We start from the raw sequence: 288,358 nt of genomic DNA on the forward strand, positions 1-288,358 counted from the left end.
AGGGGGATAGATAAGGATTTAATTCCTCAGTAGCCCTTAGACTTCAGTGCTGACATTAATGATTCCCCAAAGTAGATACAGATATCCAAATCCTCACATCTCAGGACTCATGTAATAATCTGTCAATTACCTTTAAAATTACTGTCAAAAGATTAATTTTTAAAACCACCTGATAATGCTTGCTTCCTAACTTTTAACCATTTTTCTGATCATGATCACTTATTACAAAATCCATTCACTTTATTTCTAGTAGAAACAAATTACTTGATTATAACCCTCTATCACTTCAATAAACTGTACTTAGACTTGCAAAGTTAGCAAAGTTCAGTACAGAAAACCTAAAAGGTAGAAGAGGTAGTAAGGCACAGAACCGTGGGTAGTCCCTCACTTCTGTATACTGCTTAGCAGCACAGCCACAAATGAGTGATGACAGACAGCAATTGTCCTAATCCAGGTCAATACAACAGCCAAAATATTTTGTAAACACTTCCTTTGGCTCTTTCTGGGTATCAAAACTATTCTGATTAAATAGCATGCTAAGAGCTTAATAGCAACAGAAGTGTTCAATAATATTTACTTATCTAACATCTTTTATCAACAATCTTAAAATCAACTAATACTAATCATAACTCAGTCAGTGAGAGGTAGGTATTAAGGCCAATTGCAAAGACCAAGAATTAGGAATGTGTGCCATTGAATAATCGTTGTGAGCTAAAGACTGCTGCTTTATATAGCTCCAAGTAAATAAAATGGAGTATCAACTCTCCTTCAACAAACCCAAAGTTAAGCACAAGAACTCAGTGTTAATGAGGAAGTGCCTTTTCTTAATATGTTTCATTTGTACTTAATTTTTACTGAAGTTTGATTTATTGAAGTTTAATTTTAGAAGATATTGTTTAGTCAATGATCTTATCAGAGAAAATTATAACACAGTATTTTAGATATTATATTATTTTTAATATTATATTGTTTTAAATATTAGATTCAAAGTCTACAGTATTACATATACCAATTATTTGAGATATCTTTCTATTTGAGGTGAAGGGTTTATGATAAGTATACACACCATCGTCCTTGTGATCAAAAGCTGAATCTGTGAGACAGATACCTAAGCAAAGGTGCAGTCTGTAACTATGAATAGTTCTGTATATGTGTGTAAAGTGAATGAACCTGTACTACTAGTAAAGTTCCTGTCCTTAGCCTCAGTAGCACCATGCTCTGAGTTAACTGGTTCAAACTATTAGATAAAAGTGATAACTAAAGGAATAGGAACAAAGAAAGGTTATATTTCATCATCTTAAGGTTTCACAGAGATGATTCAGATTTCCGATTCAAATTCCCACCTCCTGAAAAATGAGTTCTTAAATAACTCAACTCTTAAATCACAGAAGTGCAGTACTCTGAAATTATAATAAAGACTTAAGAAAATAGCCAATTACTACTGTGAAGAATACATAGCTATATGGAATATAGCTAAACAAAAGGAGAACTCAGTAAAAGAGAACATTTTTAATATTTTTAAACCAATAAAGATGCTTGTTTAGGATTCACATCAGTAGTCGCTAATTGGGTAAATGCTAAAGACTTACATTCAAGTGCTTGAAGGATTACTGCACAGAAATTTGATACTAAGAATCTTTGCTCAGATGCATCTCGGGCTCATTAAAGATGAGATGATGTAGGAAACAATAGTGGTATTTAAAGCCCAATCACTCTCAAGACAGGCTAAAATATACAGCTGTGAAGACATTCCACAAGTGGGGTCATTGACACCAAAAAATGGTATTAAGAAAAAAAAACACACCTCATACAGTCTGCTGGCATTTCATACCAACCATTGGAGGAGGTAGTAATATAAAGTATTGGAATTCAAAATATAAGGTCAGCACTAACTGTAAACATTGCTAAAGCATTGTATGTAATTCTTTAAATCATAATGTAGTGAAAAACAATTAGAATTCATACAAAACCAGATTTTTAAAAAGCAAATAATGGGAATATTTAGTAAATTTACTCAAATGAAGCTTAAATGATACAGAACTGAAAATATTAGAAATCTATATACAATAGAAAGTGAATATAAATTAGCCAACTCTATGAACAATTCCAGCTAAGCACACATACAAATACATATTTACCTCTTTCTTTTATATAGTAATAACACATACATACATGACATGACAATTCTGGCAAAAAAATTTCAGAGATATTAAAAATATTCTCAAGTTTTAAAGATGGTGTGGAATAAGTTTGAACAACATTCCACATGAATAGAAACCCCTGATTTAATTCCATAACTTTCATGCCAGAAGCATGGTTGGTTTTACTTTTTTTTAAAACAGATCTTGGTATCATATACATTGGCTTATTAATAATTAAGGCATTTTGTTTACACAGTATCTCAGTGTGGACAAAAAAAACTTTTAGTATTGATTATTTGCTATGATGTTTAAAACTTTCAAAGTCTTTCAACATAAGAAAATAGCTGCACACCATTTGAGTGTTTTCTTATAAAACACAATCTTAAAAAAAGTAATGATGATTGGTCTTTGCTTTTCCTAGTTATAAGTTTTGTCTTATTTTTTCACATAGTATGAAGTATATTCTTATGAAGGATTGCATTAAGATCCAGTAGTTCTTGCCAAGCAACCATATAAATCCCAAATGCAGCAAAGGTGAACAATCTTCATAGTGCACTTTCACCTTATTAAAGTTGAAGCTGCTCCTTTCGGATATTTTTCCACTTCAATGTGAAGTAGATTGTTAGGGTTTTGTTATTGGTTTCATACGTGGCTTTAAAAGAAAAAGGTTTTGATTTCTTCCACAGTTCACAGTTCTCCAATGAGACTTGTTTGGAAATCATATAGTCCAGGTATGTTTTGAATAACCAAATGCTCTTTAGTAGATGAAGTCTTTCAATGCAACTGTAATAAATAAGCATCTACATCCTTAGAAAATAAAACAAAAACATTTCATTAGCTAGTACAGTAAATATACATATACACAACCCCTTTCTTCTCCCTTTTTATTACTTGATTTGCCTCAGTTTCCCTTTGTAACCTTTGAGGGTAAATGATGTGGTGTACTCAACTTTTTAATCTGCATTTGTTTAGCACAGGGCCTGCACACAACAAGGGCTCAATAAATGTTTGCTAAGTGCTGAGTAAATGGTTTGGTTCTTGTGATCAAGCAATTCTGTCTTTATAGGTAGGCAAGATCATTAAATCATTCACAACAATTCTTTCAGTTTGATGATAGCCTATCTTTCTGATTTCTACCTTCAAGAAAACTATAATTGAGTGTTTAATCTTATAAAAGAGGTTTTTTATCATAGCTTAAGGAACTTCATAGAACTTTTAATCACTCCATATTGTCTTTATCTTAATCTCATGTTCACAATAAAGCTTCTTTCTTTATAAAAAATTACAATCCAAAGCAAATTTCTAAGAAAACATTAATTTTTCAGTTCTGTTACCAAGAATATAAGACCCCTCCAGAACAATGTGATATATCAGGTATGCTCTAAAGCATTCCAATTTCTTTCAGCTTTTATGCTCCACTCCCTCCTACTCCCGCGCCCCCCCCCCCCCCCCCCATTATCAAAAGAACAACAGAAAAATACTTCTGGAACTGATTTCTGTTTATATTTTAATCATTAAAAATTCTACAAAGTTAAATTATACAGTGGTAAAACACATGCTTGGTACATCATTTTGTTTCTTTCCTTGAAAAGTATCCAAGAAAATTTTTACAATTAAGTCTATAACATAAATCCTCTTATTTAGTATATTTTTAAATTAAAAAACAATTTTATATTTCTGACTAATGCCCATTTATGATAGCAATATGCTCAGTAAAAGGGTGGAAAATTTTAACAATGACTTTTTTGCAATTATATGTGTTTTATATACCAATATTTTCTGTAGTTTAAATATTAAAATCTAATGTACCTTTTCCTTTAAGAGACAAATATATCAATAAAGACCAATATCAAATTCATATTGTGATTTGAACAGTATACTTTCCTAAAGAGCATGATATTAGCAATAGTCAAGTAAAATATAACACCCCAAAACCATTTAATTGTATTCCTCACTTAATCTTCAGATGCCTTCCTTACCTGAATTTTTAACTTTTTCAAATATTTTTCTTTAATTGGAACTAGGTCATTAAACAACCTCCAACATATTATTTCTGTGGCTATATTTCAAACACATTCAATGGGTAATTTTGTGCTCCCTGTCAAAGTCACATTCATATCCAGAAGACCATAAACATTTGCAAATATGAAACTGACTGCAGATCTTACTGAATAGTACTGAATTACTTTGTCTCAAGATTTGAAAGAATTCATTTATAAATGCATACTTACATATTATTTCTAAATTTTAATTAAGCTTAAATATTAATTTTTAACCTTAAATTTTTAAGCTTAAATACAGATTACCTTAGCTATATTACCAGTATATCCTGGAACCAAAGTAAGATGGTTTTCTTGTTCCCACAATCTGCTTAATTGTTGTTTTAAAATATGAATATTTCTAGGAGGAAAAAAGAAAATGCAAATATGATATGAACTTTGGTAGTAAATGAAAATAGTTTTAAAATTTTCAAGTATTTATTAGAGAATATTATATTACTGAAGTCAGGCAACTCTTTAAAATAGTACATGCCAATCACAGAAATTAAAGGTTATTTGTTAATGCGGGTAAGAATACTAGGCACAAAGCATTTATATAACTTGTTGTTGGGTATAGAGTAGGACATTTTGAGAATTTAAAAAGAAAACTGTAAACTTTAAGGAAATCTTTGGGAGACATTTTTAGTAGCTTCATGATAATCTTGTTCATTTGGTAGAATACCTACATATTTTCATAGCAAGGCAATACTCAAATTATGATGATTATAATATAGTTTTTTAGAATTGCAACACTCAAAGTGCGATACTAAATACTAAATCTAATTGCAATACTCAAAATTTGATGGTTATAATACAGTTCTTAGAATTGGATTCTAAGGTTAGTGTCTAGGTAGCTAAAGGACTCTGCAGGATACCTCCATTCCTGTGCCTCGTTACTTATTCCACTAAGGACTATCTCTTTTTCTCTCTCTTACTCATTATAATGGTTAAATCACTGCTGTGCTTTTTCCTTCTAAAATGAGGAGGAGGGTTCTGCTAAAAGAAGAGGTTACTGGGCTCTGAAATTCAACTTCTATATGTAATTTTCACATATGAACAGTATCCCAATTTAGTATTTCCCTGAAAATAAAGAGAATATTATATACTGATGATCACAGAATAAAATTATCACCTAGTTAAATCCAACTGCTTTTCTGGGGGAAAAAAGTGAAATAAAATAAAATTTAGAAGCATACGGTTATCTTTAAAGGTATACTCACCCATCATTTATAATTTCTGTTTTGGATGATAGTTCTGACCACCACCTTTTTATGACTGCTTGAAGCCAGTTTAAACCAACTATTATATATCTGAAATGACATTTTGTTACAAAATTCAAGTATTTTCATCTAAGAAGCCTTTACACAAATACTTCCACTACTCAGAAATAAACCAACGCAAATATTACATTGACCTTTCCCTCTTCTAAACATTTATTTCACAAAACTGCATTTTATATAACTTGTTTATAGATGTTTCTGTAATTGTCTTTAGTCACTTCATATTCTTTTCCTAACTGGACTATAAGCAAGTTAAAAAGAGAAACCATGTATGTTTTAAGGAGCTCAATCTACTACTAATGCACTCACAGGGCACAGAATGTTGAAAAAGAAAAAATGACTTGAGATTCAGATCAGCACTTACTCTTCAAATTTGCTTTTAAGTAGTGACTTTACAAGAGGCAACAAGTCTACACAGCAGCCAAGTGAGATGTACTGTTTTTCTTCTTGTAAACTAAAATAAATACAAGTCATAAAAATATGAATAGGTCATAATTTGTCTTTTTTAAACTAATTTATTTTTTGAAAAATATTTTTTTTTACCTATTGGTAAGCACAGGAAGACAATCCACCACCACTCCAAGGTCTTCTATCCTGTGGGTACAAAAAGAATAGCATTACTTAGAGAGATAATTTCTTCAATTATTTTCATACTAGAGGCCTGGTGCACTGGAGGCGGGGGGGTTGTCCCTCAGCCAAGCCTGTGCCCTCTTGCAGTCCGGGACCCCTTGGGAGGTCTCTAACTGCCGGCTTAGGGTTTTATATAGGATGACCTTCACACTGCCTTTGAAAATTTCACTCATTCAACAAATAATCCAAGTGTGTATGATTAGCCAGATGTTGGGGGTACATCAGTAAACAAAGAGATAGGACTTGCATTCTAGAGTGTGTGTGTGTGTATGTGAGAGAGAGAGAGAGAGAGAGAGAGAGAGAGAGAGAGAGTTGGAGGTGGGTGGGAGAATGCAGAGACAGACAATCCTATATAATAAAAGGCTAATATGGAAATCGACTAAATGGTGGAACAACCGGTTGCTATGACACACACTGACCACCAGGGGGCAGACTCTCAACACAGAAGCTGACCCCTGGTGGTCAGTGTGCTCCCACAAGGGGAGCACTGCTCAGCCAGAAGCCAGGCTGACAGGTGGCAAGCACCGTGGCAGTAGCAGGAGCCTCTCCTGCCTCCGCAGCAGTTGGACATCCCCCGAGTGCTCCCAGACTGCGAGAGGGCATAGGCTGGGCTGAGGGACCCCCCACCCCAAGTGTGTGATTTTTGGGCACCAGGCCTCTAGAAAACATATAAACAAGTAAAATATATAGAACATGCAGATGGTGGTAAATGCTACAGAGAAAAATAAAACAGAAAAGATAGATAGGAGTAAAGAAATGTATATTTTTAAATAAGGTGGCAAAGGAAGGCCTCACTAAGGTAACATTTGAGAAGGTAATATTTAAAATTTCCACTCAAAGGTGATTCTTAAAGGTTTAGTTTTCCAATATTGGTATCTCTTAGTATAATGGATAAGAAGCTTAGAGAAGCCCTAGTTGGTTTGGCTCAGTGGATAGAGCATTGGCCTGTGGACTGAAGGGTTCCAGGTTCGATTCTGGTACAGGGCACATGCCCGGGTTGCAGGCTCGATTCCCCAGTAAGGGGCGTGCAGAAGGCAACCAATCAATGATTCTCAACACTGATGTTTCTAACTCTCTCTCCCTCTCCCTTCATCTCTGAAATCAATAAAAATATATTATAAAAAAAAAGAATATTAGAGAAGGTAACAGCTTTATTCAGTCTGATAAAACTGATGGTTTCCTTTATTTTGGTTACTCTTAGACTGGTGTTGAATGCAATTTAAACTATATTGTTTCTATTAAAGCTAAACGTAGTTTAGCCAGTAATAACAAAAAATAAGAGGCACTTGTAAATAGCATACTAGAAATTACTTTTTATTGAACAAAAAGGTCACACTTACCTCACCAAATAAGCTACAAGTTCACTTATACTTCTCTTTTTCCAGAAAGTTAAAGCTACATTCAATCTCAAATTCCTGCTGAACAAAACTTGTGCCATTGTTTCATGATCCTGAGAAACCTGAAAGGTAATAATCTAATTTCTTAAAAAGCACACTGAAACATGATATGAAATAATTTTCTTAATTAAATTATTCTGGTAGACATATTTTAAAATTATACAAAGGTGGTGATTACCAGAGGGAAAGGAGGGTGGGGCAGATAGAAGAAGGTAATGGGGGATAAACAGTGATGGAAGGAGACTTGACTTGAGATGGTAGGCACACAATACAATATATAGATAATGTATTATAGGGTTGTACACCTGAAACCTATGTAATTTTATTAACTAAAGTCACACCAATAAATTCAATAAAAATTAAAAATAAAAATAAAAAAAATTATACAAAGGTGACTCCATTTACAAAACATATAAACAAAAAATATATATTCAGATCCTTTGTTTACAATGTTCAACTGTAATACATATACATACAGATATATATTACAGTTGAACATTGTAAACAAAGGATCTGAATACACTTAGGACCTATTTATTTTTTACCAGTACTTTTCCTTACTTGCTACCATTTTTCTTTTAAATATCAATAATAAATTGTTTTTAGGTCACCTATTAAAGGATTCAATTTATAATATGGATTAAAGGAAAAGGTAAAGATAGCCTAGTCATTATCTATTGAATAGCTTATGAGAAGGGAACCAAAAAAATTCAGTTATGTGACAAGCATTTAAATTGATTCATTTATTCATGTTTTCTATATAATAATATATTCCTGTTATTAAAAATTTAAATAATGCAGAACTGAATAAGATTAAAAGTAGCTACTCTACCTGCACACAAAACATCTTATATCACTGCCCAGAGGTAATCAGTTACCAGATTGTTATGCATCTTTCCAAAACCATTTCTAGAGAGACAAATTAGGCATTTATAAAATGAAAATATTATGTGTATTTTTGAAAACCTTACTTTTTCACTATACATTAGGAGGATTTTTCAATGTCAAAGCATAGATCAAACTCATTTTTGAAAAGCAATTACATATTCTCTAGTCTTTATGTTTATTTAGATTGATTCTGATTTTTCCCTATTAAAACTATGCATCAATGAACATTCTTATACATGTAAATATGTGCACTTGCACAGATACTTCTGTAGGATCGATTTTAGAACTGGAACAGTTAGATCAAGGTTATGTGTATTTGAACTTTGACAAAATAATATGGTATTACTTTTAGAATTTTAGATCAAGCACTAGCCAATCAGGAAAAAGGGTTATTTTATAGATAAATCAATAAATGTATTAGTTAAGTATGAGTATAAGGAAGGTTTATGAAAAGTAATCAAAATAAGAGAGCAGCCCTAGCCAGTTTGGCTCAGTGGACAGAGCCTCGGCCTGTGGACAAAAGGGTCCTGGGTTCAATTCCTGTCAAGGGCACGTACCTGGGTTGCAGGCTCCTCCCAGGCCTGGCCCTGGTAGGGGCATGTGCAGGAGGCAACCAATCGATGTGTTTCTCTCACATCAATGTTTCTCTCTGTCTTTCCCTCTCTTCAAAAAAAAAAGGAAAAACATCCTTGGGTGAGGATTAATAATAATAATAATAATAAAATCAGAGAGCAAAGTAAAAAGAGGGCCTTGAAAAAATGACTTGAATCCTGGAAACCAAGATGGCGGCATAGGTAAGCACCTAAACTGCTGCCTCGCACAACAATTTCAAAACTACAACTAAAAGACAGAACGGACACCATCCAGAACCACAGGAAAGCTGGCTGAGTGAAAATTCTACAACTAGAAGGAAAGAGAAAAGCTCACAGAGAATTGGAGGTACGGCAAAGGGTCTTTGTGCGCGCAGAGAGGAAGGGCGGCTGAGAGCCTGGCTGACTTTCTCTGGCGGAAGGGGGAAGGAAGCCCCCGACCGCACTGAACCCCAGTTCTGACTGCACTGAACCCCAGTTCCAGGCGAGCCCCTGGGGACCCACGCCCTTACGGGGGGAGTCTGAACTCTCGGGCGGAGACACGGGAGCCGGGGAAGGCGGAGGACTGAAAGCGCGCACGCGCCAGTGCGCACAAAGGCTGCGGAGGTTGCCACAGGCTTTCCCTAGTGGAAGGGAGTCAGAGGCTCCTGAATGCACTGAGCCCCAGTTCTGACTGCACTGAACCCCAGTTCCAGGCGAGCCCCTGGGGACCCACGCTCTTGTGGGGGGAGTCTGGACTCTCGGGCGGAGACTCCGGAGCCGGGGAAGGCGGAGGACTGAAAGCGCGCGCGCGCACGCCAATGCGCACAAAGGCTGCGGAGGTTGCCACAGGCTTTCCCTAGTGTAAGGGAGTCGGAGGTTCCTGACTCCACTGGGCCCCAGTTCTGACTGCACTGAACCCCGGTTCCAGGCGAGCCCCTGGGGACCCACGCTCTTGTCGGGGGAGTCTGGACTCTTGGGCAGAGACTCAGGAGCCAGGGAAGGCGGAGGACTGAAAGCGCGTGCGCGCGTGCCAGTGTGCACAAAGGCTGCGGAGGTTGCCACAGGCTTTCCCTAGTGTAAGGGAGTCGGAGGTCCCTGACTGCACTGAACCCCGCTCCAGGTGAGCCCCTGGGGACCCACGCTCTTGTGGGGGGAGTCTGGACTCTCGGGCAGAGACTCAGGAGCCAGGGAAGGTGGAGGTCTGAAGGCGCGCACGTGCGCGCAAGGGTAAGGCTGACAGGAAGCCAAGACTGAGACTCCACCCCATCCAAGCTGAGCACAGAGGCTATTGCAATTTGGCAAGTCTAATCCTATAAGGCTGTCTCCAGCACCGAACTTCTCCCAGCATAGACACAGCTGATCCTTACAGCCAACTGGCCTGGAGGTCAATTCTTCCCAGTGATACCAACAACAATCAAGACTTAATTACAACAAGGCTGTACACACAGTCCACAAAGGGGTGCACCAAGAGTGTCCACCTCAGGTTAACTGGGGAGGCAGACCCACTGGGCCATATTGGAAACCTAGCACACAAATCTACCTTACCAACTCAGGGAAGCAGTGAAAATGCGGCGTCAAAGAATCAGATCACAAACGAAAGAAATGGAGGAAAACAAACGACTGGATATAGAATTCAAAACCACGGTTATAAGGCTTTTTAAGAATATCCTAGAAAAGGCCGATAAATATAACGAGACCCTCGAAGATATGAAAAAGGACCAACTAGAAATTAAACATACACTGACTGAAATAAAAAATATTATACAGAGACCCCAAAACAGACAAGAGGAACACAAAAATCAAGTCAAAGAATTGAAACACAAAGAAGCAAAAAACACTCAACCGAAAAAGCAAAAAGCAAAAAAAAAAATCCAAAAAGTTGAAAATAGTGTAAGAAGCCTCTGGGACAACTTCAAGCGTACCAACATCAGAATTATGGGGGTGCCAGAAGAAGAGAGAGAGCAAGATACTGAAAACCTATTTGAAGAAATAATGACAGAAAACTTCCCCCACCTGGTGAAAGAAATAGACTTACAAGTCCAGGAAGCGCACAGAACCCCAAACAAAAGGAATCCAAAGAGGACCACACCAAGACACATTATAATTAAAATGCCAAGAGCAAAAGACAAAGAGAGAATATTAAAAGCAGCAAGAGAAAAACAGTTAATTACCTACAAGGGAGCACCCATACGATTGTCAGCTGATTTCTCAACAGAAACTATGCAGGCCAGAAGGGAGTGGCAAGAAATTTTCAATGTGATGAATAGCAAGAACCTACAACCAAGATTACTCTACCCAGCAAAGCTATCATTCAGAATTGAAGGGAAGATAAAGAGCTTCACAGACAAGAAAAAGCTAAAGGAGTTAATCACCACCAAACCAGTATTATATGAAATGCTGAAAGGTATTCTTAAAGAAGAGGAAGAAGAAAAAAGTAAAGAGAAAAATTATGAACAACAAATACATATCTATCAACAAGTGAACCTAAAAATCAAGTGAATTAAAAACCTGAGGAACAGAATAATCTGGTGAATATAATAGAATCAGGGGCATAGAAAGGGAGTGGACTGATAATTCTCAGGGGGAAAGGGGTATGGGGGGTTCATGAAGAGACTGGACAAAAATCATACACCTATGGATGAGGACAGTGCGGGGGAGGTAAGGGCAGAAGGTGGGGTGGGAACTGGGTGGAGGGGAGCTATGGGGGGAAAAAGGAGAAATAATTGTAATAATCTGAATAAAGATTTATTTAAAAAAAAAAAAGAAAAAATGTCTTATACCATGGCACTAATTCAAATACACAACTTAAATTTTTTTAAAGGCATTTGCACTCAATGTTTATTCTCTCAATTCAACTGAGGAATCAACCTAGATCCCAATCAAGGCCAGATTTCTAGGTTATATAGTTACATGTTCCTTTCCTTCAAGGTATGTAGTTTCTATGATTATCTGATTAGTGTTGGCCACTTCACTTCTATAACTACATGAAAGTAGGAGCAGTGTCTACTTTTTACCCACCAATCTATCTCCTTAGAGCCTGCAGAATGCATTACACAGTAGAGAACCTTCAATAAATATTTGTGAATGAATTATTATGACAGTGATTCTCTTTAACACTAAGGTTTAGTTACCATCCTATTCTCTAGGCGCCATGATAATTCAATATTAAGCCAAATTTTCCTTCCTTCCTCTTTTCTTACATATACTATACACACTTTCTTCATTCTCCTATCATTGCTAACTTTCTATTATTTCAGTATCAAATTTTTTGAGAACATTTTCACTGGCAAAAAGAATCTTTTTTTTGCATCACTTCATTATGGTTTTAGTTTAATAATAATGTATTTTCTACCTTTCTTTATTTCTTCTTTACTTGTAATTATAATCCTAAATATGATGCTCATCTTCATTCAACTATACCACGCATGGACATTTTAGTTAAAAAAAACTTTTTCTGCTTGTATGATACAGAAAATGCTTTTAAAGCTGTTATGCCAGAGAGAAACAATACTAAGTTTACCAAATCATAGTAAAGAAATTAAGGTATATTCAATGTAATGTTGTGTATCTATTAAAAAATTATAGAACTGTCAATCACATGGAAAAATGTCTAAATTTATTAAACATCAAATTATAAAATATGTGTACAGTATGAAAAGATACATTAAAAATACTGAATATAAACTATAATTGAAGAATAAAAAAAAGACTGTGTATCTCTTTGACATTCTTGCTTTGGTGAGGCAAGTGTGCCTCTTAGGCTCAACAAGAATTTAAACAGCTGTAAGAACAGAACTCATCATTTACTCAATTCATGGGAGCAGGGCTCATCTTCTTTTACAAAGCTTTGACAGATGAAAGCTTCCATTAATATCTAAGTACAACTGAAACATCTGAAATTGATAAAAAAAAAAAGGAGGAAAATAATAAACTCTCCCTTCCCATACTATGTTACAGACTAATAACTATTATGCATTGTGTAGCGTATATTGTTCTTAAATTTAAACTCACATATACATGTCATTCAGGTATACGGTTTCTGTTAAAATCCTTCTTAGAATGAAACAAAAATGTTTTTGCTTTGTTAAAAATCCTATCTAATAAAGAAGGAATATGCTAATTGACCCTCATGCCATCACAAAGATGGCAGCGCCCACAGCCAATAAGGAGGGAATATGCTAATTGACTGCCCTGCCCTCAAAGATGGCGGCACCCAGTCTCCTCAGCCCTGCCGGGGTGGCAGGCACACGGCAAGGCTGGGCCTGCCCCCAGGCGGGTCCAGCCTCTCTGTGCACCTGCCTCCAGAGTCCCCCAGTCCCCTCAGCCCCCCAGCTGCCTAGGGCCGGCCCAAGGCGCAGGTAACCAGGGCTAGCCGAGGCTTGCACTGCCAGCAGTGGCAGCAGCAGAGGTGTGATGGGGCGTCGCCTTCCCCTGATCGCCAGGTTGCCTCCCGCCCCTGAGGGCTCCCAGATTGTGAGAGGGGGCAGGCAGGGCTGAGGGACCCCCCTCCAGTACATGAATTTTCATGCACCGGGCCTCTAGTAAATAAATAAAGCCCAACTGGCATGGCTTAGCGGTTGAACATTGAGCAACCAACCAGGAGGTCACAGTTTGATTCTAGTTAGGGCACATGCCCAGGCTACGGGCTCAATCCCTTGTGTGGGGTGTGCAGGAGGCAGCCCATTAATGATTCTCTCTCATCACTGATGTTTTTATCTCTCTCTCTCTCGGATTTCCTCTCTGAAATCAATAAAAATTTATTTAAAAAATAATAAATAAATAAAATTTAATACTGTTATTTCCAAATGTTGAGATTATGGATAATTTTTTCCTTTGGGTTTATTTTCTACAACATATACAATAAACAAGTAATAATTATTATAAACTTTATCAAACCATTTTTTCAAATGATTCTTATAAATTACTTTCTTGAGATATAAGTTACAGACCATAAAACTCATCCATTAAAAGTATGTGATTCAATTATTATAACCAGTTTACAGAGTTGCGCCACCATCATAACAATCCAGTTTTAGAATGTTTTTATCATCCCCTAAAAATTCCCTTGAGCCTATTCAAATAACTAATTTTGCCAGAGCCAGAAGAACAGCATACCTTAGTAGGTTCGCCAAAATAAAATGTCTACTAGGTAATTTTGAGAGCCCAACAAAATGTGTTTGGATAACTGGTTTTGGTGGTCCACTTTTTTTTTAAATATATTTTTAATGATTTCAGAGAAGGAGGGAAAGGGAGAGGGAGAGGGAGCGGGAGCGGGAGACAACAATGACGAGAAAGAATCATTGATCAGCTGCCTCTTTTACACCTGCCATGGGGGATCAAGCCCACAATCCAGGTATGTGCCCTGACCAAGAATTGAACTGTAACCTCCTAGTTCATAGGTTGACACTCAACAATGCCAGCCAGGCTGGTGGTCTACTTTGTAAGCAAGATTTCTTTTACCTTCCTTTAAATCTCTACTGGCCAACCTGTCATTCTGGGTATTTACAGCGGCTTGTCAATCATTTGAAGTTACCTCAGATATCACTAATTTAAGAGAAATGGAATAAACTACTGAGTCAAATTTGGTTAATCAGGAAAACTGTGTCAGGAGTTACAATCATTCAAATAAATCTGAATTCAATGTGTGGCAATTATTCAAATAGCAGAATATGACAAAGAAAAAAACAAGAGTATAGCAATAATAAAAGTTAAGTTTACAAACTTAACTTACCTCAGAAAAAAACCCACTGTATTTTGATGATGCGCTTTCTGTCTGTGAAGAACCAGAATCACTGGAGTTAAGCAAATATGTTCGACTATCATGGTGTAATTTTTCAGGCAGGTGGCCTGCACAAGCCAGTTCATTTTCTTTATTTGCCATGTCACAGCCCCCACTTCTAGGGGACTGTTTCTTTTTAAAACAAGAATTTGGAAAAGAATAATGAACTTTCTTTCTGTGATAGATCACCTTATGTAGTTTATCTGGGCTTTTAACAGCGTGTCCAACTGTTCTGTAAAAATGAAAAAAGATCCACATTAAAACCTTTAAAAGTTTTTAAACAGAAAGATTTAATAGGCCACATTTTGTGATTACAATCCAGTGAAATTAGAAGTAAACAGAATTTTTAAAAATCTTAAATTTTAGATTAAAGAGGGAAATTACAAACCATCTGAAAAGCAATGAACAGGACGATAATTTATACCAAATGAAAATAAAGAGGCATAATAACTAGATGCTTTTAATTTTTAAAAATATATTTTATTGATTTTTTACAGAGAGGAAGGGAGAGGGATAGAGAGTTAGAAATATCGATGAGAGAGAAACATTAATCAGCTGCCTCCTGCACACTCCCCAATGGGTATGTGCCCGCAACCAAGGTACATGCCCTTGACCAGAATCGAACCTGGGACCCTTGAATCCGCAGGCCGACGCTCTATCCACTGAGCCAAACTGGTTAGGGCAACTAGATGCTTTTAAAATGAAATATTACAGGCCATTTTTGGAGTAAGAAAATTATAACAATTTCTAATCACCTAAACTTTTTCTAACAAAGTGACAAATAATTAATTTGAATATTTTAAAGTTTATTATTATTAAGTTGAAGTATACTTAATTTTATTTGAATAAGAAACCACATCTCATGGTTTAGTATAGTGGTTTTCAAAAGTTTTGGCCTCGGGAGGTTTTGCACTCTTACAAATTCTTAAAGTCTCCTGAACAGACACTTCTCCCAATAAGACGTAGAAATGGCCAACAGATATATGAAAAGATGTGTTCAAATTTCATTAGCTATTAGGAAAATGCAAATCAAAACTACAATGAGATAGCACCTCAGACCTGTTAGGATGGCTATTAACAAGACAAGAGATAACAAGTGTTGGAGAAGTTGCAGAGAAAAATACCCTTATTCACTGCTAGTGGGAATGTAAACTGGTACAGCTACTATGGAAAACAATATGGACGTTCCCAAAAAAGCTAAGAATAGAGTTATCCTAGGACCCAGCAACCCCTCTTCTGGGTATCTACACAAAAAACTTAATTTATTTTAAAAGACATATGCACTCCCATGTTCAGTGCAGCATTATTCACGGTGGCGAAGATAAGGAAACAACGGAAATGTCCTTCGATAGATGATTTGATAAAGAAGCTGTTGTATATTTATACAATGGAATACTACTCAGCCACAAGAAAAGATGAAATACCGCCATTCCTGACAACATGGATGGATCTTGGGAATATCATACTATGCAAAATAAGTCATATGGAAAAAGTCAAGAACCATATGAATTCATACATATGTGGGATATAAAACTGAAAACAACAAATGAACAAACAAAACTATCGACATAGATAACAGTATAGTGGTTACCAGAGAAAAAGGTAGGTGGGAAGGTAGTAAAGGATAAAGGGAGTCGGTAACGGAAGAATAGACTTTGGGTGGTGAGCACACAATGCAATATACAGATGATGTATTAGAATTGAACACTTGAAACCAACCTATATTAAGTTTATTAACCAATTCACCCCAATAAATTTAATTTAAAAATTTTTTAAATTCTTGAGGTCTCAAAATAATTTTTTTATGTGGGAAATATTTGATACTTACTGTATTAGGAACTAAAACTGAGAAAATGTGTTAATTCATTTAAAAATAATAGACTTGCCCTCGCTGGTTTGGCTCAGTGAATAGAGCATCAGCCTGCGGACTGAAGGGTCCCAGGTTCAATTCCAGCCAAAGGCACATGCCTGGGTTGTGGGCTCGATCCCCAGTAGGGGGCATGCAGGAGGCAGCTGATCAATGATTCTCTCTCATCATTGATGTTTCTATCTCTCTCTCCCACTCCTTTCCTCTCTGAAATCAATAAAGAAATATATTTTTTAATTAATAATAGACTTGTTACTGATTAACACAGATTTTTTAAAAATATTTTTATTGACTTTAAGACAGAGAGAGGAAGGGAGACAGAGAGAGAAAAAGAAAGACTGATGTGAAAGTGAAACATCAATCCCCTCGATCGGGGATCCAGGCATGTGCCCTGTTTGGGAATCGAACCAGCAACCTTTTTGGTGCATAGGACGATGCGCAACCGAGCCACAGCGGCCAAGGCTCACACAGAATATTTTTATAAAATCGCGCGCACACACACACACACACACACACACACACACACACACACACACACAGTGAGAAGAATGGCATTATTCTGTATCTTTACAAAATCTCTAATATCTTATTTAACAGAAGACAGCTGGATTCTCATTATTTCCTTCTCCATTCAATCTATTGTGATATCAAATGTAGCCTCTGGAAAACTCTACTATACACTTGTAAGAGAATAAAAATGAAAAAGGTGAATAATGTCTTAGTATTGATATGACTAGAGTAACCTCAAAAACTCCCTGAAAGGGCTTCAGGAACCCCCAGGGTCCTCAGATCACACTTTGAGAAACAGTGGTTTAGTAGAAAGTTCGGCAAATCTGAGAATGAATGCCATTTTTACCACTTTCTGGGTGCATAACCCTGACCAAATCACTTAACTTTTCTGATCTTTAGGTTTCTTCATCAATTGTTAGGGGGCAATGAAACCTACCCAGTAGGACTGTGGTAACTATTAGAGATAATATTGATGTGTTTAGCACAATGACTAGCAAAAAGGAAATGTTTGAGAATAAAATAATTATTTTAATAAAAGAGAATACTTATTTTTCCCCCATTTTTACTCTTATCCTTCTTTCAACATTTGCTGTTTCCCACAAACTTTAAAAATGCTCTTACCTATTTATGTAAGCAGCCAACTGTTTTGGAGATTTCTTAACCTGAAAAATTAAAATAGATAGTTGTAGCACATTTAAGTTTTTAAATAAAGCTATGTAAACTCTGTGATTGATATTAACAAATCTGAGATTCAACAGTTAAGTTTTTCAGATTAAAATTTTTTTCTGTTCTAATGCTTTATCTCAATCATTAGTTACAACAACATTGTATATAGATGTTTTTGGTATATCTATCTCCCTATTTTCTATGCCACTAGTCACATATTATATTTACAGGATACTTAATAAGTTGAATTTTAATGTGGTTGAAGAGAAATTATATCAGTGCTGATATGTCTTAAAATGGTGAACAAAAAGCACTTTTAAGATTCCTCTTTAATCCAGAAATCAACCCAGGCCATTATGCTCAATTAATATTTGACAAAGGAGGCAAGAGCATACAATGGAGTCAAAACAGTCTCTTTCATAAATGGTGCTGGGTAATTTGGACACATACACGGAAAAAAAATGAAACTAGATCACCAACTTATACTATACACAAAAACAAACTCAAAATGGCTAAAGGATTTGAATGTAAGATGGGAAACCATAAAAATTCTACAAGACTCCATAGGCAGCAAAATAGCAGTCATATGTCGTAGCAATATCTTTACAGAAACAACTCCTAGGGCAGTGGTCGGCAAACTCATTAGTCAACAGAGCCAAATATCAAAAGTACAACGAATGAAATTTCCTCTGAGAGCCAAATTTTTTAAACTTAAACTTCTTCTAACGCCACTTCTTCAAAATAGACTCGCCCAGGCCGTGGTATTTTGTGGAAGAGCCACACTCAAGGGGCCAAAGAGCCGCATGTGGCTCACGAGCCACAGTTTGCCGAACACGGTCTTAGGGCAATGGAGACTAAGGAGAAAATAAACAAATGGGGCTACATCAAAATAAAAAGCTTCTAGAGAGAAACCAAGATGGCAGCATAGGTAAACACCTGAACTTGCTGCCTCACACAACAACTTCAAACTACAACTAAAAGACAAATCGGACATCATCCAGAACCACAGGAAGGCTGGCTAAGTGGAAATTCTATAACTAGAAGGGAAAAGAAAAGCACACTGAGACTCAGAGGAGCTGCGGAAATAAAGTGCAGAGGTACGGAGGGGTGCGTGCGGAGAGGGCTGGCAACTGAGTATGCGGCTGGCTTTTTCAATCCAGAGAGAGACACAAGCTCCCAACTGCTCTGAACTCCAGTTCTGGGCGAGACTCTGGGGACCCAGACTCATACGGGGAGAAAATGGACTGTCTGGCAGTGGGCAGAACTCGAGGGCAGCTTTCTCTCAGAGGTGCTTGCAGCGTTTACCGAGGGACACTGAGACCCGGGGGCCTCTTAGGGCAGGACTGACGGGAAGCCATTGCTGTTTACTCTGCCCTGAGACTCTGCCCCATCCAAGCTGTGCACAGAAGCTTTTGCATATGAATGGCCTGGTCCTTTGAAATCTAAACTTACCTAACAAACTGCAGCTGAGTCAGAGAGACCCAGAACATCCAAAAGAAGGCCCAAGGCCCCACAGCAGCTTGCACTGCTTCACAGCTGGGCCTCATCTGGGCACCTCCAAACCCCAAACAAAGAAGAGGAATTTGCAGATCTCTCCATAGCTCCTGCTGGGTGGCCTCAGGCAGAGGCTAAATTAGCACCTCCTTGGAGATCCAAGAGCCAGTGTACCCAGGGGTCAGAGTAGGACCATCCAGATTACAACTCCTCATATCCATAAGGGACACACACAAGGGGGAAACTCAGTGAGCACCAAAGCCCCACTGAAGCAAGTCTTGCCTCATAAGGGTGTCTCCAGCACAGAAGTTCTCCCACCGTAGACACAGCTGATTCTCACAGCCAATTAGCCTGGAGGTCAATTCCTCCCAGTGATACCAACAGCAATCAAGGCTTAACTACAACAAGACTGTGCACACAGCCCACAAAGGGGTGCACCAAGAGTGTCCACCTCAGGAACCTGGGGAGGCTGAGCCACTGGGCCCTATAGGACACCTAGCACACAAAGCCACTCTATCAACTCAGGGAAGCAGCCAAAATGCGGAGACAAAGAAACAGGTCATAAGAAAGAAATGGAGGAAAGCAAACTACTGGATATAGAGTTCAAAACCACAGTTATAAGGTTTTTCAAGAATTTTCTAGAAAAGGCCTATAAATTTAGTGAGACCCTCGAGGATATGAAAAAGGACCAACTAGAAATTAAGCATACACTGACTGAAATAAAAAATAATATACAGCCGAAATCAGTTTGGCTCAGTGGATAGAGCGTCGGCCTGCGGACTGAAGGGTCCCAGGTTCGATTCCGGTCAAGGGCATGTACCTTGGTTGCGGGCACATCCCCAGTGGGAGGTGTGCAGGAGGCAGCTGATCGATGTTTCTCTCTCATCGATGTTTCTAGCTCTCTATCCCTCTCCCTTCCTCTCTGTAAAATATCAATAAAATATATTTTAAAAAAATAATAATAATATACAGAGATCCAACTGCAGACTAGAGGATCTCAAGAATCAAGTCAAAGATTTGAAATACAAAGAAGCAAAAAACACTCAACTGGAAAAGCAAAAAGAAAAAAGAATCCAAAAATATGAAGATAGTGTAAGGAGCCTCTAGGACAACTTCAAGCGTACCAACATCAGAATTATGGGGGTGCCAGAAGAAGAGAGAGAGCAAGATACTGAAAACCTATTTGAAGAAATAATGACAGAAAACTTCCCCCACCTGGTGAAAGAAATAGACTTACAAGTCCAGGAAGCGCACAGAACCCCAAACAAAAGGAATCCAAAGAGGACCACACCAAGACACATTATAATTAAAATGCCAAGAGCAAAAGACAAAGAGAGAATATTAAAAGCAGCAAGAGAAAAACAGTTAATTACCTACAAGGGAGCACCCATACGATTGTCAGCTGATTTCTCAACAGAAACTATGCAGGCCAGAAGGGAGTGGCAAGAAATATTCCAAGTGATGAATAGCAAGAACCTACAACCAAGATTACTCTACCCAGCAAAGCTCTCATTCAGAATTGATGGTCAGATAAAGAGCTTCACAGATAAGAAAAAGCTAAAGGAGTTCATCACTGTCAAATCAGTATTATATGAAGAAGAGGTATTCTTTAAGAAGAGGAGGAAGAAGAAAAAGGTAAAGATAAAAATTATGAACAACAAATACATATCTATCAACAAGTAAATCTAAAAATCAAGTGAATAAAAAATCTGATGAACAGAATAAACTGGTGAATATAACAGAATCAGGGGCATAGAAAGGGAGTGAACTGACAATTCTCGGGGGGAAAGGGGTGTGGGAGGTGTGGGAAGAGACTGGACAAAAATCGTACACCTATGGATGAGGACAGTCAGGGGGGGTAAGGGCAGAGGGTGGGGTGGGAACTGGGTTGAGGGGAGGCATGGGGGGAAAAAAGAGGAACAATTGTAATAATCTGAACAATAAAGATTTATTAAAAAAAAAAAAAGATAAGCAGTCCCGAGACTTCAACCAAATTATTGACAGTAAGGAAAGAGGAAGCAGTGATGGTTAAATATACATTTTATATACACATTTATATAATACACATATTTATAACTGTTTCCTGGCATATCTTTTCTTAAAATATATACAAAAAATAATTAGTGAGCAATTAAAGATAAAAAATAAATAAAAAGCTTCTGCACAGCAAAAGAAACCATCAACAAAACAACAAGAAAGCCCACTGCATGGGAGAACATATTTGCCAATAATATTTCAGATAAGCGTTTAATCTCCAAAATTTACAGAGAACTCATACAACTTAACAAAAGGAAGATAATCAATCCAATCAAAAAAATGGTCAAAGGATCTAAGAAGACACTTTTTGAAAGAGGACATACAGAAGGCCCAGAGACATGAAAACCTGCTCAAAGTCACTAATCATCCGAGATATGCAAATCAAAACAACAATGAGGTACCATCTCACACCTGTCAGAATGGCTATCATCAACAAATCAACAAACGACAAGTGCTGGAGAGGATGTGGAGAAAAAGGAACCCTCGTGCACTGCTGGTGGGAATACAGACTGGTGCAGCCACTGTGGAGAACAGTATGGAGTTTCCTCAAAAAGTTAAAAATGGAACTACCATTTGACCCAGTAATCCCACTTCTAGGACTATATCCCAAGAAACTAGAAACACCAATCAGAAAGGATATATGCACTCCTATGTTCATAGCAGCACAATTTACCATAGCTAAGATTTGGAAACAGCCTAAGTGCCCATCAGCAGATGAGTGGATTAGAAAACTATGGTACATCTACACAATGGAATACTATGCCGCTATGAAAAAGAAGGAACTTTTACCATTTGCAACAACATGGATGGAACTGGAGAGCATTATGTTAAGTGAAATAAGCCAGTCGGTGAAAGATAAATATCACATGATCTCACTCATATGTGGGATATAATGATCAACATAATTTGATAAACAAGAATAGATCTAGAGACAAATGGTAGGGGAGAGGGGGTTAGAGAGCAACTAAAGGACTTGTATGCATACATATTAGCATAACCAGTGGACACAGACACTGGGGCAGCGGGGGCTTGCCCGGGGTGGGAATGGCTGTGGGGTGGGAATGACTGTGGGGGTGGGAGGTTGGGGGTGGGGGAGTGGTCAAGTGGAGAAAAAAGAGACATATGTAAAATTTTAGACAATAAAAATAAATAAATAATAATTTTAAAAATTAAAAATATTCTTTAATATTAAACTAAAATATCAAAATTATATCCTACCAGAACAGTATACGGGCCAAAAATTTTTTAGAGCTTTCAGAATATAAAGTTTTCAATATTTCATTAATTCTACTTAATACTGGCAAGTTAAACAGAATTGGTATCTCTTGTTTTTTAAATAATTTAACCAGAATTACCCATACGCCTAATAGTTTAAATTGTCTGTGATGAAATAAAAAAAACCTGTGTCTCCCCAAAATTCCTGTTGAAATCCTATTAGGAGGCTGGGCTTTTGAAAGGTGACTGGGTCATGAATGAGATACTGGTCTTATAAAAGAGACCCCAGAGAGCTCTATTACCCCTTCCACCATGCTAAGACACAGTGAAAAGACAATCACCAGACACCAAATCTGTCTGGGCCTTGATCTTGAACTTCCCAGCCTCTAGAGTTGTAAGAAATAAATTTCTGTTGTTTAAAGCCATCCAGTCTATAGTATTCTGTCATGGTATTCTTAGCCTGAACAGACTAAAATACTGTCTTACCTGTTACCTAGAAAATGTGGACTTACCTCCTTCATGTTCTTATTAGTGAAATTAGAGATCCTTTTTCTAGGACGATCAATGGAATGATCCTCAATATTATTATAAAAGTTCCGTTTTTTAACATTGTGGGTTTCAGATGCCATAATCTCTTAAATACCTAGACAACAAAATAAAAAGAATAAATGGAAAATACAAAAAGCAAAAGAGTCTAACTATTTCCTTAATAAACATACAAAAATAGGAAAACAGCTTGCTATGTAAAAACAGCTTATGAGTAAAGCAGAGAACACAGTTCTAATCTACACACTTTTAAAAACCTTAAATACAGAGTAGGGCATTTCATGAAATTAAGGGTCTTTCTGTTCTCATTCTTTTTAGACGTCACCAGTAATAATAACATGGCATGTATTTTGGCCCAACACAAAATGTCAATCTCCCCATTTTCCATATCACTAGCCATATATTAAATTTAAACTTACAGGTCATGAAATCAAGTCCATGTGTATAGTAGTAATTATGGCATCCAAATCTACAGAAGCCTAAAATTTTTTAACCAAATCACATATACCACCCCAAGCAGCAGACAGAGGAACCAAAATCAAACTATATATATCTGACTTGTTTATGCCTAACCCTTACATTTTTCTTTCATTCTTGAAGCTAGCTCTCCAAAGCTTTCTTCTACCTTTGAAAAAAATAATCCAATGTACTCCAGGTTAAGAAACCTCTCAGATGAGACTTTTAAAAAAGTAAATAAACAACTACATTGATACAATAAGCACTGACTGAGGGACATCCATATGAGTGAGCAAAACTTCACTGAGGAAAGTCTTAAATAACAAACAGCATGTGCAGAATTGAAAGGCATGAAGCAACATGGTTTGTCTGGCATTATCTTAAGCAGATGCATGTGACTGGAGCTTAGGCTGGGAGTGGATTACAGCACAGTGAGAAATGAGGCTGGAAGAGATAGGCACAATCTAGATCATAAAGGGTTTGTTCATGAGCTAAGCTTTTTTTTTTTTTGTTAATCCTCACCTGAGGATATGCTTATTGACTTTAGAGAGAAGGGATGTGAGAGAGAGAGATCGAGATCCAGGATAGAACCTGCAGCTTAGGTATGTGCCCTGACCAGGAATTGAACCAGCAACTTTTTGGTATACAGGACAATGTTCCAACCAACTGAAAAACAGGGGTCAAGACTTTTTTTTTTAAGGGAAGAGAAACATTTAAAAATAGGAGACTAGACCCCATTACAATGACAGAAAAAAGTTTTTAAACACATAAAACCCATAAGGACAAAGAAGAGGAAATGATGGCAACATTTTATTTATTTATTTATTTATTAAATATATTTTATTGGTTTTTTTACAGAGAGGAAGGGAGAGGGAGAGAGAGTTAGAAACATCGATGAGAGAGAAACATCGATCAGCTGCCTCTTGCACAATTCCTACTGGGTATGTGCCCACAACCAAGGTACATGCCCTTGACTGGAATCGAACCTGGGACCCTTGAGTCCGCTGACGCTCTATCCACTGAGCCAAACTGGTTAGGGTGGCAACAACATTTTAGAAATGGCAAAGCAGAAGTGATAAATGACTTGGCAGATCTGAAAAAGCCAAATCCTAAATCAACAGTGAAGAAAGGTGAAAAGGAGAATCCCCAAAAGGTTCAGTAATTGGCAATACTGAGGACCTCAATAAGTGAGGATAAAGGTGGACTTAAGAACAAGTAACATGAATATCCAAGACGCCTAGATCCATCCCTATATCCCCTTCCCCATTCCAGTAAAAGACTAGTTTTATATTATGGAAAATTTAAAACACAATCTTTGGGATGGGTAACACCAGTCATGAATGAGGGCGAAAGGAGCATATTATAAAAGGGGGTGGGAAAGAGGATCAAGTGAAAGTTTACATAGTAAATACTAAGACCTCTAAACTTTATTCTACCACTTGCCTCACACAGGCCTGCAGCCAGGCTTATAGACTTCAGAAAAGAGAGCAAAAGCTCAATCCCAGAGGAAAACACATCCTATCTAATAAAGAGAAAATGTGCTAATTGACCATCATGCCTTCACAAAGATGGCGGAGCCCACAGCCAATAAGGAGGGAATATGCCAATTGACTGCCACGCCCTCAAAGATGGCAGCGCCCACAGCCACAAGATGGCAGCGTCCAGTCCCCTCAACCCCACCGGGGCAGCAGGCGCGCGACACAGCAGGCACACGACACAGCCGGGCCTGCTCCCAGGCGGGTCCGGCTGCTCCATGCACCTGCTTCCAGAGTCCCCCAGTCCCCTCAGCCCACCAGCCACCCAGGGCCGGCCCGAGGCACAGACAAGCCTCTGATGGTGGCTGCCCAGTGCCCAGTGCCAGCCCGAGTGCAGGCAAGCCTTGGATGGCGGCTGCCCGGCCGCCCAGGGCCGGCCTGAGGTGCAGGCAAGCCTCACGGCCACCCGAGGCTCAGGTAACCAAGTAAAGCCAAGGCTTGCGCTACTGGCAGTGGCAGCAGCAGAGGTGTGATGTGGGCGTTGCCTTCCCCTGATCGCCGGGTCGCCTCCCGCCCCTGAGGGCTCCCGGACTGTGAGAGGGGGCAAGCCAGGCTGATGGACCCCCCCACCAGTGTATGAATTTTCATGCACCGGGCCTCTAGTATATACATAGATATCTATCTAAAAATATTGACATCAGTGATGATTAAACTTCACAAAAAAACTTTTCTATCTTGATTATGGTGGTAGTTACCCAACTGCCAAAACCAAGCAATATAAACTGTGTAAAATTTTATTACATGTATATTACATCTCAATAAATCTGACTTTAAAAAAATCTTTAAGAGATAAGAACAAACTGCATCCCTGAAACACAAATGAGGCAAAAAACAAATGAACTAAGACCACTGGAAATTAATTACTATTAGAGTAGACCTTGGTTTCTGTCAAATGATGCAACCTGATTACTATTCAGCCTATAAAAAGTCAACTTTTTGGAATCCAATTCATCAATAAATATGAAGTTGCCCTAGCCGGTTTTGCTCAGTGGATAGAGCTTCAGCCCTCGGACTTAAGGGCCTGGGTTCAATTCCGGGCTAGGGCACATACTTCATTTGCAGGCTCGATCCCTGGCATCACATCAATGTTTCTCTCTCTCTCTCTCTCCCTCCCCTTCCCTCCCCTTCGTTTCCACTCACTCTAAAAAAATCAATGAAAAAATAACCTCCAGTGAGGATTAACAAAACAACCCCCCCCCCCAAAAAAGCTTAATACAAATGAATAATATAATATGAAGTTGCCTTTATCACAAAAGAACCTTGAGAAATAAAAGTAATTAGAGGAGAAACCAAGATGGGTAAGCACCTAAACTGCTGCCCCGCACAACAATTTCAAAACTACAACTAAAAGACAGAACGGACACCATCCAGAACCACAGGAAAGCTGGCTGAGTGGAAATTCTACAACTAGAAGGAAAGAGGAAAGCTCACGGAGAAGGAGCGGCAAAGGGCTGAGGTACGGAGACACGCACGCAGAGAGGAAGGGTGGCGGAGTGCCTGGCTGGCTTTCTCTGGCGGGAGGGGGAAGGAAGACCCCGACTGCACTGAACCGCAGTTCCAGGCAAGCCCCTGGGGACCCACGCTCTTATGGGGGAAATCTGGACTGTAAGGCGGAAACTTGGGAACCGCGGAAGGCAGAGGTCTAGAGACTTGCGCACAAGGGCAGGGCTGACTGGAAGCCAAGACTGTCTGCTCCGCCCTGAGACTCCACCCCTTCAAAGCTGAGCACAGAGGCTTTTGCAATCTGGCAAGGCTAATCCTATAAGGCTGTCTCCAGCACCAAACTTCTCCCAGCGTAGACACAGCTGATCCTCACAGCCAACTGGCCTGGAGGTCTATTCCTCCCAGTGATACCAACAACAATCAAGACTTAACTACAACAAGGCTGTACACACAGTCCACAAAGGGGTGCATCAAGAGTGTCCACCTCAGGTTAACTGGGGAGGCCGACCCACTGGGCCATATAGGAAACCTAGCACACAAAGCTACCTTACCAACTCAGGGAAGCAGTGAAAAATGGGGAGACGAAGAAACAGATCACAAACGAAAGAAATGGAGGAAAACAAACGACTGGATATAGAATTCAAAACCTCGGTTATAAGGCTTTTCAAGAATATCCTAGAAAAGGCCGATAAATATAACGAGACCCTCGAAGATATGAAAAAGGACCAACTAGAAATTAAACATACACTGACTGAAATAAAAAATATTATACAGAGACCCAACAGCAGACTAGAGGAATGCAAGAATCAAGGCAAAGATTTGAAATACAAAGAAGCAAAAAACACTCAACCGGAAAAACAGAAAAAAAGAAAAAAGAATCCAAAAAGTTGAAGATAGTGTAAGAAGCCTCTGGGACAACTTCAAGCGTACCAACATCAGAATTATGGGGGTGCCAGAAGAAGAGAAAGAGCAAGATACTGAAAACCTATTTGAAGAAATAATGACAAAAAACTTCCCCCACCTGGTGAAAGAAATAGACTTACAAGTCCAGGAAGCGCACAGAACCCCAAACAAAAGGAATCCAAAGAGGACCACACCAAGACACATCATAATTAAAATGCCAAGAGCAAAAGACAAAGAGAGAATATTAAAAGCAGCAAGAGAAAAACAGTTAATTACCTACAAGGGAGCACCCATACGATTGTCAGCTGATTTCTCAACAGAAACTATGCAGGCCAGACGCGAGTGGCAAGAAATATTCAAAGTGATGACTAGCAAGAACCTACAACCAAGACTACTCTACCCAGCAAAGCTATTATACAGAATTTATGGTCAGATAAAGAGCTTCACAGATAAGAAAAAGCTAAAGGAGTTCATCACCACCAAACCAGTATTATATGAAATGCTGAAAGGTATTATTTAAGAAGAGGAAGAAGAAAAAAGTAAAGAGAAAAATTATGAACAACAAATACATACCTATCAACAAGTGACCCTAAAAATCAAATGAATTAAAAATCTGAGGAACAGAATAAACTGGTGAATATAATAGAATCAGGGGCATAGAAAGGGAGTGGACTGATAATTCTCAGGGGGAAAGAGGTATGAGGGGTGCGGGAAGAGACTGGACAAAAATCATACACCTATGGATGAGGACAGTGTGGGGGGAGATAAGGGCAAAGGGTGGGGTGGGAACTGGGTGGAGGTGAGCTATGGGGGGAAAAAGGAGAAACAATTGTAATAATCTGAACAATAAAGATTTATTAAATTAAAAAAAATAAAATAAAATAAAAGTAATTAGAAAAAGAGGTCTCTAATGTCATTCATATGTTAAAAATAAATACAGAATAATAATTAAAGGATAACAGCCTAAAGGTGAGGTAATTGTCCTATTTCACTAAGATTATTAAATTCCTAAAGAATTAGTAACTGATTTAAGATTTTACAAATTTTAAAAGAAAACAAACATTACTAAAGAATACTAATTTGAAAACTAATTTTGAAAGCTTAAAATTGGTGGTGTGACAATAACAATTTCCAATAAAATAATAGCTACCACCATTTTATCACTTAACACATTGCAGACCAGTAGTTTTATTACTAGCTTTACCCAGTGGCCAGATAAGTTTCTATTGAATGAGTACAAAAACGTTTTACATAAATGTTAAAGGCACGTTTTAAAATTAAATACCAAATGCATTTTGAAGTTATTTATTACATGTTCTTACAAGCTATTATCTTTTTAAAGAATTCTCATGATTGGTCACAAGCCTTAGACCAGAAAACACTAGAATTCTCGTGATCTGTCCGCAATGTGTTAACATGGAACTATAGATGCTTTATATTCAGTATCTCATTTACATTATACTAGAGGCCCGGTGCACAAAAATTTGTGCACTCAGGGGGGTGGGCCCTCAGCCTGGCCTGCACCCTCTCACAATCCAGGACACCTCGGTGCACCCTAGGACTGGCCTGAGGTCAGGGCCTATCAGGGCTTTCCTTCCCCAGGCTGCAAGCAGCTGGCCCCACCCCCGCTGCTGCCACTGCTTGCCATCTGTGCACCGCTGCCCGCCCCCCTGCCACCAGTGGCCTCCCTCTGAAGGCGACAGGCTGGGGTGCAATGGCTTGGCTAGCCTAGGCCTTCCTCTTTTTTTGCGGGGGGGAGGGGGCGGGGCCAGCCCTGCGAGGGGCCATCTGCCTACCTGATCGCCCCTAACCGCTTGCCTACCTACCTGATCACCCCTAACCGCTGGCCCGCCTACCTGATCACCCCTAACCCCTCTGCCTGCCCCTTACCACTTGCTTGGGAGCAGGACCAGCACTGACTTGTTACTGGTTGTTACGACCCAGGGTTTTTATATATTAGGACTAGAGGCCCGGTGTGAGGGATGTGTGCACTGGTGGAGGGCATGACCTGCGGGGATTAGCCCGCTGTGGGAGTGCCGCTCATCCCGGTCAGCTGAGCGGCGCTCCCACTGTGGAAGTGCACTGACCATCAGGGGACAGCTCCTGCTTTGAGCGTCTGCCCCCTGGTGTCAGTGTGCATCATAGTGACTGGTCGACCAGTCGTTCCGCCATTCCATCGCTGGGCTTTTATTATATACTAGAGGCCCGGTGCACGAAATTCATGCATGGGGCGGGGGGGGGGGGGGGCCTCAGCCCAGCCTGCATCCTCTCCAATTGGACATCCCTCTCACAATCTGGGACTGCTGGCTCCTAACTGCTCACCTGCCTGCCTGCCAGATCGCCCCTACCTGCCCTCCCCTGCTGGCCTGGTTGCCCCCAACTGCCCTCCTGTGCTGGCCTAATCTCACACCCAACAGCCCTCTCCTGCTGGCCTAATCTCGCCCCCAACTGCCCTCCCCTCCCAGCCTGGTTGCCCCCAACTGCCCTCCCCTGCCGGCCTGATCTCGCCCCCAACTGCCCTCCCCTCCCAGCCTGGTTGCCCCCAACTGCCCTCCCCTGCTAGCCTGATCTTGCCCCCAACTGCCCTCCCCTGTTGGCTTGATCTCACCCTCAAAGGCCCTCCCCTACCAGCCTCATCTCGCCCCTAACTGCTCTCCCCTGCTGGCCTGATTGCTGCTGCCTCTGCCTGCCTGATCGCCCCTAACTACCCTCCCCTGCTGACCTGATCTCACCTCCAACTTCCCTCCCCTGCCGGCCTGATCTTGCCCCCAACTGCCCTCCCCTGCCGGCCTGATCTTGCCCCCAACTGCCCTTCCCTGCCAGCCTAATCTCACCCCTAACTGCTCTACCCTGCTGTCCTGATCACCCCTAACTGCCTCTGCCTGCCTGATCGCCCCTAACTGCCCTACCTTGCCGGCCTGATCTTGTCTCCAACTGCTCTCCCCTACCAGCCTTATCATCCCTAACTGCCACTGTCTGCCTGATCGCCCCTAACTGCCCTCCCCTGCCAGCCTGATCTCGCCACCAACTGCCCTCCCCTGCAGGCCTGATCTTGCCCCCAACTTCCCTCCCCTGCTGGCCTGGTTGCCCCCAACTTCCCTCCCTGCTGGCCTGGTTGCCCCAAACTGCCCTCCCCTGCCAGCCTGACCTTGCCCCCAACTATCCTCCCTTGCTGGCTTGATCTCACCCCCAAAGGCCCTCCCCTGCCGGCCTCATCTCGCCCCCAACTCTCCTCCCCTGCCAGCTTGATCACCCTTAACAGCCTCTGCCTCAGCCCCACCACCATGGCTTTGTCTGGAAGGAAGCCGGACATCTGGAAGATGGCCTGTCGACCTGGTCTAATTAGCATATTACCCTTTTAGTAGTATAGATAGGTTATATAGGATAGGATTGCTTAAATGGGGTGGGGGGGAGTCTTTTTCATCAGGAGGAGATGCTCTTGGCAGACAGAAATACATAATCCCTATATCTGGACTGATAGCCAGCCACATGCACTATACTGCCAAACCAGTCATTAAAAAATTGAACCACTTTCTTACACCTTACACCAAACAGCTGTTGCCCTTAAAACCTCTCCTCAGCCCCGACCTTAGGTTCTGCCTTCGCAGTTCACCCAGATTAGGTTCTAATTGGTCGGTTTCTATGCCAGTCAGAGTCAAAAGCTCCACCTCCTAGGCAGTCACTGGCTCCTCGCACTTCACCCAGATTTGGTTCTGATTGGTCAATTTCTATGCCAGTCAAGAGTCAAAAGCTCCACCTCCTAGGCAGCCATTGGCTCCTTGCACTTCACCCAGATTTGGTTCTGATTAGTCAGTTTCTATGCCAGTCAGTGTCAAAAGCTCCGCCTCCAAGGGAGCCATTGGGTTCTCACACTTCACCCAGATTTGGTTCTGATTGGTCAGTTTCCATGCCAGTCAGCATCTCTGGGCCTATCAACGGGCCTGATCAGAGAGGCGGGAATGATCAGCAGCCCCAGCGGAGGCCCAAGAGAGAGGCGTGGCTGCTGGCCAGGCCCGGAGCAAAAGAGAGAGGCAAGTGCTGATCAATAGCTGCCATGGAGGCTCAGATCAGACCCTGCTTTTCTCTCCAGGCCTCTCTTCGGGCCTGATCTGCATCCCCTGGGCAGTCAGTCCTGGGTTGGGGAGCCCACAGCAGTGGCAGTCAGTGCTGGGTCTCCATGGCAACCCAGCACTGACTTCCGGTTGGTCGAGCCTTTGGTCATTTTGGATGTTACAGACCCTGGGTTTTTATATATTAGGATGGTTTGCTTCCTTAGTGACTTTCCCTGACCCACCGTACCTAACTTCACTTCCCTATCTCCTTACCCTTCCCTACCGTTTTTCTTGATATTACTTGCTACTACTAGATATACAGTATATGTCTGTTTAGCATATGTTTTCTCTACTAGAATATAAACTCCTTGAAAGATGGGATCTTGCTTGTTTTCGTTTTTACATTACCTGGGTCTACAACACCACCTGGCACATACAAAGTGTTCTATAGGTGCATGTTGAATGAATAAGTCCATTCTATACTATGTAAAAATGATAATTAGTTGAAACAGCTTTTACCTTCTGTCTTTAATTCAAACTTTTCTAATATAAACTTCCAGAATCCTTTATCCATAAATTAACCCTGATTACATACACACACACAAACACATTTTAAAAACGTATAGAATTTAAATATTTTGCCTTTAGAAAATAACATTTATTGATAGTCTAGCTCCCTTTTATATAGAAAAATATTCATTTCTTCATAGGCTAAACAGTTTTTTTAAAGACCATACAATGTTGCCTTTTTTTAAAGAGTGAAGGACTTTACATCATTAGAAAATTGCAAGTCAAAACCACAATGAGATACTCATTGGCTATAATAAAAACAACAGATAAGAAGTGTTGAGAAAGATGTGGAGAAACTAGAACCCTCATACATTACTGTGGGAATATAAAATGGTATAGTAGCTCTGGAAAACAGTTTGTCAGTTTCTTAAAATGTTAAATACAGATTTACTATATAATCCAGCAATTCTACTCCTACATACTTATTCATGTGAAATGAAAGTTTATGTTCACAGAAGACTTGTATACAAATGTTCATAACAACATTATTCAGAACAGCCCAAAATGGGATAGACCCAAATGTCTATCAATTAGTAAATGGGTAAACAATATAAGTTATATCCTTGGAATACTACTCATTAACAAAAAGGCATGAAGTACTGATACATGCTACCATATATATGAATATTGTGCTAAGTGAAAAGAGCCAAACACAAAGACCACATATTATATGGTTCCATTTATATGAAATGTCCATAAAAGTAAAATCTATAGAAATAGAAAGTAGAGTATTGGTTGTCTAGGGCAGGGGTGGGAGTGAGAATAACTGCAAGTGAACACAGTTTTCTTTGGGGGGTGATGATAATGTTCTAAACTTTGAATGAGTTGGTGATTGCACAATTCTATATATAATCAGTAAACTGTATATCTAAATCAGGTGAATTTTATGGTATGTAAGTTATCTATAATAATAAAAGTGTAATATGCTAATTAGACTGGACAGCCAAACAACCTTCCAGACGTCATTCCAGATGTCCTTCCAGACAACCTTCCAGACAAAGCTGCGGTGGTGGGGGCCAAGGCAGAGGCAATCGCAGCAGTAGGTGGGGGCTGAGGCAGAGGCAGTTAGGGGCGATCAGGCAGGCAGGTGAGCAGTTAGGGGCAAACAGGCAAAGTAGTTAGGGGTGATCAGGCAGGCAGCAGAGTGGTTATGGGCAATGAGCCAGGCAGGCAGAGTGGTTAAGGGCAATCAGGCAGGCAGGCAGGCAAGCAGTTAGGGGCGATTAGGCAGGCAGGTGAGCGGTTAGGGGCGATCAGGCAAATAGGCAGAGGCAGGTAGGGGTGATCAGGCAGGCAGGCAGGCAAGTGGTTAGGAGCCAGCGGTCCTGGATTGCCAGAGGGATGTCCCCCAAAAGGTCCCGGATTACGAGAGGTTGCAGGCTGGGCTGAGGGGAACATCCCCCCCTCCCTCCCCCCCCCCCCCCGTGCATGCATTTCATGCACTGGGGCTCTAGTATTTCAATAAAGCTTAAAAAGGTGAAGAAAATTATCAACATTATAATGGTAGTCTTTTTACATTACAAATTCCATTGTGCTTTATGCCTTATAAATTTGGTAGTACCTTTCTTGGCAATAATAAAGGATTCTCTTTTTTCCCAAGAACATTTGACAGTGCTACTCAGATAGTTTAAAGCAATTATTGAAGCTCTTAGGAATTTCTGAGGTGCCATTTGATAATATACAAAAAGAGAATAATCAGAATGAGATCAAAGAGTGGTTGAAGACATTGATTATAGAAAATAGAAAGAATAATCTTTTAATGAAAAAAGAATAAAAGGAAACAAGGCCTTGAGAGATAAAGGAGGTATCAAGAAGAGAACAAAATACTAACTTTACTTAACTATTCTGAACACTTAATATAGTGTGTATTTTCTATTGCTATGGGTATTCTCTTGAGAAGGTAGAAAAACAGTGGCATGCAAAAGAAGCTGGAGAGATGAACTGCCTTAATATAGTAGTCATTTCATACCAGAAAGATGAAAACAGATATATTCATATAATTTACTGTAATGGCTGCCAAATCAAGAGATTAAATAGCTCTAAGTGTTCAGATACTCTCTACCTACTCCCAATGAGTAAAGCTCATCACACAGGAATGAAACATGTCTGGACTTTTGTCTCTAATAACTTGTTACTTACATCTCAAGATCAAATTAAGTTAAACTTTCTTTTTATATTAATATACTACAGCATTTCAATTATTTATATTGTATTTAAGCCTGAGATTTCACTAGGCAATTTCATTCCTCTTCTTGAAAAACAAAGCATGACTGTATACAAAAAATTATAATAACTAATATTTCTGGTATCAGTGATTCTCCTCCAATCACCACCACCAAAGTCATGCTCAATATTACAAAGGGCGTGTATGGTATTCTTGCCAAGAGTCTTGAGGTTAAAAATTTATAACCATTATCCTATATAATAAAAGCGTAATATGCAAATTGACAGAAAGGCGAACAGCGGAATAGCCATCCGAACGACCATCCAGGACTACGCTAAGACACCCACTGGCGCCAGGCCAGCCAAGGTGGGTGCGATGCGATTGTTCGGGAGCCCAGCCATCACCACAGAGGGAGGCCCAGGCCACCAGCTGGAGGGGCGATCAATTGGAGGGCTCCACGATTACCCCAAAGAGGGAGGCCCAGGCCACCGACTGGTGGGCGGCGGTGGGTGGGCAGGGCCTCCCTCTGCGAGGAAAGCCCAGGTCCTGGGTGCCGGAGGGAAGCTGGTGCCGGCAACTGGGGGAAGGAAGGCCTACTCTTGCACAATTTATTGCATCGGGCCTCTAGTCTTATAATAAAAAAATACATAAAGAGGTTTTAGAATTTAAAGCTTCAGCCTAATTTTTTTTTTAACCCAGAGATCAAGTAAGTTGCCCAACAACAGTCAGCCAGTTAGAAAGGCACAGAATGAATCCATGTCATTCTACCACATCTTTGTTTTCATTAATTGAATCCAATTCATTACCAACTAGAGTACAGTCAACACTTTTCATTTCTGAATAGCCAAATAAGACGAGAGTACGGTTTTTCTGAGGAAATGACAAAGGAGGGACAGATGAACATAAACTATAAACTACCTCCCATCCTTTCCTCCCCCTCCCTATAAGGATAACCTTTATTTCTCCCTATAAACTTCCAAAGGGAATTTATAGAGCTTAAAGACAAATCATTGGTTTCTCTCTGAGGCAGCTACCACACAAAAAATGAAAGGGAAGAATGAACTTGGACTTTTTTCTTCAAGAACTTCAGTGAAGGGGAAAGGAATAGAAGGTAAAGATTAGATTTTCTGCCCTAGACGGTTTGGCTCAGTGGATAGCCCCCAAGCCCCCAGGTTGAGGGCTTGATCCCCAGTAGGAGGCTTGCAGGAGGTAGCCGATCAATAACTCTTTCTCATCACTGATGTTTCTATCACTCTCTCCCTCTCCCTTCCTCACTGAAATCAATAAAAATCTATTTAAAAAAGGATTAGATTTTCTGAGACAATCTTTAGAGCCTGGGGATACTGATTCCTTCCTCCTAAATTCAACTCAGACTCTCAATAACTCCTCTGGTCATCTGTAGCACTTATTTATATATATTCTATATATATAAAAGGCTAATTTGTTAAGTGTCCCTCCAACTGTCCAACTGTCGCTATGATGTGCACTGACCACCGGGGGCATATGCTCAATACAGGAGCTGCCATGATGTGCACTGGCCATTTACATAGAAACAGCACCACGGACCTGGCACCGACAAAGCAACACTCGGCTTCCCCCAAGTGGGACACAGGCCCCGCCACCACCCCGGAGCGACACCCCATCAAACCACAGCCAATGCTGCCGAGACCCCATGGAGCAAAATGCAGCCCACAGCCCAGCCCAGCCCAACACAGAAACAGTCACTGTGGGCACTGGGTAATGATGTCGCGTAGCAACACCCGGCTTCCTCTCCCTAGCAACTAGCCTCCTTGGAGTTTCGTTAGCCAAGGAGCCTGACTTGCTTTATAGCCAGGTGCAAACATGTTTACACTTTAACTAAATGTCTGTGAAGCGTTTTCCCGTGCCTCATCTCATTTGATTCTCACAGAAGTCCTGCAGTAGGTAGATAGGAGAGTCAGTAGAATCCTATTTTCTTTTCATTAGCCAGAAAATGGAGATTTAGAAAGTTTAAAAACTTGACCCGACTGAAAAGAAGTAAGAAATGGTGGACACAATGCTCAGTAATGTTTATATGGGGGCTCTTTAACTCTTCATTTTAATGTGTGATTTACTTTTTTCTTTGGAAAAAAGTAAATAATGGACACATCTAAAACTATACATTTACCCCCCGAGTATGGTTTTGATTTCACACCTTGTTTCCATTATATAATGTACTTCTCATTATTTTTGTAATAAATTTGTCATTGCAGAAAAAAAAAAAAAGAGAAATGGTGGACCTTGAAAATGACTTCAGGTTTTCTCACTGCTCAGAGTATAGTCAAACACTGCTGCAGTGAAATATTTTACCCTTTGTTCTCCCTGCGTGATCTACAATAATAACCTGCTTTGTGTTGATATTTATTGCTATGTTGCTGACAATTACCTGCAAGAGAAGTTGGGGTGCTTCACTGGGCTAGAAAAAGTTTAGCTAAATCAGAAAGCAGGTCTAACTAAGCAAGTTTATTCTATATCTATAAAAGGCCAAGTTGACTCACGCATGCTCAATACATATAAAGCTCTCACTGGTGCCAATCGCAGGTGTGATTTTTGATCTGTCATTGTCCATTATGAATTTGGTTGACACTTCTATTATAGAGAAAGGGCGAATAGCGATATTAAAATATTTCTTCTAATTAATTTCCTTTCAATGTGCATGAATCCATGCAGCAGGACACTAGTGTTTAATAATGGAATTTGGGTCAGGTAAAATAAGGAGATTAAAAAGAGAATTGAGAGGGGAGGCTGGGGGAAGGTCAATGGGGAAAAAAAAGGAGATATATGTACTAATATATGTAATACTTTAAACAATAAAAAATGTGCTTCTTAAATAAATGAAAATGGAACATAACATACATATAAAAATAAAATAAAATGGAAAAAGGCTAAAAAAAAAAAAAAAAAAAGAAAATTGAGAATGCCACGGTTGATCCAAATGGGATCAATGCTTACAATGGAATATTAAACACACTACTTACAAGGACTATTTTGTGAAGTGGAAGAAGGTTCCAAAATAATAGCATCTTAAAAAGCAGGACAGAACCCTAGCCAATTTGGCTCAGTGGATGGAGCTTCAGCCCGCAAACTGAAGGGTCCCTGCTTTGATTCTGGTCAAGGGCATGTACCTCAGTTGCAGGCTCGGTCCTGGCCCTGGTCGGGACACATGCAACCAATCAATCTCTCTCTCTCTCTCTCTCCTTCCCACACTCTCTTAAAAAAAAAAAAAAAAAAAGGAAAAATATCCTCTAGTGAGGATTAACGAAATATATAAACAAAAGCAGAACAGAAAACTGAATATATAGTATAATCCTGGTTTTAAAAAATATATAAAGTCAATCAATTCAAAAGGGCTCTATAAAAACATAAACAAGTTATATATTGCTGATGGAATTACAGGTGATTTTTTTCTTCACTTACAGGTTTCTCTATTTTTCTACAATGAACATGAATTATTTTTATAATCTGAAGAAATATTTTTAACATAATGAAGTCACTATCTTATAAAAAGTAGCTTAATTATGCAACTCCCTTGTAGTAAAAAAGTAAAAACACTGTAAACGCCAACACACAAGGATAACATTTTATAAGAAGAATCTATCTTAACTTTTCCAAAATTAGGGCACTCCATCTAATTTTCTCAATTCTTGCCTTCTCACCTCATCTGGGAGTCAGCTCCCACATATACTTTCTATCTTCGATTTCTCCCTTTGAACTGATTCATCTCCTTCTGCTTTCAACCATGCTCAGGTTTCCTCTATCAACACCTATACTCTTTCTCCACTTCTCTTCCCTGCCAAATTTCTACAATGAGGGCTTTTTAGTTTCCATTTTCTTTTTAACCCTTTACGACCTTACTTTTATTTTGCCCTCTCCTCTGAAAAAATTGCATCTTCAAGGTCACTTAAAGCTATAAGGGAGCCTTTAAGCAATGATAATGCTTATCAAGGTCAGCCAAGCCAACTCTAAAGACTGCTCATTCTTCATCCACCATTTAGCATTTTTGTCATGTCAATGCCATCGTTCTGTTCACATGACACAGCACTATTTTGACTCTCCTTGTTCCCTTACTCCCTTTTGGTTCCTTTATCTTCAATGACTCTTTTCTCTCTAAACTAAAATTGGAAAAATATTCTTTCATGGCTTCAGCTATTTCTCTAGACCTAGTCTCTTCACTAACTTCTATGTATTCAGCTTCCTGACCTGCCATTGCTGAGTCCAAGTCAACACATCTAAAACTAATCTTTTCAACCTCTTCCAATATCAAACCAACTAGCTGCCTTTCCTAGCTACATTTTAAATTACTGGCATCAATCTTCTCCCAGACTAGAAACCTGGGAGTTAATTTGACTCCTCTCTCCTTCCTTCCAACAATCACTAAATCTTCTTCAATCTTCCTTCAGAATATTTCCTGGATCCATTCTGACCTTCCCTTTTCCACTGTCAGATCTCCAGTCTCATCACTTCAAACCTAAATTACTGTAAGAATTATCTGATTTTTCCTGACAACATTCTGTTCCTGGCCCCTATAGATCATCCTTTACTATCACTGCCTATAGTGTTCATGGCAAAATCCTCAAATCTCCAATAGTTTCCTACTGAATTTTCCAACTATGTTTAAAGTATTCAGAGAGATTTTAATGGATGTTTTACTCTGTTCAAATAAATTTGAATATGCTGCATGTTAAACTACTTCTTATATTATTATTATTATTATTATTATTATTATTATTTAGAGAGAGAGGGGAAGAAAGAGAGAGAAAACCATCAATTTGTCATGCCACTCATTTATGCATTCATTGGTTGATTCTTGTATAGATACCCTGACTGGGGATGGAACCCACACCCTTGGCATATCGAGACGATGCTCCAACCAACTGAGCTACCCAGCTAGGGCTAACCTACTTCTTGAAAATTAATTCAATATATTAAAAAGGCTCTGTGGCCCGGCTGGTGTGGCTCAGTGGTTGAGTATCAACCTATGAAGCAGGAGGTCATGGTTCGATTCCAAGTCAGGGCACAAGCCCGGGTTTCGGGCTCTATCCCCAGTGTGTGGTGTGCAGGAGGTGTGCAGAAACATCTCTCATCATTGATGCTTCTATCTCTCTCCTCTCTCTTCCTCTCTGAAATCAATAAATATATCCTATATAATAAAAGGCTAACATGCAAATCGAGTGAACGGCTGAACAACTGGTCACTATGACGTGCACGGACCACCAGGGGGCAAATGCTCAACACAGGAGCTACCCCCTGGTGGTCAGTGTGCTCCCACAGGGGGAGTGCTGAGTGCAGTGGTGGCGGGAGCCTCTCCAGCCTCCGTAGCAGCGCTAAGAATGTCTGACTGATGGCAGAGAGCGGGCCTAAGCCATCAGTCAGATATCCCCCGAGGGCTCCCAGACTGTGAGAGGGCGCAGGCCAGGCTGAGGGACACCCCCCTCTCGCATGCACAATTTTCGTGCACCAGGCCTCTAGTTTAAAATAAAAGTCTCTGAGAAGGCTGCATAATTTTATTTAACTCTGGGTCCCAAACTTAGCCACCATCCTTTTATTTTAAATTCTGCCAAACATACATAAAAAGATGCAGGCCCTAACCGGTTTGGCTCAGTGGATAGAGCATCAGCCTGTGGACTGAAAGGTCCCAGGTTCGATTCCAGTCAAGGGCATGTACCTTGGTTGTGGGCACATCCCCAGTGGGAGGCGTGCAGGAGGCAGCTGTTCTATGTTTCTCTCTCATCGATGTTTCTAACTCTCTATCCCTATCTCTTCCTCTCTGTAAAAAAATCAATAAAATATATATATTTTTTAAAAAAGATACAGATGTTCCAAGGAACATAGTTTGTGGAATTGATTTACTACACCAAGACTAAACTATTTATCTAAATGTAGAAAACCTTCACAATCAAGTACCTTACTAAGAGAAATTAATAATTTTTTAAATTAGATTGGGGAAAAAGAGAGCAAAACATCCCCCACTAGTTTTTTTTTTTTTAAATATGGGGAGGTCGGGAAGTTTTTGTTGAGGCAGGAAAATTCCATTGCATTGGTGTTAATCAAATAATAATAATATTATTAAAAATAATATCTAGCCTTTATAAAAAAAACTTACTATATGTTCGCCACAGTCATTATCATATTATGAGCATATCATGCCCTTTTTATAGGTGATGAAACTGAGACACAGAAAGGTTACATAATTTGCCCAAGGTCAAACAGCAATAAAGTTTAGTCAGGACTGAAACCCAGGCATTCTGTCATTATTGCCTCTACTTTCAACCAATATACTATACTGCCTACCTCTCATTAAGATGAGAGATCAAGGGTGAATGTGTAGACAGGTGATGCAGGTTTATAATGTCCTAGCTCGTTACTTTGGCAGGTCATTTATTCTATCCTGAATCTGTTATCTCAAATGTGAAATGGAAATATGGTTATGAAGATCAAAATGAGATTACATGTAAGTTATTACTGATATTATCAGTCAATATTTATATGAAATATAAATATATACAATTCTGGTATCTTGGAAGGCAAACCTGACAACACTGTATAACTATATCTTGTCACTCAGTTTACAGTGACTATATAATTTATCATCCAAACCAGGACAGATTTGAGAGTGAAAGGAGAAATTATTAAAAAGTATGCTGGGTCAATAGGCATAAATCAGGTTTGTCCCAAAGCAAATTGAGATTTTGGTCACCCCAAATCATTTAAAATGTTTTCTTTCCTAGATTGATTTTAAAATATTTTTTCCTATAAAATTTATCAACTACTCAGCAGTAAAAAGAGATGAATTACTGATATACTCAGACAATAGAAGAATAAGTCTCAAACGCATTATGCTAAACTAGAGGCCCGGTGCATGAAATTCGTGCATGGGGGGAGGGGCGAGGAATGTCCCTCAGCCCAGCCTGCACCCTCTCCAATATGGGACCCCTTGAGGGATGTCCGACCACCTGTTTAGGCCCGATCCCACCGGATCGGACCTAAACGGGCGGTTGGACATCCCTCTCACAATCCAGGACTGCTGGCTCTCAACCACTCACCAGCCTCTGCCTGATTGCCCCTAACTGCTTCTGCCTGCCAGTGATCACCCCCTAACCACTCCACTGCCAGCCTGATTGACGCCTAACTGCTCCCCGGCCGGCCTGATTGCCCCTAACTGCCCTCCCCTGCTGGCCTGGTCACCCCCAACTGCCCTCCCCTGCAGGCCTGGGTCCTCCCCAATTGCCCTCCCTTGCTGGTCTGGTCTCCCCCAACTGCCCTCCTCTGCCAACCTGGTCACCTCCAACTGCCCACAACTGCCCTCCCCTGCCAGCCATCTTGTGGTGGCCATCTTGTGTCCACATGGGGGCAGCCATCTTGTGTCTTGGAGTGACGGTCAATTTGCATATTACTCTTTTATTAGATAGGATGAGAGAAGCCAGACTCTAAAGGCTAAGTACTATACAACTTCATTTTTAGAAAAATATTTTTTTATTGATTTCAGAGAGGAAGGGAAAGGGAGACAGAGACATCCAAAGAAACATCAATGATGAGAGAGAATCATTGCTTGGCTGCCTCCTACATACCCCCTACTGGGGATCAAGCCTGCAACCTGGGCATGTGTTCTGACTGGAATAGAACCGTGACCTGCTGGTTCATAGGTCGATGCTCAACCACTGAGCCATAAGGGCTGGGCTACAACTTCATTTTTATGATATTCTAGAAAAGGCAAAATTATAGGGAAAGAAAAATATCAATTGTTGTCAGAGTCTGGGGGGAAGGTAGAAATTGACTACAAAGGGATAAAAAGCAACTTTTTGTGGTAAGAAATAGGTTCTGTATCTTGACTGTGAAAGTGATCACACAACTGTATGTACATTAAAACTCATGTAAATATATATCAACAGCCTGACTTTAAAAAACTGGAGTGGAGAGCACATGTCATTCATGGCTTTTCACCAGGCTCCTTGGACACTCAGCTATGCACATGACAGAATATGGCTCCACTGAGCCATATCCATTCTTTTTTTTTTTTCTAAGAAACAGGTCCACTCTTCAGGCCTGGAAGTTCCAGAAATGTTCCTCAAAGCATCTGGAATATTTATGTTTTGACTGGTGATTACAAACGCCAGCCCTCTGGCTTTCTCTTTGTTCTATTCAATCATGTGGGCTAAGTCTGACCCTGAGGATGGTAGATGCCCTCAGTGCCCTCTCTGTGCAATAAAGTGGAGTGAGTCCTCTCACGTGAATACCAGTGGGCCTTATAAGCTTAATTTGCAAAGGCCATGTCTCTCCCAGCTCTCTGGAAAGCTTTGTGCTCACTATGCAATAGCTATCACAACTCACTATTTGGGTGAAAAATTAAAGACTCATCCAACCTTAAAGGCTGGTATAGCTAAAAGATTAGGTCAAACAGACCCATATTCAAATTTTTACCTTTCCCATTTAACTAGCTATGTGACCTTGGAAGCAGCTAAGCCTCATTTTCCTCAACTTTAAAGTAGAGATGTGTGTGTTTTTACCCTGTCTCACTCCAAAAGAATAAAAAACCTTGCTGACAATAAATTTTCTCTATTTTTTATTAAATTTATTAGGGTAACAAGTTATGAAATTATATAGGTTTCAGATGTACAATTCTATTGTACATCTGTATATTGTGCTGTGTGTTCACCATCCAAAGTCAAGTATCTTTCTGTCACTATATATCCACCCTTTGGCCTCTTCTTCCTCCCCCAGCCCCTTTCTCTCTTGTAATCATCATACTGTTGTCTGTCTATGAGTTGTTTTCTTCTTAATCCCTTCACCTTTTTTCACCCTGCCCTCCAACTCTCCTCCCCTCTGATAGCTGTCAATCTATTCTCTGTACCTATGAGTCTGTTTCTATTTTGTCTGTTAGTTTATTTTATTCATTAGATTCCACATGTGAGATCATATGGTATTTGTCTTTCTCTGATTGGCTTATTTCACTTAGCATAACACTCTCCAGGTCCATCAATGCTGTTGCAAAAGGTACAGTGAGTTTAGGAATCTCTACTTTTTCCCGTGTGTGTGTGTGTAAGCTTCAATGTGGTTAGTTTACATTTTTGCCATCTTCTCATAAACTGACTCCCTTGATCTCTCTGTGAAGTTCCAACATTAGTGCTCTTTCTCTCCCCAGAATTTGCCCATTACTTTGAAATCACATAGATCACTCAAAATATTATCTCAAGTTTTAATCATTTGGTAGTAGTTAACGTATTTACCACCCCCCCTCCCCACACCGGTTTCTTTATCCAGCTAAAGAGATCAAGGAAGTCAGTTTTTGAGAAGATGGCAAAACCTTAAACTAACCACATTAAAGCTTTCACAAAAAGAAACGGGAAATGGTAGGGACTCCTAAACTCACTATAAGCATCCTTGAATACAGAAAGGATATTTTATAACATTAGGTCTTTATAACATTTTCTGAACTTTTGCTATAAAACTTCCTGCCTCTCCTAATACTTGATTTTTATGGAAACAAATTGTTTCTTCTCCCTGAGAAGTCCCTTTCCCTACTTTATAGTTCATCACAGCCTCTGACTATAACGACTGAGTTCAAATTTTCCTCTCTTAAGCATTTCTTGATTCCTATCTTCACTGATCTCTTCCTTCACCACCTTTTAATGGAACTTAGTTATTATCACATAGCTTAGGTCTTTAACAATTAACAAATAATTGAAGGCCTACAGGTAAGACATCTGGCACTAACTGACCCAGGTGTGTTTCCTCTTGCTAACTAGACTGCAAAACTTCTCATGGGAAGGGACTGATTTTATACTTTTATATACACAACCTAAAGCAATTCAACAACTCTTAGTTAATTTAAATATATACAAAAACTACGTGTGTGTGTGTGTGTGTGTATATATATATGTGTCTCTATATATATGTATATATATATATATATATATATATATATATCCTCCAGTGAGCAAATGAAGATCATCACAATCAAAGTTATATCCTCCAGCGAGCAAATGAATATCATTACAAAGTCCTAGTATTTTAAGGTTCATTTTTAAATGATTAAAGGAAAGAAAGCATATGTATTCAATTCAACGTACATTTACTGAGCACCTATCATGTCAAGAGATGAATAAGAAGTACATGTATTAAACAAAACAAACAGAAAAACTCATAAAGACAACAGATTGGGGGTTAACAGAGTGAGAAAGGGGGTGGGGAAGGATGAAGAGATTAAAGTGGATCAAATATTTGGTGATGGAAGGAGATTAGGCTTTAGGTAGTGAGCACAAAATAGAGTATACAGATGTATTATAAAGTTGTGCACTTGAAATTTATATAATGTTATTAACCAATACTACGCCAATAAATTTAATAAAAAGTAAATGAGAAAAACAAAGAAATACATGTTTTATTTCTCAAGAAGCTTATGGCCTAGTGGGGAAGAATGACAAGAAACTCAATAAATATAAAACAATTATGTGCTATAAAAGAAGAATAGACGGTATAAGTTGCTGAAAAAGCAGCAGCAATGCATCTAATTTGAGAGGCACCGAAGCATTCAGGAAAATATCTCAGGTCACACTAGATTTGAGTCCTGAAGACAAACAAGAAATTGTACAAGTGAAATGAAGCAAAGCTCTCTATTTAAGCAACCATAGCAAAGCCCATATATACTCTAAATATCAGTATCTAGAGCTTTCCTTATTTTCATACTTTTGGTTCCCCAGAAATGATTATTCAATTTGACCATAAATAAAAGCAGAAAAAGATATAGAAGCTGATGGGAAATTTCATAATGGATAGATCAAGTTGACAACATCTAAACCACTAATCAACTTTAGCATCACAAAAAAGGAGACAACCAGACATTATATGCCCTTGATGTGATACACAGGAAACACTATAAAACAAAACTATTAAATATTCTTGTGAAAAATATCTACCCTGAACATAATCGTCTCACCTACCTATTACCATCTACCAGATACAGAACACAAAGAGGAAACTAATAAACACTACCATGGGGATAAATCTAGAAAAACAGAAAGTCTTTGGGACACAAAACTCAGTTTCCTCCACAAATACTTTGCAAGAGGGGGGGGGGGGGAAGAAGAGAGAGAGAGAGAGAGAGAGAGAGAGAGAGAGAGAGAGAGAGAGAGAGAGAGAATATATTAAAAGAGACTGTATTGCCCTGGTTGGTATGGCTCAGTTAGTTGGGCACCAAAAGGTTGCCAGTTTGATTCCCAGTCCAGGGTACATGTCCAGGTTGCAGGCTCATCCCTGGTAGGGGGGATGCAGGAAGCAGCCAATCCATATTTTGTTCTCACATCAATGTTTCTCTCTCTCTCTCAAAAAAAAAAAAAAAAAAAAAAAGAAAAGAAAAAAAGAAAAGAAAAGAAAGAAAGGAAAAGAAACTGTATTAACTGAATGCAATGTGTGGACACTGCTTATATCCTAGTTTTTAAAAACCTGTTTACAATCAAGGATATGTGATTAAGGAGTTAATTGTTTACATCTCTAAAATTTAATTACATATAACAAACTGTACATATCTGAAGTATACTTATGTATACATCCATACATATACACCCATTAAACCATTACCATAATCAAGATAGTGAATTCATCTATCATCTCCAAAAATTTCCTGTGCCCCTTTGTAATCCTTCCCAAACCATTTGATCTACTTTCTGTCACTATAGAATAGTTAGCATTTTCTAGAACTTTATATAAACACAGGATCATGTAGTATATACTCTTTTTTGGGGGAAAGAGGGTAACAGTTTCCTTCACTCAACATACTTATTTTGAGACTCATCCATGCATTACAAGTATTAACAGTCCACTCATTTTTTATTATTTTTTTTTATTTTTTAAATATATTTTATTGATTTTTCACAGAGAGGAAGGGAGAGGGATAGAGAGTCAGAAACATCGATGAGAGAGAGACATCGATCAGCTGCCTCCTGCACACCCCCCACTGGGGATGCGCCCGCAACCAAGGTACATGCCCTTGACCGGAATCGAACCCGGGACCCCTCAGTCCCCAGGCTGACGCTCTAGCCACTGAGCCAAACCAGCCAGGGCCACTCATTTTTTACTGCAGAACCAGTATCCTATTGTATGGATATACCACAATTTGTTTCCAGTTTGAGCTATTACCAATAAAGCTGCTATGAATAGTCATGCACTGCCTGGCTGGCATGGCTCAGTGGTTGAGCATAGACCTATGAACTAGGAGGTCATGGTTCGATTCCTGGTCAGGGCACATGCCTGAGTTGAAGGCTCAATCCCCAAGCGGGGGCCGTGCAAGAGACAGCCAATCTATGATTCTCTCATCTCCCTCTTCTTTCCTCTCTGAAATCAATAAAAACATATTTAAAAAAAAAAATAGTCATGCACTAATCTTAGTATGAACAGATTTCATTTCTCTTGGGCAAATACCTATGCGTGGAATGGTTGGGCCATACCGGTAGGTGTATGTTTGACTTTTTAAGAAAACTGACAAACTTTTTTTTTTTCAATCCTCACCCCAGGGCATGGCGAGAGAGAAACAGAGAGAGAGAAAGGGGGGAGGGGGGGAGAGAATGAGCATAAATAATTATTATTAGTTATTGTTAATGATTTCTAGTTGAATGGTATTGTGGTGATGTCCTTTTTTATTTTTAAAATTCAGCTTTATTAAGGTATAAATAAACTTAAGCTGTTTTCCAATGTGATTGTATTATTTTACACTAGAGGCCCAGTGCACGAAATTCGTGCACGGAGGGGGGGGGTCCCTCAGCCCGGCCTGCACCCTCTCCAATCCGGAACCCCTCGGGGGATGTCTGACTGCCAGTTTAGGCCCCACCCTGCAGGATGGGGCCTAAACCAGCAGTCGGACATCCCTCTCGCAATCCAGGACTGCTGGCTCCTAATCGCTCACTTGCCTGCTAGTCTGATTGCCCCTAACTTCTCCCGTTGCCGGCCTGATCGCCCTAACTGCCCTCCCCTGCCGGCCTGATTGCCCCTAACCACTTCTGCCTCGGCCCCCGCCACTGTGGTTTTGTCCAGAAGGAAGGCAGGACGACTGGAAGATGTCCGGTCAACCCGGTCTAATTAACATATTACCCTTTTATTAGTATAGATTCCCATTAGCAACGTATGAAAGTTCAATTGCTCCACAGTCTTATCATTTGATGTTATTAATATTTTAATTTAGTCACTCTAGTGAATACATTTTATTTCTTTTTTAAAAATGTATTTATGACAGGTCTGCTTCAACCACGAAGACAAGAGGAGAAACAGTCCAGAGATGGAAGACGCTGACAATGCCTTGCCACGCTAGCAGTCAGCAGCTGTGCGTCGCAGCAGGTTGCCTAGGACCAAACTAGAGAGGGTCGGACCTGCATTGCCACCATGTGCCCACCATCCAGATATCATTGCTGACATGTACACATAAGGAACTGTTTGACATTGAAACAAGGACTCAGAACTGTTGGACATTGAAATTGGGACTCAAACATTTTTTGTTATTATATGTTTATTTCTAGTCTGCAGAGGCAAGATTCTTTAAAGGAAAGAAATGGGGGAAAATAGATACAGAGGCAAAGAAGCATTGAACAGACTGTCAAACTACAGTGGGAAGGCAGGGGAGATTGGGGTGGGGCTGTAAGATATCAACCGAAGGACTTGTACACATGCATATAAGCATAACCAATGGATACAAGACACGGGGGGGGGGGGCAGGTAAAGGCATGTACTAGGGGGTAGGTCAATGGGGAAAAAAAGGAGACATATGTACTACTATTTGTAATACTTCAAACAATAAAAATAAATAAATAAATAAAAATCCTGTCTAACCAGACAGGTATAAGAGGGAAAATAAATATAAATATTTACATCCCTAACTAGTTTGACTCAATGGACAGAGTGTGGGCCTGCGGACTCAAGGGTCCCAGTTTCGATTCCGGTCAAGGGCATGTACCTTGGTTGCAGGCACATCCCCAGTAGGGAGTGTGCAGGAGGCAGCTGATTGATATTTCTCTCTCACTGATGTTTCTAACTCTCTATCCCTCTCCCTCTCCCTTCCTCTCTGTGAAAAAAATCAATAAAATATATTAAAAATATATATTTGTATTGATTTCAGAGAGGAAGGGAGAGGGAGAGAGAGAAACATCAATGATGAGAGAGAATCATGAATCGGCTGCTTCCTGCACACCCCTACTGGGGATTGAGCCCAAAACCCAGGCATGTGCCCTGACCTGGAATCCAACCATGACTTCCTGGGTCATAGATTGGCACTCAACCACTGAGCAACACCATCCAGGCTAGTGAATACATTTTCATTTAAAATCTAAAAATCATGCATATGCATCATCTATGATTTCTACTCCAAGTTTCTTTAAATGGCTCAAGAACTTAATGGCACTCACAAAGCATTATCAGTGCAAAATCCTTAAATGGTTATAGTTTTACTTCACTTATCTTTAGCTTTCTAACCTATACCAAATTTGATAGGAAGTTTTTGAGTCACTTGCCTTCATCCAGTCTACCCAAGACATTACAGCTTTAGTTTTTATAAAGACAATGCTTTTAAGCTCCTATTTTAAATTGTTACATTTACTATATTGGTAACAATATAAGTTTGGCAAATGTGGCAGAGATGGACAGCTGTCCTCCACATCCAGAGTCCTAGCAACAGAAATAGAGAATGACTACTATCAACATTTATAACAATCTATAATAATAAAAGTGTAATATGCTAATCAGACCAGACAGCCAAAAAACCTTCTGGACATCATTCCAGATGTCCTTCCGGATAAAGCTGCAGTGGCAGGGACCAAGGCAGAGGTAGTTAGGGGCAATCAGGCAGGCAGAGTGGTCGGGTGATCAGGTAGGCAGGCACACAAGTGGTTAGGGGTAATCAGGCAGGCAGGCGAGTGGCAGTGGTTTGCAACCTTTCTAATGCCGCAACCCTTTAATATAGTTCCTCATGTTGTGGTGATCCCCAACCATAAAATTATTTTCGTTGCTACTTCATAACTGTAATTTTGCTACTGTTAATGAATCGTAATGTAAATATCTGTGTTTTCCAATGGTCTTAGGCTCTACAGCAGGGGTGGGCAAACTTTTTGACTCGAGGGCCACAATGGGTTGTTAAACTGGACCGGCGGGCCAGAACAAAAGCATGGATGGAGTGTTTGTGTGAACTAATATAAATTCAAAGTAAAGGAGCAGAGGGGAGAGCAAGAGAACCCTCCGCTCTTTCGGCTCCGCGGGCCGGATAGAACAGCCGAACGGGCCGGATCCGGCCCGCGGGCCGTAGTTTGCCCACGGCTGCTCTACAGCAACCCACAGGTTGAGAACCGCTAGCAGGGTCGCCTAAGACCATTGGAAAACACAGATATTTACATTACGATTCATTAACAGTAGCAAAATTACAGTTATGAAGTAGCAACGAAAATAATTTTATGGTTGGGGGTCACCACAACATGAGGAACTGTATTAAAGGGTCACAGCATTAAAAGGTTGAGAACCACTGGGTTAGGGGCTATGAGGCAGGCAGGCAGGCAGAGTGGTTAGGGGCAATGAAGCAGGCAGGCAGGTAAGCGGTTAGGAGCCAGTGGTCCTGGATTGTGAGAGGGATATCCGACTGCTAGTTTAGGCCTGATCCCACAGGGACTGGCAGTCAGACATCCCCCAGGGGGTCCCAGATTTCGAGAGAGTGCAGGCTAGGCTGAGGACCCTCCCCCCATGCACGAATTTCATGCACTGGGCCTCTAGTCCTTAATAACAGAAGATTCCTTATTATCAATTTTTTACCTTTGAAAATTTGACATACAATAAATATCATGTTTTAGTTTGCTGTTGAAAGATTTAACATGAAGTTGTGCTTTTCTTATATGATTAAACTGAAAGCTCTAGGCAGTATGTTGTGATGGGAAACACAGTCCTAGAGTCAGAGTTCCTGGATCTGAATCCTGCTTTAACCATTTACTAGTTTTGTGATCTTAGGCAAGTTACCTAAGTTCTATTTTCAGAGTAGTATTGTGAGAATTAAGTAAAATAATTTTACCACAATGTCTGGGTTAATCACTCTGTAAATGTTAGGTATTATCAAGTTATACATAAACATCACAAATGAAGCAAGTGCCTTTGGTTCATTAAAACATGATTTGTGATGTCAGCAAATTTTACTATCAGTTTCCAAATTTGTTATGTTTATTCTATTATGTGCACATGTAGCATGAGGGGAAAAACAAAGGATACAGGTTCTTTCTAAAAAGTGATATTAACAGTTGAATTATTTACTTTTCTGTTTCAACTTTCTACAGTAAAAAAGTTGTATTTTAAATAAAAGGATTAAGTTTCTTTTTTAACATAAAAAAACAATACACTAATAGGATATAGTTTCTTAAGCCTCAAAACACAAATTCTTATGTAAAAAAAACAACAACAAAATAATTGTAAAAATTATAAAGTTCAGTGACCTGAATTTTTGGTATTATATATAACTACATTACAGCAACTGGTAATTTCCTGCCTCATTTCTGCTTGTACCCTTAAACTCCCCTTTCCTGTAATAAAATTCTCATCATCTCCACAAGGTTTACAATGGGAAAAACAAAAACAAGCAATTGTAATACAATATGTTAAGCATGGCGATATCCCTGATGACTTACCTAAAGAGCTTAGAAAGAAAAATTGCTCTCTGAGTTAAGCTATGAAGTAGAAGAGCATGGTTTAAAGCAAAGATATTCATAGAATCATTTTACAGAGTAACAGCTTCTACAGAGTACAGCAGGACTCGCCTAGTGATTCTCAGTAGGTGTTCACTAAATTTTAATTAATGTGTAAAATTAATTTTCATAACTATTACAAGTGTTCAAAAAAATGTTAGGCTGAACAATCATGTGACCCAGTATAGAACTGGTAGAACTTACCATGAGAATTCAAAACAAACAACCAAAAACAAAATCCCAATTGGGATTAATAATGTGAAGCCAAAAGTCACACTTAGGGAATCAAAAGATCACATGATTCCCTAAGTGTGACTTCTCTTTCTTAGGTATATTTGACATGGGGTGGGGAGGGGAGTTTGTACAAAGGCAGCAAACACTTGTACTCTAAAAGTGACAAAGAGAATGTTAACTGTGCTTTTATAAGCTATATGAGACACTATTAGACTGCTAGAATAATGATACATTCTATTGCGTGTTTAGTTTTGTTTGGAGCCTTTTAATCCCTTCTAAGGTTCTAATCTAATTAAAGTTAACATTTTGAAAGAATGTGTCAGAGAGGGCAGGAGGAAGGAGGTGAACAACACTGAGAAGAAGAAAAAGAGAAGCACAGAAACAAATACAGGCAGTACTTATTCACGCAGTCCAGGGAAAGGGTACCCCATCAAGTTACCTGGAATGTCTCCTACACTTGCTAGGTTTATTATAGGAAATGAATTTACCAAGTCATCAGAGCCTGATAATGATTAAATATTCAAATTATAAAAATAAGTCCCCTTAATCTGATTCCATGTTCAGAACAACTCAAAACCCTAGTACCTGAAATAAACCCTGACAGTGTTTGTATTGGCTGAATGATGATTCATTACACCACCTTCTCTTAATTCAGTTACCCATGGAAGGCTGGTCTGAGAAACAATGTCAAATTCAGGAAGGCAGGTCAAGCATGAAAACACAGAATTTTGGAGATTCAGTAGATACAACATGATAACACATCATTATAACCAATTAGACCAAACTGAATTCCAACTTTCTTATGACCAAGTAAGTCACCCTGAATAAAAAGTACAAAATTGATGCTAAAGGGGAATTACCATTCCCACCACCTCTTCTTCAGTTTTAATAACTAGGTCCACTGAGCATACTACATTAAGGAATTGGGATTAATAATGGGAACATGAAGTTAGCTAAATTTTGAGAGCTAGGTAGTTGTTTATCATCATCTTTATCAGTGGTTTTGGACCAATAAATTTAATTTTTTCAATGACTTTATACTGGAAAAGGGGGTGGGGGAGCAGGTGCAGAACAGTATGCTACCACTTAGGAAAAACAGAAAGTGTACATGAGTGCTTGCTTATATATTCACTGAATATCTTTGGAAGGCTATACAAGAAACCAGGGACAAATATCACTTCTAGAGAGAAGCTATGTGTGACTGGGGGATTAGGTGAAAGGGAGATGTTTCCCTTTTAGAATTTTACTTTCAATGAATACTACTAATGGTATTCTATACATTTACTAATAGTATACTATACATTTCTTCTTAAATGGCTATATAAACATCTGAATCTTTGGGAACACTTCGAGTTTCTTAAGCCAAGTAGATGATTATCTTATTAGCAAATTTTGGTAAATATCTCTTATTCTCCCTCTTAGAACATTCCACTGTTTTTCTGGAAATATTCACAGGGAGGAAAAATACTCTAAACCTTTCAAATTGTCTTCTTAAACTCATAAATGGAAATATATGTAAATACATATACAAAACAATGTCACCTTAAGGATCCTTTTTGACCCCTGTTTAACTAACTAATAAAGATATTTTTGAAGCTTTCAAGATAGACAGACTATGTATGAAAGGATATACCAATAAGATATATGACTCTAAAAAACATAGGTTAATATACTAGTACACTAATTTTAACACTCTATCTTCATCTATTACCAATCTATTAACACTTGTGATTAATTTTTGCAGTACCTGATCAGTATGTGAAGGATACCCTAAGATCTTGATATAAAGGTAGATTGCCCTTTGAGAGTTAATCAACAAAAGATTATGCTAGAGTCCTTTTGTAACAATGGTTCTTAATCTTTCTTATACTCCAATGCTTAAATTGAGATTACTGCACAGCCCTATCAGTTACAGCGGTTTGTTGCCACTATGTGTCCTGGGCTGAGATCAGAATATATACTGAAGTTTGAAAATGTCCCCTTCTCTTAGAGAACACTCTCTTCTCCAGCAAAGGAGTCAAACACTACCTTAGGGAGATATAATGACTCCCAGGTCCAAGACTTAACTGTAATCAAATTTAACCTATTCATTAAAAAATAAACAACTCATCACAATGTTTCCCCTAAGCTTTGGGTTCATTTCTCTAAACACCCACAAGTCAGCTCCACATTGAGTGTCTAATAGCCATCTATTCTTGAACTTAATGTATTGAAACTAGAACCCTTAATAGTTACCCTCTCTCCCATTTCTCTCATAGTATCCTAAGAACAAAGAAGAAAATATAAAACTTCCCCAAAGTTAATTGATATTAGCAACCAGAAGATACTTGGAGATGAGCACAAAGTAGAAAACACAGCATTCTATTTTATTTTATTTTATATATTTTTATTGATTTCAGAGAGGAAGGGAGAGAAAGAGATAGAAACATCAATGATGAGAGAGGATCATTGATTGGTTGCCTCTTGCACGCCGTCTACTGGGGACTGAGCCTGCAACCCAGGCATGTGCCCTGACCAGGAATCGAACCATGGTCTCCTGGTTCATAAGTTGATGCTCAACCACTGGTTGGGTGAAAACACCGCATTTTAATCCAACAATGTAAAATTATATTCTATCCAACTTGAAAAGTGTATGCTTCCAATAAAAGTACCATTTGTATTACATTTAAGGGGTGTGTTTTTTAAATTTACTTTCCTAAGTACATTTTCCAGAAAGCACCAAATCTATAATAATAAAAGCATAATATGCTAATTATACCAACGTCCTTCTGGACAAAGCCGGGGCTGAGAGGGAAGCCCAGGTTCCGGGTGCCTGGTGGCGGCCGGAGGGAAGCCCGGGTCTTGGATGCCAGAGGGAAGCCGGTGCCAGCAGCCGGGGGAAGGAAGGCCTACTCTTGCACGAATTTCATGCATCCGGCCTCTAGTTAACTGAATAAGTATAATGATTGATAAAGTAACACTGTAATACTGACTGGTGTGATATTATGAGGCATCCCATCACTGGGCAAGCATTTAAAAAAATATTTTTTTTCAATTGATTTCAGAGAGGGAGAGGGAGATAGAAACATCAATGATAAGAATCATCGAGCCCTAGCCGGTTTGGCTCCATGGATAAAGCATTGGCCTGCGGACTGAAGGGTCCCGGGTTCGATTCTGGTCAGGAGCACATGCCTGGGTTGTGGGCTTGATCCCCAGTAGGAGGTGTGCAGGAGGCAGCCAGTCAATGATTCTCTCTCATCATTGATGTTTCTATCTCTCTCTCCCTCTCCCTTCCTCTCTGAAATCAATAAAAATATATTTTTTTTAAAAAAAAGAATCATCGATTGGCTGCCTCCTGCACACCCCCTACTGGGGATCCAGTGGCAACCCAGGCATATACCCCTGACCAAGAATCCAAACCTGAAGTCCTGGTTCATAGGTCGAAACTCAACCACTGAGCCACACCAACCGGGCCTTGGCAAGCATTTTTAAAGATAATTTCTCCTCCTCGCAAAGAATTATACTCACCTCTTGCTTATAAACTTTAGCAATCTATATATTTAAAAAAATCTCAAACTAGTCCTTTAATCTTCAAAGTAAAATTCAATATAAACTTGAGCCTTATTTAGGATATTAACAAAAAATGTATTTCTAAAAACCTTTCCAAGAAGGGGAAAGGGGAAGACTTGCTAAGAAAGAACTGAAAAATAAGCTTAGTACAAAAAACAAAAAGTGAAAAAAAAAAAAAGAAAAGAAAATTAAAGGAAGATTAACTACTATAGGAGTTTTAAGAAGAATGTGAGGTGATAGGCATCAAGGGTCCTCATTAAAATATTATTATGTGTCTCTGTGAATGGCAGTTTACATACCTAAAACGAAAAGTATTATGAGCGTGTATACTTATTTCAGTAGCTCCACCATTCTTTTAGTTTCCCAGATTTAAACCTTGGAGATACCATAGACTTTTACCCTCATTTTTTTCTATAGTTAATCAGTCATCATATTCTAATATTTCTTCCTTCAAAATGTCTCTAGTTGGTCCAACGACTGTGGGTTATTGTTAAGCTGATTAACATTGTCTCCCTCCACACAACCACATTTGACTGACTTAAAAAAAAAAGTCTCCTGTGAATATAAAGCAAAATTCCCAATTTCAAAAGCATACAAAAAACAAAGACTGACTATTAAAAAGAACATTTTTCAAATGGAAAATGAGAAATATTCATGATATGCTGACTCAAAACAAAACACCCAACCACCATAGGGAGAAAAATGTATAATCCCAGTTTTATAAAAGAGAAGATAGTTATCAGCATAAAAAAAGATTTGAAAGGAACCACTCTACATGAAAATGTTAACAGTTGTTCTTCCTGTTTTATTTTTAATATATTTTATTGATTTTTTACAGAGAGGAAGGGAGAGGGATAGAGAGTTAGAAACATCGATCAGCTGCATCCTGCACCCTCCCCACTGGGGATGTGCCCGCAACCAAGGTACATGCCCTTGACCGGAATCGAACCTGGGACCCTTGAGTCCGCAGGCTGACACTCTATCCACTGTGCCAAACCAGTTAGGGCTGTTCTTCCTGTTTGAGGGAGTTTATAACTGTGTTGTTTTTTCACACTTTCTCTACATTTCCTAATTTTTTTTTTACCATAAATATGCATTATTTTCAAACTTAGAAAAAATCCTTTTTAAAAAAATTGTCTCATTTTGCCACTCCTTGTCTATTCTCATTGCTCTCATCCTATTCCTCCAGTCTCTCCCTTCCCCAGAACTCTAACAACAGCCGTCTTTCTCTTGAGGTCTCTGAGCCCACTTTTCCCCAACTTACTATTGCTTGTACACATGCTCCTAAAACTCATCATTCATACTCATCTACAGCATATGCAAACAGAGCTGGCCATATAAACAATCAACTTAAAATAGTGATTCGCAATCTCAGGGCCACTGATGCTAGGGGTAATTATTTCTTATGAAGGGGCTTTTGCAGGATGTTTAGTAGCATTCCTGACCTCTATCCACTGGATGCCAGTGGCATCTCCCAAATGTGTGTGTGGGGAGGAGGCCAATTGCCCCCAGTTGAGAGTCATACATTTAAAAGTTATAAAACTTCTGTGGCTCAATGGTTGAGCATTGATCTATGAACCAGTAGGTTATGGTTTGATTCCCTGTCAGAGCATATACCAGGGTTTCCAGCTTGATCCCCTGTGTGGGGCATGCAGGAGACAGCCAATCAATGATTGTTTCTCATCATTGATGTTTCTATCTCTCTCTCTTTCTCTCCCTTCCTCTCTGAAATGAATAAAAATATATTTTAAAAAAGAGAAGTTATAAAACTTCCAAAATCATATATCTCTCTGCTCATACACACACACACACACACATATATCAAGCCTAAACTTCTTGACATATGTCTTACACAACATTCCTCAGTCTTGCCCACATCTTATTTTTCTCAGTAGGAACTGCCTAGAAGAATCCTTTTCATTCTCAATTCCAAGCCTTTGAACAGTTTCCTCACTAAAATTCCCATTCATACTTTTCTAGTCAGTGGCCTATATCCATCCTTCAACTGTCAGTTCTTTGCAGAAGCTTTACTGATTTGCTCAGTTCAGTTCAGCATACACCCACTAATATAGAGCATTACATATACACACATATATTTGTTTGTTAATCTCATACCCCAAATTAGAGTAACCTCCCTCAGAATTTTAGGGAGGTTACTCAGGCACATTTCTGCTGTATAGCTATTGTGCTAACACTGTGCTGGGCATAGAGACAATCAAAAGCTGGACAACTGATGAATAAATTTAAATGTACTGCTGTTAATAGTGTAAGCTGCTGTTTTCTTATTGAACTAGAGGCCCGGTGCACGAAATTCATGCACGGGGGAGGGGAGGGGAGGGGTGTCCCTCAGCCCAGCCTGCACCCTCTCCATTCTGGGATCCCTCTCACAATCCAGGACTGCTGGCTCCTAACTGCTCGCCTGCCTGCCTTCCTGATTGCCCCTAACCGCTTCTGCCTGCCAGCCTGATCACCCCCTAACCACTCCCCTGCCAGCCTGATTGATGCCTAACTGCTCCCCTGCCAGCCTGTTTGCCCCTAACTACCCTCCCCTACAGGCCTGGTCACCCCTAACTGCCCTCCCCTGCAGGCCTGGGTCCCCCCTAACTGCCCTCCCCTGCAGGCCTGGGTCCCCCCTAACTGCCCTTCCCTGCAGGCCCAGTCGCCCCCAACTTCTCTCCTCTGCCGGCCTGGTCACCCCTAACTGCCCTCCCCTGCAGGCTTGATCGCCCCCAATTGCCTCCCTTGCAGGCCTGGTCCCTCCCAACTGCCCTCCCCTGCTGGCCTATTGCCCACAACTGCCCTCCCTTGCAGACCTGGTCCCTCCCAACTGCTCTCCCCTGCTGGCCATCTTGTGTCTACATGGGGGCAGTCATTTTTGACCACATGGGGGCAGCCATCTTGTGTGTTGTAGTGACAGTCAATTTGCATATTATTCTTTTATTAGATAGGATTAGATAGGATAGAGGCCTGGTGCACGGGTGGGGGCTGGCTGGTTTGCCCTGAAGGGTGACCCGGATCAGGGTGGGGGTTCCCTTGGGGCATGGGGCGGCCTGGGCGAGGGGCCTGTGGTGGTTTGCAGGCCGGCCATGCCCCCCGGTGACCCAAGCATAGGCTGGAAGTAGGTATCTGGGACTTATTTATCTTCTATAATTGAAACTTTGTAGCCTTCAGCAGAACCAAGCCTCCTGCTGCTCTGTGGCTGCAGCCATTTTTGTTGGGATTTATTTATCTTCTATAATTGAAACTTTGTAGCCTTAAGCGGAGGCCAAGGCACGCCAGGACAGGCGGAAAGCTTGGCTTTCTCCATTGCCTGGGAAACCCAAGCCTCCTGTTCTCTCCGTGGCCACAGCCATCTTGGTTGGGTTAATTTGCATATTCACTCCTGATTGGTTGGTGGGCGTGGCTTGATGGTGTAGCGGAGGTACGGTCAATTTGCATATTACTCTTTTATTAGATAGGATAATTTGCTTTTGAACCTAATGGAGCCGTTGGTGAAGTATAATCATTGGAAATGCTCAGTAACCTTCAAAAAGTTTTCAGAATGAAAACATTAATATTTAATGGTATGTTTTCAGGAACACCTAGTGTTGGGCTTTTTTCCTTCCCTTTAAAATTTTTGGGAACACGTAGGTTTTGAACTGTTCTCTACACTTTCAGGAAATTATACAAAGGATTTAAAACTATTAATTATAACACAAACATGAACTTTATAAACTCCATTTATCTTAAAATACCCAATCGATTTTTTACTCCGTGTACAAAACTTAAGTATGGTCAACAAGAGCAGACAACTCAATTTTATAATGTTTGGGTATACGTCGACACAAATACACTTTGCACACATCTATATTATATCCCAAGTCGAGAGAAGTAAATGAAATGAAAGCGCTTTGTGAACTAAAAAAAAAGCCACATACAAAGAAGGCAATAGACTAGATAGAGCAGCATAGTCACACGCTGGAAGCCAGCCTGCTTGGGTCCCAGCAATTATTAGCTGTGTATCCTTGTACATGTCACTTCAGTACTCTGTGCCTCAGTTTCCTCCTTGTCAAATGGGGATAATAGTATCTGTCCCACATCGAAGCTCTCAAAACAGTACTTGCATACAGAAAGCACAAAATAAATAGTAACCATTGTTATTATTACACCATTAGTTATTAGCCTAGTAAAAAGCCTCAATGTCTAAAGTTCTGATTCCAGTCTGGAGCTGGTTTTACAAAAAGCAGGATAAGCTATTTACAAGTTTAAGTTATTATGTGGACTAGTTTCTCAGAATTTTTGCTGGTGCAAAGCTGGTGATTATTACAGAATTTCTGTTACAGTAACTTATTTTTAATCTGCAAGGAAACTGACATAGACAACTCTGTCTTCAAGGAACTTTACAAGCCACAAGAAAACAAATCAACTCTTTGTTATCTCCATATTTAAGTCCATTTAAGAGCAAAGAAAAAGGCTAGGTAGTTACTGACCAACTTTTCAGAAAACACAATGAGGTCTTTTAAAGTTGTAATCAGCAATTCTTATGCAGTTATGTCAAGTTTTTGTCCTGCTAAACAAAAGCTTATCAGTCAGGGCACCAAGAAGCCGTCAGAACACAAGGAAATCGCGGCCGGGCCCAGGCGGCTGGGGAAAAGCTGTCCTCCGACAGGTCGCCTCGCGCGTTCCGGCCTTCCCCCTCCCCGGGCCGCAGATGTCGGCTCCACCCGAAGATAAATAGTGACAGCAGGTCCCGTCCGCGCCTCACTCTGCCCCGCCCGGACCCCTCGCGCCTCCAGGGCCGCAGCCCCGACCTTCCCCGCTGCGGCCGGGCAGGGGGTTCGCCCCGGAGACCGCGGCCTTGCGCCCGGACCCCGACCCGGGCAGCCCCGCCACCGGCCGCCCGAGGCCCCGCGGGGCCTGCAGGTGGGCCCAGGGCGCGACCAGGCCCCAGAACAAGTCCTGCCCCGGCAGGGTAGCTGCGGGCGGGGGCACGCACGGCCCGGCCGTCACTTACCGGCGCCTCATCGTACCGCGGCGCCTCAGTCGAACCCTGGCGCTGACCAACTGCGCCCGGAAGCCTAGAGAGTCCCCGGGCTCCCGGGCTGAGCCCCACTCAGGGCCATTCAAACGCGGCCGCGCGCGGGGCCCGCCGGGATTGCTCCCCTTGGGCGTCTTCTGGCTCCGCCCAACGCTGGCTCCGCCCCTCTCGGGTAGCGCCGGAGGGAGGGGGAAGAGAGTGTGTGGCCACAGTGCCCCCTGGTGGTCACAGATACGCACACTAGTCTTGCTACTTCGCGGTAATACTGCGCTAGAAACTGAGAATGATAAAAGTCAAAGAATGACCTTGTGCTAATGACCATCTAGTGGGGGGAAGGGGAGGAGACCGTACCCTAAGTGGTTCAAACCATTTGCTATAAAAATATGGTACAGGGAGAGATCTAGTCACTTCCATTTAAATGGCACTGGACAATGGATTTAAATGCATGGACTCTGGAGCTATGTGACGTTGGGTAAGTCATATAAATTCCTGTGTGTTTTGGTTTCCTCATCTGTAAAATGGGGTAATAGTAATAGCTGCCTCACTAGTGTGAGTATTAAATGAGTTAATACATATAAAATGCTTAGAAGAATGTATCTGGCACAGGGTAAGCACTATATAATTGTTAGCTATTATATTTTTGTTCCTAATATGTGTTAGACTCATAAGAACACAAGAAATATTCATGATGCAGACCCTGTCCCCAGGAAGCAGGTTTAGTCTCTTTGGAATGGAGTACACTCAAGTATGAGGTTAAATTTGGGTCTGTCCCTGACATGCTTTTAATTACTGAGGGTAATTCTCTTTATCTTAGTGGAAGCAGAGTCTACCCATCTTCAACAATAAGCCACTGGTCAAGGTTAACCAAAATGTGACAGGAGCAAGTAGTCTTTGATGGGCCTCTCACCCCTTGCAGAAGCCAATCAAGTAGTGCATTTATTTTAATCCTCACCTGAGGATATGTTTTCTTTTATTTTCCTTTTAGAGAGAGAGAGAAAAACACACACACACACAATATTGATGTGAGAGAGAAACATCGATTGGTTGCCTCATGGCATGCTCCCGGACCAAGGATCAAACCTTAAACCTAGGTATGTGCCCTCACAAGGAATAGAACCCTCAACCTTTTGGTGTATGGGACAACACTCAAATTAACTAAGCCACCCGGCCAGGGCTCATGTAATGCATCTGATGGAAAATATCCTCACTTTCAGACTATATCCTTTGATTCACATTTTTTAGGCACTCCTTACAGAACTCTCCAGGACTTGCCTAAGAAACAGGTTGGTTATGTTTGGCACAACAATATTTTTGAGGGTCTACTATGTGCCACACTGACATTGTACCAGGTGCTTGAGATAGCCTGGAGAACCTCACAGTGGCTTGGGAAAACAGGGAAAGAGATCATTCCAATACACTATGGTGAATGCAGTGATAAAAGGGTATATTCTAAATACTATGGGAGTTCAGAGCAATGGGTAGCCTGGCAGATAAACTAATCAGAGCTAAGATGTCATTAGGTGAAAATAACAATGTATTTTTTTAACTAACTTAAACCTTTGTATTCTTTTTTTTTTCCACTGTTTTATTTTATTGATTTTTTACAGAGAGTAAGAGAGAGGGATAGAGAGTTAGAAACATCGATGAGAGAGAAACATCGACCAGCTGCCTCCTGCACACCCCCCACTGGGTATGTGCCCTCAACCAAGGTACATGCCCTTGACAGGAATCGAACCTGGGATCTTCAGTCCGCAGACCCAGACCGACGCTCTATCCACCGAGCCAAACCGGTTTCGGCAACCTTTGTATTCTTATATAGTGATAGCTACAAGGTACACAGTCGGGAAATGGCTATTAAATGAAGGAAAATAAAAACAAAGTCAGCTCCCTGTTAAATCACTCTATGTAAAATAAATCATATATTCATACATTTACCACTTTTAAAAATATCACCTTATCTATTAAATGTAGATGATAGGCAAAGAGGTAAGAAGTTTTGTTTTTGGGGGGAAGGGGGTTGCAAGGATACCTGTACTGTTTTCAAAGCTCTTTAAACCATTGCCATAGAATCTCACTGACTATTTCACCTAAGTATTTAAACCAGAAAGAGACATCTTATAATAAATGTAAGTGGTTGTTTCCAAGCTTTGGCAATTATGAATAAAGCTGCCTCAAACATCCATATGCAAATTTTTGTGTGGACCTAAGTTTTCAACTCCTTTTGTTAAATACCAAAGAACATGATGCTGGATCCTATGGTAAGAGTACGTTAAGTTTTGTAAGAAACTGCCAAAGCACCTTAATATTAATATGAAAGTTGTTTGAACCACATCAATAAGCTGTATTCCAAAGTGGCTGTGCCATTTTGCATTCCCATCAGCAATGTATGAAAGTTCTTATTCCTCCATATCTTCACCAGCATTTGATATTGTCAGTGTTCTGGATTTGGGCCATTCTGACAGATCTGTAGTATCCTATTGTTTTCCTTTACATTTCCCTGCTGACATATGATGTGGAGCATCTTTTCATATGCTTATTTGCCATCTGAACATCTTCTTTGATAAGGTGTCTGTTAAGGTCTGTCAACCAAACATTATTCAGTGCAAACAGCTTAATTATGTTACAGCATGGCGGCCACTCAGTAGTGTTACAGCTCAATTATGAGACAGCACAGCTCTAGAACAGCACAGCTGTGGAAGAGCATGGCTATGAGGCATCCCTGAGGCAAAGTGGCCTGTGTCTAGGTCTCCTAGGGTGACTTGCTTCTCTGGTTAGACAGCAGTGCTTCTTTCCAATATGGTCGAGTCCACTCTGTCCTGCTCCAGTTTGTTCTGGATGCACACTGCTTCACTCTGTTCTACTCCTCTCTGGCTCTGAGAATAACAATGTATTTTTCTTCCCTAGTAACAGGGCTCTTACTGTAAAAAATTAAGCAATGGTGAAATTTTTAGGCATGAATTTAGGTCCGTGGGAGAAATATTTTTAGGATATGTTTTGCATAAGCAATGCCTTTGAACTACTCTCAGGTTATACCAAGCACAAGCAGGAACATGCCTATGTGTGGGGCCACACCTGTTAACAAATGGGACTCGAGAGAGAGCCCAGCAGGGTGAGTGAAGAAAGCAGGAGCCCTGGGTTCTAGGTATCTGCAACTTAGAACATTCCACTAAGTAGGTGTGCAGTTGTAAAGAAAATAAAATTCAATACACATGGGTGAAGTCACTTTCTCTCAAGCTATTTCTTCATCACCATTATCATAAACAGGAATTTCTTGATGGCCCACTATATAAGAGGCACTGTACTGGGCCCTCACCAGAAGGTGAAAAAGGTGTGAGACAGTACTTACCCTCAAGGGATGCTGCATGATGTAGTAAGACAAATAACGGGGACTCGGGAAATCTGCTGTGTTAACATAGAAGCATCTCCACTATATAAGACTCAGGTGGTCTGAAGGCCTGAGCAGAATCTTGACGTTTTCACTTCTGGAGCTTCTTAGGCCTGGTGTCTCAGGCAGGTTCATCTCCAGACTCAGGTTTGGAGGTTTATACCAGTGGATGAGCGGCCCTGGCCCATAGAGCTCAGGTGACTGCCAAGTGTCAGCATAATTTTAAAAAATGGCCTTATATTGCTACTTTTGAAATATATACTATTTTAATGATGAAAATGCAGGTCAATTTTCTTCATTGACACTTCTAAATCAATAAAGTTGAAATTACTTTTCCTTGGAGGTCAGTCAAGTTATTTATTTATTTATTTTAATTTTTAATAGTTTTATTGATTTCAGAGAGGAAGGGAGAGGGAGAGAGAGATAGAAACATCAACGATGAGAAAAAAATCACTGATTGGCTGTCTCCTGCACGCCCCCGACTGGAGATGGAGCCCACAACCTGGGCATGTGCCCTTGACTGGAATGGAACCCGGGACCCTTCAGTCCACAGGCAACGCTCTATCCACTGAGCCAAACCAGCTAGGGCTATTTATATTTTTAAATTGTCGCCTGAAGATATTTTTTAAATGGATTTTAGAGAGAGAGAGAGAGAGAGAAGCATCAATGTGAAAGACAAACGTTGATCAGTTGCCTCCTGTATGCCCCCCAACTGAGGATCAAACCCACAACCTAGTATGTACCTTGACTATGAACCGAACCAGCAATTTTTTGGTTCATGGGATGACACTCCAACCAACTGAGCCACCCAGCCAGGGGCAAGTTTTTAAATTTTTGTTGTTGTTGTTAATCCTTACCCAGGATAATCCCTCCCCCGCCCCTCCCAATTGATTTCTAGAGAGAGTGGAAGGGAGGGGGAGAGACAGAGAGAGAGAAACATCGATGTGAGAGAAACACATCAATTGATTGTCTCCTGCATGTGCTCCACCCAGGGCCGGGGATAGAGCCTGCAGACGAGGTACATGCCCTAGACTGGAATTGAACCCTTGACCCCTCAGTCCATGGGCTGATGCTCTACCACTGAGCAAACCAGCAAGGGTCAAGTTTTTAATTTTTTGGTGGATAAAAAAGTGCAGATCAAACGTATTTTTATTATCCTTGTACCAGTTCTTGTGCACAGAAAGTGGGTTCACTGCTAGCCTTCACAGTGGGCAGTCTCTGAGGGATCTTACCCCAGGCCATTCTCTCATTCCTTCCTTCTCACTGCCTTAAACATTCCTTCCATCTGACTGAAGGGCAGCGGAGTTAGCCTTTCTGCTTCTCACCCTTTCTCTTAAGGGTATGGACGTCATTCAGGGACAGTGTATGGAGTAACCCTAACCATAAACACTCCCATGAGAAAAGAAGTCTTGTGCAAAGTCATACATACATTTCTTGGAGAGTTAGGGGAGGGATTGTGGAGGAACGAGGGAGCCAGGCCTGACATGCTAGACAGGATTTTTGACAGGCAGGGTTCCAGACAGTGGGGGGAAGTACAAAGTAAGTGAGGCAGGATAGTAAAAAGGTAGGAAAATTCCTTGGCAAGTGGACTGGGGGAACAGAGACAGATAGCTGAACAAACTTGCCGAGCAATTTACAGTCAGATACAGGTCACTAGGGTGGAAAGCCCGGGCTGCCTAGCAGTGGGCAAAACTGGCACTGACCTCGCCCCCAGGGTGGTCGTTCCTCCCCCGGCATATCACTTGCTTTGTGGTTTAGACCCCTTGACCTTTCCTCTCTGGAGATAACATCTAGGCCTCAGTTGTATTTCAGCTCCAGGCCCAGAAAAGATCCAAACCAGGCAAGTGAATGACCCTGGCACTGAACCAATCAGTGGAGACCATGACCCAGAAAGAGCACACCTGGAAAAGCTGATGAACCTTCTATTGAATCTTCCCCTAAGACCTCTCCTAAACCTCTAGCCTTGAAAATCCTCAAGACAAAGGACCAGCCCTAATCGGTTTGGCTCAGTGGATAGAGCGTCGGCCTGCGGACTCAAGGGTCCCAGGTTCAATTCCGGTCAAGGGCATGTACCTTGGTTGCGGGCACATCCCCAGTAGGGGGTGTGCAGGAAGCAGCTGATCGATGTTTCTCTCTCATCGGTGTTTCTAATTCTCTCTCCCTCTCCCTTCCTCTCTGTAAAAAATCAATAAAATATATTTTAAAAAAAAGAAAAGACAAAGGACCAAGTGCTGTTCTCCTTCTTGGAGCATGCCCACCCCTTTCCCATCCTCTTCTTCTTCCCCCACAGGGGTGCATCTATTAAACTCTAAGGGACCCCCCGCCTCCTCATGAGACTTAGAACCAGGGGAGCAATGGGCAGCAGCAGCTTGTCCTGGGCTAACCCCCTGAGCCTGTCTCCAAGGACCCCTTTTCTCTCTTTAGTGAGCTGATAGGAGCCCCAGTTTGGCTCACTTCTTTCCCATGTTTCTAGAGAGGCAAAGTAGCCCCTCCTAGTCTCTCTTCTGTTGCTTCTTCTATCCTAGGCCCTTCCTTGTTTCACTGTCCCCAGCTGTAATAACCATACTCTCAAAATCACCTGGACTCGTATTTAAAAATCTTTTCTGCACGAAGTCAAGAACTCACACTATAGGCCGCTGGCTCCAGACCCCATCCCTTTCCGGTAACACCAGGACCACTGTCTATCCTGATTTTATTGGAATGAAAAGAGCTCTGGAGAGTAGCAGGAGTGAAGATTGAAAAGGTATTCAGTCACCTGGCAGGTTTTAAAGATCTCAAATGATCAAATAAAGGTATTTGAGAAAGAAAAAAAATCATTAGAAACGCTTGAAGGTCTATTACTCATGGATAAGCACTGTTTCCACTTGAAAATATATTTTCTGAGATATTGTACTATGCAAATGTATATTTAAGAACAAAAGTGAGATATACTAAGTATCGTATTATGTAGGTCAATCCATGCCAATCTGTAGAAATGCACATAATAAAAATGGCAGTTGAAGCATGGGTGGAACTAGAGAGCATTATGCTAAGTGAAATAAACCAGTCAGAGAAAGATAAATATCACATGATCTCACTCATATGTGGGGTATAATGAACAACATAAACTGATGAACAAAAAAATAGAACCAGAGACATAGAAGCATCGAACAGACTGTACAACCTGAGGGAAAGCGGGGGGTGACAGGGTAAGAAATTAACCAAAGGACTTGTATGCATGCATATGAGCATAACCAATGGACACAGACAGTAGGCGAGTGAGGGCATGTGCTTGGGGGAGTGGGAGTGGCAGGGGAATGGTCAATGGGGGGAAAAAGGAGACTCATGTAATACTTTAAACAATAAAGAATTTTTTAAAAATGGCAGTTGAAACTTAAAAAATAAATGGCCCTGGCTGGTGTGGCTCAATTAGTTGAGCATCATCCCATGTACTGAGTTTCCATTCCCAGTCAGGGCACAAGCCTGGTTTGCAGGCTTAATCCCTAGTAGGGGGTGTGCAGGAGGCAGCCCACTGATGTTTCTCTCTCACATCTATAGACAGCAATAGCTCATCCATCCCATGAGTAACTACATCCGCTGCTCAGCATTTGAGCCTTTGGAAAATTCCAGGAGGTTGATTTTGGCAAAGTGAGAAGTTGATGCCTTTTTTTCTGCTCCTCCCTTCCCCACCTTCCTGTGCTGACTGTGGAAGGAAGTAGGGAGCATTTCAGATAAGGCAAAAGCAACGAAAATGAGCAAATCTCACTGCTAGTTTATAAGATTCATGATTTTATAAACACCACCACAATACTAATGACCTCCTTGGTGGCAGAAGCATCAGGGTGTTTTTTCCCCTAATGTGTAAATATGTATTTATCTTTTAAATAATCTTTTAAATATATTTTTATTGATTTCAGAGATGAAGGGAGAGGGAGAGAGAGAAACATCAATGATGAGAGAAAATCATTGATTAGCTACCTCCTGCACACCCCAACTGGGGATCAAGCCCACAATCCCGGCATGTGCCCTAACCGGAAATGGAACCGTGACCTCCTGGTTCATAGGTCAATGCTCAACCACTGAGCCATACCTGCCGGGCTCTTTTTAATTATAAAAAAAATAATAATACTTGCTGGTTGTAAAACAAAAATAAAGCAGTACAGAAACATATGTAAATACAAGATAAAAATCTCCTCCCAACCACCCCTACATTGTACCAGAGTTCTCTTATTAACAAGTGGATGAATCTTTCTATGTACTGTATTTGTAAACATATATGCACAAATATACATATAAAATGGGCTGGCAGTATACATGTCATATAACTTAGTCTTATTCCTATTTCACAAATACTACATCATGGACAGATTTCCATATATAAATACATACTTTATCTTTTTCAACAGAAGCAGCAGTTTTACTTGGGGATTTTCCTGGCGGGTGTAAGATAGGTAGTGTTGGATGGTAAGGGATCCTCCTTTTATGACAATTTGTTTTTGATGCAGCTGAGAAGCAGGTAGCAATATTTGGTATTTATAATTTTCAAATCTGAATCCCCAAGTAGATTACCTATAGTTAGGGTACACTCACCAAGTGGAAGGTGGTACAGGGCAGCAAGCTAGAAGGGAAAGAAAACTAGCTTTGGAGCAAGGTTCACCTCCATTGGAAGCCTAAATCACTGCCTTTGGGCCCTTTCTACACCATTTTCACTTAAGTGCACAACGGGGATAATAATACCCTTTTCTCAGGTGTTGTTGGAAAATAAGATAACCTATGTGAGACACTACACTAGTACCTAGCACAGTGATGTGTCTCTCTGCAAAACATCCCCCACCCCTAACTTTATCTGTTCAGTGCTTTTTCCCCGCAAGATAGAGAACACAATATGGTTGGCTGCTGCCTTGGAAAATATTATTCTGAGCTAGAAAATTTAGGACCAGCTCCCGGAGTGGGGGCCAATGATGGGGAGACAGACTCACTGTGATACTGATAGCCAGGAAGTCAGTACTGAATATCTGAAAGGTATGACCATACACAGTAAGTCTAATCATGCAGTTGCTTAGGAGCTTCCATACTACTGCGGCCTCTTAACAAACAGGGAGTGAAGAGGAGTTCAAGGGCAGGGGGCAGACAGGAAGAGAATGAAATGGGCAGAGCAATAATTATCAAAAGCAGGATAATGTCCTTGGGAAGGGAACTTAAAGGTACACAGCAGGTCTCCAGCCTCAGAGATGGGACCAGTAGGAAGATTACTGATTAGATTCACTTCAAGGCAAAACCACTCTTGCAATAACAAAATTGAGTCTGAACCTAAACTGGCTTGAGTTCTTACCCAAAATTACCTGCATTCTTCAGAACACCGGTTCTACAAGATGTTGATAGGTTGACAAAAAGAGGAAAAGAAAAGGCCTCCTTGGTCACAGAAGTTTGGTAACTGCTAGATTAACAAATATTTCTTTACTGTAGCACTTCTCAGACCCTTTAAATACTAACATTAATTGTATCTAAAAGGAAGATTTATCTAGTGCTGCTCAAACTTACTTGAATTCTGAATATTTTAAAAAGGAGAACACAAATATTCTAAACAATTTCTCTTATCTAAAAAGAGTAGCAGGACTAGTAGAGGTCTTGAGAAAGAGCTGTAGCTCCAGCTGCAGGCTGGGTGGGGGTGGAGCCTCCTGATCATAGCCAGGGCTGGATAAAAGCATCAGAGCCTGAACATCTGGCAGAGCTGTAAGAAGCATTTAAAGAAAAACTGAAATAAAAATTTAGCCATACCTTTTGCCTTTCTATTTTTTTAAAATATATTTTATTGATTTTTTACAGAGAGGAATGGAGAGGGAGAGGGATAGAGAGTTAGAAACATCGATTCAGCGGCCTCCTACACACTCCCCACTGGGGATGTGCCCTCAACCAAGGTACATACTCTTGACCGGAATCGAACCTGGGACCCTTCAGTCTGGAGGCCAACGCTCTATCCACTGAGCCAAACCAGTCAGGGTGTTGCCTTTCTAAAAAATAAAAATATGTATCTTCATAAAATAGTGTTATAAAACAGTATGCTAAATAAGTATAAATATAAATCAAAAACATCTAGACGAATCGAAATAAAAATGTCTACGGAAAAAAATTTTTTTTGCATGGCAGGATTTGTTATCTTCTTTTTTACTTATTTGCATTTTCCATTTTATACAATAAATGTCCTTCTTTTGTAATTAAATTACTTTAAAAAAAATCACTTTATTAGCCCTGGCCAGTGTGGCTCAGTTGGAGTGTTGTCTGTATGCCAAAAGGTTGCGGGTTCAATTTCTGGTCAGGGCACATACCTAGATTGCAAGTTGGATGCCCAGTCAGGGCATGTATGCAAGGTGACCAATCGATGTTCCTCTCTCACCCTTTCCCCCTTTCTAAAAAACCCCAATAAGCATATCCTCATGTGAGGATTTAAAAAAATCACTTTATTAGAGGAAACAATCATAGCAATTAGGAAATTAAACTTTTCATGCAAATTTTTTAAAGTTTAGGATTTGACTTGGCAGCTTTTATTGTTATTTCCCACTTGAGCTAACCCTGGTTAGCTTAATTCATTTGTATGGAACCTCTCTTAGAAACCTGTACTATTTTACTAGTGATGCTGTAACAAAGTACCAGAAACTGGGCGGCTTAAAACAATAGAAATATAGTCTCTCACTTCTGTAGGCTAGATCAAAATTAAGGTGTTGGTGGGACCATGCTCTCCTTCTGCAGGCTCTAGGAAAGAATCCTTTTGCAGCTTCCTAGTTCTGGTAGTTGTTGGCTTATCGTTGCATCCCTCCAATCTCTGCATCCATTGTCACATGGACATCTTCCCTGTGTGTATGCATCCTTTCCTCTTCTTATAAAGATACCAGTCATTGGATTTAGGACCTACCATAATCCACCTCTTTGTAACTAATTACATCTGCAAAGACCTGATTTCCAAATAAGATCACATGGTTCTGGGTGGATGTGAATTTTTGGCTGACACTATTCGACTTACAAGAAAATATTTGGTCCACAAACCCTTAAAAATGTAAATTAGCACATTTTGGAGGGCCTGTTTGAACCTATGAACATTTTAACTGTATAACCTCTGTGGTAAGCAATTCTAATTGTATGACTCCCCTACAGAACTGTGTTAACAATCTACTCAGGGATTTTCACAGTTACTTTTTTTATAGTAGCGACAAATGGGAACCTAAATGTCCATCAATTGTGGACTAGTTAACTAAATTATCATACATCTATGCCATGTATACTCTGTAGACTTTAAAAAGAATGAGGTAGATCTGAGTGACAGGCATGGAAAACACCCAAGACAGACTAAGTGGGGGGAAAAAAACAAGTCAGGACAGTGTGTAGTATGTTTCCATTTACAAAATAAGCTCCTACAAATTAAACAACCCTACACTTATGTATATGTTTTAAGGTAGGACTTTGTCTTTCAAGTACCAAAAGGTACTAATGTTCTCCTTCAATTCTTCTGAATCCAACTTCATCCTTGTATTTGTCTGCTCAGGCTGCCATAACAAAATACCACAGACTCAGTGGCTTAAACAACAGAAATTTATTTTCTTATAGTTCTGGAGGCTGGGAAGTCCAAGATCAAGGTTCTGGCTGATTCAGTCCTTGGTGACAGCTCTCTTCCTGGCTTGAAGACAGCCACCTTCTCATTGTGTGTCCTCCCTGGCTAAGTGAGAGAGCAAGCCCTTGTGTCTCTTCTTATTTCTTTTTCTTTTTTAGTGACTTTTAAATTTTATTTTTCAATTACAGTTTATATTCAATATTATTACATACTAGTTACAGGTGTATAAAATAGTGGTTAGACAATAATATACTTTTTTTTGTGTTTCTTCTTATAAGAACACAAATCCTATTATGAGACTCCTACCTTCATGACCTTGTGGAACCCTAAGTAGTTCCCAAAGTCCCCATCTCTAAATACTATCCTGGGTTAGGGCTTTGACATAAATTTTGGGAGGACACAAACTTTAAGTCCATTAAAATTCTCCTTCCAAAAAATAAACGAACAAACAAATCCAGGCTATAAAACAATGCTTTATATCTGAACCAATCAATTAAGGCTTTTAAAAATTACACATAGGAAACAATGCCACAAAGGACCTAAATTGGTCATTCAGACACTTGATGTAGACAGTTTAGACCACTTTCAAGATAGCTGAAATTAATTACCAGAATAAATTCAGAGTAACCAAGCTTGAAGAAACATGTTAGGCCATCAGTAATACATCATTATGACTCATGCTATGGTTCATTCTTATCCTTTAATGGGATCTGTGGGAATGGCAATCCTCCCAGCTTCGTAAGCAAGCATTGGAGGGAAGTGCTATAATGGGAACTTGTTAAAATGTGAATTACACAACAGTCCTCCTGAAATGAAAAAAAAAAAAAAAAGTTAATTGCTAAGGAAGAATGCTTTTGTTAACCAACATCTGCCAGCACCTTACTAGTTCATGCCACTGCTGATAGGGTGACATGACACTGCACAGCCATGAACCAGAATTTGAAAAAAATGTAATCCACCCAGAAATGATTCAGAAACCTAGCAATAACTAGCAAGGTGGGATCTTATAATAAAATTTTTTTTCAGTAATGAGGTTTGAACATGCAAACAGACAAAATGGACAAAAATTTCCTCCTGTTAAGACCCCATTACTGACATGAAATAAATTGCATCATGAATAGAGTAGGGCAATCCTTTTCAGAAGGCAATGATGATAGTAAACACAAATAACTTGGATTTGCAATGGAAGCCCATTTTACTGAAGCTGTCAAAAGGCTTAAAAGCTTTCAGGGCACACTGGGGAACTGGTTGGACCAGTGAGGATAGCCGAATAGAATTATCATAGACATTGTTAAATGGCATAGACTTAAAACATATCTATAAAAGCTCTTTTTTTCCCCCTTTAGAGAGATCTAGTCTTCTAAATATGGTTGTTTGAAAAGAAAATGTACTTGGTCAAGTTTCAATCCAAAGGCAACTAATCTGAAGAGAATCACATAAAGTATTAAAACTAGTCAGCTTCTCAGACTCCTAAAGAGGTGGTGGTGGAGGGATGAGATACAAACACAATTACAAAAAATGTGTAGGTGGCACAAATTATAAAAGTCAAACAAGACAACTGGTATAACCTATGGAATCATGGTGTACCTTCTCTCAGTTTCTATAATTAAAATCTTATTTGCTCAAAGGCACAAAGCAAACAAAGTTTAACATATATTTTTACAATTTCAGTATTCCCATTATTTTCTAATTCAAGTTTAGTACGGTGGGAGGCATACAGGAGGCTCTCAAAAACTGATTATTTGCTTAAATTACTTTGTGTAAATTCAAACCTTGTTATTTTAAAGCAACAAAATGCTCTAGTCCAACCTTGGGCAAACTACGGCCCGAGGGCCGGATCCGGCTGTTCTATCCAGTTCTCTTGCTCTCCCCTCCACTCCTTTACTTTGAATTTATATTAGTTCACACAAACACTCCATCCATGCTTTTGTTCCGGCCCTCCGGTCCAGTTTAAGAACCCATTGTGGCCCTCGAGTCAAAAAGTTTGCCCACCCCTGCTCTAGTGCTTCTCTGTCCTTGAGGAGAATCACCTGGAGAACTTAAAAAACTTGATGCCCATGTTCCACCTTAAGCAAATGGATTAGAATCACTGGAGGTGTGGCCCAGGCATCACTATTTTTATTTTATTTTATTTTATTGTTTAAGGTATTACAAATAGTAGTACATGTCTCCTTCCCTCCACCCCCATGGACCTCCCCCCAGCCTCCCCTACCCCCCGGCACTTGCCCACACCCACCCACCCAGTGTCTTGCGTCTGTTGGTCTGTTGGTTGTGCTTATATGCATGCATACAAGTCCTTCGGTTGATCTCTTACTCCCCCAACCCACCCCTACCTTCCTGCTGTAGTTTGACAGTCTGTTCGATGCTTCTTTGCTTCTATCTATTTTTGTTCATCAGTTTATATTGTTCATTATATTCCACAAATGAGTGAGATCATGTGGCATTTATCTTTCACTGACTGGCTTATTTCATTTAGCATAATGGTCTCCAGTTCCATCCATGCTGTTGCAAATGGTAAGAATTCCTTCTTTTTTATAGCAGCATAGTATAGATGTACCACAGTTTTCTAATCCGTTCATCTGCTGATGGGCATTTAGGCTGTTTCCAAATCTTAGCTATTGTAGATTGTGCTGCTATGAACATAGGGGTGCATATATCCTTTCTGATTGGTGTTTCTTTTTTCTTGGGGTATATTCCCAGAAGTGGTATTACTGGGTCAAATGGCAGTTCCACTTGTAATTTTTTGAGGAAACGCCATACTGTTTTCCATAGTGGCTGCACCAGTCTGCATTCCCACCAGCAGTGGAGGGTTCCTTTTTCTCTGCATCCTCTCCAGCACTTGTCGTTTGTTGATTTGTTGATGATAGCCATTCTGACAGGTGTGAGATGATACCTCATTGTTGTTTTGATTTGCATCAGGCATCAGTATTTTTAAGAGGTCCCAAGGTGAGTTTCTGGTGACTCCAAGACAGAGAACCATTAAGCTTCTAGGTTTAAAATCATGTCATGTTATAACTAGGTGAAGAAAGGGTGAAATGGGTAAAGGGTGTCAAATGTATGGTGTCAGATAGAAACTAGACTTTGGGTGGTGAGTATCCTATATAATAAAAGCCTAATATGCAAATTGTCCCCTCAACTGGGAGTTTGACTGGGAGTTCCAACCGCCTGCATACCCTCCCCATGGCCGGCCCGGCCCAATCAGCCCCAATCGGGGCAGGCTGGCCGGACCCCAACCGTGCATGAATTCATGCACCGGTCCTCTAGTACTATAATATATACAGATATTGAATTATAATTTGTACACCTGAAACTTATGTTATTAACCAATGTTACCTCATCAAAATGTTATTTTTTCTCTTTCTTAAATTTTTAATCAAGATATAATTTACATGTAACACTGAATTAGTTTTAGGAGTACAACGTAATGATTTGATATATGTATACAGGTTGGGGCAAAAGTAGGTTTACAATTGTTCATATGGAAAATAATACAATAATTAAGAAATAATAATATAAGAATAAACTGTTTCCCATACTCTCAATTGTATGCAAATATACCCTATATACTCTATATATTTACCACAATGAATTTAACATCCATCACCACACGATTATATTTTTAAAAAAATTTATTTTTCTAAATCCACAATGCAGAGAATTAGGAAAAGTATGGGAAAGTACAACTTTAAAAAGTGCTCTGAAATCCCATTACTCCTTTATGTGTTTATCACTTGAGTCTTTTTTCTATGTATATGAAATAACATACAAAATGTGCAAAAATTATTTTAGAACTGGAGGGTAGCCTTAGAAGTTAATTAGTGTAAGTCCCTCATTTTATAGATGAAGAAATCAAGGCCAAGAAAGTTCCAAATTCAAAGTGACTCAGGTAGTTAGTGCATTTGGAGTCAGGATTAGAATCTAGGTTTTTCTTCATTTTTCTTGCAAAACAAAATTTGTACAAAAACTGGAATCCCCAAAAGTTTAATTCCTAGTTAAAACTCCATTTCCATAAAGGATTCTTCCTAATGATCCTATATAATAAAAGGCTAATATACTAATAGACCGAATGGCGGAATAACCAGCTGCTATGACACACACTGATCACCAGGGGTCAGACGTTCAGTGCAGGAGCTTCCCCCTGATGGTCAGTGCACTCCCTCAGGGGGAGTGCTGCTTAGCCAGAAACCGGGCTCATGGCTGGTGAGCACAGCGGCGGTGGCAGGAGCCTCTCCTGCAGCCGCAGCGCTATGGATGTCCGACTGCTGGCTTAGGCCCACTCCCCCTGGGGAGCAAGCTGTCAGTCAGACATCCCCTGAAGGCTCCCGGACTGTGAGAGGGCACAGGCTGGGCTGAGGAACTCCCCCTCCAGTGTACAAATTTCGTGCACTGGGCCTCTAGTATTCTTTTTTTTTTTTTTAAATATATTTTATTGATTTTTTACAGAGAGGAAGGGAGAGGGATAGAGAGTTAGAAACATCGATGAGAGAGAATCATCGATCAGCTGCCTCCTGCACACCTCCTACTGGGGATGTGCCCGCAACCCAGGTACATGCTCTTGACCGGAATCGAACCTGGGACCTTTCAGTCCGCAGGCTGATGCTCTATCCACTGAGCCAAACCGGTTAGAGCTCTAGTATTCTTATAATCTTAAAAAAAGCAACATTTTATAGAGAGTGCCTTCATCTTTCTCCTGAATTGTAGTATACAGCATTGTCCCCACTGTATTTTAAAAAACATTGATTCCATTGGGCATTAACAGATGTAATAAGGATTGGGCTCTTATTTAGGTAGATTGGGAAACAAAATTAAAGGAGATTCTTATGGAATAATTTCTTGTGATTTTAATGTTATACTAATAGCACTGAGAATCTCTAGGGTGTATATGCAAAATATAATATGCAATATTTAACCTTGGAATTCTTCCTCAGCTCAGTCCTAATATCTTCATGTTCTTTAGAATATGTTTTAGCAAATAACACTATAAGGACTCCCAGGATAAAGGAATAAAAGATCTAAAATACTCTATTGAGGCCAAAGCAACTTTGATTCAGGTTATAGTTAAACTTGTTTTTGTTTTTTTTTAAAATATATTTTATTGATTTTTTACAGAGAGGAAGGGAGAGGGATAGAGAGTTAGAAACATCGATGAGAGAGAAACATCGATCAGCTGCTTCCTGCACACCCCCTACAGGGGACGTGCTCGCAACCAAGATACATGCCCTTGACTGGAATCGAACCTGGGACCTTTCAGTCCGCAGGCCGACGCTCTATCCACTGAGCCAAACTGGTCAGGGCTAGTTAAACTTGTTTTAAACAAGTAGGGGAGTACTTTATTTTTATTTATTTTCTATTTATTTTCAAATTACAAGTGAAAGTTAAGAATGTCACTGAGGTAGAAGTGGGCCAGCTGGACTGCACAGACTCAGGAAACAAGTTACAGAGCTTAGGAGAAAGAAAGCGCAACCAGGGGGCGAGAAGAGGAGGAACAGCTTGGGTTGTAGGAGAATACTTTATTATTATTTTAAAATTTATTTTTATTGATTTTACAGAGAGGAAGAGTGAGGGATAGAGTTAGAAACATTGATGAGAGTTGATCAGCTGCCTTCTGCATGCCCCTGCTGGGGATGGAGCCCACAACCAAGGTACATGCCCTGCCTGGAATCAAACCCAGAACCCTTCAGTCCCCGGGCCAATGTGCTATCCACTTAGCCAAACTGGTTAGGACATGTAGGGGAGTACTTTAAAATGGAAGGAATATATGACTCAAGTGACTAACAATGTTTTAAAGTGTTCCTTAATTTATTAAAGAATAAGACAAGAGCCCTAGCTGGTTTGGCTCAGTGGATAGAGTGTGGGCCTTTGGACTGAAGGGTCCCGGGTTTGATTCTGGTCAAGGGCACATGCCGGGGCTGTGGGCTCGATCCCCAATAGGGGGCGTGCAGGAGGCAGCTGATCAATGGTTCTCATCATTGACATTTCTACCTCATTCTCCCTCTCCCTTCCTCTCTGAAATCAATAAAAAAATATTAAAAAAAATAATTTTCAAAGAATAGCTTGAAAATCAGACAATATTGCACAAATTACCAGAATACAATATATAACATTTTTATGTACTCCCTCCCTTCTAATTTCTACCTTTTATTTTACATAATGTAATTATAGTATACTCAGTTTTGTATTAGTTACTTTCTTTTTTTTTAAAACAATATATTATTTTATTGATTTGAGAGAGGGAGTGAGATATAGAAACATCAATGATGAGAATCATCGATTAGCTGCCTCTTGCACGCCCCCCTGGGGATGGAGCCCACAACCCCGGCATGAGCGGAATCAAACCCTGACCCTTCAGTCCACAGGCCCACACCCTATCCACTGAATCAAACCAGCTAGTGCTGTAATATAAATTAATGTAATTTTTTTAAAGCGGGCATTTTAAATGAAAATTCCTTTAAAACGTGCAGACTCTGATCTACCAATTGTAGTTCTAATAATTTAACTTAAGGAAATAAGGAAGGATGTGCAAGGATGCTCACAGCAACATGGGTTGTAAAAGGGAAAAATAAAACAGAAAATAACGTACGTATCCAATAATAGGTTAAATTATGATATAGGTGTACAACTGAACACAAAACCCACTCAGTACAAATAATGTTGTGGATTATTTAATGACATTAAAAAGCACATCATGCGTATGTGCCGAGCACACCATTTAACCTCACAACAAACTTTGAAAATAGGTACATTATTCAACTTTTAGATATGAAGAGGTTTGCAATATAAACAATTTAACTTGCCCAGGGTCACAAAAATAATGAAGCCAGGATTCAAAAGGAGGCCATCTGAATCTCGAGCCCACACTGCCTCCTAGCTTCGGTGCAGAATGGGGATATCTACCTCCCAGGGTTACTGTGAGACTTAAATGAAATAATAAACACAAAGTTCCAGGAACACAGAGGACATCCAATATTCGGAAGCTACTAAATAACTCAAGGTCACACAATCCGTGGTGAAACCAGGATTTAAAGCGAGCTCTGAATCTTGCAATTTCCGGGAGAGCGGAGGAACTGAAAACCTTTTCTTGGCTTCAACTCCTAAAGCAGAGTCAGTACGGACCTTCCCTCTGCCCCGTAAAGTGCGCCTCGGGGTCAGGGAACACACAACAGGCCTCTTCAAAAAGGAGGGACGCCCGGAGTCGCTTTAGGAAGTTAAATTCTATCAGCTTTTCTCACCTGCCATGCTTGCTACTTCCATGGACTCTGCGCCCGCCTCCGGAAGTGACGTTTACTCACGCGCCGGAAGTGGGCTTGCAGACGGGGACCAGACATCTCCAACGCTGAGGGGCGTGAGGCTCCGTGGGCCGTCTTAGGCTTAGACAAAACAACTTCACGGCGTTAGTAAGCGTCCTTTGCCATGACGGCCCAGGGGAGCCTGGTGGCCAACCGAGGCCGGCGCTTCAAGTGGGCCATTGAGCTGAGCGGTCCTGGAGGAGGCAGCAGGTGAGGAGCCTGGGCGAAGGGCCTTGCCCCCAGCACTGCCCCAGAGGCATGGAACCTGGACTGGATGGGTGGCACAAAGACGACTCCTGGGCAGCCAGCGGCAGAAGCCGTGGAGGTTTTTGTGCCCAAAGGATGCATAGTTCAGTCTTCCCATTAGGCAGGGATCTGACGAACCTACAGGAGGGATTGATGTAATCTGGGTAGGTGCACCTGAAGATCTTAACTCCTATGAGTAGTAGAACAGGAAATGTGGGATATGAAATGTGGGAGTCCACAGCTTTAGTTTCGTTATTTTTTCTTTTTTTAAAAATATTTTTATTGATTTTAGAGAGGAAGGGAGAGGGATAGAAAGATAGAAACATCAGTGAGAGAGAATCATTGATTGGCTGCCTCCTGCAGGCCCCCTACTGGGGATCAAGCCCACCACCCGGGCATGTGCCCTGACCAGAATTCAACCCTGACCTTCTGGTTCATAGGTCAACGCTAAACCACTGAGCCATGCCTGGTGGTTGAGCAGCCTGTTTCTTGGTTTGCTTCTTTAGGGGCCGAAGTGACCGGGGCGGTGGTCAAGGAGACTCGCTGTACCCAGTTGGTTACTTGGACAAGCAAGTGCCGGATACCAGCGTGCAAGAGACGGACCGGATCCTGGTGGAGAAGGTACAGAGGTATAGATGTCACCATAGTTTTGGGGCTAGTCCTGACCTACCCACCCACTCTTCTCTCCCAGGCAGCACATGAATATCTTACTGTAGATGGGCCTTATCCTGAATATTTTGGTAGCTCAACTGCTTGATTTTAGTGTTAACAGTAGTTTACATATCAGCTCCAAAAGTGCTTAAGAATTGGAAAAAGAAAAGACATTTAGAATCTCAGGCATAAGAAAGTAGGTTGAAAATTATTTATTGGTGGCAATGCCTTTCAGTTGAAGTCATCCTTTTGTACCCTAATTTCCTTACACCACATAACCTGTCAGGATATTCTGTTGGCTTTATCTTTAAAATAGATTCAAAATCTTACTACTTCTTATTACTTTCACCTATCATCCTGGTCTAAGCCACTACCATCCTTCACCCAGATGTCTTCATTATTGTGGGAACGGTATGTGCATTGTAGGATGTTTAACAGAATCCCTGGCCTCTGCCTATTAGATGCTAAAAGTGCCTTTCCCCAGTTGGGTCAACCAGAATGTCTCCAACTTTACCAAATGTCTCCAGGGAGGTAAATTGCCCCCTGTTGAGAACCACTGATTTTTAAAGAGTACAATCTGATGAGCTTTAATAGTGGTATACCACCTTGAAACCACGACTATCGTGAAAGAACATTTTCTTCATCTCCAAAAGATTCCTTGTGCCCCTCTCTGCCACAGATTTCTAATTGGTTTCACTACTTACCCCTGTAGTCTATTCCCAGCACAGCAACCAGTACTATGATCCTTTTAAAACATGAGTCAGATCATTCCTATTAAAACTCTTCTGTAACTCATTTCACTTATTGTAAAAGCAAAAGCCTTTGTAAAGTTCTACCCAACTCTACATTGACTAAGCCCCTTGTAACATCTTTGACTTAATCTCCTATCACATTCCCCTTTATTTATTTTATTTATTAAATATTTTTAAATTAATTTTTAGAGAGAGAGTAAGAGAGGGGGAGAGAAACATCGATGTGAGAGGGAAACATCAATAGGCTGCCTCCTGTACGCCTCCTACTGGGAATCAAGCCTAGAACCCAGGCATGTGCCCTGACCGGGATGGAACTGGCAACCTTTCAGTGCACCAGATGACATCCAACCAACTGAGCCACATTGGCCAAAGCTAATTTTATTTTTTAATCCTCAACCAAGGACATATTTTTATTGATTTTTAGAGAGAGAGAATGGGGGAGAGAGAGAAAAACAGAAACATCAATGGGAGAGAAAAACATTGATGGGCTGCCTCCCATAGGCGCCCCAACCTGGGATCGAACCCAAAACCCTTTGGTATATGGGACAACTCTCCAACCAGTTGAGCCACCGGTCCAGGGCTACCGCTTTCCCCTCTGTTCACTGCCGTCTAGTCAGATTAGCCTCCTTGCTGCTCCTTAAATATGCCAGGCAAGCTCCCATCTAAGGATTTTTGTACTTGTTTTTCCCTCTCCTGGAATACTCTTCCCCCAGCACCTTTATGGCTTGCTCTCTTATCTCAGTGAAGCCTACCCTCATGGCACTCCCTATCCTGTTTTCCCACTTTACATTTCTCCTTGTCATTCATATACATGATACAGTTTACTTATTTTACTACCTATCTTTTCATTATTGTAAGCTCCAGGTTTTTGTCTCCCAAGTGCCTAGAACAGTGCCTGCACTTTCTTTCCTCTCAGCCTTGCTATTCAATACTAAGTGATCTTTGTTTCATGAAATTCCAGTGATTTTCACAACATGAAAATGATGGCTATTCTCAATTTTTTTCTTGATAAGTATCATTTTTCATCTTGGTATCAAATTGTAACATAATACATGATAGTAAAAGTATTAACATGGCCTGATTTTAAAGGTAGATTATCATAAAATATTTCTTTAGTTCTGTTGTATGGGTGATTTAAGCTTACAAATGATCTATGTAAATGACACATTGGGAAACTTTATTTACAAGTATGGGCATTCTTTTAATGTGAGTAAACACAAGTGGATAGTGGTATATTATTTTTATATAGCTAAGATTTGCTTTGTTAATATTTTGCTTAGGATGTTTGCATTTATGTTCATGACTGATAGTGGTCTATAAACTTTTCTCATAATGTCTTTCTTTGTCAGGTTTTGGTATTTATGAGGTCCCATGTAATGAGTTGTAGAGTGTTCATTTTTATTCTTTTTTTTTATTTATTTTTTTTTAAATAAATCTTTATTCAGATTATTACAATTATTTCTCCTTTTTTCCCCCCATAGTTCCCCTCCACCCATTTCCCACCCCACCTTCTGCCCTTACCTCCCCCCCACTGTCCTCATCCATAGGTGTATGATTTTTGTCCAGTCTCTTCATGAACCCCCCATACCCCTTTCCCCCTGAGAGTTATCAGTCCACTCCCTTTCTATGCCCCTGATTCTATTATATTCACCAGATTATTCTGTTCCTCAGGTTTTTAATTCACTTGATTTTTAGGTTCGCTTGTTGATAGATATGTATTTGTTGTTCATAATTTTTCTCTTTACTTTTTTCTTCTTCCTCTTCTTTAAGAATACCTTTCAGCATTTCATATAATACTGGTTTGGTGGTGATGAACTCCTTCAGCTTTTTCTTATCTGTGAAGCTCTTTATCTGCCCTTCAATTCTGAATGATAGCTTTGCTGGGTAGAGTAATCTTGGTTGTAGGTTCTTGCTATTCATCACATTGAAAATTTCTTGCCACTCCCGTCTGGCCTGCATAGTTTCTGTTGAGAAGTCAGCTGACAGTCGTATGGGTGCTCCCTTGTAGGTAATTAACTGTTTTTCTCTTGCTGCTTTTAATATTCTCTCTTTGTCTTTTGCTCTTGGCATTTTAATTATGATGTGTCTTGGTGTGGTCCTCTTTGGATTCCTTTTGTTTGGGGTTCTGTGGGCTTCCTGGACTTGTAAGTCTATTTCTTTCACCAGGTGGGGGAAGTTTTCGGTCATTATTTCTTCAAATAGGTTTTCAGTATCTTGCTCTCTCTCTTCTTCTGGCACCCCCATAATTCTGATGTTGGTACGCTTGAAGTTGTCCCAGAGTCTTCTTACATTATCTTCAACTTTTTGGATTTTTTTTTTTTTTTTGCTTTTTGCTTTTTCGGTTGAGTGTTTTTTGCTTCTTTGTATTTCAATTCTTTGATTTGATTCTTGGGTTCCTCTATTCTGTTTCTGGGTCTCTGTATAATATTTTTTATTTCAGTCAGTGTATGTTTAATTTCTAGTTGGTCCTTTTTCATATCTTCGAGGGTCTCATTATATTTATCGGCCTTTTCTAGGATATTCTTAAAAAGTCTTATAACCGTGGTTTTGAATTCTATATCCAATCGTTTGTTTTCCTCCATTTGTTTCGTTTGTGATCTGATTCTTTGACCCTGCATTTTCACTAATTCCCTGAGTTGGTAAGGTAGATATTTGTGCTAGGTTTCCAATATGGCCCAGTGGGTCTGCCTCCCCAGTTAACCTGAGGTTGACACTCTTGGTGCACCCCTTTGTGGACTGTGTGTACAGCCTTGTTGTAATTAAGTCTTTATTGTTGTTGGTATCACTGGGAAGAATTGACCTCCGGGCCAGTTGGCTGTAAGGATCAGCTGTGTCTATGCTGGGAGAAGTTCGGTGCTGGAGACAGCCTTATAGGATTAGACTTGCCAAATTGCAATAGCCTCTGTGCTCAGCTTGGATGGGGTGGAGTCTCAGTTTTGGCTTCCTGTCAGCCTTGCCCTTGCACGCATGTGCGCTTTCAGTCCTCCGCCTTCCCCGGTTGCGGAGTCTCCGCCCGAGAGTCCAGACTCCCCCCACAAGAGCGTGGGTCCCCAGGGGCTTGCCTGGAACTGGGGTTCACTGCAGTCAGAACTGGGGCTCAGTGCCGTCAGGAACCTCTGACTCCCTTTCACTAGGGAAAGCCTGTGGCAACCTCCGCAGCCTTTGTGCGCACTGGCACGCGCACACGCGCTTTCAGTCCTCCGCCTTCCCCGGCTCCCGAGTCTCCGCCCGAGAGTCCAGACTCCCCCACAAGAGCGTGGGTCCCCAGGGGCTCGCCTGGAACTGGGGTTCACTGCAGTCAGAACTGGGGCTCAGTGCAGTCAGAATCCTCTGACTCCCTTCCACTAGGGAAAGCCTGTGGCAACTTCCGCAGCCTTTGTGCGCACTGGCGAGCGCGCGCGGGCACTTTCAGTCCTCCGCCTTCCCCGGCTCCCGAGTCTCCGCCCGAGAGTCCAGACTCCCCCCGTAAGAGCGTGGGTCCCCAGGGGTTCGCCCGGAACTGGGGTTCAGTGCTGTCAGAACTGGGGTTCAGTGCGGTCGGAAGCTTCCTTCCCCCTTCCGCCAGAGAAAGTCAGCCAGGCTCTCAGCCGCCCTTCCTCTCTGCGCACACAAAGCCCCTTTGCCGTACCTCCAATTCTCTGTGAGCTTTCCTCTTTCCTTCTAGTTGTAGAATTTTCACTCAGCCAGCTTTCCTGTGGTTCTGGATGGTGTCCGTTCTGTCTTTTAGTTGTAGTTTTGAAATTGTTGTGCGAGGCAGCAGTTTAGGTGTTTACCTATGCCGCCATCTTGGTTTCTGCCATTTTTATTCTTTAAGTTTGTATAAGATTGGCTTTATTTTTTCCTTTAATGTTTGAAATTTGCCAAGGAAAACCATCTGATGGGCTTAGTTACAGATTCAGTTTCTTAAAACAGTTATGGAATTATTTATATTTCCAATTTCTTATACCATTTAGGTAAATTGTATTATTTTTTTTTTTTTTTAGGAATTGTACCGTTTCCTAAAATTCATAGTATTGATCACTGTAATATCTGCAAAACCTATAGAGATGTCCCTTTTTCATTCCTGATGTTGAATATTTATCTTCCATCCTTTTTTCTTCATCAGGCTCATCAGTATGATGTTATTAATTTTTTTAAAAAAAAAACAACCGTTGGCTTAACGACAATCTCACAAATTACTACCTCATTTTCTTCCTTTCCATTTGTTCTTTTTCTAACTTATTGAAATAGATGCTTACTTTATTTTTAGTGTTCTAATCTGTATTTAAAGCTATAAATTTCTCAGAGTTCTAGCTATGTTCCACAGGTGTTAAAATGTATTTTGATCAGTTAAAAAATATTTATATTTTTCATTATTTCTTTGATTTATGAATTATTTAGAGTACATTTGTTAATTTCAACTCATAATGGATTTTTGGTTATCTATTTGTTATTGAATTCTAGCTTGATTGCATGGTAATCAAAGAACATGCTTTGTATAACTTGGGTTCTTTGAGTTACTGAAAAACCTATAGGGAAAAACATGACATAATGAGGATGGAAGATGTGTCTTTAGTGGAAGAGCAGGCTTCCTGTGGTGATGTGGTGGCGGCCAGAGGTGGTGAAATTGAGGTGTCAGCTCAGATGCACAAAATTGAAAATTGTGTTCATTTGACTTTAACATCAGTGATACAGTAAATGTGGGACTGAGGGTAGTGCTCAGAGGTTAAAATTGTGTCTTTTGTTTTAGCGCTGTTGGGACATTGCCTTGGGTCCCCTCAAACAGATTCCCATGAACCTCTTCATCATGTACATGGCAGGCAATACTATCTCCATCTTTCCTACTATGATGGTGTGTATGATGGCTTGGCGACCCATTCAGGCACTTATGGCCATTTCAGCCAGTAAGTATTCTTGAACTAATAACCCTTACAAAAGTTGTAAGAATTAAAGGTAAATACTTAGGCAAAACCCATATTGGAAATCTTTGCATGGCTCTTGGCTAGTAGCAGAGAGGGTGTGCGCAGGACAGTGATGGTAGTGGTGGTAACATGGAGGGGAAAACAGAGCTTATCATGGATTTTGTTCACCTTAATAGTTCTATTTGCTATTTTACTGTGGGCTGGTGTGTATTATTTATATCTTAATTAATGTGCCTGATCCATAATTTTAAAAAAAGTTGTTTTGGCACTTTGTTATCCCAACAGCTTTCAAGATGCTAGAAAGTTCAAGCCAGAAGTTCCTTCAGGGTTTGGTGTATCTCATTGGAAATCTCATGGGTTTGGCATTGGCTGTTTATAAGTGCCAGTCCATGGGACTGTTGCCTACACATGCATCAGACTGGTTAGCCTTCATTGAACCTCCTGAGGTAAGGCAGAAGAAAAGTTAACTTTGGGGCCAGTTGTAATGGACAGTAAATAGCTGATCCATTTGATGTAGGGGATTAGAATTGGTAGAGTACATTTCCTTTTTAATCTTCACCCAAGAGAGAATGAAAGGGAGGATAGATCGGGGAGGTGGGGGGGGGGGAGGGGGAGAAAGAGAGAGAAACACAGAGAGAGAAAAACATTGATGTGAGAGAGACACATTGATAGGTTGCCTCCTGCATGTGCCCTGACCTGGGCCAGGGATTGAACTTGCAACCCAGGTACATGCCCTTGACCGGGAATTGAACCCTTGACCCTTCGGTGTGTGGGGCTCATACTCTAATCACTGAGCAATGCCAGCCAGGGCTAGAGCTCATTTCTTAAGAAATAAGATCCATTAGGAATCTGGAAGTTATTTTTTAAGGATAAAATAACTTGTGAGTAAAGTATTAAGTACTTGATTCAGGAAGTTATTTCAGTGCTCATTCCCACTCACCTATTCTTTCTTGTTTCAGAGGATGGAGTTCAGTGGTGGTGGACTGCTTTTGTGAGCCTGAGAAAGAAGCGCCTGGTGATTATGTATTTGGATCTCATTTACAACCTTCTTTACCCCCAGTGACGACTCCTTAGCATAGTCACCCCTAACATTATCACTCGTGCTGAAAAGAACCGAAAGCACCCTTTTTTCCAGACATCCTAGAAAGATAATGTATATATCACTACAAACACAAAGAAACGGTGCCACAACCCTTGACTGAAAATAATGTAGAAAACTTTATTTATGTTTTCAGTATAGAGCAAAACAACAAAACCATAACTATGTAAACAAAAGAATAGTTGCTGCTAAACCAAAAACCACAGCAGCATCTCCTTTCAATAAATTAAATGGTCAAGAACAATGCTTTAAAAAAATTATATAGGTTTCTATTAAATCTGTTTTCCTTAATATTTCACTTCTATTTAACATAAGCTGGGACATAAAACTTCTGTTGGAGACACTTGTGGAAGGTGTGAGAAACTAATGCTGGATCCTGATTATACATGATGAAAAGAAAAATAAACCAGACAAAAAAACACATAAATATGCTTACAGTAAATTGCTACTTTAATATCCACAATGGATTTTTAATACATTTAGGGGGAATGAGGATTGGAGGAATCGTTGGGGCCACAGGAATCTGAGGCAATGGAAGTTACAAAGTAGGCATCTTTCCCCTGCCAAGAGGAACCTGCTACCTGTCAAGCAGATGCTGCAGTTCAAACTTCAGCTTTTAAGAAAGCTATAGAAGACAGAGGGCCAGCAATTGGAAAATGTATGTTATCATAACCTGCCCTGGTAAAGTCATAGCTAAGACTTAAAAGTTGGATCTTATTCAAAAGGCAGGAGGAGGTCTTTTCTTTCTCTTCCTTGAAACAAAACCCCTTCCCCTAAGGTGCATTCTCGTTAAGTTTTCGGTATTGCTTTATTTGCAGTGATTAAAAGAGACAAGATACTTTGTAGACAAACAACATAGGCAACACAGAGACATGAAATGCTCTAGATAGAGATGAGTTTAAATCTGGCCTAATAACGATTTCCCCACGTAACTGATTTTGTATTTAGGGGCTGAAGTAGTGGCTATATTAATAGCCATGAATTCCCTTATCCCTTTAAAAGATTCTTATAGAGCTTTAACCACAAAATGCTTTTAAAACTAACCTTAACTTCTGCCCATATTTTTTCTATATGGAAATATATATAAATATCACTTTAGCCAGAAGGTGTGTGTAAATGTAGAGGAATTCCTGGACCGGCAGACTTTTAGAGCATGGATCTTCAATATTTTGAATCCTGGGGAACGTGTCCTACTGCTGGACTCAACTAAACAATGGAGTGTTGCAATGGAAGCAGTAAATAATGTTTCTACCCTCTGCAGGAAGGAGCAGAGTAAAAGACAAAAATTCTGTCTGCTTTGCTGCCATGACTGCGCCTGAAGGTTGAAAGAAAATTAAAAGGAATACATTGAAATGACTCAATTTTTTTAAGTCATAGTGAAGGGTTTTCTCTGTAAAGGTCAAATGAATAGTCTGCTGGTACCTAGGTCAGCTTGCTCCATATCCTAATGGGTAATCAAAAAAGTGCCACTATTGATCAATAAAGTGAAATTCTAAAGCCACAAGTATAGGCAAACAGTTTTTCTAAATAACCTATCCTCATATATTTGAAATTACCATTTAGTCACCCAGAATAATTTTGTTATGCTTGAAAAAAAGGTGTTTTTGTGATCAATAAATTAGCAAATAAGCTAAGCTTGCATAAGTATTTCCGTAACATACTTAAAGCTTTTAAAGCAAAACTGAAATAGCAGAAGACTATTGGCTTGGACAGTCTCCTAGTTTAGAGCCATGTTTCTGCAGTCAGAATGAAGAATTAAAATGGAAAGGAAAATGCACATAATTGGCATTTAGGTGAGTGCCTCAAGTCTTCACTATGGCTTTAGAATGAGTCCACAGGTTTCTTAGTGAAAGAAGTTACTTGGATAGGCCAATGCCAATGTATGCCATCTTAGTGAACTAGATAAGCGAGTAGCAGCATCTCAATAACTTTGGCACTACTGAAGGAATATGGCTCTAGAACTTCCAATTCCATTGCTGGATTTCCCCTTGAAAAGATAGAAACCTTTTAGGAAAGAATTTTAGCCAAGCTTCCTAGTGTTTGTTCCTATGATTTTTGACCCGTTCTGCTAACCCAGAGGACATAAAAGAGAGAAGGAAAGGTGAACCTATTGGTCAGTGTACATCATTATCTGTATTTCTTAGAAAATAGCTTGTATGTTTGCCCATGTCACATAGGTAACCAGATTATATTTCAGTAAATCTTAATAGCTATCTTAGAATTTCCTTAATTTGGCCATTTGAAAAGAACCTGAAAGAAATAATTTTTACTCCACTGTTTAAAACTTTCCATGTTAACACTGCCTACATTACAATCTTAATCACAGAGTGGGGTTTGAAAACAAACAGCTGAAATATTCAACAACCCAGTATGTGTACATACACTGCTTTTTGGGGGAAATCTTGTTTTGGAGGATGAAGTAGAAGCTGCAGCCATATTTCAGATTTTGTATATCAGTACCCTGATATAAAATTAGAGTCCTGCAGAGCAGTGGATACACTCAAGAAAATTAGCTAAAAAAGTTTTTCATCTTGGCTTGCCATAGGTTATGTTCACCAGGATGTTAGGTCCTCATACACTTGGCCTTGAATTCCTTAGAATGATGACTTTTTTTTCTCTGTTGAACCATGATTTCTGAGACTCATCTTTAATGCTAGATATGTACTTGCTTTTTGTCTTCAGTTGCATTTCTGGTATGCCTTCTGACAATTCATTTTATTAGTTAGCTTGTTAATTCTAACTTGCCTTCAACTGGTATAGCCATGTCTTTAGTAATTGATCATTTTTCTAATGTTGAGGGAATATTTGCTTCTATAAGGGGGCAGATCATATGGGAGCAAAGAGCAGAACTGTTGTTACATTTTTGCACAAGTACTTGAGGCTCAGCTTGTCAAGGATTCATTCAGATGATGTGTATAGGACACAGGCCTCTAGTTGGTGGGACTGGTAGTGAAGAGCTGGCACTCATGGAGGATAGAAGCCTTTTAGGAAACATAAAGCCAAGCAGAGTCATTCAGGAGGAAATTACGAATAAATGGTGATCACTTCACTGCCACCACCTCGGACAAGGAGGACTCGCTCTAGTCCCTCGGTGAGCACTTCTAGGAACTCCATGTCTTCAGAATTTGTCAAGGAGACAAAGGCAGAAGAAGAGCACACTTTACAACCTATACCATGATAATCAGAGTTTATCTGATTAGAAAGCTAAAAAAATCAACATGCTTGTGTTAATAATTGCATACTCAGAATTGGAAGACTGTACTTTGTAATTCAATTTCACCCTGTGAATTAATCCAGGGATCTGGTCCCTTTGCATATATAATATAAGACTTTTCCACTTGTTAGATTTTTTTTTCTAAATATTTTTTAAAAATAGGGAAAACACACAAGTATTGTATAATATATTATGTAGCAAAATAAGCCAAAAAAGGAAAAGCCACAACAGGGCAGCTCGTTAAGATTTCTAGAGAGAACACAAGTTTTCTAAGTGAAGTTACTCAAGTAGAATTTTTCTGCCAGCTCTTTTTTCCTTTTTAAAAAATCTCTTCCTTAATGATACTGGTGGGAATGGGTCAGGTGTCACCATTACAGTACTGAAGCGGTCTCAAAAACTTCCTGGTTTTTTTTCCCTTTATCTCTTTTTTCCCCCTCAGAGGAGGGTCCACTTCAGCTGATTCTCCCCTACTGCCACCCAAAAGAAAGAGGCTTTGCAAGTGGCGAGAGCCTGAAAAGGAGAAAGGATATGGGTATTCTGTCCTGGGATTGTCAGAGAGGGTTCCATACACAATATTAGAAGTAATGTTGCAAATATACCACCTAAAAAAAGTCTCTTTAGGGTTCAGAGAGAACATATAACCCCAACTCCTTAAAAGAAGATTAATCTCACTGCTTTGTAAGATTGTCTAGTAAGACTTTTAAAAGCCTCTTCAAGAGGAAAATTTTGGCAGGAACAATCACTCATAGCGGCCAAGTAGTCACATCTAAAAAGCAAGCTAAGCCCGGCCAGTGTGGCTCAGGAGGTCATGGTTTGATTTCCAGTCAGGGCACATGCTTGGGTCTGGGGCTCTATCCCCAGTGGGGGGCAAGCAGGAAGCAGCCAATCAATGATTCTCATCATTGATGTTTCTATCTCCTTCCTCTCTGAAATCAATAAAAATATAAAAATAAAAAGCAAACTAATATTTTCCCTACTGGTAGCTCCACTCTTGGAAAGGATACAGTTTTCATCACCCTCAGGGTTTCGGGGTGGCCCTGGCATATTCAACAAAACCAACTTTGCTTCATGGGACTTGTTAACTATGACCTCATTGAGCTTCACTGCTGTATGCATCCGCCTCACATTGGACTGGTCCCTGCAGTGGGAAAGGGGAAGACGGGGGAGACAGAGAGGTGGTTAAGGCAAACAGAAAACGAGGCATATCATCAACAACCTTAAAAAACTTGAGATATAGAGCTTTTTTGCTTTGAGTATGAATGATGTAATGAACAAAATGACTTCCTTATAATATTAACACCTTGGGTTTTCTCATTCTATGTTTGCTTGTTTATACCAGGAATACGGTATAAAGAAGAAGGATGGTTACCTTGTGTACAGTGTTAATTGGTAGTTGGTAAGCATAGGCAAACAACAGAGAGATGGCTGCATTTGGGGTAAGATGAACAGATTCCATCTTGTATATCCTGGCAAAGGCACATCTGTGGTCCTGATTAGGATACTGTTATGTGATAAGCTTGTGAGCTGGAAAACTTACGGACGCATGTTAAGCAGGTCCTGGAATCCTTCCATTGACTTGGCCCTTTGCCCCCGGGATGCCATGTACTTGTCTTTCGTCCAAGTCATGTGCACCTTCTCCTGATAGGTTTCTGTCTCTTCATCCTCATCAGAGCCAATGCTGGTCAGTCGTAGCATTGAATTCCGGTCTTTCACCAACTGTGCCTGCGGAAGTCCCAACACAGCTCTGACGCTATACCCAATTTTCCCTCATGCTTCATCTTTCAATTATTTTGAACCAATAATGTGACTAGAGTGGGATAACTGATAAAGTGAGAAGAAAAGAATTTTTCATCTCATAAAAACAATATGGTATCATTCCTTTCAGTGACAGATTTCATAGGCAGGATTAGATTAATGCATCAAGGTCTCACCTCTCTGTCCCTCTCTGTTTTGGAGAGTCGCATGTGCCGGAGCATCTGGGACCTTTGCTCCATCATCAGAGTACGTTCATAGGTGTAAGCTGATATGTCACTGTCGTGCTGCCACATATATCAGAGTGGGCAAGAAACACAAAGGAGAAAGCAGGATGAACCACCATTTCATCTTCACTCACAAAATTAAACCAAAGTATCACAATGTCGACCAAAGTTTCACTCCTACTTTATTTAGTCATTGAGCCACATAAACACGACATTGTGGATCATAGATCAAATCCAGAAGCCCTGAGAATCCTGTCATAATCTAACCATTACATGTTTCCTTAAAACACAAAACACAAACTAATCTTTTTTTTAATACTGCTAGGTTGTGTGTTTTTTAAGCTTGATTTTAGGATGAATACATGGATGAAATCTTAATGAAATTATATTAAGCAGACAGGAATCTGACAGAAATATCAGGGCTATGTAACAAAAAAGAAAAAAATTTAAAAACCACCAAACACATCACATACACATTCTACTTATTTAGATCAATATATATATTAGGGTTGTGTTGGAACTAAAGGATTAATCCACATTTGCAGCTAAAGAATTCCCAATCAGAGAAGGTACTAGGAAGACAGGATAGGGGTGGGTGAAGGGTGGTTTCTTTGGTCTCACACTCAGCTTTCTCACCATCTCCACCACTTCCACCTCTGCCTCAATGCGCAGGTGATACAGGAAGGTGGCCAGGTCCTTCTTCATCTGAATACTGTTGTCCTCTAGCTGGGCTACTGTGAAGATCCGTATGCTGCATTTTCGCCACACCTGATAAAGGACCGTACGCACATAGAAAATTTTATGTAAGAAGGCAAAAGTGACATTTCTTACAACACAAGGCACTATTGCCTAGAACATCTTACTAGAGTATCAGGGTATTGATTCCTAGCTTCCTACTTGCAATATTATTGTACTAGGGCAAAAGTTTGACAAGAAACACATTAAATACTGTTTTAAGCAGGTCTTTTTTTTTTTTTTTTTAATCCTAACCCAAGGATATGTTTTTATTGATTTTTAGAGAGAGAGAAAGGGGGAGAGAGAAACAGCGATATGAGAGAAATATTGATCAGTTGTCTCCAGAATGTGCCCCACTGGGGACTGAACCCACAACCTAGGTATATGTGTCCTGACTGGGAATAAAACCCACAACCTTTTGGTGTATGGAACGATGCTCCAACCAACTGAGCCACCTGGTTAGGACTGTTTTAAGCAGTTCTTAATTTCATAACAAGAAAACACCTGGCAAAAAAGGAAAAGATGGCGTGTGAGGAGAAACCAAGATGGCGGCATAGGTAAGCACCTAAACTGCTGCCTCGCACAACAATTTCAAAACTACAACTAAAAGACAGAACGTCTATCACCCAGAACCACGGGAAAGCTGGCTGAGTGGAAGTTCTACAACTAGAAGGAAAGAACAAACAGCATTGAGGGGTGCACAAGCGCTGAAAAGCTGAGGTACGGAGACGCGCGAATTGGGCTGGTGACGGGTGACTGAAAGCGCTGCTGTTTTCAACCCGAAGGGAGATAAGCTCCCGATTACTCCGAACTCGTTTCTGGGGAGACACGGGGGACCCAAACTCCTACAGGGAGAAGCTGGACTGTCTGCCGTGGGGTCGGAAAGTGAGGGAGGCTTGCTTGCAGGGCTACGCGCAGGAACAATTGTTTATTGTGCTGGGGCGCGGGACGCGGGGACAGGGTCGGAGCCGCAGAGCCGGCTTACTGGCAGCCATCGCTGTTTGCCACGCCCTAGCCTAGTCACGCCCTGAGATCCCGCCCTGCACAATCTATGAACCCACCCAAGCTCCAAGCAGCAGCTTTAGCATATGAATGGCCTGCCCTATCGCAGCTTAACCTAGCAAACTTGCAGCCCAGGTCAGACAGCTCCAAAACCTCCAAACCCCAAGCAAAGAGGAGAAAACTGTAGTTCTTGCTGTAGCTCCTGCTGGGTGGCCTCAGACAGTAGCTGATCTGCACCCCATTGGAGATCCAGAAGCCAGTGAACCTAGTGGTCAGTGTGAGACACCAGATTTCAACTCCTCACATCCATAAGTGATACATTCAAGAGGCAGACTCAGTGAGCACGAAAGCCCCACTGAAACAAGCCCTGCACCATAAGCGTGTCTCCAGCGCAGCAGTTCTTCCATTATAGACACAGCGGGTCCTCACAGCCAATTGGCCTGGAGGTCAATTCCTCCCAGTGTACCAACAGCAATCAAGGCTTAACTACACCAAGACTTTGCACGCAGCCCACAAAGGGGTGTACCAAAGGCGTCCACCTCAGGTGATTGGGGAGGCTGAGCTACTGGCCCCTATAGGTCTCCTACCACACAAAGCCACTCCATCAACACAGGGAAGCAGCAAAATGCGGAGACAAAGAAACATGTCACGAATGAGAGAAATGGAGGAAAGCAAACTAATGGACGACATAGTGTTCAGAACCACATTTATAAGGTTACTCAAGAATCTTCTAAAAACTGCCGAGAAACTTGATGAGACCTTCAAGGACCTTAATGAGAATGCCAAAAAAATGGAAAAGGACCAGTCAGAAATTAAGCATACACTGTCTGAAATAAAGAATATACCGAAACTCAACTGTAGATCAACGTACCCCAAGAATCAAACCAAAGATCTGAAATATGAGGAAACAAAAAACACCCAACCAGAAAAACAAAAAGAAAAAATCCAAAAATATGAAGATAGTGTAAGGAGCCTCTGGGACAACTTTAAGCGTACCAACATCCGAATTTTTGGGGTGCCAGAAGAAGAGAGAGAGCAAAATATTGAAAACCTATTAGAAGAAATAATGACTGAAAACTTCCCCCACCTGGTGAAAGAAATAGACTTACAAGTTCAGGAAGCGCACAGAACCCCATACAAGAGGAATCCAAAGAGGACCACACCAAGACACATCATAATTAAAATGCCAAGAGCAAAAGACAAAGAGAGAATCTTGAAAGCAGCAAGAGAAAAACGGTTAGTTACCTACAAGGGAGCACCCATACGACTGTCAGCTGATTTCTCGGCAGAAACTATGCAAGCCAGAAGGGAGTGGCAACAAATATTCAAAGTGATGAACAGCAAGAACCTACAACCAAGATTACTCTGCCCAGCAAAGCTATCATTCAGAGTTGAAGGTCAGATAAAGAGCTTCACAGACAAGAAAAAGCTGAAGGAGTTCATCACCACCAAACCAGGATTACATGAAATGCTGAAGGGTGTTCTTTAAGAAGAGGAAGAAGAAGAAAAAGGTAAAGATAAAAATTATGAACAACAAAATGACATCAAATACATACCTACCAACAAGTGAATCTAAAAATCAAGTGAATAAAAAATCTGAAGAACAGAATGGACTGGTGAATATAATAGAATCAGGGACATAGAAAGGGAGTGGACTGACAATTCTCAGGGGGGAGGGGATGTGAGGGGTGCGGGAAGAGACTGGACAAAAAGCTTACACCTATGGATGAAGACAGTGGCGGTGGGTAAGGGCATGGGGTGGGGTGGGGAATCAGGTGGAGGGGAGCTAAGGGGGAAAAAAGAGGAACACCTGTAATAATCTGAACAATAAAGATTTATTAAAAAAAAAAAAAAAAAAAAAAAAAGATGGCGTGTGATACATTAAGAGGGTGCTTTATTCAGAGAGCATATTGACACCATGCTTACAGACTATATTTTAAATTTCAGTTTAATTGACACACAAACATGCAAGTTTACCCTTGCTTTTCCAAATTCGAAAGACCTTGGTCTTTTTTTTTTTTTTAAAGAATGAGTTTAGCCAGGCCGGTGTGACTCAGTGAATAAGTGTCGACCCATGAACCAGGAGGTCAGGGTTTGATTCCTGGCCAGGGCACATGCCTGGGTTGCGGGCTTGATCCCTAGTGGGGGAGCATGCAGGAGACAGCCGATCAATGATTCCCTCTCATCACTGATGCTTCTCTCTCTCCCCCTTCCTTCCTCTCTGAAATCAATAAAATAAAATAAAAATACGAAAGGAAAAAAATATGTTTACTTGTTAGTGTTTTTTTCCAAGACATCATATATAACTATAAATTTACAGGATTTCATTTAGAGATAGGTAAATATCAACTACAAAGAAAATATTTCTCATAAGGTTGAAACTGGAGAGCCAAGAATAATCCCCAACTCTTCTGATTCTAAGCCCTAACACTATATAAACGAAGAGGAAGAACTTACCTAATAAATGGGACAGAAGTTAAGGGAGGAAGACTTTTTAAAAAGATGTCTAAAATACCTTGTACTGTTTAAGTAGGAATGGTAACAACATGAGCATCCCCCCATCATGCACAATCCACCACACGTCAATGTTGCCCTCAGAAAATTGCTCCACGTTGCTGGGAAAGAACGAGATGTTTTTCGCCACTAGCAGGGCCAGATGGGCAGCAGTTGTCACTCGAACTGTGCCTAGGGAGAGAAAAGAGAATCAGGATAAGCAGGGAAGAACCTTAGGGTTGCCCTGCTTCCCACCACGGCAGCAAAGCAAGGATAAGGTTTCTACATTTCTTTGAGCAAGGTGTCCTATTTACATAGTAGGTATACCACAAATACGAAAACCACTGTGAAAAAACTAAAAAGCTAACAATTAGATTTTATACTGTGATGTACATTATCAAATATTTTCTATTTACTACATTTCTAAGGGGGGATATGTGAATTTGGGAGATTTTGAAGCTGAGGGCAACCCTTCCAATTCCTGCATCTGGCCAGCACTGAGAATGTCAATATGGGACTCACAAATATGTCAATTTCAGAGATAATTGCTAACATAAGACTTGACAGAGATAAATAATTCATGAATATAATGTAAAGCTAGGAGGGGATGAGTAGAATAAGGTTATCATTACCAGTAGTTATTAAGGTGTCCTTATAAGAGCATGTTTCAGCAATGGCATAGCCTCTATTAACGAAGCTAGGGGTTGGGGTTAGGGAAACAGGGATTTAACTATCTGCCCTATTTGGGCCCTTGGTATAGTATACGAAGTGTTTTGTACCAATAAAAGTCTTCCAAGATCGAGAATCTTCACTCTGGCGCCAGCTATTAGGCCATCCCATCACCACCGTATTGTGCTTCATGCCTCCAAGGCCACAGGACTGGATGAGGTGGGAAATACCCTCTTTCAGCTTGGCAGCCACCACCAGCTGGCAGAATCCTTTCACTTTCTCTGCCTCCATTAGGTGCTTTATGGTCTGCAAGAGAGACAGAACTTCAACATTGAATTGCTTCATCCTGGACCTTTTAATTTTTTATTCTGTCTCTAATTCTATTCCTCTTTCCAAACTCTGCCTAAGATAATATCTCCTATAGAAAAGTCCAAAAAGTTAACATTATCCCAATGAAATTTCATGATCTTTTGTCTTTTTCATTTTTTTTTATCCCCAGCAGAGGATATGTTTATTGACTTCAGAGAGAGAGGAAGGTAAGTAGGGAGGGAGGAAGAAAGAGGGAGAGAGAGGGAGAGAGGGAGAGAGGGAGAGAGGGAGAGAGAGAGAGAGAGAGAGAGAGAGAGAGAGAGAGAGAGAGATCTGTTGCCTGCTGCACATGCTCTAACTGGGGATTGAACCTGCTACCTATGTATATGTCCTGACCAGGAATTGAACCTGTAACATTTTGGTGTATGGAACAATGCCCCAACCAACTGAGACACCTGGCCAGCGCTGTCTTTTTCACTTTCTAAGTGCTTACTATATATAGGGTGTTCCCCCAAAATGTATACGCACACTTTAAATAATTATAAAGGCAGTGTTTATTAAAATACATTTCATTTTCAAAATTGAGCTATCAGCCATTTAAGTATGTATACATTTTCTTGGGACACCCTGTATATATAGGTGGTTCTCTATGTAGGTCCTCTGGCTTTCTTTCTATTCTGTTTTTTCTTTGTAACATACCTAAAATATTAAGAATAGGGATCTTCACAAAATGAATAGTCAATATTCTTTCCTAATTGACCGGAATCAGTGTGAACAGATCTCCTTCTGATACTGTTATTATTAACCTAGTTATTAATAACAGGAAAGGAACAAAAGGAAGGCCAAATATTACAGACATGTCATTTGGGCAGCTTCACCATGAAGCTAAAGCTTTACAACTCCCCAGGGAGCCACCAGTCTACTCCGAACAGATCAAGGAGGAAGAGACTGGAAAGGGGGGAGGTAGAGGCATACCCAGTAAAGCTAGGGGTAACTAGAGAAAGAACATGTATGTCAGTCACACCTGAGAACAGATTACTAGCCAGAACAGGTGTGGCCGCTGCAAGGGTGCAAAATATGGGCTACTTAATTCCTTGAACAAAGGAACTTGCTCTCCTGTAATCTTGTGTTCTTGGCTCTCTTGGGACCCTTGTTGTAGGGGGCTCCCATACATTCGCCCGCACACACAATGCACTAATAGACTGTAACTAGCCTGATGCCGAACTGGACCTGGCTGCAACATGGAACTCTGGACACTGGCTTTGCTTTTAGCTCTAGAGTGCCCAGCTACACTTCTTCCAGGACTAGATTAGGGATATGGGACACTGGAAACCCAGGGATGTAATTCCATGCAAATAAAAATCACTCATCCTCCAGTGTGAGTCTCAGAAAATTCTTTTTCTTGAGATACTTTAAGGATGCCACCCCCAGTTGGGAAAGGAATACCTCAACTTCCCCGATAACAGAATGGTGACCCAGATGGGACTCAATAAGATTAAGGTATGGAAAGCATCTCTCTTTTCCTTCCCACTCCTCGTGGCCTCCAAACCAGCACTCGCAGAGTGAAATAGCAGAAGAAATAGAATCTGACAGTGCCTGTAGCTATTCGGGCCTGCATCTGGCCCGCACTGGGAAGGACGAAAACCTGAACTGGATTGCGGTGAGATGAAACCTCCTCTCCTTAAGCTGGGGGGTTTTATCACCCATTTAACTCTCACTCTCTAGTGTTGGTCCATTTCCTTATCTCAGCCCTCCACTGCCTCTGGTGCTGCTGGTTCAGGTGCACCAAGCACTATTTAGCAGCCTAGAATCAGACGGCGTGGCCTAGGAAAGCACAGCCACTGGAAATGCCTTTGCAGGTTGCTATAGAGCTATTGCTCCCTACTGAGCCCCAGGGTCTGTGGAGAAACGGGCTCAAGGCCAGCTCCCAGCTAAACAACAACAACAACGACAAACCCCAGCTTCTTTAAGCCCTGGGAGCGGCCAGCAATCCTATGTTGCCACAAAGTTAATTCCTAGAGCCCAAGTTCTCCTCCCACTTTGCAGGCCTTCTCTCTCTCCACCTCTCCGCATTCGTTCCCACTCCACAGGACTCAGACTATTGGAAACACCCCGGGGCAATATGCAGATGGGTGCCAGGAAAAAACAAATGAGCTACTTTAAAATTTACTCTGGGGCCAGAAAAACCCTTGCCCCTAGCCTGGGGCTTAAAGGGCCACTGCCTACCTCCCCTCTGAATTTCTCAGGTACAAGGCACAGGGGTAAGGGAAGCCCAGCAGTGGATGCCGGCTGAGATTATTGCTGGGGATTCTGAGTTCTACCTCTAGCCCCTGCACACTTCGAGTTCCCTAGTCAAAGCACCCAACTGCTTCACCCCCAACCCCTGCAGTGGTGTGCAGGAGGGAAGGACTCTCAGCCACAGTGACCAGCTACTGTGGGCACAGCTTGGTTTCCTTCTTCACCTCCCTGCCTTTTCTCCTTCACTGGGACAGTGTGTGTGCATGCAGGTGACTCAACGCCATCTGGGAATAGGCCTGCAGAATTAGGGTGAGCACCCTGAACCTCGTGACAGTGTGCCAGGGAGCGGGGAGGGGGTGCGCTGAGGGTCTGGTGTATTAAATTCTAACCAGCCAGACTTAAGGGAAACTGCCTTATGCTGCCAAGCCTCTTAAAGGACTGAGGCTGTTAGAAACATGAGAAAGCACCAGATTGCTAGCCCAGCTATTAGAAGCAAGTTAAAAGAGCTGGACTTTTTCTACTATGACAGTAAAGGGTAAAAGCCTCCAGTAAGGTCAGAGGCATTCAGAATCTTCCCTGTAGAGTTAGAGACCCCACATCTGGACAATTACATTACTGTTTTGGGAAGGGTCTCTATCTCAGGCATGGGAAGGGACTTTGGACTGTGAGCAAATGTCAGTTCCCCCCAGTAGGCTTAGATTGGACTGCCAGGGGACCTCACGGTGCCTAAAATGTCATTACCTACCCCCATGCCTCCCTCAGCTATTGAATCTCCCCCTTTTAAGAGAATAAAAGGGGATGAAAGATGGTTTCATTTTTTCTTCCCTGAAGTAAATGGTAATACAGTCTCTATTTCTCAAGTACAGTACTACTCTGGTATGGAATTTTATTCTGGATTTGTCAAAGAAGACTCTCTCCCTCTGAAATACTAATACCTGGTCTCCAAGGATTCTTATTTGAACCATCTGTTGGAATGCAGAGTCTGAGAAATAAATCTTATCTAAGCCTAAGCTATCTGAGTCAATTAATTGAATTCAGTTTACCTATGAGTTGCTAAATCAGTGAGTTTTGCTGTATACCTGTCTCCAAGGAAGTATGTCTCAAAGTATCAGTGAATTTGCCAGTGAAGAATACTATGTTTCTAAAAGGTATGGAATGTGTTTGCTTTTTCTCCCTACCTTATCCCTCCAGAATTTGGCAATTCTTTTTTGTTTGTTTGTTTGTTAATCCTCACCCAAGGATTATTTTTCCCATTGTTTTTCAGAGATAGAGTAGAAGGAAGAAAGGGTGGGGGAGAGAAAAAAAAATCAATGTGAGAGAGACACACTGATTGGTTACCTCTCAAATGAGCCCTGACTGGGGCATGTGAACCTGCAACATAGGAACGTGCCCTTGACCAGAACTGAACGTGAGATCCTTTGGTGCGCGGGCAAATGCTCTAACCACTTAGAAACACAGGCCAGTGCCAGAATTTGGCAACTCTTAATGAGTGGTTCATGGCAATACATTTCTTTGCATAAATCCAGTAAGACTAGCTCCAAATTATGTGGTCTTATTAACCAGACTTTGACTGGAATGCCATGTCTGAGAGAGACATGCCTGGATTCTAAATGTTACCAGAATGCCTTAATGACTCTCAAAGCTGATTGAAGCCAATCAAAGGCCACTTGCAGCAATGGCCTAATATCTTATTTGGTCATGTGGTTCATGGCAGTCTTTCCAGGGAAGGAATGAAGGCTGCTTTCCTGAAAGATGACAAGAAAAGAACCTCAAGACACCTTTGGGCACCTCAGGGACTTGAGGACTTGATCCAAACCTACAGATATTTCAGGCAAAGCCTGATGGCAACTATGGCTTGGCCTCTCCACTCGGAGGGGCCGACTGCTCACTAAAGGTCAATCTAAAGAGTCCTTGTGAAAATTCCAGCAAAACAAATTTGAAAAAGCCTGTGATTGATTTGATGAATTGCTGTTCTGTTTATGCAAATAATCAGGCCTTGATACAGCCTGTCTGAAAATGAGGGTAATCTTAGGGAGGAAAATTATGTTTTAATGAAAATCATCATGTTCAGTTATAGATAGTGGACTCTAATGCAGTTAACTATCTTCAAAATTTTGTTTTTTAAGGCTGTGTCTATGTATGCCAGCACCTGATGACATCACCAGGGATGTTCTATTTGCAGACAAACTATCAGACTGTCACTGTGTAATTCTATTCCACCAAAAGCCTTACATCTGGAAGGCTTCTCAACTAGTTTATGATTTGCTATGAACATTAACCTCTGTGTTTTGTTTCCTTCTGTTTTCACAGAATGTATGTCTATATCCTAATTTACCTGATTGCTTGCTCACAGTAGAAGCCATCTGCATCACCTTATCCTAAAAATGAGACTCAACAGTCTGGATTTATGATTGAATCAGTGAAGTATGGACAGTCTAGCAGCTTTGCTTGAAACTGTTTTCCCTTTTCTGCCCAAACAGTGCAAACAGAAAAGGCCCCAGTTTCTCATGGGGGAAATCCTAGAATATTTCCCTTAGCTTAACTTAAGTGGACAAAAGAGTTTCAGACAGGTGTGACACACCTGCCTCCAGGGAAGCCACTCCTCCAACCTAACTGGGGACACTGTAAGTTACTCTTTCCCTATCACATGAGTTTTTACCACTCACTAGACCTTTAGTTACTCTAAGTCTCTTCACTTTTGATTATGCCTTTTAATCTTCTTGTCAAGTTTGTCATTTCTAGAATACAACCAGAATGCCAGCTTGTCCAATGTGTCATCCTCCTGGACATCACTGTGTCACCCTCAGGGACACAAGACTGACCTGGAATTTGCAAAATCTCCCTTCCTGACATGAAGATTCCATTCCCTTTTGCTCCCTTCTTCCTCTGTCAGACAGGGAGAACCTCTGAGCCTTAGGACAGGCAGGTCTACACCCCACTGAGAGCATGAAGCAGTTACAAGAAGATAGAGACCTTCGTCTATTTCTCCTTTGTAAGAATACAAAGAGGTTCCTTTTTTCTCAGGGAGGAAGGATACCTATATAATTAACCTAGTTATTAATAACAGGAAAGGAACAAAGGGAAGGCCAAATATTATAGAAATAGACATGTCATTTGGGCAGCTTCACCAGGAAACTAAAGCTTTACACTTCCCAGAGAGCCACTAGTCTATTCCCTATAGATGCTGGGGGAAGGGACTGAACAGGGGGAGGGAGGGAGGTAGACACATATCCAGTAAAGTTGGGGGGACTAAGGGAGGTAGTTTTCTGTCAGTCATACCTGGGAACAAATCACTGGCCAGAATAGGCATGGCACTGCAAAGGTGCAAAATTTGGGACACTTAATTCCCTGAACAAAGGAATTCGTTCTCTTGAAGTCTTGTGCTCTTGGTTTCTCTTGGGACCCTTGTAGGGGGCTCGCTCTCTTGGCTCCCATACATTCACCCACACATACAATGGACTAGTAGACTATAACTAGCCTGATGCTGAACTGGACCTTGCTGCTAACATGGAACAGAAATTCTGGACACTGGCTTTGCTTTTAGCTCTAGAGTCCCCAGCTACACTTCTTCCAGGACTAGATTAAGGGATATGGGACACTGGAAACCCAGGGATGTAATTCCATGCAAATAAAAATCCCTCCTCCTCCTGTGTGAGTCTCAGAAAATTCTTTTTCTCGAGATATCGTAAGGACTCCACCCCCAAGCACTCAGTAAGGAAAGGGATATCTCAATTTCCCTGATAACACTTCCTTCCTCAGTCAGGCATGCCCTGACTCATATTACTAGAAATTTAATCTGATAACTCAGTTTGGGGTTTTTTGTTTAATATATTTATATTGATTTCAGAGACGAAGGGAGAGGGAGAGATAGAAACATCAATGATGAGAGAGAATAACTGATCAGCTGCCTCCTGCACGCCCCATATTGGGGATCGAGCCTGCAACCTGGGCATGTGCCTTGACAGGGAATCAAACCATGACCTTCTGGTTCATAGGTTGATGCTCAACCACTGAGTCACGCTGGTCACGCTCTAATAATACAGTTTTGCTTTAGGATTTTCTTTTTTGTCTCTCCTATTTCCATATTCTTTTTGATATTTTAATGGTGATTATAGATGACATCTGTATTTGCTTTACCATTCTTTTATTCAAGCCAATTTGGAGATATTTCATTTACTTTTACTCTACCCTCTTGGTGGAAAGGTGAAGGAAATAATGATGTGGAAAATGGATATGAATTCCCAAAGGAACAGATTAAGTTAGAAATGTAGCTAGGATATTATACAGGGTCTCTTGATTTCCAATCCTGTGCTTTTTATTTATTTTTACCATCATTCTGGACTAATATTTTTTCCAGCATTTCTAGTTTGTTGTTGTTGTTCAAAGCATTCCAAAATAAAATCCAGTAAAAATTTTGAAATGTAACTGAAAATTTCTCCAAACAAAGGGTTGGTTCTATCACTTATAAGAAATATTAGAGTGAAAACTATTTTCTTCTTCAGGGAGAATTTTAAGTAAGCAAATTAGAAGTAGCTAAGAAATGTAGTTCATGATACCATATAGATTAGTAAAGAGAAAGAAAAGTTGCTCACTGCTCCTTGTCACAAGCTTAAAAAAATCATCTCCATATTTTGAAGAAAAGATTTATTTATTTACATGACTTCTCACAGGGCTTAGTCAATGTCTGGAGTCTTCTGGAAACAGTGCTTAGTCTTGATAATCTCATAGTTTAGAAATGCTTTAAATAGAAAGAAAGAATACATTACTATCTTCTGGCTCACCTTATTATCTGGTAGAATAGGACTGTTCAAAAGCCAGCATTCAGAGGGAAATTTCCTAGATGACTCAGGAAAGGGAATAACTTGGTCTTACTACTTAACATCACAAAACTGTAAGCACAATTCCATAGTGTCAATAAACCTTGGCTTTTACCTGTTCAGCAGCTAAAGCTTCACCGTAGTTCTCCAGGAAGTTCCCCACAATGACAGAGCCCACAATAGTGAGGCCCTTTCCTGCTTTAAGCTGTGAAGCAAAGGTGAGGAGGCGAGGATGCTTGACGTGTAAATCTTCATCTAGTTTCAGTAATACGAGCAACTGAGGCCTGCAAAAAAATCCAAGGGGGAAGGGGATGAGGGCAAGAAAACACTTTGGGTCAGGGGAACAGAATGACAGTTCTACTTCTTAATTCAGGGCATCTGTATAAAACATGTTATTGAAAGAAGGAAGAGATTAGAAGAAATGATAAGAGTGTAGAGTTATTTTGAATCCTTCCAGTATTATCTCAAATTGACCAATCTTCAAGGAAGAATAAAAATGGTAGAAATTGAGATCACAAATCACAAGAAAAAAAGAATACAGAAAGCAAGGATTTGGGACAGTTTAAAACAGGTCCATTACATCAATTCCTTGAGTCACATAATTTCCTTATCCTGTAATTAATGACACACATATTTCTGTGTATAACTATGTGCCCAACACCACTAAAGCTCTTTCAATTTCCTTTATTTATTTTTTTTGGTCTTTTATATATATATATATATATATATATATATATATATATATATATATATATATTTTATTGATATTTTTACAGAGAGGAAGGGAGAGGGATAGAGAGCTAGAAACATCAATGAGAGAGAAACATCAATCAGCTGCCTCCTGCACACCTCCCACTGGGGATGTGCCGGCAACCAAGGTACATGTCCTTGACCGGAATCGAACCTGGGACCCTTCAGTCTGCAGGCCGACGCTCTATCCACTGAGCCAAACCGGTTTCGGCTTATTTATATTTTTAAAAACTTTTTTATTGAGGTGCTGGAAGCTATCCATTGTCTACACTATCATGAAAGTGTAACAGGGGACTTGAAAGGCTGATGAACCTTAAGCTTTAGCAAGGGCTAAAAGCTATGCACCAATTGTTCTGTCGAGACAATGGTGGCTCAAGCAATTCCTGACCTAATAGTCTCAAAGTAAATCTTCACTAATATTTACTGACCTTTAAGATAGTCTGTCTGCTACCGGATTGCCTGCCTAACTAAGGGCAAGATGTGTATTCTAAAACTGAATAAAAGCTAACAGGTCCTGGGCCCCAGTGAAGCCTTTCCACTAGAGAAGGGTTTTCCGCCTGGCCTCCTATGCCTTCTAAATTCATATTTCTTTTTTTAAAAAAATATATATTTTATTGATTTTTTACAGAGAGGAAGGGAGAGGGAGAGAGAGTTAGAAACATTGATGAGAGAGAAACATCAATCACACCTCCTGCACACCTCCTACTGGGGATGTGCCCGCAACCAAGGTACATGCCCTTGACTGGAATCGAACCTGGGACCCTTGAGTCCACAGGCCGACGTTCTCTTCACTGAGCCAAACCAGTTAGGGCCATATTTCTTGTCTAGTGTATTTGTTTGTGCGCAGCCCCTTTTCCAGATCCTGAACTGTAGCCGCAAATGGATGTGACATTCACATTGAAGTAACTGCTTAACAACATTATATAAATTGCAGGTGAAAAACATTATAATTTAATATCTGTATACACTATTGCATGCTCCCCACCAAAAGTCTAGTTTCTATCCATTACCATATATTTGACCCTTTTACACATTTTGCCCTCCCCCTATCCCTTCTTTACCTCCAGTTTTTAGTGTGAGGAGGTCCTTCCTCCAGCCGAAGCAAAGCAAACCGGGCTGCACTGAGGGACAGCCCACGGATACCATCACCCCATTCTTTCTCAGCTCTAGGAGAAAGAGGAGAAAAGAGCAGGAACAGATTTAAACTATAGCAAGTACAATTTCAAAAAAAAGTATTTTCTTCTGAATCTAAAAGTAACATGCACAGGTAGAAGACTGAAACTCATATTAATGATGTAATAATGCTTCTTACTAACATAAACTCAATGTAAGCAGATCACCATTACTGTTTATCAACAGAGTGCACTGCACCCCAGCTAAGAATGAAAGCTGGAAGGGTCACTCACTTGTCCTTCTGTGTAACTATTCAAAAGCAATTTGAATTAGGAAGTTTAATACAGACCCAACGTTTATTTTGAAAATAATGGGAGAAAATAAAACTCTATCTTCTGAATCGGTGTTATTTATTGCTAATTTTTAGTAGTTGTTAGTCAAGTCTTAGTTGTTACAAAGTTATTCAGGACTAACTTCTTTTTCATTTCAGAGAAATGACTTGACTAATGGGGTATTATATTTGTGCTATACTTGGTTAATACTTATTATTATTTGGATATGTCCTTTTCGTTATTTTTTTACCCATCCATCCATCCATACTTTCTCAACAGGTTCTCCTTGCGATTAAAAGTTGTAACTATAGGATGGTTAAGAGAATCACCAGGGGTACAAAATTTAGCTATAAATGGATGAAGTTATCTGGATCCTAATGCAAATTCCTTTGGGTTGGCTCTAATCAAACTAGCCAGTTTTGATACTTTTAGCAGTCAAATCCACACTCACCCTTGGTACTCAATGTACTTATAGATCATACCAGCTATTACAATAGCTACGATGGCATAATACCAGGAAGAAATGAACATCAGAGCCAGACAGATACTCATTCCCATAAAAGAGAGGGTCCTAGAAAATTAAAAACAAAAATACAAATAAAAAAGTATTCTTTTCAGTAGCTACAAAAGAAGCCTGTGCTACAGATAGTTTTTTGTGTGTTTTGTTTTGTTAATCCTCACCCGAGGATATATTTTTTCATTGATTTTTAGAGAGTGGAAGAGAGGGAGTGAAGGAAGAAGGGAAAGAGACAGGAAGAGAAAGAGAAACATCGAGGTGATAGACAATTGATTAGTTGCCTCTCACACGTGCCCTGACTAGGGCTGGGGATCAAACTTGCAACTCAGGTATGTGCCCTTGACTGGGAATTGAACCCGAGACCCTTCGGTGTGCAGGCGAACACTCTAACCATTGTGCAACATTGGCCAGGGCTAGAGGTCCTTCCTAAACTGTGGTGAGATATTTTTTCTAAAAATAAAAATACACACAGAAAAACAAAAATAAACAAACAAAAAAACACTCTATCAACTGCAGACAGAATTTGTGTAAAATGCAATTAAAATGACTTAGACAATTCTATTCCCTGAAGTTCTTCTGTGTAATAAACTGGCTCTATAATTTGTTTCAAAGGATAGGAGAATTGTTAATCTGGATCTAAGGAAAATATAGAGTGGTAAGAGAAAATGAATAACAATAAAAGCAAAACAGTAACACTAAAAAAGTTCATAATGAACTTTTAACGAAAGTTAATGATAGAAACAAGATTGGAGGTATAAATATCAGTGAAGATCTAAATTTTTGTCATATAAAGGTCACATCAATGCCCGCTACTGGTAAGTGAAGCAGAAAGGGATCAAGGAGAAAGTTAGCGAAGAGGAATGTAGCAACAGGTACATACAGGATCTATTACAGCACTTTTAGCTATGAGAGAAGAGAAATGGGAGAGATGGGGTGGTAGCTAAAAACATGGCAGCTCCTTCAGGACTGAGGAGAACATTTCACGGAGAGCTTTATCGTGTGCTAAGCACTGTGCTAAGCAATATCTCAAAGCAACTCTATGGGACAGGTAATACTATTAGCCCCATTTTACAAATGAGTAAAATGAGATTTTTGCGTTTATGTGCTTTGTTGAAGGTTACAAAGCTAGGAAATAGAGCTGATATTTCAACTTAGGTCATCTGACTCCAAAGCTCACACTTTTAACTACTAACTGAAATAGTCCTAAGGAAGAAAGTTTGAGAATGAAACTGATGAGAATACGAGAGCACAGATAGAAAGCAATGAAGTCCAATGCACCCCTATGTTCATAGCAGCACAATTTACAATAGCTAAGATTTGGAAACAGCCTAGGTGCCCGTCAGCAGATGACTGGATCAGAAAACTATGGTACATCTACACAATGGAATACTATGCTGCCATAAAAAAGAAGGAATTATTACCATTTGTAGGCACCTGGATGGAATTAGAGAACATTATGCTAAGTGAAATAAGCCAGTCAATGAAAGAAAAATACCACATGATCTCACTCATTTGTGGATAATAAAAAGCATTATAAACTGATAAACAAAAAGATAGATACAGAGGCAGTAAAGCATCAAACAGACTGTCAAATTACAGCGGGAAGGTTAGGGAGAGGTGGGGGAAATAAGAGATCAACCGAAGGACTTATATGCATGCATATAAGAGTAACCAACGGATGCAAAACATTGGGGGGTGAGGGGATTTATGGGAGTGGGGTGGGGGGGACAATGGTAAGATATGTACACATATAATACCTTAATAAATAAATAAATAAATATATATAAAGAAAGCAATGAAGTCCAGTGCTCAGCTAAGAGGGAAGTGGTAAAGAGAAACATGCAAAGGGAAGGTTGTTTTAACCTGAAGAATGTAGCAGGATAAAAATATTTCTTTCATAGTTCTGATCTTTATTTTCAAGTGTGTGTTATCAATTGCTTTAAAGGCATATGTGAAAAACATGGGTGTAGGTTGGGAATTTAGGTAAGCACAGAAAATTGAAATAGCTGGCCAAGGAAACAATTATATCAAGATCCCAGAATCTCCTAGTTTTCTAAGTTCAATGATGGGCTCTCTCCGAATGTGGGGGGGAAAAAGAAGGAAAAAAAGCAGACTTACCAGTGGTAGTAGCGGAACCGGGGTCTCCAGTTGGGTGTTCGAAGTAATGTTTGCAAAGCACATGCCAAGTTCACAAAGAGGTAACACATGAGAAAAAACCTAGCAGAATAAAAGAGTAAGAGGAGTGACTATTATTGTAAAATAATTCCTCAAGAGCTATTTTAATAACTGGGACCTTTGCTGCATTGAAGGCTTTGTTCTAACCCACTAGCCTTTGATTAAGACTAGGAAGCAGAGAAACAAAACTTCTCCCTACAAACCTGCTCACTCTCCTGTGTTCGCTCCCAGTGACAATACAACCACTCCTCACCCAGTGTTTTCTGTTACTCATCCTTCTTCCAAATTCATTTACCAAGTCCTGTGGGTTCTACATATTTAAAAATCTCTATCACTATCCCCTTAGTTCAGGCTCTCATTGCTTCTTTCCTAGATTGGTTAAATAAGCTCCCATTTGGCATTCCCAGATCAATTTTAGCTTCCTTCTAATCTATCTTTTATACCAAATTGATCATTCTAAAACAAATAATGATCATTTTGTACTCAAAGTACTACCTCCTCCTTCCAGGTTAAAGTTCCAGGTACATTCTGCTCTGGCTCTACCTGCTTCTCTGGTCTGCTGCTGCCCTGCAGGCAGCCTGCACTCTATCAAAGCCTAACTGCCTTCAGCTCTCCGGATGTGCTGCATTATTTCATCCCTCACTTCCTTCACATGTCCTCGGCCTGTAATATCTTCCACCCCTTAGCTGCTTTGAAAACAACCAGTCCTCCTTTAAGATACATGTATCACTTCCTCTAGAATACCTTCCCTGAGACATCAGTCCACTAAGATGTCTCACTTAACAGCCCTTATAGCCCTCAGTGTGCACCTTTACCACAGTATCCATCACAGGGATCACTGCTTCCTTCATCTAACACCAGTTCCTTCATCTTTGCTTTCCCAGGAGGTACCCAGTGCCATGTAGGTAGTAAGTCATCAATAAGTTACAGATGAAAGAATAAAAGCTAACAGTAGTAGTAAATGCTACACCAATTAATAATGATCAGACATGACGGCAAAGAACATGTGAAGCTACACAGGTGGGAAAAAAACCATGACAGTCAGCCATACATGAAACTTCCCTGGAATATTTATTATTTAGGTGAAGTTACACCTGTACTTGGCTCACTCTGTTGTTATCACTGCTGTTATATTCCTGATGGAAGTCAACATGTGTGGTACATTACATAAGCAAGAATAAATAAAGACAATAACTGGATCTTACATGGAAAGAATTGGGGCCACAAGATCCAGAGAAGCGATAAGGATTCCCAGCTCTGCAATGGCAGCAGTCAGAAGTAAAGCCCAGGTAGGTTCCCCATTGGCTTTGCTGTGACCAAAAACCTGTACAGAGAAGGGAAACAACAGACACAAGAGCGTGGGGAGTGCTTGAGTCTATGCTACAGTTGTAGATATCCAAAAGATAACAATGTTATACCTGTACTACCTCTTAAACACCTTCACTCAACTCACATATAAACTCATACTACAGATTTGGAGAGTCCTATACCAAAAACCCACATGTCTTCATATTATATGATCTAGTAATTTCTAAGCCTATAAAGACCATACTGTTTCTCTAAGACCTGAGGAAAAAGGAAGAGGGCAAAAGAAAGGGCCACTCACCCTCAGAAAGGGTATGATGTTATCCTTGGCGATAGCCTGGAGCAGCCGCGGGGCCCCGGTGAGACTCTGAAGTCCAGCCCCACATGTCGAGAAGAAGGAGCCAATAACGATCACCCACGGGGATGGCCACGATAAGATACCTACCACCAGGTTACCTTTCACAGCGTCCCCAAACCTGAGAGAGAAACGAGAGTGGGGAAACTGCACCTGGAAATAACTTTACACTGTCTGGTGCAAGAGGCCTAGCTTTGGGCCCATCTCGACTTTTGACAAGCCTTCCTCACTAAACTTAATCATGCCCAGCTTCTGATTTAAAGCGAGAGAGGTGTGACTCTTCCCTTCACTTGAAAACTTAGATGCCATTCTAGAGGTACTATTTGGCCCGATTTCATTATTGTTGCGTCTTAGGGAACAGGGAGGCCTGAGGAGAGGGAGAGAGCGGGGGAATTGCCAGTCAGTGGAGCAGCCAGAACACACAGAACATTTATCATTTAAGTTTGCCATTTTATAAGGGCATGGTTTGTGGTGCCATAGATCAACATCACAAATATAATGAAAAAGTGTGAAATACTATGAGAATTAGCAAGAGACAGACACAAAGTGAACAAATGCTATTATGGAAAAATGGCGCCGATAGACTTTCTTGATACATGGTTGCCATAAACCTTCAAATTGTAAAAACCTCAGTATTTGTAAAGTGCAATTAAGCAAAGTGCAATAAAATTAGGTATGCCTGTGTTAGGGTTCCTGTTCTCAAAGAACTCAATCTAGTAGGGGAGAGTGACAGGAAAGCAGGTAGCTGCAATGTGGTAAGTGCAGTAACACACCATGTTCAATATAGTGGTCGAACCATGGGAGGAGTGGTTTTCTCTGTTGGGGGTGCATCTCTGGGAAAGCTTCACAGGAAAGAATGAATATAAGTCTGGCAGGTGGGAACAAGTCATTCCAAGCAAAAGGAAACCACAGAAATGTGTGGCTGGATGGAGATCTGAAACAAGGGACATTTAACTTTACATTATATATAAAACAGGAAATTTATAATGGAATGGCAAGAGATAAGATTAGAAAAAGGTAGACAGGGCCAGATCAATGGGTTTTTAGAGGTATTGACGGGCTCTGAAGCAATATGTATGATCAAACTTTGTGTTTTAGAAAAATTATTCTGGTGGCAGCATGGAAGAAGGATTATTAGAAGGCAGTAAAACTGAAAGGGTGATTATTAAAAAAAATCCTGAAGCCCTGTACAAAGTGATGGGAATAAAGAATAGTGGGAAAAATAAGATCTATTAAGGTGAAAGGTGGAATTTATAGGGCTTAGAAACCAACTGGATGAGAGAATTGATGGAAAAAAGTCTAGGATGACACCTAGGTTTCTGTGAAAGGGGTGAATGGGGAGGCTATTAACTCCCCAAAACAGGGAAATGGGAAGAGATATAGCAGGTTTCAGGGAAACATATTCTAGGAATTTCTTGCAAAAACGTATTTTATACTCATAGTGAGAGGAAATGAAAAACACTTAACAGCCTTCATGAAGGAAATGAAGAAAGCAAGTTTCAAGCTTTTATTTGGAATAACAAACATATATACTTATGTCTCATAGAGGAGATGCTAGAGACACCTGAAAGCTTTTTTTAAATTTGCCTGCCTTTATTTTTGGTCCTGTTTTCCAACAGCTCTTTAAAAACATTTTTTTCCCCTATTGATTTTAGAGGAAGGGAGAAGGAGGGATAGAAACATCAATGATGAGAGAGAATCATTGATGGGCTGCCTCCTGCACACCCCTTACTGGGGGTCAAGCCTGAAACCTGGGAATGTGACCTGACTAGGAATCGAACCGTGACCTCCTGGTTCGTAGGTCTATGCTCAATCACTGAGTGACACCGGCTGGGCCCAACAGCTCTTAATGTATAGGAAAGTCCTTATTATTCAGACAAATGTACTACTTCATTGAAGAGCTATAGTCATTGCATTTCACATTTATATCAACATACTGGCCCTTATTATTCACTAATCTTTTTGTGAATATATTGTACATGTATTTCCTAATTGTTAGCCATAATAGATACCTCATATTGGGTTTTGAGTTTTGAGTCTTGGGGCTATATGGGATGATCAGACAAAATAGAAGACAGACACATAATTATTACAAAGAAATCAACTACTTACTTGTCTCTGAGAACAACGCCTTCGATGCATGCACCAAAAAGGACAACATTGCTTAAATCTATGATATTAAGAGTCAAGGAAAATGATGTTCACCCGCTAAGATGAGATAGAAAGTAGACAAGATGGGTAGATTATCTAGTGAAAAGTGATGTTATAGAAAGCAGATATCTTTATTACCAAGATAAAAACACTGATCATTCTAGTACCTCTGTATGTTCCTATGACTAAGATAGGCTGGATCCATGAAAAGGATACAGACGAAGGAGGTGGTCAGGATGGCGAGGATAGTGCCAATGGGAATAGACTTCTGAGCATCTTTTAGATCTCCAGATCTGTTTGATCCAGCCATGATACCTTTAGAAAAGGAAAAAAGAATAAGTTAACTTACTGAGTTCCGGGACACTTTGATAGTCATACAGGTACTAGAAACAAAGTGAGGAGCCCTGAGAATATAATTCTGTCTCCTGAGAAAAAAATCACTCCTTGTATCTGACAGCTTCTAAAATAGAAAACAGCCCAGATGCTTACCTGTGACAGAGGGAAAGAAGATCCCCACCAGAAGAGTAAAGGAGGTGGTAATGTCAACGAGGACATACTCATGGTTTAAGTTGCCTAAGACATCAGAAGATTTGGCAGAGGGCTTTTCAATGATCTCACCCTTTGGTAGATAATTACTCCAAAGATTCTCTACAGTGGGGAAAAAGGAGGGAAATAAGCAGCAGCAGTTAGGAAAGAAGGTAATTACATAATCTACCCAAGTAACTGTCTAAATCAGATTCCTCATTTATATAGTTTTTAAAGGTATGTTTGCTTCTACATGAGTATATATATATATATATATATATATATATATACACACATACACACACATGCATACTATACAATAAAGCACACATAAAAAACAAATGCCCTTTCTCATCTGGTTCAAATATAATTTGACAAAATACTTTGGTATATACAAGTCCAGTTAAATTTACTAATACAAATTAGTAAAACTTAAGCAGATCAAAGCTAAATGCCCTGCAAAGTCTTTTTTTTTAAATTAGTGGTTATCAATACTGTTTTTTAGGTAAAACTTACATGCAAAGGAATCTGTGCACCAAACATTTAAAATAGAAGTCGCTTAAGGAAAGAATTTCAGAAATTTAGCTGAGTTAGAAAAATACACATGTGGATGTGGTGACATTAAAATAGTTACATTCTAGCTGTCATGGCAGGAGAACATTAGCAAGTTTACAATAACACAAAGGATATTTTATTATCTTATTCTAGGTTAAAAAGTGATTTGCTCAGCTCTGCTCTAAAAGGTGGTAATATTTTGCAGACAACACTGCAAGGGAGCCCTGAGAAAGAATAAATCCACTAATATAAAAGCAGAGAGGTGTTGAATTAGGGTTGAATGCTGAGCTTGAAGAGAGGAGTGACGCTGGCAGTGAGTCTTCGTGGACTATAGAAGAGCCTAAGAAGGCAAAGCCCATTTTCCTCAGAGAAAAAGAAAAACGTGTCCCAAAACCTCCCAACCTACCTTTAATGACACCACTAGCCAATCCAGGAATGCCCTGGATTGACGTGACATTATTGTGAATAAAGTACTCGTCACAGGTGGCATTGAAAAACTGACTGGAGTTGCAGAAGAAGCCCCATAACTTTGAGGGTACTGTCATGTTGTTCATCTCCTTGGTCTTAGAGCAAGTGTCGAAGTGTCTTGATGAAAGGGTGCGGTTACCCAGCATGCAGACCCTAGGTAAAAACAAACAGGGAGAAAAATGAAGCAAAGGAAGAATTTTAAAAAAGAAAATAGGTTAGAAATGGGTGAGTAAATAATAAATAGGTTGGTAAAAGGAAAATGTCATCTCTGAGAGCTACACTGTCATGGATAGGAAAGAGACTGTTTATTGACTCGCTCTGTAAATGGTGATGTACATCTTCTGCCAATTTAATCCTTATAGCAATCTCACACAATATGCATTATTTCCATTTTGTGGATGCAGGAACTGAAGTCTGGGGAGATAAAGTAGTCTGCATGAGGTAACACAGATGGTAGGTGGTAGTGACAGAATTAAAATAGAAAGACTATCTGAATACACTGTGCTGACTCACCTTCCACAATTTCTAGGTTATTAACCAACTTTTAGGTTTAAAAGAATCCTAGGGTCCTTTTGTTTTAAAAAAAAAATTCCCCTAATTTTATTTTGGCCTAGAAAAGCCTTATGTTCATAACAAACCCCTTGAGAATGTTTTGCTAAAGGTCAAACCTCTGGCTACTGTTTGAAGGAAGACAGCTTGTCTAGAATGAAAAAGCACATCCCTCTGTGGCCTAAGAGAAAACTGTTTTTGAACATAAGCCTGGACCCAGTGGGAGTGAGGGTATTTAAGGATAACACAAATATTCATTGCTGATTTTATTTTCTCTAACCCAGAGATATAAATACAAACAAAGGAATAATATACCCACAGTTAAAATACCTTTAAAAAGGCGGAACAAAGCAATTTAAAAAAACAACAACACATTTTTATTGATTTTAGAGAGGATGGGAGAGGAAGAGATAGAAACATCAACGTTGAGAGAATCATTGATCAGCTGCCCCCTGTACGATTGGGGATTGAGCCCGCAAACCGGGCATGTGCCCTGACCGGGAATTGAACCATGACCTCCTGGTTCATAGGTCAACGCTCAACCACTAAGCCACCGCCACCAGGTGGAACAAAGCAACTTTTAAAATCTGCAAAACAGCAGCATGCATACACAATGAATCATGTACCCATTACTCAGCTTCAACAACTGTCAACATTTTCCAGTCTTGTTTCATCCATTCTCTAGGTTTTTTGTCTTGTTTTGCTGGAATATTTTAAAGAAAATACCACAGCCCTTCCAGTGTTACTCAGTGGTTGAGCATCGACCTATGAACCAGGAGATCATGGTTCTCTTGCGGGTCAGGGCACATGCCCATGTTACTCAAACTCCAGTAGGGGGCATGCAGGAGGCAGCTGATTGATGATTCTCTCTCATCATTGATGTTTCTATCTCTCCCTCTCCCGTACTCTCTGAAATCAATAAAAACATATTAAAAAAAGACTGTCATTAAAAACAACAACTACCACACATCATGATCTTTTATCCACCAAAAAAGAGGAGAAGCATCAAAGGAAAACTAGAGGCAAAATGGAATTTCCCAGGTTAAGATATAGCCAGAATGTAGCATTAGTATTTTTATGACTCTAAAATTGATCTTTAGCTGCTCCATAGTCAGATGAGCAGGTTAAAAAAGTATGATGGAACCTATTGCAGACATCAGTGAGCTTAGAGCAGTGGTCGGCAAACTCATTAGTCAACAGAGCCAAATATCAAACGTGGCTCGCGAGCCACATGCGGCTCTTTGGCCCCTTGAGTGTGGCTCTTCCACAAAATACCACGGCCTGGGCGAGTCTATTTTGAAGAAGTGGTGTTAGAAGAAGTTTAAGTTTAAAAAATTTGGCTCTCAAAAGAAATTTCAATCTTTGTACTGTTGATAATTTAGTTCTGTTGACTAATGAGTTTGCCAACCACTGCACTAGTCAAATGGAAAACTGGTGAGCCTGTGGGTCCCATATCTGTACAAATCCATTACTGCTTCAAAAAATATACTTTAAGCCCTAGCTGGTTTGGCTCCTGTGGACTGAAGGGTCCCAGGTTCGATTCCAGTCAAGGGCACATGCCTGGGTCGTGGGCTTGATCCCCAGTGGGGGGCATGCAGGAGGCAGCCTATCTATGATTCTCTGTCATCATTGTTTCTCTCTCTCTCTCCCTCTCACTTCCTCTTTGAAATCAATAAAAATATATATTATGGCAATAACTATACTGTTTGAAAAGCCCTTCATGAATGGTTCAAATATGCACAACCATTATTAGAGGGTTTTGAAAAAACCTAATTATCTATAGCCAAATGATGGTTATAGCTGCCAGTTCTATGCTTGGGACATAGGGAAGAGTATCCAAATGAACAAACTAGGCAGTTCGCTGGGAGGCCTCCTGCCTAGATGCTAACCGGGCTTATCCCAAAGGGAAATTTCAGAAAGACTGTAAAATTGACTTGAAATGATCACATCACTAGATACTGTCAATGACTACCCAACAATCATGGTTAATTGGAGAGATAGAAACGTACGGGAAGTGTGGAGGGGCAAAAGACGACTTGATGGCTCCTGCGTAGATGGCCAAGATGGACACAATGACACAGGCCAAAAAAAGTGAGGCGAACTTGTTTACGTAGCGCACACCGATGAAGACCACCAATACCATGAGCACTAAGAAGGCTGTGCCATAGACACGCATGTTATTTAGCATGGCTGCTGATTCCTTGAGTACATCATCGCTACGGAAGATGGCAGCTCGGGGGACAATGTATACCTGTTAAGCAATAATGGTAAAAAAGTAGGTAATTTCAAAGTAGGCAAGTAAAAGGATGTTTCAGTTTGATTTGGTTTCACAAAGGAAAGCAAAGCTGAGACAGACAATGGCTGGAGACTTAGCCAAATTTCTATTTGGATCTAGAACACCTACAGTAATGGGATATCACTGATTTTTTTAAGTCTACATGTTATTCTGAATACCTATATTTCCAAATGGAAAAAAAAAGTAATAAACTAATAACATATTCAAAGAGTTATCCTATCTAATAAAGAGGGAATATGCTAATTGACTGCCACACCCTCAAAGATGGCAGCACCCACAGCCACAAGATGGCTGCACCCAGTCCCCTCAGCCCCACCGGGGCGGCAGGCGCACGGCATGGCCAGGCCCACTCCCAGGCGGGTCCGGCTGCTTCGCAAGCCTGCCTCCAGAGTCCCCCAGTCCCCTCAGCCCCCCAGCCGCCCAGGGCTAGCCCAAGGCACAGGCAAGCCTCAGATGTCGGCGGCCCAGCTGCCCAGGGCCGCCCGAAGCTCAGATAACCAGGGCCGGCCAAGGCTTGCACTGCCGGCAGTGGCAGCAGCAGAGGTGTGATGGGGGCATGCCGGGCTGAGGGACTCCAGTGCACAAATTTTCATGCACCGGGCCTCTAGCATAAAATAATTATAATGATTACCTTGAGGTCTACTTCTGCTATCATTAATTTAAATAATAAAAAGTATATCCCAGTAAATAAAGAAATGAAACACATTTTATTTCATTGGGATAAAGATATTTTAAAAAACACAACTTTATTTTACTTTTTCCCCATTGGCACATATCTTCCTTAGAGACTAACTTCTTGGTTGAGGTGATGGGGTGGGGGTGACTGGGTAGAGGGGAAGGAGTAGGCAGACAAAAGATTCCCTCAACCTTTTTGCTCATATCCACACTTGGAGGCCAAGTGCGAAGTGCACTACAGCAAGGCGCAATAAAGCAAAGTGAAATAAAATGAAATTAGCTGATTACAATCAATCACTTATAGCTGATCTCACAGAAGCTTTGACATCAAAGAACAATGTAAATCCAAATCTGTATTATTATGTATACTGTAGAACACAATTAAGTGATTACTCACCAGAAAAATTTCAATGGCACCAAGGATATACATAGCTGCTGCAAATGTGGTACCAAGATAGAAGCAGAGGCCAACAGCTCCACCAAACTCGGGGCCCAGTGCCCGCGAAATCATAAAGTATGAGCCCCCAGCTGACACACAAAGAACACGGTGATCAAGACAAAGAAAATACATTAGTAAGAGGTATGTGAACAATCATAAGTAAGAAGAATTAAAAATATGCATGAAGGATAAATATTTGAGGCTTTTGAAAATGCTGAATGTGGTAAAAAGTAGATTTGCTAGTGGGGAGTAAAATATGAAATCTTTATGGTAGGATATACTGCACATCTAATGCTCCATGGGAAGCAGAACAATTTGTAAGTATTAGAAAAATATGAATATTTACTGCAGGCATGAGATAGCCCAATAAAATATATTCTAACTAAAGGAAGCTAAGGATGCAACAAAAATGAAAAATTCTAGACTAGAACATAAATAAATTTTTAAAGAAGATATCCTAAACTCAAATAGTATTAGTGTCTATGGCTAACAGATTATAATAGGATTCTATTCCTTGAAAGTTTACACTTCTGGCCTTCACATCATAAATACACAGTAACCACTGACAATCCCTGACGTCTGCGCTTAGCCTACTGACCTGGCACCACTCCATTAGTCGCAATGGCACTCATGGAGATAGCAGTCAATATTGTCTGTAAAGAAAAAGAAGGGAGAAGATTGTTACTGTATAAAAGAGAACCTTCTGTACTATTTCCCATCTGTGGACCTCAGAGAACTTACCTCTACCTACTTTTATGGAGGGAGTTACCTGTCATACCCAATGGCATGGAAATGAGGTGATGTGGCTCAACTCATTCTACAAGGCACACTAATACCTGGAGTATTCTGTTAAAACTAGAGGCCCAGTGCACAAAATCCGTGCACGGGGAGGGTCCCTAGGCCTGGCTAGCGATCAGGGCCAATCGGGGCCTTTCGGCTGCTGGCCGGGGCCTTCCTTCATTCTGCGCTGCCCCCCTGGTGGTCAGTGCACATCATAGCAAGCGATCGAACTCCCAGTTCCCGGTCAAACTCCCAAGGGGACACTTTACATATTAGCCTTTTATATATATAGATGCCCCTACATTGTAATTAGTAGGTTAGCTGCTATTGAGAACCACTGATCTCTCCCTAGATCTCCTAAACAAGTTGGAAAACAAATTTGAAACTGAGTAAAGGCTGGCTACAATAACAAGAGCAATATTCAGTAAGGAAGAGAACTACTGAAGACTTCTGAGCTCATAAGAACTGTATTTTAATAATTTTTTATATGATTTTATTGATTTCAGAGAGAGGAAGGGAGAGGGAGATAGAAACATTGATTAGAGAGAATCATTGATTGGCTGCCTCCTGCATGCCCCCTACTGTGGATCAAGCCCACAACCCAGGCATGTGCCCTGATCTGGAATCTAACCATGACCTCCTAGTTCATGGGTAGATGCTCAACAACTGAGCCACCCTGACCTGGCAAGGACTATATTTTAAAAACATTACCTGGTAGCAGAGTATAGCATGGACTGTAGAGAGGGAATGGATGGAGGAAAAGTGACCTGTTAGTAGACTATTATAGTAATTCTGTGAGAGCTAAGGACTACAGTGGTAGAAGTGGAAATATAAAGGAAGGGTTGAATGTAAAAGATTTCAGAGGAAGACATGATTAGTTTGGGTAGCTAATTGGGTGTGAGAGGTAATCAGGGAACCAAACATGGCACTGAAGTTTCAAGACTAAGAAACTGGAAAAAAAAAAAGATGGCACCATTAATTTTAACTTGTTAATGATACAGATTATGACTACCTGCCCTGCTCTGTATAGCACTCTGCTGAGCATGAAGCACATGGAGGGTATAATGGTGATAGTAATAAAAGAGGTCAGTTGCTAGTTAAATAATAAAGTAATAATTGTTTTTTATCCTCACCAGAGGATATATTTATTGATTTGAGAGAGAGGAAGGAAGACAGAGAAAGATAAAGAGAGATAAAGAGAGAAACATTGATGTGAGAGAAATATTTGATCATTTGCTTCCTAGTATGCACCCAATCGGGGGTTGAACCTGCAACCTAGGTATGTGCCCTGACCAAATTGAACCCACAACCTTTTAGTATACAGGATGATTCTCCAACCAACTGAGCTACTTGGCCAGAGCAATAAAATAATAATTTTTTAAAATATATTTTTGTATTGATTTCAAAGAGGAAGAGAAAGGGAGAGATAGAAACATCAATGATGAGTGAGAATCATTAACGGTCTGCCTCCTGCATACCTTTCACTGGGGATTGAGCCTGCAATCCGGGCATGTGCCCTAACCAGGAATTGAACCATGATCTCCTGGTTCATGTTAGAGAGTGGGAATTTTTGAGCACTACTGAGGCCGTGGACTATGCCCCAGATAGAGTTGTCAGTGCTGACACCAGGCCAGGCCTTGAGATACGGTCTCATGGCCCCTTCCCAGCATGTAGGCCTTCTTTCATAAAACACAGTCACCTTTCTGAAGAACAGGATGACCCTGTGAATAACATGGTCGTCAATGGCATGATCCTGACGTTGCTTGGGAAAAACTGTTTTGTCTTGGGTTACTTGCTCTGCAAAAACAGGATGTGGTTAATGTGCTTAAAAGTGGTCCCGCACAAAGGGTCGGGGCTGCTCTCTGGACTCCCTGTGTGGAGAAAGGCAGAGCAGTCGCCGGCTGGCTGGCTGGCCAGCTGGCCGGCTAATAAAGGCTCCCTAAATTTTAATTTGGTCTGGACTCCAGTGGTCATTCACTCGCGCTCGCTCCACAACAGTTCATAGGTCAACACTTAACCACTGAGCCACACTGGTCAGGCAATAAAATAATAATTTGAAAAAAATCTATCGACTTATAATAAAATTGATAGATGTGGTTGGGAAACATAGATAAAAGGAGTTTAGATTAAAGGAAGATAAAATGTTCTCAGTATGGTCCTAAAACACACACCTGGTTTTCAGGTTCAATCCCCAGTCAGGGAGCATCACAGGAAGCAACCAATCGATGTTTCTCACTCACAATGATATTACTTTCTCTCTCCCTTCCTCTCTCTGAAAAAAAAAAAAAAATCAATAAAAAGCATATCCTTGGGTGAGGGGAAAAAAGTGTTCTCAGTATGGTGGAGAGGAGACCTGGAAAAAACAACTGAATTTCTGAGGAAGAGAAAATGAATGACACTTCAAAACAAAAACACTCCTCACTCTGAAACAACAATCAGTTTTGTTTCTCAACACTCTATTGGAGTAGTACTCCCCATTTTCTAACAACATTGGTGCTATCAAGCTCAAGTGGTTTGTATTCTGAATCCTTTGTAGGCTGTATCTTCTACTTCCTGTAGAAGACTTCCATTATAATTTCTAATACATCTTGTTATAGATATAAGCAGTGAATAACTGACACTAAATAACTAAAAATCCTTTTGATTTTCATATCAATATAATCTCTCTTGTTGAAATGAGTCTTTCCCTAGTATTCTTTGTTTTATTCCCAAAGAGGTCAAGTGCATATACTCTTGAGCAGTCGCAAGGTTCTACGTGGTCTCCAGGAGCCACCTCTGGACTTACACAGCAGCAGCAAATAAGGACAATTGCAAAGGCCTGAAGAACTCCAGCTGTGCCCACCACCCATGTAAGGCGTAGAAACAGGATCACTCCAAAAATATTTTGTAGACATGGAAGGTAGACACCCATGAAGGTACCCATTTGGGGGGTCTGAAAAGAAAGATGTTGACAAAAGAAAAAATTACATAGTCATTTAGAAAAGACGACTTCATCTTTTTACTTTTATATGAAAACTATTTCCCTAAACTACCACATTCATCTCATAGCAGAGATAATAAGTTTAATAAATACCCTAAAAGAGGCACATACAAAATCTCCAGCTTATAAATGTCTATCACCATACCCTTTATTATTCCTAGAGCTATACATTTTTATCTTTCAAAGGTCCCCACATGTGTTTACATAGGCATTTGACCACAAATAAACTTTAAGTGCCCCCCAACAACTTAAAAAAGTTCTGTTGTTCAAAGCTGTTAACTTTCTCTTTTCATTTAGAAATGGACTAATGGCTTGATCTTCAAAATTTGGTATAAATCCTTCATTGTAGTTGGTAAAATAAAGATCTAAGTGTTCTTTTACCCTTGAACAACCAAAAAACTAACTTGTAATATTATTCTGTATTTTCATTTTGATAAAAAAGACTGGTATTTGGTCTTCATGGCTCAGTCCTCACATTAGTTACAGCCCTGCTCAAATATCATCTTAGCCTCTCTAAAATAGTAATGCCCTCTGCTCTGGCTTTCTTGCTGGCCAACAGCCTCGATCTCTTTACCCTGCTTAATTTTCCTTAGAACATTTATCATCATAGTTAAAACATCTTAAGGACTGTGACAATGAGATATTGTGAGTTCTTTTTGTGCTATGAACCTAGTGCCCAGGACAGTGTTGGCAAATACCAGGCATTCAATAAATAGCTATTCTAGAGCAGAAACTGATGCCTTGACTATTCATCTTTTTGTATATATGAGGCGCTTTTTATTTATCCTTGTTTTCCAAGGCCTCACCTTGGTGGGCTTCTTTTTCCCTTCAGTGATGTTCTCTGCCTCTTCATGTTCCTTTGCTCCTTGAGTCAGATTAGTGTAATTAGCCATGCGGTTGAGGAGAGAAGACACCTTTGGTCTGGTGTCCATTTCTTCCTATAAAACCAGAAGTATGGAAGAAATGAGTGATGAAGGACACACTGGAAATAAGCATCAAAAGGACCGCTCTACCAGAAAATTGCAAAGTAAGAAAATATTTCACAGGAAAATATTTAAAGACAATTTAGCAATGAGATTTTATTTCCACCAAAACTAAAATATCACACTTAATCCTTATAAAATTCTTAAGTGAAAAACTTCATGAGTCTTTCTAATAGCTTAACTTTTCAGTAAAAACAAAATCATGCTGGCCCCTACACACAGTTGTAACTTTCTAAAAAACATTGATAATAAGATCTTTAACCAGATTACTCTCGTTCTTTAAGCTACTAACATTATATTAACTTATGTCTATTATTTATAGCACCAAGAATAGGCAGGTCAATAGAAAACTTTTGTGAGTGAACTAAATATTCACCTCAGACCTTTTCTTGAAGGAAGCTGAGAGAAAATATCACTTAAAACACAGGCACACTGAGAAGTTTTTAAAGCCAAAAAAAGGCAGTGAGTGGACAGAAATGCAGGGATAAAATAGGTTCCTTTCAACACCCCAACTGCAAAGTCCATGCTCTTAGATAAGACACACGGGTCTTCTGACTCTAGCAGCCTGCTTCCTACCCTGGTTTTGGTTAGTAGTCTGAAGGTAAATGATAGTCTCCCCAAATGCAGAGCTGAAAAATACATTATTTTATACTTAGAAGATAATTCCAATGTAAACATCTAAATCCCAGCTGAATTTGATAGCAACGTTCTCCATATGCCTTTGATGTCAACATTCCTTTTCTCTTTCATAGGAATTTGATTTAATTAATAGCTACCCATTAAATCAACCACAGTGAAAAGCTGTAAGTATTGTATTTTAACAATTAGCTATTAAGTTATCCAGCCTGTGCTGTTTTAAAACTGAATGGGGTAGAAAACAGCTATCTTGAAATCTCAGTTCCTAAAATCTTTCCCAGTTTTCTCCCAAATATTACCTCAAAGAGTGCCAAGTTTTTATCAAAATATTCATCTCCTTCTTCATAATTGGAATTATTGAGATAAGCATTTCGAGCTTTCTTATGGCCATCATCTGGGGAAAAAGAAAACCAAGTTAGTTTCTCATTGGTTTTGAAGAAAATTGGTCTCTGTATTAATATAGAACCAATTTTCATATTCAAATTTAAATCTGAGAAGGTAGACTCAATCAGCATTGCGTGGAGAATGTGGCTCCCTCTCCAACAAGAGCAAAAATAAATCTCTAAGAAATAAACAAGGGTCATTCCTTTTCTTAACAATATGAAGACCTCTGGAAATATGTTTTTAGGACTACAGCCTAGTAGAGTCTCTTAAAGTCACCAAAATCTATAATGAAAAAAGAAATTGAGTATTTATTGAGTGCCTGTTCAATACTGTGCTAGACATAGGCTACTTCCCACCCTGTTGCTGTGATAACGGCAGTAAAAGCTCTCTGTCTCCACTGCTGTCCAACCTTTTGCTAAATGACATTAGGTCATTTAACCAAGTATTATTTTTGTACAAACACTTGCCACATATTTTATGTTCAAAGAGGCACCCCATAGAATTTGGTAAACCAGCTATGAAGAAAAAAAGAGAGAGAGACTGGGTTTCCTATGACAGCAGTGTTTGGGTTGTTTGAGCACTTCCTTAACTTTGATTCTTTATTGTGTAAGTTATATAATTACAATTGGTAGAAGAGAAATAAATAAAATTTTAAAAATATGTAAATGTCATTAAGAACCAAGATTTTAAATGAGAAAAGAGATAACAATATAAAAATTAAATAAATTAATTTCAAGTCCTATAACCTTAATTATATATGAGGTGAGCTTGGGAAATAGGCAACAAACTACCAAAATAACTGGGTCACGCCAAAGGACAGAAGAGCCAACCTGAAGGAAGTTCCCACTGGCCAAAATGGAATAATATGGCTACTAAAAATAAACAATGCAATGGATTAAAATGCAAATATGTGAAATACACAACATATTTTAAAATCTAATCACCTTTACACACACCATATTATTTTACTTATATGTAGAACCTAAATAACAAAATAAATGAATGAAGAAAACTGAAATAGACTCAAAGACACAGAACAGATTAATGGTTGCATAGGGGATGAGTGTTGGAGGACTGAGTGAAAAAGGTGAAGGGATTAAGAAGTACAAATTAAAAAAAAAAAGAAGTACAAATTGGTAGTTACAAAATAGTCACAGGGATATAGAGTATAGCATAGGGAATATAGTCAATGATATTGTAATAATTATGTACGGTGCCAAGTGGGTACTAAATTTATTAGAGGATCACTTCATATCCATATATATAAAGAGCCAGGGTCATAACATCCACAACGACCAGAGGCTCGACCGAACGCCGGGCTGCGCGCACAGCAGGCGAGTCGGCTGAACTGCTAACCTCTTGGAGGTGGGGCTGATCAGCAGTGGTAGTGCCTGCTGGCGAGGCCGGAGAGAGAAGCAGGGTGATCAGACCCTGCTTCTCTCTCCCGGCCTCGACAGCAGCCAAGCCTCTCTCTCTCTCCCAGAGGTCAGCACTTCAGCCCACTGGCCAGCAGCCTGGGGTGGCTGCTGAACAGCCCTGCCTCTGTGATCAGGCACGGAGATAGGCCTGGAGATGCTGACTGGCATAGAAACCAACTAATCAGAACCAAATCTGGATCAAGTGCAAGGAGCCAATGGCTGCCTAGTAGGCAGAGCCTTTGACACTGACTGGCATAGAAACTGACCAATCAGAACCAAATCTGGGTGAATTGCGAGGAGCCAATGGCTGCCTAGGAGGCAGGGCTTTGGACGCTGACTGGCATAGAAACCGACCAATCAGAACCAAATCTGGGTGAAGTGCGAGGAGCCAATGGCTGCCTAGGAGGCGGAGCTTTTGACACTGACTGGCATAGAAACCGACCAATCAGAACCTAATCTGGGTGAACTGCGAAGGCAGAACCGAAGGTGGGGACTGAGGAGGGGTTTTAAGGGCAACAGCTGTTTGGTGTAAGAAAGCGGTTCAATTTTTTAATGACCGGTTTGGCAGTATAGTGCATATGGCTGGCTATCAGTCCAGATATAGGGATTATGTGTTTTTGTCTGCCAAGAGCATCTCCTCCTGCTGAAAAAGGCTTCCCCCTGCCCATTTAAACAATCCTATCCTATATAATCTATCTATACTACTAAAAGGGTAATATGTTAATTAGACTGGGTCAACCGGCCATCTTCCAGATGTCCAACTTCCTACCAGACAAAGCCATGGTAGTGGGGGCCAAGGCAGAGGCAGTTAGGGGTGATCAGGCCAGCAGGGGAGGGCAGTTAGGGGCGATCAGGCAGGCAGGGGGGCAAGGTAGGGGCGATCAGGCCGGCAGGCAGAGGGGGTAGGGATGATCAGGCAGGCAGGTGAGTGGTTAGGAGCCAGTTGTCCCGGATTTCGAGAGGGATGTCTGACTGCTGGTTTAGGCCCGATCCCACAGTCAGACAACCCCCGAGGAGTCCCAGATTGGAGAGGGTGCAAGCCGGGCTAAGGAAACCCCCTCCGTGCACGAATTTCATGCACTGGGCCTCTAGTATTATATAAATGTCTAACCACTATGCTGTATACCTAAAACTAATACAAAATAGTTTAAAAATCTAATCACTTTTACAGAGTTGCTAAAAACATGTAATTCTAAAAAATAAACAGAAAGAATCAAGCAATTATCCTGCCTTTCCTATAATAACTATATTTAAGGTAACTAAAGAAAATTTCTTCATTATAGAAATGTTCTAGCTCAGTGGTCGGCAAACTCATTAGTCAACAGAGCGGCAAACCGCGGCTCACAAGCTGCATGTGGCTCGCGAGCCGCATTTTGCCGACCACTGTTCTAGCTAATAAATGCAGATGGAATAATATAATTAGAAAATAAAATCACCAATTTTCAATGCCTAATGAAATGGATCTAGGCAATAACCATCAATGGCTGCTAAAACCATTAGGTAAAAGACTGAGGAAGAACTTTATCATGGGTGGATCGGGGTGATCTGGAACCTACTGATCAATCTTAACATCATTAAAAGTGGGATAACACAATCTCCTAATGTAATACAATCAAAAGTATACTGTGAAACCTAAGTTGTATCCTCAATAAAAAAAAAAACGAATGGAAAACAGTATGAAGATTCCTCAAAAAATTAAAAATGGAACTCCCATTTGACCCAGTAATACCACTTCTAGGACTATATCCCAAGAAAACAGAAACACCAATCAGAAAGGATATATGCACTCCTATGTTCATAGCAGCACAATTTACCATAGCTAAGATTTGGAAACAGCCTAAGTGTCCATCAGCAGATGAGTGGATTAAAAAGCTGTGGTACATCTACACAATGGAATACTATGCTGCTGTAAAAAAGAAGGAACTCTTACCACTTACAACAGCATGGATGGACCTGGAGAGCATTATGCTAAGCGAAATAAGCCAGTCGGAGAAAGATAAGTATCACATGATCTCACTCATTTGTGGAATATAATGAACAACATAAACTGATGAACAAAAACAGATCCAGAGACAGAGAAGCATCGATCAGACCGTCAAACCTCAGAGGGAAGGTGGGGGAGGGGGGAATCAACCAAAGGACTTGTATGCATGCATATAAGCATAACCCATGGACACAGACAGTAGTGGGGTGAGGGCATGTGTTGGGGGTGGGAACAGTTGAGGAGAGGTCAATGGGGAAAAAAGGAGACATATGTAATACTTTAATCAATAAAGAATTTTTTAAAAAAGGATGGATGGATGTTAAATTTAATCAAGCCATTATATCTAACTGCCAGTTCACAGAAAACAGAGGAACATGTTAAATATCACCCCAAATATGCAATCATCAAATTCAGAACATAGCAAGTTCTACATGGCAAATAATCTGATTTCTTCAATAAATAAATGGTATAAACTTTAAAAAGGTGAACTCTTATAACTTAAAAGTGACTTAAGAGATATACCAACCAATTGCAAAGTGTGAAACTTATGAGAATACTGACTCAAACAGATACAATGTAAAAGGACATTTTGAGCCCTAGCCGTTTCAGCTCAGGGAACAGAGCACTGGCTTACAGACTGAAGAGTCCCAGGTTCTGTTCCTGTCAAGGGCACGTACCTTGGTTGCAGGCTCAGGAGGCAACCAATTGATGTGCCTCTCTCACATCGGTTTTCTCTCTCTGTCTCTACCCCTCCTTTCAACTCTTTCTAAAAATAATGGAAAAATATCCCCAGGTGAGGGTTAACAAAAAAAAAAAAGACATTTTGAAACAATCAGAGAAATCTGAATATGACTGGTTATTATTTTTTTAAAGGGTAACTAAAATCATATGTCCAGAATTTGCTTTAAAATATCATAGGAAAATAGTTAGGTGGGGACTTAAAAACACGACTAAAGCTAGGTAATCAATTCATGAAGGTTCATTATGATATTCTAGTTACTTTTCTGTACCTTTGGAAATTTCCATAAATAAAAACCTATTAAAAGAAAGGAAAATGTAATTCTTTCTCTCTAATAGTTGCAGAAAATTCACAAGAGAATGGCACAGCTTAAAATTATCACCACTTTGAATTATTCATTTATTCAATTTATTCAACAAGTACTTAAGTTCTTATGATGTTCTGGGCACTATTCTAGGCCCTCAGGATATAACAGCGGACAGGCAATTAAAGATGCTGTTTTCATTGTGAGTATACTGAAGTAATAGAAGACAAAATAAATAAAACAAAACAAAAACAAAAAAAGATATTCAAGAAGCAATAAGTTCAATAATATAGGTTCTGAGATAGATTACGACTGCAGAGGGGAAGGACAACTTCAGGTAAGATCACTGGTGTGCTGGTAAGCAGGCTCTCCAGAATTTAAAAACAAAAATTACTGACTTCTAATATTTAACAATTTCTGTGGTGGAAATACTCACAAGCCAATTTTCAACTACTAATGGGAAGTCACTGAACATGGTTTTGGGAGAAGATGCATGCAAACTGACTCCCATGAGCTGATATGAGCTAGCTGTAGCATACCCCAGGCCCGTGGTCAGCAAACTGCGGCCCACAAGCCACATGCGGCTCTTTGGCCCCTTGAGTGTGGCTCTTCCACAAAATACCACGGCCTGGGCGAGTCTATTTTGAAGAAGTGGCGTTAGAAGAAGTTTAAGTTTAAAAAATTTGGCTCTCAAAAGAAATTTCAATCGTTGTACTGTTGATATTTGGCTGTTGACTAATGAGTTTGCTGACCACTGCCCTAGGCATAGGATGGTCAGGAAAAGCCTGCATTTCAGGTGCACAGAATACCAATTTTAAAAGATCCTAAAGCAGCCCTAGCCAGTTTTGCTCAGTGGGTAGAGCGTCATCCTATGAACTGAAGGGTCCCGGGTTCAATTCTGGTGAAGGGCACATGGCTGGGTTGCAGGCTCGAGCCCCAGTAGGGGGCGTGCAGGAGGCAGCCGATCAAAGATTCTCTTTCATCGTTGATGTTTCTATCTCTCCCTCTCTGAAATCAATCCTATATAATAAAGAGGTAATATGCAAATTGACCCTCACGCCATAACGCCATCACAGGATGGTAGCGCACGCAGCAGAGGCAGGGTTCCCATAACACTAGATGGCTACACCCACAGCGGAGGCAGGGTTCCTGTAACGAGCGATCAGCATGGACCTGAGGCTGCATGGTGCCGGGGCGGGGGACCTGAGGCTGCGCCCACCTGCCCGCCAGGCAGGGCTTGACAGGAGACCACAAGGTGTGCCCCCCACCCCGGCCCGGGCTGGATTACCCCCACCCTGGCACTGGGCCAAGGGACCTAAGGCAGTGCCCCCTGCCCCAGCGCCAGGCTGGGGGACCTGAGGCCGCGCCCCCAGCCTGGCAGGGCTTGAAAGGGGACCTCAGGCCATGCCCCCTGCCCAGCGGGGCTTGACAGGGGACCTCAGGCCATGCCCCCTGCCCGGCATGCACCAGGGGACCTGAGGCTGCGCCCCCCACCTGGTGGGGCTTGACGGGGGTGGGGGGGAGGCAGCTGGGTCTGGATCTCGCCCAGTGCGGGTGGGGCTGGCCAGGTCTGGGTCTCGCGCAATTTCGAGGCGTGCACAGGTGGGGACTTGACTCTGGGTCCCGCGGCATGCCCCAGACTCTCTGACAGGAGGAAGATTTTCATATATATTTTACTAATTTTCTTTCATGTCTGACATTTATATTGTAGAGAAAGGGCAAATAGCAATATTAAAATATTTCCTCTAATTAATTCCCTTTTAATACTGGGCCACTAGTAAAAATATTTTTTAAAAAATCCTAAAGCAGAAACAATCTTAATGGATTCATAAAACAGAACAGGTAACATGGCTCAAGGAGACAGGAATGAAGAGAATAGTTAGAAAGATAGGAAGAAGTCAGACTATGTAGTTAGCAAAGGATAGTTCTCCCAAATCTATTTATTGCATAGTCGTCCTTTTCCCATTGAACTATTCTAGATAATAACATGATGGATAGGGGTTAGGACCAGGGAGAGTGATATAAGAGTGTGCTGTTATTTCCTTTATTTATGGGGCAGGAGTAATTTAAATAGATGTTGATTTTTGTTTGTTTGTTTTCTTATAAGAAAAGATTTAAAAAGAAGTAGAAAAAAGTGGGGAAAACAGAAATAATAATTTAGGATAACAGAATGGTTCCTATATATCAATAGTACCAATAATTATAATAATGCAAATAGACTAAATTCACTAGTTAAAACAAAGATTGACAGATTGGATAAAACAAAATCCAGGCATATATGGTTTACAAGAGACATAATACAAAGTTATACAAGGACTGAAAGTAATGAAAAGAAATACATCAGGCAAATACTAACCAAATGAAACCTGTTATAATTTTATTATTACCAGATAAATTTTTCTTTAAGAGAAAAACTTCAGTAGGGGTGAAAAAGTAACCACATAACAAAAGGCTTAATTCACCAAGAAAATATAACAATTTTGAACATACATCTATTGTTGTTGCTTTTTATTTTTTATTTTTAAATATATTTTTATTGATTTCAGAGAGGAAGGGAGAGGGATACAGAGATAGAAACATTAATGATGAGAGAGAATCATTGATTGGCTGACTCCTGCATGGCCCCGATTGGGGATCGAGCCTGTAACCCGTGCATGTGCCCTTGACCGGAATGGAACCCAGGACCCACAGGCCACTGCTCTATCCACTAACCCAGTGGTTCTCAACCTTCCTAATGCCGCGACCCTTAATACAGTTCCTCATGTTGTGGTGACCCCCAACCATAAAATTATTTTCGTTGCTACTTCATAACTGTAATTTTGCTACTGTTATGAATTGTAATGTAAATATCTGTGTTTTCCAATCGTTTTAGGCTCTACAGCGACCCACAGGTTGAGAACCGCTAGCAGGGTTGCCTAAGACCATCGGAAAACACAGATATTTACATTATGATTCATAACAGTAGCAAAATTATAGTTATGAAGTAGCAACGAAAATAATTTTATGGTTGGGGGTAACCACAACATGAGGAACTGTATTAAAGGGTCGCGGCATTAGGAAGGTTGAGAACCACTGCACTAAGCCAAACCAGCAAGGGCATGTTGATGCCTTTTAAACATAAAACAAATTTGTCTTAGTAATTTTATTTTTTATTTATTTTTTGTTAATCCTCACACGAGGATACTTTTTTCCATTGATTTTTAGAGAGTGGAAGGGAGAGGGAGAGACAGAGAGAGAGAAACATCTATGTGAGAGAGACACATCGATTAGTTTCCTCCTGCACAAGTCCTGACCAGGGCCAGGGATCGAGCCTGCAACCAAGGTGGGCGCCCTTGATCAGAATTGAACCTGGGACCCATCAGTCCACGGGTTGATGCTCTATCCACTGAGCCAAACTAACTAGGACATCTATTGTTTATAGTTATCTCTTTTCGTGTAACAAATTACTCCCGAACTTAGAGGCTTAAACAACACAACTTATCTCATTTTGTATGAGCTAGAAATATGGGGATGGCTTAGCTGGGCCCTCTGCTTCAGTCTCCCATAAAGCACCAATCAAGGGTCTTCCAGGACTGTGGTCTCAGTTGAAGGCCTTGGGAAGATCCATTTCCAAACTTACTCACATCGTTGTTGGCAGGATTCAGTTCTTTTCAGGCTTTTTGGACAAAAGCCTCTTTCCGTTCCTTGCCATATGGGCCTTTCTAAAGGACAGCTTACAACATGGCATCTAGATTCCCTCAAAGCAAGCCACCAAAGAGAGCCAGAGAGAGTGCAAGACTGATGTCCCAGCCTTTTTGTAATTTCATTACAAAAGTAACATCGCTTTTGCCATATTCTATTAATTAGAAGGAGTCATTAAGTCCAGTCTTCACTCCAAGTACAAAGGATTATACAAGGGCATGAATACCAGGAAGAAAGGAGCATTGGATACCAATAAAAAAAAGCTGCCTACTCCATCCATCCACCCACCCACCCACCCACTCATCCATACTTCAAATATTTGAGGCAAAATGGATTGAACTATAGCAAGAAATTGACAAATCTACCATCACACATGGAGATTTTTTTTTTCTTAAAAACATATTTTATTGATTTTTTACAGAGAGGAAAGGAGAGGGATAGAGAGTTAGAAACATCAATCAGCTGCCTCCTGCACACCCCCTACTGGGGATGTGCCCACACTGAAGGTACATGCCCTTGACCAACCAAGGTACATGCCTTGACCAACCAAGGTACATGCTCTTGACCGGAATCGAACCTGGGACCCTTCAGTCCGCAGGCTGACGCTCTACCCACTGAGCCAAGTCCGTTAGGGCACACACGGAGATTTTTAACATATTTCTCTCAATAACAGATAAAGCAAACAAAATAAGCAAGGGTAAAGAGTTCTGAATAATAGAGTTCATCTAATGGACATTAGGAGTTCTACATCCAAAATTAGAGAATATAAATTTTATTAAACATACATGGAAAATTTATTACAAGCTATGTACTAGATCTTAAAGACACAGGTATAGTATAGTCCATGATCTTGATCAATAAAAACAGTTCAATAAGAATTTAATTATAAAAGCATAAATTTTAAAATCTTTGCAAATTTAGAAATTTAAAAATACTGCTAAACAATTCAAGGGTCAAAGATTAAAATACTTTAAAACTGAGTGACAATGAAAACACTACCTATTGAAACCTGTAGGATCCAGCAAAAGTAGTAAGAAGAACAAAAATTATATTTGCTAAGTACCTATTTCAGGAAGCTAAAAAGACAGCAGAATAAAGATAATAGAAAAAAAAGATAATAACTATACTACCTGTCTTTGGGTTAAATGCCCTTTTCTGCTTTAGGCAGATCTCTTGTCCACAGCAAATAGTTGTATTTTTAAAAATCTGACAATCTGTCTTTTTAATAATTGTCAAGTTTAGTCCATCAACCTCAGAGACTGATATGTTTGGACTGGATTCTACCATGTTTTTATTTCTGTTTGTCCTTCTTTCCCTGTGATTCATTCTCATTTTCTTCCTCTGGATTTTTTGGTTTGTTTTTCCTTAATCCATTTTTACCTCTATCCTATCTTGGAGTTTTCATACTCTATTCCTATTCTTTTAATAATTACTCTTGAAATTTTACCACATATTTTACTTTAAAAAACTGTTAAGTAAATTAAACAATAGCTTGTCATCTTCCCAAACAACAAAGTCTTTCAAACGCTTCAGTTCAAACTCTCTCCTCTGGACTCACATATTACTAGAGGCCCAGTGCACAAATTCGTGCATGGGTGGGGTCCGGCCAGCTGGCCTGGCCCAATTGGGGCGGCCCTGGGCTGGACTTGTCGGGAGTAGGAGATGGCAGGAGGTTGGCTGGGCCAGCTGGGGGAGGAGCCATGGGCGATTGGCCGGCGGGCCCCACCCCCGATTGGGATTAGGGGGCCAATTGGGGGCAGGGCCAGCCATGGAGAGGGGCTGTGGGCAGTGGGCCGGCTGGCCCCGCCCCCAAATGGGGTGGGTGGTGCCGATCGTGGGCCAGTGGCCTGGGGGAGGGGCCATGGGTTGTTGGCCGGCTGGCCCCACCCCCTGATCGGACCAGTTCGCTGGCCACAGTGGGCATCATAGTGACTGGTCGTTAGGTTGTTATGGCCGTTACAGTAGCTGGCTTCTTATACGTATAGATATAGAGTTACTAGAGGCCCAATGCATGAAGTCGTACAATGGTGGGGTCCATCAGCCTGGCCTGTGCTCTCTTGCAATCCGGGACCCCTCAGGGGATGTTGGGAGCCAGTTTCGGCCCAATCCCTGCAGGCCAGGCCAAGGGACCCCACTGGTGCATGGACATTGGGCCTCTAGTATGCATATAATATCTTTGGTAAATCTCTCCCCCCCTCCCTGCTACCCCCTTCTCTCTGAGATTCATCAGTCTGTTCCATGTTTCCATGCCTGTGGTTTCTGCTCCTGCGTTGAGCATCTGCCCCCTGGTGGTCAGTGTGTATCATAGCTACCGGCTGGTCATCCAGTTGTAACAGTTGCTTAGGTTTTTATATATATAGATTGTCCAATATTTCCAGTAGTCTATTTTTTTTTTTTTTACTCCACAAATAAGACACTAACATTATTTCATAGAGAAAATATTGACTTGGGTCAAGGACCATGTTTACCATTTCATTTGTTCAATATTCTGTGTTGCATTTTAGAACACTAGTCCTCTGGGATCATTTCCTTTTACTTGAGGTACACTCTTTAGAATTCCTTTACAGGAGGGTTCCTCCAACTCAGCACCATGAAATTTTGAACCAAATAATTATTTGTTGTGGGGGAACTGTCCAGTACAGTGTAAGGTGTTTAAGAGCATCCCTTGCCTCTAGTAAGTAGATGTTAAAAGTTACATAATCTCAGTAACAAAAATAAAATGTCTCTAAATATTCCCAGGGACCATTTGCAATTAGCCTTTTATTATATAGGATTATTGACTACTAGTGTCCCAGTGTTAACTGTTTTGTAACTAGTTAAATCAGAGGCAAAATTGTTCCTAGTTGAAAACCACTAGTTTAGAGCAAGTCTTGTGGTAAAAAATGTCCTCAGCTTTTATTTACCTATAATTGTATTCTGTCTTTCTTCCTGAGTATCTTGCTAAGCATAATTCCAGGATAATTTTGTTAACATTTTAAAACATTATTTGTTATGTTTTGCTATTGAGAATACTTCTGTCATTCTGTTGTTCTTTGATAGTGTCTTTTCTCTGTGGCAGCTTTCAAGATCTTTCTTAGGTGCTGTGCAGTTTTCATTAAGATATATCTAAGTGTGAAAAAAAAAAGATATATCTAAGTATGGTTTTCTTTTTGCTCATAAACACTCTTCAGTTGTTTCTAATCTACTGTTTATTTCTAATCTACCCTTCATTTGTTATATATCAATAACTATGTATTTTCTCTTTAGAAGTCCATTTGTTTTCCTTCCCTCTTCAGTCCTTCATTCCTGAGTATGCTCATCTTCCTTATTGCACCCTTCATTGATTTGCCATTTAATAATTTTGTATCCAAGACTCAGGACTACTTCAACCCTCTTGAGGGTTACAGGAGCAGGAGTCCAGCTTCAGCATCCTATTTCCCTGCTGTTCAGTAGGCTTACAATAATGTTGCTATAAAAATCTGGCCTCAGAACATTCTTGCCCATCCTGCTGCCTGCTGGTCCAAGCCACCTCCTAGCAGCTCTGGCTCCCCTTGCTACAGTCCTGGCACATCTACGTTTGGAGCCATTCTAGTCTCAAGTTTCAAGTATAACCAGCTTAACTTTCAGACATTCTGATCCTCACTGTTTCTGGCCAAACTCCCACTTGCTTGCTTAATTTTTTTGGGGATGGAAGACTGTCCCTAGAGACTTTGTCTGCATTTATGAGACCCACAATGCCTTCAAGATTATCCCACCAAAGGTCTACTTGTAGTGGAGTTGTAGAATGGGAGGGTCCCATAGAGCTCTTGGTCAATTAGGCAAGGAACAAAGCTCTTGTTAAAAGTGGTTAATTGAAAGGCATAAAATCAATCAGGCATAAAATCAGGAGTAGTTATAATGAAAGGCACTGATCAATTCTTGGTAAGAAATGCTGCTTCAGATAGATGTACAGGCTTCAGAAGTCTGTGTAGCTGGTGTGACCCCAGAAAATTTCAAATGGAATGAGAGTTCTAAAGTCTGAATAGCAAATAACCTTACTCTGCAAAAATGAAGAACCGAATCCATATGGGGAGGCTGTTTTAGGATTATCCACCATTCTAAGATTCCTCTGGAGGATACCTACTGAGACTGGCCTCAGTTATGCTTGAATTAAACAGCCCATAGAATCACTATTACGCTTCTTTTTTCTCATTTTACTAGTAAAATAATGCTGATATTACTGTGCAACTCACTGCTGGGTGTTTCTTTGTACAATTTAAGTCAGTGGTCGCCAACCTTTCAGCCTCACGGACCACCAGCGGTCCGTGGACCACCGGTTGGCAACCGCTGCTCCAAAGGTTTCCTTAAACCAGCATCGCCAACCTTTCAGACCTCATGGACCCGAAAGGTTGGCGACTGCTGATTTAAATGAAAACTGATAGGAATGCCATTGGCTCTACTGAAGATTTCGGATTTCCATTTTTTATGGTATACATTTTTTTTTTCCAAATAGAATGTCCTGCTCTTTATAAAAAACTTTAGTTTTGTGGTGCTATTACTTCTATAATGTTGTTTTTGTCAGTTACTACTTATACTACAGTTTGGCCTTAAAGTGAATCTCAGATTCTTTCTTTATCTGCCTGATCTTGTTAAATAGCCTTTTGCTGGTCTGAGGTAGGCAGGAGAACAGTAAATGTAGTCAATTTCCCTTGGCACAGGTTTAGGCTTGAATTATGTGACTATATGAATGTGAAAGATTGTCTCAAATGTTATAAATTATGTTTTTGATTATTTTAAATTTTATTTTTAAATTCCAGTTTATAGTCAATATTGTTTTGTATTAGTTTCAGGTGGACAGTATAGTGATTAGAGTCCAGGTGTCCTCAAACTACGGCCCGCGGGCTACATGTGGCCGAGGACATTTATCTGGCCCGCCGGGTGCCGCTGCCTGTCCTGCTTAGCAGCCGACTCGTCCCGGGCCTGCAGTGCACATAGGAATTTGTTCATAGTGTTTTTTTTTAAACTATAGTCCAGCCCTCCAACGGTCTGAGGGACAGTGACTGGCCCCCTGTTTAAAAAGTTTGAGGACCCCTGGATTAGACAATCGTATACTTCCAAAGTGTTCTGATATTTCCAATATCCACCTGGCACCATACATAGTTATTACCATATTAGAGGCCCGGTGCATAAAATTAGTGCAGGGGTAGGATCCCTAGGCCTGGCTGGCCATCAGGGCCAATCGGGGCCTTCCTTTGTTCCTTCATCCCACGCCGCCCCCTGGTGGTCAGCGCACATTATAGTGAGCAGTTGAACTCTGGGTCGGTCGAACTCCCCAGGGACAATTTGCAATTAGCCTTTTATTAAACAGGATTATTGACTACTAGTGTCCCAATGCATGGATTTGTGCATATTGAATATTTTAATATCACTATTTGCACTTCCGTGTCAACCAAATTCACAATCTACAATGACAGATCGAAACACACACGTGTGATTGGCACCAGTAAAAGCTTTATATATATAAACTTGCTTAATTAGACCTGCTTTCTGATTTAGCTAAACTTTTTCCAGCCCAGTGAAACACCCCAACTTTTCTTTCAGTGCTAAGGCCCAGCAGTAAGTATTACAGCAGTAAGTATTAACATGAAGCAGATTATTATTGTAGATCATGCAGGGAGAACAAAGGGTAAAATATTTACCTGTAACAGTGTTTGCCTATATTCTGTGCAGTGAGAAAACCTGAAGTCATTTTCAAGTTCCACCATTTCTTACTTCTTTTCAGTCAGGTTTCTAAACTTTCTAAATCTCTGTTTTCTGGCTAATGAAAAGAAAAGAGGATTCTACCAAGTCTCCTGTCTACCTACTCCAGGACTTCTGTGAGGATCAAAAAAAATGAGGTATGCGAAAACGCTTCACAAACATTTGGTTAAAATGCAAAATGTTTGCACCTGGCTATAAAGCAAGTTGGGTTCCTGGGCTTAAGAAACTCCAAGGAGGCTAATCACTAGGGAGAGGAAGCGGGGTGTTGCTATGTGACGTTATTACCCGGCGCCCTCAGTGACCGTTTTTGGGCTGGGCTGGGCTGTGGACCACATTTTGTGCCATGGGGTCTTGGCAGCATTGGCTGATATTTGGTGGGGTGTCGATCCGGGGTGGTGGCGGGGCCTGTGTCCCACTTGGGAGAAGCCAAGTGTTGGTTTGTCAGCGCCAGGTCTGCGGTTTCTTTTTAAATGGCCAGGACATGTCATGGCAGCTCCTGCGTTGAGCGTCTGCCCCCTGGTGGTCAGTGCACAACATAGCTACAAGTCGGATGGACACTTAGCCTTTTATATATAGAGATAAATATTCCCTATGCTGTACTTTATATCCCCATGACTGTTTTGTAACTAGTTAATCCCTTCACCTTTTTCACCCAGCCCCCTAACCACTCTCCCATCTGGCAACCCTCAGTTTGTTCTATGTATCTATGAGTCTATTTCTGTTCTATTTGTTCATTTACTTTATTTTTTAGATTCCACAATAAGTGAAATCATATGGTATTTGTCTTTCTCTGATTTATTTCACTCAGTATAATACCCTCTAGGTCCATCCATGTTATCACAGATGGTTAGATTTCATTCATTTTTATGGCTGAGAAATATTCTACTGTAAATATACACAGTGGCCAGATTATTATGATCTCTGAATGCATAATAATCTGGCCACTCAGTGTGTGTGTGTGTGTATTAGAGGCCCAGTGCATGAATTCGTGCATGGGTGGGGTCCGGCCAGCCTGGCCAAGGGGAGGGGACATGGGCGGTTGGCCAGCCTGCCTGCAGGTCGAACTCCTGGTCGAGGGGACAATTTGCATATTAGCCTGTTGATATACACTGAGTGGCCAGATTATTATGCGTTCAGAGATCATAATAATCTGGCCACTCAGTGTATGTACCACAGCTTTTTTATCCACTTAACTATTGATGGGCACTTGGGTTGCTTCCAACCTTGGCTATTTTAAATAATGTTGCAATGAACATAGGGGCACATATATCCTTTTGAATTAGGATTTTGGATTACTTCAAAATGTATTCCCAGAAGTGGAATTGCTGGGTCACAGATAGTTCCATTTTTAATTTTTTGAGAACCCTCCATACTGTGTTCCACAGTGGTCACACCAATTTGCAATCCCACCAATACTGCACGAGGGTTGTCTTTTCTGCACATCCTCACCAACATTTGTTGTTGTTCATTTATTGATGTTAGCCATTCTGACAGGTGTAAGGTGATATCTCACTGTGGTTTTAATTTGTATTTCTGATGCTTTAGTGACATTGAGCATCTTTTCATATGTCTATTGGCCATCTGTATGTCCTCTTTGGAGAAGTGTCTATTCAGGTCCTTTGTCCATTTTTTAATGGATTGTTTTTTTGGTGTTAAGTTGTATAACTTCTTCATAAATTCTGGATATTAACCCCTTATTATGTTTTTTATTTTAGTGTTTGTTCAAATCAGTAGCCAAATAAGAGGCACACAGTATGATTGATTACTATCTCTCTTAAGCCTTTTCTTAGCTTTCACTTTTTTTTTTCAATTTAATTGTTGAAGAAACTATTCCTTTGTTTAGTAGTTTGTAATGTCTGAATTTTGATGATGGCATCCATGTGATGATGTTTAACATTTTTTGGGGGTATTTCCAATAAATTAGTAGTTGGGTATAGAGGCTTAACCACATTTAGTATTTTTAGGTGGATAGAGGGAGAAAAACTTCAGAGTGGTATTTTGGTCTTCTATTAGGAGTACATGTTATCTGGTTGTCTTTCTTTTTGAGATATTAGCAACTATTGATGATTAATGCCTAGATCCATAAATTTATGAGGAGTTAAAAATGGTGATGTCTTGAATATATTATTCTTTATTAGCTGAAATAATTTTTAAAAAATCCTTACCCGAGGACATGCTTAGAGAGAGGAAGGGAGAAAGAGAGGGGAAGGGAGAGAGTGCGAGAAAGAGAGATCAATCAGTTATCTTCCATACCTGCCCCAACAGGGGACTGAACCCACAACCCAGGTATGTGCCCTGACTGTGAATCAAACCAGCAACCTTTCAGAGCATTGGATGATACTCAACCAACTGAGCCACTCTGGCCAGGCTGAAATACTTTTATAAAAAGACATTCCTTCTAATATCCTATTTGGTTATCCATTGGTATAAAGGCAAGGAAATACTTCACTTTTACCCTTTATTGACCAATTCTCAAAATAATGATTGATTCACTAAGATATTCCACTGTAGATCAATAAGGTTTTTTAAGTATCATTATGCACTCATAAATCTAAATATTGGAAACATGTTTCAAATCAAATGTTTTTTCTGTATCTATTAAGATATTTCTCCTCTAATCTGTTAATATACTGTTAACATTGATTTTTAATAATAAACCAACCATGTCTTCTACTAGAAACTCAACCTGGTCAACAGGGACAATTTTTAAATACATTGCTTGATTCAGATGCAAATATTTTGTTTAGGATATTTATATCTGTGTTCATAAGTAAAACTGGACTATACTCTTCTCATATTGTCACTGTTAAGTTTTGGTATCAAGGTAAGGCACGCCTCAAACTGAGTTAGGAGTGTTTACTTGTTTTTCTATTCCTTAAGAGAAACTGTAGAAGAGTGGAATTATTTTTCCTGGAATATTTGGTTAAACATTTAGGAGTGCTAAGGCCCACTGCTCATTTGCTTGCTTGCTTGCTTGCTTTCTAAAATTTTTTTAAATTGAAAATTACACACACACACACACACACACACACACACAGTGAGAGAGAGAGAGAGATCATAAATCATAAGCATACAGCTTGATTCTCTATCACAACAGCAGTTTCACCCTTTCATGTATCTCCTCAGCCTGACCCTGAGTTTTGCAAGAGCTCTGATGAGTCACTGGGAACAGTAGGTACCTTAAAAGAACTGCACCCTGTTGACAGAAAAAACATTCAGAAGGCCTGGAAAATGCTATGATAAATTCCATTCAGCGGGCAGGCAAGGGAAATGAACTGTTTTTCACCTACTAGGCCAAATTATCCTAAATAAGGTTTTTATAGAGAGCTGGCAAGATTTGAATTCAAGCTACCAATGCCTTTTCTGAGAACTATAAGATAATTGGAAAATATAACAAAAAGTCATCCTTCATTTTTTTTGCAAACAATATATATTTTTTACTAAACCAGTCTTCTTAAGGATTTTGAGGCTGTAGCTAAGACAAAGATACAGATGGGAAACAGAAGATGGTAGTTAGCCAGAGCATGAGAAAAAAGGAAATACAATCTGACCTAATGAACCTGGGAGAGAGAACCCGGGATAGCAAGCAGGATGAACTTACTTGAGAATCTGGCCAGAAGACTCTGGATAAATTCCCATGTTTGTTTAAAACTGAATGCAATTGTGGGTTGCCAAATGTCTGGAGAAGTCTCTCTGCAACACTATTAGGGTTTTTGGCTAATACTGATTAAGAAAACCTTTCCTTCACAATCACATACTATTTCCTTTTCCATACAATTGGTCTGCTATCTTTTACTATAAGTGCCTAAGTGGAAACAAAATCCAGTTTAGTAACACTGGAACAGTGCCAACCCCCCTCCTGCACATTTCATTAACTAAGTCCTCCCCTACCTCCACTACCACCTGTTCCTGGTCAGATGATGAACTAACTACTCTCAAACTTCTCCACCTGCCAGTCGTGTATCAGAAACAGGAATAATTTAATCATTTAGGAGGAAATATACTTTTCATGATATGACAAAATCTTTCGATGAAATCTTAACCATTCCTGATCCAAATATAAAATTATCATATAGAGAAGATTAATTTGGAACAGTTTAAATAAACTAATATAAGAAAAGGAATGGTGACAGCACCAATATCACGAGGCTAAACCTTGGTGACCATATTTCTAGCTATGTTTAAGTCAAATCATTACTTAAAAAATATCTAATTAGTGCCAAGGGTGCCATGTACTGTTCCAGCACATAAACTCATTCAAAGGAATGAGAAGACCAGGAGCTTGTGTCCTTAACCTTGAAAGAGAAGACAAGAAGTATCTCAGTTTCTTTAGCTAATACTCTGAACCTTTAATAAGCAAACAAGTACTTTCCCTACTTCAAACATTTTGACAGCTTACATTTTTCACAGCTGCTTTGCACATATTCAAACAGCTAAAAGTTCAGCAACATACAAATCAAAATAATCCTCAAACTGACCTAGCTGGGTGTCTCTATCCCATACACCAAAAGGTCGTGGATTTGGTTCCCAGTCAGGGCACATACCTAGGCTATGGGTTCCATCCCTAGTCAGGGCCCAGTCTGAGAGGCAATTAATGGTTTCTCTCTCACATCAATGTCTCTATCTCTGTCTTTCTCCCTTCATCTCTCTAAAACTCAATAAAAACATATCCTCAGGTGAGGATTTAAAAAAAAAAGCCTCATACCAAAAGATATACACACAAAAAAATGGCTGCTAATATACTTAAAAGTATTTACTCATAATTAAAGAAGCACAAATACAAACTAGAGATGCCATTTTCACTTATTAGGTTAAGAAAAAATTTTTGTGGTTGATAATACCTACTTTTAAAAAATATATATATTTTTTTATTAATTTCAGAGAGGCAGAGAGAGGGAGGGAGAGAGAGAAACGTCAATAATGAGAATCATCGATCAACTGCCTCCTGCACACCCCGCACTGGGGATCGAGCCCACAACCCGGGCATGTGTCCTTGACCGGAATCGAACCTAGGACCCTTCAGTCCACAGGTTGACGCTCTATCCACTGAGCCAAACCAGCTAGGGCGATAATACCTACTTTTGAAGACAGGGAGCTGAGTGTGCCTCCATTCTCTTTATTGGTGGGAGTTTAAGTAAGTTGATGTACCTTTTTGAAAGTGTACATACCCTTTGAGTAAGGAATTCATCTGTTAGGAATTTATTCTACAAATATATCAACAAGAGGAATGCAAGGACACATGTAGTACAAGATGTTCATGGCAACATAATTTGTAATAGTAAAACAGTTGAAAATAACTTAAATGCTCAAGAATAGGGAACTGGATGAGTAAAATTATAGCATAGGAATACAATAGAATACTATTCTACCACAAAGAAATGAGGCAGATGTACTGGTATGAGATGTCCAAGATAAAATGCTAGGTGAACAAAAGGAAGTCACAGGACAGCCTGTATTATATAATTTCATTGAAAGAAAAAGTAAAAAAAGATAGTCATATACAGTATAAAAATTAAAATTTCTGAAGAATTCCCTAGAAAGTGTCACAGCAAGTATCTTGGGGGAGCAAGATAGGTCCAATTCTTACAGATTTTTAACACCACAGACTAAGTTAAAATTACTTTTATTGAGGTATAATTGACAAGGAACATTACATTAGTTTCAGATATCCTGTATAATAAAAGGGTAATACGCAAATAGACCGAACAGCAGAACAACTGGTCTCTATGATGCGCACTGACCACCAGGGGGCAGACGCTCAATGCAGGAGCTGCCCCCTGGTGGTCAGTGCACTCCCACAGGGGGAGTGCCACTTAACCAGAAGCCAGGCTCACGGCTGGTAGCACTAAGGAGCAGTGAGCCGAGTGGTAAGGAGCAGCAAGCAGGCAGGCAATAAGGAGTGAGGGGTCCCAGACTGCGAGAGGGCATAGACCAGGCTGAGGGACTCCCTCCCCACCAGTGCACGAATTTTGTGCACCGGGCCTCTAGTACAGCATAATTTGATATCTGTATTAAAATTATTTTTAGTACAGACTGAATAAATTGAGTCTTAGCAATCAATTGCAAAAGTAGTTACCTAAAACTTACCAAGTTGGAACTAGAAACAGCGGGAAAAAAAGTTGAGGAGTGAAAAGTAGAAAAGGAGGAGACAGAAAATAGAATTAGGGAAGGGAGTATGTCTGTTAGTATAAACAGGAAACGGGTAACTTTAGAGAGTCAATCCCCACAGTAATACTATACCTAACAGCTGGCTGTGTTCCCCTGTGATGGAGTTCTGACTTGGCTCTGAAAAACAAACAATTGAAAAGAAAAGAAAAAAATGAATGACCAAAATAATTTCTTAAAAATCAGCAACAAAAGTTAAGCAAGGAAATAAGCAAAACAATTTTTTAAGTGCTTAAGAAACATTAATGAAAGGATAACAAAAATATAATAAGCTATTATGAAAAATAATTGCATTACTTCCTTGAAAAGTTAAACAACAGAATTACCACATGAACCAGCAATTCCACTTTTAGGTATACATCCAAAAGAAATAAAAACAGGAACTCAAACAGATACTTGTGTGTCAATGCTTATAAGAGCATTACTCACAATAGCCAAAAGGTGGGAACAATCCAAGAGTCCTTCAAAAGATGGATAGATAAACAAAACACGGTATATACTGACAACGGAATATTTTCAGACATAAAAAATGAAGTTCGGATACATGCTACAACATGATGAACCCTGAAAATATTATGCTAAGGGAAATAAGCTGGATGCAGAAGGACAAATACTATACTACTCAATTTGTATGCAATATCTGGAAAAGGCAAGTTTATATATAGACAAAGTAGATTAGAGGTTACCAGGGATGAGGGGAATGGGGAAATGGGATGTTATTGCTTAATGAGTACAGAATTTCTGTTTGTGGTGATGAGAAATTTTAGAAATAGTGGTAGTGGTTGTACAACACTGTGAATTGTAATTAATGCCAATGAATTAAGCATCCCAGCATTTAAATGGTTAAAATGACACTTTGTTTCATATATATTTACTAAAATAAAAAGTAAATTAAAAAAAAAAAAACACGCACTAATAACAGCCTGGCTGGTATGGCTCAGTGGTTGAGCATCAACACATGAACAGGAGGTCACAGTTTGATTCCCAATCAGGGCACATGCCTAGGTTTCAGGTTCGATCCCCAGTAGGTGCCATGCAGGAGACAGTTGATCAATGATTCTCTCTCATCATTGATGTTTCTATCTCTCCCTTGCCCTTTCTCTCTCTGAAATCAATAAAAACATATTAAAAAATAAACTTACACATGCCCAGCTGGAGTGGCTCATTTGGTTGGATGCTGTACTGGGCACTGAAGTGTTCGATTCCCAGTCAGGGCACATACGTGAGTTACAGGTTTGATCCCCAGTATAGAAGGCAACTGATGGATATTTCTCTCTCCCCACCCCTTCCTCTCTCTAAGTGTGTCCTCAGGTGAGGATTAAAAAATCCTATCTAATAAAAGGGTAATATGCAAATTAACCGTCACTCCATCACAAAGATGGCGGCACCCATAGTCACAAGATGGCAGCACCCAGTCCTCTCAGCCCTGCTGGAGTCCCCTAGTCCCGGGGGGTGGATGCTGAGAGTGGGCAGCGTGAGCATTCTGCGCCCAGCCGTGGATGGGCCTCTGGCCAGGCTTGGGTGCAGATGGGCCTCTGGGCTGCGGAGAGCCTCTGGGCAGCGGGCGTGGAGTGGCTAGGCCCCGCAGAGAGCTACTGGCGCACAGATTCATGCGCAGGGCTACCAGTTTTACAAAACAACAACAACAACACAAACTTGACAAAGCAATACTCGTTTTATAAAGCAGAAGGATGATTCAGGGCCAACAACATGAGTTACATTTTCTCCTTAATGACAACAGAACATATGACACACATCCATAACAACTCAAAGTCAAGACATAGGTACAGCACACATAACTATTAGCAGATATGGTCTGATTTAACCTTAAGATAAAATGACAAAACTGGCTTTTATAAATATCTATTTCTTCAGTAACCTATCATAAAATTAATGGCTATAAGCCAAGTTCTTAATGCAAGAGATAGTGATAATCACCATTTAACAACTAACCACTTAAGTATTTTAAAAGCTTGAAAAACATTAAGGGCTAAATTTGGAAAAGATTCAGCTCCATTTTCCTCAAAGATTAAGTCTCTTGTGATACACAGGATTAAATCTGGCTTTCTCAAATGTGTCTAGGGAATAAAAATTTTGGAAGGGAAAAAGGTAGGGGATAGCCTGTGAACAACAATGGGGAAAAAAAATTACACCTTTATTTTCACTAACCTCTAACTGAAGTTTAGTATTTTCTCCAAATGTAGGCAACAAATTACATCAAAGTACCTATAATTTGTCAACAATAAATATCAGATATTTTCCTATCACATTTATAGTAGCTGCATATATTGCCATATATTTTTAGAAGACTTTCATTCTTAATTTAGTTTTGAAAAACAGAAATTCCAAATTTTTCTATTCTAACATATTTTTTGCAACATATTAGCAGGTGAATTCCCAGTTTTAATTTGAACTCATCTTACTTCCTACCTAAATAAATAATATGGTTCATTAGTGAATTCTACTAAACATTCAAAGAATTAATACCAATTTTTCTCAAACTCTTTCAAAAAAGGGAAGTAGTCTTCCAAACTTATTTTACAAGACTAGTATTACTCAGATACCAAAACTAGTCAAGACACCACAAGAAAAATTAAAGGCTAATATCCCTGATGAACATAGATGCAATGATCCTAAAGAAATTTTTGGCAAAATTAATTCAACAATACATTTAAAGAATCAGATACCAATATGAAATGGAATTTATCTCATCACAAGAAAAAAAAAAGTCTGCAACTACATATGGTGACAAATGTTAACTAGACGTATGTGGTGAACATTTTGCAGTACATACAAATATAAAATCATTATGTTATACTCCTGAACTAAAATGTTGTATGTCTACTAGATTTCAATAAAAAAATAAAGATAAAAAAGAATATGAGCCCGGCTGGCATGGCTCAGTGGTTGAGCATTGGTCAGGGTTTGATTCCCGTTCAGGGCACATGCCGGGGTTGTGAGCTTGATCTCCAGTGTGGGGTGTGCAGGAGGCAGCCAATCAATGATTCGCACTCATCATTGATGTTTCTCTATCTCTCTCTCTCCCCCTTCCTCTCTAAAAATCTATAAAAAATATATTTTTAAAAAATAGTTGTTCTTGCACATTAAGACACAGTAGAAATAACAGATCCATAGTAAGTTAAGATATGGTAGATCTCCCTCATCCTCTCCATGTCCCTTCTCTCTCTCTCGTAGGGGAAAATTTGGGCCCCATCATTATAGAGAAGCAGGTGTATAATATGGAAGGAGGAGTAGAGAAAGAAACAGAATTTTAGAACCAGAAGAACTTTGATCATCATCTAGATCTACTCTAGTGATTCTAAAGGATAAATTGGAGAGGAGTTATCAGCAACTTCTATTTTTCTCTCTAAAACCATACCAAGATTCCTTCTCAAGATTCTGATTCCCACTTAATTAATGGGAATGTCTTTTTTCTCAGGTGTTCTAGAACAGAACAAATTGAGAACCTCAAATTTTAGTATTTATACTGGAGAAGACAAATGCCTGGGTTAATGAGTGGCCAAAGACACATCCTACCTCTGCCAAAAGAAAAAGATTAGAGATACAGTGTTGATGTCTTAAGAACCTATGTTCATGCTTCTCAATACCCTGCAATTCGAACTTTCTTGTTCTAAAACAAAGTACAATAGCCTAAAACAATTTATTAGAAATTGTCAGGAATGTATCTGAATAAAAAATTGAAAAACATCCCAGAACACTCAGGCAGAATAGGTATGATTTTAGAGGTCAGAGTATAAGTGATTTTTCTTTTTAAAAAAATTCTTTTCTTCTGTACTGTATGATATATTGCCTTGCCTTCTGAGCTGGGCATAAATGATGTGTGTGCATTCTCTAGGCAAGCTGATTCTTTTCCTTTGAATACCCTGTGTAGTTCCCTGTAAATCCAACTTAGATTTTTATCTTTCAATTATAATTAAAGGAATGGGGCGGTCTTTACTTATTTGGTAAGCTGAAGATTAACCCTTAAGAACTGTAAATGCTTTGTTAATATATGTAAAAGCTGAAACAAGGGAAATCTAGGCATGCCTGTAAAAATCATAATTGGTAAATGGTTTATGCTGAAGGGCGTTTCTGAGTATGCAATCCAAATTGTGTAGTGCAATCAACATAACATTGCTCTGGGCATCTTTCAATTGTCCTATATCTGAACTCTCCCATTTAACATTTTTTCCTGCCTATGTCACTGGTGAAGGCACACCCAAGTTTGCCTAAGACTGGGAGTTGTCCCTAATATTATCAAAATGAAAGTATTTTAACCAAATTACTTCCTATAATAGGAACAATTTGCCAATAATATAACTGTTTCTATACTTCAATGGTCTTAATAAATTAAGCTACTTCTTAGGCGACCTTGCTACTCACAGGTCGCGACCCACAGGTTGAAAACTGCTGCTATAGAGCCTAAGACCATCAGAAAACACAGATATTTACATTACGATTCCTAACAGTAGCAAAATTACAGTTATGAAGTAGCAACGAAAATAATTTTATGGTTGGGGGTTACCACAACATGAGGAACTGTATTAAAGGGTCGCGGCATTAAGAAGGTTGAGAACCACTGCTCTAAACAGTAATGGTATAGTCATTTTACAAACAGGTACTTGCTCAATATGTTTATCTTGGGTAAGTGGTAAAGAATAAAGATTTTATTCAGTTTCTTGCCATGTGCCTTGGAAAACAGAGAGAAAAATGATTGTGGGTGGTACTCACTTGCAAAACTGCCTCTGTAAATAGTTTTGCTGAAAAGCTTTATTATTTCCCCTAGTTTGCCCACAGCAATAGTCTTTTTTCCCCAGAATTTCCTTTGATAATCACTTCATCTACCATTCTTGGTAGAGAAAATGAAGCAAATAAAGTCTACTATTATGCATCTAAAACTCAGTGTGACCCGGCTGGTGTTGCTCAGTGGTTGAGAGTAAACTTATGAACCAGGAGGTCATGGTTCAATTCCCGGTCAGGACATATGCCCATGTTGCGGTCTTGATCCCCAGTAGGGGGCATGTGGGAGGCAGCCGATCAATGATTCTTTATCATCATTGGTATTTCTCTCTCTCTTTCCCTCTCCCTTTCCTTCCTCTCTGAAATCAATACAAATATTTTTTAATAAATAAATAAAAGTGTGTTTGTCTTCATTCAAGATAAAATCAGTAACTTCATTAAATAAGAATCAATAGTGAATGAACCAACTAGAAATTAAGCATACACTGACTGAAATAAAAAATAATATACAGAGATCCAACAGCAGACTAGAGGATCCCAAGAATCAAGTCAAAGATTTGAAATACAAAGAAGCAAAAAACAACCAACCAGAAAAGCAAAAAGCAAAAAGAATCCAAAAATATGAAGATAGTGTAAGGAGCCTCTGGGACAACTTCAAACGTACCAACACCAGAATTATGGGGGTGCCAGAAGAAGAGAGAGAGCAAGATACTGAAAACCTATTGGAAGAAATAATGACAGAAAACTTCTCCCACCTGGTGGAAGAAATAGACTTACAAGTCCAGGAAGCACACAGAACCCCAAACAAAAGGAATCCAAAGAGGACCACAACAAGACACATCATAATTAAAATGCCAAGAGCAAAAGACAAAGAGAGAATATTAAAAGCAGCAAGAGAAAAACAGTTAATTACCTACAAGGGAGCACCCATACGACTGTCAGCTGATTTCTCAACAGAAACTATGCAGGCCAGAAGGGAGTGGCAAGAAATTTTCAAAGTGATGAATAGCAAGAACCTATAACCAAGATTACTCTACCCAATAAAGCTATCATTCAGAATTGAAGGTCAGATAAAGAGCTTCACAGATAAGAAAAAGCTAAAGGAGTTCATCACCACCAAACCAGTATTATATGAAATGCTGAAAGGTATTCTTTAAGAAGAGGAAGAAGAAGAAAAAGGTAAAGATAAAAATTATGAACAAATACATATCTATCAACAAGTGAATCTAAAAATCAAGTGAATAAAAAATCTGACGAACAGAATAAACTGGTGAATATAATAGAATCAGGGGCATAGAAAGGGAGAGCACTGAGAATTCTCCAGGGGGAAGGGGTGTACACCTATGGATGAGGATAGTTGCGGGGGTGGTGGTAAGGGCAGAGGGTGGGGTGGGAACTGGGTGGAGGGGAGCTATGGGGGGAAAAAAGAGGAACAATTGTAATAATCTGAAAAATAAAGATTTATTTAAAAAAATAGTGAATGAAGACTGTTGTCTAATTGTTTAGGAAATGTAGACATGACCGCATGCATATACATCAGGATGATTAGCTTATTATGCTACTGTCTATATCAGTGGTCGGCAAACTCATTAGTCAACAGAGCGTCAAACCACGGCTTGCGAGCCGCATGTGGCTCCCGAGCCGCAGTTTGCCGACCACTGGTCTATATTATCTAGATATACTACAAAAGTGTTTCAGGATACCAAATACTCCTATCACCAGTCTTAACATATTTCTTATTTTCTGGACTCTGACTTTTAAAATACCAAAGAAGCATCAATCATCATAAGAAATCATCTGACTCTTGATTTAGGCAAAGATGATTAAAGATTGAATCAAAGACAATTACTTCAACATTCACACTTACTAGATTCTGCCTCTCTGTATGGGTAGGCCCTCATTTTAGTGAGAAACCTTAGAGGGAAACAAGTTGAAATGAGGTAAAATATGAAAAGCCTATCCTCTTCATACAGATTTTGAACTTATTGCAATTAAACTAGATAAACCTGGAAAAATTTACATGTGATTATGTTTAAATAAATAGATGGGTGAAAAAGATCAGGCAATTTTAGGTAAAGTAAAATTAAACAGTGAGATGGAAATGTAAAGCAAGACAGAAAAAGTTAATAAATTGTATTTTTTAGTCTTACCCCATAAAGGAAAATTGAAAGATACTTGAGTTTTTAACATACAAAGAATATAATTTTTTTCTTTTCTTTTAGAGCCAGAGGGGGGTAAATATTTTACAATATAATAGAAGTAATCCAGTTATCTGCAGATTCTTAATATTTCCTCCAACTTTTGTGATATCGTACTATGTTAGTACAGTTTTGGTATTATTATTATACTTAAAATCCTTTTATTCTTGAAATATTAATGTTTATTGCATGTAACATTATATTTAAGATCGTTTTTCTTGAAATATTAAAAAAGAAAAGGATTAGAAGACATATATATTACTGTATTTCAACTGTAATTGAAAAATAAAAATGATTTAAATTTAAAAAATAAAAACTAAATAAAAGATGGAGCTGCTGGCTGGAGAATGAACTGTGGAGGATGCAAGAATAGAAGCGGGGAACCAATTAGGAGTCTACCGCAGGAATCTTAGGAAGGTATGATAATGAATGTAGTGAAGATGGTAAAAGTTGTAAGGGTGATATCTTCTGGAAGGAGAGCTCATGAGTTAATCTGCAAACTTAATGTCCATGTTACTTTACAATTTGTAGTTCTTTTCCTTCATTTATTCAATATTATTTAGTATCTTCCACATGTGAAACACTATTCTAAAATAACAAAAGTACTACAATCAAAGAGCTTACATGTTTGTGGAGAAGACACAAACAATAAACAAACAACGAACTACATTATATGTGAAGTGATAATAAACAAACAAAAAAGCAGAGGAAGAGATGAGAGAATTAGTGGAGGGTGGTCTCTGTGGTGGTTTTGAAACCGAGTTTAAAAACATCTTTCAGCCCTCGCCAGTTTGGCTCAGTGGATAGAGCATCAGCCTGTGGACTGAAGGGGTCCAGGTTCGATTCCAGTCAAGGGCACATGCCCGGGTTGTGGGCTCAATCCCCAGTGTGGGGCGTGCAGGAGGCAGCCGATCAATGATTCTCTCTCACTGACGTTTCTAACTGTATCTCTCCCTCTCCCTTCTTCTCTGAAATCAATGAAAATATAGTATTTTAAAAATAAATAAATAAAAAGGTCTATTAGATAATGTGACATCTGACCAGAAACTTGAAGTGAGGCCTCTAGCCATAAAAATATCATGCAAATATACCCGAGTCAGATACTGTGCCCTGCTTCCCACAGGACATGAGAAAGGTAAGGGAAACTCAAGTGATTATGAAAGCTAATACAGAGTCAGGGCTGAAGGGTTAGAGAAATTAGGAAGAGATAAAGGTCATCCACATAGAACAGCAAATATGATTTTGTTTTTGATATTTGAAAAGATTTAGTAACCAGACTATTTTATTTCTATTATTTTTATACTTTTGATTACTTCTAGAAGAACACACGTATTCATAAATATTTGTTGTAACTTTTACCTTAAAAAGTTTATTAAAGTCAATTTGTTCTAAATGTCTTGGTAGGTTCTAACTCTTGAGTTAGATGGTCAGGATATGATTCCACCTTCACCATCTCTCTACAGCCCTGCCATTAACTCTGTTAATGCAGAGTCAAAGGACTTTATCAAATATTATAAATTTATGTCTGTGCTGGAATATCTTGAACATTTCTTCAAAACTTGATGCTCTCTCTCTCTTTTTTTTTAAACAGGCTCAGAGCCTCTGCATGGCAATAGTATCTAACTAGATTAATATCATTTGCATCACACTTATTTTTAGTTTATACTCTAATTATAGCAAGTATGCTGGCATTTCATTTAGTGCAAGTTTCCTTTATAAAAAGTCCCATAAGATCAGTGACTCAATTTACAAAAAAATATTAAATTAATGCAAAGATGATACATAAAACTGGGAAGATTATAAAGGTAGTCTCTGAATGACTTAATTTAGGGGAAATTTCCTACTTTCATCATACCAAATCTTCACAGTGACCCTGTGAGGAAGGATCACTCCCAGTTTCCAAAGAAACTGCTTTGCCCACGGTGGTAGAGCCAATAACCTGAGGTATAGCCTTTAGTGCTGCAAAGGCCCAGAAGGAGCAGAACAATATGGATCAAGGCAGTGTGAGCTTTAAGTAGAACTTTTTAAAAAGCTTTAAAAATCATGTAGAACTCAAAACCCCAGTTTTGAAATTCTAAGTAGAAGTCTACAAATGAGAGCAGTATTTCAGGTAAGGATATATGAGTGCAATATACAAAGTAAAATGAATGCCAGATTTATTAGAGGCAGACAGGCTTACGCATTATGAGACCACTGTAATTTACCCACATGCTAACAAGCATCTCTAGCATGGTGTCTAATATAGTAGCAATAGGTAGTTGTTATTATTAACTCAACTGGAGGGGGGTCCCTCAGCCCGGCCTGCCCTCTCACAGTCTGGGAGCCCTCAGGGGTGGGAGGCAACCCAGAGTTCAGGTGTTAGGCGACACCCCCATCACACCTCTGATGCTGCCACTGCCGGCAGCACAAGTCTCGGCTGGCCCTGGTCACCTGAGCCTTGGGCGGCCCTGGGCGGCTGGGCAGCCGCCATCCGAGACTTGCTTGCACCTCGGGCAGGCCCTGGGCGGCTGGGGGCTGAGGGGACTGGGGGATTCCCGAGGCAGGCGCGTGAAGCGGCTGGACCCGCCTGGGGGTGGTCCCGGCCGTGCCGCATGCCTGACGCCCCGTGGGGCTGAGGGGACTGGGTGCCGCCATCTTGTGGCTGTGGGCACTGCCATCTTTGAGGGCATGGCAGTCAATTAGCATATTCCCTCTTTATTAGATAGGATTACATCAGGGTGATTATAGTACTATATTAGAGATATAGACAAATAGATATGGAAGTATGTACATTACACTACTTCCCCTGGAAAATGTAATGGAAAAGCCATTAAGGAAGAAGTAATGTTTGAGCTCAGTCTTCAAAGAAGAGTAAGTGTTTGCATGGTAAATGCAGGAAAGAACATTCCAGGAAAATGGAACAAATATGTGGAAATAGACTTTCAAGAACATTTCTTATATCTGGAGTGCAGTATGTATAAAAGACTGATAGACAAGGAGGCTGTTAAGTTGAGATGTTCTAGATCAGGAAGGAACATGTATGATCTACTAAGCAGTACAGACTTGATTCAGTGGGCAATGGGAAAACATTACAGGGTTTTAAATGGGAGAATAAAAGGATGACATTTATATTTGAGAAAATTTCATATGGTAGTTTCTGTAATGGGTGGCTTTAGGAGCCTAGACAAGAAGTGACAAAGAACTAACATAAATTAATGAAGCAGCAATGAGGATGGAGAGGACAGATTTGAGAAATATTTGGGAGACTAAGTGAACAACAATTGGTTAAAGACAGAGGAAAAGAGAGGGAGAGACAGGAGGAGACAGAACATTGAGTATTTTAATACACTGAGGTAAAGGAATCAGTAAAGTAGAAAACACAGGAGAGGGGAGGCAAGAAAGGCTGTAGAGCACAGCTGCACAGATGAAAACTGAATAAGAAGGTATGAGGGTAAAGGATGAGTGTGAATACAGGTGTTGGTAAGAATTTGGGGAGAGGCATTTTGGAAATATAGTTTTTTCTGTGAAGTAGTTCAGCTGTGCTAACTATAAGGGAATGGAAGAGGGGGACCTTAACGAGCATTTTAAAAGTTTTGTGAGAAACTTAGATAAAAGAAGCTAACTAGAATCACGTAGAAGAAATTCTGAACAGTGTTAACAGCACAGCTGAGGTTGGAAAATTGTGGCACCAATTTCCATAGCTGCGACATATGCCCTCCTCCCCACCACCAGCAATACAACTGCCAAGATTAAGAATGAAAGGAGGAAAGTAAACAAACAATTTTTTAAAAAGAGAATGAGAGAAGGCCAGGTGAGTCAATCTGGGATTATAAGTGCCGTGAGGACAAGAACTTTATTTAATGTTGCTGTGACAATAACAATTTTTTGTAACATAGAGCTTTGTACACACTATAAAATGTTCAATATTTGTTTGTTAAATAATTGACTGATGTGAAGTGATTTCAAAGAAAAAGATCCAGAGACAGAAAATCAGGACTAATTTCAACAAAATGTTAATGCTGGAAATAATGATTTCAAAGTCATCATCAAAACGCAATAGTTGAGCTCTGGCTGGTGAGTTCAGTGGTTAGAGCATTGGCCTCTGCACTGAAGGGTCAAGGGTTCGATTCCTGGTCAAGGGCATGTAACTGGGTTGTGGGTTCGCTCCCCGCTCCCTGTTGAGGCACCTGGGGGATGCAACCAATGGATGTGTCTCTCACATTGATGTTTCTCACTCTTTTCCTCCCTCTCTCCCTCCTCTTCCACTCTCTGTAAAGCAATGGGAAAAATATCCTCAGGTGAGGATTAACAAAAAACAAACAAAAAAACACTACAGCAGCGGTTCTCAACCTGTGGGTTGCGACCCACAGGTTGAGCGACCCACAGGTTGAGAACCGCTAGCAGGGTCGCCTAAGACCATCGGAAAATACAGATATTTACATTACGATTCCTAACAGTAGCAAAATTACAGTTAGGAAGTAGCAACGAAAATAATTTTATGGTTGGGGGTCACCACAACATGAGGAACTGTATTAAAGGGTCACAGCATTAAAAAGGTTGAGAACCACTGCTCTATAAGGATGAGAAAGTTCATGAAGGTAGAAGTGGTGAAAACACAGATAATACTATATACAAGTCGTGAACAAACTGAAGAGAATTCATTTAGCAATCTCCCCTCTGATCCATCTGGCTCGGTTTAACAAAAAGCTGGAAAGACAACAGCAGCCAGCAGGCATGTAGCTGAAGCTTGAATAAACCAAGAACCAGGGCCAGAGTTATATGAGTCATATACAGGCCACTGAAGGCCATCTCTTGCAGCAAGGGCCCACTCTAGTGCAGAGACCAATGTTGGAAGAGGTGGAACTGATAGTACTAGGGGAAAATATTGGGCTCCAGGCAGAAAAAAGAGGTAGGTGACACTAGGATGTACAGGTAGATCTGCCATCAATACTGGGTACTTGATCAACAATATCCTTCAAATTCTGGTGCATATGTTAAATATAAGCATTAGATTAATAGAGGCCCTTGAGGAAACCAGTGCTGTTTTGTAGGATGTACCAAGCATGAGAAATGTTCTTAGAAGGACACTTTTTTATTTTATTTTAAATGATCCTGATCAGAATTGAACCTGGGACCCTTCAGTCCTCAGGCCGACGCTCTATCCACTGAGCCAAACCAGCCAGGGCTATAAGGACACTTTTTTGTTTGTTTATTTGTTTTGTTTGGGCTTCAGATTTGCATAAAGAAAATGAATATGATGTAAAGTATGTTCTGAACTTATTTGAATGATTAAGTTTTGTTAAAACTCTTCCTAGATATATGGGAGTATTCATTGGAAGTTGAAAAACTTATCTGTGATGAAGACGGTTTTGATTTCAATGCCCAGTCTATTTAACACTTGGAACATAGCAAGCCTAATAGCAGAAAGCAGATTTAATAAAGCCCACAGCATAACATAAACATAAAGACAGTTTCTTGGGCCAAATCCACAAACTGATTAGCCAAGAAAAGTACAAATGCTAGGAGAGGGCAGTACTTATACAGATAAGAGAAAAAACAGAAAAATCTCACCAAGAAGTAACAGAAGAAAGGATTTGGGAATTATTGCAAACATTCAAGAATATTGTTGATACCTTATGTCCTTCTTTGGCTTGCAAGTGATTGAAATTATTCTTCATGCATTTTAGCAAACATATTTCATGCTTCCTCCATTTTAAGATGGTTTTGGAAGAATAAGGCCTGACCATATAGACTACCTCCTTAACAAGGAATTGACCCAAACACCTGAATTCAACAAAGCTAAAGAGCTAAGGAACTAAGGAGAGCTAAAGCCTTGCATTATGGGGGCTAAGATGAAATGATAAACATTTGTGATATATTTATTATTATTATGTATTTATTTATTTATTGTTAATCCTTACCCGAGGATATTTTTCCATTGATTTTTTTAGAGAGAGTGGAAGAGAGAGGGAAAGACAGAGAGAAACATCGAAGTGAGAGAAACACATCGACTGGTTGCCTCCTGCATGAGCCCCGACCAGGGCCCAGGCCAGGGAAGAGCCTGCAGCCAAGGTATGTGTCCTTGACTGGAATTGAACCCAGGACCCTTTGGTCTGCAGGCTGACGCCCTATCCACTGAACCAAACCGGCTAGGGCACATTTGTGATATTTTCAAAGCCGGCATTGATTTCATGTCATGGTTAAAGGTTAACTGCTCAATGCAAGCTAAAATTAACATCTTTCTAAATTTTCATACAAAAAAAAAAGTAAAACTATGGTATATATGTATGTTGAAAATTTTTAAAATATTGTTTTTGGTGTGTATGTATGTGTATATACACATGCACATATACAATGCTTTCATAATTAACCCGTTTAGTATTCAATTCAATGTTTCTTAATATATTCACATTGTTATACAACTCTCAGCACAATCTAATTTTAGAATGTGGTCCCCCTCTAAAACAATTCTTATACCCTTTAGCAGTCAAGCTTCATCTCACTCCGTCACCTTGCAAAGTAACCACTAATCTATTTTCTGTAGATTATTTCAAGGTTCATCCACATTGTAGCATATTATCAGTACTTCACGTATTTTTATTGGCAAATAATATTCCATTATATGAATATGCCACATTTTATTAATTAATTCATCAATTGGTGGACATTTTGGTTGTTTCTATCTTTTTCTGGCTATTATGAATAATGCTGCTATGAATATTCCTGTACAAGCTTTTGCGTGGACGTTTATTCTCATTTCCACTTGTGTATATATCTAGGAGTAGAATTGCTGGTCATAAGGTAGCTCTATTTTTCACTTTTTGAGGAACTGCCAACCTGTATTCCAAAGTGGTTGTAACATTTTGTTCCTACCAGAAGTGTATAAGGGTTTCAGTTTTTCCATATCCTCATCAACATTTGTTATTGTCAATCTTTTTTATTAAAGCCTTCCTAGAGTATGCGAGGTGATACCTCGTTGTGGTTTTGATGTGCATTTCCCTAATGGCGAATAATTTTGAGCAGCTTTATATGTGCCTATTGGCACCTTTTCCTCTCCTCATCTCCATTTGGAAAGCTTTTACCTTTTTCCTCCCACACTTTTGAGGTTTTTTTTCCATTGACTTATTTAGGACTTTTATATCATAAATATCATTAAATTGTTCCCTAAAGTATGTCCATTTTGGTTAGAGTCCTTACTTAGCATTTACATAACACATACTCAGAGCGTCTGTCATTTTCCACTATTTCTTTCCCTTTCATCTTGTGATCTCTGTTCTGGCTCACTTATTTCATTCAAAACCTTTCTTAAATATTCTCAGAAGAAATATTTGTATTTTTGTATATTTGTAATGTATTTCCCACTTGTAGGGGGATGGTGTCTTCACTGGGAATATGGACTTGGATTATTTTTTCTCTTGGTAATCTGTGGATACTCTTCCACTGTCTCCTAATTTCCAATGTTGTAGATTACAATTCTGATGCCAGTCTGATACTTTATAGGTATAATAAATTCTAACTGGAAGCTTCTAAGGCGAATCCTTGGAGCTCAAATATTTTACTAGGATAACTCTAGGTGTATGTTTTCTATCACTGATCTTCCCTAAAACTTTATTCTATGCAATAAAGTCTTTAACTCAGGAAATTACATTAGCCACGTTAGGTGTCCTGAATCTATCCTCTAAGTCTCTTACCTTTTTTTTTAATATAGATTTTTAAACATATTTTTATTGATTTCAGAGAAAGGGAGAAATAGAAACATCAATGAGCCCTAGCTGGTTTGGCTCAGTGGACAGAGCATTGGCCTGCAGACTGAAGGGTCCTGGGTTTGATTCTGATCAACCTCAGTTGCATGCTCCTCCCTGGCCCAGGCCCTGGTTGGGGCTCATGCAGGAGGCAAGCAATCAATGTATTTCTCTCACATTGATATTTCTCTCTGTCGTTCCTCTCTCTTCCACTCTCTCCAAGGAAAATCAACGGAGAAATATCCTCAGGTGAGGATTTAAAAAAAAAAGAAATGAAACATCAATGATCAGAATAATTGATTGGGAATCGAACTGTGACCTCTTGGTTCTTGGGTCAATGCTCAACCACTTAGCCACACCAGTGGGGCTCTTATCTTTTTTTTTTTTTAATTTTTAATCTCTTTGTATATTTGCCTCTGTGCTTTGATATTTCTTCCACTGGATCTTCCAGGCCAATACATGATCACACTCTTTCATTCATTTCTTATTCAATAATTATGTACTGGTTGCTTACTGTGTGCAAGACAGTGTTGTAGACATTGGATGTTGATAAAAGATCAGCAATGTATACAAGGGACAAAAGTTTCTGCTCTTAGAGTACTTACATTTCAGTGGAGATAGTAAAAAAAGGTGTGTGTGCATGGATTGAGAGTCATGAAGCAATACTTATTTAGCTAGGATATCATATTTTTGCTCAATAAAGTCTTCTTTTATACTTGAACCTCTTGAAATGCTCCTATTATTTATTATTTTCATATTAAAGCTACTGTCTTCTCTAGCATTTCTATTTAGCTGGTCCAACACATTGTTTATTCTAAGTTATTTTTCTCTTTCTGGTTGCCTGGCTTCCCTGGATAGGTTGTTTTCTTTGCTACCTCAGAGGGGCTTAGGTTTCGTTATTGAAGGACCACAGTGAGAACAGTCTCCAAGGAACAGAAAGGCACGCAGTGTTTACCCCCTAGGCGGGCAGTGCAGCAGGCAACCTGCCAGCCCTGCCTAGACCCAGGAGGAAGCCTCAGGTCTCCTTACATCTCCTAGCCTCAGGGATAGTGAGTTCCCTTGCTTTTTCCCTTTCTCCTTCCCCCCAGAAGTCCATGGCTCTCTACCAAGCCAAGGTCTTTCCTATACCTGCCACTCTTATCCTCATCCCCAGGCTCTTGTCCAGCCTGTTCTCTTGTCCAACTTGTTCTCTCTGAGGAATATGACCTGGGCCAGCTCCCCAACAGGGCGCACACATGCCCAGGTTTCCCTTGCACCTAACTGTTCATTGGATCAAGGGGTCATTTGGCTCAAGAGAGGCAGACAGAGGCTGGAGTCAGAAACAGAGAAATAGTGAGATTTCACCTTCCTTCCCAGAACCCCCTCTGAAAAGTAAGTCCTGTTTACAGACTAATCCAAAAAACATTCAATTCTTAGCAAAAAAAATTGTAAAAGTCTCTGTGAGATGCAAATATCTGTGGTTTGTAACATTATCAACTACTGCCCTAAATATTAAATTCTGAGAAATAATAAAGACCTTAATGTAAGTAGAATTTAAAGGATATAGACTAGATGGATAAATGTCAAAATAATTATGCTGTATAAAAGCAGACAGACAAAAGAGAGTATGATTTCACTCACATAAAATTCTGGGGAATGTAAACTAATGTATAGTGACAGAAAGCAGATCAGTGATTGCCTGGGGACCAGGGAATTAGGTGAGTGGTCATAACAGGCACAAGGAAACATCTGGAGGTGATGGAAATGTTTATCATCTTGATTCTGATCATTGTTTCAGGGGAGTGTGCACATTTCAGAACTCAACAAACTGTACACATTAAATATGTGTGGTTTAGCCCTAACCAGTTTGGCTCAGTGGATAGAGTGTCGGCCTGCAGACTGAAAGGTCCCAGGTTCGATTCTGGTCAAGGGCATGTACCTTGGTTGTGGGCACATCCCCAGTAGGGGGTGTGCAGGAGGCAGCTGATTGATGTTTCTCTCTCATCGATGTTTCTAACTCTCTCTCCCTCTCCCTTCCTCTCTGTAAAAATCAATAAAATATATATTAAAATAAATAAATAAATAAATTTGTGGTTTGTTTTATGCAAATTATACCTCAATAACACTTAAAAATATTGACTTGGAAAAATATTTGCAACTTACATCACAAAAGTTTGATATCCCTAAATATAGAGAACATCTAAAAATAAAGAACACCAACAGAAAGTCACTGAACTTTTGTGTTTGAAATTTTCCATAATAAAAAAAATATATATAAAGTATATATATATATATATATATATATATATATATATATATATAAATATATATAAAAAAAAATATATATATATCCCTGGCTGAAGTGGATCAGTTGTTTGAAGCATCATACCATATACCATAAGGTTTCGGTTTTGATTCCCAGTCAGGGCACATACCTAGGTTGGGGTTTGATCCCATTGGGGCATGTATGGGAGGCAACTGATTAATGTTTCTCCATTTTTCCCTCTCTCTCTCTCAAATCAGTAAACACATCCTCAGGTGAGAATAAAAAAATTAAACACACACACACATATGTAATTTTAAAAATACTATTAAAACACTATCGCTCACCTCAGATACAAATATAATTACAAAGCCATTGCAAATTCAGGGGATACTGCAAAGTATGTTTGAATTCTGATGGATACTTACTGATTGATGGAATAATCAAAGGTGGGGTAGAGAATCAGGCAAGTCATCTTGGAGTAAATGAGTATGAACCTGGTCTTAAGGTGATGTGGGTTTGTGTACCTTTTTATGGTAGACAAAAAGAAAGCAGAAGAGAAGGGAGTTCAAATGAAGAAAAATATATGATCAAAAGCAATGTGGTGGGGGAAAGATTAAGACAGCTTTTGAAAAGTACTCTTACTATAGGTTCACCATTTCTAATACAATCACTGAAATCTTGTCACAAAACCATTATATGTTATACCACAGTGAAAAGAACACACAGGAAAGAAAACGAAGCCTAATTCACTATATAAGTATTTGGAATTGATCAAAATAATTTATGTTATTTATGCACTATATTCAATCTTTATAGCATGTCTATGTTCTACCTATATTAGTATTTTTCTCTAAATAGACTTGTGTTATTACCTAGCCTCACTCTAAGAATGGTACTAGAAATATTAGCAATTTTTTCTAGTGCACTAAAATAAACACATTTTTCATACTTTCAGATGTGTATTTATTTTTGTTATATAAAAATTCAATATCTACATTTGGAAATAGTTTACACCAAGTATAAAAGCAATCCAACACATGGAAAGGTAGAAACAGCAAGTAACCTTCAATTAATTTTGAGAAATCCACAAAGAAAATAGAACCTAAAAAGAATTAGTAACTACTGAGAAAATAGAACAGCCTGGTTCAGAAAAAAACAACAACAAAAAAAACCACACAACTAAATAAGTAAAGGGACAGTGTGGGGTGATGAAAAAAGGCTTTCGAATCACAGAGAACTTAATTCAAATTCCACACCTACCACTTAAATAACCTAATTTTGGGGCACTTCACTTTCCTCATCTCTAAAATGGTGAAAATGGCCCAGCCGGTGTGGCTCAGTGATTGAGTGTTGATCTATGAACCAGGGGGTCATAGTTCAATTCCTGGTCAGAGCACATGCCCGGGTTGCAGGCTCGATCACCAGTGAAGGGGTGTGCAGGAGGCAGCCGGTCAATTATTATCTCTCATCATTGATGTTTCTCTCTTTCCTTCCTCTCTGAAATGAATAAAAATGTATTTTAAAAAATAAATAAAATGGTGATAATGGTTACCTGTCCAGGTTGTTGTGAGGATTAAATAAACCAACACTGGGCCCTAGCTGGTTTGGCTCAATGGATAGAGCAATGGCTTGCAGACTGATGGGTCCCAGGTTCAATTCCGGTCAAGGGCACATGCCTGGGTTTCGGGCTCAATCCCCAGTGTGGGGCACGAAAGAGGCAGCCGATCAATGATTCTCTCTCATCATTGATGTGTCTATCTCTCTCTCCCTCTCCCTTCCTCTCTGAAATCAATAAAAAAATTTTTAAAAAATAAACCAACATTGGTAAAATGCCTGACATATAGTGGGTACTTGACAATTATTACTATAATGTTGATGACAGTTTTAGTAAGATTGTTTCCTCTTTCAATTTGGCAAAATGAAAAAAATACTAAATTCTTTAAAGATTATCAGCTTATATTCAATTTTATAATCTATGCCATTTGTCTAAATTCAGTCTAAAATTTGAAAACTTTTTGAATGTTACAATATGCTGAAATTATACAATATTTATCTATATAATAGAGGAATATGCAAATTAGCCAGGACACTGTAACGTCACGACCAAACAGCAGGGACCTGAGGCTGCATGGCGCCTGGCTGGGGCGAGGGAGCTCAGGGTGCGCCCCCCCCCTGCCCCACGGGGCTTGATGGGGGACCTCAGGCCGCACCCCCAGACCCGTGGGACTTGACCGGGACCTCAGGCCGCACCCCTCGCCCAGCAGGGCTTGATGGGGAACCTCAGGCTGTACTCCCCCACCTGGCAGGGCTTGATGGGGAACCTCAGGCAGTGCTTTCCGCCCTGGCGCTGGGCTGGGAGACCTCAGGCCACGCCCCTCGCCTGGCAGGGCTTGATGGGGGACTGCAGGCCACGTCCCCCACCCCGGCAGACCTCAGGCCGCAACCCCCGTCCTGGCGCCGGGCCAGGAGACCTCAGTCTGCGCGCCCTGCCCGGTGGAGCTTGATGGGGGACCTCAGGCCACGTCCCTCCACCCCCACTCCAGTGCCAGGCCAGGGGACCTCAGGCCATGCCCCCCTACCCAGCGGGGATTGAGAGGGGACATCAGGTTGCGCCCCCCTGCCTGGCACTGGGCTGGGGGACCTGAGGCTGTGCCCCCCCCCGCCCAGCGGGGCTTGACGGGGGTGGGGGCCGGCCAGGTCTGGGTTTCACTCAGTGGGGGTGGGGCCAGCCGGGTCTAGGTCTCCAGCATTTTTGAAGTGCGTGCAGGTGGTGGGCGGGGACTTGACTCTAGGTCCCATGGTGCACCTCAGACTCTGACAGGAGGGAGATTTTCATATACATTTTACTAATTTTCTTTCAACTCTGACACTTCTATTATAGAGAAAGGGCAAACAGCAATATTAAAATATTTCCTCTAATTAATTCCCTTTAATGTGCACAAATTTCGTGCACCAAGCCACTAGTGTATTTATAATCCTAAACTAGATGTTTCTTTGAGTATAGGATAAAAAATGTTAGGTAATATGCATGTATATACATTTTGGAGAAATTTTATATTTACAGGAAAAAATCAGTTCCAATATGGTATATCTCCTGTGGGAAAAAGTAACAGATAGTACACAGAGGGATGGTACACTAAGCAAGGAAACATTGGGGATCAAGAGATTCTAAAAACCTGGTGATAAAAGTATTGAAATAGGGAATGAAAGCATTTAAGATTGTCAGAGCATAATATGACAAAGGATTAACAAACTAAACAAAGTTTTTAAGATGTAAAGAACTGAAAGGAATCATACTCAAATTTGTATTCTAGTATTAACGTCTTTGATACAAGGAAAAAAGAATTGGAAAATATTTCCTGGCAATGTTAGGCTTTCAGACAATGATAGAATACTGAGGGTGGGGGGCGGGAGGCAGAAAAACATTCCTCATGCAGCCGACATTTTTTTTGGTAATCCTCACTCAAGGAAAGTGTGTAGAAGGGAAGGGGAGAAGGAAGGAAAAGGAGAGGGAGACAGAGAGACATTGATGTGAGAGAGACACAGATTGGTTGCCTGATGCAGGCACCCAACTGAGCAGGGGATCAAACCCTTGACCCTTCGGTGCACAGGCTGATGCCCTATCCATTGAGCCACATGGGCCAGGGCCTCATCAAGACAACTTTAAAGATTAACTCTGATCCTGAGATTTTAAAACATGCAGATTCAAATTTCTGTTAGTTGGGTTGGTAAAAACCCAGGTGAATAGTTAAAAGGACCAAAAAAATAAAAAGCTTTTAAATATTCATTACAAAAAATTTTTTTAAAATATATTTGTTTATCGATTTCAGAGAGGAAGGGAGAGAGAGATAGAAACATCAGTGATAAGAGAGAATCATTGATTGGCTGTCTCCTACATGCTCACACTGGGGATCTAGCTCACAATCCGGGCATATGTCCTGACCTGGAATCAAACTGTGACCTCCTGGTTCATAGGTCAACACTCAATTACTGAGCCACACCAGGCAGGCTAGAAAAGATTTTTTTTTAATCAATACAAAGAAGTTCTGTGGTTATCTATTTCAATCTACTTTAATGTTAGTCAATAAAAGATAGTAGTCTTGATAAATATCACATGATCTCACTCATTTGTAGACTATAATGAACAACATAAACTGATGAACAAAAAATAGAACCAGAGTCATAGAAGCATCGAACAGACTGTCCAACCTATGAGTGAAGGCGGGAGGGGTGGGGTGCGGGGGTAAGAGATCAACCAAAGGACTTGTATACATGCATATGAGCATAACCAATGGACACAGACAATAGGGGGGTGAGGGCATGTGCTGGGCGATGGGGGCGGCCAGGGAGAGGTCAGTGGGGTAAAAGGAGACTTATGTAATACTTTAAACAATAAAGAATTTTTTTAAAAAGATAGTAGTCTGATCACCTTCTCTAGAACATATGCTTTCATGAGTAATAAGCAAACTAATGTTTAGTTAACAGTCTAGCATTTAATACAAAATCTCTCTAATACTATTTGGATTACTTGAGAGTTAATGTTTGAAGATGCCGTTAAATACCCATACAGGTTCCTTTTTTTTTTCCATTATAGGTCAATTTCAGAAAATTTCTTTAGAATCCTATTGCAAAGTAAGGGGAAATATTCCAATCTGTTATCTGTGTCAAGTGAAGGCAAGTCCTACAGTCAAAAATCTGCCCAAATCATAGATCTGAAGAGTGAGGGAGATTGCGAACAATTATTTCACAGAAATACTTTAATTCAATAAACATTTAAATAAATGAATGCGTGTAACATTTATGCCTGGTTCAGTAAAAACAATAAACAGTAAGACTCTGTTGTATTGTTCCTATTTTAAAAAATCACAGATTTGATAATGCTCACATCAAAGTCCTGTGGCCCATGCACATTAACATACTAAATAACTTTGTTATTCTTTTTTTCTTTTAATCCTTACCTGAGGATATGTTTTTTTAAATTGCTTTTAGAGAGAGGCAGGGAGAGAGAAACATTGATTGGTTGCCTCCCATTAGCGCCCTGACTGGGAATTGAATCCACAACCTACATATGTGTCCTGACCAGTAATTGAACCCGCAATCTTGATGGTGCATGAGACAACACTCCAACCAACTGAGCTACCCGGCCAGAACACTGTGTTATTCTTAAAAAGCTAGGACTTGGCCTCATGATGTGATGAGAAGCACATAAAACTTAGAAGTTTGAGTGAAATAAGCCAGTCAGAGAAAGTCAAGTACTATTTGATTTCACTTATATGTGGAATCTAATGAACAAAATAAACTGACAAACAAAATAGAAACAGACTCAAAGATACAGAGAACAGACTGACAGCTGTCAGAGGGGAAGGAGGGTGAGGGATGGGTGAAAAGGTGAAGGTTAAGATTAAGCAAAAAAAAAAAAAAAAAAAAAAAGAACAACAAAAAACCCTCACAGACAAACAGTATGGTGATTACTAGAGGGAAAAAGGGGTGGGGAGAGACAGATAAAGTGGAGGGGAGGGAGCAGGGGGGAGGAAAAAATGCTGATGAAAGGAGGCTTGAGTTGGGGTGGTAGACACACAATACCATATACAGATACTGTATTACAGAATTGTGCACCTGGAACCTATATAATATTATGAACCAATGTCACCCCAATAAATTCAATAAAAATTTTAAAAAAGAAAAAATTAAAAATTATGCATTATGACAAAGTAAATTCAATTTTAGGGATATAAAAGTGGTTCAACATCAGGAACTCTATTAATGTAATTCAATGTTAATAGATAAAAGAAAGAAAACTGTTTGAGAATCTCAGTAGATGTTGAAAAGCTTTTGATTAAATTCAATGCCATTGCTATTAAAATTCCTAGAAGGTGCAACAGATGGAAACTTAGCTACTGGAACATATAGCAGACATGCTCCTTAGTGGTGTTGAAAAAACAACTTAGAAGTCTAACTGCTGGCTCTGCCACTACTCATGTAGCCTGAGACAAATGACTGTCAATAGCCTCAGTTTATCTCTAAAATGGCAATAACACCTAGTATTCTCACAGAGTAGGGAGAGGATGAAGTTGATAACACTTCTCTTAGCTCTTTACCCATGCTCAGTGTGTTAACTACCTTAAACTTTTGTTTCCCACATGCTTTCCACCTTTCTGTCATACCTTCTTAAGTGATCCTGTTGTTGTAATCTTCTCTAGACCTTCCTTCAAGAATCAGTTGTGTCCCATCCTCTGAGATACCTGTCCAGGGTCCTCTCCACATATCATTATTCTCTTCACCATCTGTTATCCAAAGCAGTTTCTTTTTGTTCTAATCAAACCACTAACTACAATCCTATCTTATAAAGAGTAATATGCAAATTAACCATCACTCTGCTACATCCACAAGCCACGCCCACTAACCACGCCCACTAGCCCATCAGGAGCGAGTATGCAAATTAACCCCAACCAAGATGGCTGCGGCCACGGAGAGAGCAGGAGGGAGGCTCGGGTTTCCCCGGCAATGGAGGAAGCCAAGCTTTCTGCACACCCTGGCTACTTAAGGCTACAAAGTTTCAATTATAGAGGTTAAATAAATTCCAACAGAAATGGCTGCTGCCGCGGAGCAAGCAGAAGGCTTGGCTCCGCTCCAGGCTACAAAGTTTCAATTGTAGAAGATAAATAAACCCCAGATACCAGGGCCTCCGCCTGGGTCACCGGGGGGCGTGGCCGGCCTGCTAACCACCACAGGCCCCTCGCCCAGGCCGCCCCACGCCCCAAGGGAACCCCCACCCTGATCCGGGACACTCTTCAGGGCAAACCAGCTGGCCCCCACCTGTGCACCAGGCCTCTATCCTATCTAATAAAGAGTAATATGCAGATTGACCATCACTCCAACACACAAGATAGCTGCCCCCATGTGGTCAAAGATCCTGCCCCCATGTGGACACAAGATGGCCACCACAAGATGGCCAGCAGGGGAGGGCATTTGGGAGGGACTAGGCCTTCAAGGGAGAGCAGTTAGGGGTTACCAGGCCTGCAGGGGAGGGCAGTTAGGGGCAAACAGACTGTCAGAGGAGCAGTTAGACATCAATCAGGCTGGCAGGGGAGTGGTTAGGGGGTGATCAGGCTGGCAGGCAGAAGTGGTTAGGGGCAATCAGGAAGGCAGGCAGGCGAGCAGTTGGGAGCCAGTAGTCTTGGATTGTGAGAGGGATGTCCGACTGCCCGTTTAGGCCCGATCCCACTGAGGGGTCCCAGAGGGGTCCCATATTGGAGAGGGTGCAGGCTGGACTGAGGGACCCGTCCCCCCCCCCTCCCCCCCGTGCACAAATTTCGTGCACTGGGCCTCTAGTGTACTAATAAGTAAGAGGTTGCTCTTATTTCCACCCCCCCACTCCAAGATTTTATTGATTTTTTAGAGAGAGGAAGGAAGAGGAGAAAGAAAAACGTTGATGTGAGAGAATAACATATAGGCTATCTCCTGCACGCCACCTACTGGGAATCAAGCCTGAAACCTGGACATGTACCTGGACCAGGAATCCAACTGGCAACGCTTTGGTGCAGGGGAAGACACCTAACCAACTGAGCCAGGGCAAAGGTTGCTCTTATTTTTGAGTGCTGTGTGTCAAGTATGTTCAGTGCTTTATATTCATTTTCCCATGTAATTCTTAACCACCTTGTGAAATAGGTAGTTATTCCTTTTGTTTTATCAACGAGTAAAGTAAGCCTTAGAGAAGTTAAATAAACTGCCCAAAGTCATTCACATAATAATACAAATTATCACTATTCCTAATTAGTAATAATTAGTAGGACTGGAATTCAAAGCCAGATCTCTGGCTCTAAAGCCATTTGCTGCCTTTAGTGCAGAACTTATACTTCCTATGCATTTGTAGCCTTAGGAAAAAAGTATAACACCTAGCATGATATTTGCACTAAATGTGTTTGGTGAGCAAATTGCCTGTTATGTCCAATTCACCTGGAGATACAAAAATGATCCCACAAAGTCTCTACCCTCAAGGAATCTATAGTCAGTCTATTGTGGGAGAGAGAAGTAAATAGGTGATATGTGCTATTTCTGTAGACAAGTTGCTGAGAAAACATAGGATGGGGTACAGAAACTGGACTGGGGAGAAGAAAAACAGTCATGAATGTTTGAGTCTCTGCCTTTCCCTTCAAAACCAAACTTAAGCAGGGTTCTAATAGATTAGCATTCTGGCAACTAGAATGGCAGGGATTAACATATTTCTTTTTAAAATTAGTTTATATATGTATGTTTTTTTCATAAATAATTTTATTTTTTCTTTTTATTATTTTTTAATTGATTTCAGAGAGGAAGGGAGAGATAGATCAATGATGAGAGAGAATCATCGATCAGCTGCCTTCTGCACACCCTCCTACTGGGGATCGAGCCCGCAACCCCGGCATGTGCCTTTAACTGGACTCGAACCCAGGACCCTTCAGTCCACAGGCCAACGCTCTATCCACTGAGCCAAACCAGCCAGGGCTAAAATTAGTTATATTTATATTTTATCTCAAATTACCTGTCTAGTTCAAGTTCATCTTTTAAAAAACATTTTAAACTTTATTTAAAGAATGATCTGGTTTTTAAATATGTTCAATTTATATGACACTATATGTTTTTTCTCTCCATATTTTTCATTATATATAGTAAAAAACACTTCTCCACCCAGCTTGACTCAGTAGTTGAGCCAGGAGGTCATGGTTCGATTGCCTCCTGCATGTACCCCCACTGGGATCTCAGCTGCCTCATGCATGCACCCTCTGGGGATCGAGCCTGCAAACTGGGCACGTTCCGTGACCCAGAATTGAAACGGTGACCTCTTAGTTCCTGGGCGACCACTCAACCATTGAGCCACATGGGCCAGGCTGATCACTGATGTTTCTATCTCTCTTTCCCTCTCCCTTCCTCTCTGAAATCAATAAAAATATATTTTTTTAAAAAAGAAAAACACTCAATGAAAAACAAAACAACTGGTTATACAAATGGCTCATATTAGAAATGCTTGCAAAAAGCCACAATCAATTTAGGATATTTTAACTCAGACGAACAAATTGCATTTCAGGCAACTACTCCAGAAACACCATCTATCCTCAAGAATATCCTACTCCTGCCCTAGCCGGCTTGGCTCAGTGGATAGAGCGTTGACCTGCAGACTGAAGGGTCATGGGTTCAATAGTAGGATATTCTTGAGGATAGATGGTGTTTTTGGAGTAGTGGTGTGCAGGAGGCAGCCGATCAAACTCATCATTGATATTTCTATCTCTCTCCCTCTTCCTTCCTCTCTGAAATCAATAAAAATATATGTATTTTTTAAAAAGAGAATATCCTACTCCTAAGTAAAAAACAACAAAACTTGTAGGTTATTCCCATATACATTTCCCCCTTCTTCTCCTCTAACTTAACCCTACAATAAAGATAAATACTATTTAGGTAATGTATTCCCATCAGTTGTTCACTTACCAAACAATAGTTCATTCAAGTGGACACTTTCTCGGCTGTCATGGAAAACGCCAATAAAAAACCTATTAAATTCAAGTTAGATTATATCTGTCACCTCTTCCTTGTCCAAAACAATTACCATGGAAGAAAATAAATTAAGCCTAGCAATGTCACTTATTAAAGGGTTGGTTGCTATTAAAAAAATGTTTATGGTTTTTCTAGGTGACTGATAATAGATTAAATGACTTCAACACTGTTCTAATCTGAATACAGCAAGTTTCCTCAAACACTCTGGCACCAGTAAAGATGAAATAGTAAAACAGAGGTGGTGAAGAGAAGACAAAAAACAATGAGAGGTGAAATAAGATACAGATAGAGTTCACTTGTCTGCATTTTGTGAAATTAATGAAGAATAGCAAAGACAAAAGCCTAAAAAGATTACAATTTAAGGGCAGCAAACATAAACAACTAAGAAAGTGTAGCTTCAAACACACAATTCTGAAGGAGAACCTAACTTATTTGGGTTAAAGTTGTGGAAAATCAAGTTCAAGTTCAAAGTAGGTTAAACTTTCAACTTCTTATCACCCTGACAATTCAGCAAAGTGAAAATAACCAGGCAGACAAAGAGTTTCCATAAAACTTTCTTTCTTATCTCCCTAGTAAATTCTCTCACTAGGCAGAAAAAAATAAAAAGGAAATTTGTTTTTGATAGTCCTTATCTTTAAAGATTCTTAAAAATTCATGAAGGCTTGATAATACAGGAGAGGGTAAACAGCTGTTTATAGCAAGGAATTGATGTGTTACTGCTGTAAAGAAAAGTTAAAATCAAAAGGAATTTTGAGAGATTATTTCCTTAGCCTTCATTAATGCACTAGAGAAGTTTTTGACAATTTATAAAATTTACAGACTTAAAAAATAGGGCTTCAAACTACAACTATATTTAATACTATAATATTAACCAAGCTTTTAATTGCATGTTGAAAAATCCAAAACCACAATTCCCTCAGGAAGTGTAACTGTTACTATTAAAAGAAAATAATAGGGATAATCACATTCATCAAATTTATTAAACCCAATACTATGCTAGTCACCATAATGTACTTTTGTTCTTTCATTAAAGAATTCTTAGGCCATTCACTATTAAGTTACTGTTTAACTGGTAAATTGAGGCAAAATGCTAAATAACTTGAGAAGTCACAAGTGCAAAGTCCATTGTACAAAACTACCCAACCATGCTCCCTCTTTATGTACTTTTCCAGATATAATTTAAATTGTCTGAGCAAAAGGTGAATTCTAAATTGCTCATAAATTGACTTTTATTGTGGCTTTCTTTTTGCTTGAAAACTCCTTTCATACACTGCCACCGATTCAATTTCACCGTAGGTAATGAACACAGAACTCATTGTGGGGAAAAACAAACCAGAATGTGAGAAAAGAGGTTATCAGATATACAAGGGAGTGAAACAGTTGATTGAAAAACACTTTAACCACAATATTTTTTCTCCATCTGCAGGAGGTCTTTTGAATATTTGTTACCATTTCTCTCCCGAAAAACCCTGTAAGTTCCCAAAGCTCCCAAGTTGAGTACTTACCTGGTTCATCTGAATGCTGAATCCGGGCTTTTATTTCTGCTAAGCTGGTCTCCCCCTCTGGGGGGACTGAAGCTGCTGCCTCCTCCTCAGTGTCCTCTACCTTAGTCACGGTAAAGTGTGGCATTGTTATTGAAATCCTGTGCTTTTTCTGTATTTAAACTTCCTGCCAGTCTACTCCGCCCACCCCTTCCTAGCTGTGTCCCTTTCAGGCTCAGACACTGCCTAAGGGAGACTGACGCTGGGAATAGGGAAGTACTTTCAGCTCACGTGATCAACAACCTTAGAGGGAGTGGAACACTGGAAGACACGCCTTCCACAGCATTTATCTTTCACTTAGCACTCCACCCTTTGCTTATGGTTATTAAACTCAAGAATCCCAAGAACTATTTAGGCAGCTTTCCTTTCCGAGAGCTGCCAAAAGCTGGAGAGTGGGCAGAATTCATGCACTACAGCCTACTGTGTGCTTACCCACATTCATTCAAATATGCACCACTTCCAAAAGTGAAGGGAACCAATAGTTGCTAAAGACCTACTCTATGCTCTTCATTGCACTAGGAAGTTTTTATTATGATCTCATTTAATCATCAGGCTAAAGAACTTGCCCAGTCACAGAGCTTATAAGTGGTGAAGCCCAGCTTAAAAACTTCTAATACCTTTGTAGGTAGGCAGCATAGAAGATGTTTCATGGGGCGGGGGAGGGGGGGGAGCACACAAAGTCATATATTACCTACATTTCATTTGATGAGTTCTTGTATAGCACTGGCTAGTAATCTTGGCTGCACACTGGAATCACCTGGGAAGACTTAAAAAAAAACCACTGATGCCTGGGTCTCATCCTAGATATTCTGATTGAATTGCTCTCAAGTAGAGCCTGGGCAACAGACTCCCTGTGGTTCTAAGGTGCAGCCAAGGTTGAGAATTACTTCTATACAGTATATGGGAAAGAGAACAGTTTGACCTGTTGAGTTTTTGTAACTACTTTTATCATTGAAAGAAACTAAGTCAGGTGTGGTAGTATAGTAGTACCTGGGTGATTTTTCCATACTTACAACTCAGATAGCTATTCTACTAATTGATTCAAAGGAACCTAAAACACTACCAAATTATCAAAGATTTCAATATTATATTCTGGATTCCAAATTCTTGAATATTTTAGAGCCACTGGATATTTCCAGTAGGATCTTGCCTTTCATATTTGTCTTAAAAACAGTTGAATTAGCCCGGTTGGTGTGGCTGAGGTTGAACCAGGAGGTAACAGTTTGATTCCAGTCAGGGCACATGCCTAGGTAGTGGGCTCCATCCCCTTGGGGGTATGCAGGAGGCAGTTGATCAATGACTCTCTCTTACCATTGATGTTTCTATTTCTTTCTCCCTCTCCCTAACTCTCTAAAATCACTAAAAAATATACGTTTTTTAAAAAGAGTTGTGTTATGGCTAATCGTCTATAGTTGATGGACAGGAAAAAAATGACTTGTGTTTATAAATCTGTGTACAGCTTGTGCATCTAAGCCTTGTACAATTTTATCCCGTCTTCTCTCCCATCTAAAAAGTTCCCTAAACTAAACAAGTAGGAAGGTAACAAATTCCTGTTAATCTATGACAGGAGTAATTTGTTTATTAACTTGATGCTTTGGTACCATAGTTGTCAGCAATTTTAAAATAGTTCTCTCTTACAGTGGGCTATAAGTAAAAGTGCAGGGACATAAAGAAAGTGAAGACAAAGTTATAGTACAGAAAAACTGTGGGTGAGAAAGTAGTAAAGTGCTATGTCTGAGGAGTGGTTAGAGAGGGTGGGATGTAAGAAATAGCTGTTTTAGGTACATTAAACTACCACAATGAGGTATCACTATACCTCCACCACCACAATGGTTAAAATTGATAAGACTGACAACACCCAATTTGGAGAGAATGTGAACAAAAGGAACTTTCACACATGGTTACTGGTTCACCTACTTTGGAAAGGGTCTGGAACTTTCCCCTATAACCCATCAATTGCACTTCTAGGTATTCACCCCAGAAATGAAAACATATTCCCATAAAAGGACTTGTACAAGGATGTCCATAGCAGTTTATTGCTATTAGCCAAAACCTGGAAACAACCAGGTGTACTCCACAGGAGAATGGGTAAAGTAACTATGATAAATTCAGACAAAGAATTACTACTATTCAGCTCTAAAAAGGAACAAATCAGTGAGAAATGCAACAATATGGATGAAACGAAAAAACATGATGCTATGTGAAAGAAGCCTTAAACAAAAGAGAAGATAATATTAGAGTCCACTGATGAGGTTTTAGAACAGGCAAAATTAAGCTATGGTACAAAAAAAACAGGATAATGGTTGCCTATGGCAAGATGAAGGTGATTAACTGGGATGGGGCATGAGAGAACTTTCCAAGTGATGGTAATATACAGTTTGATAGAGTTTAGAGTTCCACAGGTGTATAAATTTGTAAAAACTCAGTCAATGTTCACTTAAAATGTGTGTACTTCACTGTATAAAGTTTGCCTTAAAAGAAAAAGATCTGTAAACAAATACTGAAATCTAATAATATGCATTTTGAAGTATTTGGGAGAAGTTAATTGATGCCTGCAATTTACATTGAGTTGCACAAATAAGATGGGAAGACATGTGATAGGACAAGTATAAAATGTTAATGACAGATGCTGAGTGGTGAGTGTGTGGTTATCCTATGTAATAAAAGGCTAATATGCAAATTGACCGAATAGTGGGACAACTGGTTGCTATGACACACACTGATCACCAGGGGGCAGACACTCAATGCAGGAGCTGCCCCCTGGTGGTCAGTGCATGTCATAGCGACCAGTTGTTCCGCTGTTTGGTCAATTTGCATATTAGCCTTTTATTATATAGGATGATGCAGGAGCTGCCCCATGGTGGTCAGTGCACTCCCACAGGGGGAGCGCCATTCAGCCAGAAGCCAGATTCACAGCTGGCGAGCACAGCAGTGGTGGCAGGAGCCTCTCCCGCCTCCGCAGCAGCACTAAGGATGTCCCCCAAGAGCTCCCAGACTGTGAGAGGGCAAAGGCCGGGGTGAGGGACCCCCCCCCCCCCCCAGTGCACGAATTTCATGCACTGGGCTTCTAGTTTACTATAAAAGTCTAAACTTTCTGTATATTTGAAAGCTTTCGTAATAAAATGTTGAAAAAGATACAATGAACTGACACCATTATATAAATGAATAGATAAGTCATAGACTAGGAGGAAATATACAAAGAACTTGTATCTAGAACAGCCGTGGGCAAACTATGGCCCGCGGGCCGGATCCGGCCCGTTCAGCTGTTCTATCCGGCCCGCGGAGCCGAAAGAGCGGAGGGTTCTCTTGCTCTCCCCTCCGCTCCTTTACTTTGAATTTATATTAGTTCACACAAACATTCCATCCATGTTTTTGTTCCGGCCCTCCGGTCCAGTTTAAGAACCCATTGTGGCCCTCGAGTCAAAAAGTTTGCCCACCCCTGATCTAGAACATACAGAAATGCCTTACAACTCAGTAATAAAACAATTCAACACAAAATGGGTAAAGGATTTAAACATTCAAGTCATAAAAGAAGTTACACAAATGGCTAATAAACACTTGAAGAAGTGCCCAACATTATTGGCCATTAGGGAAATGCACATTAAAATCACAATTGAAACTGCTACAAGGATGTAGAGCAAATGTTGGTGGCAATGTAAAATGGTACAACCACTTTGGAAAAAGGTCTGGCAGTTTTCAATAAATTTAGACATACATCTACCCTATGACCCAGCAATTTCTCTTCTAGGTATTTATTTACCCAAGAGAAATAAAAGCATATGTTCATTTAAAAATTTTTGAACAAATATGTTTACAGCAGTTTTATTCATAACAGCCAAATAGGAAACAACCCAAGTATCTGTCAACTAAAATCTAAAAAATCTTAGCATCTAAATATAAAAGCACATCACTTATGGCTCAAATTCTGTTTCATGTAAGGTTTAGGCAGTTACATAAATGCTTTTACAGTACTTTGATTTTAGAGTATTGAATGTTGTTAGAAATTAGAGTCATCAAACGGGTTTGTAATATTTACTTTAAAAAAATATATGGTATTTTTTTAAAGTAGTAGTATGATATAAGCCAGGCTAGGGCAGTGGTTGACTTTGTTGACTAATGAGTTGACTAATGAGTTTGCCGACCACTGGGCTAGGGTAAAAGGCCTTTATAATAGCACTAGGAGCCGGTGGGCCGCGAGGCTGCAGTGGGCACTGGGGCAGGTCTCAGCCCATCCTTTGTGCCAGTGGGTGCGAGCGGCGGCTCTGCTGATGGCTGCAGGTGTGAGCAGGGCCAGCGCCAGTAGTGGGTGTGAGCACCGGGCGGGACCGTGGTACATGGGAGCAAAGAATTTTCAGTAACCACCAGAGGCTCGCCCCAATGACAGCAACCAGCACCCTGCCTTGGTCTGGCGCCCCCACTCACCTGCTCTACCATCCCGCCGCGCCCAATGCCCGCTATGTTCCATGTGCACGTCCTGGTGGTCAGCACACGTCATAGCAACCAGTTGTTTGGTTGTTCCACCGTTTGGTCTATTTGCACATTAGCCTTTTATTATATAGGACTAGAGGCCCGATGCACGAATTTGTGAGCCAGTGAGGTCCCTCAGTCTAGCCTATGGGATCAGGCCGAAACCGGCTCTCCGACATCCCCCAAGGTGTCCCGGATTGTGAGAGGGCGCAGGACCCCACTGGTGCACAATCAGGGCCAGGGAGGGACACAGGAGGTTGACCAGCTGGGGAGGGACCTTGGGAGGGCTCCAAGGCATGTCTGGCCTGTCTTGCTCAGTTGGACCCAGCAGCAAACTAACCTACTGGTTGGCGTGTCTTCCCCATGGTGGTCAGTGCACGTCATAGCGAGTGGTTGAGTGGCCTTAGCATATCATTAGCATATTACACTTTGATTGGTTGAACGTATGACTGGACACTTAGCATATTAGGCTTTTATAATATAGGATAGGATTACTCCATTATACATTAGGCCAAATATTATACACATTATACTTATTTTACTAATTACTTTCAGTAAAACACTTCTTTTGTGACTATGTCTGCTTTAAAAAAAAAAAAAAGCCCTTTTTTTTTTAGCAGAATGGGTCTATTTGGGTAATATTTTCAAAGTACAATTTATTATGCTATACTAATTAGTTATTTTTAATCACAGCTAACAACTTATGATAACCAGCACTGTTTTATTCAACCCATCTATTAAATAAACAAAGACAAGTTAGATTTAGTGAAAAGATTAAAACAGTTAATGGAAAGTCAATGGAAATTTATTTTCAAATAAGGATTTTCTATCAGATTATAATACATTATTATACTATATTATGAAAAGTCAATAAATTTTAGAGCAAATCATGTATTTCCTCTGGGAACTGTATTGTGCAAAAGATATACAAATAATCTAGAAACACACAATCTCATTGCTCAAATGATTCTAAAAAAGAATCTAGTAATTCATGCTAAAAATGGATCTGTGATGCAAGAAAACTATAATAAGTGAGCAGTAACCCAAATCCCTAGAATTAAAAAGCCACATACATTTTGAATGCAGGAATTTTACCAAATGTCATTCTGTTCATTCTTGAGAGCATCTTGTAGATATGATGTTGAGATTTTAGTAACATGTTCAGTAACATTCTTTTTTTTAAATAAAAAATGCAATTAAAGCTTGATCAAAGGTACCAGCATGCTAGTAAAAAGCTGGAGACATATAAAATAGAACAGACTAGATTTCATGAGCACACACAATGTAGACTTAATTCATCTTATCTGTCCACACCTTTTCACAGACTTCTTTCTCCATCTCTCACACACCTCATATGACAAAGTCTTATGCAAATACCTTAAGTGTGCATGTGTACATGCATACACACACACAAGTTCAGTGGGAGTGCTGAGCAAAGAATTTGATATAGAAACAGATTCAAATCTTATGAATCTCTCCTAATCTCCTATAGTTAGTTTGAAGACACCCTTCTGAGAGCTTTATCCACTATTGACATCTAGCCACACTTACCCTTTAAAATTGCAACCAGTTAATATTAATAGTTTTGTGCTTACAGTATTTGGTTTATTAGAAATGGTGTTTTTATAAGAAGTAGTAAAGAAAGTGGAATTTATTTCCAAGCAGTTGCTTCTAATATTATTTCAAAATATTTAGGGTGGTATTCTTTTTTTTTAAAATATATTTTTATTGATTTCAGAGAGAAAGGGAGAGGAAGAGAGAGATAGAAACATCAATGATAAGAGAGAACCACTGATCGGCTGCCCCTGCACGCCCCACACTGGGGATCAAGCCTGCAACCCAGACATGTGCCCTTGGCCAGAATCGAACCCGGGACCCTTCAGTTCACAAGCTGACACTCTATCCACTGAGCCAAACTGGCCAGGGCTAGGGTAGTATTCTTGTTGAATCGTTGCAACCACTAGCTAACAACTAAATAAGTACAAGTAGAAACTAACTATATTACACTTTTTTTTACATATCTTACAAATGAGATTTTAATTAAACCTTTAACAGCACAACTTGTGCCCTATTCTTATTCCTCTTCAGCAGCTAGTACAAGGCTTTGCACATACTGGTGGTTAATAGATTTTTAAAAATCCTTTCACTACACAAAATAATGTTCTGGCTCAAGGTAAATTTATGAAGAACTCTGAGCTACAAAGGTTAATGTTTTATCCTCACGAGCCGCGGTTTGCCGCTCTGTTGACTAATGAGTTTGCCAACCACTGATCTATACTAATAAAAGAGTAATATGCTAATTAGACCAGATAGACCGGACGTCTTCCTGACAAAGTTGGGAGCATGGCTGGCCTGCAAACCCTCAGCGGCCCCAAGCCCAGGCCGGCCCCGCCCCCCAGCCAGGACCCCCAATCCTGATCCAGGGCCCCCTTCAGGGAAGGCCAGCTGGCCCCCACCCATGCACCAGGCCTCTATCATATATAATAAAAGGGTAATATGCAAATTGACCCTAACAGCAGAATGACCAGAACAACTACTGGACCAGTCACTATGAGGCACACTGACCACCTCTTTGTCCCTTCCCCCAGCCATCAGGCACCAATCACCCAATGGCGAATGGGAAACTGGGGGTGGGGGAGGGCGGGGCCAGCTGTGGGCAGCTAGGGAAGATGGCCCTGATCACAGGCCAGGCCTAGGCACCATACCTGTGCACGAATTTTGTGCACCGGGCCTCTAGTCTATATATATAAAAGGTTAAGTGTCTGTCCCACGGGCAGCTATGACGCGCACTGACCACCAGAGGGCAGACGCTCCACACAGGAGCTACCGTGACACGCACTGGCCATCTATATATGTAAAAGGCTAAGTGTCTGCCCAGCCAGTATCTATGACACGCACTGACCACCGGGGGCTCACCCTCAATGCAGGAGCTGCCGTTACATGCACTGGCCATTTAAAAATAAACAGCACCACAGACCTGGCGCTGACAAACCAAAACTCAGCTTCTCTTAAGTGGGACACAGGCCACGCCATCACCCTGGAATGACATCCCAGCAAATCGCAGGTGATGCTGCCAAGACCCCATGGCACAAAATGCGGCCTACAGCCCAGCCCAGCCCAGAAATAGTTGCTGTGGGCACCGGGTAATGATGTCAGATAGCAATGCCTGGCTTCCTCTCCCTAGCAACTAGCCTCCTTAGAGTTTCTTCAGCCCAGGAACCCAACTTGCTTTATAGCCAGGTGCAAACATTTCACAGTTTAACCAAACGTTTGTGAAGCATTTTCACGTGCCTCATCTCATTTGATCCTCACAGAAGTCCTGGAGTAGGTAGATAGGAGACTCGGTAGAATCCTCTTTTCTTTTCATTAGCCAGAAAATGGAGATTTAGAAAGCTTAGAAACTTGACCTGACTGAAAGAAGAAATGGTGGAATTTGAAAATGACTTCATGTTTTCTCACTGCGCAGAATATAGTCAAACACTGCTGCAGTTAAATATTTTACCCTTTGTTCTCCCTGTGTGATCTACAATAATAATCTGCTTTGTGTTGATATTTACTGCTGTGTTGCTGACAACTACCTGGAAGAGAAGTTGGGGTGCTTCACTGGGCTGGAAAAAGTTTAGCTAAATCAGAAAGCAGGTCTAATTAAGCAAGTTCATTCTATATACATAAAATGCTAAGCTGACTCGTGCATGAGCAATACATATAAAGCTCTCACTGGTGCCAATCGCACATGTGTGTTTCAATGTGTCATTGTAGATTGTGAATTTGGTTGACACTTCTATTATAAAGAAAGGACGAATAGTGATATTAAAATATTTCTTCTAATTTATTTCCTTTCAATGTGCATGAATCCATGCACCAGGACACTAGTCAATCTAATAATTCATCCTGTTGAGAGAAATGTGTTTGAGAACTAAAAGATCTGAATTTCTTTAAAATATCTAACTTCAAATATGGAGTTACATGGAGAGAGGAAAGAGATAATATGTGCTAGAGCAGAGATTCTTAAGAAAAATATCAGACTTGCATGAAAGACTAAGTCACTGCCCCACCACATTCAGATAACTCATGCTTCAAAGGGCCATTGGTAGGCAAACACTACCTCACATCCCCTTGAATGTGGTATCATTCGGGTTAGGTAAACATATGAAAGGCTATGAACCATTTCTTGAGAACAGTGTTTTGCAGATTATCTCTGGTAAAGGACTATATTCATTGTGGGCTAAAAATTTTGTTAAAAAATAAAAGTGAAAATTACTAGAAAATGAAATAAAAATACACAAAACGTAAGTTTCAATTTTTATTAAGTTCAAAAGACATAAAATTATTCTATCAAACTACTATACAAGTTCCTTACAAACTCTCAATTTCTGAGCTCATGGCCTTACAGACAGGTAATAAACAGCTCATGGACCAGCACTGTCTGCATACTACACTCTCATAATAGCCCTGTGTTACAGAATCTTGTAAACATTTTAGCAAAAAGAGAATGAGAAGTTCATTATTTAACTTTAGAGCTATAACTGGAGCCTGAAAAGTATACTGGCTCTCATTCTTTAGAATATGTTTTCCTTATTTACCATATTCAGCAAACCCTTCTCCCTCAGATACTGCAACAGTAAATATTAGTTTAAAATATCAAAATGGTCACAAATTCTAAATTTTACCTTACTATGTAGACAATTATAGAAAGAATTAAATAATTATTTTGGTGAGGATCAACTACCATGGATAGCAAGGACTTAAAACTCCTACATCTCGCCCCACCGATGTGGCTCAGTGGTTGAGTGTTGACCCATGAACCAGGAGGTCACAGTTCAATTCCTGGTCAGTCAGGGCATATGCCTGGGGTTGCAGGCTCAATCCCCAGTAGGGGGAGTGCAAGAGGCAGCTGATCAGTGATTCTCTCGCATCATTGATGCTTCTATCTCTCTCTCCCTCTCCCTTCTAGTGACTTTAGAGAAAGCCAATAAAAAACACGTTTAAAAAAGAAGTACATTTTCCTTTAAAAAAATAAACACTTTCTACATCTCAAAATTACATAAGACTGCCTATGAAAATTGATTTTTATAAAATGACATCAATGATTAATATTGTATAATGCATTTGGGGGTAAACAACTGCAAGGTAATACTGTTCATAGAAAAAACACATTATTTTCTGATGGATTCATAATATTGTAGAGAAGGAAGACAAAGAGTTCTCCAAATTAAACTTCAGGAAAATCTGCTTTGCTGAGGCTGAAGAAATCATGCATTCTTCAATATATTTGAGTGTCCACTATGTGCCAGGAAAGAGGAATCCAAAGGACAAGGAACTCGAGATCTTGTTATCCAATTAAGGAATAGACTAAAAGGCAATATAAAACCAGGACTATACATACAAATATATTATAAGCATAGAAAGAACCTTCAGAGCACAACATACTATCACCTTACCCAGTTACTTCTTCAGGGACCTAAACTTGTGAGTCTTTACTAGAGAAAAGAATGCAGTAGGATAGTTGATGAATAGCTACTTTAATTTGATAGCTAAGTCAGTCATTTTGGCTGCTGACCCAAATACGAAAAAGGCATTATCAAAAGTATCTGAGTACTCTGAGCCCTCAGTTTCCACTGTTACTTTTTTTTTCTTACAATATTGTTAGTTCCTATATAAGGCTGCCCATCTCTTTCATTAGTCTAATGTCATTATAGTCCAGGTATGATGGAACCCAAGAAACACCAACCAAAGAGATAGCACTGGCAGTTATTTCATTTCTGTTGTGACATTTCATTCTTTTATTGTGAAATACTTGCTAGATAAGCTTCTAGTCAATACTATAAATAGTGTATAGAAAATAAAAATAGACATTAAGCAACATATTGTCGAAACTTAGGGCATATTTTCAAAAAAGGAAATGAAAACGCAATTCAAAACAAAATGTCCTGGTTAATTTTCATCTCATAGAAAAAGTGTCTTTATAAGTTATTACTTCCTCACTCCCCTGCAACAAAACATTTTAAAATAGATTTGTACTTGGGTCAAAATACAAATATTTATTAACTTTAGGACAGATGGACTAATGCAACTAACTAAATCAATAACTGTTCAGGTAATTCAGCACTACTACACTGCCCTGGTATTTGCACATCATTTGTGTTAAAAAAACAACAACAGTAAAATACACATTGAATAGATTTTCTTTTAGGAACGTAGAACCTTAAGTTATTTGGGAAACACCATTTTATTAACTGCACCCCACTATTTCCTTTAATGCCCCCAATGCCAAAGTAATTGCAAAAATGTACCCAAAACAAAAATTGCATTTCTTTTATGCTTCCTCTTCTGTAATATACAACCGAAGCTTAATTAATATTTCAACAGAGCCAACCATTGTTAGTATAGTAGAGAAAGTGTAATGACAAGAATGGTATCAGAATCACACACATTTTCCTTATTTAACCATATCAGCTTCAGTTTTCTCCTGGATAAGAAATCCCATCTTACCTCAGAAGAAAATTACTTTTTTTTAATGAAAAAAAATCAAAACTGATGATTTTTAGGAAAGGAAAGAATTAACTTTATCTGATAGTCAGGAAAGAGCACTTTCTATTTCCTACTAGTTATTAAATTATTTTTTGAACTAGCACACTGCTAAACTAGAAAAAAATAAATCAACAAAACATAATTTTTACATGCATTTTAGGATGTAAATTAACCAGCCTTGAAAAGAAGTATTATTTTAGATATTTTTTAAAAGCTAGGGGCTAATACTCTCAAAATAGAATAAAGATAAAGATAAATTTCTGTTGAATTCAATTTCTCATAGATCTGCAAAATGAAAATGTACACGTATATACAAGAATGTTTAACTATTAGTGTTTTCTTTTTTAAAACTAGCAATATAAAAAATGAATAGCCTTACCCCAAGGTAAAAGCAGACTCAGCTGGTAAAATGAAGGAAATTCAGATGCCACTTTCCTAAAAATTAAAGCTACCTACCAAATGGTTCCAACTGTAAATAGATGAATACTATCAAGTGAGTATCTTGCACAAATTTCTCAAGGCCATAAAAATGTAATAAGGCTTAGCAATGCAGTAATAAAAATGCAAAGCAGAAGTTGACACTGATTAATTTAGCAAGGAAACCGGAGACTGAAACCCAGCTCTGAGCTAAAATAACAGAAAATTTTAAAAAGAAAAAACAACAACCCAAAGTTAGACTTAAGATATAAACATATTTGTCACTTCCTTATAACTTATACAGGCTTTTGTTTCCCATATCTGTACTTTTCAATTGCAAAAAAAAAAAGAAATCAATTTTAGAAGGAAAAAAAAAATAAAAAGCTTCAGCCCTTACATTCTTTCAATTAAGACAGCCAAAGGTTTTGCAGTCTCTCAGATTAACTTACATAGAATATTGACTTGATTATGAAATTTTGTTAACTCTAAATTCCTCCAATGATTTAATGGTGGTTTAAAATCCTTCAAAAGTAAAATGTATCTGAATATGAGAAATGTTTAAAATATGACAAATGAACATTGTAGAACTGAGCAAAAATTGTAATATTTCCTATTAATCAACTTCTGAACTTCCACAGTTAAAGCAAAGTGCTGTGTGTGTATGTATTATATGTTCTGAAGTTCTGTGTTCATATCTTCATATTTAATTGCTGGCATTCTAAAAAATAGAGCAAAGCACTAATCCTAGGGTTTTAATGGCAATATCTTGTTTTTCCATTTACTTATAACACTTAAAATATTGCATTTGTTTTACCCATTCACAAAATAAAATGATTTCATAATTCCTATAATACAGGCCTCTAAACTTTCATACCCACTGTTAAGAAACACATCACCAAGAAATTAAAACACATATAATTTACATTATTCTGAGTCAACAAGACCACCACATCTAGCTGTGCAGATTGTGTCAGGCCAAAAGGATAGGGGGCTGCAGGCTGTGGGCCAAAATCCAATTTGCCCTTCTCCAATGAAGTTTGGAAGGGGTGCCTTTTTAGAATTTGCACAAGGGTCTTGCTGGTCCACAAGTATTTATTAGGCAAACAGAGTCCACTATCCAAAAGTTTAGAGCATGTCATACTCATAGGCCATTATAAATTGCCTTAAAAGTCAGCATGAGAAACATTCCCCTTTTTCTAACAGCCTTAATTAAAATGGGAAAGCATGACTTTTATGAGGTCCCCAGGTCCCCAAGAGTATCTTCTTCTTTCTTTTCTATTCCAGTACAGGTAATATCAAAGCAAAGCTTATGAGAATCTGGAATTAAGAACATGCCACTGAGAGGAAAAGAATGAAACCCTTGGTGGGAAGATTAGTGAGGACAAAGAAGAGACCACTAAAGATAAAAGAGAAGATGAAGCACCACTTTACCAATCACTGGCATTTAATCAAATTATCTAGAGCATTCTATGACAAACTTCTATAAAAGAAAGCCTTTTCTATTAAAGCACCTAATTGCAGCTCAACGATTTTAAAGTTTTTATTATAGACTAGAGGCCCGGCGCATGAAATTCGTGCACGGGGTGGGGGTGTTCCTCAACCCGGCCTGCACCCTCTCCAATCTGGGACCCCTCGGGAGATGTCTGACTGCCAGTTTAGGCCCAATCCCAACCGGCAGTCAGACATCCCTCTCACAATATGGGACTGCTGGCTCCTAACCGCTTCTGCGTGCCAGCCTGATCACCCCCTAATTGCTCCCCTGCCGGCCTGATTGATGCCTAACTGCTCTCCTACCAGCCTGATCACCCCCAACTGCCCTCCCCTGCTGGGGCCTGATGGCCCACAACTGCCCTGCCCTACAGGCCTGATGGCCCACAACTGCCCTCCCCTGCTGGCCTGATCGCCCACAACTGCCCTCCCCCTCAGGCTTGATGGCCCACAACTGCCCTCCCCTGCTGGCCTGATCACCCCCAACTGCCCTCCCTTGCCGGCCTGATTTCCCACAACTGCCCTTCCCTGCCATGACCCACCTCCTCCCCCACCTCTGTGCGTGGCAATGGAGATGCCGGGACCGGCCTCCTCTGCACCGCGCAGAGCTGCGGGACCTCCAGGCCTCACCACGCAGAGCAACCGCCAGGCCCTGCCTCTACTGTGCGTGTGGCCATCTTGTGGAGAACATCTTGTGATGACGTCACGCGAGGGTGTGATGCCACCTAGGCTTTTATTATATAGGATGTTTTCAAATATACATAACACCACAGAAAACAGTAAAATGCATCCTTTTACTCTGTATCTTCAACTTAGTATATATTTATTGAGTACAAGTTATGTGGCATCACCATTATTCTAGGTGCTGAAGATACCAAAACAACTTTTGTCTCTGTCCTTAAGAGAACCATCAGCCTAATTGAGAAAGATAACATGTAAACAAAACAAAATTAAGTGAAATAGGTTGCTGCTATCTATATATATAAAAGCTTAGGCGACCGTTATGACCAAACAACCGGAACGACTGGTCGACCAGTCACTATGATGCGCACTGACCACCAGGGGGCAGGCGCTCAATGCAGGAGCTGCCCCCTGGTGGTCTCTCACAGGGGGAGTGCCACTTAGCCAGAAGCCGGGCTCACAGCTGGCAAACATAGCTGCGGCAGCAGGAGCCTCTCGCGACTCCATGGCAGCGCTACCGGCAGGCCAAGGGGCGCAGCACCAGCTTGGGCTCCTCCCTGGCTTCTTGCTGCTTTGCACACTGCTACATCCCCTGAGGAGTCCTGGATTGCAAGAGGGCACAGGCCAGGCTGAGGGACCACTCCCCTTTCCATGCACAAGTCCCTGCACCGGGCCTCTAGTATAATAATAATAAGTATAAGGGATATAGGGACTTAAAGAAATAGATTAGTTCTATTCTATCTGGGTATAGGGATGAATCTGAAAAGGTTTCAGAGAGGGTGACTCTTGAGGGAGGGACTTACCTTAACTATTTTTGCATCTCTACCACCTAATGCTGCTCCATAAAAACAGTAACAGCCAGTCTCAGTTGGAATACATGGAGCTCTTTGACTCAACTGGCTTTTAAGTCTACTCCACTTCAGAAACCTACTTCCAAGGCTGTACAATATATCATGTTAACACTGGAACTGCCCCTCCTCTGAAACCATTAACTCCAGCATTCAACTGTCTGACCACAGTCTGATCCTTCCACATCTTTCACAACCACTTTACCTCATCAATTCCTCCAGTCTGTTAGGTCTCCATTTCACCTCAGTTCATCACTTTCCTTTGCTGTATTTTTATACTGTGTATTATTCTAAAATTTGCTATATTTTTCTATTTTTTGTGTTTTGATGTATATTTCTATTGTTGCATTTATCATACAGCATTATAATTTATATGAAAATGTGTTTCCTTTCTCTATTAGATCATAGTTTTCCTTAGACTAGTTATTAAATTCTTTTGATCAGTCCTGTATCCTTAAACACCCAAAACAGAGCCTGACCCATAAGTGCTCAGTAGATATTTGATGAAGGTATGGATAGTGTTCTCGTCATTTTCACCACTACAGATGAGCTCTCCAAAGGCAGAAACAATATCTTACCTGAATATTTCCTATAATTCCTACCAGAGTGCCTCACACATATCAGAACCTTTATTGATTATAAAAGGTTGAAATGTATTAATTACAGCCTGTATGAGACATATAAAAATATGTTCCTTGCTCTCTTTTGGTATTATTCTTTTGACAATCAATTAAGATAATCAAATACTCATGAAGCAAATGTAATAAATGTTCATCCTAGCAGAAGCAAAACGATGTAAATGGAAAGCACTGGATAGAAGTCAGGAGGCCTGCATGTCAGTTTTGGTTTTGCCACTCTGTGATCTACAGTATAACTGTCTCTGTAAGCCTTAGTTTCCTCATTCATTAAAATGAGGTTTGACTCAAATTCAATTCTTGATTACCTGAGATTACCTAACATGCTATGCCTCTTTAAAAATTTTATTATGAAAGTGATACACTCTTAATATAAAAAACTGTACATGTCCTTCTAAATTGTAAGAAAAATTCCCACTCTCCACTCTATTTTCAAATTCCTTTAGTCTGTTAGCGTCTGTTGAGATATTCATTCTCAACAGTTCCTTCTGTATCTTTAAGACATTCTTTAGGCATAAGCAAATACAGTGCTAAGAGTCTTGATTTTATTTACCAGCTGGACAGTCCCATAACTTCTAATGAACCCTGACACAATGAAAGGAGAACAATAAATACTTTGATAGCAAAAAAGATAATTACCTACTTTCAAAAGGCCAACAGTAGAAAAAATTAAAATACAGAACTAAGTATTTAAAACTTCATGCATCACCCCTGCCTTGGTTGTGCAATGTAATGTAAGTAAAAGGTATGTAATAAGAAAACAAACTTAGTTAGCGTGGCAAGCTTCTCTACAGTAAGAAACATGGGAGGCCTCTGAGGATTGTGGGGAAAGGATTGAGAATCATAACAATATTACAACCATAGAAGGATGTGTAGAAAGGGAAATATATATATATATACACACACACAACAGAATTCTAAATATTAAAATAGCAAACACAATTTTGAAATACACTATGAGCTTAAAAATAGAGTTAATTGGCCCTAGCCAGTTTGGCTCAGTGGATAGAGCATCAGCCTGTGGACTGAAGGGTCACAGGTTCGATTCCCGCAAGGGCAGGCACAATGCCGGCTTGATCCCCAGTAGGGGGCGTGCAGGAGGCAGCCAATCAATGATTTCCTCTCATCATTGATGTTTCTATCTCTCTCTCCCGCTCCCTTCCTCTCCAAAATTAATAAAAAATAGAGTTAATTGTAGAAAAGGGAGTAGTTTTCCTATACTAACTCCAGCCCAGAGACAAATGTAGTTTATATATGTCCTAGATTTTCTTGATAACATTCTTTGAAGACCTATGTCTAACAAGGGATTAGAAAGCCAAAGGTGAAATAATTATATTTCTAACCAGTTCCCTTTAATGGTGAGAAAAGTATATCAAAGGATGATAGTCATCATAAGAATAAAAATTTTGAAAAAGAGAAAAAGTAGGCCATTGGGAAAGTAGGAAACTAGTTTCCTCAGAATATGGGGGAATTTGTGATCCAATGGATCCAATGGCTGGACAGTTAATTTCCCTTTCATCTGGTACCAGAGAATATTTAAACATTAAGAAATATGCTAGATATAGAGCCAAGCTTTAACTTCTATACCCACCTAAACAACATAGATTTCACCTACACATAGGTGAAATCCAAGTTTTCCTCTTATAGTATAAAATGATACCACTCTGGACTGTAAAGAATGCTTACAGGTAAGATAACGGCCTGGACAAGAATCCTGTTCTGAAAAGCGAACACATTACAGAAACCCACTTTTTAAAACAAAATACAAATGCAATTCCATAACATATAAGCCACAAGTCTAAAAACATTTAACTATAAATTACCTAATGACAATTACAGCAATTAAAAAAAATTAACACCGATACAGTCTTTATCTAGTATTTTTACAACCTCAATTCAGTATGTAAATAACTATTACTTTGGGGTTAATTTGGAAGAAAGGGAATTATTTTTTATTTTATAATGTAATTTTAATGCTGTGTAAACAGTGTAAAGTTTGTCAAGTTCAAATAGTTAAGTCCAAAAACCAACCTGTAATATCTCCATTAAATAAATGATTAGTTGAAGATAAGTGAATTCTAGGACTATAAACTACCAAATCTACCTTCTCTACAGGCATTGAAAAATACAAACAGAAATAAGGAACTAAAATTATTCTGGTTTCCTCACCCCTTGGGTTAGGAGGAACAGTATTTCCTGACACTAGAAAATGGTAAGTCAGCCTCACTTTCAAAAGTCAGTGGTTGAAGCTTTGGTTTTCAAATTTGGGTAGAATATAATTTTCAGAGTCTAAGATTCTTACAAGAAATTTCCACTACCAGACTTATCCACAGTTAGAATACAGAACTAAATATATAAAGAATATAAAACTAAATATATGAAGCAGTCAGTTCTAAATATATAAAGCAGTACGGCAGTTCTTAAAAAATGTTATGATCTTTTCATTCATTTCTCTCTTCATCACCTCTTCTCACTAAATCCAATGAAAAGGTCCAAGCTAGCCAACACAAATTGATTGGTTCAGGAAGCTAAAAGTCTTCAGTGGTCAATCTAAGTCAGAAGTGGCTTGTGTGCTACTTCCTGACTACAAAGGTTCAATACTCAATACATTCCATTTAAAGTTCAAAGTGAAAACATTACGTGGGAATCAGCCCCTACAAACCTCTTTAGAATTTCTCTATTCAAAAGGAGATAGCACACTAGGTCTACTCAGCCTCAGCTGAGTAAGCTTAGCTACTTGAACTACTGTTTCTGTAAATTATAATTAAAAAAAAAAAGAATTTTGTGATACAATATCTCAAGTCTTTGTAGAAAAGCCAATAACTAATATATGATCAATAACTACTCCTTGTAAATGGCCTTAAAAGCAGACTGTAAAAGTTAGAGCCCCAAAGCGAGCTCTCCACTAAATTTTACAATTTAGGATTCTCTGTGCTGAAAAACTATTAAATTCGTTGCTCTTCACCCTTAACCAAGATACCCATTTCAATGCTAAGGAGACAAAAATGAGGAAGTCAAAATATACAATACTTTTCTTCTTGCCATACACCGTCCACATGCCAAATTACTACTGCATAGGACCACTATGCTACCCATTATTTCAAAGGGCTCCTGATGACTGTATGTATAACAGAAAAACGATCTCTCGGAAGAGTCATCCTTGGTAAATAAACCAATAAAGGAAGAATCCTGTCATCTGGGTTTCTACTTACCCTCAGTAACATCCTGGGGGTTAGAAGTCCGGTCACTGGCTGGATCCAGTGCCAAAGTTGCCAGTGAAGTGGTGGCTCCAGACATCTCACTCATAGGCTCACTACGGCTCGTTTCAGGCATACTCTCCCGGGAGCTAAATCTTACTCGGGAACTGGATCTGGAGCTGAGGTCTGGGCTGGTGTCTGACAAACCTGGAATATCATCAATCTTTGTTGGTGTCACCATGAACCGAACTGAAGCCATCTTGGTGGTGGTTTCTGGAGGATGCATTTTTCTTTTTCTTTTCCTTTAAAAGGGCACAAAGGAAATCCCCGCAAAATCCTTCCTCCAAGGCTAGCTGCTTTTGATCGCAAAAATAGAAAAGATAACTTTAAAAACCACCAATTACCTTGATTTACACCACACAGAGCCCAATAAGAATCTTTATACTCAGAATTCAAGCAGTCTGTACTAGAAAGTGCACTACCAGTAGCTGAAAAATATTTAAGAGGAAAAAAAAAAAGACAAAACGATGTCAATCTCGTGTAACTTCGTTCCTTCAGAATGAAGAGCTAGCTAGCTATTTCTCCTGATCCAGGGCTGCGGGCTCAGTGCCATGATCTGAGAGAAGCAGGTGAAGCCTTTCTTCCTTCGACCCCCAGGTGTCGGCCAAGGTAGTTAGTTCTTTATCTGGTAAATGTCTCACGGTTTTAGTTGAGCCAAGTGCACACAGGCCCACCCTTATGATGCAAATACAGCAGAGAGATTGAAAAAACGGTACCGACCACCTGTTGTATATCAGGTGAATACCCCACAGGTCTGGCTGGGAGGAGGTGTGTGTAGTAGAGCCACCCGAGGTTTTTGAGGCCGATAATCCAGTTGTGTCTGGTGGGAGAGGTGCGCATGCATAACGGGAAAACTATCCCACACGAGGACGGAGAATGAGGAGAGAAGGGTGAGCAGAGGAGGATGCAGGGGCAGAGCGGATTCCTGCCTCTGAGAGGTCTGCGGGGGTGGCCCACCCGCTCTTCTGGCAGAAAGGTCCCTGGGATCTGGGAAGAGAGGCTAGCGGACACCTCGGACTGCAGCTCAGGGTCGTGGCAAGTCGTTGCTAGTCGATCGAGCCCAAGGTCCGCTCGCTATGTTTCTCCTGCGTGTGACAGGACAAGCCAGCCCTTCGCTAGGAGACGCTTTCTCCCCTACCAGGTCCCTGGCGCAGGTCGAGTCCTAGCAAAAGAGGAGACAGCCTCGCAGGCTGGTCCTGGCTGGCTGTGCAGGAGGGGGCGGCGATGACGCGAGGAGGTCGCAGGTGTGGGATCCCGGTGCCAGCTGATGCGGGGTGCGCGCGCAGCGTTGTTTACGAGCCGGTAACTGTTTCGGAGCCGCAGCGCGCCCAGGAGGGCTCGGGCTGCAAGGAGGGCCGGCCCGACGCCAGAACAGCGGTTACGTGACCTCACCGCTCCCGGCCCCCGGTTCGGCGGGCTGTGCTAGCGCCGCCGCAGCCCCTCTCTTCCCTCCCGGCTTGTTCCTCATTCGAGGTTAACTGTCCTAAGAGAAGCCGGGAGCGGTCAAAGGGTGGAACCGTCCCCGCAAGTGCCGGGAGCCCCGCCCAACCTCTGCGGCCCCCAGGGACAGTGCTGCATGCGCGCATGCGCTCGCTCGCTCGCTCGAGTTACAGCGGGACCGGGTTGAGGGGCGGAGCCACGTCGGAGGCCCTGGGCACGACGGGAATTGTAATTGGATGTCCGGACCTGAGCTACCTGCACTTCAGAAAACAAATCCTCTTCCTTCTTAGTCCTGCTTTCTTGCCCCTACCCACTCTGGAGGAATCTCAGGGAGTAGGCCCTGCCCCTTGTCCTCAGGACCGCAAATACCCGCTCTTTACTAAGAGGGCCCCTGAAAATTCATGATTTTTTTGGTTAAGCCTAACCGGAGGATATTTTTTCATTGATTTTTAGAGTGGAAGGGAGGGGAGAGAATCATTGATGTGAGAGAGACACATGGATTGGTTGCCTCCCACAGAGGCCACAGAACCTTGCCTGCAACTGAGGCAAGTGTCCTTGACTGGAGCCCATGTTCTATCCACTGAACCAAACTGGCTTGGGCCATGATTTTTTAAATTATTTTAAATCACAAACCTCCCAATGGAATTTTTATGTAGAAGTCTATTCTAAAGCATTGTGTCAGTGATTTTCAACTGGTGTGCTGCAAGAATTTTTAAAACCTGCAATACCTTACTATTTAGTCAGGGGCACTGACCTCTTTTCCCTTAGATCAGTGGTCGGCAAACCGTGGCTCACGAGCCACATTCGGCTCTTTGGCCCCGAGTGTGGCTCTTCCACAAAATACCACGTGCGGGCGCGCACGTACAGTGCGATTGAAACTTGCGGTAACTGTTTCAGAGCTGCAGTGCGCCCAGGAGGACTCGGGCTGCATGCGCAGAAGTCGGTTTTCGGTTCTCAAAAGAAATTTCAATCGTACTGTTGATATTTGACTCTGTTGACTAATGAGTTTGCCGACCACTGCCTTAGATTGTCAAATAAAAAAATTACAACAGCTATCAGGTGTGAATGTGTCAAAATTACCCCCCCCCCTTTTTTTGTCAGATTGGCAAAAAAATACATATTTTTTGGTGTGCCACAGAATTTTAGTAATTATTTTACATGTGTGCCATGAGATTAAAAAGGTTGAGCCCAACCGGTGTGCCTCAGTGGTTGAGCATCGACCTATGTACCAGAAGGTCACAGTTCGGCCCTAACCGGTTTGGCTCAGTTAATAAGAGCGTCGGCCTGCGGACTGTAGGGTCCCAAGTTCAATTCCGGTCAAGGGCATGTACCTTGGTTGCAGGCACATCCCCAGTAGGAGGTGTACAGGAGGCAGCCCTCTTCCTTCCTTTCTGTAACAAATCAATAAAATATATTAAAAAAATAAAATAAAATAAAGTCTTAAAAGGGCCCTGGCCGGTTTGGCTCAGTGGCTAGAGCATCGGCCTGCAGACTGAAGGGTCCCAGGTTCGATTCCGGTCAAGGGCATGTACCTTGGTTGCGGGCACATCCCCAGTAGGAGGTGTGCAGGAGGCAGCTGATTGATGTTTCTCTCTCATCAATGTTTCTAACTCTCTATCCTTCTCCCTTCCTCTCTGAAAAAAAATCAATAAAATATATTTAAAAAAAAAAAAAAAGGTCACAGTTCAATTCCCGGTCAGGGTACAAGCCTGGGTTTTGGGTTTGATCTCCAGTGTGGGGCGTGCAGGAGGCAGCCAAACAATGATTCTCTCTCATCATTGATGTTTCTATCTCTCTCCCTCTCCCTTCCTCTGAAATCAATAAAAATATATTATAAAAAAAAGGTTGAACATCACTGCATTGTATGCTCAAATTTATGCACTGCTACATATTCCCACCTTTTCCTGTACTTTATGCTGTCTTTCACAATGTATACAGCTGTTAACTCATGTTGTACATATTAAATATGTAATTTGTCAACTATACCCCAATAAAGATGGAAAAAAATGCTATATTCACTTTCTAGTCAGACTGAACATTCCATTAACGAAAACATCTTTATTTTAGACCTGAATAAGATACTTTCTCTTGATCCCATTCCCAGTGTTTTCCCTACTACTGCCATCAGAATGTGGTTCTTAGCTTGTTTATTTAATGCATGAATAGAGGTGTTCAATATATTTTGGCTCATCAATGTTTTGTTTGAAAGTTACTTCTTGTAGTTTTGATCAAGACATTTAAATTTAACAACCTGGGCCCTGGCTTTGCCTGTGCCCTTGCTCTACACACGTGGAAATGTTTAAGCATCATCCTTAGCAATAGATCTGAACTGTAAGACCTCAGCCAGGAAATCCTCCTTTATCAAATGATGAAGTCCAAAGTCTAACTAAAAAGATCCAGGTAACAAAATGAGAAACAATTTCCATTTAAAATGTAAATCTCCTCAAAGCTGGATGCTTTTATAAAGCTTGTCCCTATTGATTTTAACTTGAAGAAGCAAGAAATTGACCTCCCTAAAGGATTAGTTTTTTCTCAGGCAGGTCTGCTGTTCATTCAAATCTCAGAGACTTTCCCTTTATAAAGAAACTAGAGGCCCGGTGCACAAAATTCATGCACGGGGTGTGTGGGGGGGTCCCCCTCAGCCCAGCCTGTACCCTCTCCCATCCAAGACCCCTTGGGGGATGTCCAACTGACGGTTTAAACCAGCAGTCAGACATCCCTCTCACAATCCTGGACCGTTGGCTCCTAATTGCTCACCTGCCTGCCTGCCTGGTCACCCCTAAATGCGCCCCCCACCCCCAGCCGGCCTGATCACCTCTCACTGCACCCCTGCCAGCCTTGGTTGCCCTTAACTGCCCCCCGCTGCTGGCCAGGTTGCCCCCAATTGTCCCCTCCCTGCTGGCCTGGTTGCTCCTAACTGCCCCCCCCCCCCGCCAGCCAGCCAGCCTGGTCACCCCTTACCACCCCCCCCTTGCTGGCCTGGTTGCCCCCAACCGCCCCCCTCTGCTAGTCTGGTTGCCCCTAACTGCCCCCCCAGCCAGCCTGGTCACCCCCAACTGTCCCCCTGCCGCTGGCCTGGTGGGAGAGGTGGTTTTCTCTTAGATCAGTGGTCAGCAAACTGCGACTCACGAGCCACATGCGGCTCTTTGGCCCCTTGAGTGTGGCTCTTCCACAAAATACCACGTGCAGGCGCGCACGTACAGTGCGATTGAAACTTCATGGCCCATGCGCAGAAGTCGGTTTTCGGCTCTCAAAAGAAAGCTGGCCTGATCACCTCTCACTGCACCCCTGCCAGCCTTGGTCGCTCTTAACTGCCCCCCACTGCTGGCCAGGTTGCCCCCAATTGCCCCCTCCCTGCTGGCCTGGTTGCTCCTAACTGCCCCCCCACCAGCCAGTTGCCCCACACAGCCTGTTTGTTCAGACGTTTGGTCGTCCCTCACTAACCCCCCTGCCAGCCTTATTGCCCCATGCAGTCTGCTTGTTCAATCGTTTGGTCATCTGTCACTAACTCCCCTGCTGACCTGGTCACCCCAGGCAGCCTGCTTGTTCAGTCGTTTGGTTGTCCCTCACTAAACCCCCTGCCAGCCTGGTCATAGGCAGCCATCTTGTGATGGCATGAGGGTTAATTTGCATATTACCTCTTTATTATATAGGAGGATGCTGGAGTTCTGCAACATCAAATTTTGTTTTATACCAGAGTATTTTCATTCACTTATATATGTAAACACTGCCTGGTCTAAACCTCTTAAGGCTCTTAACATTTCTGAGCACATCTCAGATGTTAATACCTAGAAGATGTCTTAAGGAAAAAGTCCTTGGTATATTCAAAGCAGTTTGCCTTTCTATTCTACTTCAATTCAAAATATTTCCAGGTCCAAGTCTTTTCAGTTGTCTAAATTATAAAGATAGAATTACAGTCAACATTAAAAAAATGGGAGATTTCACTAACTGATAGGTGCTTAAGAAACTTCCACAGCAGATCTTTTTCCTAGCCATTTGCATAATTTTAAACATTTCTTCAATCATTATCCTCTTAATAGGACCACATAACTATTTAAAATCCGTCAGATCTATAGCTAAGAACCCTGTAAGAATAGACTAAGAAAAAATGGTTAAGCAGGAAACAAGTATTTCATTTCATTATTCCTATAAGTTAAAGTAATTGATTTGAACATCTTATCTTCCATTAACTTTGATACAAGTTTAGATTTATTTTTTCTCATCAGTCAACAATTATCCTGAACTTTTCTGCTGGGATGCTCAGACTTCAGATTTCAAGAGAAACATATCTAACCCATTTCAGGATCAATTTTAAATAAGTTAAATTTGCACTGATTTAAGTTACATCTGCTTCTAGAGTCTAAAATTTTGATGCAATAAAAAAAATATTGTGTAATTAGCACACAATCTCCACAAAGCAATTTTAAAATCTGTAGCATTAAGCAAACATTAAAATCCAATGTCAAAAGCCACAAATGAGAAGACTGGGAAATGAGAAGCTTAACTTGACAAAGAAAGAGAGACAAAAAAGCAAGCTAGCATTTTTTGAATGCCCTTATACACAATATTTTGCCTTATCTTCCCTTTAATATAAAATAATTGGATTAAAATTTCATGGTTGCTCCATGACAGCTGCTCCAAAACTCAAAAATCCCCCAGTATTTTTGTTATTAACCCCGAACAGTAGCTTGAGAAACAAAATCTCTGCTTGAATCTCTTGTATCTCATCTTTTAAATTAAGATCTATGTAGTTCCACATAGCAGCTAGCTGCCAGAGAGAATATAAAATATAAAATTGTAAGAGGGCAATTCCTTGAAGAGAACTAAAGCCTGGGAGTATTACCAGAGGGGCAGTAAATATGCATATTCACAACGGTTAGACAACACTGTAGGTAAATTAAGATCCACCACTGATCCAAATCATTTTAGAGTTGGAAGAGAACTTAGAAATGATGAGAAAAATGGGACTAAACAGGTAAAGTGATTTTCTTAAAGTTATACAAAGCAGGGAAAATCCTGGTCTCCTGACTTCCAATTCATTGCCTTCCCTCTACAATATGGTTATTACCTGTCAAGCAACTCTTCCATTTTGAGTCAAAACGTCATTTCAAGGGTCAAGAAATTAGTTACATGACCCCAGGGGTATTGTTCAGTGAAGGCCGACATTTATGTGAGAGTCTTTTTCAACTTTCCCTTCCCCAACACCCTCCTATCACTAACAGTACAGCACTACTCCAGGTACAGCAGTTTTTAAGATTTTCTTCAAAGTGTACCCCTGGGTTACTCTTCCCTCTCATCTTCCTCGTGTTTTTATTATTTTTTTTAAAACCACTCCTTTTTCCCCCCACACATGGAAAATAAGAGCTCTTTCAAATCATTTTAATAACATGGCAGTCAAAATATGAAAAGCAGACTCAAACTTTTTTTCTTTAAGGGGGGGGGGGGGTGCTACCATGATTGCTTCACACAAGCATGATCTAAGGTAATGATGACACGGATTCCAAAGAGCAAGGGTGGTAAGAAGGCTTCAAGGCTCACAGACTGAAAAGCTTGGTTTCGGAAAAGTCTCAGAGGGGTTGCCGGTGGCAGGAGAGACATGAAATTTAAGGGACCTTCACAGTATAGGGCGCGGTTGCTGGGTCATCAGCACCTTGAAACGTTTCTTGATGGTGACTCGGTGTCGAGAGTATTTGTCGTCTGGGGAGAACCGAGCAGGATGGGCCGAGCAGGTCTGTTGTCCCATAGGATCAAACTTCTGCTCGAGGAAGAAAGAGAGGACATAATCTCAGTACAGGAGCGATAGGAAAACTCAATCACCGGCATCGTAAGAGACATGGAGGTTGGGATAGGGAAAGGGACCCGCGAAAAAGAGTAAACAGGAAGACAGGACGCGCGACGGTCACAACAAGCAGTCATACACTCCAGCTTCCACCACGCTAGGCCTCTGGACTTTTTAGTTCCCCTCTCCCAGCTAGGCAACTCGGTGGCTAGTCTCAACCTCTCCTCCCCCCTACAATTCTCGCCAAGCCCATGTACATCTGTTCCCTCTTCTCACCTTCAGGGTATAGACCCGGTCCCCCTGTTCATTGAGGTAATACTGGAGAAACATGATCTCGCTGAAGCAGGAGGTTCCAACTCCGTCTGCACTTCTCTGCTGGGGGCCTCACGTGGTTGTCAACTTTCTTCCGTTATAGCCGGAAATAGCTCTCAAGGCATGCCGGGAAATGTAGTCAATTGTGCACCTTTCTCCAGCTGGGCAGAAGGCGGCGCACTAGTGCAGGACGTGGCCCAGTTGCAACCAAGTTGCAACCTTGCAGCCATTGGTGCTCAGTTGCAACCTTGTAGGCTTTTTAAGACACGTGAAATGTGCCCATCGTGTGTCAGACATTGCGAGGCGTAACAGGGGGATAGGGATGGATATGGGATGAACATTAGTGAATAGAATCCTGTCTTTATCACAAGATGCACACCCATTTCATGGGCAGTGGGTTTCTAGTGCCTGGAAAAACAAATGGCTCCAGGATTCAGAGCCCCTTTACCTTAGAGAAGAAAGAAAGATTTCTTTCCTCCCCTCTTTTACATCCGGTTCCCCAGCCCTATCTTAAAGTACTGGCGGTAAGAGTGCATGATGGGTATTCAATGTACCGCAGAGAGCGTGCAGTTATTTTATGAAACTGGTGAAGTATGTTTTAGTGGTCGAACCAAGATTCAAACTCAGGTCTCTACCACGAATTCAGCGCTCTTTCTTATAGTGGTGAGTAACTAATAATAGCATAATAAGATCTACTTTTTAGGGGTATTTTGAATATTTTAAAGAACGTAGAAATTCTCTTATAGGGCTCTAGTTTAAAGAAATGAAAATTGGAACTCAGATAACATTACAAAGATGATCGTTGCAGTATTATTTATAATCGCAAGAACATTGGAATATATATTACTTTTATAACCAGAAAAACCCTGAAAGCTCTTTTTAAAAAAGGAGTATAGCCATGTATGGAAGGGTGATACCACCACAGGGTAATGAATTTCTGTTTGAAGTTAGTGTTTCCAAAGTATTTGGTCCTGGGACGTGAATATCAAAGGTTGCTGTTCAAATTCCTGATGATATTGAGAAGTGTGTGGAAAAGAAGCAGCAATCTATGTAACGTCCTTTTTCTGTTTTAGCTTTTTTTTCCTAAAATATTCTTTCAATGATGATCAGTTTAATTCAACACCTGACATATGCGTTCCTGAAAAGTTTTACATTAAAATATCTGACTTGCATTGTCATGTAAAAAAAAAAAGGGATATAAATGTAATAATACAGACACATTTACTTGTAGTGCATAAAATATCTCTGCAAGGATTCGCAATAAACATAATATTGGTTTCCTTTAAGACAAAGTACTTGGGTTCCAGAAGAAAGGAGTGGGAGGGAGATTGCTGTTTGCTGTTTTGCATACTTTTACTTTAGAACCAATAGCATGGTGAAGGCCTGGAGTGGGGCAGGGGCTGGGTGCAGGAGAAAGAGGCCTGAAAATAGGGGACATCTATAATACTGTCAGCAATAATGAAAAAACAAAACAAAACCCTACACATATGTGCATAGCCCATGAACACAGACAATAAATAGTGTGGTGAGGACCAAGACGCGGGGGGGTGAGGGGTGGGGAGGGGGACCGGGCTCTAGGTGAAGGTGGGCAAAGGGGGGAGGGGAGAAATGGGGGCATCTGCAATAGTGTCAACAAAAATATTTAAATAAGAAAAACATTTTAAAATTTAACAGCCCAGCCAGCATGCCTCAGTGGTTGAGGGTCCACCTATGGAGGTCCCAATTCAATTCGAGTCAGGGCACATGCCAGGGTTGTGTTGCTGGCTTCCTCCCCAGTAGTGGTGGGGGGAGGGGAAGGGTACAGGAGACAGCCAATCAATGATTCTCTCTCATCATTGATGTTTCTCTCTCTCTTTCTCTCTCTCTCTCTCTCTCTCTCTCTCTCTCTCTCTCTCTCTCTCTCTCACGCGTGCGCGCTTTCTCTCTGAAATCAATAAAAAAATTTTTTTTAATTATTTAACAGAATACTTAAAAAATAATAATTTAACAGACAAACGAACTTTTTGGTCTTGATGTTTTAGGCTGAATGCCAGTTTTTTATAGTGTGTGGCTTTTCTGCCAAGGGTTAAGGTTGAGCCTTCTGTGGACTATAGAGCTGATGGTAGTGGATTGGGAACTGCATAACAGCTTCCCAAGGAAATGATATGCACACAGCAGCCAAACACTCTGGATCTTTCCAGACAATCCTAATTTCAGATATTCCATTCCCTATGGAATGTATTCTGAGTTGGTTCAGAAAATATAGCCAACACTGAATTAAATCAAGGGTCTGCCACAACCTGCTATTAATAGGAAGTCAGTTACAGAACTGGGTGGGATTGAAGGGCACAAAACTAAATATATTGATGAACAATTGTATAGGGAATGCAGATGTAAAATATAATGTTGGGAATCTGAGAAAAAGTTATAATTTGCCCTAAAGAGGCACACAACGATTGTGTTGCCAAACTCTGGTTTGGAGGGAATTACTAGTTACTGCCAATTTACCAGAGCCCCTTGTGAGATATCTCCCTCCCCCTACCCCACATTCCCCTCTCCCCTCCCCCACTATAGAATGCCTTGAATCCTAGATTCTAGTTCTGTTTTGATTTTATCTTTACCCTTCCCTCCTTGGATCCCTGTGTATCTACTGGAGCTAGGTTACTCTCTGGGGCCTGGACCTGACTTTCTCATTCTGGAGGCTTCTTCTAGACAGCCAGGGGTAGTGCCCAAACCTGAGAGGATGACTTCCGATGGAGGTAAGTCTGCAGGTGTGCGTGTTGCGGGAGGGGGGGTTTCCTTGGAGATTCAAATTTGACACTTTACCTGGGGATGAGCACTTGGATTGATCAAGAGGTATGTGAGAGCACTAGACCCCGCCAAAGGCATCACACTTGGGGAAGCTAGGGAAGGAGATCGTGCCATTAAGACAGGGGCTTGGGGAAGGAAGAGGCCCTTTTGGGAGGTAGGTCAAAGCAGCTCGGAGGAGAGTGCTGATGTCTAGAGAAGGGATGGCAGTTAGCAACTTGCTACTCTGGAAGAGGGACCCCTTCAACATGCGTAGGTGTGGCAGGGACAGTGGGTATGTGTGTATGTGTGGCACAGAGTTGTTTCAAGGGGAAGACCCAAGTTTCTGTGTCTTCCTTAGGTAATTGGAGCTTGATCTAGAATTTTGCCATGAGAGAATTGAGCTGGGGGTCATTCTCAATGTGTTGGCGGGGGGTGGAGTGGGATGGAGGCCCCCCTAAAAAGCTGTTCAGTCGAGTTATCTGTTGCCCAGTCAATAGAGAAATGCCCTCCTGAAAGCTAGACTGGAAGGTACTATAACCGCTGCTCAGAGTCTCATGGCTCCTTCCAGCCCCAGAGATGCTTCTCTTTCAGCTCAGGGAAAGGTTTTCCTTGATTCCCCCAGGGCCAGGACAAGAACCGGGGCTTCCCTGAGAAGCTCTAATTTTTCTACTTTTTGTGGAACTCAGGCCTTCAGACCCATTTCATTGTGTCTAAACCCCTGGCCCTCTGCTCTATGGTTGAGATGACGGGTTTGCTCATATTCCCCATCTCCTTCATGGTCTAGTGTCAGGAAGTAGATGCTGAGTGTTATTCGTTTGCTAGTGAATATTCTTTATAAAAGGGGAGGAGAGTGGCATGAAATTAGGCAGATGATCTATTATTATTATAAAAAGTCCTAGAAGACACATGTCCTCATTCATTAAGTAATGTTTTCATGTGTTTATCCTTGGTGTCTTAGAGCCCACATAACTCTTTCTTAGCAGGTACTCTTTCAGACTTCAGTGTCAGTCCCTTGTTCTGGGTGGATCCTAAATTTCTGATAGCAGCTCCAAGCAGAACCACAGATAGTCTGCATTGCCAAATTTTAACATGTGCAGCAGCTACTCAATGCTCTGGAAAACTCCCTTCCCACACCACCCCATTTCCTGGTCCTTATCTCTAGTCATTCCTGCTATTATATAACAAAATTTCTGAGAACCAAACATTTAATCCACACCCCCTCCCCTGGGAACAGTGTTTCTGTGAGTGGGGGCCAGGACCACAGAGCAGCTGAAAGCAGCGTTCGGGTGGTTTGAATGGCTTTGGAATATGTTGGCGTAAGAGATGTTCCTGTATGCTGGGTGGGATGTGAGCTTGATCTAGAATTTTGGAGCATGAGCTCTTGGGGCCAAGGACCATTGCAACTTCTCTAGTGTAATAATTTTCAGTGGAGAGTAAGGGACATCAAAATCACTTGGGGGACATTTGCAAACTATACAAGTTTCCCCTCCATATACCCTTCCTCACCTGCTGAGTATCAGAGCTCTGGTTCTTCAAAGACTAAAGTAGAACTCTGATAACCTACTTTATGGTCTGCGTTTCTCCTATTCCATTCCCTGTTTTTCTTTGTCTCAACAGCATCTCCATTGCCTGGACCAGATATGACCATGAAGCCTGGCACTGCCCTGTCTCCTTTCACTGCACTACCCATCCCCCCATCTGCTCCTGGCCCACCAGACCAACCACCCTGGGAGCTGCCTCCACAGCCCCCCATGCCTTCAGCTTTCTCTCCAGGCAACCCTCTGATGCTCTCTGCTTTCCCCAATCCATTGTTGGTGACAGGGGATGGGGTCCCTGGCCACAGTGGGGCTGAAGCTGGCAAGGTCATTGTCAAAGTCAAGACAGAAGCGGGGGCAGCTGAGCCCTCTCAAGCTCAGAACTTTATCCTTACTCAGACTGCCCACAATTGGATTGCCTTGGGTGCTCCCTGTGGGGGCTCCGAAGGCCCTCCACCTCAATTTGTGATAGCCTCTAACATGAAGACCCTTCTGCCCACTGAGGCTGTTGGGGTGAGCCAGGAGGGCCTCCCAGGCCTTCCTGCTCAGGTTGCAGCACCAGCCGCCCAACTGGCTCCCATTGTGCCCCCCGAAAAGGCTTGGCCAGGGCCACATGGGGCAACTGGAGGAGGAAGTCTGGCAGTGGCCCAATCCAAGCCATCACTGGCTGACCTCTCCTATACCTCCAAGGGTGTTTATGAGAACTTCCGACGCTGGCAGCGCTACAAAGCCTTAGCCCGGAAGCACTTATCCCAAAGTCCTGACGCAGAAGCTCTTTCTTGCTTTCTTATGTAAGTGGGGAGACCTGGGATTAATTTGTCTAGAGCTTTTAACTAAGGAGGGCTTTGGGATGGACAAAAGAGGTTAGGCTATGTAGGAATACTTGAGGCAGTTCATGAGGGCGATGGAGATGCTAAGAGTACAAAAAGCACAATGATTATGATAACAGTAATATAGTAGCCTTCAGGTGTCTTCTCTCCAGGGATGCTCACAACTCTGAGTTCAGGCAAGCGTTTTTATGGTAATCCTCACTTAGGGATGAGGAGACTGAGGCTCAGAGAGGTTTCCTGCCATAAAGTGTGGAGAGGTGATTGGAACATAGGTCTCTGACACCAAGTGCCAGGGTCCTCTGGTTCTATTTTAATGCCTTTAGACATTGAGTTGAGCCATCCAAACCTTCCAGGATGAGGAGTGCTGGGCCCTGACCCATTCCTGTGGGAGGGGAGGACAGTGAGGGGCCAGGCAAAGAACCTTCTGAGTGTCCTCCCACACTACCCCTAGTTTATTCAGTGGAATTCAAGTTGAAATGGGAAGGTGGTAGAGCTTGCTTAGTGGTTGAGGGTCCAAGTTCCACTGCTCCCTAGATTTGCAATCCTGGGCTCAACACTTCATATCTTTGCCCTCGTTTCTCTCATTTAGAAAGGGGGTAATTATACCTACTACCTCAGAGGGTTGCTGAGAAGTGAAATGAGTTAATGTATGTGAAGTGCTTAGCAGAGTGCTGGGCACAGAGAATGCTTCACTAAATGGTAGCTGCTGCTGTTGTTATAAAAAGGCAATCTAGAAGAGAAAAAGAACTCACAAAAGGTCAAAATCTTTTGCTTACGAATATGAGTGGATGCTTAGCCAAAGGGCCCAGAGTCATAGGCTGTCTCTTGGGTTTATAAAACAGCATCATTGGCTATCTGGGCAATTTTTTCTTTTTCCTACGTAGACCTGCTGCCTCTCTCCACTGCATGGTACCCTCAATATGTTGTGTAAACCACTTGGTAACACATGCTGCATTTTACTGGATTTTAAAAACGTACATGTTGTTCCTCCAGTGGCTGACTCTTAAAGGAATCTCCCTTTCCACTTTGACTCTGGAGTGATTAAATCAAGAGGCTCTCCCAAATAATTAAGTATAGATCATCTTACCTACTCCCTGTTTTCCTCACGCAATTCTGAGTCTCTCTTGGAGACTGGCAGGCTGAATTTCGAACTCTTGAGCGAATACTGCTTCTGGCCCTGGACTAATCCTGCTGTCCATACTCCAGGCCTCTAGGCAGGATCACCCCCAAAGTGCAGCCTAGACCCTCTGCAACCGTCACCTGGGAAGCTGGTGACATGCCCTCAGTCCTGGACTCCTGGGTGCTGGAATCCATATTTATAACAAGCTCCACCAGGGGGTCCTAGGCACAATAACGCTTGAGGACTTGTTTCAGGGAAGCAAAAATGAATCACAGACAGCTTAAAGAGTATTGATATTTGACGGTCTGTGAGGGGTATCCTGGAGGCAAAAACACACTAGTAAAAACCAACAAATAAAAACACCACATCACCTTCACTTGGATTCATTTGAGTTAGTGAGTGCCTTTTTAAAAATGCAAGAGCCTTTTGGGTGGGGTTAAGCCTACTTTACAATGAAACCTATCAATTTAATAACATGAGTACTTTCTTCTGAAAGTTTAGTTAAGGAAAGCACTGTGAGAATTAAGGGTGGTTGATTTCAAAAGATGGGGAGAAGAATCATGTTTGATTTTGTGTGAGATTTGTAAATTTCAATGGGAAGAAAGGCCAGGATGGCCAATGAATGGATGGGAGGAGGGAGGTTTTGGAAGCCCAATCAAGTGGGACATGTTGAGGAGCAAGGCGCACATTAGACCTGATGAGGGGCTGGGTGTGTGTATTAAGATGGTGTCAGGACAGGTGGATGGGGCAGGAACACTTGCAACTGACTGACCCAAGGTGGGTTTTAGCCCAGTGCTTCGTTCCCTGGCCCGGCTGAAGCCCACTATGACCCTGGAAGAGGGACTGCCAAGGGCCGTGCAGGAGTGGGATCGCACCAGCAACTTTGACCGGATGATCTTTTATGAGATGGCAGAAAAGTGAGTCTGAGGAACCCTCTTTCTCCTAATTGGGGGGGGGGGGGGCTGTGTGGCTGGAAGGGTAGGGTCAGGTAAGAGAGGCTGGAGTCTGGGGGTGGGGGTGATTATTAAAAGGGATGCTAGAAAGAGGGGTGTGGACTAGGATATGATCTCCTGGATCCTTGTTGCTTCTTCCACCACCTTCACTCTTGAGTTTTTCTATCCTATCTCCTCTTGGAGGCTCTCCCTTTTCCAGACCTTGAGTTGTATTAGGGCCTTGATAATGAAGCTCTGAGGATGGGATTGGAGTTCAATCAGTGTAAAAATTCCATGCTGAAGAGATCTAGCAATGAGCAGGTAAGCAGTACTAGACAGATTCCTTACTATCTCACAGGTAGCAAAGTGTCTATTGATGCCGACCTTAGGACCACCCCTCCTCTGGAAATAGTGGCACAGAAATTGGTTACCCCTGTCATCACAGGGAGGGGCTGGTTCTTGAAGAGGTTGGTCAGGTTGCCAAGAGTGGTCTCCTGCCTTATACTACCTTCCCCCATTTATTCATGATTTAATCATTGGTTAAATAATTCTGAGGAAAATTATCCCTTTCCTCCATACTTAGTTCCCACTTTCTCCCCCAAATCTTCTGGACCCATACCTCCTATATTTATCCTTCCCAGTCCCAGCCTTAGGACTCCTGGATCTCAGCGCTGTCTCCTGGTGGGAACTGCCTTGAATGGCAACCCCAGGCCCTGCAGGGTTTCAGCTATTTTTTATAGTTGTAGGCAGGGACAGATGAGGCCTTGAGGAGGGGCCTGCTTGTGGGATCCCACCAGGCTGTGGCATAGGCCTGATTGAATGCAACAAGTCTGTATTCATTGCTGCTCTATACCCTTGGTGATGCTGTGTGAGGTAAGGCATGAAAAAGAAGTGAAAGCCATGGCTCTGCCCTGGAGAAGCTTACAAGCTCTACATTGTTCATTTTCTTAACGAGCTTCCTAGGTGACGACTGTAGGTGAAGGGACTATGTCGTGATCTTGTGAGGTTTCCTCAGAGCTGTTACTTGGTCATCTGTGAGCAGCTGCCTCCTGGCGTCTGGGTTCCTGATGGGTCTGGCCTTAGCACTGCCTGGGCCTTCTTCCCCCTCTGCAGGTTCATGGAGTTTGAGGCTGAGGAGGAGATGCAGACTAAGAACACACAGATGGTGAATGGGCCCCAGGGTTTGCCTCCTGCAGCCCCTCTGAAAGTTGATCCTCCACTGCTCCGGGCCCCTGAGGTTTGCCAGCAGCCAGGTAAGGCTACCCAGTTCTAACAGAAGCCTTACACTAGGGGCTCAAAGGAAGGCATACAGAAAGCAAGCATGGGTTGGGGAAGGCGCTGCCCTTGCTTCTGCCTCTTTTCCTCCAGGGGGTGGCATTTGATGTTCCAAACAGGGCAAATATAGGAGACTGGGTTCTCAGGTTTCCTTGGTCCCAATCTAGGTATTGATTTTGGCCAAGTAAACCAACTACTCTCTCACTGAGGCTGTAAGTGCAGCCCATAATACCTCATCTGCCTAAGAAATGGGGCCTGGATTAGGGGACTTCTTGGAATTTCAGGGGTTCCAAGATTCTTCATACAGTGGCTCTCTCTCAGACCCTGCAGCTCCTCAATCTTTTCCCATGGCTGGTACTTTTCGGGGTGGCCCTATCCAGCCTGGAGCCATTTGTGTTCTCCCATGGGGTTGGGAGGCAGAAGCTGTAGTCTCTGTGTCACTGTCCATTCCCCCTTTGCATCTCTCCCCTTAGTGTATATTCCCAAGAAGGCAGCCTCCAAGGCACGGACCCCCCGCCGGCGGCAGCGCAAAACCCAGAGGCCTCCAGTTCCTGAGGCACCCAAGGAAATCCCACCAGAAGCTGTGAAAGAGTATGCTGACATCATGGAAGGGCTGGTGGGGAGCCACTTGGCCATGGGGGAGTCAGATGGAAGATTGGAAGAGGATGAGCAGCAGCAGGAGGAGGAAGGGATGTATCCAGACCCAGATCTCCTGAGCTACATCGATGAGCTGTGTTCTCAGGAGGTCTTTGTCTCCAAGGTGGGGGCCGGGCCTGGATGTCTGGTTTCTAGCAGATCCTGGGGTGGAAACTCCAGGGAACCGAAGATCTAGGGTTCTGCCCTAGGCTCTGTTCTGTACTGAGCAATGCATATGCATGTATGCACGCGTGCGAATGTGTATAGCTGGTGGTTGGTGGTCATGGCTGATAACAACCTGGTTTGGGGAGGGCACTTATGGCTTCTCTAGAGCCTCTTGGCTCACAAGTTACCTCCTGTCAGACTCATATCACTTTTCCTTCTGTTGCCCAGGTGGAGGCCGTCATTCACCCTCAATTTCTGGCAGATTTACTGTCCCCAGAACAACAGAGGGACCCCTTGGCTTTAATGGAGGAACTGGAGCAAGAAGAAGGACTCAGTCTTGCCCAGGTAAACCTGAGGGGTTGGAGGTATCAGAACAGGAAGCTCGCATGTTGTTAGCTAACCCTACACTGTCTTGGATGGTATGACTTCTGGAGATGAACAGCTTCAGGATTGGGCTATGGGTACTGAACAGTAGGTAAGGGACTGTGGACATGCAGGAAAAAGGAAGTGTAAGGGCTCAAAGTGTGGGAATAAGGCCCAAGAAGGCAGAAAAGAGCTATGGTATCTGTCTTTAATACTGTCACTTAAGCCACTTGCTTGCATTCTCTGCCCTGCCCATCCACTCAGCCACCCCTCCCACAACCATGTGTAGCATGCTATGTGTCCATTCTCCTTCCAGCTGGTTCAGAAGCGACTCCTGGCCCTGGAGGAGGAAGAGGATGCAGAGGCAGCTCCAAGTTGCACTGGAGCTCAATTGGACTCAAGTGCTTCTGTTTCTGATGAGGATGAAGATGGGGGTGGACGGCTTCGGCCTTCACCTGGGCATCGGGTGGCTGGGGGCACTGTTTGCCTTGGGAAATCTGCTTCTCCAGGAAAGCGAGCAAGAGAAGTGCATAGTGGGCAGGAACGGGCCCTAGATGGCCCAAGGGGCATGTGCAGGGATGGGAACACCCTGACATCTCCCAGCAGCTGGGACTTGCACATAGAACTTGCATCTCCACAGGGAACTCGAGGGGCCTTAGGTACAGAGAGAAGAGGACCTGGAAAGGTTACAAACCAAATATCCCCACAGCAAGGTAACCACTTGGAAGGTGCTGGGTCCCCTGGGCACTCCCTGGTGGCTGACGGGACTTCCGAGGCTCTGTCCCTTTGCTGGCAGGAAGATCCCCAGCTTGAGATAGTTCCCAGTTTGGATGCTGCACTCGCAGAGCCAGAGCTGGCTCCTCTGCAAGAACCGGGGCTGCAGATAGGACAGCAGACAGGGGGTGTTGGAGTGATGCATCAAGGGAAGGAGCTGCTAGCAGAGCCCCAGGAAGGCTGTTCAGGAGTCATGTGGGGAGGTGACAGAAGTCCGCCTGTGCTTCAGAGTTTTGACCAGAGCCCTTCCCCTAGAGCAGATGAGGACAAGGATGAGGATGGGGCCTCTTTCAATCCAGGTCTTTGGCTCAGCAGTGAGATGGATGAAGTAGGCTTAGAGTTGCCCTTACAAATTGAGGTCACAGAGAACTTCCAGGATGATGGGGAATGTGTACCTGAGCACCAGGGAGGCTGCCAGGCACTGGGTCCAAGAGAAACCACAGCACCTGGGGATCTGGGGAGCAGTCCAATTTCCTGTGGAGGCACAGGTGCCACAGCTGCCCTAGAAAAGAGGAACTATAGCCTAGCCTTGAGGCCTAAAGAAAATAGAGGACAGAGTCCTGAGACCATACAGGATCCCAGTGATCTGTGGGCTCAAGATTGCTCCCCCTTGCTGGAAGGCAGTATTGATGCCTCCACACTGGTTTCCAAAGAAACCCTCCTGCCTGCTTGTCAAGGCAATGTCATTATCCTGGGGACCCAGGATGCCTCCACCTTCCGTGACGCCAGCCAAGAGGCAGGGAACAGAGGCAGTTCCATTTCTCTGTTGGAAACCACGGTTGACAGCCATATACTAGATGTTAGAAATGGCTGTAGCCTCCAGTTAGGGGTCAGTGAGGATACCTGCCCACTACATTTTAGTTATCACCCCCAAGGAGAGGGCAGGGAGGACAGTGACTTATTGAATTCAAAAGACCTTGCTCCCTTACTAGTGAATCAAGAGTCTTATGCACATGGGACTCCCAAGCCAACATCTTCCCGGGGCCTTGCAAGAACTTCCCCTCGATGGGGAGCCAGGGATGCCTCAGTTCTGAAAGAAGCCTCTTCTGTTAGAGGAGCATGCAGTACAGCAGGTGGAGCCAAAGGAAAGGAGGAGGAGGAGGAGGAGGAGGGGGAGGAGGAAGAGGAAGAAGATGAGGAACTCTCTGACTTTGCCTACCTCTTGGCCTCTAAACTAAGCCTGTCGCCAAGGCGGCCTCCTCTTGGTCCTCATCCTGCTCCAGGCCTGTCCTCCATGGGAGGTCAGGGGCCCCAGAGAGCACCCGGCTCCCTCTCTGCTGAGGCAAGAGGCCCTGGCCAGCCTCCATATCCTGTTGCTAAGTCTAGGAAGCGAGCTCTAGTTGCAGGTCCAGTACCTGCTGGAAAGAGGCCCTACCTGGGAGCTGAACTTGCGGTCTCTGGGGAGAAACCCCTGGCTTTACCCTCGCAGCCTCGTAAAAGAAGGAGTGACAGTTTGGGCTCAGGCAGAAGGAAGAAACGACGCCGTTGCCAGTAGGGAGCAGCAGGACCTTCCTATCCCTCCTGCCAGTCCCTGAAGCCAGGGCCCCTTGAATAGATTTCACCCCAGTTGCACACAAACCAGAGACTGGTTCTTAGTCCTTTGTTTTGTAGTTCTGAAGAAGTGGTGTGGGGAGGGGTCACAGCAGCTAGGTTGGAGGAGGTGCCCTGGTGGGAGGGAAGGGCGAAGTACCTTTGAAGGAGTTGTACGGGAACAAAATGAATAAAGATTTTTTTTTTCTTAGAAAGTACTCTCAATGTGCTCATTTATATTCACTTCTTGGCTCCCAGATGGGGTAAGATGCTGTAAAGAAAGGTGGGATGGCCTTGGACTCTACAGATTGACACCTTCCCTGCCGTTAGCCTTATTCAGGCTGGTAAGCTCCAGCTGAGAAGTCCCTGTGAGACTTCATCCCTCCCCATCATAGGCCAGGATGTGGATGTTTGGAGGGTTTCTCTGGACAGCCTGTCATTGTTTCCCTTTAAAAGCCTACATGGAGCCCTAGCTGGTGTGCTCAATGGTTAGAATGTCGGCTCACATACCAAAGGGTTTCGTGTTCAATTCCCAGTCAAGGGCATGTACCTGGGTTGCAGGTTCCATCCCCGGCCCAGTGGTCAGGGCGCACATGGGAGGCAATCAATAGATGTGTCCCACATTGATGTTTCTCTATCCCCTCCTCTCCTTTACTCTCTAAAAATCAATGGAAAAAATATCCTCAGGTAAAGGTAAGGATTAAAAAAAAATTACCAAAAAAACCCCACAGAAGTCTATATGGAAAGATGCCGTTGGTGTGGCTCAGTGGTTGAACATCTACCCATGAACCAGGTCATGGTTCAATTCCTGGTCAGGGCACATGCCTGGGTTATGGGCTGAATCACAGATAGAGGGCGTGCAGGAGGCAGCTAATTGATGATTCTCTTTCATCATTGATGTTTCTATTTCTCTCCCTGAAATCAATAAAAACATATATCTATACGTGTGTGTGTATATAAATATATATGAAAGATGCCCTTTAAAAAACCTGGGATAGCTATTTAAGTTTTAAAATCTAATTTTCCATAACTGTGTGTAGAATGTACCTCTCTATAGGAGGACCTTATTTTCTTCTTCCTTGAAAAGAGGCTGGACAGAAGGGACTGAAGTGTCCTCAATTCAATCCCATGGCAGAAAAACCCTCTTGTGTGGTTGGTCTGAGCTACAGAGAGGAGGCATCAATCTCAGTAGGATTATTAAATATGGAATGGCAGTTAGCTATTTTTTAATCTCTAATGAGGACAGAACAAGAGGGAATAGGCTGAAAAGAGGTTCATGAGTAAGCCTGTTAAAATGTGCATACACAGGGCATGACAACAGGAGGAAAGGACATGAGAATTGCAGGATTTCTGTGCAGAAAAGCACCATGTTCAATTGCAAGTGAGGATTCATCCAGCTCTGGCCAATAGGACTAACCTGGGGAGCCTTCGGGATTGTCTGACGGCCAGCCGGCAACTATTAATCCCTTTCCTTCCCAGCTAATGATACCATCAATATGACCGAGCTTCATATTTTTTAAATAGATATAGATATATATATATATATTTATATTTATATATAAAATAGTTTCTTACAAAAAACCCCAAACAAACAAAAAAATGAAAATCAACTTAAAAAACCAAACAATAACAAAAAATCAAGCAGGAGCAGAGAGGGCTTGAGGCCCAGGGTCGGCCCCTGGCGCTGTCTTGAGTCTGTGGGCCAGATGCGAGCTGGGGAGGTGGAGGGACTCAGTCGCCCTTCTGCTTGGGTGAGTGCACAGTCCCATTGGTCAGAGCAGTGCAGCTGCCTGGGGATGAGGCATTTGGTGTCTGGGAAGGGCGCAGGTAGGTGCTGAAGAGCTTCCCGTGGAGTGGGTCACGGAGGGAGAAGTCCTGGAATTGACCTGGATAGATAATTGTGAGATGGGAAAAGTAAAATTATCTAAGGAGAGGAATTGGGCGCCCTTCTCTTTTCTCAGTATGTTTTGTCACTCTCATCTCTGCTTCACTTCTCAAATCCAAGTTTATGTCCTTTCAGCCTTCTAGCCAATCCCTCCCATTCTCACTTCTCAGATGTTCTGCTCCCTGGCACTGGCCACCAGCCCTTGTTCCCTCCCGGCCCAGTGTTGAAGGTGCCCCGAATGTCCACATGGGCTAAGAAGAGTGTGACTCACAGAGGGAGAGGCCTTGGTGGGGTCCTGCCTGGCACAGTTCGGCATGCAAAGTCTCGGCAGCAGGGCGGGGTGACCCCAGCAGCAGGTGCAGGATGGTGCTGAAACCGTCTCTGCACAGCAGGCGGCTGGGCCCCTCTGCTTGCTCCTCGGCAAACAGCTGGGAGAGAAGGGGACACAGGTCAAGCCTTCTTCTCATGCCATCACCCCATACTCTCCTGAAGGTCTGCCTGACAGGCTCCTCCTCTTCCAAGAATGCAAAATACAGGCCCTCCCTGCCCCCTGGGTCCTTTCTGCAGGAGAATTTAACCTCACAGCTGCTGTCCTCCTTCTGTTCCCAGCTAAGCCTCAATATACAGACACCGGAGCTCTGCGGTTTACAGTGTGGCACAGGGCTGGATACCAAGCACCAGCTATCTAGAAGCTACTGGTAATAGTATACCACACAGGCTTCTGGGTGGGGTGAGCACAGCTGCCATGTCCACTCCCCCGCCCTCCCCCCGGGTACCTCAAAGGCCAGGCGAGTCAGCTCCTCTAGGCCTGTGCCCCTATCCAGAGCTGCCAATGCAAGGGCCACATCTCGGAAGTCCACCAAACCGTTGGCATCCTGGAGTGTGAAAGAGAAACGAGGGCGATGTGGGGGACCAACCCTGCATCTTCCCTCTTCTCAGCAGGCACAGGGGTGACTCCTGTGTCCACTTCCCTGAGAACCCAGAGTCCTAAACTCTCCAGGATCCCTGATAGTTCTCTCAGGTCATGGGTTTGCTCAAGGTCTACCCCAAGTCACCTGGTGACACAGCTCTCTATCAAAGGATCTTCTAGGAATGTGAGGGAATCCCTCAGGAATGCTGAAATTACCATTAAGTTCTGACGTATCTTTGAGGGCATTCCTGGCCCCCAAGCTGGAAAAATTGATTCTCTCCTGACTCATTCTGTGTGGGAGAACTGGTCCAACAGACTAAAAGGGGGCCACTGGCATAATTTCTTACAAAAAGACCAAGAAGGATGCCTGCCAACTCTAGGGGGAGCCATGGCATTCGGGCTTTGGTTCTGTTCTGCCACAGGCTAAGTGGTGAAACTCCTTCCAGGGACAGTCTGTCCAATCTTAGATATCAACACACCTGGTCACACTCTGTCCCTTCAGAGGACGTTGAGAGCCACAGTCTGCATCTTAGATAAAAAAAGAGCTCCTTGGGACCACTGGTGGTTGTTCATAAACATTAAGAATCTTCTGGGACAACCTTATTATATAATTCAACAGAAAAACCTGGTAAAGTCCCAGGAAATAATCTGGTTTGTCAAAATTCTCAAGAAAATTCAGAAATTCCCTTGAGAAGCTGTGGGATATTTTTAAAAATCTGCTCAAATATAGCAAATACTCCTGGGTTTCACACTCTTAACCGTCTCTAACGTGTCCAGTGCTGTCTCCTCCATGTCACCTTCCCACCCAACCTTCATGCCTCTTCTCTGAAACCCTCATGCAGTGACTTTCAAGGTCATATGATCCCTTGCCTTTGCCAATCTCTAAAAGTGGCTTTGGAAATGTATGGATCTCACTGACCAATAATTTCTCCATTGTTCCACCTCACAAGGATTAAAACATTGCTCTGTGATGCACTGGATACTCTATAAAAAAATGAATTCCCCAGAGGACCTCAGAAGTTGGCCATCTGACAACAGCGGTTAGAACATCCAGCACAGACTCCAAATTGGCCATCTAATGCGACTGACGTGGCCACTCAGATGACATCCTTAAATGCTGAGCTCTGCGCCCTTCATCCCAGCTCCTTTACCTTCTGGAAGTAGCTAAAGGCACCAGCCACCGTCTGAGGGTCAGAGAGCTGGAGCTGCCTGGCAAACTCATCCTGGTTGATCATTCGACTCCGGCCTGGCTCTGCCCCAGTGTCCACATAGCCAGGGGACAGCCTACAATGGAATTGTAGAAGGCAGAGAGCTGACTCAGTTTCTTTCTGGCACACCACCCAGCAGGACCTTGGGTCCAGCCCCAAGAGTTTTCCAGTGTTGGTACACCTGGTGTTTTTCTAAGATATACTCTGACTCAAAGTCTCTTGAGAGCCATTCTTACTTTTTTTTTCACTCGGGTAATTACGTATCTTCCCCTTTCTTTTTCCTCCATTATCTTTTAAAAAATTCTTCTATCTTACCACTTTTTTTTTTTAAAGACTTTCCTTCCTCCTTCCCCTTTCTTCTTACTCTTTTTCTGTCTACTAGTATACATGACACTGACCATTCGTCATCATCAAAGTCACTTACCCAGCCTTTCGAAGAACCTTTCCCAGTTCCCAGAGCTGTGGCTCAAATGCTACCTTCAGCCGGCCCACGACAATCACAGGCAAGCTCCCTACAAACTCGCACTCGGTGGCTGGAATGCCCAGGGCCCTATAGGATGAAGAGGGATGGAATGGGGAGTCGGGGGGGGGGGGAGGCGGGAAATGAGGCAGAAGAATTTTTTGAGGGTTCATTACTGACTGACCTAATGACTAGGGAGAGGACTTGGGCTCCTTTTACCCTCATCCACCCTGTCTCAGCCCTTTCCCCCATTTTTGACTCAAATCTCAGCCCTCCACCTCCTCCTGTGGTCCCTTTGCCCTGTATATCTGCTCCAGGAAATACTTTGTAGAACACTCACTGTGCCATAACCCTCTGGACATTGTTGGCATAGAGGGTGGGGTCCTTGCTCTCCTCTGGGCTGGGATGGTACACAGGGAGGAACTGAAACACACACACTTCCCATCAGGATCTCAAAGCCAGGTGACCACTCCATCTCTTTTCCAAAAGCTTCAGGGGTCAGTGGATGCCCACTCTCCCACCCCACCATGGGGGTCATACCTCCACATCTACGATGCTGCAGGGCTGAGAGGCTGTGAGCCAGAGGACTTTGAGTCTAAGACAAGAGAGATTTCAGATGCTCACTAATTTCTCACTATGCGCTCCTCCCATCAAGAACAGGGGAGTGGGAAATTTCTGCTCACTGATATAAAAATGGACTCCTAGCCATAAAGTCAGCTATGCAAATGTGTTGGGAGACAGGGAAGGGCCAGAAAAGCAGGAGGGAAAGTGAGAGGCTTTTCAGGGATGTGCCAGAGGAAGAACTGCGGGCGAGAAGAGGTTTGAGTAACTGGGAAAAGGGCAAGAGGCAAGCCTGATGGTGGTGGTTCTCAGGAAGGAAAGAGTGAAGGAGAAAATCACTTAGGAACAGGGAAGTTAAGAAGGAGCTTCAATCACAGCACGGATGATGAGGTGGGATAGCTCAAAGCACTTTCAGATCACATTGGGAGAGCAGGACAAAACAGTGGGAAACAAGCATCTTCCCTAGAATGCTCTCAGCCAAGAATGAAGGGCCACTGGCCTTGTCTGGAGATTGGAAGATGGGCCAGGAGTTCTCTGATAGACCCTGCTTCTCCACCCTCACCCCAGGACCACCAGAACTCACACTCCAGGGCCCCTCCATGCCCAGCTGGTGGTGTCCTATGGGAGAAACAGAGGTGAGGGGAGAAGGGCATTATTTTCTTCCTTGGAACTGGCCAATCCTCTTTGAGCAGAGGCCGGGACCCACCCTGGCCCCACCCCCTCGTGCACAACCCATCATGGTACTAACAGTTTGCACCCATTAGGGTGAATTCATGCTCCCTCATCCCCCTCTCTTAGACCAAGACTCACCAGACTGTTGGGGTAGCGGATGAGGATGGGCTGCACAGGGACCCCTGCGATGAAAGCTCCTAAGTCCCATTTCCACCCCCACCCCCCCCAGGCAGAGATTAGTCCACAGAGGCAGCCAGAGGGCATGAGTGTAGGGGTCTGGGACAGTTCTCAAATGAGATCTGGCTTTGTTCCATTTCATTTATAATTTTCTCTCTGACTTCTGGAGACTTTTCAGGGTCAGCTAGGCGGTTTCCTGTCTCCCATTCCTCCCCCACCCCTCCACTTCTTGGGTTATTCCAGAGTCCCTCTTCAAAACTGAGGCTTCTTTTGCCTATAGCCCTGCCACCCACTATCATTTTATTCACCTGGTTTGAATTTAAGCAAAGCCTTCTTGTTGGAACAGGTGCCCTCAGGAAAGAATAGTACCTGGGGGAAAAAAAATCCAAGGGACCAGAATGAGGTGGGGTAGGCTGAAGGAGAGGAGAGAGGAAAGAGAAGCCTCTTTAGGAGCACATTAAAGGTGAGGAGAGAGTCTTCAGACCCTTACCCACCTGGGGCCACTTGCCTCCTGAGGTAGCCCGCCTTCGGACTTCCTCTACCACTCTGCGCCGAGAAGCCGGATCGTGGCGGGATACGAGGATGGCTTGGTTGAAGCGAAGAAGGGCTGAGGTCCAGAGAGGATACTAGGAGTCACTTGGTTCCTACCAGGGGACAACAACACCCACAACCTCCCCGCCTTCAACAGTAGGAGATGCTTCTCAGTTATCCCTTTGTCCTGGGGATCCTCCTTTAGTGTATGTTGCCCTTTTAGGGAATTGACCAGAGTTCCCTCCAACACCTTCTCTAAGCCCCAGCCCTAAGAGTCTAAGATGTGGGTTCACAAATGGTGTTAATTTGCATTTCATTTGCCCACATCAGTCAATCTCTTCTAACTTCTCCCCTGCAACCTTGAGGTCAGTTCTCTCCAGAGTGTGTCCATCTGATTCCTATCTTTTTTTGCCCATAGGTGTCATCTCTCCCATTTACCCCTTAAACTCTCTCACCTCCAATGACCGGCACAGAAAGGTTCTCAGCTCGGGACACAACCTTGGGCAGGTCACAGGGCAGAAGAACAATGGGGTCAAAGAAAGTAGAGTGGGGGGCGGCAACAAGGACAGGGGCTTGGAGGCGAGAGGCCCGCTGGCCCCGAACACGAATCCGGAGGAAGCCCAGGAGGAAAAAGAGCAGGCGGCTGAGGCCCAGCACCCCGTTGTGGCACACAGTCCTGCAGGGCAAGGTGGGGCGTCAGTGGAGGCAGGGAATGTGACCCTCACTCACCCAGGTGTAGGCACCTGGGAAAGCAGGTGCCCTTCTTTTGCCCTCTATTACTCTGGCCAAGGGGTGGAAGTCTCTAGCTACTCTGGGACACAGCAGGGCACATCACTTAGTGATGAGGTCCTGGGTACCAGGTCTGAGCCTGGCTGACTCATCTCACCTTGCCAGGCTGGGTACCAGAGCTTCAGAACCCTCCCTCCTGCTCTTCTCTAAGAGGGAGCAGAATAAACAGCAGGAAACAAGTGAGAAGTAGGGTGTCCGGGAGCTAATCCCCCACTTACTTCCTCCATCCTGTAAGTGGCTCCTGAAGCTGCTCCTCAGAAAGACCAGCTACTTGCAGCCAGGCAAAGGGCCAGAGGAGAAAGAGGACGATAAAGGCCAGAAGCACTCGGATGGGGGCCAGCAGTGCCCCTAGGAGGCAGAACTGCAGAGGGTGGGAGAGAATGCCACTTCAGGGCTGGGAGATGCTCCCTCCAAAGCTTCCTTTCCCCATAACCATAGACCCAGGAGCAGAGAGCCACTACCACTGTAGACCAGGAGACAAGTAGTGTAGAAACAGGAGACTGAGTTGGCATCCAAGGTGGGATGACAATATCAACGAGAACAAGTGAATAAAAGATTGATAGGACGAGGGGCCTCATTTTCCTATCTTTCAGTTGATCTCCATCCCACCTATAAAATCGAATGCATCTAGAACTTGGAGAGGCTGTTGAGAGTATTTAATGATAACCTATGTGAACACACCCAGCACAGTGCTTGATGTGCAGTAGGCTGGAGATAGTTCCTCCTCACCCACGTCCCGTTCCATAAATAGCTCCTAGGTCCAACAGAAACCAGGAGGATGTTTCTTTCCATGTTGGGCCTGGGAGATAGAGGGTTGGAATGCACAGAGATCCCCTTTTCAGGCCGCAGGCCAGTCTCTAGTCTGCCCACTAGCACTCCCCTAGTACTGGGGGGTGGGGAAGAGAAGAGCTCGGCCTTACTCCGAAGGATAAGGGGTTGCCAGGAGCCAGGTGACTCCAAGGGCTGCCCAAGGGAGAGTGCAGGTAAACAAAACGAGCCCCAGGAGCTCGCCTCAGGGGAGGTGATGGCAGCAGAAACCTAGGACACTCCCCACACCACTCATCAGTTCCGCTAGGCTGGTGCGACCCCGCACTTCCTGTAGCCAACCCCGTTCTCAGCCCTCCCTACCCCGGAGATGCTGCAGTACGGGGTGGGGGTGGGGGGAGGAGTGGAAAGAGGGGGCGTTGGAAGGGCACAAGGGCGAAGACTCCCGGCCCAGAAACCCGTTTCCCCTAATTCAGAGCCTCGGAGAAGCATTCAGCACGCCCCTGCCCCCACCCCCGGCTTTCCGTAGCCTTCAACACCATCCTAGCCCCTTGGCCTCCGCAGGATGTAATCCGCATTCCCCGCGCCCTCCATCTCCCCTACCCCTTGCTCCCCTGCAGCCCTCCATCCTCACCTAGCCAATTCTTCCACACCTTGGAGCATGTCTATCGCTCAAGACCGCGTCCTCTCCAGGGCTCCTAGCTCATCTCCCCGCCACCCCCACGTGCGCACCCCCGACTCCCGCCCCGCAAGCCTCTCCACCACGTCCTTTCCGGATCCCCATCCCTATTTTTGCCAGGTCTCTAAATGGCTTTCTTTTCCAACCCCCAAGAGTCTTCCCGATGTCCCACACCCACACCTTACCTTAATCCTCTGGAGGCGGGAGAGATGTAACTCGTGCACAAACGGGTTGGGGGGCGTTGAGGGTCCGGAGGTGGGCTCGAGGGGGACGCAGTCCCCCGGGCTTCCCTGGCTCATAGCGGCGGGAGGGAGGGCGCCCGGCCGCGGCCCCCGGCCCCGCTCTGCAGATCTCGCAGCTGCGGTGCAGCGGCGCGGCGGCAGCGCTCTGGCCCGGGCCCCGCCTGGTGCGGGGCGCTGAGGGGCGGGGAGCGGGCGGCGTGGCCCGGCCCGCGTTGTCAGGGCGCCGGCCGAGGGGCGGGGCTTCCAGTGCCCGAGCGCCCCAGCTCCTCCGCGCCCGCCGCGGCTCCCGCAGCCCCTCCGGTCATTGTTCCGCGGAGGCCGGATGCTGGGGCGCGGCTCCCGCCTGCGGATACCCGCGGGTCTGGTTCTCCGGGCCTTCCTCTCGGACTATCTGGCCGTCGCCTCCCCGCTGGCCTCCGGCTGCGAGCGGGTTTGGGATTTCGAGGTGGGCGTGGAGCCAAGATCGCGCTCCGACTGGGCTTGCGGGTCGAGGTCACCCTGCGGGCGCAGGTTGGGGTGGGGACCTCCGGCGGATGGGGATGGGAGGGCGGGTGCGCTGTGCGTGGAGGCCGGCAGCTCAGGGCGAGGCGGGGTCCAGGTCTCCCGCTCCCGGCCGCTGCTTCCCCTCGGAAGCCGACCACCGTTCCTTCCTGAGCCGGGCGAGAACTGGAGGCGCTCTCGCCCTCCGGCGGCCGCAGTGCGCCTCACACCTCCTCATCCTCATACCCCTCCGCATCCACTTCCTGCCAGCGCCAGATGCTCACCTGTTCTGGTGTGAGGGCTCTTGGAATCCGTGAGTAGCCAGCTAACCTCAAGACGCTGGCCCACGTGCTTCCCCCGAGCCTACAAGCCAGGAGATGGAGGGCAGTGGGTACCGGGAAAGCTGGGATGACTCCAGAGGCAACAGTTTTTCCTTCTAGTATCCCTTTTCTATTGCTGTCTCCCTCTCTCCACTGTGTAAGAGGACAAATACCCTCCACCCCCAAACTACAAACTATCCTAGAAAACTCATAAACTGGTCAGTCACTGTTTGTCAGGTGATGGTGAGATCAGGGAATTGGGTGAACTTTGAGACCCATAGCCAATAACACAATCAGAAAGCTAATACCTTGACAAAAAGGAATAAGAGCTTCACTGCCTGTGGAAAGAAGCTGCCTTTGATTCACCTTGTTTTGTTTCTCTTCTGCAACCCTGTCAATCACCACTTCCTGAGGGTAGTGAGGACAGTGGCAGATCAATGGGCAGCCAGGTCATTGGGTGCCTCATTCTTCATGAGAATGCCTTACGAATTAACACTCTTTATATCCTCAGGATGTTTCTGTATGTGCCACCTATGACTGCTGGAGCCATTTTGCAATTACCCTGAGGGTAGCGAAGTGGTGAGATGCAAAGAGTCTGGATCTTTGTTGACAAAAAGGAGCCTCTGATCAAACCAGTTTGAAGTCTGAAGTACTTTTGGATTTTCTGTTATATGAGAAAATAAATTTTCTTGCTTGTTAAGCCAGTTCGAGTCAGAGATTTTCCTATGTGCAAAAATCCACTGTATTAGTTTTCCACTGTTGAGTAATAAATTGCCATACAATTAACAGCTCAAAACAGCCTTCACTGCCCCGCCCAATGGTTGAGTGTCCACCTATGAACCAAGAGGTCAGCATTGGATTCCCCGTCAGGGCATATACCTGGGTTGTGCAAGAGGTAGCTGATAAATGATTCTCTCTCATCATTGATGTTTCTATCTCTCTCTACCTCTCCCTTCTTCTCTGAAATCAATAAAAAAAATATTTTAAAAAGGTAACAGAAAGCTACATTGCTAAATAACAGCAACAAGAAAACATTTCAAGAACTTTGCAAAGGGTACATATTTGTTTCTAATTTAATTTAGCTTTGTTCCATATATATATATATATATATATATTTTTTTAAATTTATTGATTAAGGTATTACATATGTGTCCTTATTCCCCCATTACCCCCCACCTCCCATTCATGACCCCACCCCCCTGTTGTCTGTGTCCATTGATTACGTCTATATGCTTGCATATAAGTCCTTTGGTTGATCTCTCCCCCTTACCCCCCCTCCCCTACCTTCCCTGAGGTTTCACTTTCTGATTGATGTTTCTCTGTCTTTGGATCTATTTTTGTTCATCAGTTTATGTTGTTCATTATATTCCACAAATGAGTGAAATAATGTGATGTTTATCTTTCTCTGCTTGGCTTATTTCACTTAACATAATGCTCTCCAGGTCCATCCATACTGCTGCAAATGGTAAGAAATCCTTTTTTATAGCAGCGTAGTATTCCATTGTGTAGATGTACCATAGTTTTCTAATCCACTCGTCTGCTGATGGGCACTTAGGCTGTTTCCAAATCTTAGCTATGGTGAATTGTGCTGCCATGAACATAGGGGTGCATATATCCTTTCTGATTGGTGTTTCTAGTTTCTTGGGATATATTCCTAGGAGTGGGATCACTGGGTCAAATGGGAGTTCCATTTTTAGTTTTTTGAGGAAACTCCATACTGTTCTCCACAGTGGCTGCACCAGTCTGCATTCCCACCAGCAGTGCAAGAGGGTTCCTTTTTCTCCGCATCCTCGCCAGCACTTGTCATTTGTTGATTTGTTGATAATAGCCATTCTGACAGGTGTGAGATGGTACCGCATTGTTGTTTTGATTTGCATCTCTCTGATGATTATGATTAGTGACTTTGAGCAGGTTTTCATATGTCTCTTGGCCTTCCTTCTGTCTTCTTTCGAAAAGTGTCTATTTAGATCAGTTGCCCATTTTTTTGATTGGGTTGTTTATCTTCTTTTTGTTAAGCTGCATGAGTTCCCTGTAAATGTTGGAGATTAAACCCTTATCGTTGATATCATTGGCAAATATGTTCTCTCAAGCAGTGGGCTTTCTTGTTTTATTGATGGTCTCCTTTGCTGTGCAAAAGCTTTTTATTTTGATGTAGTCCCATTTGTTTATTTTCTCTTTAGTTTCCATTGCCCTAGGAGCAGTATCAGTGAAGAAATTGCTTCTGCATATGTCAGAGATTTTTCTGGCCGTGGATTCCTCTAGTATTTTTATGGTTTCTCGTCGTATGTTTAAGTCCTTGATCCATTTTGAGTTTATTTTTGTGTATGGTGTAAGTTGGTGGTCTAGTTTCATTTTTTTTGCATGTATATGTCCAATTTTCCCAACACCATTTATTGAAGAGACTGTCTTGACTACATTGTGTGTTTATGCCTCCTTTGTCAAATATTAATTGTGCATAGTGATTTGGGTCGATTTCTGGGTTCTCTATTCTATTCCATTGATCTATATGTCTGTTCTTGTGCCAGTACCAGGCTGTTTTGAGAACAGTGGCTTTGTAATACAGCTTGAAATCTGGTATTGAGATCCCACCTACTTTGTTCTTCTTTCTCAGGATTGCTGCAGCTATTCGGGGTCTTTTTTTATTCCAGATGAATTTTTGGAGAGTTCTTTCTAGGTCTGTGATATATGCCGTTGGTATTTTAATGGGGAGTGCATTGAATCTATAGATTGCTTTGGGTGGTATGGACATTTTAATGATGTTGATTCTCCCAATCCATGAACATGGTATGTTCTTCCATCTGTTTACGTCTTCCTCTATCTCTTTTTTCAGTGTCCCGTAGTTTTCCGCGTATAGGTCTTTTACCTCCTTAGTTAAGTTTATTCCTAGGTATCTTAATTTTTTTGGTGCGATGGTAAATGGGATTGCTTTTTTAGTCTCTCTTTCTGTAAGTTCACCATTGGTGTATAGAAATGCCATAGATTTCTTGGTGTTAATTTTGTATCCTGCTACATTGCCAAATTCATTTATTAAGTCTAATAGTTTTTTGATGGATTCTTTTGGTTTTTTTATGTACAATATCATGTCATCTGCAAATAAGGACAGCTTTACTTCTTTCCCAATTTGGGTGCCTTTTATTTCTTCTTCTTGTCTAATTGCAATGGCTAATACTTCCAGTACTATGTCGAACAGGAGTGGTGAGAGTGGGCATCCCTGTCTTGTTCCTGTTCTTAGGGGAAATGGTTTTAGTTTTTGCCCATTGAGTATGATGTTAGCTGTGGGTTTATCATATATAGCTTTTATTATGTTGAGGTATGATCCATCTATTCCCACCTTGTTGAGATTTTTATCAAGAAAGGGTGTTGGATTTTGTCAAATGCTTTTTCTGCATCAATTGATATGACTATGTGATTTTTATTTCTCAATTTGTTTATGTGATGTATTGTGTTTATTGATTTGCGGATATTGAACCATCCTTGCATTCCTGGGATAAATCCTACTTGGTCCCCTTTATATATTTATTTATTTTTATTTATTTTTTTTAATAATAGAAGATCCCTGAAAGGCATAGCTAAATTGTGTGTGTGCTCCTAAAAACAAGACAATAAGCTCAAAATGGAGAGAGTTACACTGTGATCCCTGTCATCAAACCAAGACTTAATTATAGTTTTGGTTCTCCCCAAATGGAATCTTAAACCAATCCATCAAGAATTATCTAATCAGGGGCGGGTTGGGAGGTGGTAGTGGTGGTGGCCATGGCTGTGGTGGTAGCAGTGACATGGTGGTTGGTGGCTGACCTGTTCTGGTGTTTGGTGGAGTTTCTGGGTGTTGGTTTTGCTGCTGCTCCTGAGCCTCCCAGCCTCCCCAGCTCAGCCCTGGACACCCCTGGCAGTGGGGCCAGTCTATCACCCTCTGTTCTTTCCGAGAAACGCCACTGATAGCTCCTTTCCTCATGTACCTGAGATAGTTACATAGATTGTGTCATTTAATCCCCTCTGCAACTGAGACAATGACTCAGAGAAGGTAAGGAACTTGTTTAAAGTCACAGATCCAAAATGCACTAGAGCTTGAAGTTGCTTGTAGGTTGCCCACTTCCCTTCCATCTTGCCCATCACCAAATTGAATGCCTGGCCAAGTGCCATATGCTTTACCAACATTTCCACTATTTTTTAAGCCCTGGGAGGGCAATATTATTTCTACATCTGAGATTTCCAAGTGACTTGCACAAGAATACCAGCCCCACCTTTTCTGATGGCAAACCCTGGAAATTTACAATATCACATGAGGCCTCTGTGTTTCTCTCCACCACCCCGTTTATTTTTTTGTTTGTTTTTAAACAGCTTTATTGATGTGAACCCTGAGAAGAAATATATTTGCCGAAGAATGTGGTTTAACTGGGCCCAAATTCATAACGGGGGTCTATGGCTGTTGCTAAGTGACGCCTCTCACGTACTCTGCATTTCAGGAGAAGTCACAAGCTATGCTGTCAGCCTCCTGCACTGTGCTGTGCCCCTTGACTCAACCCTTAGTAGGGAGTTTCTGGTTTCATCTTTTCACCAGATTCTTTTCAGGAGCTAATAGGTTGGACTCCTCTTCTGTACAGAAAGCACATGCTTGATGTCTTTATTCTGGGTTCACTAAGAATGTCTTGGGAGAGAGATGAGCTTGGGGGAAAAAAAATCACAAACTTATAACATATTCAAGAATATTCAAGATGGACTTGAGAAAAAAAGTTTTAGGAAGGGAGCTTACTGCATAAAGGCATGTGTGAGAAAGGGAGAAGGGGTGATTCCATCTCTGTGGTTCTGAGTGTACCACAGTGCTGAATGTACCTATGTTTAATAAATGTTTTCGGATGTTTAGAATCTCAGATCTTTTAAAAAACTTTATTGATTGATTTTAGAGAGAGAGGAAAGAAGAGAGAGAAACATCGATTTGTTGTTCCACTTATTTATGCATTCATTAGTTGATTCTTTTTTTTTCTTTCATTTAAAAAAAATATTTGACAGTACTATAGATGTCCCCTAGTCCCCCCCACCCCCCTTAGACTCCCATTGGTTGATTCTTATATGTGCCCTAACTGGGGATCAAACCCACACAACTGTGGTGTATTGTGATGATGCTCTAACCAGCTGAGCTACTGGGCCAGGTGAGAGTCTCAGATGTGTGTGTGTTTTTTTAATTGAGTTTAAAGAGAGAGGAAATGGGAGGAGTTGAGAGAGAGAGAGAGACAGAGAGAGAGAGAGAGTGAGAGAGAGAGAGAGAGAGAAAGAGAGAGAAACATCGAAGTGAGAGAGAAACATCAATTGTTATCCTCCCGTACATGCCCAGACCTGAGAATCAAACTCGAAACCTAGGTATGTGCCCTGACCAGGTACCTGCAACCTTTTGGTATATGGGAGGACACTCAATCATTGTCACTATTTTTAATTTTAGCTTTAATTTTTAATTTAATCTTTTTTTGTTGTTAATCATTACCCAAGGATATTTTTTCCATTGATTTTTAGAGAGTGGAAGGAAGGAGAGAGACAGGAGAGAAATATGGATGTGCGAGAGACACATTGATTGGTTGCCTTCCACACAAGACCCGATTGGGGCCAGGCATGGAGCCTGCTACTGAGGTATGTGCCCTTTTACTGGAATTGAACCTGGGACCCTTCAGTCCTTGTGCTGACGCCCTAGCCACTGAGCCAAATCAGCTAGAGCTCTCATTTTAATCTTAATTTGCATTTCTCTAATGGCTAGTGATGTTGCACATTTTTTCTGTCATTGCTTTTTAATCTTTCTTCAAAGACTTTTTCCTCCTGAACCGTGATAGCCAACTGAGTCCACATGTTAGTGATCATGCTTGGTCCTAATTAATATCTTTCCTCCCTTTACTCTCTGTGGGAGGGTTTTTTTTTTTTTGTAAAAGTCTCTGTGTTCCCTGGTGCTCTAGCATTGCCTGGAGTGAACACTGATAAGGCTGTTTATGACAGTATTTTCTGAATAGAAGCCCTGTGTTTGGAGTCCCTGCCTCCAGGTCACAAAAATGTTATAGTGAAGCTGTTTGTTCCTTCAAGGTCTGAATACATTATCTCTAGATCTTGTTTACTCTAAACTGGATTTCGTACTTTATTTTATATTTTAGGGCACAGATTAGCCTCAGTCAGGAGCTCTGTAATGTAATACTTAGCAGTTAGATTCTAGTATCAGATCAATATGGATTTTAATTCCTGGTTTTAACACTTCTGAATTGTGACCTTGTGAGGCAGGATAGTAAGAAGCTAGGGAAATTCCTTGACAAGTGGAATAAGGAAAACCGAGACAAAATAATTAGATAAGGCCAAACTGTTTCTTTAAAAAAAAAAATCCTATCTAATAAAGATGGAATATGCAAATTGACCGTCACTCCACAACAAAGATGGTGATGCCCACAGCCAATAAGGAGGGAATATGCAAATTGATGTGACAAAGATGGCGGCAGCCGGACCGGGACACAGGCGTTCTGCCCCGCCCTGGCCACTCTAGGCCTCTGGGCAGCGCGTGCGCAGGTGTGGAGCAGCTGAGGTGGGGTGGGACACCTGCTTTGGGGGGGGGGGCGGGGGTGGAGGGAGCTACAGGAGGGTGGCAGGGCCAGAGTGAAGGCGGAAGATGGCTCCAACCAGAGAGAAGGCGGAAGGTGGTGGCCAGAGCGAAGGCCCGGGTCCCGGGTGCCGGAGGGAAGCCGGTGCCAGCAGCCAGGGAAAGGAAGGCCTATTCTTGCATGAATCTTTGTGCATCGGGCCTCTAGTATACTAATAAAAGGGTAATATGCTAATTTGATGGGACATCTTCTGGACCTTCTTCCAGACAAAGCCACAGTGGCGGGGGCTGAGGCAGAGGCAGTTAGGGGCAATCAGGCCGGCAGGGGAGGGCAGTTACAGGGCCATCAGGCCGGGGGAGGTGGGGAGCAGCTAGGGAGTGATCAGGCCAGCAGGAGAGCAGTTAGGGGGCAATCAGGCAGGCAGGAAGGCAGGTGAGCAATAAGGAGCCAGTGGTCCAGGATTGTGAGAGGGATCCAAGATTGGAGAGGGTGCAGGCTGGGCTGGGACCCCCAGGCCCCCCCCCCCCCCCCCCCCGGTGTATGAGTTTCTTGCACCAGGCCTCTAGTATATATATAATTTCAAAGAGGAAGGGCGAGGGAGAGAGAGATAGAAACATCAATGACGAGAGAGAATCATTGATTGGCTGCCTCCTGCATGCCCCACACTGGGGATCGAATCTGCAACCTAGTAATGTGCCCTGACCGGATATTGAACTGTGACTTCCTGGTTCATAGGTTGACGCTCAACCACTGAGCCACGCTGACTGGGCAAGGCCAAACAATTTCAACAGTTTACAGCCAGCTAATAAATAACAAGGTTTTATTTTCCCTAACCAAGGACATTTAGGAAACTATGGTTTACACATTCCAGACTGTCCTGGGGCATACTGACCTCGGTCACAGTGTCTCTTAAATAAAGTTCTTTAAAAATAAAACTACCAGGAAATAACCCTGACCCCTCTATACACACATTTTGATGAGTCAACATATTGAAGGACATACCTGAAAAGCTAATGAATATTCTGTTGAGACCCTCCCCAGTGACCTCCCCTAGGATTCTGGCCAGCCAAAGAAAGATAAAAAGCCTCAAGACAAGGGATCCATGGCACACTTTTGCTAGAGTATGTCCATGCCTTGTATCTCTTCTGTTTTTCTCCTAAACTCTAAGGAACCCCATGAGATTTGCAACCAGGGGAGCAATGGGCAGTGGCAGCTTGTCCTGGGCTTACCCCCTGAACTCCAAGGCCCCCTTTTTTCTCCTACTTTCTCCCTCCTATTGCTTCTTGTACCTAAGCCCTTCCTTTGTTTCACTGTCCCCAGCTTTAATAATTATACTCTCAGAATCACCTGGACTCATGAAATCTTTCCTACATTATGTCAAGAACCCATACCTAACCAGCAGGCCCCAGGCAGACCTTCCCAGGGCCCAGACCCTGTTCAGTAACACTTGGACGAGTTATTTAAGCTCTGTAAGTATTAGTTTTCTCATATACAAGATGAGGATGATAATGACAGTTGCCTTATAGGTTTTTGAGAAAATTATCTGTGTTTCAGTTATCTATTGCTGTGTTACATGTCATCCTAAAACTTAGTGGCTTCAAACAAGAATTATTCCTCATGAACCCTGGCAGGTATGGCTCAGTTGTTTGGAGCGTTGTCCATACATGAAAAGGTGGTGTTTTCAATTCCTGGTCAAGGCATATAGCCAGGTTGGGGGTTTGATAGCCACCTTGGGGTGCATACAGGAGGCAACCGATTAATGTTTCTCTCTCACATTGATGATTTTCTCTTTCCTTTTCTCTCTCAAATAAATGAAAACCATATTCTCGGATAATTATTCCTCATAATTCTGTAGGTTGGTGCTATGTTTATATTCTTCCCAAAACTCACATGTTGAAACCTATCCCACAATGTGATAGTCGTAGGAGGTAGGTCCTTTGGGAGGTGATTAGGTAATGAGGATTGAGCTCTCATGAATGCGTTTAGTGCTGTTATACTAGTAAAAGAGACCCTGGAGAGCTCCCCTGCGCCTTCCAACCTGTGAGGACCCAACAAGCTGTCCATCTATGATCCAGGAAGACACTGCATAACAAACCATCTCAAATCTGAGTAGCTTAAAACAATGATATATTTAGCTCATGATTCAGAGGGTTGGCATTTTCACTTGAGTTCAGAGGGTGGTTCTCCTGGCTTCAGCTGGACTTCCTCATGCATCCGTGGTCAGCTGTGGATTGGTTAGGTGGCTCTGCTCCTGGATGTTGACTCTATTGCCTGTGGCACCTTGAATCTCCTAGGCAGGCTAGCCTGTGTTTATTTTCATGACCCCAGTAGGGTTCCAAGACAGAAAGTGGGTGTGAGGTCTTAGCTAGGAACTGATACACTGTCAGTTCTTACACATTCCATAGGTCAAAACAAATCACAAGGCCTGTTAAGATTCATGGGAAAAAAAATTTCATCTCTTGATGAAGGAGCTACAGAATCACATTGCAAGAGGCATGGCTACAGGGGAGAACTGGGCCCATTTGTTACAATCAATCATAGGCATGTTTACTACTAATCTCACCTAATGATTTTGGCATTCATTATTCCCATTTGAATCAATGATCAATTGTGTTGACAAAAGGGTAATTTCCTTTTTTAAAAAATATTTAAATTTTTTTATTGATTTTTTGAGAGAGGCAAGGAGAGGGAGAGAGAGAAGAAAAAAACATGTGCCATGCCAGCACAGCCAAGGGTTCGGCAAGCCTGAGGGAGGGCGGTGAAGGATGTAGAAAAGACAGACAAAGAGAATAAGCTGGGACTAGGTGGATCTTCCTGTGCCTGGCTGAGGCCACACAGAAAAGATCCAGATGGCAAGCTGAGCCTTTATTTTATAGTCAGAGGTAAACAAGGTAGTGGTCACCATAGTTACAATGTTCTTGTGAGTTTCACTTGTTTTGGCAGCACTTGCTGCATCTCCCACAGCCCATTAGCTACCCAGGAAGGATCTAGGGAGCGTCATAAGGTCAAGCTTAATTATGCTAAGAGGGCTGTGCCCTCTAAGCTGGGACTTGTTTGTGGCTTTGCCAACAGGTCAGTCCCAGGCTTAACCCTATAGCTGCTCCCTACAAAAACATACATCAATCGGCTGTCTCCTGCATGCCCCCGACCAGGGATGGAGCCCACAACTGGCCATGTACCCTGACCAGGAATTGAACCGGCAACCTTTTGGTGCACTGGATGATGTCCAACCAACTAAGCCAGGCCACTAAAGGATGATTTCTTAATTCAATAATTTCTGTATTTTCTAGCTAACATTTATCTGTAAAGAGGGCCTTCCTTTATTTTTCTTTTCTCTCTTTTTTAGTATTATTATGGGCAACATTTTAATAATTATATAGAAAATAAATGCTCATAACATTCAAGCAATACAGATATATGTGAAATAGGAAGCAAAAACCTTCAGCAGTCTACTTTCTTAGAGGAACCCATTGTTACAATTTTGTACATATTCTGTCATATATAAAAGTACAAGTTTTATATATATGTGAAACAAAAATGAGATTTTTACATTAACACTCAGATTTCAGAGGTTTTGAAATATTAAAATACAGATCTTACATTAATAAAAATACTAATATTTCAAAACAGAATGAAGTGGCAAAATGCTTTCTTCCAAACTTGTTCTTACATTCTTAATTTTTCTTAGAAATATGTATTGTAAATCCAGCATCACCAAGCACCACATTCACATCTAATTAGCTACCAAGTGCTATTCAAATCCTGTCATTATCCTTGGATTGCAGTATATCGTTCTCAATTCCAATCACTAGCTCATCTGCTCACTGCCATCATCCTCAACTTCACCTCCTGCCACTTACTCTTTCTGCCTCAGTCATGTCAGATTTCCTTCAGTTCCATGAACTCACCACACTTTTCATGCTGCCTGGCCTTTGATCATGAGGTTCCTTCTTCTGAAACACTCCCTCCTTGCCTTCCCCCTTCCTCAGGGGGGGCCTTCTCTGACTCCTAAACTGGTAATTGTCCCCCTGTTTCGTGTCCTCTGGTGCCTGAAATAATTTAGTGTTTCTATTCATTGTCAGACTATGTATAGGTGCCAAGAAGGCACAATAATGGTGTCTCTGTTGTCCATCACTGTGTCCTCAGGGCTGGCATAGTATTTGGCACATCATAGGTGCTCAATAAATGTCTATTAAATGGAAAAAACTAGAATGGTGTTCTGGAATAATGGAAACTAGTATCACAACCTTTTTTTTTTTCCCCAACCATTTCTCCTCTTCCTAGACTTTTAGTTCCTGAACCCACTACAGTGAACCTTATCAATGCTCTGCCTAGATCCTATTGGTTCTCTTAGTAAAACATTTCTGTACTTCCTAATGGCCAGCACCTGCAACTCTCTGAGGAGGATAGCCCTTGGGCTACTAGAACTGCTCCCCCCCAAAAGCCTTATTAAGATATAATTGACAAATAAAAATCCTATATATTTAGGGTGTACAATGTAATGATTTTATATACGTATACATTGGGAAAGATTACCCCAATCAAGTTAATCAACCCATTCACCAACTCACAAAGTTAGCTTTTCTTTTCCCCTCCGTTCGTCCTCCCTCCCTCCCTCCCTCCCTCCCTCCCTCCCTCTCTCTCTCTCTCTCTCTCTCTCTCTCTCTCTCTCTCTCTCTCTCTCTTGTGTTGGTAAGAACACTTAATATTTACTTTCTTAGCAAATTTCCAGTATACAATACAGTACTGTTACCTATAGTCACCATGCTGTACATTATATACCAAGAACTTATTCATCTTATCAGTGAAACTTTGTACCCTTTTACCAGCATCTCCCCATCTCCCCTAGCCCCCAACATCTAGCAATCACTGTTTTATTCTCTGGTTGTGAGTTCAACTTTTAAAGATTACTCATATAAGTGAGATAATATAATATTTGCTTTCTGTGTCTGGCTTATTTCATTTAACTTCTGGGTTATTAGTCAAAGGAAACAAAATCAGTATTGAAGCTGCTTTGCTCAGGCGAAGACGAAGGGAGTGACCTGGAGTTTACATTCCTCCTGCACCAACCCTCCCAATCCTTAGCTACTGCAGAAGCATGAACTTGACTCCAGTTGCGATAAACTCTGAGCCATAATCTACATTCCAGAGGTCCCCTGCAGGATACAGCTGAGGCCTGGACTTTGTATGAGGCCCTTTCTTGGCTTTCTTCCCACCATGCCCTGCTTTCCCAACTTCCTTACTAGTTTCTTTTGGTAGCAAATTATTTTTTATATAAGGACTCAGGAAATATTGCTCCCATGAGATACTTAAAAAATTAATGTTTTAATTGAGATATGTTGTACTAGTTTTAGATGTACCGCATAATGATTTTTAAAAAATCCTCACCCGAAATAAACTCAAAATGGATAGAGGACTTAAACATAAGACAGGAAACCATAAAAATACTAGAGGAATCCACAGGCAGCAAAATCTCAGACACATGCCGAAGCAATTTCTTCACTGATACTGCTCCTAGGGCAATGGAAACTAAAGAGAAAATAAACAAATGGGACTACATCAAAATAAAAAGCTTCTGCACAGCAAAAGAAACCATCAACAAAACAATTAGAAAGCCCACTGCATGGGAGAACATATTTGCCAATGTTATATCTGATAAGGGTTTAATCTCCAACATTTACAGGGAACTCATAAAACTTAACAAAAGAAAGATAAACAATCCAATCAAAAAAAGGGCAATAGACCTAAATAGATACTTTTCGAAAGAAGACAGAAGGAAGGCCAAGAGCCATATGAAAACATGCTCAAAGTCACTAATCATCAGAGAGATGCAAATCAAAACGAGAATGCAGTACCATCTCACACCTGTCAGAGTGGCTATTATCAACAAATCAACAAAAGACAAGTGCTGGCAAGGATGCGGAGAAAAAGGAACCCTCTTGCACTGCTGGTGGGAATGCAGACTGGTGCAGCCACTGTGGAGAACAGTATGGAGTTTCCTCAAAAAACTAAAAATCAAACTCCCATTTGATCCAGTGATCCCACTTCTAGGACTATCCCAAGAAATGAGAAACACCTATCAGAAAGGATATATGCACCCCTATGTTCATAGCAGCACAATTTACCATAGCTAAGATTTGGAAACAGTCTAAGTGACCATCAGCAGATGAGTGGATTAAAAAACTGTGGTGCAGCCCTAACCTGTTTGACTCAGTGGATAGAGCGTCAGCCAGTGGACTCAAGGGTCCCAGGTTCGATTCCGGTCAAGCGCATGTATCTTGGTTGCAGGCACATACCCAGTAGGGAGTGTGCAGGAGGCAGCTGATTGATGTTTCTCTCTCACTGATGTTTCTAACTCTCTATCCCTCTCCCTTCCTCTCTGTAAAAAATCAATAAAATATATTTTAAAAAAACCTGTGGTACATCTACATAATGGAATACTATGCTGCTGTAAAAAATAAGGAATTCTTACCATTTGCAACAGCATGGATGGAAATGGAGAGCATTATGCTAAGCGAAATAAACCAGTCAGAGAAAGATAAATATCACATGATCTCACTAATTTGTGGAATATAATGAACAATATAAACTGATGAACAAAAACAGATCCAGAGACAGAGAAGTATTGATCAGACCGTCAAACCTCAGAGGGAAGGTAGGGGAGGGTGGGGGTAAGGGGAAGAGATCAACCAAAGAACTTGTATGCATGTATATAAGCCTAACCAATGGACACAGACACCAGGGGGGTGGGGGCATGAGTGGAGGGGGAGGGTAATGGGGGGATAAGGACACATATGTAATCAATAAATTTAAAAAAATCAATAAAAAAAATCCTCCCTCAAGGATATTTTTTCCATTGCTTTTTAGAGAGAGTGGAAGGGAAGGAGTGGGAGAGAGAAACATTGATGTAAGAGATGCACCCTGCATGCGCCCCGACTAGGGTCATGGATCAAACCTTGACTGGGAATTGAAGCCACAGTGAGCAGGCTGATGCTCTAACCACTGAGAACACCAGCCAGGGCAACATAATGATTTTTTAAATTGTGGTATAATTGACATAATGTTATATAGGTTTCAGGTATTCTATATAATAAAAGCCTAATAAGCTAAGTGTCCGGTCGTCTGTTCAACCAATCAAAGTGTAATATGCTAATGATATGCTAAGGCCACTCAACTGCTTGCTATGATGTGCACTGACTACAAGGGGGCAGACACTCTGACTGGTACGTTTGCTTGCTGCTGGGATCTGGCTGATCAGGACTGAGCAAGACAGGCCAGACATGCCCTGGAACCCTCCTGTCGTCCCTCCCAGGCTGGCCAACCTCCCGTGTCCCTCCCTGGCACCAATCATGCACCAATGGATCATGCACCTCGGCTTGGCCTGCACCTTTTCACAATCTGGGACCCCTTGGGGCCGTGGTCGGCAAACCGCGGCTCGCGAGCCACATGCGGCTCTTTGGCCCCTTGAGTGTGGCTCTTCCACAAAATATCACGTCCTGGGTGAGTCTATTTTGAAGAAGTGGCATTAGAGGAAGTTTAAGTTTAAAAAATTTGGCTCCCAAAAGAATTTCAATCGTTGTACTGTTGATATTTGGCTCTGTTGACTAATGAGTTTGCCGATCACTGCCTTGGGGGGATGTTAGAGGGCCTGTTTCGGCCCAATCCCCAGGCCAGGCCAAGGAACCCCACTGGTGCACGAATTCATGCACTGGACCTCTAGTACAATATAATGATTTGATATTTGTATACATTGCAAAATGATCACCATAATAAGTATACTTAGTATGTATCACCACACATAGTTACAAATGTTTTTTCTTGTGATGAGAACTTTGAAGATCTACTGTCTTAGCAACTTAAAAAAAATAAACCTTTTATTGTTGATAGTATTGTAGACATCTCCCTCTTCCTCCCTCCCCTTTACCCCTGTACCCTTAGCTCCTGCCCCCCGATGTCTTCACTACCCTATTGCCTGTGTCCCTGGGCTATGCCTACATATATATATAAAAGCCTAAGTGCCCTTTTGACTGTTTGACCATCCAACCGGTAGCTATGATATGCAATGACCACTAGGGAGCAGGTGCTCAACTCAGGTGCTGCTGAGCTGCAGTGACTTGGCAGCTGCAGTTCTTGTGTGATGCACCCGGAACCAGAGAGGAAAAAGCCCAATTCCTGGGTGTGTCACCTGAGAACCACCCTCTCGCAATCCGGGACCCCTCAGGGGATACTGGAGAGCTGGTTTTGGCCTGATCCCCGCAGGCCAGACCGAGGGACCCTACTGGTGCATGAATCCATGCACTGGGCCTCTAGTCTATACTAATAAAAGGGTAGTATGATAATTAGACTGGAGACCTTCTGGGAGACCTTCCAGACATCCTTCCGGACAAAGCCATGGTGGCAGGGCCGAGGCACAGGTGGTTAGGGGCGATCAGGCCAGGAGGGGAGGGCAGTTGGGGGCGATCAGGCCAGCGGGGGTTGGGGGGGCAGTTGGGGATGAGCAGGCTGGCAGGGGGGGCAGTTGGGGGCGAGCCGGCCAGTGGGGGACAGTTGGGGATGAGCAGGTCGGCAGGGGGGGTCAGTTGGGTGCGAGCAGGTCAGTAGGAGAGGCAGTTGGGGGCAATCAGGCCAGCAGAGGGGGAGGGCAGTTGGGGGTGAGAAGGCCTGCAGGCAGAGTGGTTAGGAGTGATCAGGCAGGCCGGCAGGTGAGTGGTTAGGAGCCAGGGGTCCCGGATTGCGAGAGGGATGTCCAACTGCCAGTTTAGGGATCGGGTCTAAACCAGCAGTTGGACATCCCCTGAGGGGTCCCAGATTGGAGAGGGTGCAGGCTGGGCTGAGGGACACCCCCACCCCCCGTGCATGAATTTTGTGCACCGGGCCACTAGTCCTATATAATAAAAGAGTGATATGCAAATTAACCATCACTCAGCTACACCCACAAGCCACGCCTACAAAGCCACACCCCAGCCAATCAGGAGCGAATATGCAAATAAACCCAACCAAGATGGCTATGGCCACAGAGAGCAGGAGGGAGGCTTGGGTTTCCCCAGCGATGGAGGAAGCCAAGCTTTCCGCCTGCCCTTGCCGGCCTACGCTTCCACTCAAGGCTACAAAGTTTCAATGATAGAAGATACATAAACACAAACAGAAATGGCGGCAGCCACGGAGCTGGAAAGAGCAGGAGGCTAGGGTTGCCACCGGTGATGGAGGAAGCCAAGCTTTCCGTACACCCTGGCTGGCCCAGGCCTCCGCTTAAGGCTACAAAGTTTCAATTATAGAAGATACATAAATCCCCCCCCAAAATGGCTGCCGCCACGGAGCAAGCAGAAGGCTTGGCTCTGCTCCAGGCTACAAAGTTTCAATTGTAGAAGATAAATAAATCCCAGATACCAGGGCCTCCGCTTGGGTCGCCAGGGGGCGTGGCCGGCCTGCAAACCACCACAGGCCCCTCGCCCAGGCTGCCTCACACCCCAAGGGAACCCCCACCCTGATCCGGGACACCCTTCAGGGCAAACCAGCTGGCCCCCACCCGTGCACCAGGCCTCTATCCTATCTAATAAAAGAGTAATATGCAGATTGACCATCACTCCAACACACAAGATGGCTGCCCCCATGTGGTCAAAGATCCTGCCCCCATGTGGACACAAGATGGCCACCACAAGATGGCCAGCAAGGGAGGGCAGTTGGGAGGGACCAGGCCTGCAAGGGAGGGCAGTTGGGGGCGATCAAGCCTGCAGGGGAGGGCAGTTAGGGGTGACCAAGCCGGCAGAGGAGGGAAGTTGGGGGTGACCAGGCCTGCAGGGGAGGGCAGTTGGAAGGGACCCAGGCCTGCAGGGGAGAGCAGTTAGGGGTGACCAGGCCTGCAGGGGAGGGCAGTTAGGGGTGACCAGGCCTGCAGGGGAGGGCAGTTAGGGGTGACCAGGCCTGTAGGGGAGGGCAGTTAGGGGCAAACAGGCTGGCAGGGGAGTGGTTAGGGGGTGATCAGGCTGGCAGGCAGAAATGGTTAGGGGCAATCAGGAAGGCAGGCAGGCGAGCAGTTGGGAGCCAGCAGTCCTGGATTGTGAGAGGGATGTCCGACTGCCACTGGGATCGGGCCTAAACGGGCAGTCGGACATCCCTCGAGGGGTCCCAGATTGGGGAGGGTGCAGGTTGGGCTGAGGGACACCCCCCTCCCCCGTGCACGAATTTTGTGCACCAGGCCTCTAGTAAGTATATAAGTTCTTTGGTTTATCTCTTTTCATTTGCCCAACACCACATCGAGGTATGTCAGCCTGTCCCATGCCTCCATGCTTTGTGTCTCATTTTGTTTGTCAATTCATTTTGTTAATTAGATTCCACAAATAAGTGAGATCACGTGATATTAGTCTTTCTCAGTTTGGCTTATTTCACTTAGCATAATATTTTCCAGGTCCATCCAAGCTGTCCCAAAGGGTAAGAGATCCATCTTTTTTAGAGCTGCATAGTATTTCTTTTATTTATTTATTTATTTATTTATTTTTAAATTTTTTTAAATAAATCTTTATTCAGATTATTACAATTGTTTCTCCTTTTCCCCGCCATAGCTCCTCTCCACCCTGTTCCCACCCCACCTTCTGCCCTTACCTCCCCCCCACTGTCCTCATCCATAGGTGTATGATTTTTGTCCAGTCTCTTCCTGAACCCCCCCATACCCCTTTCCCCCTGAGAATTATCAGTCCACTCCCTTTCTATGCCCCTGATTCTATTATATTCACCAGATTATTCTGTTCCTCAGGTTTTTAATTCACTTGATTTTTAGGTTCACTTGTTAATAGATATGTATTTGTTGTTCATAATTTTTCTCTTTACTTTTTTCTTCTTCCTCTTCTTTAAGAATACCTTTCAGCATTTCATATAATACTGGTTTGGTGGTGATGAACTCCTTTAGCTTTTTCTTATCTGTGAAGCTCTTTATCTGCCCTTCAATTCTGAATGATAGCTTTGCTGGGTAGAGTAATCTTGGTTGTAGGTTCTTGCTATTCATCACATTGAAAATTTCTTGCCACTCCCGTCTGGCCTGCATAGTTTCTGTTGAGAAATCAGCTGACAGTCATATGGGTGCTCCTTTGTAGGTAATTAACTGTTTTTCTCTTGCTGCTTTTAATATTCTCTCTTTGTCTTTTGCTCTTGGCATTTTAATTATGATGTGTCTTGTGTGGTCCTCTTTGGGTTCCTTTTGTTTGGGGTTCTGTGCGCTTCCTGGACTTGTAAGTCTATTTCTTTCACCAGGTGGGGGAATTTTTCTGTCATTATTTCTTCAAATAGATTTTCAGTATCTTGCTCTCTCTCTTCTTCTGGCACCCCCATAATTCTGATGTTGGTACACTTGAAGTTGTCCCAGAGTCTTCTTACACTATCTTCAACTTTTTGGATTTTTTTTTTTCATTTTGCTTTTTCAGTTGAGTGTTTTTTGCTTCTTTGTATTTCAATTCTTTGACTTGATTCTTGTGGTCCTCTAGTCTGTTTTTGGGTCTCTGTATAATATTTTTTATTTCAGTCAGTGTATGTTTAATTTCTAGTTGGTCCTTTTTCATATCTTCGAGGGTCTTGTTATATTTATCGGCCTTTTCTAGGATATTCTTGAAAAGCCTTATAACCATGGTTTTGAATTCTATATCCAGTCGTTTGTTTTCCTCCGTTTCGTTCGTTTGTGATCTGTTTCTTTGACGCCGCATTTTCACTGCTTCCCTGAGTTGGTAGGGTAGCTTTGTGTGCTAGGTTTCCTATATGGCCCAGTGGGTCGGCCTCCCCAGTTAACCTGAGGTGGATACTCTTGGTGCGCCCCTTTGTGGACTGTGTGTACAGCCTTGTTGTAGTTAAGTCTTGATTGTTGTTGGTATCACTGGGAGGAATTGACCTGCAGGCCATTTGGCTGTAAGGATCAGCTGTGTCTACGCTGGGAGAAGTTCGGTGCTGGAGACAGCCTTATAGGATTAGCCTTGCCAAATTGCAATAGCCTCCGTGCTCAGCTTGGATGGGGTGGAGTCTCAGGGCGGAGCAGACAGTCTTGGCTTCCCGTCAGCCTTGTCCTTGTGCGCACGAGCGCGCCTTCAGACCTCTGCCTTCCCCGGCTCCCGAGTCTCCACCCGAGAGTCCAGATTCCCCCCACAAGAGCGTGGGTTTCCAGGGGCTTGCCTGGAACTGGGGTTCAGTGCAGTCAGAACTGGGGCTCAGTGCAGTCAGGAGCTTCTGACTCCCTTCCACTAGGGAAAGCCTGTGGCAACCTCTGCAGCCTTTGTGCGCACTGGCACGCGCGCGCCTTCAGACCTCTGCCTTCCCCGGCTCACGAGTCTCCGCACAAGAGTCCAGATTCCCGCCCCCCCCCCCCCCCGCCCCGTAAGAGCGTGGGTTCCCAGGGGCTCGCCTGGAACTGGGGTTCAGTGCAGTCAGAACTGGGGTTCAGTGCAGTCGGGGGCTTCCTTCCCCCTTCCGCCAGAGAAAGTCAGCCAGGCTCTCAGCCGCCCTTCCTCTCTGCGCACACAAAGACCCTTTGCCATACCTCCAATTCTCTGTGAGCTTTTCTCTTTCCTTCTAGTTGTAGAATTTTCACTCAGCCAGCTTTCCTGTGTTTCTGGATGGTGTCCGTTCTGTCTTTTAGTTGTAGTTTTGAAATTGTTGTGCAAGGCAGCAGTTTAGGTGCATACCTATGCCGCCATCTTGGTTTCTCCTGCATAGTATTTCCTTGTGTAAATGTTGCACAGCTTTTTTATCCACTCATCTACTGATGGGCATTTGGGCTGTTCCCAAATCTTAGGTATTGTAAATAATTCTGCTATGAACATAGAGGTGCAATATTCTTTCTGATTGGAGTTTTGGGGTTTTTAGAATATATTCCCAGAAGTGGGATCACTGGGTCAAACGGAAGTTCCATTTTTAATTTTTTGAGGAAACTCCTTACTGTTTTCCACGGATGCATCAGTGGCTGCACCAGTCTGTATTCCCGTCAGCAGTGAACTAGTGTTCCCTTTCTCCACACCCTCACCAGCATTTGTTTTTTGATTTTTTGATAATAGTCATTTTGACAGGTGTGAGGTGATGTCTTCTTGTGGTTTTAATTTGCATTTCTCTGATGATTAGTGACTTCGAGCATGTTTTCATATGCCTCTTGTCCATTTGTATGTCTTCTGTGGAGAAATGTCTATTCAGGTCTTCTGTCCATTTTTTTATTGGTTTGTTTGTTTTCCTTTTGTTGAGTTGTATGAGTACTTTATATCTATTGGATATTAACCCCTTGTCAGATGTATCATTAGAAAATATGTTCTCTCATACAGTGGGTTACCTTTTCATTTTGGTGGTGTTCTCTTTTGCTGTCCAAAAGCTTTTTATTTTGATGTAGTCCCATTTGTTTATTTTCTCCTTAGTTTTCTTTGCCCTAGGTGGAGATGTATCCATAAACATATTGCTACATGAGATGTCTGAGATTTTATTGCCTATGTTCTCCTCTAAGATTTTTATGGTTTCAAGCCTTACATTTAAATCTTTTATCCATCTTGAGTTTAGTCTTATGTATGGTGTAAGTTGGTGGTCTAGTTTCATCTTTTTGTGTCTGTCCAGTTTTCCCAATACCATTTGTTGAAGAGACTGTCTTTTTCCATTGTATGTTCTTGTCTCCTTTGTCAAATATTAATTGACCATAATGGTGTGGGTCAATTTCTGGGGTCTCTGTTTTGATCCATTGGTCTGTATGCCCGTTCTTGTGCCAGTACCAGGCTATTTTGGTTATAATTTGGCTGTAACTACAATGGCTTTGTAGTATAGTGTGATATGTAGTATTGTGATCCCTCCTATTTCATTTTTTTCCCTCAAGATTCCTGCAGCTATTCGGGGTCTTTTATGATTCCATATAATTTTTTTTTGTTTCTTTTTAAAAAATTCTTTATTGTTGAAAGTATTACATATGTCTCTTTTTCCCCCCATTGACCTCTCCCCGCCCACTCCTGTCTTCCAGCACAGGCCCTCAGCCCCCTATTGTCTGTGTTCATTGGTTATGCTTATATGCATGTATACAAGTCTTTTGGTTGATCTCTTACGCTCCCCACTCCCATCCTCCCCTGCGTTCCCTCTGAGGTTTGGTGGTCTGTTCGATGCTTCTTTGTCTCTCGATATATTTTTGTTCATCAGTTTATGTTGTTCATTATATTCCACAAATAAGTGAGATCATGTAATACTTATCTTTCTCTGACTGGCTTACTTTGCTTAGCATAATGCTCTCCAGGTCCCTCCATGCTGTCTCAAAGGGTAAGAGATTCTTCTTTTGTACTGCTGCATAGTGTTCCATGGTATAAATGTACCACAGATTTTCTATCCACTCATCTACTTATTGGCACTTGGGCTGTTTCCAGATCTTAGCTATTGTAAATTGTGCTGCTATGAACTTAGGGGTCCACACATTCTTTCTGATTGGTGTTTCGGGTTTCTTAAGATATATTCCTAGAAGTGGGATTACTGGGTCAAATGGAAGTTCCATGTTTAATTTTTTGAGGAAAATCCATACTGTTTTCCATAATGGCTGCACCAGTCTGTATTCTCACTAGAGTTCCTTTTTCTCCATATCCTCGCCAGCACTTGTCATTTGTTGATTTGTTGATGGTAGCCATTCTGACAGGTGTAAGGTGATACCTCATTGTCGTTTTAATTTGCATCTCTCTGATGATCAATGATTTTGAGCATTTTTTCATGTTGCTTGGCCATCTATATGTCCATTTTGGAGAAGTGTCTATTTCGGTCCTTTACCCATTTTTTAATTGGATTGTTTGTCTTCCTTTTGTTAAGTTGTATGACTTCCTTATATACCTTCTAGTGTTTTCTTGATGTCAGATATATTATTTTTCATTTCTGTCTGGTTCTTGTTCATGGCCTCTATTTCCCTTTTAATACTATTGTAATTTGCACTAAGTTCCTTAAGCATCTTTATACCCATTGCTTTAAACTCCATTTCATTTAGTTCTTTTTCTGGAGATTCCTTCATTTATCTCATTTGGGCTTGCTTCTTTGTCTCCCCATATTAGCTATCTCTTTGTAGTGCTTCTGTGTACTAGATAGAACTGTTGTGCCTCCCAGTCTTTGTGGGCTGGCCTAATGTAGAAAGTGTCTTATGGGGTCCAGTGGTGCAATATCTTTGTTCACCTGTGCTAGATGCTCTAGGCGTGTCTCTTGTGTACATTATTTGGGCTCTCCTGTTGTAATTGGGATTTGATTGTTGATGTCCCATTCGTGGGAAGGATTGCCCCTCCGACTTGCTGCCAGTGAGGTTGGGGCTCACTGGATTTTGCTCTGATGTTGTTGAATCTGGTCCCTTGGTGTATCTATTCTGGGTCTCCTGGAAACTGCTCTAGTGCAGGTGAATGTGAGTCACTGTCCCTTTCTGGCCCTGGGCAATCTGATCGAGGTCTGAGAGGTTGAAGTGATTATTAGTCCAGTGGTCAGGGATTCCTTAGCCCAAAGGCTGGGTCTGCCTTGAGTCTCACACCTCGATGGTCTCTGTTCTGAGTTGTACTCCCTTCCCCCATGGATCTGGTCCCACATGTGTCAGCTGCAGGTGCTCGGGATCGCGGGGGCAGGAGCACGGTCTCTCTGGCATGCGACTCCTTGTGAAGTCCCTGAGCTGCAGCCACGGGGTCGCTCGAAAGGCCCTGCTGGTGTGCGACTCACCTTGGGGTCCTAGCTCCCATGGCAGGAGTCCCTTGTGAGGTCCCGCTGGTGAGTGGCTCACTGCACGGGTCCAGGGTGGTGTCCAAGGCTATTCTGGATGGTGGTGAGGCTGTGCTCCTAGTCATTGCTGCTCTCCCCTTCAAGATGGCTGGTTTCCTTGCCAGAGCTTTATCCGCCTGGGGAGTGCCTGTGATGGTAGCAGGGGCTCTTTGTGTTGTTCAGGAGAGCCTGACCCACTAGCCCCTGAGACTCCTGTGAGATCTAACTGTCCCTCACACACAAACACACACACACCACACACATCCGCATCCCTTACTCACACTCCCTCCCTCGCTCCTGTCCTGCTGGCCACCATGTTGAATTCCTCTTAGCAACTTTTAAATACACAATACAATATTATTACCATGCTATACATTACATCCTCATGACTTATTTATTTCATAACTGGAAGTTTGTACCTTTTGACCAACCTTATACATTTTCCCACCCCCACCAACAGACTGGCAAACACCAATCTGTTTTTCTGTATCTCTGTGTTCAATTATTTTTTTAGATTCCACATATAAGTGAGATCACATAGTATTTGTCTTTCTCTGACTTATTTCACTTAGCAAAATGCCCTCAAGATCCTTCATGTTGTGCAAATGACAAGATTTCTTTCCTTTTTATGGCTGTATAATATTCCATTGTATACATGCTTACTACATTTTCTTTATCCACTCACCTGTTGATGGACAGTTAGGTGGTTTCCATGTTTTGGATATGGTAAATAATGCTGCTATAAACATGGAGTGCAGATATCTTTTTGAGGTAGTGATTGTATTACCTTCACATAAATACCCAGAAGTAGAATTGCTGAATCATATCATAGTTTTATTTTTAATTTTCTGAGGAACCTCTATACTGTTTTCCAGAGTGGTTATACAGAATGTTCTCACCAGCACCCATGTTTCCTTGTCTCCACATCCTCGCCAGCACTTGGAGAGCATTTTCTTAATAAATTACCGCAAACAGATCTTCCTCTCAGTCTGTTGCTGGAGCACCTGAACTAAGACCCACAACAAGTTTACTTCTGACTCAGGGCACTTGACCTTGCTTTGGCTTTATTCCTTCCTTCATCCCAGCCTCTGTAAATGCCTCCAAGAGCCCTTCCTGAATCCCCAGTATAAAATAGCACTCCCCCTCCCTTCCTGTCCTGCTCCTGTTGCTTTCCATCTCAGTAACTTGTTTTATGTTTCTTTTACAGCACTAATGACTCTCTGAATAATACATGTATCTTTTCGTTTAAGGACTATTTCCCTGATGTCCACTCCAATAAGCACAGGGACTTTGTCTCTTTGTTACTGCTGCTCTAGAACAGAGCATCTAGTGTCATTTAATTAAAATCACTTACATAAATTCTTACACTTTAGTACAGGATAGAAATGTAGTAGTGGAAAACGTGGGTCAAAAGAAAAAATAAAATTCCATTATGAAAACTTATATTTTCCTGAAAATTGCATATATCTTTAGAATTACTCATATCTTTTTGGTTATATTTTTTCATTTTGCAACTATTTGTCTGAAATAAATATTTTAATTATTGTTGCTTCACGTCTCTGTGGGAACCCCAAAGACCAGTGTCATTTTTCAAGTTCTTCCAGAGAACTTAACACTATTTTAGATGATACAAATGAAGATAATTTGCATTGGGGATGTCATGGAATGGCAGATATAGTCCCTGTTTTCTACAAACTAGCTCTGTAGCCTTGACCATCAAACCCTTCCTGTAAAATGACTGGGTTGGGTTGGATCAGTACTTCTCAAACATTTGTGTGCTTCCAGGTAGATAAAAATGTCCTGGTTCAACCTGACAGATTTTAATCAGGAGGTCTGGGGTGGGCCTCAGAATCTGCATTTTCCCCAAAGCACACCAGGTGATTTACAAACAATCTGTAGACTTTTAGAAAACTGGGTAAGTTGTTCATTTGTTATGTTAATCATCCCACAAATTATTATTGCGCATGGGCTCTGCTATTTATTCCAGAGTATCAGGATACAGCCATGAACACAATAAACCAATCTGTGCTCTGCTGGAGCTTCATTCAAAAGTTGTGTGCGGTGTGTGTGTGCCCGCGCGCGTGCATGGGTGATGATGGGAGACACAGACAAAAAACCCATAGCAAATATATCTACAGGGTCAGATGGTGCTAAGTGCTAAAGGGAAAACTGAAGTAAGGATGGGGCATAACGAGTGCTGAGCAGGTTGGTTTGGTGGTAATTGGAGTTCTAATCAGATAAGATCCATTGAGATTGGGACATGTGAGGAGAGAGGGTGTGAACATGAAGCCATCTGGGAGAACAGCATTCCAAACAGAGGGAAGAATGAATGCAAAAGGCTCTGAGGAGGGAGCCTGCCCGGCATGCTGGAGGATGGGCAAACAGTGGAGTGTGGGAGGAGAATAATAGGAAATGTGGGGAAGACCCTGAGAAGCCAGATCATCTGGGGCTTTCTAAGTCATTTTATAGTCTTAAGTTTTACTCTGAGCAGAGCCAGAAGCCAATGAAGGGTTATGAGTGGAGAAGAGACATACACAGTCTGTTCTTCTCTTTAAAAGATTCTCTTCACAAAGAGTGGAAACAGGTGTGTACTAAGTGCTTTATACAGGGTGTCCCAAAAGAATGTATATACACTTTGAATAATTATAAAGGCAGTATTTATTAAAATACATTTCATTTTCAAAATGAAGTAGAATCTGCAGCCTGGTCAGTGTGGCTCAGTGGTTGAGCATCGACCTATGAACCAGTGAAGCATAGTAATCCCTCCTTTGGAAAACTGCTGTTTGAACTACTCTGTTATTCTTAGACAGTCTCTTATTCTGTAGGTCAACTCTGTTATTTTTAGACTGTAAAATAACTTTGTTTTTTTGCTTGAATAGAAAAGATAAACTTAACTGTCTGACCTTGCAAGCTAGCCATCTGACTGATACACTGATATTGATGCCAGGTGCCTGTATAGATATGATACTCAAGGTTACAGGTGTTTGTTAGATATGATATGTACTCAAGGTTACAAATTGTCTGTAAAAATAACTTACACAAGGACCTAAAAATATATAAAAAGAGAATGCTTCCTCCTTTGGGGGTTCAGAATTTAACAGAGGTAATCTGCTCTGAACCTGGGAGTAATAAAGATGACTCCTAACTAATTGGCTCATTAAGGCGTCTTGTCCAGGTCGCTGATTTGCGATACAACACCAGGAGGTCAATATATTAAAAGACAAGAATCTGAAGACATTGTGTGCATACATTTTTGGGGGGACACCCTGTAAGTGTTAGCTAATTTAATTCTCACAACAAAGAGCTCTAACATTATATTACCTACTGGTTGTCTGAGTAGGTGAAAAATTAAAAAAAATGTTCAGTTCTTCATCCCTGTTGCTACTACTATTTGTATAAGTTATTCATTCTCAACAATTTATAATTTCCTGATATCTTAAAAAATATGTTTTTATTGATTTCAGAGAGGAAGGAAAAGGGAGAGAGAAAAACATTCAATGATGAGAGAAAATCATTGATTGGCTGTCTCCTGCACACCCCCTATTGAGGATCGAGCCTGCAACCTGGACATGTGCCCTGATCGGGAATCAAACCATGACCCCCTGGTCCATAGGTTGATGGTCAACCACTGAGTCACACTGGCTGGGTTCCTGACCTTTTTTAGGGGTATTGTGGTAGGATGAAAGGTGGGAGGGTTATTCTTCCTTCCTTCCTGACATTTCCTTCCTTGTGGATGGACATACATTCACTCAATACTATGGGGTGGAGGGTGTTGTATGATACCTAATGGGGGAGTTTAGAGGGCAAAAATGGACATTTCTCTCTCCTTCCTGCTCCCAGACAGCATTTGCTCTTCTCTATTTTTCCAAGCACTAATTTGTAAGGACAGACTTCCACGTGGGAAGGTCTGGGGTGATTCAGCACTGCTTGTACCAGGATGGCCTAATTTGGGGTTCAGCACTGAAAATTTATGTAGCTCTGATATTCTATACAACATCAGCTTTATCAATAACAAAAGTAGTGTTTGGCCTCCAGCCACCTGATTTATTTGTCATAAGGTAGAAAAGGAGTGTAATTTTGGGGTCATATCAAACCCTAGCACTATTCTTTGCAGCACTTCCCTTAGTTCTTAGAACAGTGTTAGTGAGGTTTTAGTCCAAGTTTTCCTTAGGTAAAAGAATCTTGTTGGCTGCTAATTCACAAGAATTACAGTAGGTGGCAGACACACTCTATCAAAATCAACCTCCATAGCAGTACTAAGCAACAAGTCCATTTTGCAGTGTCCCACTTAGAAACCAGATTGTCTTTGTTCAAGCTGACCTAACAAAGGAGCATATTCTAGGTGCCTTTTAAACAACAGAAATTGATTTCTCATGGTTCTGGGAGCTGGAAGTCCAAGACCAGGTGTGAATTCTGGGGAGCGCCCTCTTCTGGGTTGCAGTCTGCTGACTTGTATCCTCATATGGTGGAAAGAGGGTGAGAGAGCTCTCTGGCCCCTTCTTATAAAGGCACCAATTCTGTTCATGAGGGCTCCACCTTCATGACCTGATTACCTCTCAAAGGCTCCATAACCTCCAATACCATCTCACTGGGATTAGGGTTTCAATATCTGCATTTTTGGGAGACACAACCAGTAAATAACACAGATCCATTAGGCAAAGTATCTAGGTTAGGAAGCTTCCTGTGACATTGCCTCATGCTGGGGTCAGAAATCATATTGTGTAGGTCAATTTGTAAATGTTGGTCCCTCTTTGAGCAGAGAGAGTTTGCAATGCTGAACTTGGGGTGTTAAGAGCAACAGTCATAATAAAAACAAGAAATAGTTATTAAGCACTTAATGATTTCCAGGCAGGTGCTAAGCACTTTACATGTGTTATCTACATTAATACAACAGTCCTGTGATGTAGAAATTATTATTATCTTTGCTTTGCAGATGAGGCATCTGAGGCCTAGAGAGTTTAGGAAAAGTGTTCAAATGTGCCAGCTAGTAGGTGGAGGTTTCTCAAACACATGCATGGAAACTGCTGAACTCAATTGCCTCAGTGGGCACTAATTTGGTGGAATTAAAAGAACCAAATGATGAAAGCAAGCCTCAAAGGAGATGTGAAACTGTATTTAAGGGTTTGAGGGGCTTCCATTTGAAAGCAGACTAACTCTGTGCAGCTCTGCAGAGTAGAACCCAAGCCAGTGGGTAGGCAGTTCCCCCACAGAGGTAGACTATACCTCATTATGAGGAAGGTTTAGAGCAGATGTGGAATGGTGCAGTTGGTGAAACAGCGAGCTTATGTGCTTGGAGAAAGATTTTCTTTTTATTGCTTTGTTAAATTCTCAGTCTAACATAAAAAAGAAAAAAGCATCCCGATTGCCTGGCACTGATGTTCAATTTGGGTTTCTATCTTGGCTCTGCTACGTGCCAAACTGTGAACTGGAGCGGCACCATTAGGTGGGGCTGATGGGACAGACTTGGCACCTAGACACTCACCAGACGTGTGTCTTTGGACAAATGGCTTGTTTGTGACTCAGCTTCCTCATCTGCAAATAGGGGTAATTATGGGATTTATCTCATAAAGTTGTGAGAATGTTATAAGTTGATCGAAGTAGCCTCTACTAAGAATCTAGTAAACATGAGCTATTATTTTTTGATTTTTTTGTTTATTTATTTATTTATTTATTTATTTTTATTAAGGTATTATATGTGTACATATCTTACCATTGCCCCCCCCCACCCCACTCTCATACATGCCCTCACCCCCCCAATGTTTTGCATCCGTTGGTTACTCTTATATGCATGCATATAAGTCCTTCAGTTGATCTCTTACTTCCCCTACCTCTCCCTAACCTTACCGCTGTAATTTGACAGTCTGTTTGATGCTTTACTGCCTCTGTATCTATCTTTTTGTTCATCAGTTTATAATGTTTTTCATTATCCCCAAATGAGTGAGATCATGTGGTATTTTTCTTTCATTGCCTGGCTTATTTCACTTAGCATAATGTTCTCTAATTCCATCCAGGTGCCTACAAATGGTAGTAATTCCTTCTTTTTTATGGCAGCATAGTATTCTATTGTGTAGATGTACCATAGTTTTCTGATCCAGTCATCTGCTGACGGGCACCTAGGCTGTTTCCAAATCTTAGCTATTGTAAATTGTGCTGCTATGAACACAGGGGTGCATATATCCTTTCTGATTGGTGTTTCTAGTTTCTTAGGATATTTTTTGATTTAATTTATCACTGTTATGGACTGAGTATTTTGTGTTCCCCCAAATTCATATGTTGATGTGATGGTATTAGGAGGTGGAACACCATGGAGGTGGTTAAGTCATGAACATGGAAACCCCTTGAGTAAGATTAGTGCCCTTATAAAAGAGCTTTCTGGTTCTTCTTGCCATATGAATACACAGCAAGATGGCTATCTATGAACCAGGGAGCGGGCGCTCACCAGGCACATCTGCTTAATCTTGGACTTACCAGTATAGCCACCAGAATTGTGAGAAATGTTTGTTGTTTAAGCAACCCAGTCCATGGTAATTTGTTATAGCAGCCCGAACTAAGATAGTCATAAAATAAAAGTGTGTTTTCATAGTTTCAAGTCAACATTACTGCTTGTCATTTAAGAATGAATCCTGCTGGTTCTATTGCAGGGTTGGCAGAGTCTTTTGAATGTCCGTAAAAGATGTCAAAGGGATTGATTAAGAGTAGATTTTACTTTTTGAAATAGTCAAGAGTTATTCAGAGCCAAGTCTTTCAAATAAGAAAAGCCATTAAATTGGGTTTTTGATGTGTGGCAGGATAATTTTTGCAAGTATGTATTGCTTTGTATTTTGCCTGTATTTATTTCTGCTTCTCCAATCCAAGTGCATAGGCAGACCTTTTGAAATACCTTGCTTCAGATAATATTTTGTAGATATAAATACAAATTTTTTGAAGCAAAATAATTTTATTATTAACCTCTCACTGCAACAAGACTTGTTTGAGTTGTCTTCTACCCATGGTGTGGGGAAGTGGGTTTTTGATATCTAAATCTAACCTAGCACCAGGAATGCTCAGGGCCTACTCAAGAAGGCAAATAATCATTTCCACTAATATTTACAGCGTAAAATAAGATTGTTGTTAGAGTATTAAATTTGACAGTAAAATAGTAGTCAAGTTCTCAGACTAATTTAAATTGGCTAAGTGAAATAAGCAAATATTCTAGAAAAATTAATGGTACTGGACAAAAAGCTGTTCCTAAAGTGTTAACTAAAATTTTTATTGGTAGTTCATCTCATGGTAAAATTGCGTAACATGTAAAGAACCTAAAACAGTCATATTTTAGTGCAAAAAATTAAAATTTAAAAGCTATCAAGACTACATTATAAAATTTCCAAAAGCCTCTTAAGATTTAAATCAAAAAAGGGGGGATAGTAGAAGAATATCATGTAAGGAACAATATCCTGTAAGTAAATTACATCTAGAAAATTTTTACTTTAGAAAATTAACTTTTATTTGGAAGGCTAACAGCAAGACACTCATGAAAAACACACATGGTGTCAAAACAAGCCAAAGGAAAATCGTTTGGGCAAAAAATGAAAAAGGATCACAAGTCAAATTTATAGAAAGGATTCCTTTATTAACTTTTGGTCGAGAATATGTTTGTATATTTTTAGAAAACAACTCAAAGACCATGTGGATTCCTGCAACAGAGAGGAATTGACAGGACTGCTCCAGCCATGAAGACAGAAGAGAAACAGTCCAGAGATGGAAGACATACTAGCAGTCAGCAGCTGTGCATCGCGGCAGGTTGCCCAGGACCAAACCAGAGAGGGTCGGACCTGCATTACCACCATTTGTCCACCATCCAGAACTGAAATATCTTTGCTGACATGTACACATAAGGAACTGTTTGACATTGAAATTGGGACTCAAAAGAACTGTTGGCCCAGAAAGAAACTCACTACAGACTGATTCATTTGCCTCTCAGCATAACCATTATTGCTTGTCCCATTTTCGGTTCTTATAAGTGTATTTCTAGTATCACATGATCTCACTCATCTAGGGGAAATAATGAACAACATAAACTGATGAACAAAAACAGACCCGGAGACAGAGAAGCATCGATCAGACTGTCAAACCTCAGGGAAGGAAGGGGAGGGTGTGGGTAAGGGGGAAACATCAATCAAAGGACATGTATGCATGCATATAAGCCTAACTAGTGGTCACGGAAAACAGGGGGGTGAGGGCATGCGTGGGGAGGGGTTTGGGATGGGAATGGGGGGATGAGGACAAATATGTGATACCTTAATCAATAAAGAAATTAAAAAAAAGAAAGAAAAAGAAAAACAATTTTATTTATTATTATTATTTTTAATAAATCTTTATTGTTCAGATTATTACAGTTGTTCCTCTTTTTCCCCCCCATAGCTCCCCTCCACCAGGTTCCCACCCTACCCCATGCCCTTACCGCCCACCCCACTGTCCTGATCCATAGGTGTATGATTTTTGTCCAGTCTCTTCCCACACCCTCACACCCCTTTCCCCCCGAGAATTGTCAGACCACTCCCTTTCTATGCCCCTGATTCTATTATATTCACCGGTTTATTCTGTTCATCAGATTTTTTATTCACTTGATTTTTAGATTCACTTGTTGATAGATATGTATTTGTTTTTCATAATTTTTATCTTTACCTTTTTCTTCTTCTTCCTCTTCTTAAAGAATACCTTTTAGCATTTCATTTAATACTGGTTTGGTGGTGATGAACTCTTTTAGCTTTTTATTATCTGTGAAGCTCTTTATGTGACCTTCAATTCTGAATGATAGCTTTGCTGGGTAGAGTAATCTTGGTTGTAGGTTTTTGCTGTTCATCACTTTGAATATTTCTTGCCACTCCCGTCTGGCCTGCATAGTTTCTGTTGAGAAATCAGCTGACAATCATATGGGTACTCCCTTGTAGGTAACTAACTGTTTTTCTCTTGCTGCTTTTAATATTCTCTCTTTGTTTGTTGCTCTTGGCATTTTAATTATGATGTGTCTTGGTGTGGTCCTCTTTGGATTCCTTTTGTTTGGGGTTCTGTGTGCTTCCTGGACTTGTAAGTCTATTTCTTTCACCAGGTGGGGGAAGTTTTCGGTCATTATTTCTTCAAATAGGTTTTCAGTATCTTGCTCTTTCTCTTCTTCTGGCACTCCAATAATTCAGATGTTGGTACACTTGAAGTTGTGCCAGAGGCTCCTTACACTATCTTCATATTTTTGGATTTCTTTTTTTTTTTTTTTGCTTTTCTGGTTGGGTGTTTTTTGCTTCTTTGTATTTCAAATCTTTGACTTGATTCTTGTGATCCTCTAGTCTGCTGTTGGATCTCTGTACATTATTTTTAATTTCAGTCAGTGTATGCTTAATTTCTAGTTGGTCCTTTTTCATGTCCTCGAGGGTCTCACTAAATTTATCGGCGGTTTCTAGAAAATTATTGAAAAACCTTATAACCGTGGTTTTGAACTCTATATTCAGTAGTTTTCTTTCTTCCATTTCTGTCATTTGTGACCTGTTTCTTTGTCTCCACATTTTGGCTGCTCCCCTTTGTTGATAGAGTGGCTTTGTGTGCTAGGTGACCTATAGGGCCCAGTGGCTCAGCCTCCCAAGTTACCTGAGGTGGACACTCTTGGTGCACCCCTTTGTGGGTGTGTGCACAGTCTTGTTGTAGTTAAGCCTTGATTTTTGTTGGTATCACTGGGAGGAATTGGCCTCCAGGGCAATTGATTGTGAGGATCAGCTGTGTCTATGATGGGAGAACTTCTGTGCTGGAGACACCCTTATGGGGCAAGACTTGCTTCAGTGGGGCTTTGGTGCTCACTGAGTCTGCCCCTGAGTGTGTCCCTTATGGATATGAGGAGTTGTAATCTGGATGGTCCCACTCTGACCCCTGGGTACACTGGCTCTTGGGTCTCTAATGAGGTGCTAATTTATCCTCTGCCTGAGTCCACCCAGCAGGAGCTACAGAGAGATCTGCAGATTCCTCTTCTTTGTTTGGGTTTTGGAGGTGCCCAGATGAGGCCCAGCTGTGAAGCAATGCAAGCTGCTGTGGAGCCTTGGGCCTTCTTTTGGATGTTCTGGGTCTTTCTGACTCAGCTGCTGTTTTTTAGGTAAGTTTAGATTTCAAAGGACCAGGCCATTCATATGCAAAAGCCTCTGCGCACAGCTTGGATGGGGCGGAGTCTCAGGGTGGAGCAAACAGCAATGGCTTCATGTCAGCGCTGTCCTAAGAGGCCCCCGGGTCTCAGTGTCCCTCAGTAATTGCTGCAAGCACCTCTGAAAGAAAGCCACCCTCGAGTTCCTCCTGATGCCAGACAGTCCAGTTTTTCCCCTTATGAGTCTGGGTCCCCAGAGTCTCACCCAGAACTGGAGTTCAGAGCAGTTGGGAGCTTGTGTTTCCCTGTGGATTGAAAAAGCCAGCCGTGTACTCAGTTGCTGGCCCTCTCCACGTGTGCGCCTCCATACCTCTGGACTTTACTTCTGCAGCTCCTCTGAGTCTCAGTGTGCTTTTCTCTTCCCTTCTAGTTGTAGAATTTCCACTTAGCCAGCCTTCCTGTGGTTCTGGATGATGTCCTTTTTGTCTTTTAGTTGTAGTTTTGAAGTGGTTGTGCGAGGCAGCAAGTGCAGGTGTTTACCTATGCCGCCATCTTGGCTTCTCCAGGACAGATATATTTCTCTTCTACTTACCAGGTGTACCGGTTTATAATGCAGATTTTGTAGTCAAAGAAAACATGATAATTTCAAGAGAAATATCAAAAGTGCTTTATTCAAATGTCCATCGCTAGCTACACATTTCCCCCCTCTTTCAGGTAATTTGTGGATACTGTCCCAATAGAATTTTTCTTGTTTTGAGGCAAACCATTCAGAGACCCAATTTTCCACTTCTTTGTATGTTTTGAAGTGCTGCTCAGAAAGTGCGTGCGCCATCGATTGGAATAAGTGGTAATCTGAAGGTCTGGTGAATATGGCGGGTGGGTTAATACTTCCCAAGCAAGATCTTTTAACATGTCTTTAACCGTGTAGCTGGCGATGGACATAACTTCGAATAAAGTGTGTGATGGTACATTATCATGAAGCCAAATTACTTTGCTGTGTCTTCTGGCCCATTCTGGTCATTTCATGATCAAAGGGTGGCTTAAATTGATTATTTGTTGTCTGTAGCGATCAGTATTAACGGTTTCACCTGGTTTTAGAAGCTCATAACACACCACACCTTCCTGATCCCACCAAACACAGAGCATTGTCTTCTTTCCGAAGCGATTTGGCCTTGTAGTCGATGTTGATGGTTGACCTGGATCAACCCATGATTTTGTGCATTTGGGATTCTCAAAATAAATCCACTTTTCATCGCCAGTCACAATTTGATGCAAAAAAGACTTTCTTTTGTGCCCTTGAAGCAACATTTTACTGATGACTTTTAGGTTTTCAGTTGATGTGGCATCCATTTCCTTCCTTTAAAATCTTTCCCATTGCTTGTAAATGATCAGAAATTGTTTGCTGAGCAACATTTAATCTTTCTGCAAGTTGTTTTTGAGTTTGACATGCATCTTCATCCAACAATGCTTGTAATTGTTGGTCTTCAAACTTTTTCGGTTGACCTGGATGTTCTTTGTCTTTCACATGGAAACCATCACTTTTAAAGCATTTAAACCAGTGTTCACAAGTATCTTGAGACAGAGCATGTTCACCATAAGCTTCCCAACGTATAAGATAACTTTTCTTCAAAATAAAGTAATGAATTAAAACTTCCCGCAAATGCTCTTTTTTTTTGGCATGAAATTCGACATTTTTAAGTGTAAAAATATCTATGATGTTAACACCTTCAGAAAATTTGACATATGAAGTTTTGAAGCTTGCTGTCAATACAACAAAATAGCATACATATCAAATCACATATATATCAACATATGTGTAACTCCATCTATTGAAAAAAATCCTCATTATTAACTGGTACAAATGGTAGTTCAATCCAAGTTATCTTAAGTTTTCACAGTCTTATTTGGGGATAATTATAAAATAGTTTTAAAGCATAAGAAACAGTTAAGGAATAAAATTTTTATTATTCAATGTTAGTGGGCTAGGTACACATAAAGGTATCAGCCTTGAAGTTGAAGCTTTCCTTAGAGCCACACTGTTATGATAAAAGGAAGGGAGAGGACAAGCACAGTGCCTGGGATGCTAGAATGATCTGATATGGAATTCATAGTCCCACAGTTTCTGAGGTTGATCTGGCCAGCAGGAAAGAAATCTTCTCTTCCCTTAACAACACATGAGCCTTCCTAAGGCAATACAGCCTTCTCAGACAGAGAAAACTACACCCAGATGAAGAACTAGGGATTTGAAAAAACCATCCTGAGCAAGCAGAATTAGTCTAGTAGCCAGGGGCACTGCTATTAAAATGATCTCCTTATTCTTATACGGAAATGACGAGTTAGCATAATAGTGCTTGTATGAAATTTTGATGTCTTAATAGTACATTACTTATAAGAACCAGGGAGGAACCATTTTACTCAGCCCTAGCTTTTTCTTTTAGACTGCTGCATTGTTGTTTTTTTAAACGTGGTTTAGAAATGATATAGAGAGTAAGTAGAGAAGAACAATGCAATAATGGAAGAGATAAAACAGGTTTAAAATACTTTGATTACTCAAATGGAAGAGTTAAAGGCTAAAGAGTGAATCAAAAAACATTTAAACATAACTTTGATCAATTGTTCTCTCTCTCTATAACATAAATTAGACAGTAAGTGTTACATAAATGGAGAGCTAATTATATGGTATATGAAGATGTTTTCTTGATATGATTTTAAAGACATTTTGTATAGCTAATTGAATTCAATGTACAGGGGGCTTACTTTTTTGGAAGGGAAAGGCTGACTATATGACCAACAGGAAACTTAGAAGCTTGGAGGATTTTCATCTCTTTTTGTGGCTGAAATATATTTTAAGGGGGACTATGTAGAACACAATTCTAAAACAAGGGAAAAAGAGGTATGTTTATTATTTTAGGTTATAGAGAAATCCTTAGTGTTTCAGGAAATAGAATCAGTCATTTATTTAAAAAAAGCAGTGAACAAAAAGAACTCTTTTCCTCCAAATAATTTAAGAACAATCCAAAAGTTACTTAAGTTTTCTACATTTCTTATAAAATAATAGTGCTAGATTGGACTGAATCCACCAAGAAATACTTGATTTATTTTCCTTCTTCCTTGGTTATGCTTTGCAATCATTCAATGGAGAAATATTGTTAAAGTTTAAAACAAACATACAAACAGTTATCTAGAATTCTTCATTCAGTGAAAATATATTTCAAAAATCAAAGTGAAATACTTTTTTAGACAAACAAAAACTTGGAGATTTCATCTAATGCAGACCTACATTACAAGCAATGTTAAAGCACTTCAGGTGAAAGGAAAACGGTACAAGGTAAAAATTCAGATGTACATAAAGGAATGAAGAGCCATAGAAATGTTAAACATGTATGTAAATATATGACTTACCCCCCTGATTTTTAAATTTCTTTAAAGGATTGTTTAAAAAGAAAATAATAACAGTGTATTATGGGGATAATAACAAATGTAGAAATACATTGTATGACAATAGGAGAAAGCACAGGATAGAGGAAATGAAAATTTCTTATACTATATGTGAAGTAGTATAAAATTATTTGATACTAATCAGTTAAAAATGTATATTGCAAAACCTTGTGGTAACCAATAACCCCCCAAAGAAATACTATGACAAATCATACAAGCCAATTCCTTGTAATAAATATATTATCTATCTATCTATCTATCTATCATCTATCTATCTATCTATCAATCATCTAATCTAGCTATAACTGGTTCTTTTTTTATTTCTTTCTTTTAATATATTTTTATTGATTTCAGAGAGGAAGGGAGAGAGAGATAGAAACATCAAATATGAGAGAGAATCACTGATAGGCTGATTTCTGCACGCCCCACAGAGGATCGAGCCTGCAACCCGAGCATGTGCCCTGACCGGGAATCAAACCATGACCTGGTTCATAGGTCGATGCTCAACCACTGAGCCACGCCAGCTGGGCTGTATTTATTTCTTCCTCTCCTCATACCCTGCTCCTCACTGTAGAATACTTTGATTTTTTTTTTTTTTTATTGTTTGAAGTATTACAAATAGTAGTACTCATGTCTCCTTTTTTTTTCCCCATTGACCTCCCCCCCGGCCTCCCCTACCCCCCAGTACATGCCTTTACCTGCACCCCCCCCAGTGTCTTGTATCCATTAGTTATGCTTATATGCATGTGTACAAGTCCTTCAGTTGATCTCTTACAGCACCCCCCAACCTCCACTGCCTCATACAAGCCAATTCCTTGTAATAAATATATTATCTATCTATCTATCTATCTATCTATCTATCTATCTATCATCTATCTATCTATCTATCATCTATCATCTAATCTAGCTATAACTGGTTCTTATCAACTGGTTTAACCCTGACTAATATATGAGTAAATACCCATCATGACAAAATAAGAGAAAAGTGGATTTTTAATGAAAATGAGACGACAACCAAAGTAAATTTTCAAGTAGTTTATTTGTTCACCAAGCAAGGAAATCCATTTACCAATGTTAAGTCATGTTTGATTGTGGCAGCCAAAGAAATATGTCTAGATAAAATAAACTTGTTTAAGATTATTAGTCTTTTACTAATAGTTACTGAGAATAGTTACTCGCAGAGTTGAGGACATTTGAGCAACATCAATAGCCAATTAAAAAACAAGGCAAATTATTGCAAGTGGTCTCCTTTGGTTATTGATAACTTGACAAAGGTTACTGATATTTCTCAGTTGTCATTTATTTTAAGAGTCCATGCCAAGTTTGAAGTGGCTGAAAAATTAATCTCTGTGAATAGTTTGTGTGGAACAAATATAGATGAGAATGCTTTCAAAGAAATTGAGAAAATACAAATTCAGCACAACCTGAAGTAGAATCTGCTAAGATATGTTACAACTGATAGTGATAAAAATATGTGTAAGAAGTAAAAACCTTTATTGGATAGATTTATAGAGCTTGTGAAATGTAAGATGTTCATTCATTATATTGTTCATCGGTAGGTAATTTGTAGAAAATATTTGAATCTATCATGTGTTTATTGAACTAGTAGTGTCAAAAGTAAACCACTCACTTTTATGGATTTAACCATTGTTAATATATGAATTTTTGTTAAATAAATTGCCTGATTTACCCCCACCACACAGCAATTTGATAGAGTAGCAGTGGTAAAGTTTCACTGTTATTTTTTTAAAATTTAATAAATCTTTATTGTTCAGATTATTACATTTGTTTCTCCTTTTTCCCCCCATAGCTCCCCTCCACCCGGTTCCCACCCCACCCTTTGCCCTTACCTCCCCCCACACTGTCCTCATCCATAGGTGTATGATTTTTGTCCAGTCTCTTCCTGCACCCCCTATACCCCTTTCCCGCTGAGAATTATCAGTCCACTCCCTTTCTATGCCCCTGATTCTATTATATTCACCAGATTATTCTGTTCCTCAGATTTTTAATTCACTTGATTTTTAGGTTCACTTGTTGATAGATATGTATTTGTTGTTCATAATTTTTCTCTTTACTTTTTTCTTCTTCCTCTTCTTAAATAATACCTTTCAGCATTTCATATAATACTGGTTTGGTGGTGATGAACTCCTTTAGCTTTTTCTTATCTGTGAAGCTCTTTATCTGACCTTCCATTTTGAATAATAGCTTTGCTGGGTAGAGTAGTCTTGGTTGTAGGTTCTTGCTATTCATTACTTTGAAAATTTCTTGCCACTCCCGTCTGGCCTGCATAGTTTCTGTTGAGAAATCAGCTGACAATCGTATGGGTGCTCCCTTGTAGGTAATTAACTGTTTTTCTCTTGCTGCTTTTAATATTCTCTCTTTGTCTTTTGCTCTTGGCATTTTAATTATGATGTGTCTTGGTGTGGTCCTCTTTGGATTCCTTTTGTTTGGGGTTCTGTGTGCTTCCTGGACTTGTAAGTCTATTTCTTTCACCAGGTGGGGGAAGTTTTCTGTCATTATTTCTTCCAATAGGTTTTCAGTATCTTGCTCTCTCTCTTCTTCTGGAACCCCCATAATTCTGATGTTGGTATGCTTGAAGTTGTCCCAGAGGCTTCTTACACTATCTTCAACTTTTTGGATTCTTTTTCCTTTTTTTGTTTTGTTTTTCCGGTTGAGTGTTTTTTGCTTCTTTGTATTTCAAATCTTTGACTTGATTCTTGTGTTCCTCTAGTTTGCTGTTGGGTCTCTGTATAATATTTTTTATTTCAGTCAGTATATGTTTAATTTCTAGTTGGTCCTTTTTCATATCTTCGAGGGTCTCATTATATTTATCGGCATTTTCTAGGATATTCTTGAAAAACCTTATAACCGTGGTTTTGAATTCTATATCCAGTCGTTTGTTTTCCTCCATTTCTTTCATTTGTGATCTGTTTCTTCGTCTCCCCATTTTTCACTGCTTCCCTGAGTTGGTAGGGTAGATTTGTGTGCTAGGTTTCCTATATGGCCCAGTGGGTCGGCTTCCCCAGTTAACCTGAGGTGGACACTCTTGGTGCACCCCTTTGTGGACTGTGTGTATAGCCTTGTTGTAGTTAAGTCTTGATTGTTGTTGGTATCACTGGGAGGAATAGACCTGCAGGCCAGTTGGCTGTGAGGATCAGCTGTGTCTATGCTGGGAGAAGTTCGGTGCTGGAGACAGCCTTATAGGATTAACCTTGCCAGACTGCAAAAGCCTCCGTGCTCAGCTTGGAAGGGGTGGAGTCTCAGGGCGGAGCAGACAATTTCACTGTTATTTTTTGAGCTTGGGGCCAAGATTGAACATTTTCTGAGCCAATACTGATTAATTAATTTCATAGAAAAGAAGGAAGAAAAAGACACAACATATTTAGATTTCAGTAAAATGTGTATTAGACTATCATAATAAAAATTAAAAACTGTGAATTCTGTGGAAACACCACGAGATGGATTTGAAAGTTCAGGGACACATTATCGATAGAGTACCAACTTACAGGTATTGCATGAAGTGAAGCATACACTTATGTGTCTGTTGTTTACCAACAGATTAAAATTTTCCAATGATTTAGATTTAGACAGAAAAGGTGAAAGTAAGAAAAATTTAGAGTTAAATAAAGAAAATTAATTATATTGTCTGCAAACTCATGTTAAGTCAAGATATTGGGGTTTCACACTCCCAAACGTCAAAGCTAACAAAGATTCAGGATTTTCTAGTAAAAATGCTATGGAAATCACAATACCACTTTGCTGTGTATTGCCAAGTGGCTAACCCGCTTCGTACCTACCCTCTGTGCTCTTTGACGACAAGCTGATCTGTGATTTTTGGTCACATCTTCTCTCACAAACCCAAGGTGCCCACACATATTTCCAAGAATCCTCAGCTCTCCTCTCAAATCACAGCCTGCCATGCACAAACTGCTGACAAGTCTCTGAAGGTGCTATGCTACTTCAGATTTTTCATATCTCTCTATATGTTGCTTCCTCTGTCACTGCTCAGAGTCAAGCTGTCACCTCTTTGATGAAGCCTTTTCATATTTTCCAGCCATATTTTGTTATTTATCTTCTGTGTGGATCTTTTGATACTACAGTTACTACTTTATTTAAAAGATTTCTTTATCTTTCTCTCATCTATAGACTGTAAATTCTTTTATGGAGAATCCATACCTCCTTTTTCTTCTCCTCCTTCTTTTGTATAATTATCAGAACTTGGTATGTTATAATCTCAATTAGTGTTATTGGCAATGATTTGAACTCCATAGTCCTCTCACCCTTTTCTCTACCATCTATTTTCCTTTTTTTTTTTTTAAAAAAAAATTAATCTTCACTCAAGGATATTTTTCCATTGATTTTTTTTAATTTAATAAATCTTTATTGTTCAGATTATTACATTTGTTTCTCCTTTTTCCCCCCATAGCTCCCCTCCACCCGGTTCCCACCCCACCCTTTGCCCTTACCTCCACCCACACTGTCCTCATCCATAGGTGTACGATTTTTGTCCAGTCTCTTCTTGCACCCCCCATTCCCCTTTCCCCCTGAGAATTATCAGTCCACTCCCTTTCTATGCCCCTGATTTTATTATATTCACCAGTTTATTCTGTTCCTCAAATTTTTAATTCAATTGATTTTTAGGTTCACTTGTTGATAGATATGTATTTGTTGTTCATAATTTTTCTCTTTACTTTTTTCTTCTTCCTCCTCTTAAAGAATACCTTTCAGCATTTCATATAATACTGGTTTGGTGGTGATGAACTCCTTTAGCTTTTTCTTATCTGTGAAGCTCTTTAACTGACCTTCCATTCTGAATAATAGCTTTGCTGGGTAGAGTAGTCTTGGTTGTAGGTTCTTGCTGTTCATCACTTTGAATATTTCTTGCCACTCCCTTCTTGCCTGCATAGTTTCTGTTGAGAAATCAGCTGACAGTCGTATGGGTGCTCCCTTGTAGGTAATTAACTGTTTTTCTCTTGCTGCTTTTAATATTCTCTCTTTGTCTTTTGCTCTTGGCATTTTAATTATGATGTGTCTTGGTGTGGTCCTCTTTGGATTCCTTTTGTTTGGGGTTCTGTGCGCTTCCTGGACTTGTAAGTCTATTTCTTTCACCAGGTGGGGGAAGTTTTCTGTCATTATTTCTTCCAATAGGTTTTCAGTATCTTGCTCTCTCTCTTCTTCTGGCACCCCCATAATTCTGATGTTGGTACGCTTAAAGTTGTCCCAGAGGCTTCTTACACTATCTTCAACTTTTTGAATTCTTTTTTCTTTTTTTTGCTTTTCCGGTTGAGTGTTTTTTGCTTCTTTGTATTTCAAATCTTTGACTTGATTCTTGTGTTCCTCTAGTTTGCTGTTGGGTCTCTGTATAATATTTTTTATTTCAGTCAGTGTATGTTTAATTTCTAGTTGGTCCTTTTTCATATCTTCGAGGGTCTCGTTGTATTTATCGGCCTTTTCTAGGATATTCTTGAAGAGCCTTATAACCGTGGTTTTGAATTCTATATCCAGTCGTTTGTTTTCCTCCATTTCTTTCATTTGTGATCTGTTTCTTCGTCTCCCCATTTTTCACTGCTTTGCTGAGTTGGTAGAGTAGCTTTGTGTGCTAGGTTTCCTATATGGCCCAGTGGGTCGGCCTCCCCAGTTAACCTGAGGTGGACACTCTTGGTGCACCCCTTTGTGGACTGTGTGTACAGCCTTGTTGTAGTTAAGTCTTGATTGTTGTTGGTTTCACGGGGAGGAATAGACCTGCAGGCCAGTTGGCTGTGAGGATCAGCTGTGTCTATGCTGGGAGAAGTTCGGTGCTGGAGACAGCCTTATAGGATTAGCCTTGCCAGATTGCAAAAGCCTTTGTGCTCAGCTTGAAAGGGGTGGAGTCTCAGGGCGGGGCAGACAGTCTCAGCTTCCCGTCAGCCCTGCCCTTGGGCGGGTCTCCAGTCCTCTGCCTTCCGAGGTTCCCGAGTTTCCTGAGTTTCCGCCTTACAGTCCAGATTTCCCTGGTAAGAGCGTGGGTCCCCAGGGGCTCGCCCAGATCTGCGGTTCAGTGCAGTCAGGAGCCTCTGACTCCCCTCTGCCAGGGATAGCCTGTGGCAACCTCCACAGTCAGTCTTTGTGTGCACTCACGCCTCCAGACCCCTGCCCCTGCCGCCGCGGCTCCCGAGTCTCCGAGTCTCCGTGTGCCTTTCTCTCTACCTGACAGTCCAAACTCCCCCTGTATGAGCCTGGGTCCACAGGGTTTCGCCCGGAACTGAGGTTCACTGCAGTCAGAACTGGGGTTCAGTGCAGTCGGGGGCTTCTTTCCCCCTTCCGCCAGAGAAAGCCAGCCAGGCACTCCACCGCCCTTCCTCTCTGTGCGCGCGTGTCTCCGTACCTCTGCTCTTTGCTGCTCCTTCTCCCTGAGATTTCCTCTTTCCTTCTAGTTGTAGAATTTTCACTCAGCCAGCTTTCCTGTGGTTCTGGATGGTGTCCGTTCTATCTTTTAGTTGTAGTTTTGAAATTGTTGTGCGGGGCAGCAGTTTAGGTGCTTACCTATGCTGCCATCTTGGTTTCTCCTCCACTGATTTTTAGAGAGAGTGGAAGGGAGAGAGGGAAGAAGGGAAAGAGAGAGAGAGAGAGAGAGAGAGAGAGAGAGAGAGAGAGATAAAGGTTGGTTGTCTCTAAAATGAACCCCAACAGGGGCTGGGAATAGACTTGAAACCCAGGTATGTGCCCTTGACTGGGAATTGAACCCATGAACCTTTCATGCACAAGGCTGATGCTCTAACCACTTAGCAACACTGGCCAGAACTTCTCTGCCATTTTGATCAATGGTCTATGAACAGTAAAAGAAACAATATTTTTTCAAGAGCACTAAATATACACTGCAAAGACCATAATTGAAACAGGAAATATTCCCCAACTCATAAAACTCATAAATAGATATTTGGCAAAGCAATAGACATTTAGAGATAAGAATATTGATGAAAATATTTAGATTAACAGATGAATTCAGGATAGCTTCAAGGACAAGGGTTCTTTATAATTTTGGTAGCATTAATTCTTGCTAAGCCCCAGAATACATTTGTGTTTTATTCCCCCCAACCTGCTCAAGTGCATGTATCTAGGAAATAAATATCCAGCTATGTGTGTTTGCATCTATCTTATATGTATGTATATAGGACAATAAAGATGATTTTTATTAAAAAATAATGAAAAGATATTTTATAAATATCAGGGCTTCATTTTTTCCTCAAGCCCTCAGGTAGGAAAATAATCTCATAAATCTTATTTATTCATGAGGGATCCTTTCCCCTAGGTGACCCATTAACTGCCTCCTCCTATGTAGCTCTGGGAAAGTCAGCTGCAGTCTATGAGACCATTTCCAGCACAAATTGAAGTAATATTGGTGTTCCCTGTTCTATTTGGTACCACCTTTTACTACCCTCAGTATTGCTAATTAGCTATCTCTTTTCTACTCTGGGGGAATTTCAAATAAGTCCATATGCCACTGTGATTTTCCTGAAGATGCTGCTAGTTCAGATCTGCTCAAAAACAGGTGAGTGAGAAGGATGGCAAGAACAGATTCAATCATATTGTTGTGTTTTGTGGACAAAGGTATTTTCTGGTAATTAATTCACATTTTGAAATCACCACTGGGTATAGGAGAAGAGGGCACCTCGAGGAGAAAGAGTTGAGAACAGTGGCTGAATCAATGGGCAGAGTTTGAAAGATACTCTGCAGGGAGCCTAATTTGGTTATTTTTTAAAAATAGGAGATTTATTGAGATATAATTCACATATCACACAATTTACCTTTTTAAAGTATACAATTCAATGGTTTTCAGTATATTCACCATGTTGTGCAACCATCACCACAATCAATTTTGACCTTTTAACAGGGACAGAAAGGGTCTCAAGCATTCAGTGATAAGGACCATGATGTAAGAGAGTCAGGCCTGATCCAGGAGGCACACAGTAGTGGAAATAACATCAGGATGCAGAGAAATGTTTAGATTTAGTTCCCGATTCAGTTTAGTTTGGTGGTAAACACTCATTCCAGAGTTGGTAATAGTATTTGGTCTGATTGTGGAGGACAACTTCTAGGTGGACCAAGCAAACAAAAGTGTGCATTTTAAGCAGTCTTCCAAAGAAGCAAGAAATCATGTTTTCCCCTCCTATACTGATTATTTAATCAGCTATAATGAATGAGGAGAAAAAAATCTGAAGTGATTGCTGAGGTAAAAGATTCTACCTAACTTATTTAATTGTACCCCATTCTTCCTGAAATATTCAGAGAACCTTGATATCTGGTTATTGGTATATCCATTTTTTTTATTCAACAAAAACACTTCTTCAGCTTCTGTTATGTTTCTAACATTGTCCAGAATTCTGGGAATACAGAGAAAAAGACACACTTTCTTCCCTTCATGAGCTCAGAGTCTGGGTGGGAGATGGAAGTAGACAATTACATGGCAGCACTCTGCACCTAGAGCAGGAACAGCTGAGAGGTGGGAAGGTGAAGTAAGGAAGGATATTCTTCAGAAACTAGAATTAGAAAAGAAGTGGAAAGGATGGGGGAAACTTTGGTTTCACATTAAGGATCTGCCATTCCCTATCCACAAGGCTCTCGGAGAAGGAAAACTCAGATCCTGTTGTCATGAGTTTAACTTGTTCTTCTAAAGCCTTTCACTGACTGTGTGGCTAGGGCTCTTTGGAGCTCTAAAGATGGAAGCTGGTTTTTAATCCCTTTTCTGCGTTATTTTCCATTTGGGCATGTTTTAGTCTCTAGCCTCAGAACTTGAGGAGGGTTTTTATTATCATTCTTTTTTTTCTTTTCCCTTTCTCTTCTACTTGATTCTTTAGAAAATTCTTTTCGTTATTGATTCAGAGAGAGGAAGGGAGAGAGAAAGTGAGAAACATTGATTGGTTGCCTCCCAGACATGCCCTGACTGGGGATCAAACCCACAACCTGGGTATGTACCCTGACTGGGAATTGAACCCACCACCTTCTGGTGTACAGGGATGATGCTCCAACCAACTGATCCACACTGGCCAGGGCCTACTTAATTCTTTTCATTAATTTGTCTTTCTCTATTTCTTATTCTTTTGTTTAATTTTTCTTGTCTTCTTTCGTTGTTATTTTTTTCTCCTTACCCTTTACCATCCTTCACTTTCTTCTCTTTGTATGCTTCCTTCATCTTCTAAATTATGTTATTTTAAACAAGTGCGTTAAATTGCAAAATAATTACGTAAAAGTAATTTAGCAAACACTTGCTGACTTCCCAGAACTAACAATTCTGTCCTCTGAAACTGTCCTCAGAGCTGAGGAGGAAGACAGAGATGAATAACACAGGATCCCTGCCTTCTAGTGCTTAAAAACAGAGGAAATAAGTCATGCACAGGTAACTATACCACAGGGCAAAAGGCACTATGAAAGTGTGAAGTGCTATGGGAAAGAAGGGGAACAAGATTTTTTTTCTAACTAGGATAACTAGGGAGGTTTCATGAGATTAGTGGTGTTTACACTGGGCTGTGAAAAATGAGCAACATTTCAAGATAGATGAGGCACGATATTTTTTAATGGAGGATCTAGTTAGACAAAAGGAGAAAAAGAGATGGTGAAAGGACCGATTTAGCTGAAGATAGGGTGAGATAGTGCTGGGCCAAAACACAGAGGCCCTAGCATACTATAGTTTTGTTTAGCCAATGGAAGATCACCAGTTTTGAGCAGAAGAGAGGCATAGCTAGTGTTTTCGGAATATTAATCTGTTGTAGAATGTGCTGGGGTGGGCATAGATTGAGGGCTGGAGCACTTTGAATTTTGCAGGACCATGTCTTTCGCATCTCTGGCTGGTTAATTTTTATTACTGTATCATCTTGAAACTCTACTGTTCATTCCATATATCTTATTTTATTGTTTCTTCCATGACTCCCTGAATCCTATTCCATCCCAATCAGATTCCAGATAAATCATGACAAATTTTGAATTTTTTTTCTCAAATACTCAAACTCCAAGTTACCTTATGATCTTTTCCTTGGCTTCTGGGGTTTTCCTTTAGTTATTTGATGGTAATATGATCAAAAGAAAAAAGGGATAGTAATAGGCAGAAATAACTTTAAACGTCTACTTGAAGATTTAAAGCTCATACAACTTATTGACAGCATAGTCACTAAAAGACAGACCTTCTAATTTCTAGTACAGCTAAAATTCACCTGTCACTACTCTACTGTAGTTTTTGCTGTAGCAAAAAGCCTTATTACATGTAACATTTCTTTGTATTTTCACACAATTTTTCCCTTTTCACTCCTGACTCAGAACAATACATGGCCCTTTAATTTTGCAAGGCTAGCCCTTCTTCACTTTATTTTTTATTTCATCTATTTCTGCTATTCCAGAACCTTTTAATCAATTGCCTCTGGCTCATTTGCACTTTCAGATTCTCCTCTACTGGATCCTATGAAATGCTCATTTCTCCTGTTTACTTAGTTGTTATAAAGCCCTTTTATTTTAAATGATCTTTATATATTCTTCTTTTTATTCTTAAAATAGAGGCCTGGTGCACAAAATTCGTGCACTCGGGGGTGGGGGCGTGGGGGTGGGGGTGTCCCTCAGCCCAGCCCGTGCTCTCTCGCAGTCTGGAGCCCTCGGGGGATGTCTGACTGATGGGGATGTCCCCTGGGGAGCAGGCCCAAGCCAGCAGTGGGATATCCTGTAGGCGGGAGAGCCGGCTTCTGGCTGAGCAGTGCTCCCCCTGTTGGAGCGCACTGACCACCAGGGGACAGCTCCTGTGTTGAGCGTCTGCCTCCTGGTGGTCAGTGCGCATCATAGTGACCAGTTGTTCCAGTTGATTTGCATCTTAGCCTTTTATTATATAGGATTGTATACTCTTAATAGACTGTTAGTCTGAGTTCTTCCCTCCATTACTCATTTATTCATTAAGTCTATAAATATTTATTGAGCATATCTGATGTGTTAGGCATGTTCTAGGCACTAGGAACTAGTGAAGAATTTCTTGAAGGTCCTTGACTTCAAATACCTATTTTCTTACTAATGATTCCAGAAACACTGAATTAATCCTTATGCTCCTTGACATCGCAATACTCTTCACCTCCTTGAAATAATCTTATATTTTGGCTTTTACAGCCCTCATTCTCTGACACCCTTTCTCTGCCTGCAGCGCTTTGTTGTTTTTTAAAAATCCTCACCCGAGGATATTTTTCCATTGATTTTTGTTTTCATTTATTTATTTTTTTAAAATATATTTTTATTGATTTCAGAGAGGAAGGGAGATGGGAGAGTGAGATAGAAACATCAATGATGAAAAAGAATCATTGATTGTCTGCCTTCCGCACGCCCCCTACTGGGGATCAACCTGGCAGCCCCTGGCATGTGCCCTTGGCCGTAATCGAACCTGGGACCCTTTAGTGCACAGGCCGACACTCTATCCACTGAGCCAAACCAGCTAGGGCTCCATTGATTTTTAGAGAGAGTGGGAGAGAGAAGGAAAGACAGAGAAAAATATTCTCTCACATCAATTGGTTGCCTCTTGCACGTGCCTGAGCAGGGCCAGGGAGGAGCCTGCAACCGAGGTACATGCCCTTGACCTGAATCACACCAGGAACCTTTGGTCCACAGGCCAATGCTCTATCCTCTGAGTCAAATTGGCTAGGGCTACAGCACTGTTTTTGTTTCCTTTCCCTTACTTTACATCTTGGACTTTCCAATAGGATATCCAATACATATCTTTTCTCTAGATATGTATTTCTTGTGGCTTCAATGATTATGTCTGTGCAGATGGTTGCTAAGTTACCTCTCTAGCCTTAGCTTCTTTTTAAAACACAACTTTACATAAATAAACCCTCTTCAACTTTAAATCCCCAATGGCTACTCCTCCACCATGGAGTATTTCATCCTCCATAGCCTGCTATCCAGAGTCTCTATAATCTGTTTTCTACATTTCTTCACATTTTATCTCCTATGTTCTTCCTACCCAGACTTCTACTAAAGCCAAAAAAAGGCATTGTTCTCCCCCAGAACTGCTTGCTCTCTCTCAACTCTGTACCTTGGCACGTGCTGTTTCCTCTCTCTGGATTGTCCCTATCTTCTTCTCTTTTTGTTATTTTTAAAAATTTGTAAAATATTCTACATACAGAAGACTGTCTTAAAAATAATAAAATGAACTCTGTGCATTTTCCACTCAGGTTAAAAGAGTTTTTCTAGTCCCCTAGAAAAGAAAGCTCCTGTTTCTCTATTTTTATTCCCCTCATTCCTTTCTACCTTCTTTTTTTTTATTGTGATGAAAAACATATAACATACAATATTCCATCTTTTTTTTTCTACCTTCTTGTTTTGTGTTAACAATCCCTTGCTTTTTCTTTTTCTCAGCTATATATGCAAAGTGGGCAAAGCAAAAAAGCCCCACACTTGTTTAAAGATGAATACTGCTGGACACTGGTACCTGGATGTCCACCTTTCACTCAAACTTTACATGTCTACATTAGAATCCATCATCTCCTTCCCTCCCTGCCATGTGGATTTCCCTTCAAGGAAGGACGTGTTGTGGGGAGTGCCACGAGCAGATGGCCTGGTGAAATTTTAGTATCTACATTATATTAGTCTCATAAAATAAGGTAGGGGAGAAAGTTTTCTGTCTTTCTATGTAATTTTTGTAGATTGTAATTATTAGTTCCTTAAATTTTTGGTAGAGCTTGTCATTAAAACCAGAGTTCTGTTTGTGGGGAGATTTTAAAAATTAGATTTAAATTCTTCAATATCTGTTTTTTTAAATTTAAATTCTTTATTGTTTAAAGTATTACATAAGTCTCCCTCTCCCCCCATTGACCTCTCCCTGGCCGCCCTCACCCCTCCAACACATACCCCCCCTATCTGTGTCCATTGGTTATGCTCATATGCATGCATACAAGTCCTTTGGTTGATCTCTTACCCCCTCACCTCCTGCCTTCTCTCATAGGATGGACAGTCTGTTTGATGCTTCTATTACTCTGGTACTATTTTTGTTCATCAGTTTATGTTCATTATATTCCACAAATGAGTGAGATCATGTTATATTTATCTTTCTCTGACTGGCTTATTTCACTTAATGCAGTTAAAGGATTATTTAGAATTCCTATTTTTATCTGTTGTGTTTCCCACAGAAAACAGCACATTCACATACAGTAATAAAGAGATTAATAATGGAAATACTATTTAGACAGGTAAGAATAAGATAAAGGAAACCAGTAAGAAGTGGTGAAGCTGCAACCTGTAAAGGAAGTTATGAATGGAGGAGAGGGCTACCCTATTGTAGAGAAATGCAGTCATTGCTGTCCTGAGGCCTGGAGGAGACTAAATCTGGAGACTAATATCCTTATCTTTCATTCTCTCTTTTTGGCCTCCTATTTCTTGTCAGTCCCTGCCATGGACCAAAACCAACCAACAGTGAGAGCAGGGACCCCAGCTTATGCAGTCCTTAAAGGTCAGGCCCAGAACAGGATGAAGAAGGGGACAGTGGATCTAGAATGTTCAGCACAGTGAGTTTTGGTAAGTTATGGTTTTTTAGATATTTGCTCATATTCTCAGATTTTTGAAATATGTTGGCATAAAGTTGCTCATTATGCTTTAAATGTCTATATCATCTCTAAGTTTCTCTTTCACTCAAGATTCTGTGTGCCATCTCTTTTTTTTCTTTGATTAGGCCCACCAGAGACTTATCATTTTTACTTCTTTTTAAAAAACGTTGTTTTTATAGATTCTCTTTAGTGTTCTTTTAATATTTTTATTAATTTATACTTTTATGATATCCTTTCTTATTCTTTCTGTTTGCTTTGCTGTTCTGTTTACTAACTTTTAAAAGTGGATACTTAGCTCATTACTTTTTTTAAAAAATATTTTTATTGATTTCAGAGAGAAAGGGAGAGTGAGAGGGAGACAGAAATAATGATGAGAGAATCATTGACCAGCTGGTGCCCTTGACCAGAACCAAACTTTCACTCCACAGGCAGACATTCTATCCACTGAGCCAAACCAGCCAGAGCTATAGATTACCCTCTTAATACTGCTTTAACTACATCCCATAAGATTTTGTATAAAATACTTTTATGTCTTAGTTTAAAAAAATGTTTTAAATTTCAATTGTGATTTCATCTCTGACCCAAGAGTTATTTAAAACTATGTTTATTTCCATATATGTTTATTATATATATGTATTTTTTACTGGAGAATTTAGTTTTCTTAAACTTATGGTAATTTCTGATCTATTTGTATTTATTTTTATCACCTTATTTTGTTCGATTTGTTCTATCATTTACATGTTACTTTCTCATATCTTGCCTTTTTTTGAGATTTAGTATTCATTCTCATTATATTTTTATTCTTTTAGTGATTATACTAGAAAACTAGCATTCACACTTAACTTTTTAAAGTCTAATAAGACCTATCATAGAATGCAGTGTAAATTGTGCTTCCTGGAGTTGTGCGACTTGGTGACTCTGAGGACCTTACATATCCTCTCAATTTAATCCTATTGCAGCCATGTGTTTCAATTCTCTCTTTTTAAATCCCACTCAATCTTTGCTTATTTATATTTGGCCACATATTTGCTCATCATTTCTTCTTGCCTTTTAGAACTTCCATCTGGGATTATTTTCTTTCTGCCTGAAGTATACTCTTCTGAAGTACCTGTGGACTAGTAGAAATAACAATTTGTTGCCATGTAACCCTTAGTACCTCTGTTTGCTTTTCATCCTAAAACTCTGTTGAAATTCTTACATTTATCACTTGAAGTGGCTCCCTGATGACAGAGGAGAGCACATGATGATATTTTAAATAGCATCAGTAATAACAAGTTGGTGGAAGATGGAGTGAGATAAGGACCAGTGGATTTAGAGCCTTTGTCAAATCTAGTTAAGTGCCACTGTGGTCATTGTTGACCAAATAAAAAGAGGTGATAGTTAATTTTCAAAGTGTTTTAAAACATTTAAAAAATATGTTTTTATTAAGTTTTAGATAGAGAGGAAGGGGAAGGGAGAGAGAGAGATAGAAACATTGATCAGAGAGACATTGATCGGCTGCCTCCTGCATGCCTCCTACTGGGGATTGAGCCAGCAACCAGGGCCCTGGACCTCTGGGTCTATAGGACAATGCTCAATCCACTAAGCCACACCAGCCAGGCTTGTACATTATTTTAAATAGCTAGTGTAGTGGCTTTGCATTGTGTCAACTTGACTAGAGTGAGCTACATTCCCCAGAATTCTTTTTTTCTGTATGTTTCAACTAAGCTGAGTTTCAAGAGAAATTCTTTGCAATATTTCAAGGGCAAAAGTGAAGCAGTAACTATATTTCTAGCTCACACATTTTTTTTCATTTCTTTGCTGGTTTATCTCGTTGATGTGAAATAAGAACAGACTGCAACTGTCACACCTATTTTTTTTTTTCTTTTTTCATCCTTTAACTTCACTGAGTTGAGGGCAGGTGTGTGTTTGGTTCTGGGGTGAAGGCCCATGGCTTCTGCAGTTCAGAGGCAATGAGGACTGACACTGGCTTTAGCCTGTCTTTATAGCTTTAGCTTTGCTTGTGAGTTTCCAATTTATTTTTATTTCCTCCCCCCACCCAATTTTATATTCATCTTTCCTTCCTGACTGCCTGTCCTGTGGACTTCAAACTACAGCATCAGATGCAAAGGCAACAGATTTACTGAGACTGCTGAATCAACTTCCATGATTATGTAAGGTCAAGTCACTGTCATAAATCCCTCAGTATATTGTCTCCTAATGGTTCTGCCCCTCTAATGGAACCCTGTCTGATACAGCCAGTAACTCCACTTTCTTATTTTTCCTGTTCTTTCAGGCAAATTTGGAGCCCAAAGTGACTGAGACCATGAGGGTAGGAAATCATTCGGTGGTGTCTGAGATTGTGTTGGTGGGACTCACCAGATCTTTGGAGATGCAACTAGTCCTTTTTCTAGTTTTCTCTGTATTCTATGTAACAGGTGTTTCAGGAAACCTTCTCATTGTGCTCACAGTGATCTCTGATTCCCACTTACACTCCCCCATGTACTTCCTGCTGGCCAACCTCTCCTTTATTGACATGTGGGTTTCCTCCATTGCAGCTCCCAAGATGATTTCTGATCTTTTCAAGGAGAGGAAAGTAATCTCTTTCCAAGGCTGCATTGCTCAGATGTTCTTCATTCATGTTATTGGAGGAACTGAGATGGTTCTGCTCATTGCCATGGCCTTTGACCGTTATGTTGCTATATGTAGGCCTCTTCACTACCTGACCATCATGAAATTCAGAACTTGTATTTTACTCTTGGTGGCTGCCTGGGCCATTGGAATCATCCACTCATTGATCCAACTTGTATTTGTTGTAAACTTACCATTCTGTGGCCCCAATGAAGTTGACAGCTTTTACTGTGACCTTCCACGATTTATTAGACTTGCTTGCACAGACACTTACAGATTGGAGCTCATGATCACCGCCAATAGTGGTTTCATCTCCCTGGGAACTTTTTTTGTTTTGGTTATCTCCTATATCTTCATTTTGGTCACTGTTTGGCAACATTCTTCAGGTGGCTTGTCCAAGGCCCTCTCTACCCTGTCAGCTCACATCTCAGTGGTGGTTTTATTTTTTGGTCCATGTATTTTTGTGTACTCTTGGCCATTTCCCACAGTGCCAGTGGATAAATTCCTTGCCATTTTTGATGTAATTATCACCCCATTTCTGAACCCTGCCATCTATACGTTTAGGAACAAAGAGATGAAGATAGCAATGAGGAGAATATTCAGTCAGGTGTTGAGTTTCAGGAAGTTCTTTTAAGTGATTTTGATATCAAGAAAGACAAACATCTCTAACATTTCCTGCCCATACTACCAACATAAATCCAATGAAACACAGCACCATGGATGCTTTAGTTAATAGTTTAATTACTAATGTCCAAGATTTTCTTAATGTGTTTTCTACAAGATTCTGCCATAACTAAGGAGGATATGGTATTTTCCTTTCTTATGCAAGGCGAGGGAATAAAAACGTATTAAAATAGCACTGTTTCCACATTTTCCTACCCCTCATTAACAAAGAGGATTCTGAATTGGGCTTTATAGCTCTTTCCCTACTCTGTTCCTAGGCAAACTCTCCCTTGTCAGATTGATTTTTGGAGTTTGTGAGGCAGAATCTGAAGAAAAGTGCTTTGAAAATATGACAAAATTTGCAATTATTAGGATAGTTTGTTGTTGTTGAGGTTTATAGTGAGATGTGTGGGAGTAGCTGAAATGTGTGAAGAAAACAGGTAAGAGTTAAAAAGGGGATTCTGTAATTTTATTTTTTTGAAAAGAGGATGGGAGATGGGGATATCCAAAGGGAAGGGCTACACAGCACTGAGCCAAAGGGAATTGGGTCCATGATGGCAGCAAAAATATACTTAGGACAATGAAACAAGGAAGGGCGTAGAAGAAACAATAGGAAAGCCTAGGCTGGGCTACTTTGGCTCACTGAGAAGTCAGAGAAAAGGGGGCCTTGGAGACAGGCTCAGGGGGTTAGCCTGGGATGAGCTGCAGCTGCCCATTGGTCCCCTGGTTACAGGTTTCATGGGTTCCTTAGAGGTTAGGATATATGTGCCTGTGGGGGAAGGAAAGGAGGAAGGGGATGGCATGGGCATACTCTTTGGAGGGAGAGCACACCAAAAATGCATTTTAAAGAATTGTCTAGCTTTTACCCTTCAATAAATAGTGCCATTCAATAAAGGAAAGATAAGAGTTAAAGTTATTTTGAATTATTTTTAGTTTTAAAAAAATCACAACATCAGCCTGAAATTGGATCACTGGGTTATGGCTTCTTAAACATTTCAGCTAGTGTATGTGATAACTATGAATTAAACCTTATAATTATTCTAGTTATTTCAAAAGTTGTGTTGCATGTCAGGGGATTTGAACAATGGGGGCCAGGTAATGGGCAAAGACAATGACCTATTTAATAGTGTTGTCCTAGCTAGAGCTAATCCTTGCCCTAATTATATAGAAACCAACAATGATTTCTCAGAGTTAGGTAAACTCTTTTCCCTTGCACCCCCAAGTGACATGGTTATAAGTATAAACTCTTGAGCCAGACTGTCTGACTTCAAATCTTAGCTTTGCTTTTTACTAACACACAAATTACTTAACCTTTTTATGCCTAAATTTTGTCATCTATAGGATAGACATAAGTTGAACTACCTGAAATGTATATTTGACTATTAAAAAAAAAATCCTCACCTACGGATATTTTTCCATTGATTTTTAGAGAGAGTGGAAGAGAGAGGGAAAGACAGGGCCTGGCTGGGGAGAAGCTTCCAACCGGAAGCATACGTGCCCTTGATCGGAATCGAAACTGGGACCCTTCGGTCTGCAGGCTCTATCCACTGAGCCAAACTGGCTAGGGCTATTTGACTGCTTTAAAAATTTTTAACAATTACCTTTTTATTGAGTTCAGAGAGGAAGGGAGAGGGATAGAGAGATAGAAACATCAATGATGAGAAAGAATCATTGATTGGCTGCCTCCTTCCTGCAGGCTCCATACTGGAGATCAAGCCTGAAACCTGGGCATGTGCCCTAACCAGGAATTGAACTGTGACCTCCTGGTTCATAGGTTGATTCTCAATCACTGAGCTACACTGGCCAAGCTGTATTTGACTGTTTTTAACTTACAAAAATGGCAGTTCCTTATGGCTAAACATACCTTTCTCACAAGTTGTAAAGATTAACTGAGTTAATATTTGTAAAATACTTTAAACAATTCTTGCTCTATGGTGTTATATAAGTGCCTGTTAACAAAATGAAATAAAACATTAAAACCACATCTGAGTTTTGATAACCTACCAAGCTATCTACAAATTTCTTTCTAATGCCTTCTTTTCTAACTCCATTCATCAGACTTTGTTCAAGAACTTGCTCTTTTCCTAACAGGACTATTATATTTAAAATGATAAAATCTCTTAAATATAGAGGCTTCAAAATGCCACAATTCAGCCGAAACCGGTTTGGCTCAGTGGATAGAGCGTCGGCCTGCGGACTGAAAGGTCCCAGGTTCGATTCCGGTCAAGGGCATGTACCTTGGTTGCGGGCACATCCCCAGTAGGAGGTGTGCAGGAGGCAGCTGATCGATGTTTCTCTCTCATCGATGTTTCTGGCTCTCTATCCCTCTCCCTTCCTCTCTGTGAAAATCAATAAAATATATAAAAAAAAATGCCACAATTCAATGTTCTTTTCATGTATTCCTTTTCTTATACTCAAATTGACTTTTTATATGCTATGCAATAGTTCTGTAAAGCTTTGTTTTGGATGGTGCTTTTAAAAATACATATTTATTTATTTAATTTTAAGTGAGTTTAATTTAAAAATGTAAAAATTAACCACAATTAATAACTGAAACAGATCATTAGAGTCAAAGTATATAAGAAACGTGGTAAGGCTACTATTGACATAATATCTTTTTTTTTTTTTTTCCGAGTGGGAGGTGGGCGGGATCTGCTTTATTTTTTTTCCATTTTTAACTTTTTTTTTTTACTTTCATTTTTTTTCCTTTTTATTTTTTCCCATTTTTTAAATTAAGGTATTATATGTGTACATATCTTACCATTGCCCCCCCCACACCCCACTACCATACATGCCTTCACCCTCCAATGTTTTGTGTCCATTGGTTATGCTTATATGCATGCATACAAGTCCTTCGGTTGATCTCTTATCTCCCCCACCTCTCCCTAACCTTCCCGCTGTAATTTGACAGTCTGTTTGATGCTTTACTGCCTCTGTATCTATTTTTTTGTTCATCAGTTTATAATGTTCTTTATTATCAACAAATGAGTGAGATCATTTGGAATTTTTCTTTCATTGACTGGCTTATTTCACTTAGCATAATGTTCTCCAGTTCCATCCAGGTTGCTGCAAATGGTAAGAATTCCTTCTTTTTTATGGCAGCATAGTATTCCATAGTGTAGATGTACCATAGTTTTCTGATCCAGTCATCTGCTGACGGGCATTTAGGCTGTTTCCAAATCTTAGCTATTGTACATTGTGCTGCTATGAACATAGGGGTGAATGTATCCTTTCTGATTGGTGTTTCTAGTTTCTTAGGCTATATTCCTAGGAGTGGGATTACTGGGTCAAATGGGAGTTCCATTTTTAGTTTTTTGAGGAAACTCCATACTGTTCTCCACAGTGGCTGCACCAGTCTGCATTCACACCAGCAGTGCACGAGGGTTCCTTTTTCTCCGCATCCTCGCCAACACTTGTCGTTTGTTAATTTGTTGATAATAGCCATTCTGACAGGTGTGAGATGGTACCGCATTGTCATTTTGATTTGCATCTTTCGGATAATTAGTGACTTTGAGCATGTTTTCATGTGTCTCTTGGCCTTCCTTCTGACTTCTTTCGAAAAGATTCTGTTTAGGTCTGTTGCCCATTTTTTTTTATTGGATCATTTATCTTCCTTTTATTAAGTTGTATAAGTTGCCTGTAGATGTTGGAGAGTAAACCTTTATCAGTGATAACATTTGCAAATATGTTCTCCCATACAGTGGGCTTTCTTGTTGTTTTGTTGATAGTTTCTTTTGCTGTACAAAAGCTTTTTATTTTGATGTAGTCTCATTTGTTTATTTTCTCTTTGGCTTCCATTGCCCTAGGGGCAGTATCAGTGAAGAAGTTCTTTCGGCATATGTCTGAGATTTTGCTGTCTGTGGATTCCTCTAGTATTTTTATGGTTTCCCGTCTTTTGTTTAAGTCCTGTATCCATTTTGAGTTTATTTTTGTGTATGGTGTAAGTTGGTGGTCTAGTTTTACTTTTTTGCATGTATCTGTCCAATTTTTCCCAACACCATTTATTAAAGAGACTGTCTTGACTCCATTGTATGTTCATGCCTCCTTTGTTAAATATTAATTGAGCATAGTGGTTTGGGTCAATATCTGGATTGTCTGTTCTATTCCATTGGTCTATATGTCTGTTCTTGTGCCAGTACCAGGCTGTTTTGAGAACAGTAGCTTTGTAATACAGCTTGAAATCTGGTATTGAGATCCCTCTTTCTTTGTTCTTCTTTCTCAGGATTGCCGTGGCTATTCGGGGTCTTTTTTTATTCCAGATGAATTTTTGGAGAGTTCTTTCTAGGTCTGTGAAATATGCTGTTGGTATTTTAATGGGGAGTGCATTGAATCTATAGATTGCTTTGGGTAGTATGGACATTTTAATAATATTGATTCTCCCAATCCATGAACATGGTATGTTCTTCCATCTGTTTACGTCTTCCTCTATCTCTTTTTTCAGTGTCCCATAGTTTTCGGTGTATAGGTCTTTTACCTCCTTAGTTAAGTTTATTCCTAGGTATCTTAATTTTTTTGGTGCGATGGTAAATGGGATTGCTCTTTTAGTCTCTCTTTCTATAAGTTCACTATTGGTGTATAGAAATGCCATAGATTTCTTGGCGTTAATTTTGTATCCTGCTACATTGCCGAATTCATTTATTAAGTCTATTAGTTTTTTGATGGAGTCTTTCGGGTTTTTTATGTACAATATCATGTCATCTGCAAATAAGGAGAGTTTTACTTCTTCTTTTCCAATTTGGATGCCTTTTATTTCTTCTTCTTGTCTAATTGCAATGGCTAATACTTCCAGTACTATGTCGAACAGGAGTGGTGAGAGTGGGCATCCCTGTCTTGTTCCTGTTCTTAGGGGAAATGGTTTTAGTTTTTGCCCATTGAGTATGATGTTAGCTGTGGGTTTATCATATATGGCTTTTGCTATGTTGAGGTATGATCCTTCTAATCCACCTTGTTGAGAGTTTTTATCAAGAAAGGGTGCTGGATTTTGTTTAATGCTTTTTTCTGCATCAATTGATATGACTATGTGATTTTTATCTCTCAATTTGTTTATGTGATGTATCACGTTTATTAATTTGTGGATATTGTACCATCCTTGCATTCCTGGGATAAATCCTACTTGGTCATGGTGTATGATCTTTCTGATATACTGCTGGATCTGATTTGCTAGAATTTTGTTGAAGATTTTGGCATCTAGGTTCATGAGGGATATTGGCCTGTAATTCTCTTTCATTGTGTTGTCTTTATTTGGTTTTGGTATTAGTGTGATGCTGGCTTCATAGAAGGAGCTTGGAAGTGTTCCTTCCTCTTGAATTTTTTGTAATAGTCTGAGGAGGATAGGTTTTAGTTCTTCCTTGAATGTTTGGTAAAACTCCCATGTGAAGCCTTCTGGCCCCGGGCTTTTGTTTGCTGGAAGCTTTTTGATGACTGCTTCAATTTCTTCCATAGTTATTGGCCTATTGAGCTGTTAGATTCTTCCTGATTGAGTTTTGGAAGGTTATATTTTTCTAGGAATATGTCCATTTCCTCCACGTTGTCCAGTTTGTTGGAATAGAGTTGTTCATAATATTTTTAACAATGCTTTGTATTTCGGTGTGGTCTGTTGTTATTTCACCTCTTTCATTTCTGATTTTGTTTATTTGGGTCCTTTCTCTTTGCTTCTTGGTGAGCCTGGCTAGAGGTTCATCAATCTTGTTTATCCTTTCAAAGAACCAGATCTTGGTTTTGTTGATCTTTTGTATTGTTTCTTTGGTCTCTATGTTGTTTATCTCTGCTCTGATCTTTATTATTTCCTTCCTTCTGCTTACACTGGGCTTTTCTTGTTGCTCTCTTTCTAACTCTTTGAGTTGTAGGGTTAGGTAATTTATTACCATTGTTTCTTGTTTTTTGCAGTAGGCTTGTAGATCTATGAACTTCCCTCTCAAGACTGCTTTCGCTGTGTCCCATAGATTTTGGATTGTTGTGTTTACATTGTCATTTGTTGCCATGATGATTTTTATTTCTTCTTTGATCTCTCTTGTAACCCAGTCATTGTTTAATCTCCAAGTGTTTGATTTTTTTGGATTGTTTTTATTGTAGTTGATTTCCAGTTTTATGCCACTGTGATCTGAGAAGATGCTTGATATGATGTCTATCTTCTTGAATTTGAAGAGACTTTGCCTATGACCCAACATATGGTCTATCTTTGAAAATGACCCATGTGCACTTGAGAAGAATGTATATTCTGTTGCTTTGGGGTGAAATGTTCTGAAGATGTCAATTAATTCCATCTAATCTACTGAGTCATTTAGGATTGATATTTCTTTGCTGATTTTTTGTTTAGAGGATTTGACCAATGGTTATAATGGGTTATTAAAGTCCCCTACTATGCTTATATTGCTGTCAATCTCTCCTTTGATATCCTCCAAGAGTTTTTTTTATGTATTTGGGTGCTTCTGTATTGGGTGCGTATATGTTTACCAGAGTTATTTCTTCTTGTTGGATTGCCTCCTTTAGTATTATGAAGTGGCCTTCCTTATCTCTTGTAATGTCCTTCACTTCGAGATCTAATTTGTCAGATATAAGTATTGCTACCCCAGCTTATTTTAATTTTCATTCACCTGAAAAATCTTTTTCCATCCCCTCACCCTCATTCTGTGTGCATCTTTTTTTCTGAGGTGGGTTTCTTGTAGACAGCATATATATGGGTCGTGTTTTCTTATCCAATCCGTTACCCTATGTCTTTTGATTGGTGCATTTAATCCATTTACATTTAAAGTTATTACTGACAGGTTCTTATTTGTCACCATTTTTATTCTTTACCCCTGTTTTCCTTCTTTGCTTCCTATTTCTTTTTTTTTTTTTTACAACAGACCCTTTAGTATTTCTTTTTTTCTTTTTTTATTTTTAAAATATATTTTATTGATTTTTTTACAGAGAGGAAGGGAGAGGGATAGAGAGTTAGAAACATCGATGAGAGAGAAAGACCCTTTAGCATTTCTTGTATTGCTTGTTTGGTGGTAATAAATTCCCTTAGTCCTTTTTTTTGTTCGTGAAGCTCCTGATATCACCTTCAATTTTCATTGTTAGCCTTGCTGGGTACAGTATTCTTGGATTCAGACCCTTCCTTTGCATGACTTTGTATATTTCATTCCATTCTCTTCTGGTCTGATGAGTTTCTGTTGAGAGATCAGTTGCTAGTCTGATGGGGGTTCCTTTGTAGGTAACTTTGTGTCTCTCTCTGGCCACTTTTAAGATTCTTACTTTGTCATTGGTGTTTGCCAATTTAATTATAATGTGCTGTTGCGTCGGTCTTTTGGGGTTCATTTTGCTTGGACTCTGTGAGCTTCTTGGATTTGTGTGGGTTTTTTCTTCCCTATATCAGGGAAGTTTTCTGTCATTATTTCCTCAAACAGGTTTTCTAGTTCTTGCTCAGTTTCCTCTCCTTCTGGGACCCCTATTATGCGGATGTTGTTTTGTTTCGTGTTGTCCCAAAGTTCCCTTAGGCTCTCCTCCTGCTTTTTAATTTTTTTTCTAGAAGCTGCTCTACTTGGGTATTTTTTCCTACCTTGTCTTCTAGCTCACTGACGTGGTCCTCTGCTTCTTCTAGTCTACTCTTGATGCTTTCTATTGAGTTCTTTACAGCGGCGATGTCATTTTTCATTTCTTCTTGGTTCTTCTTCATTTCCTCTTGGTTCTTACACATATTGTCGAATTTGTCTTCCATTCTTTTCAGCCACCTTATGACCATTTCTCTGAATTCTTTCTCTGACAGGTTGCTTGCCTCCATTTCGTTAACTTCCTTTTCTGGTGAAGCCTGCTTTTCTTTCATATGCGGGCTGTTTCTTTGTCTCCCTGTGGTCTCTCTTCTCCGTGTGTCTGGTTATATAGTTCTCTCTCCTGCATTGATTTAAAGGCACAAAGTACAACACAACCAGGTAGAAGGCACAAGGCACTGAAATGTATTCACGATATTAATAACCCAAATAAAGGTGACCACCAGAGAAAGGATAATTAGAAGATAGGAGAGAAAGGAGAAGAGAAAAAAAAAAAAGAAAGAAAGGAGTGCAAAAATGAAATTGGAAAAAGGGAAAAAAAAGTAAGAGAGAAAAGAAAGAGAATATATAAAAAGAGGGGAACAAACTATATATATGGGGATAAAACTCCAATAGAACAGCCACTAATCCCAAGAAATGCCAGCAACAAGTACCTGGTGATGAATACAAACTACAAATAACATCTAATATCAAGCAAGGTGAGGGAAAACAGAAGCAAAAAACAAAGAAAAACAAAACAAGCAAACAAAAATGAATAAGCAAAACAATCTCACAAACAAGCATAAAAAATCGATATAATCAACATTCAAGCAAACAACAACAAAAGGACAGAGAGAAAAACAATATTTTTGATAGTGAAGACAGAGAAGAGAGAGGTGTGTATGGACTTGGAGCAGGGGATTGGAAATTAGATATATAAGTAGGGTGAATTTTTAACAGGGGGTAAAAAGAAAGAATAGGGAAAATCTAACGCAGGAAAAGGGTAAGACAAACAGGACAACAAAAGGGGAAAAGTTAGGAAGAGAGTGATGGCATAAAGATAAAGTTGAGATAGAGTAAAATGATGATAAAGGGAAGATGAAAATAGAATGTAGAACTCTAATCCCAAAGTAAAATAAAATGATACTTTTTTTAAAAAAAAGGTAAAATAGTAGTAGTAATAATGCTGATTGAAAATAAAAATGTAATAATTAAAAAGGTAAGATCAAGTGAGATAAAAAGAGAAAAAAAAGTTTCTTAAGTAAAAGATGAAAAAAAATAAAAAAATAAAAATAAAATGTGCAGTAGTGAAGGTCTTTCACTTCCTCTATTGTTCTGTTTGGCATGCCTGTTTCCTAGTCAGGACAGTATTGCAGTTCCCTGCATTCCACTGCTCCTCAGTGTTGTAAGTCAGTCCTGATTTTTAAGCAGGCAGTGTGTCTTAATTTCTTGTATTCCTTTATTTGTGTTTACACAAGAGTCAATTTGTGATTCAACCCCTGGGTGGCAGTGTTTCTGGATTGACCTCTGGGTCTATAGTTCCTCTCTAGCTTGTGCTTATACCCTGCTTTCCCTGTGGCATCAATACCGGTTTGTGGGAGTGGGTTGCCCCAGAGCTGGTTCTCTGATGGTTATTTCCCGCTCTGATCCCCAGGTTCCAGAAAAACAACTTTCCCCTGAAGTCTCTTAGGGTGTCCCCAATTGGGTGATCCTATGTATTGCGCTTAGTATTCAGAAGCAAGAATTTAAAGGAAAAAGAAAAAACAAAACAAACAAACAAAGGAACAAACAAAAAGAGTCAGTGTAAGTGTGCGAACTCCGGGGCTGCACGCAAGTCTGTGCAGTCTTTTTTTTCCCCTTGGGTTTAAGCAGTTGGCACACTTTAAAAATTTTTAGTCTCTCCTTTTGCTTCATATCAAAATGGGTTCCTTTTAAGAGTTCCTTTCTGTTAGCAGCTCTGAGGACCCCCTTCCACATTCACGGATCACGCCAGCCCCAATAGCCACAGATTTTTCTAGGCGCAGACCTCCCCCAGTCCTCCAGCTCCTGCAGTGCGCACATTTCTCTCTACTGCCGAGAGCAGAGACCTCACCTTATCCCAGGCGAAATCTGACCTTTCCATGTTGGAGTGTAGAGCTCCTCTGAATCCGCGTGTTTGCGCCAATTGTGGACCGGTGTTCTGGGGTTTGCAGCTGTTTGGTGGGTGCTGCAGTTGTAGATTTTCAGGCTTCCAATAACATCCACTTTCCCCTTCAAGATGGCTCGGTCTCTGTGTCCGAGCACGTTGCTCTGGGAGGGAACCCAGCAGCAGTGGGGGCTGCCTGGTCAGGGGAGCCCAGTCCAGCAGTCCCCCACCATCTCCTGGAGTATAGCTGTCCCTTAACTCTCCAACAGACACTCCCCGTGCGACTCTCAGCTGTTCTTTCTATCTGCTCCGGGACAAGGCTTGGGACACATCTGTGTATTCCGCTGCCATTTTTTCATCACCTTTAAAAATACATATTTTTATTGATTTTTTTTTTTAGAGAGAAGAAATGAGAAGCATAGAGACATGGAAACATTGAGGAGAGAGAAATAGCATTTGGCTGCCTTCTGTACATTAACCCAAGCATATGCCCTGATTGGGAATCAAACCTCTTGGTTTATGGGTTGTTGCTCAACCACAGAGCCACATCAGCCAGTTTGATGATGCTTTTTACTGTACTGGAAGAAGTTACCAAGCTGACTAGATTAAAAAAAATTTTTTTATAAATAGGAATTCAATTAATCAAAAAGGTATTAAATACTCTTTATGTTCTCAAGACTGTTCTAGGAACTAAAGAAGATTGTGTTAGAACTATACAACTCAATTGTAAGAAGGAACAATGGATCTCTGTCGCAAAAATAAAATCACTGCAATTAAGTAAGGGGTATGGTAAGATGGGCAGACTCAACAAAGGGATTTGAGTAGAGGATGTTTGTGAATTTGTGAATGCTAAAGCCCACAGTGACCAATCTTCTGAGGTAAGTACATGCCCTGAGAAGCTCATGGAAAGCTCTGGAGGATAAGGGCAGGTTGATACCACAGCATGATACCTACTCTACCTCTTGCCTAAACAGGATCCTCAAAGCCTGATAAGATCTGGCCCTGCCAGCTTCATTGACCTCTTTTAACTCTTCTCAGATATTTTGAACTTTCTGTTACCTGAATTCAGCAAGCTCTTGGTCTGATACCTGTACACTGGCCCTTCTCTCCACCTGCAGAGCAATTTGTCTGAGCATATGCCAGGGCTGGCTACTTCTCCTTATTTAGGTTTTGCCTTCAGGCTTTTCAAATTCAAGAAAAGACTTTCTATCTAAAAAAGTTCCTTCTTGCCCTGCCAGCGTGACTCAGTGGTTGAGCGTTGACCTATGAACTAGGAGTTCATGGTTCAATTCCTGATCAGGGCACATGCCTGGGTTGAGGGCTCAATCCCCAGTTGGGGGTGTACAGGAGGCAACCAATCAATGATTCTCATCATTGATGTTTCTATCTCTCTCTCCCTCTCCCTTCCTCTCTGAAATCAATAAAAACATATTAAAAATAAAATAAGATTAAAAAATAAAAATAATAAAAAAGTTCCTTCTTGCCTTTCAACTTGTCATTCTCTATCATGTGCTTTGCTTAATAACTTCATCTCTATTTGAAAGATTAACTATTTTTCCCCCCACAGAAAAAATTTCCATAGAGCAGAAAACATGATTTTTTGTTTTTGTTTTTTTGTACCTAGTGGGATGGCTGGCCTACAGTGGGAACTCAATAATTATTTGTTTTTGTCCAAAGAGCAATAGTAAATACAAGATAAGAGGGAGAAAGAAACACCTGTTTACTTCCAAATCACAAGGCATGGAAAGAAATGGGAAAATCTAATAGATTTGGTAGAAACATTAAAGTGAATGAATTTAGGATAACAAACTGGTGGAGTATAAAGTATGTTTGTAAGTTAAATATAGGTAAGCACAACAAAAATCAATAAAAATTATTTCATTCAAACATAACTGTCAAAATTTGTTATAGTTCTCTTAGAATTTTTCTTTATGCATTAAAATTATACAAAGTAATTTGTATATTATTTCATAGATCACATTGTTCTACAGTCCATTTAGTGATATGATTTGGTCATTTAACAATATGATATGTAAGTTTTTTCATGCTGATAAATCTACTTCTAGCATATAATTCTTTGTGGCTATATGGTAATTTATTGTATGGGTATAGCACTTCATTGCTGACATTTAAGTTATTTTCAATTTTTAGAACAGTTCTGCTATGAAAGATCTTGACATACTTTTTATTTCATTTATTTTTAAAATATATTTTTTATTGATTTCAGAGAGGAATCATATACCTTTTTATATACACATGGCTTTGGTTACTTTTTCATGACAACTTAATGTAAATGAAATTGCTGTGTATTTGTAAGGCTTAATTACTTTTGCAAAAATGCCCACTATAGTGGTTGGGTCAAGTTAAAATCCCATCACCAGCAGTGAATTGGAGCAGTCGTTGCTCCCACCTTTGCAAACAATAGATTTATAATTAATTTGAAAAAGGTAAACATGAAAAAGAAAAAATATAAAAATGTTATCACTATATAATTGAAAATTGTCCTACTATTTGCATGAGATATTACATATTTACAAAATATGTAAACATATATTTGAGTTATAAAGCATAATAAGAAAAATACCTCTGAATCCATCTATTATTGCATCTATACTTTCCTATCCCTACCCCTTTACCCTACCTTCCATCCAGAAGTAATCACTATTCTGGATTTTTCTGTTTATGCTTCTTTTGCATTTATGAAAAATAACTTTTTAAAAGATATATTATGCATAAATAATATATTGTTTAATTTTGCTCTTTTGCATATCTCTTTGAAAATATATATAATTTATTAGAACTTATTAAAATACTAGAGGCCCAATGCATGAAATTCGTGCAAGGGCCTTGACCCCTGTTGCTGGTGGGCAGCCAGGGGCCTCTGCCTTGGCCCCCACCTGCTGTGGCAGCGGCAGGGGCCTCTGCCGTCTCTGCCTTTGCCTTGGCCCCCGCTTCTGCCTTGGCCCCCGCCTGCCGCTGTGGCGGCCAGGGACCTCTGCTGCCTCTGCCTCGGCCGTTGCCTACTGTGGCTTTGTCCGGAAGGAAGGATGTCTGATCTAATTAGCATATTATGTTTTTATTATTATAGATATTCCCTTCTTAGTTTATCTCTCTATGTGTTTCTCTCCTTTCTCTCTCACCCCTCTCTCATTTCTATATTATGTATCTTACTATCTTTCCATCTTTCTATCATTCATCTGTCTATATTTAACAGTTTTATTGAGTCATAATTGATATACAAAGAACCATACATATTTAACTTGTGAATGGATATATATAACACCCATGATACCATCACCACAATCAAAGTAATAGACATACACAACACCTTGCAAAATTTTTTTGTGTCCTTTAGTTTTACTTATTCTTTTTTCTTTATGTGTGTGGCAAGAACACTGCTGAGAACCAATTCCAGCATGTAATAATTACAAGAGTTCCGTCAAAAGGTTGATGGGACTTGGGGGGCTTTCTCCATATCCTCAACAAGGGTGAGCCACATATGTAGTTTACCTGTTGGAAACGGCTAAAGGGCACTTCCCCCAAACCTGAATAGGATAATTGTTAGCTGTCAGACAGCTCAGGGCATTTTATTGCCTCCTGTTGGCCAAACACCTGAACAGCTGTAGGCTATTCCCCAAACTGACAACGCTCTGTACCCTTTGATACCTTACCCTTTGAAGTGTATATTTCCACTTTGCCTTGGGACAAATTGTGTTGAATAAAAGCATGGGGTCCTGAGACAAGGAGAGTCTTCAGTTCCTTTTAGCTGAAGCTCCTCTGACCCCAATGCCTTTCAAAAATATCTTTCGTCGTCCTTGGACTCTTTCTTGAATCTACGCGTAGCCCCTTTCTCCAGAATGCTGAACCCTTTGTAAGGCTGGGAAAAGAACCCCGGCAAACACTTAACATGCAATCTACTCTTTTTATAAAATTTGAAGTGTACAATATCATATTGTTAACTCTAGGCACATGTTGTATAGCAGATCACTAGAACTTATCATCTAGCATAACTGAAACTTTATACGTATTGGAAAAAGACTCACCATTTCCCGGCTCCTGGTAACCACTATGGTATTCTCTGCTTCTGTAAGATTGGTTAATTGATTTTATTTGTTTGTTTGTTTATTTATTTATTTAAAAATATATTTTTATTGATTTCAGAGAGGAAGAGAGAGAGAGAGAGAGAGAGAAAGAAACATCAATGATGAGAGAGAATCATTGATTGGTTGCCTCCTGCACACTTCCTACTGGGGATCGAGCCTGCAACTTGGGCATGTGCCCTAAATGGGAATCGAACTGTGACCTCCTGGTTCATAGGTCGATGTTCAACCACTAAGCCACCTGGCCAGGCTATAAGTTTGGTTATTTTAGATACCTCACATAAGTGAAATCATGAAGTATTTGTCATTCTGTAAATGGCATAATGTCCTCCAGGTTCATTCATGTTGTCATGAATGGCAGGGTTTTCTTCTATTTTAAGGCTGAATAATATTCCAATGAATGTAAATATCACATTTTCTTTATTCATTCATCTGTTGGTGGACAAGATATGGGTTGTTTTTATAACTTGGATTATATGAATAATGCTGTAATGAACATGGAAGGTATCTTTTTAAGGTACTGACATGGTTGTTCTATTCTTCTTCTTCTTCTTCTTCTTCTTCTTCTTCTTCTTCTTCTTCTTCTTCTTCTTCTTCTTCTTCTAGGCATCTTGAGACTGTTTTTCTTAATGGTTGTATTGATTTACATTCCCACCTATATTGTACGGGGTTCCAATTTCTCCATATCCTCAACAACACTTATCTTTAAAAATATATATAATAGCTATCTTAATAGGTGTGAGATGGTATCTCATAGTTTTGATTTTCATTTCCCTGATAATTAATGATGTTGAACATCTTTTCATATACATATTGGCCATTGTATGATCTTGAGAAAGAAGAACAAAATTGGAGGCTTCATACTCTCACATTTCAATTTATATTTCAAAGCTACAGTAATTAAAACAGTATGGTACTGTATAAAAATAGACATATAGACCAATGAAATGGAATAGAGAGCCCAGAAATAAACTCATGAATATATGGTCAACTGATCTTTGATAAGAATGCCAAGAATACATAATGGGAAAAGGATAGTCTTTTTAATTGCTGGGAAAACCGAATATCCACATGCAATAAAAATTGAAGTTGGGATTAAGAGCCAAGATGGTGGCATAGGTAAACGTGGTACTAGCCACCTCTGACAACCACATCAAAATTACAACTAAAATACAGAACAACCATTATTCAGAACTGCCTGAAATCTGGCTGAATGGAAGTCCTACAATTAGAAAATTAAAGAAGAAAACACATTGTGACTGGTAGGAAGGGTGGAGGTGCAGAACAGGCTGGTCCAACAACCAGGTGTGGTGGTTTTTTAATCAGGAGGGATATCTTGGCTGTGGAGGCCTCCTGTGAGGAGGAGGAGGTCCCAACCCCACATCAGACCCCTCAGCCAAGGGTTCCAGTGCTGGGAAGAGAAGTTCATGTAACTTCAGGATATAAAAACCAGTGGGGATTGTGGCTGAGTGACATGGAGGCTGCTGGAGACACAGGCAGTTCCTCTTAAAGAGCCAGAACACAAACTTACTTGGACTCTATCCTTCTGAGTTCCAGCACCAGGGCAGCTGCTTGATGGGATCTAGGGACTTACAGGGAGTAACTGGATTGTCTCCCAGACAGGGATGCTTGCAGTGGTCATTGTTCCTATGCTGAGGCCTCCCCGTCACAGAATTAACTGGCAGGGGTCATGTCAGAGTCTCCATCAACCTGGTTCAATCTGTTCGCTCCACCCTGGTGGTTCTCTGAGACCCTGCCTCACTCAATTTATAGCCACACCCAAGCTGTTTAGAGTAGCTTTTCCATATGAATGGTCTGTCCTGGCTCAGGCTTCAGAGTTTCCTAAAATCTCTCAAACAAGCAGCAGCTGGTGTCAGCATGTCTCCATACCACACAATGAGAGACCCCAGTACAGGCACTAGCAGCAGCCTGCCTTGCTTCACAGTTTGGCCACACCTCACCAAGCCCAACACAAGTATCAGCTATCTGCAGATCACTCTGTAGCTCCTGCAGGGTGGTTCCAGGCAGGGCATAGGAAGTGGCTGACTTTGCATTTCACAGGAGGCCCCAGAGCCAGTTCACCTGGTGGATGGCTTCAGACCATGCCCGATTACAACTCTATAATCCACAAGCAACACACTCAAGGGGCAGACTCAGTGAATACCAAAGAACCACTGAAGCAAGTCCTACTCCATAGGGATATCTCCTGCACAGCAGCTCTTCCACTGTAGTCACAGCTGGTCCTCACAGCCAGTAGGCCTGGGGATCAACTCCTCCCAGTGATGCCAATAGCAATCAAGGCTCAACTACAACAAGACAGTGCACACAGAACACAAAGGGGTACACCTAGACTCCCAGCTCAGGTTACTGGGGATCCTTAGTCACTGGGCCCTATAGGACACCTACTACACAAGGCCACTCCACCAATTCCAGAAGACATAATACATGGAAACAAACACAAGGAAGCAGTCAAAATGTGCAAACAAAAAATCATATCACAAATGAAAGAACAGAAGAAATCTCCAGAAAAAGAACTAAATGAAATGGAATCAAGCAAACTACTAGATACAGAGTTCAAAACAATGGTTATAAGGATGCTCAAGGATCTGAATAAGAGCTTCAAGGGACTTAGTGAGAATTTCTAGGAAATTAGTGAGACCATCAAAGACATGAAAAAGGACCAGTCAGAAAAGAAGTATACAGAAATAGAAATGAAGAAGAATAATTTACAGGGAATCACCAGTACAGTAGAGGATGCTGAGAATCAAATCAATGATTTGGAATATAAGGAAGCAAAAATAAAAAAAATAAAATATAGAGATAGTATAAAGAGCCTTTGGGACAATTTCAAGTGTATCAACATTCACAATATGGGGGTATCAGAAGGAGAAGAGAGAGAGCAAGATATTGAAAACCTATTTGGAGAAACAATGACAGAAAACTTACCCTACCTGGTGAAAGAAATAGACTTACAAGTCCAGGAAGTGCAGAGAATCCCAAGCAAGGTGAATCAAAAGAGGCCCATATCAAGACACATCATAATTAAAATGCCAAAGGTTAAAGACAAAGAGAGAATCTTAAAAGCAACAAGCAAAAAGCAGTTAGCTGTAGAGAGCACCTAGGAAGGCACATGGGCATTTCTTTAAATTGTCAGCTGAATCCAGGGCAGTAGGCAAAGCCATGCCCTGGAAACACATTCTGCCTGTGTTGTCAGCTTGACCTTCATTTCTACCCAGGTGCCAGGGGGTGGGTTTTATTATGTAAATCCAGCCAAGCATCAGGAATGAATAGGACTCAGGCCCACTCAAGAATCAAATAATCTCCTTTGTCTTGACTTTTAGTAAAACTTCCTGGTATTTGGGGGTATAAAATAAACATGCTGTATCAGCTCTGGTTCACTGTCTCTCCATCAGAAGAGGGCAGCGGTCCCACCCAGCCCCAGCTTTTTCCTTCTATCTCTGTGTCTCTTTCTTTCTTTCATTTTTCTCAATCCCCAGCCGCCCCTACTCAGGAACTGGACCGCTCTCTAGCCACGCTGGTTG

General features: G+C 41.1%; 7 protein-coding genes and 1 long non-coding RNA gene across 14 annotated transcripts; 4 read left to right on the forward strand and 4 right to left on the reverse strand.

The window, feature by feature from the left end:
• Positions 1-973: 973 nt before the first annotated feature.
• On the reverse strand, positions 974-59,819 carry KATNBL1 (katanin regulatory subunit B1 like 1). The gene is made up of 10 exons (XM_080680459.1): positions 59,670-59,819; positions 23,028-23,158; positions 17,725-17,765; positions 14,679-14,958; positions 7,431-7,549; positions 6,004-6,054; positions 5,825-5,914; positions 5,401-5,490; positions 4,448-4,541; positions 974-2,948 (listed from the first exon to the last, which is right to left on the reverse strand). Exons 2-10 carry the CDS (start codon positions 23,142-23,144, stop codon positions 2,916-2,918), a joined length of 915 nt encoding a protein of 304 aa, XP_080536585.1. The 5' UTR covers positions 23,145-23,158; positions 59,670-59,819; the 3' UTR covers positions 974-2,915.
• A 211-nt stretch (positions 59,820-60,030) lies between these two features.
• On the forward strand, positions 60,031-86,920 carry EMC4 (ER membrane protein complex subunit 4). Of its 4 annotated transcripts, none has more exons than XM_080680469.1 (5): positions 60,031-60,165; positions 78,699-78,813; positions 84,325-84,478; positions 84,782-84,942; positions 85,456-85,713. In XM_080680469.1, the coding sequence occupies exons 1-5, from the start codon at positions 60,125-60,127 to the stop codon at positions 85,489-85,491; spliced, it is 507 nt and encodes a 168-aa protein (XP_080536595.1). In that variant the 5' UTR covers positions 60,031-60,124; the 3' UTR covers positions 85,492-85,713. The 4 variants fall into 4 exon arrangements, with proteins under 4 accessions (XP_080536595.1, XP_080536594.1, XP_080536597.1 ...); XM_080680468.1 differs by lacking the exon at positions 60,031-60,165 and adding an exon at positions 77,708-78,156 and having other exon boundaries at positions 85,456-86,920; XM_080680471.1 differs by lacking the exons at positions 60,031-60,165; positions 84,782-84,942 and adding an exon at positions 77,968-78,156.
• Positions 85,691-190,909, reverse strand: SLC12A6 (solute carrier family 12 member 6). 3 transcript variants are annotated; one of them, XM_080680423.1, is made up of 25 exons: positions 189,281-190,909; positions 143,104-143,148; positions 122,935-123,029; positions 121,823-121,954; positions 120,822-120,968; positions 117,855-117,909; positions 117,215-117,345; positions 115,856-116,097; positions 113,236-113,450; positions 112,239-112,397; positions 111,966-112,064; positions 111,711-111,768; positions 109,545-109,719; positions 109,144-109,262; positions 107,882-107,980; positions 105,698-105,817; positions 104,863-104,967; positions 103,167-103,335; positions 95,798-95,993; positions 95,041-95,210; positions 91,425-91,556; positions 90,741-90,848; positions 90,347-90,531; positions 89,814-89,947; positions 85,691-88,711 (listed from the first exon to the last, which is right to left on the reverse strand). In XM_080680423.1, the coding sequence occupies exons 1-25, from the start codon at positions 189,549-189,551 to the stop codon at positions 88,620-88,622; spliced, it is 3,453 nt and encodes a 1,150-aa protein (XP_080536549.1). In that variant the 5' UTR covers positions 189,552-190,909; the 3' UTR covers positions 85,691-88,619. The 3 variants fall into 3 exon arrangements, with proteins under 3 accessions (XP_080536549.1, XP_080536551.1, XP_080536550.1); XM_080680425.1 differs by lacking the exon at positions 189,281-190,909 and adding an exon at positions 170,966-171,104; XM_080680424.1 differs by lacking the exon at positions 143,104-143,148 and having other exon boundaries at positions 189,281-190,609.
• A 5,220-nt stretch (positions 190,910-196,129) lies between these two features.
• Positions 196,130-196,972, reverse strand: NOP10 (NOP10 ribonucleoprotein). Its single transcript, XM_080678456.1, has 2 exons — positions 196,821-196,972; positions 196,130-196,520 (listed from the first exon to the last, which is right to left on the reverse strand). The coding sequence occupies exons 1-2, from the start codon at positions 196,872-196,874 to the stop codon at positions 196,380-196,382; spliced, it is 195 nt and encodes a 64-aa protein (XP_080534582.1). The 5' UTR covers positions 196,875-196,972; the 3' UTR covers positions 196,130-196,379.
• A 2,606-nt stretch (positions 196,973-199,578) lies between these two features.
• On the forward strand, positions 199,579-208,750 carry NUTM1 (NUT midline carcinoma family member 1; the record flags this gene model as incomplete). Its single annotated transcript, XM_080677660.1, has 7 exons — positions 199,579-199,606; positions 201,243-201,951; positions 203,899-204,027; positions 205,156-205,295; positions 205,791-206,077; positions 206,347-206,463; positions 206,798-208,750. 7 exons carry the CDS (start codon positions 199,579-199,581, stop codon positions 208,748-208,750), a joined length of 3,363 nt encoding a protein of 1,120 aa, XP_080533786.1.
• Positions 208,751-210,282: 1,532 nt separating this feature from the next.
• Positions 210,283-218,402, reverse strand: LPCAT4 (lysophosphatidylcholine acyltransferase 4). 2 transcript variants are annotated; one of them, XM_080686251.1, is made up of 14 exons: positions 217,608-218,402; positions 216,197-216,339; positions 215,645-215,865; positions 215,153-215,265; positions 214,967-215,027; positions 214,620-214,663; positions 214,393-214,427; positions 213,789-213,843; positions 213,589-213,671; positions 213,213-213,338; positions 212,732-212,864; positions 211,447-211,545; positions 210,942-211,098; positions 210,283-210,671 (listed from the first exon to the last, which is right to left on the reverse strand). In XM_080686251.1, exons 1-14 carry the CDS (start codon positions 217,719-217,721, stop codon positions 210,517-210,519), a joined length of 1,539 nt encoding a protein of 512 aa, XP_080542377.1. In that variant the 5' UTR covers positions 217,722-218,402; the 3' UTR covers positions 210,283-210,516. The 2 variants fall into 2 exon arrangements, with proteins under 2 accessions (XP_080542377.1, XP_080542376.1); XM_080686250.1 differs by having other exon boundaries at positions 214,620-214,678; positions 217,608-218,385.
• LOC308257241 lies at positions 217,971-219,168 on the forward strand. Its single transcript, XR_013961541.1, has 2 exons — positions 217,971-218,109; positions 218,976-219,168. It is a non-coding gene; the product is annotated as an uncharacterized lncRNA (long non-coding RNA).
• A 50,947-nt stretch (positions 219,169-270,115) lies between these two features.
• Positions 270,116-271,054, forward strand: LOC308254583 (olfactory receptor 4F3/4F16/4F29-like; the record flags this gene model as incomplete). The annotated part of the gene is made up of 1 exon (XM_080680814.1): positions 270,116-271,054. The coding sequence occupies one exon, from the start codon at positions 270,116-270,118 to the stop codon at positions 271,052-271,054; it is 939 nt and encodes a 312-aa protein (XP_080536940.1).
• Between the last annotated feature and the right edge of the window lie 17,304 nt (positions 271,055-288,358).

Source organism: Plecotus auritus (genome assembly GCF_963455305.1).
Source record: "Plecotus auritus genome assembly, chromosome: 1".
Classification (NCBI taxonomy): Eukaryota; Metazoa; Chordata; class Mammalia; order Chiroptera; family Vespertilionidae; genus Plecotus; species Plecotus auritus.

Coding starts and splice junctions, on each gene's coding strand:
- EMC4 (XM_080680468.1), top strand. CDS start 78,071: ATGACGGCCCAGGGGAGCCTGGTGGCCAACCGAGGCCGGCGCTTCAAG. Junction 78,814..84,324: donor ACCGGATCCTGGTGGAGAAG/GTACAGAGGTAT, acceptor CTTTTGTTTTAG/CGCTGTTGGGACATTGCCTT. Junction 84,479..84,781: donor ACTTATGGCCATTTCAGCCA/GTAAGTATTCTT, acceptor TTATCCCAACAG/CTTTCAAGATGCTAGAAAGT.
- NOP10 (XM_080678456.1), bottom strand. CDS start 196,874: ATGTTTCTCCAGTATTACCTCAATGAACAGGGGGACCGGGTCTATACC. Junction 196,521..196,820: donor ACCGGGTCTATACCCTGAAG/GTGAGAAGAGGG, acceptor TTCCTCGAGCAG/AAGTTTGATCCTATGGGACA.
- LPCAT4 (XM_080686250.1), bottom strand. CDS start 217,721: ATGAGCCAGGGAAGCCCGGGGGACTGCGTCCCCCTCGAGCCCACCTCC. Junction 214,428..214,619: donor TCCGCTACCCCAACAGTCTG/GTGAGTCTTGGT, acceptor TTTCTCCCATAG/GACACCACCAGCTGGGCATG. Junction 211,546..212,731: donor CCTTTAGCTACTTCCAGAAG/GTAAAGGAGCTG, acceptor TTCACACTCCAG/GATGCCAACGGTTTGGTGGA.
- SLC12A6 (XM_080680423.1), bottom strand. CDS start 189,551: ATGCATCCTCCAGAAACCACCACCAAGATGGCTTCAGTTCGGTTCATG. Junction 109,720..111,710: donor GGCGTTGTTCTCAGAGACAA/GTAAGTAGTTGA, acceptor TTTCTCTCTCAG/GTTTGGGGACGCTGTGAAAG. Junction 109,263..109,544: donor ACATCATACCCTTTCTGAGG/GTGAGTGGCCCT, acceptor TTCTCTGTACAG/GTTTTTGGTCACAGCAAAGC.
- KATNBL1 (XM_080680459.1), bottom strand. CDS start 23,144: ATGGCATCTGAAACCCACAATGTTAAAAAACGGAACTTTTATAATAAT. Junction 5,491..5,824: donor CTTAAAAGCAAATTTGAAGA/GTAAGTGCTGAT, acceptor ATGTCATTTCAG/ATATATAATAGTTGGTTTAA. Junction 4,542..5,400: donor ACAGAAATTATAAATGATGG/GTGAGTATACCT, acceptor TTTTCCTCCTAG/AAATATTCATATTTTAAAAC.